A 221669-nucleotide genomic window follows, 5' to 3' on the forward strand; every position below is an offset into this window, starting at 1 on the left:
GGGCGACTAGTGCTCCCCTCCCGCCGGGCTGTAGCACGGTGTGCCCTGTGCACGGGGCTGCCAGTGCCCCCCTCCAGCCGGGCTGTAGCACGGTGTGCCCTGTGCACGGGGCTGCTAGTGCCCCCCGTCTGTATGCACGGTGTGCCCTGTGCACGGGGCTGCCAGTGCTCCCCTCCCGCCGGGCTGTAGCACGGTGTGCCCTGTGCACGGGGCTGCTAGTGCCCCCCGTCTGTATGCACGGTGTGCCCTGTGCACGGGGCTGCCAGTGCCCCCCTCCCGCCGGGCTGTATGCACGGTGTGCCCTGTGCACGGGGCTTACGGCATTGCACGGTGCCCAGCTAGTCATGCGACGGGCCCCTTCCTCTCCTGCTGCGCTTCCTGCCTTTGCCGCCTGGTACCCAGCGTGCCCGCCCCGCAGCACACCTCGCCTGTCTTCCAGCAGCCCTTCCCTGGCCGCTGGCGGCGGGTCACACTTCGGCCTTACTATGAAGCTCAGGCCGCGGGCCAAGCAATCCCAGGGCAGCCTTTAAAAACGTCTTTAAAGGGAAAAAGATCATACGCCCAACGTGGGGCTCGAACCCACGACCCTGGGATTAAGAGTCCCATGCTCTACCGACTGAGCTAGCCGGGCGCTGTGCAAACGGGCAGCTCCTCCCTGCAGCTGAGCTACGCTGGGCGTGCCCTGCCGCTGCATTCACAGGGCAGCCCCCCGCCGGGAGCTTTGCCCGCTCGCTGCTGCTGCAGTTCGGTGCTTGGGGCTCGGGCACCGCGCCACGTGAACCCGCTCTCGTGGCTGGCAGCGCCCCGCGGCTGCGCGAGCGGGCCGGGGGGCGACTGTCCCAGCCAGCGCAGGTCGCCCCCCGCTACAGGGACCCGCCTCCTGAGCTGGGGGCGCACTGCGCCAGGGCTCTGCTACCAACGCTAGGGGCGGTTCGATCGCATTGGGTCCGAGCGCCCCGCAGCGCCGCCGCAGCAGTGCAGGGCCCGACTGCCGCGCGTTTCCCTGCTGGGGCCGGAGGACCCGAAGGTTGCAGTCCCCCCCGCGTGGGCCAGGGCAAACCCCGCCCCCGGCGCCGCTCGGGGCCAGAGGCGCGCTGCGGTGCCAGGCAGCCGGAGCGCTGATCCGCCTGCCCGGGTGCGCACCCGCCCAGCCCCGGGGGCGGCCACAGCGGGAGCGGAGGCCCGGGCGCTGCTGGTCTGAGCCGGCACAGGGGCGAAGTGATGTGACTGTGCAGCCCGCCCCAGGGCTCAGTGACTGCGCCCCGTCCCCCTCCCGCCCCCAGCCGCTTTCAAAGGGCGCCCGACGCGCAGGCCCGGCGAGACTGGACCGGGCGCCCCCCAGCGGTCTCTGCCACGTGGCTTTGCCCGCGCGCGTTTCCGGGCTTCGCCTCGTCCGGGGGTGTCACGGCCATTGGCTCCCGGCTGCGCCCGCAGCCAACACGTGTACGGCCCTTCTGGCGGCCCGCGCCCAGGCGCTGGCGCTGCGGGGGCAGGTTGCGCCTGGCAGCCTTGCAGGATAACTTCTCCCTGCCCTGGGGCGGCGGCTCAGCCGGTCCTGTTAACTGCAGCGCTCACCTGCTGCCGCCGCCCCGCGCCCGGGCTGTCAACGCGCACCAGGACGGAGGAGCCTGGCCGAAAACTCACGCCCGCCTATGAAGGGAAGACAGCGGCGCTGGGAACGGGCAAGTTCTCTCCCTGCGCCGCGGGCTGCTGGTCTCCAGGCTGAGGCCCTGCAGCCGCCGCCACAAAAGCCCCCCCCCCCGCAGCGAACCGGAGCCCAGCCAGCCCAGAGGGCCGCTCAGGGAGCCTGGCTCAGGGGCTGCACGTGGAGGAGTCACAAACCCACAATCCTGTGGAAAAGCCTGTGTTTCCCTCCCGGCTACAGCACCCCTGCCCTCGCATCCCTGCTTGCTGGTGCTGAGCGCGGCACCTTCCGGGGGCAGGGAATCCTCCTCAGTGTGCCCTGTGCCAGGATGTTCCTCTGCCTGACTGTACGAGCTGCTCACCCAGCCAGGGGGCTGATCTGCAGACTTCAGCAATAGTCGGCTGTGGGTGGAAGAGGGGGGTCATCGAATCACAGAATCATAGGGCTGGGAAGGGACCTCAAGAGGTCATCTGGTCCAGCCCCTGCTTCAAGCAGGATCAACCCCCACTAAGTCATCCCAGACAAGACCTTGTCCAGCTGGGACTTAAAAACCTCAAGGGATGGAGAATCCACCACCTCTCTAGGCAACACATTCCAATGCTTCACCACCCGCCTGGTGAAGTAGTTTTTCCTAATATCCAACCTACACCTCTCCCTCTGTAACTTCAGACCATTGCTCCTTGTTCTGCTATCTGACACCACTGAGAACATTGTTTTTCACCCTCCTCTTTAGAGCTCCCCTGCAGGAAGCTGAAGGCTGCTATTAAATCACCCCTCAGTCTTCTCTTCATAGGTCTTGTGCTCCAGCCCCCAATCATTTTTGTTGTCCTCCACTGAACCTGCTCCAGCAAATCCATCTCCTTTTTGTACTAGGGGGTCCCCAAACTGGACACAGTATTCAAGATGTGGCCTCACCAGTGCCAAATAGAGGGGAATAACTACTTCTCTAGATCTGCTCGAAATGCTCCTCCTAATGCACCCTAGTATGCCGTTAGCCTTCTTGGGTACAAGGGCACACTGTTTACTCATATCCAGCCTTTCATCCACCAGAACTCCTAGGTCCCTTTCTGTCTTACTGCTGATGAGCCAGTCGGTCCCCAGCCTGTAACAATGCTTGGGATTGTTCCGTCCCAGGTGCAGGACTCTCCACTTCTCCTTCCTGAACTGCATCAGATTTCTTTTGGCCCAGTCCTCCAATTTATCCAGATCACTCTGGATCCTCTCTCTACCCTCCAACGTATGTACCTCTCCCCCTAGTTTTGTGTCATCTGCAAACTTGCTGAGGGTGCAATCCAGTCCCTCATTCAGGTCATTAATAAAGACGTTGAACGACAGCTCCAGAACCGAGCCTTGTGGCATTCCGCTTGAAACCGACAGCCATCCAGATATTGAGCCATTGACCAATTGGCCTGACCGTCAAGCCAGCTTTCTCTCCATCTTATAGTCCAAGGATCCAATCCATATTTCCTTAACGTACGGGCAAAAATGTTGTGGAAGGCCGTATCAAAAGCTTAGCTGAAGTCAAGGTATATCACATCCACTGACTTCCCCATGTCCACAGATCTGTTACCTCATCATAGAAGCTATTACTCTGTGCTGTGAAATGTTGTATGTGTTGCTGTACACCCCCAGACAGCTACATGCTCCCCCCAGAGGTGATTGCTTTTCAGTGGGGGGTGAAACCATCTCTAGCCCTGTACCACTCCTGCATCACTTTGTAAAGTGTTTTGGGGGCCTTCCAAATAAAGATGCTTTCTAACTAGACTGTGATAATAACCAAGAGCTGGTGTGTGTCAGACATCAGGGAGCAGCCCAGCACTTCTTTTCATTTACATTTTTTAGGCCTCAGATATTTAAGAATTTCTCTTTGAATTCATTCAGGCCTTTCCTGTGGACGCAGCACACTCTTACTGGCTGAGGGCCGGTGCTTTTGTTTATAGTAACCTATGTTGGTGAGAGTCAGGGACAATCATTCTCCACCCCAGCTAATCCCCTAGGTTTCACCAAGCAGCACACTGCTATGCAGCAAGAGAAATCCAGTCCCTGCTGCAAAGACCCAGGGAAAGGTGCAAGTGCCTGGTCTTATGGTAATCTTCAATTGGCTAGCCCCCATGTTCCTAAACTTGTGCTTCAGGGCTTCAGCCAGCTGCTCGCAGAGGGCAGGGAAGCGTTTTTTCTGGCAGGGAAGTTCTGTCTTCTCCCTTGAGGCATGAGGAATAGCAGGAGCTGAGTTGCAGCTGGATGAGGGCAGCCTGGGCCCTGAGGAGGCAGCAAGCATTCCCTCTGTCAGGTGCATGGCTGGAGCATCCTTCTTCACGGGCCAGGTGTTAGCAAGGGGAGTGTGTGGGTGTGGGTCACATTATCAGCATGTACCCTGGCCTGCCAAAGGGGGGGGGGCGCAAAAGGGGGAATTGCCCAGCAGCACAGGTGATCTCCACGGAGGGGGCCTGTAACAGGAGAGATTCACATGCCTCCTAGTTAAGTAGCAAAAGTAGCAGGTGCCCTTCCCTCAATGCCCCTCCATCCTGCTGTAGTTCGGTGCTCCTGGGATTCTCCTCCTTGCTATGCATAGTAGAGATTAAGGGGTGCAGATGTCACACCTGACCCTGTAGTCCTATTTCCACAGGCAGGGGAGGGACACAGGGCTCAGGAACAGAACAGGAGAAACTTCAGTGAGTGTCTTTAAAAGATAGCTCTGACACCTCTGACATTTCCTCAGCAGCCAGCAAACACACTGTCCATATGGTATCTTATATATATATATATATATATAGCTATCAATTAATTGCAGTGAACTCATGCATTTAACTAAAAATGTGATTAATTTCAGTTTTAATCACATTGTTAAACACTAAAATCCCAATTGACATTCATTAAACACTTTGGATCTTTTTCTACATTTTAAAATCTTATTGACTTAAATTGCAACAGAATACAAAGGTACAGTGCTCATTTTAGATTAGTTTTATTACAAATATTTACCTTTTAAAATAAAAATATCAGCATTTTTCAATTCACCAAATACAAGTACAATATTATAGTGTGGTATATTTATCATGAAAGTGCTACTTACGGATATATATATATATATTACTGCATTCAAAAACAAAAGAATGTAAAACTTTAGCATCTCTAAGTCCACACTTCTTGATCAGCCAACTGGTAAGCCAAACAAGTTTGGTTACATTCACAGGAAGTAATGCTGCCCACTTCTTATTTACACTGTCACCTGAAAGTAAGACCAGCTGTGTGCATGCCACTTTTGCAGCCAGCTTTGCGAGGTTTTTACATCCTGTATATGCTAACATTCATATGTCCATTTGTGCTTCAGACTGCTTTCAGATGACTTGATTCCATGCTGATGCCACCCATTAAAAACACCAAGGCATTAATTATATTTGTGACTAAACTCCCTGTGAGAGAACTATGTGCCTCCTGTTCTGTTTTACCCACATTCTGCCACATATTTCATGTTATAGTAGTCTGAGATGTGACCAAGGACATGTTGTTCATTTTAAGAATCCTTTTATCACAGATTTGACAAAATGCAAAGCAGTTACCAGTGTGAGAGTTCTAAAGACAGCTACAGCGTTCTATTCAACGCTTAGAATCTGAAGTGCCTTCCAAAGTCTGAGACACATGAGGTGTGGAGCATGCTTTCAGATGTCTTAAAAGAACAACGTTCTGATGTGGAAGCTACAGAACCCAAACCATCAAAAAAGAAAACCAATCTTCTGTGGGTGGCATCTTACTCAAATGGCAAAAAACAAATGTGCATTGGTCTGAATTGGTCTGGATCATTATTGAGAAGAACCCATCATTATTAGCATGGATGCATGTTGTCTGGAATGGTAGTTGAAGCATGAAGGGACATATGAATCTTTAGTGCATCTGGTATGTAAATATCTTGAGATGCTAGCTATGACAGTGCCATGTGAATGCCTGTTCTTACTTTCAGGCAACATGTAAACAAGAAGCAGACAGCATTATGTCCTACAAAACACAGCCCTGTTTGTCTGAGTGATTAGCTGAACAAGAAGTAGGACTGAATGGACTTGTAGCCCAGTGGTTTTCAAACAATGTGCAATGGCACACTTGTGTGTCATGAGAACTGTCCAATTGTGCTGCGAAATTTCAGCAATTTCCCCTTGCTGTGGCTCTTTGCAGAGCCACTGTGTGTGTTGTGGGCAGGGGTATGGGGAATTGACCTGTGCTGCAGTGGCTCTTTGCAGAGGCACCGAGAGAGGAAATGCTGACCCTGCAGAAGCCTGTTCACGCTGGGAGGCAACTGAAATGCTGCTTCCTGGCCTGAACAGGCTGGCAGGGAGCCTGCTCATCCTCGCTGCTGTGGCAAGGAGGGCGGGAGCCTTTTGAAGCTGGGATGCAGTTTAAATGCCATGTCCTTGCTCCAGTGGGCGGGCAGGAATGGGAGCCTGCAAATAACTGAATATTTCAGCAGTTACTCAGTTGCACAACATCCCATTTGATCCTTATTGTGCTTGTTGCATGCACTATTATATTGCAAACCTCTCTCAGATTGTAACCATAGTAAACGTAAGTAAATGTGACATTTATGAGCAATCAATTCTGCTGAAAGTGGTGTGTGCCCTGGAATTGTCTCATTGAAGTGTGCCATGTTACTGAAATGGCTGGGAAATGTGTAGGCTCTAAAGTTTTACACTGTTTTTATCTTTTAATTCACTTTTGTACATAATTCTACATTATTCATTCAACTTTCATGGTAAAGATATTACACTACAGCACTTGTAATGGGGAAATTGAAAAACACTATTTTGTTTTCACAGTGCAAATGTTTGCAATATAAATATAAAGTGAGAACCATACATTTTGCATTGAATCATAATAGAAATCAATATATATGAAAATGTCAAAAACATGCAAATATTTAAATAAATGATGTTATATTATTTTTAACAGCCTGGTTAATCACATGATTAATCACAATATTTAAATGATGTGAATTATCACAATTAATTTTAGTCTCTTGACAGCCATACACATACATATATATATATATATATATATATATATATGTATGTATATAAAATACCTGTAGTTTTTTGTTTGTAGTGGTGGCACATCTGCGCATAACAAAATCTATTGCTCACATGGATGAACAAAGCAAGAGGGAACATGCCAGCAGCCCAGGAGTAGCACTGCCCATGTGTCAGGTGGGCTGGTTTCAGGGGGCCCATTGTTCATTATGTCCTGGGGCCCAGAATTGCTGGCAGCAGGCCTGAGTGTAACGCTCTGAAACATCCCCTGCCATTGCAGGGGACTCAGGCACTGGTGTGACACAGGTCCTCATTTTCCTCAGCCTATGGCAGATGATAGTCTCCTGTGCTTGTAAGACTTTGGTCTCCTTTCAGCTGTTGGGCTTAACATGCAGGTGCTGGGTGCTGTAGGTGGCCTGTAAAAGCCAGGAGGTCAAACTAGATGGCCTAATAGTCAGAGCCTGGTGAGGCTACAAAATTTATATCCACATCTGTATCTGCAAAAATGAGCTGCAGATATCCGCATGTACATGCTCAGCTGCGGGTAGATATATAGTGAAGCTCAGATTTGCAGGGCTCTACTGGCAGTCCCTCCTGGCCTTGAGTGCTCAGCTTCCAGGCTATGAGCTACACACAGGATGCTTCTTGGCAACCCCCCTTCTGCTGTGTTGACTGTGCAGGCTGGGGCAGGATTCCACTAATAAAATAAACTCACACTGATCTAAAACAAACAACTGGGGGAGCAGATGTTTTTTAAAAGCAGCTTTTTATTGGCAGTTTAATACTGAGCCTTACCTAGCTAGCTGGAGAAGCAGCCTGTTGTAAGAATGGTACAAGAGCCTGGCTACTTACAGCACAGTCCTGGTTTTGTACCAGTCAAGCACAACGAATCACAAAATAGTTCATACTTTGCCTCCCTTCTGTGATAAAATTATACAGAGCCATCCTCGTACACCCGCTGGCCAATCAAAACCTTTCTAGATCATCTTATAACAGAAAATTCTTCAAACCAGGAAAGCCTCTGGCGGAGCTGCCTGACACCCTGGGGCCTGCTTACCTCCTGGGGAAGCTCTGGGGCGTAGGAACTGCCTGTGCCCTGTGTTCATGTCCTGCCCTGCCCTGCCCCCAGCAGCCAGGCCCAGGGTACCTACGTGCCCCAGTACTACGGATAAATAACAACTGTATAATAATAAAGAGCAAACTTCTCCCTTGCTGCTGTTCCCAGCTTGCCACAGAGGGCGAAATGGCACCGGTGCCTGAAACCCCACGTTTGGCTTTGGGACGGGGGATGACAGAGCAAAGCAAAGAGGGCCATGCACCCAGGGCAGGGGGCCATCCCCTCCTGGCTGGTTTCCCACACCTGCAGGGGGCTGACTCGCCCCGCTTCGCCTGGCGTTGGAGCTGAGGCAGCTGCCGCTGGGAACGGGCTGGTGCCTGTCACATGCCTACGGTACCAAAGGCGGGGTCCCGGGACCTCTCCCGCACTCTTGGCTAGAAGTGGAAGGACTCGCCCTGCAGCGGGGGGAGTTCACAGGTGGCAGGGCGGAGGTGCGCCTACCCCCGCCCACCCCCGCCAGCAGTTTAATGGGGTGCCCCTCAGGCCCCCTCCAGCCGCTCTGCCCCCCGCCCCCTCCCCCGGCCGCGAGTCCCCACTGCCTGAGTTCCCTTCTCGGGCTCTTTGTCCCGCCCCGGCGGTTGCAGTCACGCCGCGGGGCTCGCAAGCTGCAGGCGCCCAGCTGTGCACCGCCGGCCGCTGGGAACGCGGGACCCGGGCCAGGTCCGCGCCAGCGTAAGCGCCCTTCGGCCCCAGTCCGAGCAGCCGCAGCCCGCGGGGCGCGGGTAAGTGTCGCCCCGTCTCCTGCCAGCGGGAAGGCCCCGCACCAAGGCCTCCAGGCCAGAGCCCCGCAGCAGCAGCAGCCGGTTGCCCGCCGCGCCCAGGGCGCACACGACCGGGTAGGCGGTGGCGCTCAGGACGCGCAGCGGGCGGGCACCGCCAGCTCCTCCCGCGGACGGAAGGGCGGCCGCTGCCAGGCCGAGGCGTTGCCCGGCCCCGGCTCCAGCCGCGCAGCCCGCCGTGGGCAGAGAACATGGCCCAGGTGGAGGCAGCGAGCGGGGCGCAGCTCGGGCGGGTGCGGCCGGGGGCGCATCTGGGTCCCTCCGGGAGAGGGGCGACGTGCCGGGGCCCGCTTGTATCAGCTCCGTGCGCCCCGCGGCAGCCGCCTGGCCCCGGGCATTGGCCGCAGGTGCCAAGGCTCCGGGCACGGAGGGCGCGCTGGCCCGGGGCGCACGGAGCTGTCCGAGGTGCTGAGCGCCCAGCGGCTCCCGGCGCCTCCTCAGGGGGGCTGCTCCCCGCCGGGCGCCTGGGGCCGGACAAGGGCGGCGGGAGGCTGCCCTGGGGCTCGGTGTCCCCGGCACTGGCGCTCACACGAAACGGACACACACACACACACCACCCCTCCACACACTGCCCAGCACGGACACACACCCAATGGACACACACACACACACCACACATACCTCCCCGCCACACACCGCCTGGCACGGACTCACACCCAATGGACACACACACACACGACATACACCGCCCGGCCGCACACCGCCCAGCACGGACTCACACCACATGGACACACACACACACCACATACACCGCCCGGCCACACACCGCCTGGCACGGACTCACACCAAATGGACACACACACACACCACATACACCGCCCCACCACACACCGCCTGGCACGGACTCACACCAAATGGACAAACACACACCGCCCCGACACACACCGCCTGGCACGGAATCACACCAAATGGACACACACACACACAGCACACACACCACCCCGACACACACCGCCTGGCACGGAATCACACCAAATGGACACACACACACACCACATACACCGCCCCACCGCAAACCGCCTGGCACGGACTCACACCACATGGACACACACACACAACACACCACCCCACCACACACCGCCTGGCATGGACTCACACCACACGGACACACACACACGCACACCACATACACCGCCCGGCCGCACGCTGCCTAGCACGGGCTCACACCACATGGACACACACACACCACATACACTGCCCCGGCCACACACCACCTGGCACGGATTCACACCACACAGACACACACACACGCACACCACATACACCGCCCGGCTGCACGCTGCCTAGCACGGGCTCACACCACATGGACACACACACACCACATACACTGCTCCAGCCACACACCGCCTAGCACGGACTCACACCAAATGGACACACACACCACATACACTGCTCCGGCCACACACCACCTAGCACGGACTCACACCAAATGGACACACACACACACCACATACACCGCCCCACCACACACCGCCTGGCATGGACTCACACCAAATGGACACACACACGCACCACACACACTGCCCTGGCCACACACCTCCTGGCACGGACTCACACCAAATGGACACACACACACACCACATACACCGCCCCACCACACACCGCCCGGCACGGACTCACACCACATGGACACACACACACACCACATACGCCGCCCGGCCACACACCGCCTGGCATGGACTCACACCAAGTGGACACACACACACCACACACACTGCCCCACCACACACCGCCTGGCACGGACTCACACCAAATGGACACACACACACACCACATACACCACCCTGCCACACACCGCCTGGCACGGACTCACAGCAAATGGACACACACACACACCACATACACCGCCCCACCACACACCGCCTGGCACGGACTCACAGCAAACGGACACACACACACACCACACACACACGCTGCCCCCACATGGGTTCTTACACAAATAGACACACACACACAGCACTCACACACACTGCCAGCACGCACGCCCTCACACGGAAAGGACATGCATACTGTCCCAGCCACACACTGCACCAGCAGAGACACTCACACCAGATGGACACACACACACACTGTCCCAGACACACGGGCTCTCACACAGAATGGACACACACACACACCACACATTGCCTCTAGGCAGGCTCTCACACCACATAGACACACACATCACACATACACACACCTCCCCAGCATGGGCTCTCACACCAACTGGACACACACACAGTCCCCACACAGACTCATGCACCAAATGAACACACCCACTCTGCCCCCACACAGGCTCTCACACCAAAGGGACACACACACAGACACACCCACTCTGCCCCCACACAGGCTCTCACACCAAAGGGACACACACACAGACACATGCTACCCTGGTACATAGGGTGACCATATCTTCCCTGGCCAAATATGGGATGGTGGAGGGTGTGGAATGATGTTGTCCTGGCCAAAACAGGACAGATGGTCACTTTCTATTGGAGTAGGACAGTGGCTGCCCTTGAGGGCTGCCACCCTGCTGGGGGATGGGGGTGGTCCCCCGCTGCAAGGGGCAGCTGTGGCTCTCAGCTGCCCCATGACTTGGGGTGCTGGGAACAGGGCTGCTGTCCTGTCAAGCGAAGCCCCTGGCTTTCCCCATCTGTGGGAAGCCAGGTGGCAGCTGTACCACCATGCCAGTCCGGCTTCCAGCTCCCCGGCTGTGGGGAAAGGTGGAATAAGGGCCAATTAGCCTTTTGGCAAAATAAATTGGGATGCCAGGATGGCATCACTAATATGGGGCTGTCCCACCCAAAACAGGATGGATGGTCACCTTACACACACACACACACACACACACACACACACACACACACACACACACACACACACACACACACACACACACACACACACACACACACACTCTCTCTCTCTCTCTCTCTCTCTCTCTCTCTCTCTCTCTCTCTCGCTCTCTCTCTCTCTCTCTCTCTCTCTCGCTCTTTCTCGCTCTCTCTCTGCTCCTACCACAGGCTCACGTACCAAATGGGCACATCTACATCCACACACACTGCCCCTACACACAGTGACAGACCAAATGGATGCCCACACACATGCACACACACATCCCCCCCAACACTGGCTCTGTAGCCTGATTGACAGCTTATGTATTAATTAGATTGGTGACCTAAGCATTCCCAGTTATCGTTTTTCAGGGTGACAGTTTCTTGCTTCAATAACACAACCAGAATTATTAAGATTACTGTGTAGTTGGACTTCTCCATGTGCCCAGATGCAACAAACACACTATGGGAGCTTGCCCCATCCCTTACTGAACAACCTGCACATTAACCAGTCATCTTCCTCATCACTGTCACCTTCCTCATCCTCACCAATGGCCATCTTCTGCCCCTTCCAAGGACTAGCTCTCCTCCTCTCACCACCCCTGGGCTGGGGTGTGACTTTTACAGTATGTCACACTGAGGCTGCTCTATCTAATGCACATGCAGTCGGGGTACTTCCCCCTTCCTTATTTGTACTTCATCAGTCTAGTAATGTTGAGTTGTCTTCCTTGTCTAGGTTCGTATATTAATAATTGCAACTTATTATCGTACAGAGGCTGAACCTCTCTAATCCAGAATTCTCTGATCTGGCAAACTCCATAATCCAGCGTGATTTTAGTTAGCCATATGACCACTTATCGTGGGTGTGGCCAAGTTTCCCATAAAGTTTGTTTAGTAGTAGTAGGCATCCTTCAGTCTGCATGGACTATGGATCGCGCCCTTTATAGTTTCAATTGAGGACTTCATTTACAGCATCTACTGTGACTATGAAGACTCACATGAGAGTGACAGTCCTTGCTGCATCTCTTGCAGATGTGGTGGGTGTCCGGCAAGTCCTTAGTGTGCTTTCTGTGTGCTCGCTTCTCCTCTGCTAGCTGTCTGATCCTCATCTCACCCTTCTGAAGGCCCTTGTGTAACCCCTGCCTCCATCTGCTGTGGGCGTCTGCTAGTTCTTCCCAGTTGTCCAGCTCGATGTCTACCTCTCTGAGGTCTCTCTTGCAGACATCTTTGTAGCATAACTGGGGGCATCCGGGAGGTCTTTTGCCAGAGGCTAGCTCACCATACAGGATGTCTTTTGGAATCCTTCCATCATTCATCCTGTGGATGTGGCCAAGCCAGCAGAGCCAACGCTGCCTGAGGAGGGTGTGCATGGCTGGGAGTCCAGCTTGCTCGAGGACGGCGGTGTTGGTCACTCTGTCCTTCTATGATATTCCAAGGATGCGCCTGAGGCAGCGCAAGTGGAAGACGTTCAGCCTCTTTTCCTGGCGGGCATACAGGGTCCAAGTCTCGCTGCCATAAAGGAGGGTGCTGAGGATGCAGGCTCTGTAGACTTGCATTTTGGTGTGAGTGTACAGCTTGTTGTTATTCCACACTCTCTTGCTGAGTCTGGACAGAGTTGTGGCCGCTTTTCCGATCCTCCTATTTAGTCAGTCACCAATACTGGCTGTCAGTGTTTTGTGCTGTTATTTAGCTGTAATTTACCCCAAATGTCTTCTAAGAGCCCAGTCAGCAGTGGAAGTGTTGGTCATGTGCTAGACAATATTGACCTCCTGTTGGCCACCAAATTCTCTCATCCACTACTGTCCAGGTCCCCAGGGGCCTGAATGAGAAAGGTTCAACCTGTACATCAATTCATTGCCATCACACTTGTGTGGTTGGATTTTCTTTCCAAAAGCTGATGTTAGTTCTTGTTTCGGTGGTTGGTGGATGGTGTTCTGGCCAGAATTCCCCCCTCATATTTTTCTCCCAGTTCTCCAAAATGTAGGGGTGACATTGGGTCATTTATCTAGGCCAAAGTTCATAGGACTCAAGGCTAACTGATGAAGCCAATGTCTTACAGGATACAGGCCTGTAGATTCCCAGAGTTACCACTAAATATGATACAGGCAAGGCATTGAACATATTAGAGAACAGTTCACACCAACAAATGGATACACTCACATACACACACTCTGACCCAGATGCACTCAACCAACATGTGGTCATATGCACACACACACTTCCCTGAACACATGGTTGTACACAAAGGGACTCTCTCTCGCTCTGTCTCTCACACACACAGAATTTTTTTTTTAAAAAAAGCGGTCCAGTAGCACTTTAAAGGCTAACAAAGTAATTTATTAGGTGAGCTTTCACAGGACAGACCCACTTCTTCAGACCATAGCCATATCAGAACAGACTCAATATTTAAGGCACAGAGAACCAAAAATAGTAATCAAGGTTGACAAATCAGAAAAATACTGTCAAGGTGAGCAAATCAGAGAGTAGAGGGGCAGCAGGGGCATGGGGAAGTCAAGAATTAGATAAAGCCAAGTATGCATAAGAGCTCCTATAATGACCTAGAAAATTCCCATCCCTGTTCAAACTACATGTTAATGTGTCAAATTTGAATATAAAAGAGAGTTCAGCAGCCTCTCCTTTCAGGTCATTAACAAAGTTGGCGTCTTACTGAAGAGGAATTTCCACAACAGTTTGGAAAGAGAGGCTGCAGAACTCTGTTTCATTTTCAAATTTGATACATTAACACATGGTTTGAACCAGAATGGGAATTTTCTAGGTCATTATAGCCATGTCTACACGTGCACGCTACTTCGAAGTAGCGGCACTAACTTCGAAATAGCGCCCGTCACGGCTACACATGTCGGGCGCTATTTCGAAGTTAACATTGACGTTAGGCGGCGAGACGTCGAAGCCGCTAACCCCATGAGGGGATAGGAATAGCGCCCTACTTCGACGTTCAACGTCGAAGTAGGGACCGTGTAGTCGTTGCGCGTCCCGCAACATCGAAATTGTGGGGTCCGCCATGGCGGCCATCAGCTGAGGGGTTGAGAGATGCTCTCTCTCCAGCCCCTGCGGGGCTCTATGGTCACCGTGTGCAGCAGCCCTTAGCCCAGGGCTTCTGGCTGCTGCTGCGGCAGCTGGGGATCCATGCTGCATGCACAGGGTCTGCAACCAGTTGTTGGCTCTGTGGATCTTGTGTTGTTTAGTGCAAGTGTGTCTGGGAGGGGCCCTTTAAGGGAGCGGCTTGCTGTTGAGTCCGCCCTGTGACCCTGTCTGCAGCTGTGCCTGGCACCCTTATTTCAATGTGTGCTACTTTGGCGTGTAGACATTCCCTCGCTGCACCTATTTCGATGTGGTGCTGTGCAACGTCGAAGTTGCACATCGACGTTGCCAGCCCTGGAGGACGTGTAGACGTTATTCATCGAAATAGTCTATTTCGATGTCGCTACATCGAAATAAGCTACTTCGAAGTAGGCTTCACGTGTAGACGTAGCCTATAGGAGCTCTTATGCATACTTGGCTTTATCTAATTCTTAGCTCCCCTGCCCCTTCTGCCCCTCTACTCTCTGATTTGCTCACCTTGATAGTATTTTTCTGATTTGTCAACCTTGATTACTATTTTTGGTTCTCTGTGCCTTAAATATTGAGTCTGTTCTGGTATGGCTATGATCTGAAGTAGTGGGTCTGTCCCATGAAAGCTCATCACCTAATAAATTATTTTGTTAGTCTTTAAAGTGCTACTGGGCTGCTTTTTTGTTTTGATAGTATACAGACTAGAGTGGCTATCTCTCTGTTACAGAATTTAAAATATGGAAAGAAATGCTTCCCTTCCCAGAATGAGCCTGTCCAGATTGTGGTGTTCCCCAAGCCTCTGGCTTTGCCTTGGTGAACCTCTTTCCATGAGGATCATTTATTAGTCAACCTCATGAAACACTCATGGGGCAAGAAGGGTTGGATAGGGCTCTAGGACATGGTCATTGCAAAAGAGAAAGGGGCAAAGGCTTTGAGGGCCCAGCTGTGGACATGAATCACACGGCACCTTCCTCCCCCTCCTAAAGAATGGAAAAGGGCTGGGAATATTGCTGAAGCAGCCTCTGCAGAATAATGCACAGGCAGCCTGCCAGGCTTCAAGCCACTCTAAGCAAAGGCTGGCATGTAGCAAGCACTGTTCTCCACTGGGAACCCCCCCAGCCCCCATGCCAACCTTCTCCTCCAAGGGTGGGTGCTGCAGGTGAGAGCTGAGTCCAGCTATCGTGCAATCCAAAGGCAGGAGTGCTAGATGAGTGTTCTGTATCAGTGTTCTTCACATCTAGTATCTGCCAGAAGCTTCAGAAAGCTCTGGGGTTTCTCCCCACCTCTTCACATCTTCTATGTCAGGATAACCAACAGCCAAGGCAGATTTATGAAGCCAGCAGGAGAACCATTTGGTTCCTCATGCAAAATTACAATAGCCAGAACATATTTCCTCCTCAAAGCTCATTAAACTTTGCTCTGTAAAGCAATGCAATGACAGCAATAATAGGAATGCCTGCTTGCAGTTGCCCTAAATTTCCCTGATTGATGCTCAATGAGATCATAACATGCTCCCGAGTGAGCAAAAATACAAAGGAGATCTTTAAATATTAAGGTAATTTGCATGGTGAGATCGAAGTTTACATTGCTACCAATGTTTTTTATCACAGATTATATCCTGGTGTGACAGATCATAAATACCATAGGTAGCTAGATAGTTAGCAACCGAGAGCATTGTATACTGCTGGGGGAATTCTGTACCAAAGAAATAAAGATTCTGTGCACAGTATTTTAAAATTCTGCATATTTTATTTGTCAAATTAACACAATAGAATCACACCCGCTTCAATTTTGGTAATATATTTCTAAATACCTGTAGTAATATAGACAACAAAAAGGTTCCTTTTTAGCCACATTAATGCAGAATTCTGAATAATAAATAATTTAAAATACAATAGCGAAATGCAATTCCCTCTCCCCACAGAAGCAGTGCAAATGCTTGGCAAGTCAGGGGCAATGGAGGAGCTGAGGGAGAAGGAAAGAGTTTGGGAGTGATCCTGAAAGGCTGTTGGGTGTGGGTGGCAGGTATGGAACTGGTTTTGTGGGGGGGATTGTTATTTAGCTGGGAAGCCTTCCCCATGCAGACACTGGCTGACCAGCAGCTATTTCCATTCAGTCAGGGATGTCTGCCCCATCTCCATGTGTCCCTGAACTCCTTGGCTCCATGTGACCCTGCACCCCCTCCCATTCATCCCCTCGCTGCTGTCAGCATGCTAGCTCCCAAGCCCAGGCTCCAGTCTTGTCTCCCGCACTAGTCCTTTTGAAGTCCGGTCTGTGACAACCTCCCAGCAGCCATGTGTGGCTTCCTCTTTCCATCTGTTGCCTCTGTCTCCTCCCCCCTGCTAGCAGTGCTCTCTTCTGGCTCCACAGCCATCCCTGGTGGCTGAAAGTGTATCTGCAGTGCAACACCATCAGAGAAAAAAATCTGCAGCAGGGCATGAATTGTGTACATGCACAAAGGTAAACACTCTTTAAAATTTCACCCATTGCATTTTTGCAGAGATTCCTGTTTGCTGGACTATCAGCCTAACTGAATAAGTTAGTGTGTAACACATGACACCTATCAGTCAGGCTCAAAGTCCTGCTGCTTCACCCAACTGCTGCCTGGCTCCACCCCTTGCTCCAGTCCAACAGGGATGCACTCAACTTCTCATTTTTAAAACATATTTTATTGTAAGATAACCAGCCACACATCTGCTGCCATGGTTTGGTCATTCCCACCCCTTTTGTACATAGCCAGTTTTAATGCAAGTGCACAGGTTCAGTTATCCAGTGGCTCTCAGCCAGGAGTACACATACCTTAGGCTTAAGCAGAGGTCTTCCAAGGGGTTCATCAACTGATCTAGATATTTGCCTCATATTACAACAGGTTACATAAAAAGCACTAGCAAAGTCAGTACAGGTTGAACATTTCTTTTAGTCCAGCACTCCCTGGTCTGGCAACATCCATGCTGCAGAGTGATTTTATTATCTGGACAACCACTTATCATGGGTGTGGCCAAGTTTCTCGTGGTCCCATGAAATTTGTTACCAGCCACCAGTCCTGGCTCTCACAGTTCTGTGCTGTTATTTAGCTGCAATTTATCACTAAATGTCATCTAAGAGCCCAGTCAGTAATGCTGCTAGACAATGTTGCGATCCTGGCAATGCTGCTAGACAATACTGACCTCCTGTGGTCAGGCAAATTCTCTTGTTCAGCACCCGTGAGGTCCCGAGGGTGCCGGATTAGAGAGGTTCAACCTGTACAAACTAAAATTTCATACAATGACTTGTTTCTGTTTCTCTGTATATTAGACACTGAAATGTACCTACAATACTTATATTCCACCTACAAGATTTACCAAGTGTTCAGAGTGGTCCTTACACATACACAGACTAAACAGCAGCATAGGACATCCAAAGATTTGGGGCACTACTCAGTCTTAATGTCCAATCTCTGTCCCTTCTTATTCCTGTTCTGTGGTTCTGCTGCCCCCGGAGAGGGTGAGGTTAACATACAGTGAAAAATGTGAGCAGCAGAACCTGTGAAAGAGCCATTCAAGTGATAATGAAGCCATTTAAAAAGCATGTGCCTACCTCTGCCAGTTTCTGTAATTACTGTGTGAGTCTACAGGAGTGAGGAGCCTTTTTTGGATCAGTGGCCACTGACCCACAGAAAAAACCCCCACAGAGGTGGCCCCAACTAAGAAAAAAAAAAGACATTCATCTCACTACGCTCACGCTGCTGGGGGTGAATGTGTGGTGTCCAGAAGAGGGTGCAGGAGCAGGGAGAGGTAGGGGAGCCTGGTGGGAGGGGGCAGGGGATTGTGACACCTACCTGGTGCAGCTCTGAGGAGGAGTGGGCACACATGGCTCTGCACAACTCTGCACACTGTTGACCAGGAGTTGGGAATTTGGGGAGGACTATTGTTCTGGGTAACAGCTCACCAATCTGACCTAAGATTCTCTAGATTTGCCCTGCACCCCCGACCACAGCTATGAGGAGCTGTAATAGCTCTTATCTGGAACTAGGCTGCAGGACCTGAAGAAATTGCATGACCACTGCAAATGATGTAATAGTAGCCCAGGGTTTATTACACTTTAAAATGGAGTTTACAACCAGACATCTGAGGTGGTGATTACATACAATACATCCACCTTGTTTAGTTACATAAAAGCAGTATGCAAGTACAAATATACCTAGAATAACACCATACTCACACTCCCTCCTGACGCACTGGAGCAGATCAAGGACCAGCCTCACTCTGTTGGTGACAAGAGGTGAGATATTGTTAAAGCAGAGGAAACTTTAGAGATTTAGAGAAAGACTAGTACTAGTAGAAAGAAGCGGGGGATGGGGGGAAGAACTTACAGAAATAGCAGAAGAGTTTGGACTGGCCCCAACACACTGTTGGCCATGAGATATTACAGGTCTCCTTATGTCATTTCAGCCCAACCATTCAAAGCTAAAACTAAACTTCCATGCCCTAAGATTTTGAGGATACACACACCTGACTGGGGAATGGAACTGACATCGAATATAAATGAGATACCACATTGCATCCTTATTGACAACCTCCAAAAATGGGCATTTGGGGCAAGATACCATCTAACAGCACTTAGTGACCTTGGCCTCCACTTTCCAGTAAACAGCATGGTTGATCCAACGGACCATAACCTCTTGGTGCCACACAAGATAAAAATGCTGTCTATAAGCTGAACTAAAGTCTGGGAACACAGATGTACCCCACACCCTTATCTATATCTGTCTAGAAGTGTCCAGCTGCCCACACCTACCTAGCTCAATGTGATGTCTTGAGAGAGAATGACCCCGTAGGCCTATTGCATTACTGTTAACATGGAATAAAACAGTGAAAGGTAGCTCATCCCACCAGTTAGGTCATTATGACACAGATGCAACTGATGATAGCTCCCCATAGGGGACTAGTGTCCGTGGGACAATGCCATACTGCAGAATGTAGCCCCATGTGTCTTACATATGACAATTTCTGTACGCCCCTCTGGTCTTTATCGTAGGCAGAGAATTCCCTCTCTAGACCAAGCACATGCTCCCCTTCCCTCTGTGTCTCTTTTAGGCTGGGGGCTTTATTCTCTTGGTCGTGATGGAGCTCAGCTGCTTCACAGGGCTCCTACCCTCTGCTCCTTGTGTCTTGCACCCTACTCAGGGGTGCTTTGCTTTGCTTGGGCACCTCTTTACATTCAGCAGCCAGGAGCACCTTCCACTTCTCAAGACTGGCGGCCTCCTGCTTACTCCGTCACAGCTTTTGAGCCACTGCCTTCCAACGTGTCCTTTCTGGTCTCTCTATCTGGGCCTCAAAAGCCTTCGAACTGTTACCCAGTTCACTCCAGACAGCATTCCTCTGATTCTGCAGTTGTAGGAGGGGCTGGTGCCCAACCCAGAGTCCTGCCTCAGACCCTGCAACATGATAGGTACATCCCTCTTGTCCTCTTCCCTCAGGACAGAGGCGGGAGGCTGGGTCTTGTCTTCTGCAAAGAGCTGTTCTTTTGTACACTTGTAGTAAGCAGAGGCACTGAGACCTCATCTAGGGTGAGTGAAGTCTCTGCTCTACAGCCCTGGCTGAGAGCCAGCTGGCCTTTAGCTCACGTGGTAGAGTGCAGGGTGGTAAAGTGATCCAATGCTCATAGGCTCTATCCCTGAGGCTAGCAACCCAGGTCTGTCAGCAATACAACTTGTACAATTATTACGTGGGTCAGGGGACAAAAAACATCCTTCAGTGAACATGCAGATCTTGTCCCAAGTGCTAAGGCTCACTGGAGACATAGCTTTATTGCATTATCCTGCCCAGACTTGCAAAGTCAAAGTTTCCCTGAGCCAACAGCTGGATGGGCTAACACAAAGGCCGCATGTCAGCTTCACAGCCAGCAATGCACAATGCAGTGAGGTGGGCTGCCTGTAGACCCCGACCCAACAGATGAGGCACCTCCTTTGCGGCTGGGTGAAGTGAAGGTGGCCTTTCAGTGTGAGGTCGAGTGAGAATCTGATCAATGACCTTCAGGATTGTAGATCAACACCTGCTCCGCTCACCATGGCGCCTCGCTGTCCATTTGAATAGACACATGTGTTGCACTATTATTGGACGATTTGGAATATGCATTAATTAAATCAGTGCCCACACAAATTCCAGCAGCAGAGCAGCCTTCTGCCCGGCAAAGGAGTCAAGCAAAGTGCTTTGGGGTTAAAGGCCAGGCCTAAGAATTAGTAGACCAATGCCCTACTCCTGTCTGTGCTGCTGACCCCGGGCCAGTCTCTGGGCCTCAGGTCCTCATTGCAAACCGGGCTGACACCCCCTTTTCTCTAACGCCTGTTCAGTCCCTTCCCCAGACAACGCACAGCCGCGGGAGAGCCGCAGGTGGAAGAGGCCCCGCCAGCGGCTGGGGCCCGGGGAGACCAAGCGAGCTGGGGGAGGCTCTCGCCGTTGCCGGCCGGCCCCTCCAGGAGGCGCTGCGTTAGCTACTCCGGCGGCTGGGCTGCCGCCGTGGGGGTCACCGGCAACCAGCGCCTGGCCCCTCGTGCGCCACCAGCGCGCAGGCCGCCGGGAGCAACGCGCGGGAGAAGCGTCCTCACGCCCGGCCCTGCCAAGGTGCACGGCGCCCTGGGAGCGCCCGGCCCGGGTACAGCCCAGGGCCAGCCCGCCCCGGGGGCAGCGCCACGCCACGCGCGGGCCGTGCCCCCCGCCCCCCGCCGGCCTGCAGCCGCGCTGCCGCGCGAAGCCGCCAGGGGGCTCCCTCGCACCAGGCCGAGAGGCGGGGGCCGGGCGGACCGCGGGTGTCTCCCGCCCCGCCCCGGGCGTGCACCGGCGCGCGGAGCAGCGCCTCGCCGGGCGGCCCGCCGGGCAGGCAGCGAGGAGATGCCCCGCGCGCAGTGAGCCCCGCCAGCATGTCCCGGCCCGCCCCGCTGCCGCTCCTCGCCGGCCTCCTGGCGCTGGCCGCCGCCGCCGCCGCCGCCGCCCAGCAAGGTGGGTAGCGCCGCGCCGCGCCCCGCCCCGCCCGGGAGCCGAGCTCTGCTGCGGGCCGCTCCCTGCCGGGGGAGGCGCCGTGTGCCGCCGTCGGGCTCCGCTGCCCCGGGACCCAGCGCCGGCAGGAGGGGGCTCCCCTGGGCAGCAGCGCGGCCGTAGGCCCCTGGCTCGCTGCGGGCCCCCGAGGCTGGGAGCCTTTCGGACCGCGACTCGCGGCAGGTGGGCCTGGGAGGGACCTTCCCCGCCACCCAAGGCAGGACTCGGGGTAGGCGGCCCAGCCCAGGGGCGGGAAAGCCCCCCAGAAGTTACTTGAGTACAAGTGCGCCCGCTTTCCTTGCAGGAGGCTTGAGTGCATTCTAGACGGGACATGGGGGTATCTCCCTCCAGTAGCTCCAGAGGGACACCCATAGCGCGTACTTAGGCGCACCCCCTCCGGCAGCTGCACGTTTACTCAGGTAACTTTTTGGGCACTTTTTCCACCCCTGGCCCAGACTGACCCTCCCTCGGGCGGATTAGAGACCAGTAGGGACAGAGGAGAAACCAGTGCAGGTGTCCCAGAACTCCGGAGGGCTGGGCAGAGCCGCTGGTGCGTTTAGTCAATTCTCTTGGTTTCGTGCCCTGACTGGGTCTCCCCAGTGGAACTACAAGCCAGCTAGTCACCTCGATCACTGGGGCAGCTGCTTACCGGAGCCTTGTCTCCGAAATCATCTCCCCTGCAAGGTGATTTCCTTGGATGATCTCAGCACGCTTTTCGCTTTGTCCCTTTGGTGTGACTGGCCGTACTAGCTGTATGTGTGTTTAGAAGGACGGCTTGGTGCTTGCAGGATTGACAGCCCAAAGGGTCTTTGAGGCAGGTGTGCTGATCTCTGTGTCCTATCCCTTTACAACAGGGATTTTCTTTTGGGATTGCTCATCTCCACTCAGTTTTGGCAGCATGAGCTCCCTTTAGAAAAGCAGTGTTGACTCCTCTCCAGCACAGCGTGTTAATCTATGGGCCAGATAATTCTCTTCCTTACTATTTACCTGGCACAGAAATTAGGTTTCCCAGCGTATAATTACGAGGGTGACCCCTGGAGCCTTTTTTAAAAAGTCAGCATTACATTAGCTGTCCTTTCCTCATCTGGTCCAGAAGCTGACCTAAATGATTGGCTACATTTTCACAGTTAATACTTCTGGAAATTCAAATGTAAGTTTCTTCAGAACACTTGGGTGAATGCCATCTGGTCGTGGTGATTTATTACAGTTTAATTTGTCGGTTTGCTCCAATGCCTCAGCTGACAGCTCATTCTGCGAGAGTTCTCAGAGCTGTCACCGAAAAGGAACGACTCAAGGGAAATGAGGGAATCTCCTTCGTATCCTTGGTTGTGAAGATGTTGCAAAGCGTTCATTTAGTTTTTCTGCAATAGCTTTGTCTTCGCTGAATGTGCATTATCTCCTCATTCATGTAGTGAGTGGCCCCAGCAATTCTTTCTCTGGCAGGTTTTCTGCTTCTGAAGAACTTAGAAGAAATTTTTGCTAGTTATTGTGTCTTTTGCCAGATGCTCTCCATACTCTTCTTAGACTGTCTGATGCGATACTTTTATTCTTGACTTGCTGGAATTTATGCTCCCTTCTGTTTTCCTCAATAGGATTAAACTTCCAATTTTTAAAGGACATATTTTTGTCTGTAGCCACTGCTTTTTTTTCTTTTGTTTAGCCATGGTGGCATTTTTCTAGCCCTCGTGCTGTTCTGTTGATGGGTTGTTTGGGGGTATACATATGATGTGAGCCTCAGTTTTGGTGTTTTTAAATAGTTTCCATGTAGCTTGCAGGAACTGAGCCCAAACAGGAGACCAACTACAGAACTGGTGTGATGCCTTGTAAAGTCTCAGGAGGGGGCAAGAGGGCATGGGGACCCATGTTATTTGAGACTGAAAGTTGCTAATGAAAATAATCTTGAGAGGTGGAAGTTTTGCATCAGTTGAGGTGGTGGTATAACTGTGTGCTACTACGTTAGGTAAAAAGCATGGATGGTTTCATAGTGCAATTTTGACAGACACCTGAAAGTCTGTGGTTAATCCTAGTGTCTACAGGCTGCCAGTCCTCACTTCAGTATCTGGCAGAGGGTACCAAAATTATTAGTGCTCCTTCCATGAGAGTAGTTATGAAGAATTCTGTAACCTTTCCCCTTAGAAAAGAGATGACTAAAGGGGATATGAGAGATGTCTATAAAATCATGAATGCCGCGGAGAAAAATAATGTTTTACCTCTTCCCAAAACACAAGAACCAGATGTATATTGATATTTCATGCTCAATGTCTATCTCCAGTTGATTAAAACCTGGGTGATATTTTCTGAATTTTGTCCAAACCTTTAAATGAAAAATTTATTTTCTCTGGGCAAAAACATAGAAGTTGTTTATGAACATTTTTATTACTTTTTCAGATGCTTGTTTTCCAACATGCAGTTAAAACAATTAAATTAAACTCTGTCTATTGAGGATTAAATACTTACATTCTCCTATTGCTTATAAAGTCCCATTATGAAATGATGGAGAATGTGGGCATTATTGGTACGAGACATTTGGGCAACAACACCCTGTTCTAACAAACGTTCACTGGTAGATTTTAGACCTTCTTCTGCATCCAGAGCATACTTGTATTGACACTGTGGAGAAGTGGGGGTCAGGCCCTCAAAATAAAACCTCATTATCAATTTTTCCATGCTCTAATTTTTTTTTAGCCCATACCCCAGGAAATGTTTCCACCCACGGGTCTCCTTATTTTGTTTGCCCTCATTCTGGGGCCTTTACAGTCACACACCTATGCACAGCATAAATGGAGGGGTGGATGTTTCTTCGGTCTCCTAACAGAAAACTTAAAAAATTATTTAAGTTGAACAACTACTCGCTCAGAAAACATGTTTTTCTTGTATCAGAGAGAGACTGTCTGCCTTTCACCACTACTATTCCAGTGAAACTTTCATATTTTGGGGGTATTGTTTCCTCTAGTACTTTTTGTAAGAATACATGTGTTAACTCAGGAGTCTTAACGTCATTCAATTTAAATAAGTATATCTGCTCATGTAATATTGCTGGCCTAAATCTTCCTTCTCAGATAATCTTCACTTCGTGTTCAGAATTACTGTGGGGTGTTACTATGCTCTTTTAAGCAGTTGACACCTATAATTCCATATGGGGTTACCATTCAGAGGTGAGGAGAATGATCCCTTACTCCTGGGAATTTGTAGAACTAATACATCTGCATTGGAATCCTTTGGGATGAAATATTATCTTTGTCTTTATAGTTGATCATTGCAAATGTTTTCTTCACAGAGATGGTTCTCCAGCAGTATTCTGGCTATGATGATGTTCATCCAATCCGAGTTGATGAGAGTGGATCTTTTCTGTCCTACAATCTGGCTCATCACGCAATTCACAAACGGGACCTTTCTTCAAGGAGCAATTTGTTCTCCTTTTATGAGCTGCATTACAAAGGACAGCGCCTAAAATTCAATTTAAGCATTAATAACAATCTCCTTGCTCCTGGGTTTGTTAGTGAGAGACGATACGGAGGAATAACCAATGCCAAGATCCAGTCTTACCGTCACAACTCTTGTCACATGATTGGAGAGGTCCAGAACTGGGCACTGAAAGGTGGTTTAGCAGCTCTTAGCACATGTGATGGTCTGGTAAGTGCTTCAGCCGCTTTAATCACGGGCATATCATAGTACTAGAAACTGGGGGAGAAATCCTGGCTCCCTTGAAGACAGTGGCAAAAGTCCTGTTGATTTCAATAGAGTTAGGGCTTCACCCTGCAGATTTGACATTTCATTCACTGATATTAATATCAGAGCTCCAACTGGCTCCAGAAGTGCTGGCTCCCATCCTGTTGGCTTACCTGTTTATGACTATGCTGTCTGTCTTTCTTTCCACACTGCTGTAGAAAGTAAGTTTCAGGTGTGAAGTTCTGAAGACTTTCATACCTCTGCAGTCTTCTGTAGCTCAAATGTATAACTGCGAAGGATTCTATTAAAAACACGCAGTGCAGAAAATATAAAGATATTTATGGTGAAACAATTCATGGATGATATTCGTTATAGTTCCTGCACATCCGTGTCAAATTCACTCTTCACTACAGCTAATTGAAATCATGGAAAGCACCAGATTTGCATGCAAGTAGCTAAATTTGGGTCTGAAATGAAAGGACTTTTCCAGTGAAGGAAAGATAAAGGATACAATAAATTCCATCTGTTTCCAGTAGCTATTAGAATAGAGTTGAGCCTGCCTGCCTTACTGAGGATTACACAACAAGTCAAAGGATGACATCTTCAGAAAAGCCCAAGTGACTTAGAAGTTGAAATCTTACTTCAAAGATGACTGAGGAACTTAGGCATTGGCATGCAAGCCTCTTGGAATGCCTTTTTTTAAATTTTAGGATTTAGAGGCTCGCATCACTTAGACACATATTATTTTCTTGATCAATATTATAAAACCCAGACGTGGTTGTTGCCATGCCGCTATCTTGGGGCAACAGATATTCTGATTGCCTTACAGGAGGCAGTGGGATGTATGAGGTATTCATCTTTTAAGCCTGGTCCACTAAGAGAATATAATGACTGACTATTGCTACGTAAGGGGAACTCCTTTTCATCTGAAGTAATAAGGCCAGATGTTTTGGAGATAGAGAGGCTATAGATTTAGGTTGTACAGCTCCCCGCTGTGGGTGTGTGAGATTCATTTGGTCATTTTGTCAGTTGCCCTGCAGCATAATTTAATCTTATGTATTTAAACAACAACAATGTATGTCTGTGCTTTGGATTAGTCTGCTGCAGTGTGAAGCTTGTTTGCAATCAATAAATTGGACAGGTTTTTTTTGGGGTGGGGCAGGATGTAACTTGAAATTTAGGCATTTGCCACTGAAATGCTGTGACAAAATCACTGATGTTGTAGGTCAGATGCTCAGCTGGTGCAAGTCAATCTAGCTTCATTGCATTTGGCCCCAAAAGACATGATGTAGATTACTAAGTAGTGGTAATCTGCACGTAGCATTTATTGGGGAAGGAGAAGGTCGGAACAAGTTAAGATTGACAAGTTGTAGCTCTTGCATTATGCTGAATGTTGTTATATGGAGTCTTAAGACTAAAATGGAGCAGATGCTTAAGGTGTTGTCTAATCACCGCAGAAGCCAGGAAAGGTTTGTTCACTGTGTGCAGAGGGTCCATCATGGAAAGAATACTGAAAGGTGCTGTGCTTCTCCTGGGAAGTACAGAGGACCTTTGTTCCTACTGAAGGGAATAGAAGCTATCAGTGCTCAGCCCCTTTCATTACACTGCATTTGTTCAGCATATCTCATTACGTGGCAGGATCAGGCCCTTTAGCTTGAACTTTCCCCCTAAGTTCTACAACTCACAAGAAGAGTTTCTGGATTTAGATCAGGCGTGTCCAGCCCACGGGCCGCATGCAAACCTGGACAGCTAGTAATGCGGCCCCACGAGATCGTAAACTTTTAACGTTATTATGTGATTTATATACATTAACTATATTATATATTTTATATGCGGCCCAAGACAATTTGTTTTCACTCAGTGCGGCCCAGGCAAGCCAAAAGGTTGGACACCCATGATTTACATGTGAGCTTGGCAAGTGAAGAGAATGGGGTGGAGATGCTGTCTCACCGTCTGACCATGCCAAGTGAGATCCAAGGAGTTGTAGTGCTGTCGCTTACACTGACTTCCTCTCTGGCCTTGGCTGGTTTCCGGATCTATGTTGTTGGGCTTATAAGCACTACTCACCTCTTGAGCTGACAAACAGTGGGGGGAAGAAGGGCATACTTCTGAGCATGCAGTCAGAGAGAAGAGGTGAATTCCTTTAGGAGGCACCCAGAGTCCCTTCCCTCACATCTTTGTAAGTGTCAGAATGAATATTGATTGCTGGGTTGTTTGGAAGCATTCACATGGCCATATGGAAAGCAATTTACAGGTAGGGGACTTATCCAGGCAGGAAACAGAAGCAACACCATATGATGTAAATAAGCTGTCCCATGGCAGGAGGTAGGCACAAACAAATAATCAAAGCAATCAGGGTGCCAACAGAGGTTGGTGAGGGGAAGGGACAGCTGTCCCAGGGCCTGGAATTTTAATGGTGACCAGAATCTGGGCCCCTCTAAATCACTCCCAGGGCCCCACATGGCACAGTCTGGGTGGTGCTGAGGCAGGGAGGCTGCCCCAAGTCCTAACCTTCCATCGAAAGCCCCACCCCTTCCCCCTGGGGCCCAGAGCCAAGCTTCCCCCACTTTGCCCGGGGCCTGGCGAAGTCTGTGGCCAGTCCTGAAAGCAATAATTGTGAGCGGGTCATAGGCTGAAGTATGTTCCCATGAGCCATTCATCAAATAATATTCAAATTAAAACCCATGAGTAAAAACTGAATTTTGTGTGCAAATTAACCACCAACAGGAGAAGGGACTAATACCAACAAGTGCATTTTTGCAAATTTGATACTTTGAGGCTTGGCCTTAGTAGGGATAGCAGTTACCTCACGTGTTACAAAGACAGCTTCCCTGTCTTTGATATTCGTAGTGGTCTCAGGCAGGACATTTACGGTTAGTAATTCTCTCCCTTCTTTCCCACCCTTTGCCTCACCCCCACGCCTTTCTATTGTGTGTATCTGATTTGTCAGTTTTTATTTCTTGGATCTCTGTGTTGTAAAACTGACAGTGCTTCATTAGAAATGACATCTCTCCAGAGCTGAAGAAGTGTGTCTGCCCCACAAAAGCTCATCACCTAATAAATTATTATGTTAGACTTTAAAGTGCACCACGACTGCTTTTTTGTTTTGTTAGGACACAGACTAACACAGCTACCTCTCTGTTACTGTTCAGCAAATGCATTGTTTGCTGTGTATAGCTCAGCCAGCCCCATCCCTTTCTCAGGGTATTGAGAAGCCTACATAGCTAGTTTGTAATACAGATTGAAGAAGAAAAGAGCAGTGTAAATGCTAAAGATTATTATTATTGTTTATGTAAAAGCAGACTTACTGAAATAATGATTGATCATAAAAATAGACAAAAAGAGGTAACAACAATTTCACAATGTGTGTAGTTTAGCAGGGCTTATGAGCAATTGTTTGACATTGTCAATCTATTTAGAATTAAGAGAACAGACAGTTAATTGTTTCCAAATCAGTGAGGTTTTCAACTTGACACTCTCTCTCTCCTCCCCCCGCCCACTGGCTGTGTCTACACTAACCCAGAACTTCGAAATGGCCATGCAAATGGACATTTCGAAGTTTACCAATGAAGTGTTGAAATACATATTCAGCGCCTCATTACAATGCCAGCAGCTGTGGCACTTCAGAATTGACGTGGCTCGCCGCCGCGCGGCTTGTCCAGACAGGGGTCCTTTTTGAAAGGACCCCACCAACTTCGAAATCCCCTTATTCCTAACAGCAGATAGGAATAAGGGGATTTCGAAGTTGGTGGGGTCCTTTCGAAAAGGACCCCCATCTGGACGAGCTGCGTGGCGGCGAACCACGTCAATTTCGAAGTGCCACGGCTGCCGGCATTCTAATGAGGCGCTGAATATGTATTTCAGCACTTCATTAGTAAACTTCGAAGTGGCCATTTGCATGGCCATTTCGAAGTTTTGGGCTAGTGTAGACATAGCCTCTCTCTATAATATATAAAAGCTTATCCTGTTTTTTTCAGCAGACTGATGTTACAGCACTTAGTGCTATACTATGAATATATAAGGTCATATAAGCATTGAAAGCAATGCAGCAGGAGGTGTAGCTTCATTATAAATAATTAATCATTTGGAATTATGCTAAGAATTACAGTATGTAAATAAGGAAGACAGTACAGTTCTGTGGAAGCTTAAAGCTATAATGCCTTGTATCCTAAACTAACGTTGCCTCCATCCAAATTCCAATATACAGATGACATGACTTAAAATTTTTGTCTGCAACAAGATCAAGTGTAATTATCATTCCTGAAGGCCAAATACCTCTGTTATCTTTTTGATCGACATCTGGTCTAGCCTTCATTGTTCTGTGGAAGTTGTAGTAATTACACATTTAGCATCCTTCCCCTGCCTTTTGAGCTTTGTGCTTCTGTGACCACGTTTCATCTTTAACAGATTGTTTTTTTTTAAAAAAGACCATCAGACTTAGATCCTTGCTGTCCAGAAAATTAAAGTAAAACAGTTTATATTCCTTTGCTTGCTAGGGGCCTTATTCTGCTATTTTCTCTCACTGGTTTTCTGCTAATGTAGTTTCATCAACTACAGTGGGATTACTGCTGATCTTCAAGTGAGAATAGACTCCGTCTCCTATTCTGATTGGTGCAGAGCTAGTCTCCAGAAGCTAAACCACTCTCCACTGGACACGGAAAGATGGAAAGAAATAGTGAGAGAGGCATTGGACACCAATGGCTGCTGAGCCCACAGTTATCGATGATGATGATAACAATAATGATGGTGTTCTGAACAGGAATTATTGAGATAAATTAAGGAATTATCACATACAGTATACAAAAGCATTGTAAATATCAATGGGAAAAATACAAGCCTACTAGAAGCAAACCCCATTCATTGCTAATTTTTAATTTAAAAATATTTTATCAGGAGAAAATCTCTTTGTGTTGAAGCTCGTCCCTTTTGAAGGATTTTGTGGGCGATTGTTAGACAGTGGCCATGCCACATTTCCACCCCCCATTATGGCGGGAGATGGAATAAACCATATTAAGGAAACTCATTGTAAGATCCATAAGGATTAGAGCTGTGTGAGGTACAATGCCTTCAGGAGCCCCCATCTCACCCATGCTGTAGCTGTGCCGCTTGTGTGTTGTAGTACTTGTCCCAGAGACAGCATTGATAGCTCATGTTCTGCAGGTCTCTTTGCAAAGGTTGCACTTGGGGCATCCGTGTTCCTCCCTGAACGCTGCATCCCGGGAGCATCAGCACCATACCTACAGAATTCTGGGGACAGCACTTTGTGCTATCAGCTCGGAGAACCCTCCCATTTCTGGAGCTGAAATCCCGCCCCACGGCACATTCCTGAGGCTGCTGTAATCCGCCCATACACACCCGAAGGCTCGCTGTGCTTTACTGTGTGTGTGTGCGTGCGCCCATGTTTCCTTTCCACGCCTCACAAGTACAGCATGATTGCATCGCTCAACCATAACGTACATCTTGGAAACCATATAGCCTGAAAAATGAATGGCTTCATTCTTGAATGGGAAAACAAGCAAGGTCAGATTGGCAGTGCTAAAAACTAATTCTCTGGGCCAATGCTTCCCAATTTTATTTGGCCATGGAACCCTTTTAAACTCCAAGGAATTTTGCAGGACTCCTAAGAACAGTCTTATATATACCTCTCTCAGCCCCAAACTGCCCCCCAGGATTAACTTATCCACCAAAAGAAGCCCCAGCCTAACCCTGCCTGAATAAACTCTGCCCAAGTTAGCTCCCCACATTGCTGCACCCCACATGGCAGACGAACCTGTGACCTCGTCCTGAGGGCCTGATTTCATTAGTCACTCTATGGCAATGTGGGAGGCCAGTCACAGGCAATGGAAAGCGAGGATCATGCAAGAACCACAGGTCCCATCTGGTTCCCCTTCCAGATAGCCATTGGCACCCCTTGCCCCGTCCCCGTTATGTGTGCTGGCTACTTTATGAGTGAGGATCTCTCTATGGCTCCTTGCCCTGCCACCATTGGTTTAACGGCCGGATCACTCCCAACACCCTGCCAGCCATTAGACCAACTGAATTTAGTTCTGCTGTTTCAGCAGTGGCAGGGTGGGGAGCCACAGACGAGTCAACGGTGGCAGCACCCAGAGCCACAAATGACTCCTTAGGGCCACAGGTTGTCAACCCTGATCATTTTCTCATGGAACCCTTATTTTCACTTCATGTACCCTGGGGTTTCTTCCGTGGAACACCCTTTGGGAAACCCGGCTCTGGGCTTTCGTTCCTTGTGTAGCTGCAGACTGTCTCCAGGCCCACTCGCTACAGGGGCACCTCCTCCTGGCAACTCTGGGGAGTCTTTCCAGGCTCAATGCCCCTTCTGTTGCTCACAGCACATCCTGAGGCACCCCCTCTGTGGCTCCTCTCTTGTTCTGGGCACTGCACCCCCTCCCCACTTTTCATGAGTTGCCCCAACCCAACCAGGTCACTCTCTGCATTCCTCCCTGCCATGGTACCAGTTGCTTCTGCCAGTCGGCTCAGGACACCTCATTGTTCACTGCCTAGCCAGTGCTACTTCCTCTGTGGCTGGTAAGAGAACCTGGGCCAGCCCTCTGCTCTGGATGCCGCTGAGGGATCCTTTCTTCAGCAGCTAAGACCGGTTCCCTCCTGGGCTTCACGGCCTTTCGCTGAGCTTCTTCCCCACCTTCTGTTCTGTCCACCCCTCTGGGTTCGCCATCCTCACAGCTCCCTCCTCCTTTCTTGTCCAGACACAATTCCCCTTAACATTCATAACCGTTCCTCCATTTAACCCTCGTCAGGTCACGCCCAGTCCTTTCCAGCCTCTGGTCTCAGTCCCCTTCCCAGGGCTCTACATAGCCATCTGCACATCCCCAGCAGTCTGTAACCACCCTTCTTCCAGGCCTTCCTGCCTGGGGGCTTTGTAATTCTGTGGCAGGCGGCTCCCAGGCACTACCTGGCTGGAGTCTCAGTGCCAAGTCCTAGAACTTATTGCTGGAGACAGCCCACTCCTAGCCGTCCCTGCCATCAGCTCTTTGGAGGGAACCACCTGACCCATACCCAGATGTGCCTCTTCAGTAATCAGGATTATCTGGTTCCAGGTGTCCGGCCCAATGAGCAATATGAGTCAGGAAATTCCCTTCCCCCCCGCCCCAAATGTCTTTTTAATAAACAGCACAGAAAAGCTCCGAAAGCCACCAGGAAAGCCAATTGTTTCATGCCCATGTAGGCCACGTGACTGGACGATTTCCCCAGTGTGCAATTCACCCTGTGGGGCCAGGAGAATCTAATTGCTCTTTGTCCATCTTCTGTAGGATGAGAAACCTTGGAATCATCTGCTGGATCAAATGGGGGAGTCTAGTAACAAGGTTTCATTGTGCCACATTTTACATCTTCCTCATTTTTTTCCAGCTTGTGGCATTCAAAAGTAATGCAAATGTCGTATCAAAAGCATGATATCCAAGGCTGAAAATGAGTGGGTTATTATGTGAGCACCCTACACAGCAATCCACATCAGACAGAGAGCAAGGTCACTCCACAGCAATTAACTCCCCCCAGAGAGTTGTTACAACAGGAAGAGACATTCAAGTCACATATCTAGCTGTGCTCCCCTCCCTCAGCCACAGTGATCATCCCCAGCAAAGACCCCTACAAAGTCCCGCTCCAAAACTCTCCCTCCCGAGGAATGGAACAGATACACAGAGTGAATTCAGAGAGGTTGAAGCCAGAAGAATGGGAGTGTTGTCTAAGGCTACATCTACACATCAAAAATGTTTTCAGAAAAATGGTCGCTATTGTGAAATAAATTTGTGAGCGTCTACACAGTGCAGCTGCTATAATTTCAAAATAGCAAGTGGCTTATTTTGAAATTGGTAAACCTCATTCAAGGAGGAATGGTGCCTATTCCAAAACAATGATTCTGGAATAGGGGTTGTGTAGGCAGGAATAGGATCTATCTCAAAATAAGCTATAGAGCATCCAAGGGCTTTAATTTGAAATAGCTCCATTATGTCTGACGCTCTATTTTGAAATAGCTGATCGCTATTTTGATACACGTTTTGGCTGTGTCTACACAAGCAAGTTTTTGAAAAAACTGGGCCTTTTCCAAAAGAACCCATGGAGTGTCTACACACAAAATGCATTCTTTTGATTTGAAATTGAAAGAATGCAGCACTTTTTCTGGAGGCCGCCTTTCTCTACCAGATGAGGAGCAGCGCCTTTTTTCTGAAAGATTCTTTAAAAAACAAAAACAAAAACAAAAAACAAAAAAAACCTATGTGTAGATGCCTCTGGGGTCTTTTTTTAAAGAGCAGTCTTCACGGCACCAGATCATTTGATCCCTGGCCTGTTCTTTCTGAAGAGTGGGGGCTATGTCAACGCACTCTATCGAAAGAGTGGATTGATTTTTATCTGCTTTTTTGTGTGTGGACATGCTCTTTCCAAAGAAGTTTTTTTTTTTTTTTGAAGAGATCTTTTGAAAGATCACTTTAGTGTAGACAGAGCTTTTGTGTGTAGCAGCATTATTTAGAAATAAGCTGTTCCAGAATAGCTCTTCCAGAATAGCTTATTCCAAAGCAATGCTGCTGTGTAGACAAAGCCTAATAGTTGTTACTATTGGTGATATTGTTTGATATCACAGACCTGGGACTTGTGCACAGTGCCCCCTAGGGGTCAGGAGTGGGAGAGTTTGTTAAACAAATAAAAGCATTAAGATTTCATTTCCTGCCAAAGGAGAAATGCCAGTAGCACATCTCCGTTGCGTTCTCCAGGCAGTTGTTTGACTCAGTGAGGAACTTTGAGTTTCTGCAGTGAACTTGGGCCCCTACAGCTTCCTGTTCCTTTACTTTCCTAAAGTTGGCCTGAGAAATAAAACATCTCTCAAACCTGGAAGGTCATCAAGTCTAGTCCTCTGCCCTCTTGGCAGGGCAAAGCACCATTTTCCCCCCTTCCCAGATCCCTAAATGGCCCCCACAAGGATAGAACTCACAAACCTGGGTTTAGCAGGCAAATGATCAAACCCCTGAGCTATGCCTTTTGCTGTTGAGCTATTATTATAAGAATCTAGAGGCCAGAATTTTGGGTAAGGTCAGTTAAAACCATGGGTGGTTAGATAATGCAATGGGCAATAACTACTTTGAATTTAAAGGGACATCCGAACAAAAATGTTACACAAACTACTCAAAATACCGGAAAAACAAGGAGTCCTGCAGCACCTGAGTGACTACGGCTTTACTAGGGTTAGTCTCTGATGTGCCACAGGATTCCTCATTGTTTTTACAGATATAGACTAACATGGCTATTCAACTGAGACAAAATACTGGAGTCGCACTATCATAAGATGGAGAACTTTGGGCTGCTACAGAAGAATAACACAGAATTTTTAAAATAAGGGCGGAATTAAGCAAAGAGTGACTTTAACACTGGAGAGGAAAAGAAGCTTGCAACTTATGTGCACACACAAACCTGATGTTCTCTCTTGTAGTTTTCTGTGTCTGCTTGTCTTCGGAAGCCCTTTGTCTAAATCCTTACTGTTGTTGAGCACCTCAGCATCAAACATCTTTTCTGTTTGTTTCAAATTGGAGACAGTTTAACTTTGCTGTGCATGCATGACTTCAACTTTCTCAATCTCAAATCTGCAACTAGTATGTTCACTCCATGTTGTTTTGTTCTTTTTGTAGCTGGGAACGTACAGTTCTCAGTATGGAAAAAGAGGTACAGCAACTTCTTTACAAACAACTATTTCCACATGACAGATTCTGCAACCACTGTAATTGTCTTCCCCGTGAGTCCCTGTATCTTACAAATGACCCTGACTTTCTCTTCCCTTTCCAGAGAGGCGTATTTCGGCTTGCAAACGAAGACTATTTCATAGAACCTCTGGCTGCAAATAAGCATGAGGACAGTCCTGCCCGTCCCCATAGGATCTATAAACGTCACGTGCCAGCAGATGAGAAAGAAGAGTTCATAGTGGGATCTGGCAGAAAGCAAGACAAGAAACAACCTGGTAGCTTGGGAACATGTGGAGTCCAAGGTATTTCATCTCCTGTATTGCAGTTTCATAGTGAGTCCAAAGCAGCTAGAGGATAACTGATTTTAATAATCTAAATCTAAGGCAATGAAAGATGAGCATTTTGGCCCCATCCTGCCAGGTGCTGAGTGCCTTTGATATCAGAGCTCAGCATCTACCACCAGTGCTAAATCATTCAGCATCACCACACGCAATTCTACCTGCAATAGGGATTGAAATTGAACATTAATTTGATGCCAAATCATATGTAAGTTTGTGCTTTTATTCCTAGAAAGTATTGTAGTTGAAGGTTGTGTACCAAGTAACAAAAAGCTAGCTAAAAAGAGAGTTGCTAGGTCATCCAAAATATTTCCAGCAAAGACATACTCCAGCTGCAAGAGCTCAGGTGAGCCAGAAGAAAAAAAGCCAGAGCCTTCCCGCAGTAATCTAATGTGAAACAAGTTTTGGTGTGACAGATGCTCAGCCACTCCAAAGAGGGTGGGACAGTGAAACTTCAGGCCAGATGGTTGTATGAACAGCTTGACAGCTTTTCACAAGGAGAGTGCCATGTTTCCAGAATGGTAGACAAACATTGTCCACAGACATTTTTGTTACAGCAAGGCTGACCCTTGCTGGTCAGGAGTGAGTGACAGCTGCTAAAGAATTTGCTTGCCCAGCACTAAGCAATTATTTTGTGGCATTCGTAACTTGAGTCCCACATGTAACAGAAGTTACTCTAGAGTACAACATTTTTACTGTCAACTGGCAATAGTTCTGCATTTGCTGTGGTTCTCGTGTGCCTCTGCTCAATCGCTGCAGCCCTAAACCACAGACCACTGATTGCCATGTTTTTCTTCTTACTCTGATGTGAATTTTCTGCTTTGTGGTGACTGTTTGTTCCATGCAAATATCAGTTTGTTGCAACTGAGCAGCTGGTGGCACTTCAAAGTGAAATCCAGCAAAGTCAGATTGCGTCAGAGCAGTGGGCTTTGGACAGTCTTTGGAATCGGAGTGGGGAAAGGGCGAGACGTGAAGATTCAAGTCAGCAGCATTTCTTTCCAAGGGAAGCGGGTGCCTGGAAAAAGCAGTGGCTTTTCCGCTCATTTCAGATTTTAAAGCAAGCGGCAGCTATTGTGGTCATGCAGTCTGACTTCCTGAACCGCACAGCTGCATGACTCCACTCATCTGTGCCACTATTAAGCCCACTCATCGGGGTGGAGCTAGCAAATATCTTTTAAAGAGATGACCAGTCTTGATTGAAATACTTGAAGTGATGAAGAATTCACTACATCTCTCAGTAAACTGTCCCCGTCAGCCTTTCTCCTGACTCTTCAAAATTTGCTCATTAACTGCAGCCTGAATTGATCTAGCTTCGCCTCCAACCACTAGACCTTGTTATACCTTTCTCTGCTCGATTAAAAAGGCTTCTGCTATCAGACACAGACTCCCCACAGAGCCACCAACACACCATGATCACTAAAGCAGCACCTAAGGTTTTCCCAATTACATTTGATACCTCAAGTATTTACTGTGGTACTGGACAGTAGTGAGAGCAGATCAGATTTTGCAGGTCTGCACTGGTTCCTTATGAAATCCTCAGGCTGTTCACAAAGAGGCTGCCACTCTCTTCAGGAGCAGAGGGTAGCCCAATGATAAGGGCACAAGCCTGTGATCTGAGACACCTATATTTTAGTTCCTTGCTCTGCCACAGAGGTTTTGTATAACCTTGATCAAGTCACTTATTACTCTACAAAATAGTATTTCTCTACTTACAGGGGTGTTGTGAGGATAAACACATTAAAGATTGGGAAGCACTCAGATACTGTGGTAATGGGGCTGTGTACATACCTTAGACATCTCATTTGCTGGGCCAGGAAGCAAAAACGGTCTTTTCTACCTTGTGCACCAAAGGGGAAAGATTTATCTGCACTGTTTGTTGGTTATTGGCTCACTTGGAATTTGTGTAGTGGATCCACTGCAGAACAGGTAATGTGTTTCCAAAGCTAGTCCAAGAGTTCAAATCCTCTCAGCACTTGCTGTCACAGAAAGTATCATCAACACAGTCACGTGTCTTCCCAACACTGAAGGAGACGGACCATGGTTGAGTAAGAATATTAGTTAGTATTTTTCACACCCTTACAGTGGCCTCCTGGCTACTGCGGAGCACAGTGGAATGCCGTCCACAGTAAGGTACATGTGAGGGGAGGCTGCTGAGAGCCATCCATCCAGCTTCCGCGGCAATGAATGTATTGTTTTAGGGAGCATTGTTCCCTGGCAGACCCAAGGTTTCTCTCACACTAGTATTATTTCTCTATCATGCATGTGCCCAGATGCTCCTCACTGATTGCATAACAAATTGATGTATAAATAAAAATATTAATTACTGTGCAATGTTGGTTTACCATTGCTGTCTTGAGTTTCTCCATGACAGGTTTACAATATTCCAGAACTTGATCCAAACCCACTTTTGGATTTCTCTCCAATACGCAAATGCCACCAAGAGATGGAAAGAGTTCAGAGGCCTTTCTTCTAAGGGGTCTTTTGAACATGTGGCTGAACAGAATAGGTTAGCATTAGTTACCGGTCTATGCATCAGTGATCTGTGTCTTGGGAGCTCTAGTGGCTTGGCTGGGATTAATTCCGTTTTGTCTGTTCCACTAAGCTGTCAGCCATTATGGAAACCCCCTTCCCTTCTCCATTCTTCAGCATCTCAGCAGAGCCTGGAGACATCTGAGAAACAGAGAGAGAGATGGGAAGAGAAACAGCAGAGGAAGCGGAGAATCAAGCAGCGCTCCATCAGCAAGGAGAAGTGGGTGGAGACATTGGTAGTGGCGGATCCCAAGATGGTGGAGTATCACGGAAGTGAAAATATAGAAAAGTACGTGCTGACCGTAATGAACATGGTGAGTGCTGGGTTCCAGGGCTGTGAAATCCACTGGTGTCCTTGGAGGCCTAAATATAACCCAGACAGGCCAGTGGGATATATCAGGTTATTTGATTTTCCTGGGTTTAGCCAGATGCCTGTGCAAGGGAGGAAGGCTGTGGCTAACACTCCCTTTTAGCCCCATGCAGGCATGTAAGGCAACTGACAGTTCTCTGCGTGGTAAATAAGTTCCAAGTAATAATCTAGTCTCATTTTGAGCCTGATCCTATACAGTGGGAGTCAAGGCAAAGATTTCCATTGACTTACAGGAACTTGGGCTCAGGCCCGTCATGCCCAGGACTCCCGACAATCCCAATGTTAATAGTACACATCAGAGAGGAGCTGCAGAGCAGATGCGGTCGCATTTAGCAACCTCCCCTAGAAGCAGCTTCCTGCAGCCCACCACACAATGCTCTGAGCGGGGGCCAGCTGACCCGTGGCAGAGTGGAATGCTAGCTGGGCTAGCACTGGATAAGTGAGCGGGTTTCCTAGGAATGTGTCACTGTGAGCAGTTAAAGGGGAGAGCCAAGTAGAGCAATGAATAATAGGTGATGAAAGGCCATGGCACAGAATCAGGAAAGTTTATGTGCTGTAAGGGCTAATAAAAGTTAAATGCAGGCTCTAAAAGTTCATTATATTAATTACCTTTGAATGCATCCACAGTGAACATTGCTGCTTAATCTTGCAGCACTCAAAGATGTTATTTAATTGGAAGGTAGACGATATTGTGGGGGTAATGAGCTATCCCTTCACCTCCAGAATGACACATTCAGTTTTGTCTGAGGTCATAAGTGAAATTAACTTAGTGATCTTGGTCTAGTTCCCTGGTGGTATTGGGTCACATCATAAAACCCCAGTCTGTCAAATGCATGGAGTGGAAATCACAGAAGTAGGGATATATACATACACGCACACACTAGCAGATCAAAAGAAGGGAGTTACTCATCAAATACAGAACCCATTTTAATGAGGCCAGTTTAGTCAGAGTTGATGTGACTCACTCCCAGCAGCTGATGAGGAGTTCTGCATACCAAGAGAGGGAGAATTGCCTTTGTGCTATGTTAATCATTCGAAGTCCTTACTCGGTCCTAATTTGGTTAAATTGCAGCTCTTCTGTCTCTGTAGCCTGGTTTTGAAGGTTTTTCATCACCTTGTCATGGTGAGGGGGCTTGTGTGTTCCAATGAACCCAAGAGCAATGCCTCAGGGAGTCTGGTGCTCCCAGCAGAGTCACCCATGGTGACAAGATCATGGAAGGAGGGTCCAGAACAGGCAGAGGATAGCAAAGGTCGTGCTGCAAGGGCTGTGAAGGCGGATGAAGGCTGCAGGGAGCAGGGGACTCCCAGTTGTCATGGATTCCATGCCGTTGGACCTGAGTTTTCTACCCATCAAGAACTTTGTAGTGGCTGTCATGGAACAGTCCCCCTTATGTTCAAAGAAGTCACTCACAGGCGTCTTCCTCTGTGTACTACTCTCCTAAATGGAAGCCCTACAGCAACTGGTGAATGGTGACGGGAGAAGGATTGTGAAATCTGGAACCTTTTGGTCATGAACCAGCAAGTAGGCAGTGGATGTATGCATCAGTCGCTCTGTTCTGAGGACTGAGGTGGTAGTACCGTCTGGCTGCTACATCCACGACTCAGCAGCGCTATTTAGGATCCACTCTGCTCACCACACATGGAGAGGGGGCTGGAAAAGGTGCTGTAAACATAGTCCACCCCAGTCCCCCGATGGGATGACCATGTCCAGTGCATTCACCTCCATGCAGACAAAACTGAACAGTAAACTTTGGAACATGGAATATTCGGATGCTCATGAACAACCCATACAGTGAGCAACCCGAAAGATGGATGGCAATTATTGCTCACGAGCTGCGATGGTTCAACATCAATATCACTGCCCTGGTGGGAATACTTAGACCAGGAGAAGGACAGCTAAGAGAAGAAAGCAGAGGTACACGCTTTTCTGGAAAGGAACTCCAAAGGAAGAAAAATGAACTCATGGAGTAGGATTTGCCATAAAAATGAACTGACAAAGATCCTATCTGAAGTCTCTGTCAGCATCAGTGAGCATTTCATGACTCTGCTTGAAGCTTTGGCAAAAACCAACAGGCAATTGTCATCGGTGCTTGTGCGCCAACTCTAGACGCCAAAGATGTGAAGAAGTTCTACGCCCATCTGGACACAGTCCTGAAAGACATACCCAAAGAAGATAAGGTTGTTCTTTTGAGGGATTTCAATGCCGTGGTTGGAAGAGATGTAGATCTCTGGCAGACTATCGTTGGGAAAGGAGGAGTCGGCAACAGCAACTCCAGTGGAGTGCTTCTCCTTACAAAATGTGTGGGACATGAGCTAATCATCACAAACACTCTGTTCCACCAGACCAACACATTTAAGACCTCATGGCAACATTGTCGATCGAAGCACTGGCACCTCGTAGACTATGTCATCGTCCACGCTTGGGATTGGCGTGATGGCCTTCTCACATGTGCAATGACTAGTGCTGATGACTGCTGGACCGATCACTGCCATATTTGATCCACAATGGCGATTAGCATTGTCACCAAATGGAGAACTCAGAGGAAATAGATCTGATGACAGATCAATGTACAAGGCTTAAAGGACGCCATCAGATGAAGTGACTTCCAGATAGCGCTCCAAAGGAAGATGCCAACAGTACACCCTGAAGATATTGAAGAACAGTGGTGTCAAATGAAAAATGCCATTATTGGAGCTTGTGGAGAAACCATTGGCTACCAGACCAGGAAGCATCAGGACTGGTTTGAGGAGAATGATGTGGAAATTGAAAGCTTGATTGAGGCAAAACAGAAACCCTTTAGGGCCAGGCAAAGCAATGTCAATTGCACGACAAAGAGAGAAGTGCATGCCAAGGTCAAGGCAGAAGTACAATGTAAAACAAGAACTCCAAAAAACCAGTGGTGGACTGAGAAGGCGCAAGAACTTCAGTGTCTCGCAGACATCAGCAATATAAGAGGTTTCTTCAATGCTACCAAAGCTGTTTATGGACTGAGAAACCATGGAATCAATCCCCTGAGATCAAAGGGTGGTACCCAACTCTTGAAAGACAATGAAGCCATTGCTTCTCACTGGAGGGAGTGCTAAAATGAGCTTTTGAACCTCCCTCTCCAGCATGGTCCTAGAATTCCTTGACCAAATCCCTCAGCAACTGCCTAGAGACGATCTAGCAACACTTCCTATCCTGAGTGCAATGAAGTGCAACAAGGCAACCGGAGTAGATGGAATCCCCACTGAAGTCTTCAAAGAAGGTGGCCCAGAGCTCCACAAATAGCTCCGTCTCCTAATTCTCACGATCTGGGAGAGGGAGCAGATGCCACAGAATTTCAGAGACACACTGATCTTTTCAGGAAGGGCGACAGGTTTGTACTGTGGAAACTATCATGGCATCTCCCTCCTGGAAACAGCAGGAGAACTCTTAGCTCAAATCCTTGCAAACTGACTCCCTCTACTCTCAGAAGTAATTCTCCCAGAATCCCAGTGTGGCTTCTGGCCATTTTGGGGAACAGTGGACATGATCTTCTCTCCTCAGCATCTGCAAGAAAAATAGTGAACACCCTTATATATGAGTTTCATCGACATGACCAAAGCCTTCGACTTAGTCAATCAGAGCACCCTGTGGAACATCCTCGTAACGATTGGCTGCCCCCCAAAAAATTATTAGCATTTTAAGGCTGCTTTATGACAACATGACTGCCACAGAATTGAGCAACAGCGGATCCCAAAATGACCCCCTTGAGCTCAAAACAGGAGTCAGGTGAGGCTGAGTCATTACCCCATCACTGTTCTGCATCTTTATCACCATGACTCTTCACCTCATTGATGGCAAGTTTCCAGATGGTGTGAAGATTGTTTGTAGAATGACTAGGAAGCTTTTCATTCTCAGGAGACTGAAAGCTAAAAGCATGACCTCCAGTACATGGATGACCACATGGTTGTAGTTCTTTCTCCCACGTCCCTTCAGACCATCTTAAGTGCCTTTGCTGAAGCATATAAGGCTCTCAGCCTCACACTGAACATCAAAAAGACTAAGGTGCACCACCAACATTCACTGATGGGACAATCTCAGGCACCTTCTATTGGAGTCAGTGGAGAACTGCTGGAAAATGTGGAGCACTTCCCATACCTTCAAAGTCATCTTTCCACAAAAGTCAACATTGATGCGGAAATCCAGCGTCGTCTGAGCAGTATAAGCTCTGCTTTCACCCGCCTGAGACAAAGGGTCTTTGAGAACCAGGACGTCTATCCCAAGACAAAGCTCCTTTCATACCATGCAGTGGTTGTTCCAATGCTACTATATGCATGTGAAAGCTGGATGACATACAAGCATCGTTTGAAGGTACTTGAACCATATAATCAACGCTGCCTCAGGAGAATCCTAAATTTCTCTTGGGAGGATAGATGCACAAATGCTAGCATCCTAGAAGGGTTGAACGTGACCAGCATTGAAGCCATTATCATTCAACAACTTTGTTGGACTAGTCACGTGGTTCGGGTGTCTGATCAGCGCCTCCCAAACCAGATTCTGTTTTCCAAAGTGGGGGAAGGGCAGAGGAGTGTTGGAGGCCTGTGGAAGCGACATAAGGACATGCTGAAGGCACACATGAAAAAGTGCAGCATCGGTGTCAACACCTGGGAGAACCTTGCCCAAGACCGTCCCCGGTGGAGAACAGTAATCTGTGTGGGGGTGGTGCAATTTGAGGGGTCCCACTGCAGTGAAGGCAAGGCTAAATGGAGAAGAAAAGAGTGTTGGAAACTGCCCTGTGCCCCTCCAACAGCTACTAACACCTACCTCTTATGTGATAAGATCTGTGGCACCAGAATTGGGCTGATCAACCATCAACAGACTCACAAATAGGAAGGTGACACAGACGTCCTGCTTGTTATTGAGTGACCACAGAGAGAGAGAGAGAGAGAGAAAAGAAGAGCGATGAGGCTACTTTTAAATTTGTTAAGCTTCTCTGGACACTCAGTAACATTTAAAAATAGTCATCCTTTAATCTGATCAGATTAGTACTGAATAAGGACTTAGAATGATTATTGTACTACAAAGGCAATTTCCCTCTCTTGGTAGTCACACCTCCCCATCAACCACCGGGAGTGAGCCAGAAGATGGTGAGGGCAGAAGACTTGGGTGCAATATCATTTACTTTTTCATTGGCAGTGACCAAGTTGGAACAGTTCCCCTTAAGAAACTGTATATGGTCATTACACAGTGTGAGCATGTTCCCTTGCATGTTTTTGATTGAAATTCCCAGCACTAATGATTGTCAGTAGAGATGTAGCCATGTAATTAATGGTTAAGTCCAGCTCTGGATCTGAACTGTCCGAGAGTTAGACCCATTCTGGCTTGTAAGGAGCTTCTGATTTGGAGCTACAGCACCCAACAGTGTCTTTTAGAACCATGCTTCCCTATAGGATGCATTTGTCATGAGTATTGCAAGCAGGGTGATTGCTTTCTCCTGGCTATTATTTTATTAGCGGTTTATATTTTGGCAGGTGGCAGGTATATTCCATGACGCCAGCATTGGAAACCCAATCCACATTGCAATAGTTCGTCTTATCCTGTTGGAAGATGAGGAGGTAAAAAAGAAAACTATATGACTAATAGTAACAGAGAGGAAGCCGTGCTAGTCTATACACTATCAAAACAAAAAGCAGTCAAGTAGCACTTTAAAGACTAGCAAAATAGTTTATTAGGTGAGCTTTCGTGGGACAGACCCACTTCTTCAGACCATAGCCAGATCAGAACAGACTCAATATTTAAGGCACAGAGAACCAAAAACAGTAAGCAAGGAGGACAAATCAGAAAAAGATTGTCAAGGTGAGCAAATCAGAGAGTGGAGGGGTGGGGGAGAAGGTCAAGAATTAGACTGAGCAAAGTATGCAGAGCTCGTCTGCATACTTGGCTCAATCTAATTCTTGACCTTCCCCCCTACCCCTCCACTCTCTGATTTGCTCACCTTGATAATCTTTTTCTGATTTGTCCTCCTTGCTTACTGTTTTTGGTTCTCTGTGCCTTAAATATTGAGTCTTCTGATCTGGCTATGGTCTGAAGAAGTGGGTCTGTCCCACGAAAGCTCACCTAATAAACTATTTTGCTAGTCTTTAAAGTGCTACTTGACTGCTTTTTGTTTTGATATATGACTAGTATTGTTGGTTCATTTCCATCTTGGCAACTCAGTCTACTTCTGTATGGTCAGTTGAGAAGTGGCCTTGGAAGACCATTAAACCCATTGCTTTCATACGCATGTGCAGAGAGAGCTTGCACAGAATAAACACAGGCCTTAGAGACTGCCATGCGGGTGGGTGGAATTCTCTTTGAAGACAGCAGGAGCGCTACTGGCAGAGACATTTCGGAATCTTAGCATTGTGCTGAGAAGCAGCCACTCGTCTAGTAATTCATAGAGAGTTCTCAATAAAATACAAGCATTGTGCTCACCCGGCTCCAGCAGCTTGCGGGCACTAACCTTACTGGGCTGGGCAGAATTCCTGTTGCATTTAGGCATGGCATAGCTCGACTGACAGAGAAGTGGCTGTCAGCAAGGGTGTCTGCCTGCAGATGTTGCCCTCTCCTTTCTGACTCTAGTTTCCAGAACTGGCTTAGTCCCATAGGACCTGCAGCTAGCAGCACTCTACGGTGAACGTGAAATGCTGGTTCTTTGTGCCTCCCGGCTGCAGTTGTCATTCTCAGCTAAGCCTGAGGTTGCTAAGCTGTTTGATCTGTTTCCCCCAACTATGTCCTTGTAAAAGATTCAGCAACCGAATGGGAATATTTTCCTACAGTGTTTGTTTTTTAATGCCCTTCCTTGGACTGTCTAGCATTTTGATTTGATCACAGTCAAATGAAAGTAAAGAAGAGGTGGATTCTGATCTCAGCTGTGTGGTGTGAATCTGGAGTAATTCCATCTGAGTCAGTATAATTACTTTCAATCTGACTTTGGTGTAACTGACATCAGAATCTGCCCGCAGTGCCTCTAAGTGACACAAAGGACAACACCCTGACAACAGACTTTGATTTACTTCCATTGGCAGGAGGATTTGAAAATCACCCACCACGCGGACAATACCTTGAAAAGTTTTTGCAAATGGCAGAAAAGCATCAACGTAAAAGGAGACACCCACCCTTTACATCATGATGTAGCTGTCTTGCTCACCAGGTATCCTGCTTTGTGCTTTAGGCTTGTGCTAGCTCTTGGATTTTGGCAGTTTGTCTCGGAGTTAGAAGTACCTCTGATGCTGGGAGGTAGAGATGCTGGGATCTAATGAGAAAGCAAGAGAGAGAGAGAGAGAGAGAGAGAGAGAGAGAGAAATTATTTAAATTCCATTTTCTTTATGTGGCCCCTTTTTGATGCTTACACATGTAACGAGATAGAGATGCTGCCTGCTATTTTCAGATTACCCTATTCCCAAGATTGGTGCTAGCCTCAGAGTACAGACCTAAGTCTGGAAAACAGATTCAAATTTACCAGCCTATGGGGATGTTCAAATGGAATATTTTAGTTTGACTCCATCTCTAGTTTCCTCACCCCCATTGGGTATGTTCACAGTTATAGACTTGCCATGCTGTTTTATGGATTAAGGCCAGGATTTGCAAAAGAGCCTCTGGGAGGGTGCCTAATCCCCTGTGGAATCCTATGGGATTTGTGCACATGGATTCTTTAGTCTTCTTTGAGGATTGTACCCCAAGAGTGATTTCCTTATGGGTAAGGTATACACTCCTCTGGCATTCGGCCTCTGCAGTCTGGTCTTTGTTACTATCACAGCTGTTTCAGTAATTCCTTATACATTCACATATATGGCAACTGCCCCACCACCAGCATTTTCTGCAGCAGATTTACCTTCAAACGGAAGTAAGAGCCTGCATGGCAGTAGGTTCCCGTGGGGTTATCGGTCTTTGTGGGTGGCTGCAGTCCCTTTGCCAGAGCACACCCTGGGCTGCTGTCATGTCACATCACATTCCTTGACTATTCCTGGCTGTACTTTTAAATTGGCATTAATGGAACCAAGCAGCTTCTGGTTTAATCAATCAGGTTCCATAGTAAGTTAAGCTCCTTGGAAAGCAAAGGGAAAAAGAGGGTCATAAATCTGTTATGTTCAGATGCATCTATTCTTTGTTCCCATTTAACCAGTTAATATCTTGTCACCTTTTATGTACACACTGTCTATGTCACAGTTGGCTAGTTTAGATATTACATCATGTCACAGGAGGGAACGCCAGCACCCAACCAGTCATAAGCTGCAGGTATAATTGCACTGTGCAACTTGTACTCAACAAGGTACGCACCCCAGACGGCCTACTACCCAGAAGTGAGACTAGGATCCCTCCTACTCAGGGTGATGTTCACCATCCCCTACTCAGTACAAACCTTGCATTACTTCCAACATTCAAGGCCCCCTTCCAATCTCCTTTCTGATTCTGCTCCAGACTTTTCAGACAGTAGCTGTGCTAAGTTTTATGTTGACTCTTTGAAGGAGGTGATGAGTTGAACAACAGCTTTGTCCTATGTATATGTTTTGTTTTTCCCTCTGAATGAAAAAGGAAAGACATCTGTGCTGCAATGAACAGGCCATGTGAGACTCTGGGTCTCTCACACGTGTCAGGCATGTGTCAGCCTCACCGAAGCTGTAATATAAATGAGGATACAGGACTTCCCCTGGCTTTCACTGTGGCACATGAACTCGGACACAGGTATGTAGGTGTATAATTTCTTTTGTGACCCCTCTCCTGAAAAGACACATGACTCAGCACTTATTTTTGAAAGGGCAGGTGGTACACTAAACTGGGAAACAGCTGTCTGCGCTCAGCCTTGCCTCAGTCAAGCAAAACTCCCTCAGAAGTCAGTGCAGGTTCTGAGTTTACCCAGAGGATTTTGGTCGGAGGGTTACATTGTTAGAGCTTTATTATTTTCTGAGATTAAACTGACTCAGCGCACTCCCAGGAGTCCCAGACCAGTTACAGTCATATGTCAGACCCATTCTGACTGAATCGGTGTCTCTGACTTCCAGGCAAACTGAATGGTGTCCTATAAAGGGGTTGGCCCAAGATCAAACTCGAATTTATTAAATGTTTTGAACAAGGCTTCTTAATTAGGCATTCTTCAAACTGGGGACAAATGGTTGGGGTTTTCTTCCAACCAGTTTAATGCAATATCAGATTAATACAGCTCCAGGAAACTGTTGTGTTTTAAATGTTAATTTCATCCATATTGTACATATTGCCTTTATGTGGATAAGCACATATTATCTGAAGTTTAACTAAATCAGTTTTGTTCAGTAATCTTATCTTTTCCTTGTTTGGATTTGCAGTAGGAAAGATTACTTCAAAATTCTTCTACATTTACTTAAAAAGTACCTCAAGGAAAGTATCATGTATTGATACATTCAGAAACTTGCACTAAACTTTGGATTCATTGATCCATTAATTAAATATTCGCTTTACATTTTCCTCCTCTTCACTGGGTGTGAGATCAACTATGCCCGTAGATTCTCTCCTTTGCAGACAGTCCTTCTGCCACATTATTTCAATTACGTTTTTAGTGGATGCCCCAGAAATACACAGAAGTGAATAGAGCGCCAAACTGGCAACTTACAGACAGCTGTAGTAAACCACAGCCTTTAAATTAAGTAACACCATTTACTGCTTGCTTTGTCAGCAACTTGATACATTGTTTTTATAGCCCTTGTCCCCAGGAGCTTTCTATGTTAGATGTATTTACTGCTGAAAGTGTGTAGTAAATGCCTTTCTAAGCCCATGCATTTCAATGAGTGGGAAAGCAACAATAAAGGAATTATTAGGCTTGGAGATCATGCATTTGGGAAAGCACAAAATGAACCCTGTGTGGGAACAAGGAGGTAGGCAGTGACTCCCCAAGGTTCAGACTGTGAACAATATGTTCCTATACGCCAGTGTATGCAGTGATCATATGAGGCAAATATTTCTTTGCAGAGAACAAATTGGAAACAAGCTAATTTTCATTATCCTTGTCAGGCCGTTGGACTTAGCCAATCATTCTCGTCCTGAATTCTCTGGACCTGTTCTGGACTCACTTGCACTGGACTTAGGCCAGTGTAACAGTTGACTTGAGGGGAGATAAAAGACTCTGGATCTTACACCAGTGAGAGAGGAGCAGCAGCCCTCTGGGTCGGAAGGGCGTAGAGTAACAATGGGGCATTGTGTCATGCTGAGGACACTGCTGTGGAAGATTTTTCAAAACCACCCAAGTGACTCTAAGTTGGGCTTTGGAAAATTGTACTCTGCAGTTTTTGGCTTTTATGTAGATCAGACTGTCAAGTTCATTAGGGCCGACATACTTACTGGGCCCCTGGGGAAGGTGAGAGAGAGGCTCAGGTTTGTGCCCTGGATGGGACCAGGCCGTGGGTGGAAGGGGAGGGGTCTGATTTAGGCACCCACAAGCAGGGTGTGCCGCACGGGGCACCGGTGGCAATGTAAAGGGTCTGGGGCGAGGCCTGCCAATAGGGGAAGTTCCACGTGAGTCTGGCATTCAAAGGGGCTTGGAGCTCTGGCTGCTGCAATTCTGCACGGCTGTGGCAGGGGGAACCTTGCATTGTGATCCGAGCCGTGCTAAGGGCTGAATGTCCCAAGCCCCACCCTTTCTGCCCTTGCTTCCCTTACAGGGGTGCAGAGCCAGGCCCCTCCTGCCACCTTGCCACAGGGCCCATGGTGTCTGTCAGTCCCACTGCCTGGGGCTTTGGCTGCTACTGTAGTGGCACTGATGGTCAGGGGTCCCTGGCCCTTTTGATCTCTGGGCCCTGGGGCATTTGCCCCTTCTCCTCATCAGGGGACCTGGTAACATTTTAAGTGCGTGCCACCACTTGGGCCTCCACACTGTGGGAGCCTGGCAGTCTTGCCGCTGTAGACTCAGCGCCTCACTGCAAGCCTTGGGCAGTACTGCATAGAAAGAGCTGCCAGTGTCTGCTCAAATTTTGTCCAGCTTTGCTTGATCTGCACACATTGCCCTTTGCCCAGTCACATCTCAGAACGACTTAGGCAAGCATGCTTTGCTGGCAGCAAATTTGCAGCAAGCCAATTGCAAAGCCCAACCCATGAGTAGCCGTGGAAACCAAATGTTGGATTCATACTTAACGGCTGTAGCATGCATGCCCCAATCAAGGAACAGAAACAATACCATGTGACTTATCTCACCAATCATAACTAACCCAGCATAGCTCAGCCACAGCAAGGACCAAACACTTTCTGTGGGCTTACAAACAGTCACATTAAAGTGCATCAGACATCAAACAACTTAATCTGAGGAAACTGCAAACCACTCACAGGTCTCGTGCAGCCAGAAAAAGGGGGAGACTGAATGATACAGGGTTTGCTGTGTGTTATACACTGTGCGTGCTGTCCTGGTCTGCACCCTGCCCTTGCAGGACAGCTGCAAACCCACTGCATGTTAGGCTTCCCAATCCCCCCAGTTTTGCTGAGAGTCTCTTAGAATCAGACTATATCTCCTGGAGGCTACTGCAACCAATCCAGGAGGTTTTAGCTAGCTAATTGTTGTGCAGCGGGGCTCCCTGCCTGCTTTGGCCCTGTACCACTCCAGGAAGCAGCCAGCATGTGTCCCTGCCTGAGCCGGGGCAGCCCCAGGGGAGTTGGGTAGAGGGTCTCTGCATGCTGCCTTCACTCCAGATGTCAAGTCTGCAATTCCCATTGGCCAGGAACTGCAGCCAGTGAGAGCTGCAGGGATGGTGCCTGTGGGCAGGAGTCACTACTAGAGGGATGTGCTGGTTGCTTTTGGGAGCTGCCCTGAACATCTCACCCCACCCTGTACCCCAACCTCCTGCCCCACCCAGAGCCCACACTCAGATTTTCTCCCAGAGCCGGCACTCATCCCCCCCTCCTGCACCCAAACTCCCGGCCCGCTCTGGAGGACAGTGAGTGACTGAGGGAGGAGAGATGGAGCAAGGGGGCAGGATCTCAGGGAGACAGTGGGGCAGGTGTGAGGGTCTCTGGGTTTGTGCAGTTAGCAGTGAATCCTACCCCATGTCCACATCCCCACCTCCAGCAGTGAAGCTCACACTGCCCAGGGAGCATGGTCACCTTTGGGCATATGCAGTTGGATGGGCCACCTGGGGCCCTAGTCTGCGTGTGCCTGGGGACCCCCATGGCGCTCAGCACTGGGGCTTTGGTATCCCCTATCTCCATCCCCTGGATAATGCTCCCCTCCCCCGAAGGCTCAGTGTCCAGTCCCCACTCACCAGTTGCACTCCAGTTGCAGGGAGCGCTGGAGGACTCCAGTGAGCAGGAAGCAGCAGCACAGCCAGCAGCTGGAGGGAGGCGGTGTGGCCTCCCCTTCAAAGTGCTGTTCTCTCCCACAGGCAGCTTGGCCATCCCCTGTTCCTCCAGCTGTTGCCCCTGCCTCCCGCCTGCAGCCCTGAGGCTGCAGGTGAGCTGCCCTTCCTGCCCTGCTCTAGGATGGACCAGACACCGCTGCAGCAAATAGCATCTGGTCCGTCTGGTCCAGGAGAGTTGGGAACACTCTGCCCCTCACAGCTTCTGGCCTCCTACAGCTGCCCCTGTAGAGTGGCTCCTCTTCACCCCCTCCCCACGTGGGGAAAGTGCTGGTGCTGAGCTAAGTAGGGCACTGGCATGGGTAGGGACGGCCCTACCAGGGAGGTTGTAGAATCTCTGTCGCTGGTGGTGGAGAGCAGGTCAGACAAATCCCGGCAGGAATGGTCTGGATGGTGCTGCTGTGAGGGCAGGGAACTGGACTTGATGACCTTTCGAGGTCCCTTCCAGTCCTGTGATCCTACGTCTCCATCCTCTGCTACGAGAGGCCCTGCACAAAATCTGTGTCTAGTACAGTTACTGAGTGGGGGCAACCCACGTTGCCCAGCTATACCCTCCTCCCTCCATGTAACGATCAGTTATTGGCACCATAGTAGTATATCATGGCCCTTGCTGTGGCTGAAGCACTGTATGGCACCCAGGCATCCCTGCCACGCAATCTGAGCAGACATGGAGGATGTGGGGGAAAAACGCTTGTTGCCAGTCACATAGCAGATCAAGGGATGAAGTGGGAATAGGTCACAGGTCTCCTGGCTCCCAAGCCAGTGCCCAGGCCATGGAGCCAAGTGACTTCATGCTGCCAGCAATGTGACTTGTCCTACGTTGGATCTGCTTCACTGAATTTGGTGAAGAGGTGAAGTCTGCACAGAGCTGTGGCGTGTTCAGCACAGAGTATCTGGGAGACCCCATCCTAGGTCTTTGTCATGTGAGGCTTGATGTGAATGTGCTCAAAAACGAAGCACCTGTGTGGTTGTATCCAAGCATGCAGCTCACCTCTTCTTTGTGGGACTGTGCTCTTACACAGTTTTGGGATTCAGCATGATGGAAGCGGCAATGACTGTGAGCCAGTTGGGAAAAGACCTTTCATCATGTCTCCACAGCTCCTGTACGACACCTCTCCACTCACCTGGTCCCGCTGCAGCAGGGAGTACGTCACACGATTCCTTGAGTAAGTCTCCCACCCTCTCTCCTTGCCTTCCTTCCATAGCTGTACTAACACTGGGGCTGGTTGGTCAGTCAGTCAGTCAGTCAGTCAGGAGGCAGGCACTGTAGGCAGAGGGGGCAGGGATGAAATGCAGAGCTGGACTCAGAGGAGCAGGTTTCATTGTTCCTGGCTGGCTGGCTGCCTTCTGCATGGGCTTGGAGTGGCTGGGCTACCTCAGTCTTTGGTAGGAAGATCAAGGACCTGAGAGTGGAAGAAGGATAAGCATCCATTTCGGGCTGAGATGCAGGGTGAGTGGGTTTGCCTGGGACAATGAACTTTCTGGAGAAAGAACAGGTCTGAATTGTTGTTGAGTTTGGGGCCTGTGTAACCTTGATCCATCCACATCAAGACTTGACAAGGACACAGGGCCGTAAGGGGTGGTTTCTCATCTACGGGTCTCTCAAGACAAAAAGTAGTCAAGTAGCACTTTAAAGACTAGCAAAATAGTTTATTAGGTGAGCTTTCGTGGGACAGACCCACTTGGGTCTGTCCCACGAAAGCTCACCTAATAAACTATTTTGCTAGTCTTTAAAGTGCTGCTTGACTGCTTTTTGTTTTGATAGTATATAGACTAGCACGGCTTCCTCTCTGTTACTGGTCTCTCAAGGTTAATGTACTTGGGATGCATTTTTAATTGTCATAGTGCTGTATTTTGGGTGCCTTAAAAGGGAACCACAAGCACTTCATTGGTGAAGGAAAGACTCTTTCTCACTAGAGCTGCCGGAGATAATTGCTCAGCCTCTACTGTGACTAGGATTTTTACTCTTGGCAGCAGTGCTTCTCACTGAAATGCCAATTTAAAGGGCATTCTGTCTTAGATGTGGTCCATGCCAAAAAAATGTGCTGAGCAGTGAGGTGCAGCTGTTCTTCATATTGGCAGATGAAGGCAGAGAGGTTGGAACCTTTGGGAATTGTCAGCTAATATTTTTGACATTCTAGAACATGCGTCACTTGAAATTTTTCCTTATATGTCTCCGGCAAATGCTGGCCTCTGACGTGCCTTCTGTCCCCACGTTATGACAAATTATTGAGATTTTCATACAATGCCAATTTGCTGACACGAACATAAAGCCACCTATGGAATGTTATCTTAATGCAGGAACTGAGCGAATTAGCGGGTATGTGCAACCTTGTTCTTTCCCCATTTATCATTAACGAGTCCTCTTGTGTCCAGACTCCAGATCACTGGTGTATGATTTTGAGAGACTGACAGGGAAGGAGTTTGGGGAGCAGAAAGGAATTTGCTTTCGTATAGTTAGATGACAAGTGCTGTGTCTATATTACAAAAATAACTTGGAAGTTGAGTGTCTACACACACCCTACTTTGAAATTAAATTTCGAAGTGGGGAACTATTCCCTTCCTGGGAATGGAGTAAGGACATTGAAGTTGGGCTCCCTACTTCAAAGTTAACTTCCAAGTAAGGGAAAATGTGTGCAGACTCTCTGCTGGCTACTTCGAAGTAGTGCCTAACTTCGAAGTTACTTCCTTGTGTAGACGCACCCAAGATGTGGCCGAAATCAGTGGAATTTTCCCACTGACTTCCTGAGGACCAGGACTGCACACCAGGATTATTCCTGTCTCTTACTGAAAAGAGAACATTGTAACAATGCTACTGATCTCCTCTCCAAACTGCCTCTTGTTTTCTTCCCCCCTGCAATGATGGCCCTCCTGCCTACTGGTCTCAACTCATTTTCAGGCTCCAGAGCTGTGTAAAACTTCAGTTTCATTCTTTTCTACCTTTTGTTACCTTGTGCCATTGGCTGTTAACCCCAATTTGCTAATGCACTTTTAAATCACACAAAGCTTTCTGGATCCCATGTCCTGATGTCACATCACATAACCATGTGATATTGTGCCGTATCTTACACAAAAGAACTGGAGGCGCTATGATATAGTAGCTGTTCTTTGGGATAGTTGCAGAGAAGTAGCTGTATTAGTCTGTATCTTCACAAAACAAATCAGCAGTCCTGTAGCACTTTAAACACAATTGAAATGATTTATTAGGTGATGAGCTTGCATGGGACAGACCCACTTTATCAGAATTTCCAGATCTGAAGAAGTGGGTCTGTCTCATGAAAGCTCATCAACTAATAAATCATTTCTTTGGTATTTAAAGTGCTACAGGACTGCTGGTTTGTTTTGTTTTTTGGAATGTGTATGTTAGATTGTTGCTCTCAGTTTAGCTCTTTAAGACCCATACAATTTTCTCTGTTTAATTGGTTGCCTGGGTACTGTAAAGACAGCAGCTGGCCTGCTTGCATGCCCAGGAATGCTAGTTCTGCCCTCACTCACACCCGTGTCGCTTTGATGGTTTCACCAGCGTTACTCCTCTTTCACACCAGAGAAGAACCTGCTCCAAGTGCTTGAACCAAGTCTGGCCCTAGGGAGAAGCTGAGGAACCTGTGCAATAGCTCATGTCATTTTTACATCACACTGAAATTGGAGGGCGGGTTGCAAAGTCACAAAGGGGTGTTTGCTTCCCATTGTACCTTTGAGACTCTCCCCTCGAAAAGCACGGAGGTGATTCGCTCCCCACAGCGAGACTGTCACGTGGCAGCACAGGGCAGCAGGTTGCTGTGCTGTCCACGAGACAGGATGACTTGAGCAGTCACAAGCTCTGGTCAGCTTCCCTGCTGCTCTAGGGAGGCTTACACTGTGACTGGCTGCAATGCATGTGTCCAGATAGGTTGGCAGAGCCCACTGCTGGACATATCAGGAGTAGATTCAAGGTTCTGCCCCTTCCCTGGAGAAGGGTAGAGATTTTGCCACTCTGCAGCCCCCGCTGCCCTCCCGAGCCCTGCACAATGTAAGTAATGCAGTGTGCATGGGAGAAAGGGGACGCCTCAGTCTGAAACGTACCACTCCGTTAGCGCCTTGCAGTGGCACACGGGATTGGTGGCAGTCTGGGGCCAGACACGCACTGCAAGCAGTAGCTATGGAGTGCTTGTTACCTCTTGTTTCTGCTTCACAGGAGACGTTCCCAGCTCCACTGCAAACATCCAATGAGAAAACACAGTCCTGGCTTGTCCAAGTTGCCCTTTCCATGTTCTTGAGACCTGGTATTCCACAGGCCATGGCTTGGAGGAAAGCCTGACCCTCTGCTCTGCACTGAGCGACTTTCCAAAGCAAACGAATTCTGTTTGTCTCTGGGCAAGAGGCATTCCATGCTGCAGCCAGGCTGAGGCACATTCTTTTGTACAGCTGTTTATTTTTAGCACCACTTTGCTGACTCCTCAGTTTGGTATGGGGTCCTTCAGACCGCTGCTAGAGATTTGCATCCATCAGCAAGTGCCATGTACTGCTGAGATATTTCTCCTCATTATTGCAGGGAGACTAGGAAAGAATGAGGAGCCTTCAAGAAACAATGCTAGGGGAATTCGTAGCTTCATCCAAGGAACTGTGCAACTATGTGCATGGTGCAGGGGTTGGCTGAGTGACTCATCCCTTATTTCAGAGTCTGAGCTCTAAATCACCGCCCACAGCCTTGGTCTCCAGGTGGAGTAAGCTGATGTGGAGCTATGCTGATTTTCACCAGCTAGAGATCTGACCCTATATTTTTAACCTTCCCTTTTAGAATAGGAATCTTCTGATCGCCATATTCTTAAGTCGCACTCAGTGACCCAAGGAAAAAATGGACCATCTGGGTGCATTTCCACTTCGTTTCTCTCTCCTCCCCCATTGAAGGCAGCTCCTTCTTCAAGGGGAGAGACCACTTCAGCAAAAGTATCCCCTTGGCTGGGGCATCCCTCAGGCAGCAGAAGAGGGATGGAGTGAGCACTGAAATGTTTGTGGTGTTAGAATAATGTTGGCAGAAAAGTAAGAGGAATAAGATAAGGAATTAGACCCTCATGGCCTCTGCTTGTTAGATGGACCTGGAACAGTCTTTACATTGAGAATCGCAATGTCCAATTTTCTGTGGAGGAGAGAAGAAATCCAGAAAAGATTTGAACATCTGAAAACAATTCATCCAAAGCTGAGAGCTGCCCCGGACATGCATCCCCATGAGCTGCATGCCTGGCTTTGAGCCCTCCAGGCTTGGATACACGTGCAGCTGAACACTACTATCACCTCACAAGGAATTCAACAGCACTCAGCTGGGTGAGGTCACAAACACAGAGGCGACTACTCCAGCAGTGGGTCTGCAGAATCACCTCCTCCTGCTCCTTCCTCACTGCGGCTAGACTTTTGTGAAGCGACTGGATCCACAGTGAATTGGGAGGAGATGCCAGATCGTACTGCTATCTACAGCTGATGGTGACTCTCCTTTAGCTGAAGAAGTAACAGAGAGGGAGCCGTGCTAGTCTATATACTACCAAAACAAAAAAGCAGTCAAGTAGCACTTTAAAGACTAACAAAATGATTTATTAGGTGAGCTATCATGGGACAGACCCACTTCTTCAGCCCATAGCCAGACCAGAACAACTCAATATTTAAGGCACAGAGAGCCAAAAACAGTAATCAAGGTTGACAAATCAGAAAAAAAATTATCAAGGTGAGCAAATCAGAGAGCAGAGGGGGCGGGGTGGGGGTGGGGAAGTCAAGAACTAGATTAAGCCAAGTATGCAAAAGAGCCCCTATAATGTCCCAGAAGATTTGCATCCTGGTTCAAACCATGTGTTAATGTGTCGGATTTGAATATGAAAGAGAGTTCAGCAGTTTCTCTTTCCAAAGCAGACTGAAAATTCTTCTTCAAGAAGACAAAGAAGTAGGTCTGCCACGGTTGGGTCTGAGGGTCACTGGGGCAAGTCCCAGCTGGGGTGGCTCTTGCCCCGTGTTGTTCAAAGCACTGTGTGGAGAGGACCCTGTGAGGCAAGACTCATAAGGGAGCTTGCTGCTTGAATAATTGACTTACGCCATGGTAGGACAGGTACTTTGTAAATCAGTCGAGTTAACCCCTTGCCTAGATGCTCTGATTTTGGTTTAAGGCTGTTTTATTGGGGCTAGCGTAAACCTGTTCCCAGACACCTTATGCTGCTATAACCCACGTGTACACTGAAATGGGAGGATCCAGGCGGGGGTTTGTATTAGCTGAGCTCAGCTGGTTTAAATAAGCTCTTTAATTTTAAAGTGGTGGGACTGGGTCATATAGACAAGCCCCTGAGTAGTAAAGCAAAAGCTCTGGATGGCAATGAAAGCAGATCAGGAACAAGTGCACAGAGGGCACCTGACCCATTTTCCCTCCTGTCTCACGGCCTTTTACTAGCCTCCGAAGGCTTTAGAATTCGATAAACCTGTATTGGCAACCCTGGTCGTCCTTCTTCCCAAGTAAGCACGGAAAGACAGACTATTTCAAGAGATTAAAGAATGAGCTATGAGACAGGGGAAGGTGGCTAGTGAGGTGCATCAGCAGATCGAGAGATAGCAGAGACTGAGTACAGTGGTAGCTGCGGAAGTGCAGCCCCCTTTAGAGGTGTACTTCACAGTACCTACCAGCTTCGTTTTCGAGGGCTGTCACTAGGAGAGGCAGGCCTGAGGGTCAGTGAGCTTTGGTGCTGACAAACTGTTTTAGCAGGTCATTGACATTAACTGTACGAAGTGCCAGAATGTCTGCTGTTAGCCCTGTTTGCTTCATTGAGACCTCCTTCCCTGAAGTGATGAAACTAAGGTCGTGACCTCTCCAGAGTGAGGAAATCAGTTGTGACTACATATTACAGAAAAAATCTGCAGCTTGTTCCTGGTAAATGGGCCCTGGGTTGCACTCCTGCAGGGAGCTGGGGAGACATCTTGTGATGGGGCCCGGCAGTCTCTTGTAGCTCATTTGGAGACAAAAGCGTAAAGCTAAATTAAGCAAAGAGTCCTTGTCCTGCTTGTGCATGCTAATCCTGGCAGAAGTCATGGGCTTTGTAAGCAGACATAAATTGAGACCCTAATGATAAGGCAATAAGTGGTTGCAGTTTTATAACAACTCCCCTAGGAATGTCTTTGTGCATATCATGACCTGACTGAGGTGATTACTAGGAGCTGGGAGTTTAAAGTCTTGTCAGGTGGTTGCTACACACGTCTGTTCTAAGATTACACTTGAGTTTCGGATTCCATGTCAGAAGGCTGGGAAGCGTTGTGCAAGCAAACGTGATTGCGGCAGGCATAGTTCGGGCTCAACCCTCTCACCAGCAAGTCAGAAACTACCCCGAGAAACTCAGCTGAGGGCCTGTCCCAGCCCAAACAGGGTCCTCTGCTCCGTATGTTCCCTTTCTGGGGAAGCCTGTCCGAAGACCAGCCCGCTTTGAATGGCTGGCGAGATCTGAGACTCGTTGGAAGATCAAAACAAAAAACAGTCAAGTAGCACTTTAAAGACTGAAGAAGTGGGTCTGTCCCACGAAAGCTCACCTAATAAACTATTTTGCTAGTCTTTAAAGTGCTACTTGACTGCTTTTTGTTTTGATAGTGTATAGACTAGCACGGCTTCCTCTCTGTTACTGTCATTGGAAGATGTTTTGTTTACTATTACCCTCTTTTGTTACATATTAGAGAACCATCAGGTCCCTGCACTCAACCCTTTCCTTATCTGCCCACCTCTCCGGGATAGACGTGCCCCATTCATATAGTTAGTAAATTAGCATGTCTCTCAGGACCAAAGTATCAGCATTTCTAGCAAGTTCACATAACATCTGTGCTTTCCGAGGGGCTTTGCCTTCTTCCTGCCCCGTGGTTATGAGAGCTTTGGCTTGAATGGGGGAGAGCTAATCGCTAAATTCTCCCTCCCCGAGCCCTTTGGCAGTAGGCCGACCTCCAGTGCAAGCTGAGAGGGACATGGTCATCCTGAGGCATGTGCAGAGTATGCTGCTGTATGGGGCACCACTTTGCCTCTCTGTGCTGCGCCTGTGTATGTCCAGTGCAGCTGGAGGCCAGGGCAGCCTCCAGCTGCCCTAATCCCTCAGCCCCCGCCCCTGCATCCTGGCCCAGCAGCTGAATTCCCCAGCCCCCGGCCCTGTTCTGACTACCCCACAGCTCTGGTGGCCTTGGTCCCCTGGCCTCCTTCTTCCACTTCCAGGCCACAGCACTGATGGGATGCACTGCTCCCCCTTCCTCCTGTTACCCCACCAGCCTCCCTGCCCTGCTCCTTCCCCCTCAGCCCTCAGTACAGCCCCCACCCTGCAGAGCTGCTGCCCTGCTCCCCAGCAGGGAGGTGGGATGCAGGTGCTCGGGCTGCCCAGGGCACCTGAAATCATCAGGACAGCCCAGAAGGGGGATGTTCTTGCAAAAGCTACTTTTAAAAGGGCCGGAAGGGACCTCGGGTTGAACCCCAGACCTTTGCGTCACTTGATTTTATTCTGGAAGAGTCTGGATGCTTCTGACTTGCTTTGTCCAAATCAGTCAGTGTTAGTCGTGAAATTCTAGCACGGGCAGGTGAGCTGCGTTTCGGTGTAAGCTTGGCTCCCTGGAATGACAGAGCTAAACCCTGGGTCAGGAACATCTTTCCCACACCGGACGGACACTCATTGACTGAAGTATGGGCGGGGGCGGGGTGTCTCCTGAACAAGACCTTCATGGCAAAATCCTGTCTGCTATGCATGGTTTGGAACTCTCGTGGCACTGGCTTGTCTTTGTTTGTCCCCCCCATCCTTGGCCTGCATTACCCCTCCCTGTTTGTGGTGCCTGGTGGTGGATTGCTGCCCTCCACTTTGAAGCCTGCTGTGTTTCAGCAGGACCAAGTATATATGTTAACAGTGTTGGAGTTGTTCTGTCCAGAAAGTGCTGTTGAAATGGGGGATGCTTTTGCTGTTATGCCCTAAAACGTCATCTTCTCCAAAACACAAGGCTTAAAAAGCAATTGAAGTTTGTCTGTACAGTTGCTGAGAAATACCTTCCATCTTCTTTAAATGCTCCAGCTTTGCCCCAGAATAATGAGCTCAGCTGGTTAAACTACATCCCCTCTCAGTTTGCAAGGCAAGCACAGTGGCATGGGCTGACTACAAAACTTTCTGGGTATCCGTAAAGCAAAAGGCAGGAGGGGGAAATAACTGCTGTGCAGCGGAAATCATTCTTTTTGTCTATTTTGTCTGTGACATTACCTCTTCCGCAGAGTTAAAATCCACTGTAACGTAAACATCCTTACAGATTTCTTCCCATTGCTGGTAAATATTTGTTTAAAAATATTTTGCCTCTGTCCCCCCCTGCTGTGGTGCTTTGAAACACCATTTGTTTTTTGTTCCTGAATCTAGTCAAAGTGCTGCTAGTTTTGTCTACATCTCATGGCTCTGTGGACGTAAACATTGTCACAACTTGACGGGTGGCTCCTCTGATCGGTCTCCTACACATGCTGGCATCCTTTTGAGTGCAGCAGCTGGTCTTTCTTAAATTACACCGAGCAACGAGAACATAAACACCAAAAGGATCACAGAAGAGCATAGTCTTTTCCACACACTCACATTTGTCATGCCCTTCCTTGTCCTACATAGAGTAGAAAGCACCCACAACTTACTATGCTAATTATAACTGGGCACAGGTTGAGTCTGGTAACACTCGCCTTAACATTCCCTTCCTGACTTGCCATTAAGGTATCCTGACTGTTTATTGCCATATTGGCACTGATGGCATCTCTTTAGCTGACCTGATTTTGCAGCTCATGACCTTAGGCTGTGCTCCTTTCAGAGGAGTTGTGACAAAGAGTCTGAGAGTTATTTTATTTTAAATGACCAACCAAACCAGAGCTGTCTCTTCCATCTGATAACAGCCATTGCGCTACAATGACCCCTCTCAGAGACCTGCAAGGGAAACAAGTAACAGGAGATATTGTTTAACAGCTAGAGTGCGGGGTGGGAATGAGTGCAGGTTTTGTCAAGACTTACTAGCCGTGGCTTCCAAAGCATCAGACGTGCAGCCAGATGATGGGAACAAGGAAAAGTGTCTCCCGTAACAGCAGCAAGGCCAAGAGCTCCCAGCCCTCCGGTATACTCTTGCAAGGGGAGAATTTAAAGCACAAGCTGTTTGCAGCAAGACTGCCACCTCCTCAAACTCTGCACAGAGCAAAACTAATGAATGGGGCAAGGGGCGTGAGGGCTGCTTCTGCTGAGGCTTGAGGAAAGCATCTGTAGCTTCAGGTTTGCGTCTCAAATTAACCTGGTGCAAGAAAAACGCTAACAGCTGCTCTCCGGGAGTGTAATTTCATAGCAAATGTCTTTACTCTTGGTGGGTTAAGAGTCTGGTGGAGCAGGATTTTGTGCTCTGCTTCGTGAGAGTGTGGTACAGCACAGTCATTGCTTGCTTGAGTGCTTTCAGGGTACCACAGTAAAAACCAGGCTGCTTTCCCATTTTGGCTGAGACTTTAGGCTGGAGGTGTCTGCCAGTTATTTGCGTTCAGACCGATGAGGGGAAGCTTTTTCTTCCCTTGAGTTCATGGTACGTGTGGGATCTCTTTGGTGCAGTTTTCAGTGGAGTCTGGTGCACAAAGGGGCCACAGGCTGAGAGTTTCACTATTGACTTCAGTGGGAGTAAAATGGGTCCTGCATTCTGAAATATCTTCCAGGTAGAACAAGAGCCAAGAGGCAATGCTTTCTCATGCAGGCAGCATTGTGTGGACATGTCCAAGGGCAAGTGGTGAGCACTGCCAGGCCTTACATCCTCACTGGCTCAGCTCATTGAAACCTCTGGGGTCTTATTTTTGGGTTAAGTGAACGTAACACCATTGATTTCTATGGAGTTGCACCTGCTTTCACCCTCTGTGCTGAGTCTGCTATTTGTGGTCTGGAGAGCCCATTCAAACAGGTTCTCCTGTGTAATCTCAGGTTTGGTAGTGTATCCGAGCCAACAGCTACTGCTGCTCACCTGCTGCAGCTGGCTGGGGGCCCAGGGCTGCCCTTGGTGCACAAGAGTCAAACTCGTCCTTTTGTTTTTAACAGCAGTTCTTACGTTCGGCCGGAGCCGGTTCTGATGGCTCTTTTCTTGCCCTGCCTTAACCCCACCTGCTGGATTCTGACTGATCTGTTTCATATCTGCAGTCGTGGCTGGGGCTTGTGTCTGGATGACCCGCCTGCCAAAGAAGTGGTAGACTACCCTTTGGTTCCACCAGGCGTCCTCTACGACGTCAGCCATCAGTGCCGGCTGCAGTATGGAGCATATTCGGTCTTCTGCGATGACATGGATGTAAGTTGGGGCTGGGGGCTCCTGCAGTTTTCCTTAATGGAATTAGATTATAGTTGAACATCTCTCGTCCAGCACCCTCAGGACCTGACCAGTGCCGAACGAGAGAATTTGTCAGACCATGGGAGGTCAATATTGTGCACCAGCCTTACCAGCACTTCCGCTGCTGACTGGGCGCTTAGAAGACATTTTGGGGTAAATTACAGCTAAATAACAGCCCAGAACACTGAGAGCCAGGCCTGGTGGCTAGGATGGCCGTTTTTCCCTGAATAGTCCCTTATTTAAGTTATTCCAGGAGCATCCTGACTTTTTTAGGAGAAGGGGCAAATTGTCCCATATTTTGTGGGCCTCTGTTCCCTGGCACCCAGTGTCCCAGAGTGGTAGCCTCTGCTGCCAGGGAGCCCCACCTCAGGGCAGCTACCCTGTTCCCTGGCATACTGGGCTTCGGAGCAGCACACCCACTGCCAGGGAGCTGGTCTGTGGAGGCTGCCCTATGCCTCGGGGCAGCAGCTCCAGCTGCAGGGGAGCTCCTTCATGGGAAGCTGCCCCATTCCTTGGCACCCCTGGCATCAGCCCCCGCTGCCAGCAAGCTCTGCTATGGCACAGCTGCTTCGTTCCCTGGTGCCCCATGCCAGGGGGAGGCAGCTCCCACTACTAGGGAACCCCTCCATGGGGTGGCTGCCCTGTTTCCTGCCCCCTTCACACCCGCTGGGAGGCTGTGAAGCCCCTATTCTCAGCACACACGGCACCCGCCAAGAGGTTACCGAGTTCCCATCCTCTGCTCCCCCTCATCAGGAGGCTGTGGAGCTGCCATTCCCAGTACCTTACGGTGGGGCAGCAGCCTCCATCACCAAGGAGCCCTGACATGGGGGAGCAGCTCTGGAGGTGTGTGTCCCATATTTGCCATAGGGCAGTGTGGTCACCGTACTGGTGGCTGTGAACAAACTTTATGGAGCCACAGGAAACTTGGTGACCCCCATGGTAAGTGGAGATCCGGCTAACTGAAATCATGCCAGATTATGAATTTCATTGCATGAGGGAATGCCGGACTCGAGAGGTTCAGCCTCCACTAGAAGATTTACTTGGCATTGCTTGGGTCCTTAACTCGATTACTTTTTGTTTGTCTTCAGTGAACACATTGGTCTGGGGTGGGGCTTGCAGGGGAGGGCTTCAGTGTGCAGGCTTCCCCAGCCCTCTCTCACTGTAGCTTGGGGCCAGATGAGTAGCACCTTTCCCTGGCGGCTGCAGCTCCAGCAAGCACAGCTGGGGGAAGGGTGCATGTCTCCTGGCTGGGGCAGGTCCAGGTTTGTCTGCCCTCTGTGCTCTCCAGCCAGACTGATGAATGCAGCAAAGTGTACCCTTTCCCCACGCTCCCTGACAAAGGGGAACAGCCAGCAATATTCCCATATGAATGGGGGCGAGCTTCAGCCCCCCGCTCCCAAAAGGGCACATCCTCAGCCATCCCCTTTCACCTTCCTGGTTGAGTTTGTCTCTTTTCTGTGTGGTTTGATGAGGAGCAATCCCATTCCAGGCACATCCCATTGTCCTGGCACAACCAAACCCTACCCTTGCTTTAAGTTATGATAAGAGGAAGCTGCCTACCAAATCTGGTGGTCCTAGCCCTTACCATTTGGGAGGAGTTCTTGGACAAACAGACATGCCTACAGACAGACAAACCAACTCATAAAAATGGCCACACTGGGTCAGACCAAAGGGCCATCTAGTCCAGTCTCCTGTCTTCCGACAGAGGGCCAATGCCTGATGTCCCAGAGGGAGTGAACAGAACAGGTAGTCATCGAGTGATCCCTCTCCTGAGCGCCATTTCCAGCCTCTGACAAAGAGAAGCTGGGACACCATTCCTCTCCATCCTGGCTAATAGCCATTGAAGGACCCAACCTCCATGAATTTATCTAGTTCTTTTTTGAACCCTGTCAAAGTCCTGGTCCGTACAACCTCCCCTGGCCAGAAGTCCCACAGGCCAACTGCACAGTGGGAAAAAAAACTTCCTTGTGTTAGTTTTAAACGTGCTGCCCATTCATTTCATGGGATGACCCCTATTCTTCTGTTCTGGGGACGAGTAAATAACTTTTCCTTCTTCTCTTTCTCTGCACCAATCATGATTTTATAGACCTCTATCGTAACCCCCTTAGTCTCCTTTTTCTAAGCTGAAAAGTCCCAGCTTTTAAATCTTTCTTCATATGGTAAATACATAACAGATGTGAATTCAGAGTGACTGTCTGACTGGTGAGAGTCTTTGCACAGAAGCCTACACCTGGTGGCTGAAGGGGCATAGATCTCACAATAGGAATTGTTAGTGGAGTAAAGGCAGTTGTCATCTTAGCTGAATTAGAAGAGAGGTTGGTTTGTTTGTGGAAACCTCATCTGCCAAAACACCTTTCCTGCTTGCTCCAGGGGACCAGCCTGACAGCACACACAACCACTCTCTCCTCCTGCTTTCCGGAGGGTCACTGCAAAGGGGAGGAAGGAAAAGGGCTGAATATGGGGATGCAGAAAGCTAACAGCCAAACTGCAAGAGAAAAGCGTGATCTGCAAGGGAGTTCCAGACAAAAAGGTCATGCTGGCTTTCTTTGCTGACTGATTAGGCCAGTGGGATAATTCAGTGTTTGAGCACATTTCAAACAGGCCAGCCTTTGGGAATGGTCAGTAGCCCCCATGCTGTGTCTACACTTGTGTCCCACAGAATGTCTGCAACACGCTGTGGTGCTCAGTGGGGAACACCTGCCACTCGAAACTGGATGCTGCCGTCGATGGCACAAAGTGTGGTGAGAACAAGGTAATTCGAGTCTGTTGTACTTGCAGCCGCAGTTGATTCATGCTCCTGTATGGTAGAGACAATGTCCATGACACCAGCTTAGTACATAAGTGAAGAACTAGGTCACATTGCTAAATGAAATTCTGCAGCACCAACATTACGGCTGCAGACGTCCCGAGCTGCGGCTGAATTCAGTTCAGCTGGGTGTGTGCTCCGGGAATTCCTGATACGCTCAGAACTGTCGAGCATTAAATCAACTCAAGCTTCAGACCCCAGAGGCAGCCAGGCACGAGTGCCTGCCATGCCATTGCCACCAGCACGACTTTGCTACAGTGGCATCTGGCAGACCCTTGCTGTGCATGTTCTCTTTGGTACATTGGGTGAATTCACACCCCTGTGCACAAGGATCAGTGTAACCCACACACCTATTGGGCGTGGGGCACTGTCCCGTGTAGTGGTACTTAAATCACTTACGAAGAGAGAACGTGGTTCTGCTCTACAGCCTCAGCTGAGAGCCAGGAGGCTTTAAGCTAAACTGTGGAGGCTCCTGCGCTAAGCTCCAGAGGTCCCAGGTTTGAGCCTGCCTGTGGGCAGTTACATTGGCACACCCGCAGAAGTGTGGGGGGAAAGGGAGATTTGACCTCCTCTGCTTAACTGTAAAGGGCAAAATCCAAACTTCTATGGGCAAAAATACACCCATAAGTCAGAATGCTTGTTACCGGCCTGGTCCTAACTTACTCTTGGCACAACTCCAGTGGCTTTCATGGAGTAAGGATGACAGGACTGGAGCCTCAATCCATAGAAGCAGCAGTTCCCTGAAGCAACGTAAGAGCTGCACTTGAGTTTTGCTCCCTGGAGTGTCCACAGGGCATCAGTTGACCAGAGGGGCTGCACTTCCCAAGCATTGCTCATGTAACTGCAGCCTCACTCTCACTCAACTTCCTTCCAGCCCGGCAGAATGGAGCGAGAACAAAAGGGGAGAATTAACAGCCCGATCAAGGCCCTGTTCCACCTGCTTTTTTACAGTAGCAGCACATCATTGGCAGAGAAATCCTTCTTTGGGATAGGATAGCAGCTCCTATGCCCCCTCTCCAGGTGTAGGGGCATGGCAAAGGCTAAGAGGCACAGCCGGAGGGCAGCCATGGCCAGCCAATCCCTGGCTGCTACAAGGACCCGTTGTGGCTGTTCCCAGTGACATCACAGAGCAGTGTTTCTCAACCTTCCTTTAGAGGACCCCTTAAAAAATATTACACGTACCCACAGACTTCTCTCAGGTGCCCCTAAGGGTGTGCCTACCATTGGTTGAGAAACATGGTCTTAAAGTAATCTGAGGTCGTGAAACAAGAGCCATTCAACCTCTCCTGCTTACTCTACCCTCTTCAGGAGTCAGATTTGTTTTGAATGCCACCAGCTTACACCTCACCTAAAAACTACTTACTTACAGAAACGTGCAAAAATGTCACAGAAGTTGACTACTGAAAACTTGCTGACTTTCTACCATCTTGTCAAATAAATGAATTGGAATAGAAATACTGTACTTATATTTCAGCATAGGACATAGAAACAAGTCATTGTCTGAAAGAACTTTTAGAAGCTACTGACTTTACTAGGGTTTTTATGTTGCCTGTTATAAAACTGGGCAAATCTCTAGATGAGTTAATGCACCCCTGGGAGGCCTTGGTGTTCCCCCAGAGTACATGTACCCCTGGTTGAGAAACACTGTCATAGAGTGACCCTAAACCTATTCGAAATTGCATCTGGGGACCAGCACACTGGCCTCAAGGTATCAAAAGACAGAATGAGTATTGCATAACAACACTTTCACGCCCTGCTTCCTGACTAGGCCAGCAGCAGAATGACTGGTCCCAGTAATGTGGCCCTAAGAGCTTAGTTCAGTGCTGTTGATCAGGAAGTATTCCTCAGGCTTTACCCTTAGAACCTGCCATGTTACCCAGTCTCCACTTTAGCTGGGGGAGGACCAGCTCATAGAGGTTTTTTTGTGACGTGAGAACTAAAGCATAATTCATAGGCTGGACACGTGCTCTGCCTAGACACTGCCAGGAAGCTGCAAAGCGAGTGGTGGTGAAGCAGTTGTAGGTAAAAACACAGTACTTTTACAGCCCACCCCGTGAACACCTCCCATTCACTAATGTCCCCTGGTTTGTCATTCCATGATTATGCAGCATGGTGCATGCTGCTCTCCTTCAGAGAACTCTTTCCCTTTTCTGCCCTTTCACCAGCTAAGGGATTTATAAGCGATTGCTGGCGAGTGCCTCGTAAGTGTGCTGTTCAGGGTCAGCTGGCCTCACTCGTGTCTGCCTTTTTTCGCAGTGGTGCTTCAATGGAGAATGTGTGCAAGTGGGCTATCGCCCGGACTCTGTCGACGGAGGCTGGGGAACCTGGAGTTCCTGGTCTGCTTGCTCTCGGACATGTGGCACTGGAGTTCAGAACGCAGAACGGCAGTGCAACAACCCCATGTAAGTTCAGGCTTTTGCTCTGTCCAAACGTAATATGATTCGTTAAGCAGGTGACTTAGACCTCATTTATCGCACTTATCTGAATACTTCCTTATCATGTAGTAAGGCATATGATCCCACAGACTCCTGGAATACACTGACAAGCACAGAGCGCTGAGGAGCTGACCTAGTGATGAACTGCACAGTGAAACAGTAACAAAGAGGTGACCCACAGAAAGGGTCTTTTCAAACCCCATTAACTATACCATGTAAAACAGCATACTTGTGAAACAACCCAGACAATTCAACTGACGGTGCTAGCTAGGAAGCAGCGAAAGGTCTGTGGATTGATGTTTAGAGTCTTTTTTTTTTTAAGTCTACCTTTGCAGCCAAATCACATGTGATTAACTCAGGCAGGAGGCATCGGACGTCAGTTCAAAGTAATGGTAAAGATAAAGCATTGTGAGTGTGACATATATGCAAAGTCATTTTTAATGCCCAAAAGAAGAAATGTTCCTTTAAGCAGATTGAGTGTCGCTGGGGGAAATTCCAGTGCCATTTACCGCCCTTTGCTGTCAGTGAGCAGTTTGCATGCAGGTTATAATAAGGGGGGGTGAAGCACAAAAAAAGTTCTGTCTGTCCAACTTGACTATTGCAGCATAACTCTCTAGCAAGGATGACTCTATAACCAGAAGAATCCAAATAACAGACGACAGTGTAGCATTGTGCGTTCCATGATTACTGGGCTGACTCATTGGCTCCCCAGATGTCTCTTCCTTCCCCTGCCAGATAGCCATTGGGGGTCTGTATTAGAACCAGACTGTTTCAAAAGGGGCGATGTCAGAGCTGTGACTCCAGGTGAGGAGCAGGAGTTACCATGAGCCATGGCAACACAGTGGGCTTAAAGGTTATGGGGTATGCCAGGTCATCAGTCTCTTAGTTCTGTTTAAAGGACAATGGGACCAGCTGGGCAAAAGATAGGAAGGTTTCTCTACAATGACCCTGGAGAAGAAGAGTCAGGGTTAGCAGTGGAAAAGGGTGGGGATAAAGCAGGACAATCCCTAAAGGGGAGGCTTCGCTCTAAGATTCTTTGCAGAGGAATATTTTCACAATGATCTGTCCTTTCAGCTGAGCTCTGAAATGACATTCCAGGCTGCAGAACTAACTACACTGACCTGACACTTTAGGTGCATGATGAGCAGCACTCCCGCACTGGGGCTGTGTCTAGACTCGCCCCCAGCTTGGAAGGGGACGTGGTAATTAGGATGTCGGGAGATTCCTGATGAAGTGCTGCAGTGCATATGCAGCGCTTCAGAGGCTAAATCTTCCCCCGTGGCAACTTCGAGGTGTGAAACTTCGAAGTGCCGGCTTGCGTGTCACCGAGCCACAGGTCAGCCGCAGGTACTTAGAAGTAGTGCAGGCACTTCGAAGTCCCTGAGGAGTAAAGGGACTTGGAAGTCGCGCAGGCATTTCGAAGTACCCGCGGCTACACGCAGACGGGCACTTGGAAGTTTCACACTTCGAAAGTGCTGCGGGGGAAGACTTAGCACTTCAGCACTTCATTAGTAATCTTCCAATACCCTAACTACCATGCCCTCTTCGAAGCTGGGGACTAGTCTAGACACATCCTGGCTACGTCTACACGTGAAGTGTACATCGAAGTAGCCTATTTCGATGTGGCGACATCGAAATAGGCTATTTCGATGAATAACGTCTACACGTCCTCCAGGGCTGGCAACGTCGATGTTGAACATCGACGTTGCGCAGCACCACATCGAAATAGGCGCAGCGAGGGAACGTCTACACGCCACAGTAGCACACATCGAAATAAGGGTGCCAGGCACAGCTGCAGACAGGGTCACAGGGCGGACTCAACAGCCAGCCGCTCCCTTAAAGGGCCCCTCCCAGACACACTTGCACTAAACAGCACAAGATACACAGAGCTGACAACGAGTTGCAGACCCTGTGCATGCAGCATGAATCCCCCGCTGCAGCAGCAGCAGCCAGAAGCCCTGGGCTAAGGGCTGCTGCACACGGTGACTATAGAGCCCCGCAGGGGCTGGAGAGAGAGCGTCTCTCAACCCCCCAGCTGATGGCTGCCATGGAGGACCCCACAATTTCGACGTTGCGGGACGCAGATCGTCTACACGGTCCCTACTTTGACGTTGAACGTCGAAGTAGGGCGCTATTCCGATCCCCTCATGAGGTTAGCGACTTCGACGTCTTGCCGCCTAACGTCGAAGTTAACTTCGAAATAGCGCCTGACGCGTGTAGCCGCGACGGGCGCTATTTCGATGTTAGTGCCGCTACTTCGAAGTCGCGTGCACGTGTAGACACAGCTCCTATGTGTTTTAAGTCACATCCTTGATTTTCCTGAGGTCTTTTGAGTACACAGTCAATCACAACCACAAGAGCAATTTTGTGGTCCTGACTTATTTTTCAGGTGGCATTCAGCCTTTCATGGCCTAAGGACTTGCAGAATCAGATAATGAGCTGGGAACAGGTTCACATCATTTCAGCATATGCAGTTAAACTTGGTTACAAAGGAACAGCTGTGAACTCTTGTTTCAAGTCAAGCACAGAGTTTGTGTGACATGGGTTTTGCTGGAGGAGAGTAGTTGGTGCTTACAGAGCTTACTGCTCAGCTCACCTTCTCAGCTCCACACTAAATTCCAGAAGAGGCTTTTGCAAGTCCAGTAGCAGTCTGCCTTAGGTGCTAGCATTTTAACCGGTTTAGATTTAAGCCCAACAAAATTTCCCTCCAGCCATAAGCTGGGCACCTCCCCCTCTCCCGCCACCAAAACTTCCCTGGTCTCAGGATTTCTTTCTTCTCCCAGCCCCTCCTTGCAAGGCAAGTGCCCGGGCCCCAGGATCTTGCCTGCTGGAGTCTCTCATTCTCTACAATTTCCTGACTTTCTCCTTCTCTCTGGCACCTTCTTGTTGACCTCTGATTCCAATTAAACCACACAGCTCATCCCAGGCAGGTCAATTGTACAGGTCTGGTCAGCTTCAGGCCTTCGATCCTTACAGGGTGAGGCCACCACACTACACTACCCTTAGTGACATGTCCTTCAGCTATATAAGGGGTGTGGAGATGCGGGAGGAGAGGGTTTCAAACCCAGATGCAGGTTCACATCTGACTTATGATCCAGTCCTTCAGTCCTTGCTCATACGAGTAATCCCAATGAAGCCACTTCTTTAATGTCCCTTTAGACCTTTTTGCATTCAAGTAATTTTGAGCTCATCCTGGTTCCGTGGAATGGCCCCTTTTCACGAGTCGCCTTTCAGTGATGGGAAGAGTTCAGTCCCAGTAACTGTCCAGTCTTTGGCCTCTCTGCTTGGACTCCTGACAGAATTGCCAAGTAGCACCCATTGTTCCTTCAGAATGGGTGTGAGGCTGATGGGGAGCAGTTTGCGAAAGGTGGTGGGGACAGCTGGTTGCAAGCGTTGGTCATTTTCTCCACAAATCATCACCTCATCTTCAACACATCCCTGTTAGAGGTCAGTAACTTCTGTAGCTTTGTTCCAAAGTTCGTGATTGTATGCCAGGCTGTCATGCATTAGGTCTTGCTAAGGTCCACTCATATCTGGTCCATGTATGGTTTAATTCTTTGTCCTGCCTTTGGTCATTTTCTGTCTACACTTATTGCAAGTGCAATCCTATCAATCTAACCCAGGTCTCCACTGGATGTGTCCAGACCAACATAGCCTAACGTACCTCAACTTCTGTTCATCTGGGGCAACCCATATTAGGCTACTCACAACCTCATTTCTCCCCCAGTTCTGGAACGATCAACCATCTGACCATCTCAAAATCTTAATTTCCCTGGTGGAAAGCCTACCGATTCCTCCTCCTGTGACTGGCCAAGTCTGCTCCATACATCCCAAAAATCATGTGTCAAAAATTTCAAGCCAGCTCTTACGGAGTTACTGTACACACTGTCAGTGCAGCTTCCTCCACTAGTTCTAAATACAGCTTCAAACTGTTACAACCTTTGGGAACTCTCTCTGCATCATGGGAATTCCAGTCACCTCTATGTGACTAGATTGTGATGAAATCACTTATACTGCTGGTATCAGGCACTTTGGCATTTGTTGCCTTATCGCTAGAGTTGGGCAAATGGCAGATTTTTCACTGCATGAGCAATTTTGAAAAGTAAAAAATAAAAGTAGCTCTAGGTTGCCCCAAAACCATTTTTTAAATTTTTGAGCAAATTGAAAAGTTGAAAATGATTCATTTCAGGTCCAACAAATGTTTTGTTTAATTTTTGAACACTTAAAACATTTTTGAACATGTTAAAAAGCAAATTTAAAAACAAATGTTGTTTGAAGCCACAACAAAATCAAAACATTTTCATTTTTCAGATTTTTGTTTCAAGTGAACAGGTTGACAAATTGGTCACAAATTTGCTAAACATTTTGGTGTCCACAAACTACGTTTTTTTCCTGGAGAAAGTTTCCATGGAAATTTTTTACCCAGCTGTAATTAAAGCAGCACCAAACAATAAACCCCAGGTGGGGTTGCAGTCCTTTTGTGCTGGACATCGAACATAAAAGAAAAGGCAGTTCCTGCTCCCAGACCATTTATAATCAGTTCAGGTGAGGATTTCTTTTCTGTATTTTATAAAAGGGAAGGGCCTGGAAAGTAGTTCTAGCTAGTGTGTGTAGGATGTTATGGCTAAACTCCATGGAGGATTGATGGGCTATATTACACGTCAGGCAACTTCCCAAGTGGTGTCAGTTACACTGAGAGAAACGACAAATAACTCCACACCTGTGTTAAAACAAACATAAGTGAGATCAGCACCAGACCCACTGAGCCGATGTGTAGTCAATGTTAGATTGTACAAGTTTCAATTATTAAAGTGTGATATTGCTCCTTTCCACCTCTTCATAATGCTGTATATGAGTAAGGTCTTTGGACCTTTCCCATATCTCTGACACGTAAATAAATAGTCATAGCATTTGTTATACAGATTGAACTTCTCTGGTCTGGCATCCTGGGGACCTGACTGGAGCTAAACCAGAGAATTTGTCAGACCACAGGAGGTCAATATTTTCTAGCACATTACCAACACTTCCACTGCTAACTGGGCTCTTAGAAGACATTTAGGGGTAAGTTACAGCTAAATAACAGCACAGAACACTGAGAGTCAGGCCTGGTGGGTGTAAACAAACTTTATGGGACAACAGGAAACTTGGCCACTCCCATGATAAGTGCACATCAGGCTAACTAAAATCACAGATGTTGCCAGACCAGAAAGCGTCAGACTATAGAGGTTCCACCTATACTAGTTTTTGTTGGCCAAACATCTGCAAAAATATACCAAGGGCAATACAGGGACTTCTGTAGTGAGGTGAACAATATAGAGAGAAATGAGGATTCACTTGCAACTGACTGTTGGAGAGAAAACATGGTCAAAGTCTTCCAGCTGGCAAAAAGTCTTTCCAGCTCTGTGTCAGTGGAAACAATCAGCACATAATACTTAAACGCAAAATCAAGTGTGATGGTGAAAACTTCTGTTTAGCACATTTGAGGATTGTGGTTTTTTTAACTTTTTTAAAGCACTCACGAGGCGGACAGTGTTTCAAAGGAGAACAATGGAAGCATGGTTAACTAACCAAGTGCGGTAATTAAGCAGAATTCCATAGATTTAATAACTGTGTTGTACAATGTGCTCCAGCCACCTGTCACAGAACATTAGTCTCAGGGGAGTTAAGCGGTGGATGTTACTTTCTCAGCCCTTGGAACGTAAAGGGTTGCCTACACCAAAGGCAGTGGCAGATTTACCATTGGTCCCTTTTGGAAGGGGAGGAGACCCATGACTGGGAGCTTGTTCTTGGGAAAGCTGAAGAGTAGCACTCTCCAACAGAGCCTCCATATGGGCCACATTCTGATCTCTGTTACGCTGATGGTAAACCTAGAATAACTCCAGCGAGGGCTTCATTTCAAGGACAGAATGACTCTGTTTATGCCCACGTGATAAGAGCCCAGGACCCGTGTCTTGTATTTATTAATGCAGAAATAGACTTAATAACAAAAGAGAGTGTCTGTTGAAATGTTTCCAATAGCAGGGCCATTTCTGATCAATGTGTGGCCAGTTCAGGAAGCTTCTGGGGACAGTAATCCATACTGGCTACGTCTAGGCTGGGGAGAACTTCGAAATGGCCATGCTAATGGCCAAATCGGAGAATACTAATGAGGCACTGAAATGAATATTCAGCGCCTCATTACCATGCTGTTCGCTGCGGCACTTCGGAAGTGCTGCGTTTCAATCATGCCTGGCTCGTCTACACAGGTCCTTTTGAAAAGGACTCTGCAAAGGTCGAATAAAGGAATTTAGATGTTTACAAGGTCCTTTCAAAAAGGACCTCCCATGTAGGTGAGCCACGCACGAGTGAAACGTGGCACTTTCGAAGTGCTGTGGCTGGCAGCATGCTAATGAGGTGCTGAATATTCATTTCAGGGCCTCATTAGTATTCTGTGATTCGGCCGTTAACGTGGCCATTTTGAAGTTTTCCCCTAGTGTAGACATAGCCACAGTTAGCCAAAACAGCCTCATCAGGACATAATTGCAAAGATGGGAAACCAGATGGCTTTATTGTCTGTGGAACGTAAGCAGCCAGTTTTGTCTGGAGCAATGTCAGTCATTTCTCAGTTTATTGAAGACAAAGAGCCAGAACAGTGCTAAGGGAATAACTGAGACTATAGGCTCTACTTCGGTAATTGTTCTTGACTGCAACTGCAGGGAAAAAAAGGGCTTCAAACCTCAAACATTGCCACTGATGCTTAACTTTAACAACCATTTTTATGCCATCATAAAGGGAGGCCCTACCAGTAAAGTCACAATATCAATGTAATTCCAAAATGTAAAATCAGTTTTTAAAAGTCTTACCAAAAAAATCCCGTAATGAAGCTATGGAAGTTATTTAACTTGTGCTTTATTGTATTAGGTTCTAATTTTTAAAAGGTTTCCTGTTTCACTTTAAAAATTCCCCAGCAGTGTAGCCCAGATATTGTACCATTCTGCTAAGGGAGAAAGACCCCAAAATACAACTGTCTAGAAACTAACCCAGAAGGAATTAGTCAGTTTTCATTGTCCTGGTGGTGTGAAACGCACCTTGTAAAGAAGCAGCACCTTTAATGAAAGTAATTCGTTTGCATTAGTTGTCAAATAGACTTCAGATGCTGCAAATTTTCCTTTGATGCCACTGCCCAGTTGTTGGCTCTGCTGTGCAATGGTGTGTTACAGTCCTGGATGCTGTTTGCCCAAGGCTGCCTGAGTGGGATATCCCTCTCTAAGGCATATAGTCAATGAAGAGGCTGAGCCAAAGTGGACGCCATTGGGACAGCAGCGGGTCTTGAGACTCACACCTTTTGATGTTACACACACGCTGGCAGGGCCTCAGATCTTACTGCCATGGCCAGTGCAGATTGGCTCTTCGGGAAGGTTACTTCTGAATACAGCTATTGTTTCAGGCTTGAGAGGAAAGCTGGGGCGGGAGAGGATGAGAACCCTGCATTGAACTGTAGCTTCATTATTTTTTAATTGATGTTCAGCTCATTTCTGTTTGAAAGCCAGAATTCTATGGGACTATTTGTTAATGAAATCGGTTGAGAGATGAGCAAAAGACTTTGTCCTAAGGATCAAAGCTCCCTTCCCCAAGATGGCAAACAACGTGTCTCTCTTTGGGGGGAATGATGTAAGCTGCCAAGAAAAAAGCTGCCAAAGAAATTCAGTCTGACAATGTGCACTTGGTATAAGCCGTCTTTGCCCCATTGTGTTAATAAACCATCGTCAGGTCAAGGTCTAATCCCAATGGGTCCAGTAGATGTGTTGGGCAATTACATAATCCACAAGGTTATTAATCGAGAAAAAAGTTGTATCGCAGGGATGCAGAGCTTTGTTATTTCACTACAGAGAGTTTACTTTATAATGGATTTGGGTTTAACGTGAACTGTTTGCTGCTTTATCATGGGTGGTTTTTCTCACAGATTTACTAAGAGAGAGCCTGGTGCATCATTCTGTGAAGTCACGGATAAAGCTCCCATGCGCCTCACTGACGATCAGCCCCAGAATAAAGAAATTTTCTAATAACTGACTGTATATTGGCAGGGGAAAGAATGATGGGACTTGATTCTCAGAACAAGACACCAGCCATCTGTCTGGTTTGGCACAAATAATGTTCTTTTATGGCACTTTCCATTTAGGAATGCTAGCAGCAAAAAAACAAGCTTGTCATTTGCAACCTAGTTACAGCTTTACTTCTGCCTGAGGAAGAATCCAGCTCTGTCTGCTCCCTTTAGAATAGTCCTAGCCAAATAGCTGACTCCAAACACACACACACACACACGTCCCTAACATATGGGAATGGAACACACACACACCATATCTCAGACATGTCCCTAACGTATGAGAGTGTTCAGAGCTGGAACGACATGCTAAAGTTCAGAGCCGTCTCTCGTTAGCACAGGTAGTGCTTTCTTTTCCATTGGTTTGTAAAGTCCACATGGCTACATTCAGCTCTCTGAGGCTTTGCCACTGATTACAGTGGAGTTATAGTAATGCAAATAACAGCAGAATTTCATTCCATAGGAATTAAAACGAAGTCAGAGGGTATAAAATTCTATGGACTGAGCAGATCTCCTTTGACTTTGGACGGGGTTTTGGTTGACGAGGGAATCTGACGCAGTGTGGGCAATGAAAAGATTAGCAACCAATAAGGATGACACTGAAAATTGTGCTCCTTGTACTCTATGATAATGAAGTGAATTTCATCCTAATGTGCTGTCCCTGCTTGTGTTCTCCGTTCTCACGCTCTCTATAACAGACCAAAGTATGGTGGTAAATACTGCCTTGGGGAACGGAAACGGTTCCGGGTTTGTAACATGAAGCCATGCCCCACAGACAAACCGTCCTTCCGTCACATCCAGTGCAGCCAATTTGATGCCATGCTCTATAAAGGGAAACTCTACAAGTGGATTCCAGTACCTAGCAACAGTAAGTCCAACCTCCTGAGCCTCTATTTCCAAAGCTAGACAATTATTCAACATTGATTTGACCAATGATCTGTGTTCATGGTTAGAACTCTTGCACAAGGCCATTAAGTTTTAGCTTTCAGCATTGTCATAATTAAGGAATATCCTTATTAATTTATCATTTACATTATCTGGGAGTCTAAGTCATAGACTAGGACCTCAGTCTATGAGGGACAAATACACACCATAAAAAGACAGTCTCTCTGCCCCAGACAGCTGACATTCAAATGTTAGCAGCACTTTAAGGCCGCGTCTACAGTAGCAAGTCCTTCTGGAAAGTCAGGCCCTCCTTCGAAAAACAAGTGGAGCATCCACACACACGCAGCACTTCTTCCGGAGGCCCTCTTCTTCTCCCAGATGAGGAAGAGCTCCTTCTTCCAAAAATTCTTTCAGACAAAAGTGTGTGTTGATGCTCCAGGGGCCCTTTTTTGAAAGAGTGGTCCTTGTGGTCCCAGATTTTTTTTTTTTTGATTCCTGGCCTGTTGTTTTGAAAGAGCGGGGGCTGTGTGGACGCTCTGTTGAAAGAGCAGATCAATCTGTCAGTCTGCTTTTTTGCGTGTGGACGCGCTGTTTTGAAAGATCATCTTTAGAAAGATGACAGTAGTGTAGGTGCGGCCTAAGTTAGGAGGTCAAAGATGGATTTTCAGGTTAGGTTTATGGCTTAGAAAATGGTTATTTAGAGCAGAGGAAAGTCCTGACTGTGCAAATCGTGTTTGTGAAGCAGGGATGGCTCTAGCAGAAGACAGGACGTGGGTGGAAGTGTGCAGATACCATTGGCCTGGCAGGTTTATTGACAGTTTCTTTGGAACCCTCAGTCAATCCGTGTGAGTTGCACTGCCGCCCAGAGGATGAATACTTCGCTGAAAAGCTACGGGACGCTGTGATTGATGGGACTCCATGTTATGAAGGGAACTCAAGCCGGGACATATGTATCAATGGGATCTGTAAGGTATGCATTGAGCGTAGTCTTTCTGTGAAATGTGTCTTTGAGACCCGGTGGAGAGGTGGAGAGCTATTTTACTGACTCGCCATATGAGCCAGGCCAGCTGAGTCCCCTTAGTTTCCACTTAGCAGAAGGGACAGGAATGTGACTGAGAAATGCCCAGTTATGTTTCTAAGCACAATACTGGTCTCAGAGATTTGTTAAATAATGGCACAGCCAGGACTGGTGTTACTGCGCGCGTGCGCGTGTGTGCGCGTGTGGTGTGCATGAAGGAACGGCGTCTGTGCCTGGTTGCACCAAAACAAGTGTTTCATTGACAAATATTATTATTTTCATGCCTGGGAACGACAACGTCTTTTCCCAGCTCATGTGCACAGCATTGCGTGAAGATACACACATCTCATAGAACTGGAAAGGACCTTGGGAGGTCATAGTGTCCAGTCCCCTGCCCTCTTGGCTGTATTTGGACTTCCATTGTGGATGGGATTTGGCCTTCAGGAATGGAGGCTAAAAAAATGGGCAGGTGTGAAAGCTTTTATCTTAAAAGAGAACCCAGACCCTATGGGTTTCTGAGATTTTATGTTTTTGTTTCTTTTCTTTCTTTGAAACATTATAAAAATGAACAATGCTATCAAGCCAACCTCTGCTGACTGACAGCTGAGAAGGACTTTTCCCCAAACTCACAGTACCTAGAACAAAGCCCTGCCGAATCCAGTTGTGAGACAGGTAAGGAAACCTGGCAACTGGCCTTGGAAACCAATCCTTTTGGCAGAAACTCCTTTTGGCAATGCCATCTGTAAGGTGTGGCGTATGAAGTGCAGTGTGAGAGTTTTGCAGGCCATCATCTTCCTACAAAAACCCACTCAGGGCTGTCCGCTCTTGATTGTGAAGACTTTAGATTTCTGTGCAGACTTCTCCTTCACCAGGACACAGAGGGATACAATTCTGCAAAGTCTTACTCACACACAGAGCCAGTAGTCAGCGGAGTAGTCCCAAGAGTTGGGATATAATGAACATGCCTGATGTGTGATCAGACAACACGCTCACAACGAAAGCCATCTTTTTATACTGGAGACCTACGTTCAGTTTTTACCTATTAAAATAGGGCCTTATCTAGTGGCCAGTGACATTAGTGAAGAGCCTCCCAAAGTCTTCAGTGGTCACATAGATGGCAAGTGGAGGCATTTTGGGTTTGCAGTCCATGGGCCAAACGTATTACTCTCTTTAGCAGCTGCAACCCCATAGATTTGCCCTCACAGGGCTGCCCACTCTCTGAAGAGTAATGATGATTCATAGGCAATTACACATGAGCCGCTTCCTTCCTCCTGCAATTGACATCACTAACACTGCCCTGAGCAAGCAGCGAAAGAGTCAGCCTGAGAGCACGTGCGTGGGATTCAGCGGGTCCATTGACAGTCGGAGCTCCATCCACGGCAGGGGCATGGTACCTGCAGCAGCTCTTGGGTAAAAAATGTACTTTGAAGGACTGCCACGGAGATGCTGAAGAAGGCAATGTGTATGATCTCAGGGTGATTCCCCCTCCCGACTCCCACCCTAGGCAGATGACCGGCACATGGCCTGCCCACCAATTATGTCACTCTCTGCACAGAGGTGTTTGTTACCCAGATCCTTGGCCAGAGATGCTCTTTATTTGTGGGTCTGTTGTGCAGCCCTCTCCTGATTGCGGCACACAGTTTCATTTGCAGACAGCTGCCTCAGCCTGCGGACCACACAGAAGCAGATTTTCCATCCCATCAAGTACAATGAACCGCCCGGGGATTACAACCCTTTCTCTCTTGCTCCATGGTGCGGTGTTTCACCGCCTGGCTTAGCTCTCGTGTCATAGCGGCGAGCCTACAGCAGCAGTAGCAGCATGCTCCTTCTGTGATTTGGCAGGAGCTCTCTTGCTCCCCGGTGACTTTCACTGCCAGATCGTCCCGCACATAATTAATGAAAACAATCCCAATTGACTACTAGCACATCACAGCCAAAATCCCCAACAGCCTCCTTGTGCTTTGGGGGAGGTGTTACACTCTGCTGGGATGCTTCTTTTAGGCACCCACTCTCTTGAGCTTCTCATTTAGAGTTCGAGGTGGGTCATTTACACCACTCTGGGCATAGGAGACATGGAAGTGGATCTGCAGATGGGAGCAAAGTGTCTAGCACTGAGCTGTCCCTTGGGGCCTGGGAAATGATTTGACTGAAGTTGATGGTGTTTATTTTGTTCTTGCCTGTTAGTACAGACAGGCCTGAAAGAAGAGGGTGATTTTTGGCTCTGCAACTGGGAGAAGGCTGGGAAGCTGTCTACTTGTGCCAGCAGTGAATTCAACCTACAGTTTTCACGGGGGATTTGGGTGGGGAGATGGTGGATGGATAAGAAAGAAACAGCCACTGGCCAAGGAAGAAAAGATAAGGACTTATCTTCCCACTACCTTGGTTGCTATGTACTCAACAACATCACTCAGGACAGAAAGGCAGCTACAAGCTGAGCTGCAGCTTATGTCTGGATGTACATCATCCACTGCCAGCTGGAGAGAGAAATTACAGGACTCCAAAGAGGAAACACAGTGTTGCCTGTTCCCCGTTATCGTGTGTGGGAAGAAGGTGGTGGCAGAACAACACCCGCGCTACAGGACTTTCCCAGATTGGTGTGGACTGTTGGGCCTTTGTGCTCCATGTGGTACAGAGAGGAGATGGGGGAATAATCGGTCAGCAAGTGTCTTATGTCAAACCATCCCTGGAAAACTTCAGCCTTCCTTAGAAACAGGCATTCAGATTTTGTTGCCAGCAGAGCTAGTGACAAAGCCTCATGACAGTTGCTCTGCTGGGCAGGGCTGGCAGAGCTGGGTCCAAGTTCATGCAATCTTCATGTCCCACGTGCAAGTGAAAAATGAGGTTTAGGAGCAAGTGCAAACGTCAGGTCAGCTGGGCGAGTTGGCTGCGCACAGAAAAGCTGCCGCTGTGTTAGTTTTAATTTTGGTGTTGGAAGTTAACTGCTTGGCTCAGAACTGTTGCATATGGTAGGAAAAAGTAACTGTGTTCTTTCCCATCACACCAATAAAACTGTTCTCCTGGATGCTGTTGCACCCAAATAGGTTAACTCGCCTATTGCCACAGTGTAAAGGGGCGCTCACCTCCAGGACCTGCTCCTCTTTTTTTATTTATTTTATTTTATTTTATTTTATTAACATAAAAGGCACTGCCAGTAATTAACTGTCACTTTGCCCCTTCTAGGGCCTTCATCCCTGGCTCTGGGCCTTTTAGATTTGACCCTTTTATTCAGGATTGCAAATAGGACCTGTCCCCTTCTTGGGGTTCACAGCACTTGTGGCTGATGGGGGCTGGCCTGCCCTCTGCTACAGGTGTCAGTCCTGGGACCCTATACGCAGCACACACGTTCTGTTCACTCCCATCCCGGGCTGCTGTTTCCTTGAGTCTCTCACTACTGGGCCATTTTATCTCCAGTCCTAACTCTGGGGCATCGTCCTCAGACCTTCTCCCTCTGCAACTGCAGTGTGAGTTCAGTCCGCCAGGAGTGCTGCCTACTCATAGGCGACTAGTGGGGAGGGACAGGGAGGGCACAAGCTGTATCCCCATGTCACTCTGCCTAATGCCCCCTTAGAATGGGGCCCACATCCTCTACCCACCCTATCTCTTCCCCATCCCCAGGGGCAATGTGTGTGTTTTGTCTGTCCTGCTGCTCCAAGCTGGGAACTGACCTGCTAAGGCCCCTCAGAATCTTTTGTGTGAGCCTGCTGGGCTCAGTCCGGTCGTCGCTAGCACCTCTAGCCTTTGGAGGACCGGGTCTCTCTGCCTTCCAAGATGGCCGCTCCAGTGAGGCCTCCCTAAGCAAGCCCAGAGGATGTGGGGTTGCTGCTTTTTTCCCTCCCACCTTGCAGGGTGTTGCAGAGCGGTGGGGTCTCTGGCAGGGAACATGAAGGCCTGGTGCCACGGAGGCTTCATCAGACACAGATGCTAAAAGGACTCTTCACCATTCACTCCAAGGAGTTTTCTGAACTGAAATCCAACAGGTGCCTCTGGTGATGAATACAGGAAATCTCCCTGGCATTGCACAGAAACGCCACTGTCAGTTACCAGCCAGAAGGCAGGTGTCTCCAAACTAAAGCCCAGCATTTAGCACTAACAGAGTCCGACAGTTCTCCTGCCTGGCTGACACCCTACTCTTAGGTTCGTGTAACAATTAGGAAAGGAATGAGCAGAGTAGTGAAAGGTTAGGATTGTACAAATAGTACTGCATCTAACTATTTTACGAATAGTACCGTGTCCAACTTTACATTAAAATCTGTGTAAAATTGAAAGGTGCAAACAAATGCTAGATGCTCACATAAACAGGCCTGGGAGAAAATGGAAGCAGGTATATGGACTGCTTTCTTGTCAAGGTATTTGCATGCCTGACTTCCAGGTGCTGTATATGTGGCAATTTAATAATGTCTCAACACAAGCTGGCTTTGGGGAATCATCGGTGAACTGCCAGACCAGACGATTCCATCCCTTCTGAGCAGGCAAAGTGGTCATGAGTAAGCATGTAGTTAGAAATCTGGCAGTGTGTGCCTTGATGTAAGGTAAATTCGGCTGGCATCAACCGTGTGTAAGCATTTGCGGCTCCATTGAAGCTAAATGAGTTGCATCTACTGGTTCCCTGGTCCCTAGATAAAGACACACCAAGCTTCAGAGCTATTAGCTAAGACCACACCATTGTTAGAAGAGAGGGAACAAGGGTTTGACTGCTGCTTCCCTGCACCCTATGGTAATTAAGTGAAACAAAATAGAGGGCTGGACTAGATATGCTATTCTTCAGCAACAACTATAGGCAAAAAAGTTCTGGGTGCAATCACCATATTAATGCCCCCTAAATATGCCCATGTGCCTAATGTACCCCACACCACTGTTCCATCAAATGTTTTCCATCCTTGGGTAGGATAAATTTGGTTTCGTGCACTGAGGTGCACCACCAATAGACACACATTCTGTTGGCTGTGGGCAGCTGTGGGTGCTCTACTAATCAGTTGAGCAGCAGCTGGATCACTCCTGGGTGGCCACCCATGTGCTCAGCTGACCAGGGAGCCCTGCCCCGCATCTCATGCTGCTGAGAAGGCCGGAGGTCCAAAATGGACCCCAGCTCATCAAGACTGCTCTCACTCTGGGAAAAGTGGTCGCTCTCAGGGCTGTTGGGTTGGCTGGGGGCTGCCAGAACACAGCACATACCAGCCCAGACATTATTGTCATTTGGTATTAGTATTTCTGTAGCGTCTCAGGAATCCTAGCCATGGACCAGGACGCCATGGTGCTAGGCATGGTACCTGGCTTTTTCCTCTCCAGCCTACCCCATACACCAGGAGAAACTGGCTGTAGATAAGTCCAAGACTTTCCCCATGTCTGGAGCCAGAATCTGGCCCTTATTCTCCCAGGATGATCCCTCTATTTGTCTCCTCGTTTCCCACCCATCCAATGACAAGGGTTGCACTGCCAGGTGGGCTGTTCAGCGAGGCTGTTGCTTGTTACGTTAATTGTTTCCCATGAGGACTGATGGTGCCGCACTGACACTCGGTGAGTCATGCACAGCTTGCTGGTCCTGACGCACCCCTGAGTGAAGTGGGATGGAAGAACAGGCTGTTGCTCTCTGTCTGCCTCTCTTGCGGGGGGTGGAGGGCAAGGCAGTTGTTGGAGGCACAAAGAGTTGCACTCCTCTCCTCTCCTCCTTTAGCCCCAGAGCCTTGTGAGGAGAGTGTCACTACTGAGCCTGAGCGACAGGAGTTCTTGTGTTTCAGAACGTGGGCTGCGACTATGAAATCGACTCCAACGCCGTGGAGGATCGATGTGGGGTGTGCCACGGGGATGGCTCTACCTGCCAGACTGTGAAAAAGACCTACGAGGAGAGCGAGGGGCTGGGTAAGGCCATCTATCGCAACCATCTGCCAACCTGTCCCAGAGCTTTGGCTGGCCATGTTCCGTGATGTGACATGGTTAGAAAGGGAAGCGAATTGCAAAAGGTTAAACAGATGCTGGTAAGACTCAGCACCAGATGGTGCCCAGAGCTTCTGTAGGTGGAAGTGACAGATCCACCAAGCACAGCCTTTTCTCCAGAAACCCTGCAACTTAGGGCTGGAGCCTGCTTGACTGGCAGGCACAGCGCATGCACGTGCAATCTAGATGTACTCGTAGCCAGTTTATGCTAGTGGCAGTATCAGCATTTCTAGCTACTTTCTGTGTGACAGATATGCCTCTACGCAGCAGATCACCATGCTGTTTAGGGAACACAGTGCATGGGCCAGTTGTGTGACAGATGGTCCTCATCTTTCAGGATCCAGAGGGATTCTGCTTGACTCAGGCCAACATGATTACCTTGTGGAGTCCCTTTGCATCTGTGTGCTTGACTTTTCCTTGTCTGTTAAACAGGGAAAACTCCAGTCTCACAAGAACGTCAGAGTTTACGTGAAGGGCTTTGAGATCCTTTGCAGAAGGTGCTGTAAAAGTGCAGTGTGCTGTTATTATTTATCATTATGTCTCTGCACACCAGATTCCCTTGTAACTTCTTTTTAAATAGGAAAGCTCTGTTTCTGTTCCATGCTTTCTGTGGTAAAGTGCAAAGCAGGTATATACCTTGATACAGCACTTATTTTAATAAAATGAACATGACCAACTTGAGTCAAGTATAACTAAGCTCCTGTACTGACTAAACATTGTCCTGAAAACTCAGCAAGTGGACAGACTGAGGTTAGGTCAAAGATCTCGCCTGTTTGAAAAAAAAGGTGTGCGTGTGGCAGGGGGAATTCTAGCTTGTTGCTTTAAATGATTTTCTTAAAACAAGCACTCGTGATCTGTAACTCTAGTTTTTTCTTTTATCAGCAAAGTTAGGGGAGGGACAGGGTTGCTTTACTAGCGGGAACCCTTCAAAAACATGCTAGTTAGGAAATTCCACAGGGAGAGTGAGGTCAGCTATAATGAGAAGGTAAATTATTGCCAGTGCAGTTCTGAAAGGGCCTGCATAGGATGGGAAACTAAGGGATAGATTACATTAATAACATTTCAGTCCAATTTCAATTTGCTTGAGACCAAAAACGTGACATCATCCTTGCTTTGTAATCTTGCTCCTTTTCAAGTCAGTGGTACTTTTGCCATTGACTTCAGTAGGACAAGGATTTAGCATCGGGAATGCAGACATGCTAAACAGATTAGCATCCCGGTGTTTATTGCTCAGAGGAAAAATATTCATTTACAGACCTTCACTGCTAAGACCTTGTCTGCACTTGAAATCTAAGTTAGTTGGACTTAGGGGTTCTGCTTAATAAAAGGTTTACTAGGTTTTGGATGGTCAGTGTGGACAAGTTAAATGCATAAAAAGCCCATTAAATACAATGTAGACAAGGTAAAGTACATTACATACATTTGTCAAGGCGCAGTGGGGATACTTTTAGTTCTGCAATGGAATGTGCCAGCAGAAAACACAGCCAGGTTCCCTGTAGGGTATTCAATGTGGCACATTGAAAAGAAGGAGCTCTTTTATCTGAGCCCCCAGGTGCCACTGGTGCTGAAGTCAGCAGCTCAAAGGTTATGTTTAATCAGTTTGGCAGCTCCCTTGGCTCCAGCAATTTGACCAGAAGTGATTTGATTTATCTGGTCTGTGAGAGGGGAGAGGGTGTGGGTCTTGTGTTTGTTCAACTGTCTGAGGTTGACAGTCAGTGAAATTCCCAGGTTACGTTGACATTGGGATGATCCCAGCTGGAGCCTGGGAGATTAGAATTGAGGAAGTGGCAGAAGCAGGAAATTTCCTGGCCTTGAGGAGTGAAGACCCAGAGAAATACTTTCTGAATGGCGGGTGGACCATCCAATGGAACGGAGACTACAAAGTGGCTGGGACGACCTTCACCTATGAGAGGACTGGAAACTGGGAGAACCTCACATCTCCTGGGCCCACAAGGGAGCCCGTCTGGATCCAGGTACATGTATGAGCTTTTATTTTGCCATATGACAGTTGCAAAGATCTGCATGGAGCAGATCAACATGCAGCAAAGCTCTTTACAAATATGAACTTTAGAGAAATGCCAGTGGAAACTAGGAAGGGCAATTAATTCTCAGTTGTGGATAACAGCTTTGATTATTGTTAGTAGTGTTATGGTATTGTCCCATCACTCCAAACGAAATCTTAGTCCCTGCTTTGGAGAGCTTACAGTCCAAACAGACATGATGGACAGAAAGTGAGAGGAAGTATCTTCCTTCTTCTTCGAGTGTCCCCGTGGGTGCTCCACATTAGGTGTCGGGCTCGCCCGGCGCCGCAGATCGGATCTTCCAAGCAGTTTCTGCCGGACCGCGCATGCGCCGGTGCGCGCCGCTCCCCCGCGCGCTCCCGGCCATGTGCGCGATCCGGTCCCCGCCAGTTCCTCTTAACCGCCGTCGGCTGCAGACGGAATCCAACTAGGCTAAGGCCAAGTAGTGTATTCAATGGCTTTATCTGTTTTTTCTTAAAGTTTTTTCAGGCACTTAGGCTACTATAAGCTAGCCGTTTGTTATTTTGTAAAAAAAAAAAAAAAAAAAAAAAAAAAAACAACAACGAACAAGCTAGGAGAGGGACAGCTCAGCCAGTCCCAGTAACAAGCGCCGGAGGCCAGGAGCTAGGGCTATCAGCCCTCCGGCTAAGGCAGACCATCGGACGGGGAAAACGGCACAAAGAAGGTGCTAAGTACCCACTTAAAAACACAAAGACTCACCAACAATGTCCTCTTCAGGCTTTAAAAAAAAAAAAAAAAAAAAAAAATGCTGCTTCTTGATAAGGCCCTCCAGCCAGAAGTGCCGGAGCGGCCGCAGCAGGAGGGACCCTCCGGGGCCCTTAAAAGGAAAGCTGCCTCCCTCACCCCATCAGCGCAGAAACGGAGGAAAGTATCTCCAGCCCGATCCCTGCCGGCAGCAACAGCGAGCGGGACGGGAGGAGCAAGCAGCCCCCAGCCGCAGCAACAGCTGATCGGCGGCGGCACGGAGAGCCACGTGGAAGCGGCTCAGCCTCCAATACTCAGCCAGCCGCCCCGCACCGCAGGCAGGGCGGCGGCTAAGCAAACGCCGGTACTGGCGGCACCGCAGGCAGCGGCACCGACCCCCGGGGAACCGGCGGTGCAGAGCGCGCAGGCACGCAGCCTGCCGGCACCGGAGGACACCGCACATGCGGCATCGCCCTCGAGCGTGCCAAGCTCCGTGCAGACGGGGCCGGAATCCCCTGTATGCTCCCCAGCCCGATCCCTGCCGGCAGCAACAGTGAGCGGGACGGGAGGAGCGAGCAGCCCCCAGCCGCAGCAACAGCTGATCGGCGGCGGCACGGAGAGCCACGTGGAAGCAGCTCAGCCTCCAATAATCAGCCAGCCGCCCCGCACCGCAGGCAGGGCGGCGGCTAAACAAGCGCTGGTACCAGCGGCGCCGCAGGCAGCGGCACCGACCCCTGGGGAACCGGCGGTGCAGAGCGCGCAGGCACGTAGCCTGCCGGCACTGGAGGACACCGCACGTGCGGCACCGCCCTTGAGCGTGCCGAGCTCGGTGCGGACGCCGGAATGCCCTGTATGCCCCCCAGCCCAATCCCTGCCGGCAGCAACAACGAGCGGGACGGGAGGAGCGAGCAGCCCCCAGCCGCAGCAACAGCTGATCGGCGGCGGCACGGAGAGCCACGTGCAAGCGGCTCACCCTTCGATAATCAGCCAGCCGCCCCGCACCGCAGGCAGGGCGGCGGCTAAACAAGCGCCGGTACCACCTACCCCCGGAAAACCGGCGGTGCAGAGCGCGCAGGCACGCAGCCTGCCGGCACCGAAGGACACCGCACATGCGGCACCGACTTCGAGTGTGCCGAGCTCGGTGCGGACGTGGCCGGGATCCCCTGTATGTCAGGGGCGGAGTTACCTCCTCAAGGGAGGGGGAAGACTGCACACAAGAGGAGGCATTGCAGCCCCTCTCCGCACAGGGCTGTGTAGTTGCTTTCTCACAGCCCTCCGCTATGTTGCAGACTCCAACTAGAAGGCAGGGGTCCCCCCCCTCCTTGGCCTACCCAGAGCCCCCTTCTCCATTTCTGCAACCAGCCTCACCCTGGCTGGGACCACCTCCACCCTTCCTGGGATTTGAACCGCTGGACTATTAGGCAAAGTCGCTCTCTCCAGGGTCTCGACGGTCTCCCTCCCCCAGACGCAAAGGGTATGCACCAAGGGAGTGGTCTAGGTCACCTTCCCAAGACCAGTGCTTATACTGCCGTGGTCGCCCCTACCACGCAGGGCATAGACACCATCGGCAATCTACTAGGGAAAGATCCCTACGAACGATCTCGTACCCCCAAGGGCAATTGTGACCGGGGACAGAGACTTAAGCATCTCAGGGGGGACTGGTTATGGAACCCCGAGATTTTTCCTCGCACACCTCTAGTGAGAGGGTGTACCATCATCAGCAGGAACCGGAAGGGTCCAGAAAGACGTACCCCAGCGGTTCCTCGCTTTCCTCCCCGGATGAGGCTACGGCCCCGGGGGGCGTCCATCCTCCGGACGATCTCAAACAGTTCCAAGAGCTGTTTTACGAGGGTGGCCTTCACGCAAGGCTTCCAGACAGCAAAGGTGCAAGAGCAACACCATAAGCTCCTCAAAAATCTGAGACCTCCGGCCTCCTCCAAAATAGCAATACCGCTGATGACGCAATCTTGGAGCCTGCCACTATGATATGGCAGACTCCCGCGACTATTCCGCCTGTCCACAAAAGAGCAAAAAAAAAAAAAAAAAAAAATACTTCGTGCCCACGAAGGGCATGGAGTTCCTGTTCAGCCACCCACAACCAAATTCTTTGGTGGCGGAGTCGTCGCAACGTGGGGGAATAAACAAACATGCCAAAAAGCTAGAGCTGTTGGGCAGAAAGGTCTACTCCTCCTCCACGCTACTGTTGCCAATGGCAAATTACGCAGCGCATCTAGCGAACCATAATTTCAACAACCACATTAGGTTGACCTCCCTCATGGACTCGCTTCCAGAGGGCACGAAACCAGTGCTCAAGGCCATCATCCGACCATTTTATAACCAGTGGCAAAGGATCACCACAGACACATGGGTGCTGGAGATCATAGCCACGGGGTACGCCATCCCCTCCCAGTTGCTCCCACCGCCATGACCTCCACCCGGGGCCCCACCTCCAGGAGACCTCCCATGTAGCGAGGCTCAAGCAGGAGGTAGACCATCTCATGCTCGTAGGGGCAGTGGAAAGAGTGCCGGAGCAACTGCAAGGGAGAGGGTTCTACTCGAGGTACTTCCTCACGGGGAGGTCCATCTTAGATTTTCGAGGCCTCACCGGTACCTGCGCAAGCAACGTTTTCGGATGATCACAAACGCCTCCATCCTTACGGCACTAGACGATGGAGATTGGTTCGCAGCCCTCGACTTACAAGGTCCTACCGTTTGGGCTCTCCTCAGCCCCCAGAGTCTTCACCAAGACCTTGGCAGTGGTGTCAGCCTACCTGCACAGACAGGGGGTATTTATATTCCAGTATCTGAATGACTGCCTACTCAAAGGGGCCTCAAAGGAGGAGGTACTACGCATAATATGTGTCACAGCAGGCACGTTCTCTTCGCTCGGCCTGCTTATCAATCTGACAAAATCAAAGACAGACCCCACACAGGACATAGAGTTCGTAGGGGCACGCATAAATTCTATTACAGCGAGGGCGTATCTACCAGAGACTCGCTTTCGGGCCATCGGCTCCCTCGCGCAAGGCTTCACCTTCAGCCCTATGGTGCCGGTTCTGACGTGCTTACAGCCGCTGGGCCACATGGCAGCAGCAACGTTTCGTACAACAGAACGCCAGGTTACACATGCGCAGCATGCAGCATTGGCTGGCGAGCGTATACAAACCGGCAGCACACACTGTTCACAGGATGGCGTCGCCCACAACGGAGGTGCGCAAATCCCTGCAATGGTGGGTAAACCCAGAGAACCTGCTAACAAGGGTACCCTTCCACCAACCACACGTATTGGTTTTTCTTACTACAGATGCCCCCCTCATAGGGTGGGGAGCACACATGGGCGAAGAGGCGACGCAAGGGCTGTGGTCCTCTATGGAGCAGTCACTGCACACAAATATACTGGAGCTCAAAGCAGTGTTCAACGCCTGCAGACACTTTCGAGACCAACTGAAAGGCAAGGTAGTCGGGATCAGTACAGACGATACCTCCACCATGTTTTATATAAATCGGCAAGGAGGAGCTCGGTCCCGTGCCTTATGTGTAGAAGCAGTCCGGTTGTGGAACTGCTGCATCGCCAACAATGTAACCTTGAAAGCCTCGTACTTACCAGGCGCTCGCAATGTGAAGGCAGACCAGCTGAGCAGGCGTTTCGCACTCACGCACGAGTGGCAGATCCGTCCCGATCTGCTGCAACCGATTTTTCCACGCATGGGGTTTTTCCCCAGATAGACCCTGTTTGCTACTCAGCACAACAAGAAGTGCCCACAATTCTGCTCCAGGGCAGGACTGGGACGGGGGTCCCTGAGGGATGCCTTCGCGATCTCATGGAGGGGCCCCCTGCTTTACGCTTTCCCTCCCACAGTGCTCATCCACAAAGTGTTGCAGAAAGCCAGGAGGGAAGGAACCTGAATGATCCCGATAGTCCCAACGTGGGATCGACAGCAATGGTTCCCCCTATTCCTGCGCATGTCGGACCGGCCACTGAGGTCCCCTCCGGTGGCGCGGGATCTGCTCACGCAAGCCCAGGGGTCCATAGTGCATCCGCACCCCCAAAGCCTGCGACTACAAACGTGGTTAATCCATGGCTTAGCTCCCTAGAGAGCACATGTACGGAGGAAGTGCAGCAAGTCCTAGAAAGTAGCAGGAGGACTTCCACCAGGAAGACCTTCAAGCAGAAATGGACTCGCTTTACGGCATGGTGTTCTACCAAACAGCTAGCCCCCTTTCGGTGCCTATGGCTGTGATATTAGAGTATTTACTGGACCTCAAGAGAGGAGGACTCTCGCTATCCTCGTTTCAGGTCCACCTGGCCGCCATTTTGGTGTTCAGACACGAAGAGGAAGGGCACACGGTGTTCGCCCATCCCATGGTTACCAGGTTCTTCAAAGGGCTGGTAAGCCTATACCCCCCTCAGAAACCGCTTCCACCTCTGTGGAACTCGGACCTGGTGCTTAATGTGAAAAGGGGACCACCGTTTGAGCCTTTGGCCACGGTTTCCCTCCGCCTCCTTATGATGAAGACGACCTTTCTTCTCGCAATCACGTCAGCTCGCAGGGTGAGCGAGCTTGAGGCAGTTATGGCAACGCCGCCCTGCGCTGTTTTTCCAAGGAGGCGGTAACCATACGGCTGCATCCAGCCTTTGTTCCTAAAGTTTCTTTCTGAGTTTCATACTAACGAACCTATTGTTTACCCTTGTTATCCAAAGCCTCATAACTCTAACAAAGAGGTGCGCCTACACCTCCTGGACGTGAGCAGGCGCTAGCTTTCTATATGGACAGGACCAAGTCCTTCCGGAGAACGGATAGGCTCCTAGTCTCTATCGCTCCCAAATCAAAAGGAGAATGTCTCTCTTCGCAGAGAATCTCTAAGCACATCGTATCTTGCATAAAAATGTGCTACAAACTCAAAAAGACTCCTTTACTGGCCACGCCCAGGGCTCATTCCACTAGGGCGGTGGCAGCATCAACAGTCTTTTTTCAAGGGCGTTGCGCTAAAAGACATTTGCAGAGTGGCGACCTGGTCATCCTGTGACACCTTCGCCAAACATTACGCCCTTCACAGGGTATTCCAAGAGGATACCCGTCTCTTGGCAGCGGTCCTCTCGGGGACAAGCTGCACATAATCCGATTACCCACCTCCTATCTTGGGTTACTGCTGGGTAGTCACCTAATGTGGAGCACCCACGGGGACACTCGAAGAAGAAAGAAAGGTTACTCACCGTAGTAACGGTGGTTCTTCGAGATGTGTCCCCGTGGGTGCTCCACTACCCGCCCATCCTCCCCGCTCCGGATCTCTGTTTAGTGTTTTGCAGGAGCATCCGAGGCGGTTGGTCAAGGAACTGGCGGGGACCGGATCGCGCATATGGCCGGGAGCGCGCGGGGGAGCGGCGCGCACCGGCGCATGCGCGGTCCGGCAGAAACTGCTTGGAAGATCCGATCTGCGGCGCCGGGCGAGCCCGACACCTAATGTGGAGCACCCACGGGGACACATCTCGAAGAACCACCGTTACTACGGTGAGTAACCTTTCTTTCTGCAGCAGGGGAACAGAGACTCATAGAGAATTAAGTGACTTGATCAGGGTCAAACAGGAATTCCATAGCAGAGCTGAGTCTGAATGCAAAATGCCAAAGCCTTATCTGTAAGACAGGGAAGATATAAGCTTGAAAGCAGAGCAAATGCTCTATCATGTCAAACAGGGTAGAATTCCTTTCCCAGTACGCTTTCAAATCAGCAAAGCCCAGCTGAGCGGGTCAAAATACTTTCAGTTCATGGTAACTGCAGCCAGTGGAATAATTTTGATTTGCCTCACCAAGTTCAATGTCAAGAGTTGCTCAGGTTAGCCAGCACACTTACAGCTATGTGTAGTCAAACCTGGCAAACCCACGGCCAGATCCTCCCAAAATGAAGTGTACATCTGGCAGGACTCAGAGCAGCAGCCTTCCAAGTCTCGTGCAAGGAAGAAGTTGAATGGGTTATCACATCATCTCGTGGCTGCCGGAGCTGAGGAACAGCAGCACTTGAATTTGCAGTCTGTGGAGCCAAACCTCAAGTGCTGTAATCCCTTAAGAGGAACTTGGCTATGCTGTGCTGGCACGCAGACACTTTAGACCCTGGAAATCCCTTCCGCTCTTCTCTTTCCCATCACAGGTGCCCATGGGATTTCTCTGTAGAGATCACAATATGTTCTGCTTTCTCTGCTCATGGGGCAGTCGGTATGTCAGTAAGACTGGGGTTTTGACTGCTACTAGTAATCATGCATGTTTCTTTGGGAGCAGCTGTAATTAGCAGCCAGAAGGATTCTCTTGATCTGACGTGCAGATTTCCATATTAGTGCTTGGATCCAGCCCATGTTCTTTCCAGCTGAAACTAATCCAGATAGCAGCGTTCCTCAAAATGTGTACACAGGAGAGAGAATACTAAAAGCGATGCTTATTTCCGGAAGCCTTTCTCTTACCTCCAGGAGAACGAGGAAGGAGATCACATTTTTAATTGGGTTTACAGACCACTCAAGAGAAACCATGCTTTGACATAAGCCCCTGGGCCTCAGTGCCCCTTCCCAAATGCTGCAGCAGTGCTGGGTTGCATTGCAGCGCACTGCCATGACAATGTCTTCATCCCATTACAATGCAGTACTGTGACCTGATGGCATCTTGCCAGCCATTCAGCCATCCTTAGCCCAAAGTCTTGGCATGAGGGTCAGCCCACAGCCTGCTATAGGGGGACCCATTCAGAGAGCTGGTGCTGCTAGATATGTGCACAGATATAACACTTTGCATGCAGTGCTAACGGCTGTGCGAATCAGCCTACTGCAGGGGTGTGGTGTCGACTCTGGAAGTTCATGGGAGTGAGGGCAGAACCATGCATGATGAGAACACTTGCTCAGGGCAGAGTCCAGACCTTCTGCTCTCCCAGCCCCCAACAGTCGCATTTCTAAGCCTTTCTCATGACCACAGCTCTGTGACAGCAGTGAGAGGGAAACATAAAGGAATTTTCCAAAGCAAATAGAAAGAGTTTGTCCTGCTCTCATTTCAAGTTATTGTTCCTCCTTTGGCTCAAGCAAGTAGCCAAAGTTCAGGACTTTGTGGGGTTGCTTCCGTTAGAATAATACCTTCCTTGTGTGCCTCAGGGATGGGTTTACTGCAGTCTTGTTTGTTTACCTACCGTGCACCCAAAGTGCAACCCCCGCGTGAAGGAACTGGAGTTGTGCCTGTGTAAGTCAGCATATTTTTGCTTGTAGGGCAGGACAGACCTCTTCACTTCTGCCCAGCCCTTTATTTTTTCATCTAATTCCTCACCTTAGCAAAGGGAGCAAAGTTTGTGTCCTGCCCAAATGTCTGCTGAGTGGGAGCTGCCTTCCAGGTAGGTCTGGGTAGCCTGACTCATTTTACTAATGGATTTCTGATCACTTTTCCTTTTAACACACGAGCTCTTCCAGGAGCAGCCAGCCTTTCCCTCTCCATCATGTTTAAATTTCACTCCAGCTGGATCTCTGCCAACTTAATGCCTGGCAGAGGAGTGACCCTTGAAGAATTAAGACTTTAGAGGGGGCTGAATTCTCCTCTAATTTTTAACTGCTTTACAGCTGGGTGACTCTTTGACTTCAGTGTAGCTATGATGGTTATACACCAACGTTAATGGAGAAGCAGACCCACAAAATGCTACACAGAGACAGCACAGTGAGGGCAGAAAAGAGCCTATTTACAGAACGGCTGTGCCATGGTGTGTCTGTCTCCTGCATGGCCCCAAAGAGATTGTTCAGGACAAGGTGTGGAGTGGGGGATGCTTATGTGGAGTTTGGACTTCAGGTTCTAACACAAACAAGTAAGAGCCCAGGACATTCAGAATGAAGCTGGAGCTTTCCACTTGCCCACCTCCTGCTGAGTCATTGCCCAATCTCCTTGTACTCTCCCGAGGTTGCAAATTTTTGTCAGCTCTTGAGTTTGGAGTTGGGAGTGAGAACGTCAGAAATCACTGAGTCATAGAAACCTGGCAGTGGAAATGACCTTGGGAGGTCACCTAGTCTATCACTTCATTGTGAGGCAGGACCGAGTCAACTTAGACCATCCCTGACAGGTGTCCGTCTAGTCTTTTCTTAAACACTCTGGTGACAGGGAGTACACGACCTCCCTGGAACCTCCCTCTTCCAGAATTTAACTACTTTTATAGTTAAAAAGGCTTTCCTATTGTCTGAATTCCCCTTGCTTCAGTTAGAGCCTATCACTTTTTGACCATTGCTCCTTGTTTTGTCATCTGTCACCTGTGAGAACAGCCTCTCTCCATTCTCTTTAGAACCCTTCTTCAGGTAGTTGGTGGCTGCTACCAAATTCCCCCTCACTCTTCTGAAGACTAAGTAAGCCCAAATCCATCAACCTCTTCTCATAAGTCATGTGCCCCCTGCTGCCCAAAAATTTTCATTGCCCTCCACGGCATTCTCTCCAATTTGTCCACATTCTTTCTGTAGTGGAGGCTCAAAACTGGACACAGTACTCCAGATGTGGCCTCACCAGTGCCCAATAGAGGGCAATAATCACTTCCCTGAATCTGTTAGTAATGCTCCTACTGATGCAGCCCTGTACGTCATTAGCCTTCTTGGCAACAAGGGCACATTGTTGGGTCATATCCATCTTCTCGTGTACTGTAATCCACAGGTCCTTTTCTGGAGAACTGCAACTTAGCCAGTCAGTCCCCAGCCTGCAGCAGTGCACAGGATTCTTCTGTCCTACGTGCAGGGGTCTGCATTTGTCTTTGTGGAACCTCATCAGATTTCTTTTGGCCTAATCCTCCAGTTACTCGAGGTCACTCTGGACCCGATCCCTACCCTCCAGGGAATCTTTTTCCCCCCAGCTTAGTGTCATCTGCAAACTTGCTGAGGGTACGATCCATCCCCTTGTCCAGGTCATTAATGAAAAAGTTGACCAAAATCTGCTCCAGGACCGCCCCTTGGGGCACTCTGCTTGATACCAGCTGCCAACCAGACATCAAGTGGTTGATCACACCCCACTGAGCTCTGCGATCTAGCCAACTTTCTATTCACTTTACAGTCCATTCATCCAGGCCACACACACTTAATTTGCTGGCAAGAAAACTGTGTCAAAGGCTTTGCTAAAGTCATGGTATCTCACATCCCCTACTTTCCCCATATCCACACAGCCAATTATCTCATCAATTGATCCTTTTTCGTCCCTTTCACCTTTCCTCACAGGAAAGCTTGTTGCTCTCATCCGGATTCTCTCCAGTTTGTCCTTCTCTTCTTTAGAGTGTGGTGCTCAGATGTGAACACAGCCCTCCAACTGAGTCTGCACCATGCTGAATACACGCAGAGAGGGAGCCGTGTTAGTCTGTATCTTCACAAAACAAACTAGCAGTCCTCTAGCACTTTAATTTGTTGCGTGAGGAGCTTTTGTGAGACAGGCCCACTTCTTCAGCTCTGGAAGCTGAATACAGTGGGGCAGTTGCCCCCTGTATCTTCCTGATGACACTCCTGTTAATGCACCCCCTAGATGTATCCATATTAGCCTTTTTTGCAGCTGCTTCACAGCGTTGGCTCATATTCAGTTTGTGACCCTGTGTAACCTTAGTCAGCAGAGCGGCTGCTCAGCTAACCATTCTCTGTTTATAGCTGTGTGTTTGTCACTGGACATAACCGAAAATGAAGCCCTGGTTCCAGGGATCAGCTGGGGGTACCTCAGCGTAGGAAGGAGAGTCTACTGATTGTGCATGACCCTGAAAAGTCGGTGTGCATTTTAAGAAATCCACAAGCATGGGTCTGTTGGGCAGGTGGGTGGGGTTGGGGATGGCGGTCCTTTGTCCTGGCTGTTTCAAATGTTAGTTCCAACGTGCTCTTCTCTTTGCTTCGAGCAAACAACCGGGAGAGCAGAGATAGTAGTTAATGAATTTCAGAGCTTGTTTATTCCTATGGTGAGCCATTTAATTTAACATTCCCACCCTTCCCCCTTCTCCCAGGCTGAAAAGAAGTTGTTTTTTTCTTTTTCCAAATAATGAGATTATGTAATAGGTTTATTGCAGCCGGTAGGTTACTTGGGAAACTTTTGGCTTAGAGCACCCCAGGGTTCTGGGCTCTCTGGTGACAGGCAGCCTGAACTCATTTTTGTGGGCCTTAAACTCCCAGGGACCTTTTCACAAATATGTACTTCTGAGGCCTTTGAGGAACTCTCCCCGGCCAGGTCGACACTAGACCAAAAAGTCCATCTAAGATATGCAATTCCAGCTGTGACAATTGGGTCAGCTAGAATCAGAGTATCCTAGATGGATTTTTCTAGCCATCCACACAGAGGGAGGTCGATGGGAGAAACTCTTCCATCGACCTCCCTTACTCCTTGCAAGAATGAGGAGTACCAGGGCCAACTGTAGAGCCCTGACACTGATTTAGCCTGGCCCCACTAGGCATGCAAAATTGAACCCCAGAAAATCGACCCAGAATGTGTCAGTCTTCCAGTACTTATAGACATACCTTAGGAGCAAAAGTTGAACCCTAAGAAATCCCTTCTCGAAGACAGTGACAAGAGTTCTGGTGCTCCTCTGAAATTTGCCCTGCTCGGCAAACAAATCCTAACATTTTATGTGTCACCCTACTCACAGTAAAAGCCTTGCTGGAGGCATTATTTTCCAGCACTGCTTTATATTTTAATTGGCTGTGCATGGCTTTGGGGGGTTCTCAATCTCTAGGCATAGATTGTGTGAAAAGTAACAAAGCAAAGGAAGAGTCTTAGAATAGTTATTTCAATATGGATTTCACCGAGCCAGTTCTCATTCTGAAGTTCAGCTTTGGATCTGGCTGTGCAAATGCACACATTTGTTGCTGTAGACAACATTCCTGGTTGGTTTAACACACAGTCTCCCAACTGATGGAACCCCTCAAAGCTTTTGAATAGAAGTTATCTGAGAACAGCTCTCTTTAGGATTATGCATGTGACCCTTCCACTGAAATCACTGGGCACTTTGCCGCTGACTTTTTTGTCTGTAAAACCAGCCTCTACCCCCTTCTGGTCTGGTTCATAGACTATTGATTGCAGTTCTACCTGTGAACAATTAGCAGCCCCAAGGTTCACACAAAGTGCAGCATACGATGATGCCTCTCTGAAATAGCACCAGCGTGAATCACACCTTTGGCATTTGGGTTTATTTGTGGATTTTACTGTGTTAACCTGTTTTATTGCCCCTTAATGCATGGGAAGACAGATTGCATCTGGTTTGTGAGGTGTGTTCATTAAGGGGGGGGAAGGCAAAGGAAAAACGATATGAGAGACTCCCTCCGTGAGAGGCAAGTAGTTCTCACATACCTGAGACTCCTAAGAATTATTGGCTTTGTAATTTTGCAGATAGACACTTAGACTTCAGGTTTCCTTACGGAATTATTTCCCTGCATGTGCATGCAGGGCCTTTGTAGGCTGCCTGCGTAGAAAGGTAATGACAGCAACAGCTGACGTGACATGAGAGGCCTGCCTGTATCTTTCCTCAGGGATACAGAGTTTTGCTATATGCGCCAAATGGAACCCCACTCTCCAGCATCCATTCCATTCCATGAGTGGGGCGGGGGGGAGAGGAGATCCTGGGACCCGATCCTCAGCTTCTCTGTGTTGTCATTTATACCTGTACAAGGTGAGGGCTTAATCCTCTGCCTGCTGAAGTCAATGGTGCAGATTACTGCACTCATTGCCATGTGGATATTAGAAGTTACCACTGGTGAAATACGTGGAGAATTCCAACTGGATACTTTTTCATGTCTGCCTTGCCATGGCAGCAGAAGGTGCAAAGCAGTGGATTATCAGGCCACTTAGGGTAGGTTTACACAGCAAAGTTTTTTCAGAATAAGGGCCACAATTTGGAAATAACTTGGTGAGTATCTACACAATGCAATCATGATTTCAAATTAATTTCAAAGTAGAGGTCATCTGGTTTTAAAATTGGTGAACCTCATTCCCCAAGGAATAGCACCTGTTTTGAAATAGGGGCTGTTTAGACAGGGAATAGTGGCTATTTCAAAATAAGACATTCTGGAATAGCTTATTTCAAAATAAAGCTGCTCTGTAGACATAGTATTTTGACTTAGAGCCCCTGGAAGCCGTTTCTCTTTTCGTGGTGTTCCTACCTCCACATCAGCTGCTGAGAGTGGGCCACATCCTCCCTGACTGAATTGACCTTGTTAACTCTGGCCTTCCTCTTGATTGATACCTCCCTTCTTTTCATGCGCCTGTATATTTATGCCTGCCTCTGGAATTTCCACTCCAGGCATTTGACGAAGTGGATCTTTCCCCACGAAAGCTTGTGCTCCAATAAATCTGTTAGTTTACAGGGTGCCACAGGTCATCTTGTTTTTCCGGATTCAGACTAACTGGGCTACCTCCTGATACTTTTCTTCCTGGAGCTAAGTACTAGCTTTTTGTCTTTGCTCATAAACAGACACTTGCAGGCAAAGTATCTCTGCCCATCCTGGGATGCCCTCCCCTGGTGCTTTTGCAAACCCCTGCTTTTCCTTGCAGAAGTTAATCATCAGGCAAGTCGTGCATTCCCACACCTAGCTGACCAAAGGGTCTGTGCTGTGCTTCGTGGCACAAAGGGTCTGTGCTGTGCTTCGTGGCACAAAAGAAGTTTTGCATAATTGGCCAAGCTCTCAGGCTTGGGTGACCATCCATCCCGCTTTTGGCGGGACAGCCCCGTGTTTTGGGCACCGTTTCTGGCATCCCAATGTATTTTGCAAAATACATTGCTAATTGCCCTGTACTTCACAGGGTTCACTGGCTTCCTCCAGCTGGGGGGAGCTGGGGCTGCAGAGGGTTGAGCCAGACCGCGGAGGTTGGAGTTGGAGCCTGGGCGAGAGGAGGGGGTTGGAGCAGGGCCGCTGGAGCCGGCGCCAGTGCCAGTGGGGGTTGAGCTGAGCTGCAGAGGCTGGAGCAGGAGCCAGGGCTGGGGGCGGGAGGGTTGGAGCAGAGCTGCTGGAGCCAGAGCCGTGGGGGATTTGAGCGGGGCTGGGGGGCGTGAACCGGGCCTGCAGCAGGGTTGGAGACGGAGCCGCCCAGCTGGGAGCTGGACCTGTGCGGTGGCATGGGCTGCCACCCACAGGTCGGGGAAAGACAGGAGCTTTCTTGGTGGGGCAGCAGCCATCTTCCTGGTGTCCCACATAGGGTGACCCTCCATCCTGGTTTGGCTGGGACGGGGTCATTCCCCATGTCCCATATTTGGCCCGGGGAGATATGGTCACCCTATCGCTTGTTAATGTTAAATGTCCAGAGTGCCTTACACCAGACAATCATGGGAAAGCGTCCTGGGCTTTGTACCCTAATTAAAACCTCCTGACAGCGAGGTTTCACTGTTCCTCAGGAGGTTCTTGGAAGGAGGCCCTCTGCTTCACCAAAGTGCCAAGAACAACAGAGCTTTGGCGACAATGGAAGCACTTAGGCTAAGAAAACAAGACTAAGCCCGCAAGCTTTCAGGAGTGCTGAGGCCCTGCTGATTGGTATGTCAGGCAGCTTGGATGGAATTTATGAATCCATGTGTGGAACGAGCCCCACATTTCACATGGGAGGAATTTGTGATGTTTTTCCAAGTGTGTTTTAACTAATTGAAGGTTGTTCTGGGTCCTTATTTCATCCCCACTCTTTTCCATCTCTCTGTGCTATCCATCTTAGACCATTGCAAATCGGTGTGATTCTGCTTTACACCATGCTGACTGCTTTGCTTGGTGCTATATCGACAGGTGCTCTGATCTCAACAGATTACAGGTCTTAATCTGAGTTGTGCCTGGGCACTATTTGGCAGAGAGACCAGAGAAAACCCAAGTGCTTTGGGAAATGCTGTTAGGCAGTAGCACTTTTATCTCCAAGCCTTGTTCAGACGGGCATGACGATGGTGGAAATAAAGTGGGCCCATACAGATAGTTTCAAAACAAACTTATTTCAACTCCTCGAACAAAGTTTAACCAGAAGCCTTATTTTATGATTGACAAGCTCAAACACTTCACAGCAACAACTCCTAGAACACGCTGCTGCTAGAAGATTTTTGTTCCCTTGCTGGCTGTCTCCCATCACTAGGGTGACTGTATCTCCCTGTCTCAAATATGGGACAGGGAGATGTGACAGGGAAAGGCGGCTCCTCCAAGCTCCAGGGTATCGAGGATGCGAGTGACGTATGAATAAATTTGAATATTTGATTAGGTTAAGTTAATCACACCAGAGCAATGGACTGGACTAAAACTGAGTCCTTACCAATGCTCCCAGGATTTTACCCCGCGACCCTGCTTGCCGTCTACGGTGGGTCTAATCACAACGAGGTTTCAGGGTGTGTGAACTGCGCTGCTGCGGTGTGTTTACCCAAGGAAGAAAATACAAACAAGATGTTAGGTTTAAACAGGGAGACAGGGTTTATTTTATAACTTAAAAGTATGAATTTTGGTAAGCTAAGTTGCACAAAATATGTAAGCCCTTGTTTTTGTGGAATAGGCACAGGATTTGAATACTATGGCTTGTAGCCTTAAACAATAGGTAACTGCTGTAACAGCACTACTATTTAATTCCTTAGCTACTTACTGTGCTTCCGGGACGGACTGTGCAGCCTTTGATGCGTGCTGTAAAATGGAAAGATTAACTTCAGAGCTGAGTTATATTTATTTATTTATTTTTGGATCTTCCTGAGGTTTACCAGGTTGCTTAACCCTTGGCCGACTACTGCGGGGAGCAGATCTTATAAGAATAAGAATTTGCCTGCACTAAGCTAGGTCAATTCTCTAGTTAAATGGGTTGCCCTGCTGGCCAAGCAGGGGAGAGCCCAGTATATGCGGGGTTTTCTACTGAGAGGTTTTTCCCTTAGTTAAGTGGAGGGGTTTTCCTAGTTAAAGGTTATTCCCTTAAAAAATGGTACTGCCTATTTTGACCACCTTGTTATGGTAGCCCTTTATTGCAGACCTTTATTACCCTTAAAGGGTTACTAAGAATACCAGGGTTTTTCCTTTATTGGGTTATTTTTGACCACTCTACCCTCCTAAATAGGGGGGAGCTTATAGCTCTGGATTATAGTAACAACGCAGTTTACCTAATTACCCTTTTGTGTGCATGCAATAGTTTTAAGCTAAACCAATAGCATTGGCCTCCTGTGCCTTTACAGAAGGACAAGGAATACAAAATATAAGGCGCTGATCATGGACTTGGGGAAGTCCTAATTCACCCTCTATTACAAAGCTATATGAAAACATTAACTGCTTACCCAATTATTTAACCCTAAACCCAGACCATGAATACCTTCTTATTCCTGCTCTGTGATTTAGGCGCTGGGCCTGTAGTTCTCTTTGAGCTAGGAAGTTATGACCCTCACGGCGCGCTTGTACGGCAGCCGCGTCAGGTTAGATAGTAAAGGAGGGAGAAAAAGAGAGCCAGGAGGAAAAACCAGCTTGGTTAACAAAAACCTCCTGTGTTTTTAGGAACGACCGTGATATTTCAGACACCGGCCCGAGCTAAGGTCGGTGACTGGAAGGGCAGGGTCGCTGCTGCGGTTTCCCCATGCAGGGCACCGTTGTTTGGGCAGTGCGGTCTGCTGGGCAAACCCTCCGGATAAAAGAACCGGAGCCTTACTAGTGATTTAGCTCTATGGAGACTGGAGCTCTTTTGGTCTTCAGGCTGGAGCTCTTCTGTTCTTTGACGGCCCACGGTGGCTAGAGAGCGATGACTGACACGCAGGTCAGCTTCGGCTCTTCTGCCAGCGATGTTCAGCTACAGGCTCAGTTCAGCTTTTAGCTTAGTCCTTCTGTAGTCTTTTTTCTTTTTTTGCTTTCCTCCGAGGTCTGGTCCGGAATGCCCCAAGCAGGGCTGCTCTCCTGAATATATGCAGCCTGGGTGGACCTGTTTGACAACCTCTGCCTGCTAGGTCCTCCTCAGTGCCGCAATGTATCAAAGGGGCATTTGACTATTACATATGTATGAGGATCCTAAAGTAACCAATTAGTTTGAAACTTTTTAAACCATAACTTCATACATATTCATAGCCCGCCGAATATTAATTGCAACTGTCATTTTCCAACGGTCATTCTCCGGTGGCCATTTTGTATTTCTAAAACTCCATTTTAACAGTGAATATGGTTTTTTAATTTATCTAATTTTGATGTGGTTTGTGAGGGAAATATGTCACCACTGCTGGTAAAGCAGATTATAAGTTTGAATGCTTAGCTTAAGAGCTGTTTGGTCAGGATGCAGGGCAACCATACAGACACCACAGCTCATGGACAGGGACATATAAATCACCTCAGAAGAGGATTTTTCTACACAGGGAGCCGGGAAGGAGGAGGCAGCTGCCAGCTCTCCCCAGGAAGTGGCAGCCGCCGGTGATTCCCTGGAGCCGCAGGGAAGCCACAGCTGCTGGCACGCCCCAGGATCCCTCAGCGATCCTCTGGAGCCGTAGGGGAGTGGCAGCTGCTGCCAGCCCTTCCCAGGGTCCCCGGGGAAGCCGCAGCTGCCAGCCTCCCTGGGAGTCCCAGGGAAGACACAGCCTCCTGCGCTCCCTCAGCCCTGAGGAAGCCACAGTGGAAAAGGTGAGGGATGGCTCAAATACAGGACAATGAGTCCCTTTTAAAAAATAAGAAGGGATGCCTTTTTGGCGTCCCAAATGCAGGACCATCCCGCCCAATACGGGGCAGATGGTCACCTACCTATCACCTATTAAAATGCAAACTTTAATTGCACTCCCTTCCTGCTTGCTTTCATGCTGTCTTAAGACAAGTTACTTGTTAATGGTTCATAGAGAAAAGTGCTTTTCCTGATGTTCTACAGCATCGGCATTTCTTCTCTGTCTTTCCCTGGAGTGACAACAGTCTTGCCTACAGAGCCAGGAAAAGGGAGAATCTCAGAATTTCCCATCACATGTAAAACCCCTTGATGGAGATCTCAGGAAAAGTAATTTGCACAAAGTAGCCTTCAGGCAGCTCAGAGGAAGGTAATCTTGCAGACATCCCATGGCTCCCCTCTGGCCCATGCAAAAGTTGGGTGTATTCCAAAGAGCGAGGAAGAGTTCATCGACTGCGTCCGCAGTTAACACAGCCGGTTCCCATTCATCTTGCTTTCACTTGGAACTAATGTGGTGCTTCAACCCACACACTGGAGCCAAAATCTTTCTCCTCTTTGGGAAAATTTGGCCCTGAACTTCATGGCTTACCCTTTCTATAAGGAACTGAACCAAAGACCCCAGAAGTTTGGGGAAGTCCTGATCTGGCCTGCACTCCGGTACCAGGAGCCTCGTCTCTGATGAGAAGGGAAAGCCTTTAACTATTTCCTAACCATAGTGTCCTTGCACTGGCTAATTTTATCACCACCAAGCTTCAGTAAGCTGAAGTGGAGCTAACAGGCACTGGGCTTCTGTGAAGGAGGTCTGTCACATAAGACACAAAATCAAGGTCCTGACAGTCTGGTTATCAAAGGTTCTATTGTACTTTAATCAGGGGAGGAGGGAAGACAAAACTGGCATGGGAAGCCCCACAGGTCTGACCATTGGGAAAGGGGAAAAACAGGAAGTGTGAGCCCCAGGGATGCAAGTGGTCTCAATGTGATTAATTACATTTCACCTATGAGAACATCCCTGTCACTTCACTTAGGTTTGTTCATTTTCTCCCCTTGTTCTAAAACTACTGTGCATCCTTGGTGGTGGAACTGGGATGGCTGCAGCTCTGTAGTGGTTGAGAAGTTACTCTGATAAACAGTCTATTTTTGTACTTTTGAAAGCACTTTGTCACTCGCCAGAGGTGCTGGGTTAATCAATACACAGTAAGTTTGCTTCACTTTGCCAGCTAGGTAAAGTATATGGCCTGTGCTGTAGAGGAGATCAGATGAGATGATCACTATGGTTCCTCCTGGCCCTTAAACCTATGATTTTGATTAATCCAGGGCATTTCCTTTACTGCTGTGGTTGAATGAGCCCCAGAATAAGGTGTCTACAGTAATGCCAGATTTGTTGCCAGTGACCCCCTGAACAAAAGGCAAAAGGCCAGATTATCGTAAACTCAAATTGACAGAGTGACCAGATAGCAAGCGGGAAAAAGCAGAACACTGTTTTTTGAGAGGGTGGTGTATAATTGTGCATATAAGACAAAACCCCTAGTGTGGCATGGTACCAATAATGTTGAGATGTGTGGTCACTCTAGTATATGTACCTGCTGTGATTGAAGTAGCTCTGCTTAAGGTACTGGCAATGAAATTGGATCAGAATTGGTGTGTTCTGGTTGCGCTTTTCAGCAATTAGACCTTCCCATGCTGCAGGAGCTTAGAGCTTGGATTCCAGGCTAAGCCAAAAAGTCTGCACAGCAAGGAAACAGCCTTGCAGGCTGAGCCCCTGGAGTCTGCGTTTGTCTTTGTTGCGTGGACAACCCCTAATGGTCTCGTGTATTGACCAGGGTGCTCTCCATTCTGCTCCAGATCACTGCCTGTGTTGTACACAAGTCTGTTGATGATGCTGATGCACAGCAATGTCTTGACTAATGCTGAGAAGTCTGGTGTATGCCAACAGACAGGGGCTGCGGTGCTGAATGAGCTGTGTCTTTGATTGTCTCCTTACAGCTGTTGTTTCAGGAGACGAACCCAGGGGTTCGATACCAGTACACCATCCAAAGGGAGTCTGACCAGGAGAATGAGATTCAGCCTGCAGAGTTTTTCTGGCGGTATGGCTCCTGGACAAAATGCACTGCCACGTGTGGGACAGGTAAGTCTGTCAACCTTTCCCTGCAGTGTTACGATTCAAACCAGTGACATTGCTCAACAGTAAGTGGAACAGAGGTGATTTTTGTAAAGCATTCCAGGCACCTAAAAACCAGCACGTACAAAATTCCGGTACAGCACATCCCATCTGAAATCAGTTTTATTAGCTAGTCCTTTCATCAGATCAGACTCTCGCTGAAATATGTGCATGATCACTGGGGGTTAACCAACACAGTTTTAGTACCAGAATAGGTCTAGGTCTCCAGGTGTGATCTCTTTCATAAATAAATTTGAAATATGCTGATACTGGCCAAATGTATGTGAACATCATGTTTAAAAGGAGCAAAACATTGCTAGGCACCCTTCACAGCCAGGCCTGGCATCACAGCTCTCTTGCTGTATTAGGGCCTCCTGCCAGTGGTCACACCAACACCAGGGCTGTGTCTCAGCCTGGTAGCTCAGCTCTGTGGCCAGGATGCCATCTTTAACACACCCTTTGCGAGTCCCAGTTGTCTTGAGCTGAAAGTCTGAAACGTCCCTAACATAACCAAAAATCTTTCACCCTCACTGGGATTTTTCCTCAGCCAGTCTTCAGCTCAGCCCTCGGCCCCCACGTCGTCCCCTTCCCTGTGACTTGCAGGGCATCCCAAACCTGCCCTCTTCCCTGGGGTCTGAGCCTGGACCCTGCCCCAAACAGCAAGGTCTGCTCTGTTACTTGTGCTGCAGTGTGCCCTGGCCATTCCCTGCATCTCTTCTCCCAGGGCCTTGCCTGCTTAGGTGGGGGTGGGGGGCGTTTCTCATGCTTCCTGACTGGGGAGCTTTCCATCCTCTCTTCCTTGCACCTTCCTTTCCAGCTCTGAGCTTCTCCTCTGCTGACTCAGGGCCAGGTTCCTGCTCCTTCCAGTCATAGTGAGCGTAGTCACAGTCTTCTTGTACGCAGGAATCGCCTGATTCGGTTCCCCTGGGTGGGGCCTGTCCTGTCATCAGTGTTATGCTAACCTCAGGCTCTCTCACCCAGAGGATAAGCCAGCCTGTTACAGTTGGGTGCTTGGAGTACGTTGGGGTGGGTTGGGAGTGGGATGTGGGGCAAGGTGGTGGTGTCCTGTAGCAGAACTCCTGCCAGTCATGGCCCCACCTCCAGCATCATCAAGAAATAATTACTTATCCGCATGTGCAGAAAGCTGCCCCTTCCGATGTGATGGCTTGGCCCCGTTAGCTGAGGTAGTTTGGGTGCTAGGAAACCTGTGGTGCCCAATAGGACTAAACCAGTAGCAGTGTTGGGAGCCAACTTCATCTATTGACGTAATTCTTTACTTGTGAAATACTTGGTCCTGGGAGATCTGGCTTGTAGCTTGAAGAAGCATCCAAACAAGGCTGGCAGAAATGCAGATTCCAGAGGAACATGTGAAATTGCAGGCAGCCAGTTAAATCCCCCTGCATCCCAGGGGTCCAAGTAAGTTGTGCAGTGTGACTGAGAGCATTCAGGTAGAGCGGTTGGCTATAACTTACTGGCCGCGTCTATACGTGCACGCTACTTCGAAGTAGCGGCGCCAACTTCGAAATAGCACCCGTCACGGCTACACATGTTGGGCGCTATTTCGAAGTTGAAATCGACGTTAGGCGGCGAGACGTCGAAGTCGCTAACCCCATGAGGGGATGGGAATAGCGCCCTACTTCGTAGATGAATGTCAAAGTAGGGCACGTGTAGCCGATCCGCGTCTCGCAACATCGAAATAGCGGGGTCCGCCATGGCGGCCATCAGCTGAGGGGTTGAGAGACGCTCTCTCTCCAGCCCCTGCGGGGCTCTATGGTCACCGTGTGCAGCAGCCCTTAGCCCAGGGCTTCTGGCTGCTGCTGCGGCAGCTGGGGATCCATGCTGCATGCACAGGGTCTGCAACCAGTTGTCGGCTCTGTGGATCTTGTGTTGTTTAGTGCAAGTGTGTCTGGGAGGGGCCCTTTAAGGGAGCGGCTTGCTGTTGAGTCCGCCCTGTGACCCTGTCTGCAGCTGTGCCTGGCACCCTTATTTTGATGTGTGCTACTTTGGCGTGTAGACGTTCCCTCGCAGCGCCTATTTCGATGTGGTGCTGCGCAACGTCGAAGTTGAACGTCGACGTTGCCAGCCCTGGAGGATGTGTAGACGTTATTCCTCGAAATAGCCTATTTCGATGTAGCATGCACATGTAGACGTAGCCACTGTGATAAACACCTCTCGGGGTGATCTAGATGGTGCTTTGGGCCTGCCATGAGGGCAGGGGACCGGACTAGATAATCTTTTGATGTTTCTTTCATTTCTTGTATTCTGGGATTCTGAGAGTCCACGATTCTGTGCTGCTTGTCATGCCCTTGCCCAGTTAACTGGATTTTGACAGAATAGGGGACGCTGAGTAAGGAGAGTCTGTTTGAATAAAGCCGAGACACACCAAGGGCCAAGTCCTCAGACCCATTCTGGCTGCTTTGATTGTCAGTCCAAGGGCTTTGAAATCCCACAGAGATGCAAGGTTGTCTAAAATGGAGGCAGAGGAGTCTCTCCGTCACAGGATATCTTCGGTTCAGGTGTCGCCAGTTCTGTACCACCTAGCCTGCCCCTCTCTTGACAGAGGAGGCAGAGATGGGGTGTTCCAAGGCCAGGGAGGGTTGGGACACCAGCTCCTGGAGGAGGCGGCTGAGGCCTTTCTAAGTCAAGCCTGGGGATCTTTGGGCTACTGGCCACACCAGGTGATGGAAAGGTTTCACCTTCCCTCAGCCTCTCACAGCTGTGCTGAGTGTAAGCTCAGTGCAGCCGAGGACTAAGGCTGAAGAGCATATGTGGATCCCCTGGGCTGTGGGACCAGGAGTGTGGCAGTAAAGCCCAGGGCAGAGGGGCAGATTCTGCCCAGGCTCTGGTGGAGGAGCTAGTAAATAACATAACTTTGGTCAAGGCCTCCACAAAGGCCATTTCGTGGTATCCACCTTTTGCAGACACTTTCTTATTCTGCTTAGCTTGGGACATAGGCTAGAAGAAACACAGTCTCCCCTGTTCCCATGCTATTTGGAACTCCCGTTCTCTGGCTTGTGCATGGCATGTCAACAAACAAATAAAGCATTCTTCTCGCCCGAGGTGTCAAAGCGGGATGCTGCAGGCATCCCTTTATGTGGCACAACAGCAGCACAGCGCACATTTATTGCCAGGTTTTCCCCTTGAGCTCCAGAAGGCTGGGATAATAAGCCATGTTTTGCCCCAACAACTGTGTGGGTGAAATAGACAATCCTTGCGCTCTCAAAGGAACTCAGACAGGAAAGCAACAGAAGACAAAAACACCCTGTCACCTGCTCAGAGTGATCACCGGACATCTGACTTTTCAGTCCTTGTTCTGCAAGGGAACCCACACAACGCCCTTGAAAGACAAGCCTGGGAACATAAATTCATTACTGTGGTACATGCTATAAACCATGGACTCAACCAAGACTTTGCTTTTATGGTTCCTTACAACACTTCATAACACACCCAGCTGCCTGCTAATCCTTAATTACCTCTCCTGCTCTGTCTCCCTCACATCGTGCAAGAAACACAGCTCCAGCCCGGCAAGCCTACATTTTTCAGTATTAATGACTCTTGGTCAGGCTTCGTATCAAGGACAAGTGCCAGCGAATTTGTGAACTGACAGCATAATGGAGACAATGTCAATTGAAACTGTAAAGGGCGCGATCCATAGTCTATGCAGACTGAAGGATGCCTAGTCTACTGTATTCCTGAGTTAGAAGAATGGGAGGCTGAAGCGGGTAGAGCTGTCTTGAGTTTTACAGAACTACTTGTCCAAAATGAGGGAGGTTGAACTTGTATGTGTTACACAGAGTTGTAGCACAGAGGCATTTGCAGGTCTGTGAACTTTGGATTTCTGTTCTCTTATCCCATGGCTCCCTTGGAAAGTTGAAGCTTTTGAGGTGTGCGTGTGTGGTCCTCTTTATCTCCTTGCCAGCTTCTCAGAGGCAAGGGAGCCCTTTGTTTTGATTTTACTCCATAAACAGAAATGTGGAGAATCTTGTCTCTTGTTTTGGGTTTGGCTTTACATGCTATCTTCCTTTCTTGTTGGTTTTGGGGACGGGCAGTGACACTGTGTAGGGCTATCGCGGGACCTTTTGTGTAGCTGCTTTGCAAAGAGTCTCACACTTGAATGCACCGTTTGCAAATGAGAAGCCTGTTTCCACTGACTATCGCCATCTCTTGCACTGCTGCAATGCTGAAGGCCTTATTCAGGAGTCTTACTTATTATATTACATCATGGATCCTAGTCAGCATTTCCCACTGCTCAGTGAGAGACAGCGACCGAGCACTTGGAAAATTTGGGAAAACCTTGCACCCTTTTCCTCTTTGCCCTTCACACACAGATTCACATGTCCACGAACCCCCGCGGAAGTCATTAGAAGCTGAAGGGCTGAGTAGCATAAGTTCCATGTTTGGAAAGGACATACCAAAACCTGCCTGCCTGAGACTGCTGGCACCTTGAGATGCACTGGCAGCAAGCTCATAGGACGCTAGGCACAGACCTCATAAATAGTTTTGGAACTTTCAAGTGGTGGTTTCTCTTTTCAATAAACATAAACAGTGTCTGATAAAGGGGCCTGATTCTTGCTCCCTCTTCAGGTCGTAGGTGATTTTTGCCTTTAACTGGATCGAGGTTGTTGGATAATATGTGCATGTATGTGTTTTATACACACACACACAGCCATAAAGCAGGTTACATTTCCAACAGTCTAAAGGCTCTTCTACTACCTGAAAAAACTTGTTAATGCAACCTAGGGACCTGTGTCAGCTGTTTCAGGCAAAGAAACCCTGTACCAATTAATCATGTAAAAACTTTTCCCCAGGGAGATTTTCCATCTACCCACCAAAACGTGAGGGTTCCTAGCACGTCTTATACTTGTAGATCATTACACTGGGTCTCCACTAGGTTAGGACTAGTCCCTCGACTAGCACATTGCTGTGTGGTAAAGGATCAAGATGAAAAGAAAGAACTTAGCTCACCCCATCAGGTTGATCCGGATCATGATTGTACCAGAGTGAATAAGGAGTCGCTCATTCAAAGTCAGCGGAGCTATAGAAGTGGTGTGAAATCAGTATCCAGCCCAGACCCATCTCTTCCATAGGGCGAGGTGGGGCAGCTGCTCCCGAACCCCAAAGGCCAGTTAACAGAACGTTGAGGTTATCTGAGTGCTGGATAACACGGCTTTCGCTGTGCCATCTAATGCCATAGGATGGCTGCAGTATTACCATCTGCTACACTGAAACTTCAGTGAATCGTTGAAACATTTACAGGCCGGGGAGGCTAAAAGACCCTTGGCTACAGCCACCAACCAAAAATCATGACTGCCAGGGAGACTTCCCCTGGCCGATTACAGGACCCTCTCACATCAAGCTGGCTGACACCTTGCACAGCACGTTCTTTTATTGGGTCGGGGTCAAGTCATGTGATGTGGCTGGGTGCGGGAAAGTTCCAGACTGCATGGTGCCTCCGGGGGGAGAGGAAGGAGGGGATGTGGGGGTCAGGACAAAATGTAAGTGGCTGAAAAGAAGTTTCTCATCCAAGCACGACCCCCACTCACAGACTAGCTGCCACATGGTGCGGAGGGGTGGGGCAGGGCAGGCGTGCAGTGGCCGGCACCAGGCAGCACAGAAAAAAAAGGTAGCTAGCAGGGGTATAGACAGAACCACAGACCCTGCAGCTGCACTACTAGCAAACAAAAAGAGAAGATTTTTCAGCCTCATGACCCTGCAGACACAGGCTTTCAGGTGCCGAATTGAAATGGGCTCCCTGTTGCCTAATTCCTCTGCACCTGAGAGCAGTGGAGATGGAAGAGGCCAGAGCAGAGAACTGCAGGGCATTGTGGGGCACGTACGGGACATCTCTGGAGGCTAATGAATTTGATTTAAAGCCATGGCGCTTCCTCCTTACCCTTCATTTGGAATTTTAAATTTGAACAGAACGCTACACCCGTCAGGTAACTATGATATTATGATATCGATATTATGTCGATTTTAGTGCACCATACATCGAGCTAATGGACTCTACAGTGAAGGCAGGCACTTGGTAAAATCGGGTAAGTGACTTAAAATCGACATTATCTCATAGTGTAAACAGAGCCAGAGATACTGTTCTCTCCGTTCCTTGGCCATAAACTGCATCAGATTCCCAGCCAGCTTATCTCCCACTTGGCACCCGCTCAGCTGCACTGGTAATATTTGGCGGGAAGGAGGCCTGCACCCTGCCCATCACACCCCAGCCACTTGCACAGGGAGGGACCAGCAGTCTGATGGCCACCACTCTCCCCTCTGCCCCGTGAAGCTGGAAGCATCGGGTCCCACAATAAGGGGCTGGAGAGCTATAATCCGTGCAACCTTCCCCAGGTCTGGACAAGGCACTTGCAGCTCAGATTCAAAGCACAGTGGGGTGGGAAAGCTCATGCTGTGCTTGTTCTGCAAATAAACAGGACTTCGGGCACCAGGGCTGTCAGCCTCACACATCTCCCAAGCACCAAATACCTGCCAAAAGTCCGCACTGACAACACTGAGCCGAGAGGTTTGGGAGTTTTCTCTTCCCAGCACAGCCCAGGAATTCGCTTGGCCTGTTTACTTCCCAGCACCACCACCTTGTGATCAGTTACAGCTCCTCACAGTCACGGCAGACGGACATGCTGCAAGAATTTAAAAAAGAGCTCCAGAGCTCTTTTGTTGAACATGAGGTCACCCTGAGCAGGGTCTTCCCATCTGCGCCGTCGAAGGGATGCAGGAGGCTCCAGAAGATGATTTATCCCTTGGCTGAGAGTGCCAACAAAACAAGAGCTGGTTTCTTGCCAGTTGAATTTCTTTTTTTTTTTTTTTTAAGATTGTTGCCAAAAGTAGAGCTGTCGGAAGCAGAATCGAGTCACAGATGCAGGCTACCAGCACGCCAATCGGGAGATGTGGAGATGTCAGGGCTGCTGTCTTGAGTATGGCTGTCATTCAAATGTTAAACGAGCCTCCACACCTCTGCCTTGTTTGGAGGAAATCTTGGATGCTTCTGACCGTTTGTAGATACTCGCTAACCCCAGCAGAATTCAGGAACAAGTCTTGTGCCCAGTCAAGCCCTGCAGCAGCCTGCTAGAATAAGGCAGTGTGAGGTTCTGAGGGTTTCCACTCGCTCAGCTGTAAAAACGGTACTGCTAGAGGGGGTTAAAGTTTCTAACGCTGATGTCCTGTCAAGATCTGGCATACCCAGCCTCATAGCGATCCTCAACAGCAGAAGACTACGGTGGCTTGCTCATGCGAGAAGAATCGGAGACGATCGTCTTCCCAAAGAAATCCTTTTTGGTGAACTGTCACGTGGGTTGCGAACAAGAGGAAGACCAAAGCTAAGATTCAAGGATACATGCAAAAACGCCATGAAAAAATTCAACATCAGTCCAAAACCGTGGGACTCTACATCATCAGATTGAAATACGCGGCAACGACGGCAACGACAGGGCACATCATCCTTTGATAGTATATGTCCAAGCCACGCAAAAGACGTTCGTCTTAGAAGGAAAAGCTCTCCGACTCAAGAGTTCGGAATAGACTGACATGCTGTTTCTGCAACCGACTGTGCAAATCCAGTATTGGACAGATAAGCCATGAGAGAAGCTGCAGACTCAAACACTGCCCATAGATCCTCACCGCCGCTGCTAACACTGTCTCTCAAGACTAAAAGGGGCCGTAGTAGTAGTAATAGTAGTAGAGGGGGTCAGCGTTTTGCAGCAGAAATATCGGTGAGATCTTCCAGTGCCCATGACTGCAGTGGTAAGTCTGCTGCTTGCTAAGAGGGTTGATGTAGGCATCTTAGTCTGGGAGGGTTTATTTGGGGACCCAGCTGTAGCCTGTACAATTGAAAGCACTCCTTTGAGATCACTGCAGTTTCAACACCACAGGGTCGTGTTCTTGATTAACCCACAGGCACTGCTAGTAAACCCAAGTCAGACTAAAGAATACTGATATCTAGGGCTCATGCATGCCTCTACTCTGTGCTTTCTCCAGCCCCTCCCACGAGCTGGGGGGCTATGCCAGCCCTTGCATTTTGGCAGCACAATGATATGAGTCTAACACCACTCCTAGCTCTAAATTCTCCCAGGAGGAGCAGAGGGAGTTAAAAGCAAGTTCATTGGCTCTGCTTAGCTAAGGTTTGTTGAGTTGGTCCCACTCATAGAGAACATAGCTTTGCCCTCTCCAACAACATGCCAGCAACCAGATTCTCCCAGAGGCATTGTACATGAAACGCCTCTCCTGCTGGATGGGCCTCCAGGATAACATCTAGCCCACAACATATTCTGATGCCCCCCTAAACTCTCCTGCAGGTGTGGCAAAGCACTAGAAAGTACAGAAGGAAATGACAGCCTTTTTGTTAGCTTTCTGAACTACCCAGCAGGATTGATTAAGACCTGGGTTCTTTCCTGGCTGTGCAGCTGGCCTGCTGGGTGACCTTGGGCAAGTCAAGGTGGTCTTGCTCCATGCCTCCGTTTGTCACATATGGATCGTGATAACGTTGCTGACGTGACACTTTGGAAGGTGCTTTGAGCTCTGCTGCTGAGGAGTTCTGGCTAAGAGCTGGGGACTATTATTATTTCACTCTCGTTTAGGGCAGTTCAGAAACTGATTGATAAGACACAGTGTAATTCTCTATTAAAAGTCTGTGTCTCATCCACTGCCCAGGCATAAATCACCATGGCTTCATTGATGGTGCGTGGGGATACGCCTGTTTACATGCACTGAGGACTCAGCCCTGTCTATACTTAACTTCTGTAAAAGCCTTGCTGGGTTCGTCCCTACTAAATCCCGTTGGACTCTTCACTGAGGGAGATCATTTTTCTTCATAGTCTCTTCTGTCGCTGTTAAATATAAAACATCTGTCTGCCCAAAGGAGCTTTTCTTTTCTCTCCTCCCTGCCCAATTCATCCAGCGACGCCACCATCCACTACGCGTAAGATGAAAGGAGCATGTCGGATGCCAGAAATACCAGTATTGACACTGAGGCCTCACCAAGTGAATGGGACAATGGCTGCTACTTGCTAGCAAAGAGAGCATGTCTGTTTTGTAAAAGGCTTGTTGTGCTGAACTGTTCGAACACAGAGAGAGCTCACCAGCTGGGATGGAAGGCCTATGAGGTTCATCGCAGTCAGTGTCAATGAACATAACCTGACCTTGCCAATGTGTCCTAGAGTCTAGGGATGGTTGGTGATGTGGTTTAATCTTCACCCTGCCTTTCAGCAGTTTAACGAGCTAGTGACTTTCTCGTTGTCGTTTCTGTGCTCTGCATAGACAGACCCTGTGGGCTGAGGGCAGAGGTGGGAGTCAAGAGACCTGCTGTCTGGTCCTAGCTCTCAACCAAACCACATAACCTCCTGGAGGCTCAGGCTCCCTGACTGGAGGCTGAGGTTCATAATCACATCCCTAAAATGTCTTGGGGAGACTTCATTGATTAGTGTTTTAGTGCTTTGAGCACTTCCTGTGCTAGAAACACAGAGGAGTTATCTACTGCGGGGTGGTTCTCACCTGTGATCACTAAAACCTGTCATTTTCACCTGGCTCTTCTTAACTGCCCATGCTGTAGCTGCACCTGCAGAACATCTAACCCAATTCTTAGCAGCCAAGTGCAGATGGCAAATGCTGCTTCCTCTCCCTTTGTGCTTCTCAGAGCCCTCCTTCCATCACCAACCAGGCTGCACTGATTCAAGCAGTGGAGTCCTGAGCCCAGCAGAACATGGCCGGCCATGTGCCTTGGTCATTCCAATTTTCACCCATGTTTTGTCCTGCCCACCTGGCTGGTCTGCATCCTGGGCCTTTCTCAGAACTGCTTGCAAGCCCTGATCAGTCTGACATGCTTAGTACTCAGTGTGCACTCAGTGAACTGCTGGTATATTGATTCTTCTACACCAAACCCAGGAAGTGTCTGTGTCAAAGCTAGTTCCTTTATTCTGTCCATAAGAGCTGCTGGGGAAAGGACTGGCAGGATCACAGACATTGATAGACAGTGACCTTTCTGAAACAATATCCTCACCTGCTAGTAATTTCAGACCCCTGGGCCTTGCTGTACGGTCTGCTTTGATTCCCATGTAGTAATGAATTACTCCCTTTTCCAGCTAAGAAAAGAGGTTAGGGTTAGAGGCTAAGCAGGCCGTGCTGTTAACGGGAATGCTTATACAAACAATGTGACACCATCTTGTGAGCCTATTAAATTCCCTGTTCCTGCTCTGTAGGTCAAAGGTCACCCCCCGGGGAAATTAAATCCATGTGACAGGCCAGGTTTGGTTACCTCCAGCTGCCTGCAAAGGGACAAAGAAAGCAGGTATTAAATGTATTTATTTGCTAGCGGATGTACCCGGCGTTGCTCAGGTACTTAACTGCAGTAATGGGTTTCTGTAATGAAAAGGGAAATGTGCATACTTTAAACGATGGGCAGGGGCTAGGACAGGAGTGGGCAATAATTTTCGGAGTGGGGCCACTCCACGAATATCGGTCCTCGTCACAGGCCACCTCTGGGCCCACTGAAAGGGGCGGGCCCCAGGCAGAAGGGTGGGGACTGAGGGCTAGAGAGAGGCAGTGTGTGAATGTGAAAGGAGAACACGCTGAGTGTGAGACTGTGAAACACAGGCTGTGTGTGTGCTGCAGTGTGTATGTGACCGTGATTGTGTGTCGCACAGACTGGGTATGTGTGACAGTGACAGTGTTGTGCTGGCTGCTGCTGGATACGTTTGAGAGAAGCCCCCCTCTGCCTCTTTAAGGGGGGACATCTGTCCAGCTCTGTCATCCCTGTCCCCCCACCCCACCACTCTGCACTCCTGAGTGCGTCACTGGCCATCTGTGCTGCAGACTGGAGCAGCTCTGCCGTGTGTCTCCTCCCTGGCAGGGCTCCGCTGCCTGGCCCCAGCCTGCAGCTCCTCAGGGGTGGCCGGGCGGGTGGGACTCACCAGCCAGCACCACGGCTCAGTACCAAGGGGAAAGAGTTTGGGGCAGGGGGAGCACTTACCTGGGCTGGTGGCCAACAACATGGAGAGCTCTGACCAGAGCTGGCCACTCTCTTCCTGGTGCCACTGCCCCCCCCATGCGGGCACGTTGCCACATGACTGTCCCGCATGCTTACTGCCCCCATTGGCTGTTGCGGAGCATAACGGTCCCTCCTAGCAACTCCCTCCTGTCCCATGTTATGGAAGAGAATGGGATTCCACCTGTCTCCCGTTGTCCTGGCGCAGCCAACCCCGACTTTGCTTTAAGTTTGGATGAGAGAAAGCTGCATACCAAACTTGGTGGTCCTATTGGTGTGCTAAATCCAGGGTTGTGAGCTCAATCCTTGAGGGGACCATTTAGGTATGTGGGGCACATGGATTAAAAAAAAATGTGTCATGGATGGTGATAGGCCCTGCTGTGAGGGGAGGGTACTGGACTCTGACCTTGAAGGTCCCTTCCAGTTCTATGAGTGAGGTATAGAGCTCCATATTACTGTTTAGGAGGCGTTCTTGAACAAATGGATTCACACACAGACAGATGGACTCACGAACAGACAGACAGTCCAAGCTATGTATAGATGTGTGTGTGTATATATATTTGTAATCTGCATTTTGTGGCGTACTGGTCAGGGGCTAACAAGCATTTACTGGTGTGGAGCCTTTTTCAATTCAGAGGCCACCAAAGTAGTGTGAAGAAGCCAGTGTAGGTAACTAAGGGATAGGTGATCATCTGATGTAAATCAGCACTGTTCCAGTCACTTGACTATACTGATTTACACCATCTCCAACATGGGCACATATCAGTGTTTATTGGTGAACGTAATGAATCCATCAGTACTGGGACTGGGGAGTTGGCGGGCATATGCTCCGTGCTAAGATGAGCTCCCTGCTCACCTTCCAGATACTGGGGCTTTTAGTGAGGTTTGAACACAAAGATTTTTACTAAGGAACAAAATGCCCAACTAGTGAATGTTCTTGAATGTGCTAGTTCTCCATAAACAAACACGAGTTTGACAATGATTATGAGACAATTAGGAATTAGAAGCACTGGCAGAAATGTAATAAATTGGAATCTAGTTAGGAAACTGTAGATATCAAGACATGTTTGGCTGCATATGTGATTCCCTCGTTGTGCTGCTGCCTCGGCTCTGCACAGACAGCTGGCACCGCAGATCTCCAGGGAACTGCCAAACAACCACAAGATCTGTTAAGGGTGAAGGCACACACCCAGGTTTATTGTTGATGAAACCTGGTACTAATATCCCGCAGACTCGACCCAACTACTAATACATGTATGCCCATAACAATGGACCCAGCTCAGGGATACTTCCTCTGAGATAAACTGGTATACCCTATGTAAAGAAGTTAGTACTGCCCCTCTAACAGAGCTAGGTACTGCCCCTTGATGTCACTAGTAATCTCCCATCACCTTGTACATGTTAGTTCAATCAAAACATCTCTGTTACCTACCGTTATCCTGACCTTATCTCTTAGAAGTGGTCTATATCTTCCTGTTACCTTTGGGGAATGTTTTTATACCATCCTTGATACTGGGATGTTCTTAATATTGGGGTGTGTGACTAGGACCTTCTTAGAAATGTGTATTTCTTTTAATAACATCCAGTTCTTGCCAGATTCTGTGAACAGGTTCTACCTCCTACCAAGCCTCTGACAAAAGAGCTCTCTTCCTGCTATAGAAGGCAGGAGACACTTAGAAATTTGAGATGCTGAGAGTGTTAGAGGTGATGGAGGGCGACAAACCTGACATGAGGTTGAAATTGGATATGGCTGAAGGAACGACCAGTGCAGTTTTGAGCTGTGTATACAAAGGCAGATGTTCATAGAATCATGGGATAGTAGGACTGGAAAGTACCTCAAGAGGTAATCAGATCCAGTCCCCTGCACTCATGGCTGAACTAGGTATTACCTAGACCATCCCTGACAGATGTTTGTCTAACCTGCTCTTAAAAGTCTCCAACCATGGAGATTCCTCAGCCTTCCTAGGTAATTTATGCCAGAGCTTAACCACCCTAACAATTAGGAACCTATTCCTAATGTCCATCCGAAACTGTCCTTGTTGCAATTTAAGCCCATTGCTACTTGTCTTATCTTCAGAGGTTAAGAAGAGCAATTCTTCTCCCTCCTCCTTGTAGAAACATTTTGTATACTTGAAAACCATTAAGTCCCCTCTGTTTTCTCTTCTTCAGACGCAACAAAGCTAGATTTTTCAGTCTTCCCCCATAGTTCATGTTTTCTAGACCAGTAATCATTTTATTGCTCTTTTCTGGAATTTCTCCAGTTTGTCTACATCTTTCCTGAAATGTGGAGCCCAGAACTGGACTCAATAGTCCAGCTAAGGCCTAATCAGTGCAGAGTAGAGCAGAAGAATTACTTCTTGAGTCTTGCTTACACTTGTCAATTATGTAATATATATAAAGAACCAAAAGCTATTGGTGATGGCAAGATAAGAAACTCTGAACTTTCTGAATTGTGCAGCTCCCTCCACCTGCCGAGTGATTGGTTCAAAGCTGTCTTTATAATATTTCAGCTATTTATAATGGAAAGGAAATGAAGTTTTTCATACACTGTGTTGTCATAGGTAATAATGAACAACATACTCATTGCAGGAAGACTCAGCAGGGAATCTTTCTAGTCTTTCACCAGATGTTTCCTATTTTATATAATCGAGGTTATGAGGAAGTGGATAGATATATGTTTGTGCATGCAAACACTTCTGTATTAAAATAACCTGAAGGCTTGGAAAAATTAAGCAAAACCCCCATTGACTTCAGTGGGGCCATATTTCATCTAGGGAGAATTGCACTCTCCTCATTGGGATTGCCATCATAATTTCTTTGTTACAGCAATACCCTTATTGTTGCAGCAGAAATTTGACGTGGCAAGCCTGTCCCTTTAGGTCAGATGGAGGTGGTGACAGCTATAGCTCATGCTACCTGCATTGTTTCCCTGTCTACTGTTCCAAAATACACAGTATAGAGAGAGTCAGTTCATGCAGCCGCAGACAGAAGAGGCTGTGTGTAACTTACCTGCTTGCTAAACTTCCTTGCAGACAGCTTTTCCATTAGTGAAACTTGCACACTGTACAGTTAAAAGAAGCGAATAGCAGTTCACTTCTTTATGTATTGCTCTCTGACTGCTGCAGAGGTGATTGTGAGGCAGCTACCATGTTACAACATGCTGATGTAGGTGGTAATAGAGTGAGCCACTGTTTATTCTTTCGTGGAGACTTTATGCGGGTTCATTCTTCCTTGTTTTCCTTAAACTGGAATAAAATACTTAGTCCTGCTTTGAGTGCAGGAGACTGGACTAGATGATTTGTTGAGGTCCTTTCCAGTTCTGCACTCCTGTAAAAAGTCAGACAGACTAAGAAATGTATGCTCCACTCTTTCTAAATGTATTGACATAACACGTGGAATGTGACGTTTCACTGAGAGTGAAGGTTAAAGTGTAGCAAGGCAGAACAAGGAGTAATGGTCAGAAGTTGAAGAGGGAAAGGTATAGGGTAGATATTAGGAAAAACTACTTCACCAGGTGGGTGGTGAAGCGTTGGAATGCATTGCCTAGAGAGGTGGTGGATTCTCCATCCCTAGAGGTTTTCAAGTCCCAGCTGGACAAGGTCCTGGCTGGGATGACTTAGTAGGGGTTGATCCTGCTTGAAGCAGGGGGCTGGACTAGATGACCTCCTGAGGTCCCTTCCAGCCCTATGATTCTGTGTAAGGCAAATTATTGATCTAACTTGGCTTTAGTTACTACACCGACAGCTCCTGTTCTTCAAGGGACCAGGGAACTTAAATGTCTGTGCTTAATGCTGTGTGATTTCCTGACCACCTTAAGCTTTGAAAGTGAGTTGACAAGGTATAGTCTGACACATTGCTTTTTTTTATTTAGACAGCTACAGATTGATGAGCTCTTTCCACTAATGAGCTACAGGTTTCTGCAAAGAGTGCCCGAGATTGGCTCTAAAATCCGAATCTAAGAACTTATCTCATTCTGGCTGAACAGAAAACACACCCTTGATTCCCAGGGGAAAATCTTGTATTTCCTCCTCTGGTTTTCAGTTTTAGAGACCTGATGGATTGGTACCATTTCTAACTCTTCACCTCTATGCTGCACTGACTAGAGGGAGATGTGTATCCAGGATGCTTTTCTGCTTTTCCAGCACTGTGCAGTTCCAGAAATCTGATCGTGATAACCTATTGTGTATTGGGTTTCCTCTTGCCCTTTTCACTTAGGTGGACAATGGAAGCATTGTTGCACTGACAAGCTGTGCCAGTGCAGCTGAGTGAGAGAGTGAGCAAAATTAAGTGGCTGCTGAGTAGAAGGTTGACAGTTTGTGAGTTTCGTGAACTCCATGAAAGATTGTGGACAGGCATCACGGACGAACACTAAAGAAATAAACTTTTCAAGTAGTTTGATGTTCAAGGATTTTTTTCTTTTCTTCATAGTAAGTTAGGTTTATGTGAGGGCCTCCTGTAACATGTTAGCAATGGATTTTTAGTGGCCAAACCAGCTAATGAAACAAGCAAGTAAAACCTGCATGATGCCAGTCCCCAGCTGATGTTACTGTAGCTTACTCTTTTAAAGGATCTATTGTGGGTACTTAATTGTATTCCTCCTGCATTGTCAGTACTCTCTTTTATTTTTATAGGCTCCTTTTTTGATTTAACAAGGGAGGGAGCTGGCTAGCAAAGGGAAAGCCCAGACAAAGGCGTTGGTTGTTAATCCTTTATAATATGTGCTGTACATGTGTGTCTGCCTCTGCGTGCTGCAATCTGAACCTGACATCTGCTGACCTCAGGCCCGAGCCACTTCATTCCGAGGCCACTTAATTACAACATTCCATGCCTCGAGCCCCCTACAAAGGGGGCTGATTGTAACGGCAGCCTGCAGGTGTGCAGCTCAAACAGTCAGCTCGGGACATGCCAAAGCAATGTTCAGGGAGGGCCTCACTCTCCGGACTGAACCCATGTTTGCTGCCTCCCCTGCTCCCCAGGTGTTCAGAGACAGATTGTGCACTGTGTGGAAAAGATGGCTGGGATAGTGGAGGAGCGGTACTGTGACTCATTAACCCGACCTGACGACCAGCAGAGGACGTGTAGCGAAGAGCCCTGCCCAGCCAGGTTTGCTTTCCTTTGGTTTTCCTCCTTCTCGTTCTCATCCAGCCTGGGGTGCTCTCACCACTTCCACAGAGGGGCAGGAGGGCACTTGGCTGGGGCAGACCAGCAGCTGCAGTCAGCAGTGATGGACAGCAGCCTGGGGTCCATGCAAAAGCAACCACTGGACTCCAGGATTCTGCATCTGATTCCCTCCACCCTGGCCTCTGGTAGGAACTCTGGTCCCAGTTGTGCAACTGGATCCATGCAAGGTAGCCTAGGTACTCCCGAGGTACTCCTACGCAGAGCCTCATTGATGCCTGTGTGAATAGGAGGTCGCAGCTGGGGCCTGTAGACACATCCTCAGAGGTGTCTAGGTGCCTAATTCCTATTGAAATCCATGGAGGTGAAGAGTGTCCAGGCCTGAGCTCTTCTGTGTGCTGGAAAGAACCACAAAATCTCGTGCTGCTCTATAGCCAGTAGTAACTCTCACAGGCTCCGGCTTCCTGATCTCCCAGCTCCGCCCCAGGGCTCGCCTGCCTTGCCTCTTTCTGCCTCTGCTCTCCCCCACCCCATTTCTTCTACCCCGTTGCGAGCCCTCCCCAAGCAGGCTGCATTTTCACGCCTCACCTCGCTGCCAACACGCCTCAGAACAGCTGATTGCCATGGGTCGGTAGTGGGGGGAGGCTGGTGATGTTGACCCACAGGTAGAGCCGTCCCTAAAGGAGTGCAGGACTGGGGACATCCCCGCCCTTCTCCCCAGACCCGCTTCCTGTCCCGCTTCTGCCAGCCCCTGCTTCAGGTGCCACTGCACTCCTTCCCCCCAGTTCCCACCCGCCTCTGCTAGCCCCTGCTCCTCCCTCCTGCTGCAGCCCTTTGCCAGAGCTCCTTCCCCTGAGCAGCGTGACCCAGAGGATTTTCAGGGGGCTTGGCATGGGGCAACCATAGTGATCTGCCACCACACGCACTACAGCAGTGGGAGCCATGGGAAGTGGTGCCCGGCGGCCTGCTCCACCCGGCCATCTCCCACCCAGGTCCCCCATTTCACTGGGGTGGAGGAGAGCCGAGCAACTCAGCCCCCGCCAACTCTGGTCCGCTTCCCAAGCCTGTGTTGCTCAGGGGAGCCGAGCCGGGCTGGGGCTGGGTTATTGCACTTCCTGCCACCACAGTGAAGTGTAGCAACCCAGCTGGAGGTGGGTGACAGACCGGAGGGGGCTGCTGTATTGCTCTGCTTCCTGCAGTGAGTTGGGGGGGAGCCCTACTGCCAGCCCCAGGACCTCCAGTAACCCTCCAGCCCACCCTGAGCCCCACAGATGACCCTGGAGCAAACCTCAATGTGGAGGACTGTCCCGTCCATAGAACGGTTGGGGCAGCTGCTGCGGAGCCCCCCATAGTATGATGCTTGGGGCAGCTGCCCTGAAACATCCTGTGGATGGCATGGCTCTGTCCATGAGGCCTGGCTGTGGTGCTGGGCGGAGCAGGAGGTGCCCATGAGTGCTCAGCGCACTCTATTTTTTCCACCCTGGTGCACCACTTCTGAAGTACCCATGGAGCCCAGGTGTATGACAACTTGTGCCATGCAGCACCTCATATAATCTCAAGCACAGATCCTGAATCCAAATGCCCTGAAGTTGCAGGAAGGTTGCAACCCCAAACCTGCCCAGGAGCTGCCTTTCCCCAGCAGACCCCTACCTTTACAGGCCCCTCTGCCTCAGGACAGAGGAGCAGGCGAGGCCGTGGAAGTCCCAGGTAGCCTGTAAGCTTTGCAGATGGCTTCTTTGCAACTAAACCAAATTGCAAGATCACCACAGACTGCAGACTGGGGTGGTTAAAATGCCAATCAGAACACAGCACCAAGGGTGCCTCCGCAATGCCGCGCGCTTTGCTGTAACAAGGGGGGGTGGTTGCGTTGTCACTCGCCACAAGCCTGCGATATGAACGCTCACGTCAACTGCCGCCTTTTCCCTTTGGTTCTGCTAGGTGGTGGGCTGGCGAGTGGCAGAAATGCTCTGCCACGTGTGGCGACGCTGGGCTCATGAAGAGGACGGTCCTTTGCATTCAGAGTGTGGGGCTGGATGAGCAGCGGGCTCTGCCTCACGCCGAGTGTCAGCACCTCTCCAAGCCAGAGACCACTGTGCCCTGTAACCGGGATATCCTCTGTCCTGCCCAGTGGGCCGTAGGCAACTGGTCTGAGGTGAGAGCGTCAACGACGGGTAAAGAGCTCTGTTCTTTGGGGCACTTGAGGGGTCAATTAGATAAACACCCTGAGGCAACAGGAGCCTCTGCTGGAACCACAGAGCCTCTTAGCACAGCGATTCTCAACCCAGAGTCCGTACGCCCCGGGGACCTGCAGACAACAGCTAAGGGCTCTGTTGGGGTGGCTGTTACCACAGAGCAATCGTGTTCAGCCTGTGTGCCCATGGGGGCCTTAGACTGTCTAAGATTTCCAAAGCGTCCGCACCTCCATTTGAAAGGATTTAGGGGTCCACAAATGGAAAGAAGTTGAGACCCAGTGATTTGGACAGCTCATCCTTGACTCAGGGGCACTCCTTTGCAAAGCACAGTGGGGCCCTCAGTAAGAATCTCCTAGGGAAGCAATACACTCCGCTCGGGGGGGAGCTCAGATTAAAGACTGAGGTAAACAGGATGAAGTTTAATAAGGACAAATGCAAACGAAGGTACAATCAGCTTCATATGTACAAACTGGGTCGCAACGGTCTAGGAAGGAGTACTGCAGAAAGGGATTTAGGAGTCTCAGTGGACCACAAGGTAAATAGGAGTCAGTGTGATGCTGTTACGAAAAAAGCAAACAAGATTGTGGGACACATTAACAGGAGTGCTGTGAGCAAGACACGAGAAGTCATTCTTCTGCTCTACTCAGCGCTCATTAGCCCCCAGTTGGACTATTGCGTCCAGTTCTGGGCACCCCATGTCAGGAAAGATGTGGAGAAATTGGAGAAGGTCCAGAGAAGAGCAACAAGAATGATTAAAGGTCTAGAGAACATGAGCTGTGAGGGAAGACTGAAAGAACTGGGCTTGTTCAGTTCAGAGAAGAGAAGCCTGAGGGGGGACATGATAACGGTTTTCAAATACCTGAAAGAGGATTACAAGGAGGAGGGAGAAAAATTGCTCTCCTTGGCCTCTGAGGATAGGACAAGGAGCAGTGGGCTTAAACTGCAGCAAGGGAGGTTTAGGTCAAAGATTAGGAAAAATTTCCTGTCAAGGTGGTTAAACACTGGAATAAATTACCTAGGGAAGTTGTGGAATCTCCATGGCTGGAGATATTTAAGAGCAGGTTAGATAGACACTTATCAGGGATGGTCTCGATGGTGTTCGGTCCTGCTGAGAGGGCAAGGAACAGGACTCCGTGACCTCTTGAGGTCCCTTCCAGTTCTGGTGTTCTGTGTTTCTATGAAAGTGGAGGAAAGGAGAGGAATTCAGACAGGTTCAGAGGCGGGGGCAGGTGTCTAGCCCTCATCCTAATTCCACCTGTCAGACATTCCAGAAAGACTTGGAGGCCTGACAATTTAAACATTAACATTCATTTTAATTCTTGTGTTTTTTGAGGAGCAACAATTATAAATCTCAACTCAAGTGAAAGGCAGATGGGAGACACAGATACATCTTACAAAAAAGAATCACCCTGAAGCTGTAATAATATTTTCCACCCTCTTCATGTTTGTGTGTTTCTTCCATCGGGGTGTAGGAGGTGCTCCATACTTGGGGTGAATAATTAGATCTATAGAAATAAAAGCTTCTAAAGCCTTTTAAGTATTTTGCAGCCCCACAGATTTTCACTTCGATTTGGCAGAATCCTGCAGATGTTCAGAGCACGCTGCAACACAGTGTTCTGGGGAAGCCGTGAGAGTTTGTGTGGGAGGGAAGCATTAAGGGTCGGTCCATGCTCTGGATAGATAACCGCGGCTGACCTGTGCCAGCTCACTCTGGCTAAATGGTTCAGGCTTAGGGGCTGTTTAATTGCAGTGTAACATTTCAGGGTCACAGCCCAAGCTCAGGCACCTTCTCATGTCACAGGATCCTAGAGCCTGGACTCCAGTGTGAGTATGAACAATGACACATGCAGTAAAACGTCCCCTGAGCCCAAGATCTGCACACAGGGCCATTGACCGGGGCGGGGGGCAAAGTGGGCAGCTGCCCTGGGGCCTGGCATTTAAAAAGGATGCAGGGGCCCACGTCCATCACTGCTGCTACTATGGTGGCGGTTGGTGCCACAGTCCCTTTAAATAGCTGCCAAAGCCCTATGCAGCACACCTGAGAGGCACTGAAAGGCTAGCTGGAGAAGAATAGACCCAGCCCCACCCTTTCTGCGAGACATAGAGCTGGACTCCCTCAGCTTGCCCAGGGGGTTGTCTAGTCTGTCAGCTGCCCTGCCCATAAGGCTTTTCAACTGGGTGGTTTGCTGTGCTGTACGTATACTGTAGTGTATGACCACGACTGGAAAATTGACACTCTGCTATTAAAAAGGAGAGCAAGCTGGAGTGTGTGAGGGTGCAGATAGTGAGCGGCACAGACAGTTCACTGCTCAGCTTCCACGAGGCCCGGCTCTCAATGGCTATTTAAACAGCTGAACCAGCCAGCTGGATCAAGGCAGCAGAGGAATTCTGGGAGGGTTGCTAAGTGCCAGTGCTGAGCTTGGTCCACACAACCTACATGCTAATCATTTGGGTGATAATTGTTCTAAAGTGTGCAATGGAAAACGAAGCATGACAAATTAAAGCTGGGCTCCCACGGGCACCTTTCTGAGCAGGCAGCTTTGAAGTTGTGCGTATTTACAGTACTTCTAAGAGATTGCATTTAGCACAGTTGTTCACCATGAAGAGGTAGATTCTGAGAGTGGGTTGGGTTGGTTCCATCTTTTAAGAAGTGTTGTTCCTCTTTCTGGCCACATGCCAGAGGCGTGTCTGTACAACTGTGCATCTACGGGTATGCAAACTCTCGGTGCAGATGTTTTGCGCCAATGTCACTTACCTGAGTTCTCCAGCCTAGATAGGTCCATTTGAGGTTGACCCACTGTCGGAGGGAACTGACAGCCCTGTGATCAACCTTAGAGAGAAAAACACTAATTTACCAGCCTGTGCCAAGAAGGGTGTCTGCTGCAAGAAAATGACTTTCCTGTACTTGGTCTTTAGTGCTCCTTTAAGCAGCTCTGAGAATCTCTTATGGAAGTGCACTAGTTTTATCGCCATCCCCAATGGAGATAAGAAGCTATGAGTTTTATGGGGGCATGGGGTCAGCCAAAACTGGTGGCAGAAGCAAGTGTGGCTGGAGCTCTGTAAAATATTTTTTCTTTGACCTTTGGCTATTTTTCAAAAATGGAATTTTTGTTAGGGTATGAATTCCCCAAAAGTTACATTTTCATGAAAAATGTCCATAGAACATTAAAATATATATTTAGGGTATATAAAATATACCCTAATGAAAATATAACCTTCAGGGTTTTTTTTCTTTTGATAAGTCAGCTTCATCATAGTTTGAATTTTTAACTAAAAATGTTAATTTCACATTTTCAAATATCATTTTCAAAAATGTTCAGTTTAAAATTAAGTTTTAGGTTTAAGAATTCATTAGAAAAATCAGAAAATGAAAAACAGGTTATTTACCAAAAACACTAACGAAAGAAAGAAAGTGTGAACAGAGACTGTAGATGATAACTGGGAACTGTTTAAGAAAAAAATGTTACTAGACACCCAAAAAGCCACAGTTTTGCAGCTGAGAAAGAAGGCTTAACTGATCAAAAAATCAACTTGTCTTAGAAGGAAAATAAAAGAAACATTATAAATGTATATCTATAAGCAAATGGGGGGGATATTTTAGCAATAAATATAAATTAAAAATATGAATTGTAGATAATTGATGAGAAGCAAAAGGACGCAAGCCTTTATGGCCAGCCAAATTAAGAAAATAATAAGGATTTTTAAAAAGTGTATTATGAACAAAAGTAATCCTAACAGTGGTTACTTCATTGTTAGATGGAAATAGTAAAATTATCCATAGTAATGTAAAAAACAGAAATATTCAATAACTATCTGATTATTACCTGTTCTGTTCATTCCCTCAGAGGCACTTGGCATTAGCCAAGTGGAAGACAAGATACTGGGCTCAGTGGACCTTAGTTCTGACCCAGTATGACATTCTTATGTTCCTGTTTGGTGGGGCAAACAGATGAAGTATTCATATCAGATAATAATTACCTTTCATTCCAAGAGTAACTCAGGTTAGCAGGTCTGGATAACTTGTATTAAAAGCATGCTGAGGTGCCCACTGGACCATTTATGGTGATTTTCAATAAGTCTTGGAGCACTGTGGCTACTTCAGAGGGCACAAAGAACTAAAGTTGTGCCAATATTTTAAAAGGATCACTTGGAAGATCTGGCAAAGATATGCCAGCCTAACAAAATCCTGGGCAAAATAATAAACTAGATGATATGTTACTTAATTGATAAATAATCAAATGAGGCTAGTATTATTTGTCATATATGGGTTATGTTATAACTTTTCTGATGAAATTGAAAGTTTGTTTGATAACAGTAATAGTGTTGTTATATTATACATAGACTTCTGTAAGGCATTTAGCATGTTCTCACCTGATATTTTGATTAAAAAACTTGAATGATGCAAAAATCTATGTGGCATACATTAAATGGTTAAATCAGGTTAAAGTTAGGTCTCAACATGTAATTGTAAACAAGGAATCATTACTGAATATGTGTGTTTCTGGTAGATCCCACAGGGAACCGCTCTTGGCCTTTTACTGTTTAACCTTTTTATCAGCAGTCTGGAAGGAAACATAAAATCATTCCTGATGAAATTTGCAGATGACACAGAGATGTGGTTGGGGTTGGTAAATAATGAAGACAGGTCAGTGATCCAAAACAATCCAGGTCATTTTATAAACCAAATGTGAGCAAGCAGTAGTCCTTGCAGTACGGCTATAGGTAAAGCCATACAGCTAGAAACAAAGAACGCAGGCCATACTGACAGGATGGGTACTGCTAGCCTGGGAGGTACTTGTTCCAAAAAAGACTTTGGGGGCCGTGTGTACAAGCAGCAGAATTGGAGCTTCCCGTTCGTTGCTCTGGTCAAAAGGCTAATGCCCTTTGGAGCAAAGAGACAATTTACGTACTGGTCCAATTCTGGTGGCCACAATTCACAAGCCACAAGAACGATTAAAGGACGGTAAAACATGCCCTACCGTAAAAGACTCAAGGGACTCAATCTGTTTCATTCGTCAAAGCAAAGAGGACAGGGCGATTGATCACTTTCTGAAAGCACCCACACCGGGAACAGAAGTTTGATGCGATGGGGTTCTTCAGTCTACCAGGGAAAGACCTAACATGATCCAATGACAGGCAGTTGAAATTTTGACAAATTTAAACTAGAAATAAAGTATGCATTGATAACAGCGTCACTAACCATTGGCACAATTTAACAAAGAATTCTCTGTCCCTGATCATTTTAAAATTCAGATTGAATGTGTCTTTCCAATGATTCTCTAGCTCAAACAGGAATTCATTCAGGGAAGTCCTATGGCCTGCATTGTGCAGATCAGATTAGATAATAACAGTGGTTCCTTCTGGGCCCCTTTAAGTACACTGAAGTTAATAAGATAATTTAGATGCTTAAAGTTAAGCACATGCCTAAGTGCTTTGCCAGATCACAGGTCGTTCATTCAGTGGTTTTCAAACTGGGGCTCTGGACCCCAAAGTTGGTTGCGACCAGTGTTCCCTCTGATTTTTTTTTTCCCTTGGCAGAATAAATTTTGTTATGTGCACCAGGGCATATGCAGCTCTGTACCTTCAATAGAAGCACAGGCTGGTGGCTGGGGTGCTCTGCTAATCAGCTGGGCAGCACCTGAATCTCTCCTGGGTGGCTGCCGAAGCACTCAGCTTCCCAGGAATGCTGGTTGTGACCCTAGCACTGACTTAGATTTGCTGGTATTTAGGCCAAATCCAAACCTGAGCCCCACTACCCAAGGCAGAAGGTGACACTTGAGGACTTCAGTCCTGCATGTCAGAACTCAGGTTAGACGCCCCCTGCTGGGGGCTGAAGTCCTTGGTGCTGGATTTAGGGGTGCTACCGCACCCCCAGCTGAAGGTGGCATCCCAGACATACAAGGTTACAGTTTGATTCAATGGTTCTCAGCACCGCATTGTTCTAGAACCCCTGGCTGCAGCCTGTGGGATTTACCCCTTCCCAGGGTGCAGGCTGCCTCAGGCTTTTGTCCCCTCTCCTGGGCTCCTGCAGTAATTCCCTTTGTCTGAAGTGGATTGTGGTACAGAGAAGTGTGAGAACCATGTGGAGCCTAGGCTCTCCAGCAACTTATCTGCGTGTTGGAAAAATCAGGTGCAGCTTACAAAGTGTGTCCATTTGCTGCCCAGATTTAATGTGCATGGAACAGGGGAGCCAACAGATTTGTCAGACCCCTGGGCAAGGTGAAGGGCACCACCTCTGCAGTCCTGGAAGGGGTGAGGCTGGGGCAGCTAGCCCTCAGATTGCACCATGCTGGCCCCCTTTCCAGCCCCCAAAGCCAGCCAGAGAACACAGCACAGCACTCCAGTGGAGATTTAAAGGGCCCAGGGTCTTGATCACTGTCTTAGCATGTTGGTGAGAGCAGGCCTGCTTTCGCCATGTTTTACTGAAAATGTGTGTGTTCTTTTTAGTGTATGAGCCAATGGGAAGAATGGTCCATACCACCTCTGTACTATTATGAGGGGTTCTGGGCCAAGCTGAGAGAACTAGTCCTGGGCAAATTGCTTAAAACCAGGCCACTTACTGCCCAGGGTTGGATTTCCTTGTCAATAAGGCACCAAACCAGACACAAAAATACTTCTGCCAGTCCCACTGGCCAGCCAGAAGCTACATGCACAAGCCCACTGGTGCTCCAGCTGTTCCTGATGCCCAAACCAGCAACCCTCCTTAATCAGGTGAGGGCTGTTAAAACCAGTTTCACCAAATCCACACAGATTCTTCCAAGGCGCAAAAGGATTGGCCACATCCCCAGGTCAATATAGACATAGGTCTTATCCAAAATGGCATGCTGGGCCAGTCCTTTAGAATCTAAAATCTAAAGATTTATTAACAAAGAAAGAAAGAATAGGGTGAGAGGAAAAAAAACTGTTAAAGTGGTACTTTAGGTACATCAATTAAAGCTATTGATGCAGGCCAGTGATGTTATATGCTGATTTCTTGAGTGTCTCTGAAAACATCCTTCGGAGGGATGGGCCCCCAATCTACCAGGCTTAGTTCATGATGACTTATGAACCATATATAGTCACTGCCAGCGACATCTTTATAGAGTTGCATGTGGAGGGAAAAAAATCGTTTCTTCCTCACATAAGCAATGGAGGAACCTGATCTGGTTGCCTGGTGTGGCCTTCTGCCCTTGGCTGCATCTCAGATGACCAATCTAAGTCAGTTTCCATAAAATGTGGATTTGATTTCTGGGCCTCTGTCCCTTTGTTCAGTCCATGTCACCTGACTGCGGAGGTGATTACACTCCAATTGTGAATGTCAGCACTAAAACATTTCTATTGCAGATATAAAGCCAATATCTATAACTTTGCATACAAAGATGGCTCAGACATTCAAGCAGCCTAAACAGATTCAGGGCATTACCAGCTTTCACTAGACACCTCACTTGGCCCACCTGGCACAAGATTTGGTGCAAACTTAACACAGTGAGCACAGAAATGGTTTTCTTAATTAATTTAAAAGTCCAGTAATGTTACAGCCCTAACTGCGCAGCGAGGATTGCTCCAGTGCAGGTGAGCACCCAGGATAGACAGGCAGTGTATTGGCTCTGTGCGCATTGTGTGTGCGCTAGGGAGAAGATGTTTTCTCCACTCCATTCACTGTACTCTCCAGCTGCCTTATTGGTCCCTCAAAGAACGATTAATATGTGCCAAGGGCTAGCCTGGCCCCTGGCAACACTAGGCGCTGCAGAAGCATAGGCTGACACTTAATGACCTTTGCACATGTGTAACATATCCACCCCGACCCACACCACACACTTTCGTGTGAGTTTGCCCTGCCCCTACCTTGCATTCTGCAAATCGTCTGAGGGTATGTCCTTGCTTGCTGCACATTCAGCGCACTTCAGTTAATCCTCCAGAGTTCAATTTTGCTGCGTCTGTTTGCTCAGCCATCGACCCTGGTACTCCAAGCTATTGCATGGAGTAACGGATGTCAGAGCAAGCCCAAAGAGCCCCGATCCATACCAGGGAACAAAGTCGATCCTAATAGGTTGATTCTAGCTACATTAATGGTGTAGTTAGAATTACATGTGTGGGATCAACTTTGTTCCCTAGTGTAGATCAGGGCTGAGAACTTAACTCTGTGCAGTTCACCTTGAATTCTGATTGCTTGCTTTGGTCACTGTAAATTAACGGCTTGCCCAAACAGAGATATTGTGAACCCAACATACATGGTGTTTGTGTTTAAAATCTCCTGGGTTTAGGTTTGCTTTTCTGATTTGATTATGTAAGGGACTGTGTTGTGCATGACTAATGCCATATAAATCAGTTATAATTAAGCATAATGATCTGCAGCTCATTCAGAGCAAATGTGAAGTTAATGGAATTATGGCTTGCACATTGTATAAGATAATTTCACTGACCTTATTTCCAGTTTGTGGACCTCTTTTATACTGAATAATATCAATGGGTCTATTATATGCTTTTCCTCAACAAAGCATCTTTATAATCCCTGCTTTTCCATTTCCCAGGCCCACACCCATATTCTGACCCATTTATTTAACAGTCTCTTTCAAGAGATGGGCCAGAATTCATGGCAACTGTGCTTAGCACTTTTAGATCCTCTTATCCATTCCTATCCACAAATCCCAACTCCCAGAAAACTTTTCTGCCCAACATGTAGGCCAAGTTTCAGCCTGAAGCAAAGTAGCCCAAGATTTAAACACAATCAGCAAAATTGTTTGTAACAGAAATATGAATAACCCTTAATTATAGGCTCACTGCCAGATCTCTTTGTAATATACAGCTTATCTGATACGGTGTATCTGCCCAGTACAACTAAGTGCCATAATACTTAGTAAAACACTCTTACAGCAAGTTGATTGGAGAAGAGACAAAACTTTTATTAATTGCATGATCATTCTGCTCAGTTCAAGTGTTTTCTAGCATCTGACTTTACAGGCTCAGAGAGCTAGCACTGATATTAGCATAGTCATTCCATGTGAACAGTAAACAGTCTCATTTGTATAACCCTGTCCATGAGTGTATGATAATGCACATCCTTACTGTGCGTTACTGAATTCTGTTTCTCGTGATCTTGTTTCTAGTATTTCCATTTCTTTTCCTTTTCTAGTGCTCAGTAACATGTGGAAATGGAACACAAAGACGTCCTGTTTATTGCAGTAACAATAGTAAAGCAACTTGTGATCCTACAGCGAGACCACTGTCAGAAACTACTTGCTCCCTTAAGCAATGTCAGAAGCAAACAGAAAACGCCAACACAGACTGGTCTGGCAGCGGTTCTTCAAGTAGGGAACTGTTTAATGAAATAAATTACATTCCCAGTCATCACATTTCCCACTTTAACCCCTCAGCGTCAAATGATCCAGAAGCCAAAGACGAGAATGTCATAGCTGAGGAGGATTTTCCCAGCAGCAGTAACAAAAAGGGAAACGTGTTTGTAGATGATTTTTACTATGATTATAATTTTATCAATTTCCATGAAGATCTGTCCTATGATCCTTTTGCTGAGAAAGACATCAAGAGTGAGGGGTTTGAGCCAGACGCTGGGCACGAAGCAGCTAATAACCGGAAGGAGTCTAATAAAATATCTCCTACCATTCCATATACTGCACAGCCAGCAGGAGAACCCAGGGAAGGAAATCCAGCAAGTAGTGAGACATCTACTTCTGCACATGTGCATCACGCAGAAAAGGACATTGCAGGGGTTCGAGACAATACAACTCTCTTCAGCATAACTGAGGAACATGGGACAAGCAGAACAACAACTGCCAGCTATGTAACGTCCTCCTACTTGAGAGTGAAAGAGGAGGAAAGGCACACACCATTCTCCAGAGATGATCTGCCCACTGAGAATGGAACAAAGCTTTATTCTATAAACAGCAGTGATTATCTGCCCACAGATAAACCCCCCAGGGTCCTGCTGACAAGAACCACTTCTGAACAGGATGCAGCAGCAACCACCCCCTCTGTTAGTTATCCTTATCTGGCCATCCCTACGCCACCGCTGCCTGTTGATGAGGACCGGGCTGGGGGAGAAGAGATGTATGACATTTGGGGGAGTACAGGAGAGTCTGGAAGCAGAGGAGAGGATGCTAAAAGCTCAGAGGTTCCTGTTAACAGTGACTGGGAAGAAGACGGTTTGGCTGGTATTGGCCAGAAAGGCCAGGAGGGTACCAGTGAAATGGATTCAGTGGTCACTGATGATGGTGATGCTGCCTCCAAACCCCAAGGTGAAAAAGCACTGCCCAGTGTGACTGTAACAGTGGAGAGCTCAGCCATGAACAGGCTACCGCATAACCTACCTCCCCAGCCAGTGACAAAGATGCCACTGCACCCTGCAGCTGAAGACATCCCATTGTTCTCCACTGAACCCGGATCTCAGCAGGTACCAGCAGGCATCAGGGAAGCTACTCACCCCACTCTGGGTCCCTATAATTTTGATAACACAGAACCAGCTCCCAACACAACCCAGACAGAGGATGCACAGAACGAGCGAGATGATATCAGTAACGTTTCACAGACTCCTGGCACGCCAGCTGCCATAACAACTCCTCCACTGAGTTCCACGCCTCCCCACGTGCGTGAGACAGTCACACCAGAAAGCAGGACACAGATATCCAACAGTCTCACCTACCAGACACCAGCCACGCTGATGTCCTCAGATCCAACCCCCATGGCTGGTCCAGGAGGGACATTTTCAGCTCTGCCAGCTGAGATAACTATAGCATGGGGGACTGCGACAGAAGCAAAGGGAAGGACGACTCCGTATACAAAGAATGGGCTTTCTGGTGTGCCTGGAGTCACCCGTGGAGACCCAAGCAAAAACACGAGCCAGGGTGAGAGGATATTCTCTGGCAGGGATGGAGAACTTGGCACTTCTGTCCCGACACCCAGCCTTCCAGAGCAGCAGCAGGAGGAGGAGTCTTCCCTATTGCCCCCTGCTGCCAACCCAGCCCCAGAAATGACCAGCTGGGAAGTTGGGAGCTGGAGTGAGGCAAGTACAGCTGATACCTGTGAAAGGTGTAAGCTGGGCACTGTCGGGAGGACAGGCCCGTTGCATGAGCAGGCCTTTGCTGCCGAGGGGGCTTTTGCTGGGCTTGCAGAAAAGGTGTTTGTTTCACAGACCTGTTGTTTTCCTTGGCTAGTGGCCAATTCTGTGCATTAGCAGAAGGAATTAAGTGCTGGGCTGTGCTGGTACCACTTAGCACTGTGGGGTGATGTCTAGAGGTGCCCTGACCAGGGGTGAAGATCAAGAACAGAAGGCTGGCCAGGCCTTCCCAGTGCAAGGGTATGCTCCTCAGGGGCATGGCTGCCTCCCCTATGCGCACTCCAGCTCTGCTGGCCTGGGCGTAGGAGGGTGCAGTTATACCAGCCCCCTTCGGGGCCTTATGCTCCGACTGAACCATCCTGTGCCCCCAACCCAAAGGCAGTGGTTACACCACTTACATCAGCTTCCCAGCGAGTAGGTTTGCCAGTTTGGGCTGGACATATTCCAGGAGATTTTATCAGAGGACATAATCTTTCCATAAAAATCCTTCATTCCTGCTGACTCCAGGCCAGTCCTGGAGGGTTGGCAGCCCAGCAAGCAGGAGGGCAGGGAGAAGGCTCTGTAATCTCGCCCCCCATGCTGTGTAGCCCCCAGAGGGCTGGCAACAGCTTAGCCCTAACTTGGTGAAGCATGGAGCATCCTGCACAGTCCTGTTATGCGCCAAGCCTCATTGGCCATGGTTCTGTCTTCCCCTGGCCCCAAGAGATAAAATCACAGGAATTCCATTTGCACCAAGACTACAACATACCAGAAGAAAACTTAGTCTGCCTATGCAGAGCCCCTTGATTGTAGAGTCTCTTCCTCTGACTGTTCTTTGAATAGGTTCTGCAATGACAGACAAATGGCTGATGTAGTTCACTGCGTGGTGGTAAAGTGAGAGACAGAGAACCCTGAAGAGAGACTACAGTCTGAGGGGTATGCAACATTACAGGCTCATTGCAAGGAGTTTGCGTACAGAACATAAGACCTTTTGAGATATCGGTAAAAGACAATCAAGCCTCTAAAGCAGACATTGAACATGGCCTTTATTCTACCACTGCCTCAGGGACGGATGAGCCATGTTCAGAGATTACACTGTGCTCTCAGTGAAATCAGCACAACTCTGTGTCACTGCTGTGACATAGCTGTCACTGAGCAGCAAGTGACCATCACACATTGTGAACCCCATTCAGATCTTTCTGGGGCAGCAGAGAGGCACAATGGTAATGTCAGCAAGGTGATTGGGGACATAAGACACAAGGGATGAGCTGAGGTAGGAGAACAAGATGCAGGCACTGCACTTTGGAGGGGACTGATAGGAGAGAGACGTTTATCAGGACTTGTATCACGTAAAGAGAGTGGGGACTTGGCTTGAAAGAAGATGAGCAGGAGCGCGGGGAGCAGTTAAACAAATAAAGCCAGCAGTGCTAATTAATGAAGCTCTTAGCAGGCTAAATCCATTCCTGGTCAACTAACAACCCTGGAGCTGCACCCTCTTGCCCTATGACAGCATGGCCCAGTAAGTGCAGCTGCTTCCTCATCAGTTAGAAACTTAGGATAGGTGATATGTCAAGAAATACTCAAGCATGAGAATCTGCAAAGGATTACAGGAGCTCTCACAGCCAGAGCCACACAGCTAAAGTTACTATACAGGAGTTCCTTTCCTTGTCTTCTTGCTTGAACATGAGGAATCCAAAAGGCTGTAGGAACTGATTAGAGAGTGAGAATTCTGCTGGGAAAAGCTTTAATTAACACACACAATTCCCAAGCAGGGATAAAGCTCTCTACTAATGTGAGGGCAGGTGGCTTGAATACTCTTTAGAAAGACTTTTGTCCTCCGCTAAGTTCTGTGGTTCTGATTCACTATTGTGTTGATGGTGCTGTAATGCCACTGAGCTACAGCCATGCAAGAGTGGACTGGGCCCTGCCAGTTTGAAGACATGTTTCTGCAGGAGCCCATTTAATTTTTATTGCATCCTGCTACCTTTCACCCCTGTTGAGTTCCACAGGATTTTCCCACGAAGACAAGCTGTTTGCTTTGCTGTCAGCATAGCTTCGTACTCCCCAGTTGCTGAGCTTTGGTTTTCTCTGTGTGGGTGGAGGCAGGGGTTAATTTTTGCCTGTGCTGCAGTGCTCCACGACCTGCGGCCTAGGAGCTAGCTGGAGGACAGTGCACTGTAGCACAGGCAAGGATGAAGATTGTGTTGCTGCAAATAAGCCTGTCCCAGCTCGAAGGTGTTACCTGAGACCATGTTCGTCGTGGCGTCTTGGAAACTGGAGCAAGGTAAACGTAAATAGACTCAAAGAAAACGTGCCTGCTGGTGAGGGAGGGGAGGGAGTAAAGGGGGCAATTGCTCCCGGGCCTAGAGCTGCATGAGCAGCTGGCGTTCTGGGCCCCTTTGAATTGTTACTGCAGTGCTGCTGTGTGCAGCTGAGGGGCAGCACCACAGTCCAAATGTCCTAGCCTCACCTCTTCCACCCTTGGTCCTGCCCCTTCCAGGGCGCAGCTGTCGGCACTGCTGAATCAAAACTTCGGAGGGTATTTGGCTTTCTTTCCCCTCGCCCTTTATAGATGTCTCTGGGATGTCCCTGCATTGCAGAGAAACACCCACAGACCAGCGCCAAGTCGCCGAGCCTGGGTCAGTTGACTCGGCTGTGCTGGACTCAGGTTGTGGGGCTAGGAACAGCAGGGTTAACAAGGGCTCCTTTTCAGGAAGGCAGCTGCTGTGGCACGGCTGCTCTGCTTCCAGATCCCCGACTGACGGGGAATGAGGGGACAGTGCACAGCTTGTATGCGTGCCTCTCGCTCGTGGCCAGGGGTTGGGTGGCACAGGAATAACTCATGCAATGTGTGTACTTTCCCCCTACTCCCTGACAGTCAGGAGAACACGAAGAAGAGCAAGCAGGGTCCTGGCATGCCTGGCTGCTGTCTTCCCTCCCAGCCCTCTCAAAATGGTGCCCTTGCTGACATTCCCACTGGGGCGGAAGCCCAGGCTGGGAAACTCAATGAGCATAAAGCGTAACTAAGTGGGAACATAAAGGGCTCTGACTGGAAGTGAGTCAGCAAAAGCAGGCGTGGAGTCAAGGTGGTTGAAAGAGGCCTGGGCTGAAGCTAAACAAAGGAGAGTGGTGGGAGGAGGCTGGGAATAGCTTTGGGGTGTGAGGCTCTCAGGAAGTTTCACAAAAATCCCTCATAGCCCAAGACTTTTAAAACTCGACTGGACAAACCCCTTGAGAATAAATGGTGGGAAACACTCCTGGACCAACAGGTTTATGGTGGATGATTTTAATAGGCCTTAACATCCAAGATCTGTGGGTGCAGGGACATGACCTCAAAAACCTGTTGCCATTAATGCAAATGCAACGAGAAGTCCTGTGGCACCTTATGGAGTAACCGATATTTTGGAGCATAAGCTTTCGTGGGCAAAGACCCGGTTTGTTTTTGCCCAGGAAAGCTTATGCTCCAAAAAAATCTGTTAGTCTGTAAGTGCCATCGGCTTTCTCATTTTCATGGGTACAGACTAACATGGCCATCTCTCTGGTACTTGTCATTAATGCAAATAGCGTTCTTTCAGAGTGAAAAGTCCTGGGGTTTGTAGCCGTGCTTAGGGCCCTCTTCAGCTTGGACTAGGTACAATCCAGGAGAGAGCCAAAGGCAAACACTGAAAGAGTTAATGAAGGAGAGAGCTAGCGATTTGATTCCTTGATATCTGGGTAAACTCAACTTTGCTGGAGGGATTCCCATCTGGACACTGTTACTGCTTCTGCTCCACCAGCCTGACTCATTGTATTGTTTATCCAGTGCTCTAAGAACTGTGGAGGGGGACTGAAGGTTCGGGATGTTCAGTGCGTTGACATCAGAGATCAGAGGCTTCTGCGGCCCTTTCACTGTCAAGCTGTTTTCTACAAGCCGCCAGTGCAGACTCCCTGCCAAACCAAGTCATGTCTGGACTGGTACACCTCGTCCTGGAGAGAGGTGAGGGGGATTTCTAGAGAGAGATGGCACACCCAATACATCTTCAGGGATGAGTCTGAGCCAAATTTTGTAGAGTTCAGAGTCCCAATGCAGATCTGTCCATGAGGAATAAATGGACAGAAGGACCAAGTTCTTCTCAGTGTGTTTTAGCAGCTGTTTGCAAATAACCCAACACTATCAAGTGTCGGTTAAATGATGAACTGCCAAACTATGAAGAAAACTGAGTTAATCTCAGACACGTGCAGAACGTTCTAACAGAAATTCCAGCAGGCAGCTGCTGGTCTGGGTTCTCTTCCGCTTGCCCCCACAGGTTTCCCCAGACAGATGAGTAGCCCCACAAATGAGCAGGCTAATCAGCCTGGTGCTGTGTTCCAAACCCCGCTGTGAGTTGGATGTAGGCCAACCCTGCTGAAGCTTGTCATCTGCCGTTCCCACCAGGGTTCCCCTGAGCAGAACGGCGAAGGCCCTCAGCCTCCAGCTAGCTTGCAACTTATTTGTTTTCCTTTCCTGTTTTCTCTTTGTTCACTGAAGATGTCACAGAATGAGGCATTCTGGGATATCACTGGGGCATGGCAATCTGGGATACCAGAGGACGTCTGGCATTTGTGAAGGATCCAGCATGTCTTCAGTTGGAAGAGTCCACAGAAAACTGTTTAAGTGGTTAATTAAATGTTATTCCTTCACAGATTTTCTCCTTCTTCACCAGTCTGAGCTTGGCGCAGTCCTCACACCTAGTTCTGCTTTCATAATCCCCTTGCTTAAACTGCAGCATTGGATTAGTCCGTTATCTCTTATTCCATAAGCACTTTTGTCTTCATCTTCAAAAGGGGCCTGTCAGCTAAGTAAAGGAATCTGGAGGCCTGAAAGCTACTCTTTATGCTACACTCTCCTGGTCAGATATCTTCCTGACTGATCGATTTCTCACCAAACACCCCATTCATTTTCATAACTATATATCCAGTAAATTCCTTTTTGGCCTACTTTGTGAGGAGAAGTTTCGCATCAGCACTTACTTATCAGCCCCTCCCCTGCAAATACATTTCTTTGGCATCTTCCTCTTGCTTAGTCTTGATGGTGCAATGTATAATGGATATTATTGAAGAAATACATGATAGCGCTAGACAGCTTGTAGTCCAGATTCCACACTCAATGTGTGACTCATTGATGAAAAGTCAGTGGGAGTATTATGTGGGCTTGGCCGTGAACAGATACTGACCCTCCAAGTCTTTGGCTCTAGAAAGTACGGTAGACCCCCCCCCCCCCCCAGCGTATGCAGAGGTTGCATTCCTGTGCAACTCCACACAAGTCAAATTTCACGTTACTTGGGGGACCAGGAAACTGGCCTGTGCAACAGCACTGGACAGTTTCCTGTCTCCTATGAGTAGCGTGGAGCTGGGAGTCAGGCTCCAGCTTCTCACCACTCACAGGAACAGGGAAACTGACCAGTTCTGCTGCTGTGGTCAGTTCCCCTCTCCTGTGAGCTGTGGGGAGCTGGAGCCTGGCTCTCAGCTCCCTGCTGCTTGCTCACAGGAGACAAGAAGCTGATCAGGGCTGCTGCCCTGGTCAGTTTCCCCACTCCTGTCACTGGTGGCAACCAGAGCCTGACTCTGAGCTGCCACCATTGATAGGAGTGGCTGCTGCCACTGACAGGAATGGGGAAACCACTCCTGTCAGGAGCAGCAGCCTGACTCTTGCCATCCCTCACAGGAGCAGTTTCCCCACTCCTGTCAGGGACAGTGAGAGTCAGGCTGCCGCCCTGACAGGAGCTGTGAAACGGGAGCAGTTTCCCCACTCCTGTCAGGGACAGTGAGAGTCAGGCTGCCGCCCTGACAGGAGCTGTGAAACGGGAGCAGTTTCCCCACTCCTGTCAGACAGCGAGTCAGGCTGCTACTTCTGACGGGGCAGCAGCAGAGAGTCGGGCTCTAGCTGCCACCACTGACAGGAGCAGGGAAGCTGACCAGCGCAGCAGCTCTGGTCAGTTTCCCTGCTCATGTGAGTGGTGGGGAGCTGGCTCCAGGCTGCCCACCACTCAGACGAGCCAGGTCAGTTCCCCAGCTCCCCTGAGTGGTGGGTAGCCAGGAGCCAGGCACTGTTTTCCTGCCACTCAGCCATGTTAACCCGAGATTTGAGCAACTTGAATGCGCGTATCTCGGGCTTTTACTGTATTGTAGAAAGAGATGAACTGAGATCTACTGTATTCTTACAAAGTTGTATGCGACCAAGAGCCAAGCTTCAAATTATTAAAGTAACTCCACTTCCACAAAGGAGCCCGTCTACTCCCCAGCAGACAATAGTGATCAAAAGAATGGGCATTCAACACGGGGCAAATTTTTCTTAGGGCCTCTTCACACTGTCAGGCCAGAAGAAATGAGTAATTGGGGTGTTTTCCCCTTTCCCTTACTCCAGCCTGATTCTGATGTGATTGTTTGTTTGTTTCCCCTCAGTGCTCTGAGTCATGCGGTGGAGGTGAACAGGAGCGTTTAGTTACGTGTCCAGAATTTGGATGGTGTGATGAAATGTTAAGACCAAATAACACAAGACCCTGCAACACTCACCCCTGTACCAAATGGGTAGTGGGATCATGGGGAGAGGTGAGCAGATGTTTACAGGAAATTCTTCTACAGCTGAATTTATCACCTGTGTTGTTTTGGTACAGCAGTTTTCCAGGGACTTCGCTGTGATCTCAGATAAGAATACATCCTCTCTGCCACCTCCTCAGTAACACTGATTTCTGCGATCAACCTCCCACAATTGATAGTAGCATTTATAAGGCTGCATCTACGATTAAGCTTTTTGCTGCTCTCATTATCCTGGCTTTGTTAAAGCAGCAAATAGCCCCCTAAGGCAGATGCACAAATGTGTTTCTACCAGGCTAGCTTATTTTTGTTTGGAAAAGTAGAATAAACAATGCTGGCTCAAATCAGCTTATACCACTATCACTGTGCCTGTATATAGTAATGCTGGCAACAAAAAAAAAAAAAATGACACCTCTAATTTGACGTAGTTTCACTGGTAAAACTGTTTGGTGCAGGCCAATGCCCAGGCAGTGGCCATGGGCCTACGAAGTGAATGGAGCCATTTGATGAGCCTTTCAAGTTTCAATAAATTATCCAGTATATTGAAAATATAATCCTACACTGTTTCTCATTGACCAGCTTTGCTGAGCAAAGGCCCTCTGAGGAATTCTGTTTCTAAAGAAATCCTACTTTGACAAGATACATTGTAAAAACTGAACAAGACAGGCATATGAAGACAATAAATGTTGATGGGCATGGGTTGCTAGCTGTGCCCCGTATTTAGCCAACAAGAAGCCTTCCACTCACTCTGTCAGCAGAATTAAGAGAGGTCTAGTCGCTTAGCAGAAGATAACATTGTGCACGGCAGTGCCAGATAGCCGTTGTGTCAGGTACAATACAAATGCCTTTGTGTCCTATAGAAACAACTCACTGGAGCAGGGGATAAAAGAGAAATAAGTTCTACAAAGACAGTTTAGGCATTTTGCTCAGGTGCCCCTTTAAACATGCAAACAGCACTACAGTATATAGATATTAAGTGCAGTCTCAACCTCACAGCCATGTATAAAAAATATCTTAATTCTGAATGCAGCTGATTATATCTCGACTAATTAACTTTCTGCAGTGCACAGCCACCTGTGGTGGTGGCATCCAGCGGCGACAGGTGAAGTGCATGAACACAAAAACCGGTGAAGCTGAAGAGGACAGTAGCCTGTGTGACCATGAACAGTGGCCAGAGAACGCCCAGAAGTGCAATCCCCAGGACTGTGACACTAGTGAATCAAGTAAGTGCTTAATAACTAATACAAGGTCATAAGGTCATATGGCTTCAAAAACTTAGCATTGAAAATTCAGGGACTCGACATACTTCTTGCCAGTGAAATTAACATGACATGTTTTTCTCTTTATTAGGGTCAGGTTTTACAAGGGCTTGTGCAAGGCTTTCCAGTGTAGAAATTTTGCATTTCATAAACTCTGCTGAGGTTTACTTATGAGCTAAGGGGGTGGTAGACATTTCAACTTAGTTTCCAATTAAGAAACTCTGCCTTAAGTGGGGGATTGCATTCAGAATAAATATTTGCTGTAAGTCGTTTCCATATGCTAGTACAATCTCATTTATAACCCTGAATGGTGCCACAACTAAAACTAGTTTAAATCATGCACAGTTTGAAGGCCATTTAGGGAAGCTATAAGAAAACATGTTTTGTCATCAGGGTTTAGAATTGTTAATCATCTAAAGTTCTATGGTAGATTAAATCTAACTGAACTCAGACCTGTCTAACAAAAGGCCCACCTCAGACAGGTAAAAATGTCTGAAGCAGTCACAATACACAGCAGCTGGACCCTGTCTTGAGCTTGTATAAATCAGTATGTTCCTTACCTTCAATGAAGCTATGTGAATTTACCCCAACTGCAGATCTGGCCTTTTCCAGTTACGCACGGATAACGTCAGGGCTGGCATTCAGGCTTAGAGATCATTATAGTTATATGACACAACAGGAATGGCTTTAAAACCATTCAGTTGTTCCACTTTGGTATGGTGGAGAATTGGGCTTTTGGGGTTAGTCCTTCAAGATGCTGAACACTTTGGACCAAGTCAGTAAAACACTTAAATCAACGGCACTGCTGACATGCTTAAAATTAATCACATACCTAAGTCCATAGCTGGATCTGGCCAGAGTACTGAGCACCTTGGAGGACTGAACCTTTTGCAAGGCTTTTCCTATGACCCACATTTTGCTGTATGTGATGTCCAACGCAAGTCGGAATTTAGAAATGGCTGTACAGGAAAACATGGGTTTACTGGGCCTGGAAATGAGACTGGCTGGCTAGCTACAAAGCAGGTATTGCATGAGGTTATCATATTTTCATTTCAACCCTATTAAATAACAGAACAGACATTGCGCTGTGTGCAACAGGTGGGATTTTCAAAAGTGCCCTGACTGAAGTAAAAATGAATTTTGCCATGGATGCTAGTAGGAGCCATTAGGTCAGCAGCAACTGAAAGCTCCTTGTTGACTTTAATGGATCTTGGATCAGGACTGTAATCAGGCCCATGTTTTTCATTCTGATCCAATATAGCAAAGAAATTTGAATGTACTTGGGGCATGGTGGGGGGAAGAGGCTGATGCTTTTGAGCTGAACATCCAGGCCCCAACCCAGTCGTCTCATTTGCTTTCCTCATCTTTTTGTTGGGGCTGGTGAGTGTGTAAAATGAACATCATTAGCTCATATGGTGTAGCCATTTGTCAGCCTGCAATTCTGCCCACTCTGTGAGGAGCGATTCGTTATGTCACTTCAGATACGAATCATGCGCAATCTGCACTGGGTCTTCTGAGAAGACCGAATGAGATGTCTGGGTCTCTGGCCTCCTGAACATCCATGCAGAGAACTTGCCATATCAATTTACATAGTTGTCCTTCCGTACAGGACACGTCCCCTCAATCTTGAGCTTTATGAAGGCGTGAAATAAGATCCAGGTTCAGAGTGCAGGACTCAGCACATCTCCTGTAGGGCTGTGGTTCTCAATCTTCATTCCTTCTGATAGCAAAAACCACTACGCTACCTCAGGACTGGGGACTGAAGCCTGAGACTACCTGAGTCATCCTGCCCCAAGTAGGGTGGCCAAAGGAAGCCAAACCCCAAGAGCCCCAGGGGAGGGGTCTGTATCCTCACCCCTCCCATCCTCAGGTTTCAGCCCCAGGCTGCCAGCAAATCCGACATCAGTCCTGGTGGCCCCACTACAGCGGGGTTGTGACCCATTTTGAGGCCCTGACCAGTGTTCCCTCGAAGCTGTACGTCTGTGCAGCTGCACAGAAGAAAATCCGGTGCTGCCCCGCTGATTAGCAGAGCGCCCCCAGCTACGTTTGTGTTTCTGCGGGTGGTGTACATGTGCACGCATCTCAGGGCACGTAAATATTTATTCTGCGCATGGATGGAAAAATTTCTAGCACGGGTGGAAAACATTAGTGGGAACATTGGTCCTGACCCACAGTTTGAGAACCCCTGCTGTAGAGACTGGGAACATTCCAGAGCCCACTCAGTACCAGCCAGCTAAACTTAATAAACAAGGAACAAGGTAAAAACTCAGTATTGGCGGGTCTGAGATCCCATAGTGACTTCCCAGTACAAGCATAGGGGAAACCACTGCTGTATTATTTCATACGTTGTTGGTAAATGTTTAAATGTCAGGCACTTCCTTGGGCTTATGGTCTGGTTGCCCCTTACTCAGCTGTACTTTGAAGAGGACTGAAAATCACATTGAAGCATTGTGCATTTCCTGGGTCCAGTCAGTGTTAATAGTCTTTTAGCAGAACTTAAAGCTTCATGTTGTTTCTTATCTCATCCCACCATTTCACATGTGAACCCCTCAAGGTAACTAACAAAGGGAACAGTTTGTGGCAGGTGATCTGGAAGACATTGGGCAAACGTACTGAATCTTTTAGAGGAAGTCTGGCCCTCTGTCCCCACCAGGGCTATGTAGGGCTCCAGCAAATGGAGCCAACACAGCTCTGCTATGCAGGAACTTGGAAGGGAGCAATAGAAAGAGGAAGGCATGGGCATTAGAAAATGTTCCTAACAGTCAGAGTCGTTAAGCCCTGGAATAAATTGCCTGGGATGGTTGTGGAATCTCCATCACTGGAGATATTTAAGAACAGGTTGGATAAGTATCTAACAGGGATGACAGAGATGGGGCTTGGTCCTGCTGTGGGAGCAGAGGACTGGACTTGGTGACCTCTCGTGGTCCCTTCCAGCGCTAGTGTTCTGTGATTCTGTGATACGCAGCCCTGTGGCGTGAACATTGTGGGACAGTGGCTGTCAGCACAGCTGTGCATGTGGGACGGTGCTGTTGGATCAGGCATGGCACAGACCTTCCTGCCCCACCAAAGGGGCACATGAGCACAGCAGCTGCTGCTGAGGCAGGGGTGGGGGTGGGAAAGGGACAGCCAGTGCGACCCAGTCCAGCTACTCTGGCAGGTTGAGGGGGGAGAATTTGCACCTTTCTGAGCTCTATTCCTTTATTGAATATACCCTGGGCCATGGTAATTCGTTTCATTCATGGCTTTAAAGTAATTCTAGGACTTTCATTAACCCCTGATGTTTAGTTGTCTTTTTCTGCTCCCTTCCTCATAGTGAGATGCTTGAATCTTTTCCGGTCAGTGGGGAATGCTTCACCCCCTCTCTGGTCCCTGCCCTGCCCAGGAAAACAGAGTTGTCCCATCCACAGGCTGGTTTGGGGTTGTCATTCCAGGCCCTGCACTTTGGGGAGCCTGGTGGCAGCTGCATTAACCAGCCTGTGGGTGGGACTGCAGGACCCAGAGCAGCCTGGGGGGATTACTTGGTGGTCCCTGTGTGGGGAAGCAGCAAGGGTCAGGTCCCGCCCCACCACCCCCACACACGCTCACCATGGCAGCAAGAGCTGGAGTGACCCATCTGCCTGCTCTGCTCTGTGGGCCATCTCCCAGCCCACTGCGCTCTGTCCCCGCTGCACAGAGAAGTGGGGCCAATGGGTGGGAAGAGGGCGGCGGGCAGAGAGGATCAGGCTGCAGGGTGCTGTGTTGAGTGTGGGGGACCCTCCTGCAGCTGCCTCGTAGCAGCCCCAGTCGTGTTGCTCTGCGGAGGAGGGTTTTGGGGAGTGGAAGGGGCAGAACAGGAGAAGGGGTGGAATGGGGGGGCAGGGTTTGGGGCAGGGCCGGGGAGTGGGAGCCCCAGGCCCGCCTCAGGACAGCCCTACAGGAAAGTGTTGTGGATGGAAGAGTTTTGCCCAGATTGAATTTGTGTGTGTGTGTGTGTGTGTGTGTGTGTACACACGTGTGCTGGGGGTGTTGTGAGTGAAACGAACGCTCTGAAGAACGCCGGCGCAATGAGAGGTGGCAGTCTGGCCTTTAAAATAATAGAAATGCCAAGCAGTGATCCTGGCAGTCATTTGCACCTCCCCAGCGGTCTGGGACAGCTGGAATGTTCCCTTTTGCCTGGCTCGCTGCCCTCTGCTAATGGCGGTTCCCCCCTATGAATAAAAAGGGTTTTCAGTTGAGAGTTAGTCCTTTCCATGGGAAACTGAATGGTCATGGACGGTGGGGCCGACAGCCACCACAGGCTCTGGGGCAAGGGAGGAGGAGGGGGCCTGGCTCCATACCCTGGAAGGCAGGAGGCCAAGGGCAGATGGGGCAGGGCCCAAGGCAGTTAGCTCTTAGTGTGGCTCGAGTCCCGGTGCTGCCCTTCTCCCTGCCATTAGAGCTGCTTGGAACAGTGCTGCCACGGTACTTCAAAGAGACCTGTAGCTCTGGCCACCACCGCTGCCAACATAGCCTTTGTGATGCTGAAGCCCAGGCCAGTTGCCCCATCTCTTCCCCCGCTGCCCCCCCATCGGCAGGCCAGGCCATCAATTCAGTGCATGGTTTTTAAACCATATGGGGACAGCATGTGTTTTTCAGCTCTGAGTCTGACTAGCCTAGCAGATGGGTCTGAGGTCTGCAGGGTCTGTGGAGGGAGTTGGTTTATGATGGAACATGTCATGTGGGTAACGCCAGGCAAGCAGCTGACACGCACGTAGGTCCAAATCAACGTCCTCAAAGGTTTCAGGTCACTAAAAAGGAAAACTGCAGAGAGGGGAGTGTTGCCAATAGGGAACCTCAGTGATTGATAGTCCTTTTGGGTGGAAAATAGTACAGCAATATGCAGTTATTGTTCTCTTCCTTTTCCTCCCTTTGTTCTTATGCTGAATAGCCATGAGAAATAGGCTCAAAATAGCACTGTGCTGAGAGGTGTTTGGAGGAGCAGCTTCCCTGCGGTAAGACGACTGTGTTTCTGTCAGGCTTGGAAAGCCTCATGCCGGAGACATAGAGTGAGAAGGGTGCCCAGGGGCCATACCAGTGTAAGGGAGCCTCTAACAAACAACTCCCCCCACCCGTGTTTCCTTTGGTAAAGGACAGGTCACAATGAGCCTTGCTTGGGCCTGCAGGATGGAAGCTGCACAAGACGTACTTGTTATTAATCCTTTCCTGGTCCTAACTCGTGCACACAGGGGTCAGGAAATTGCTCTTCTCGCGCTTCTGGGGAATCCACGGTGCTCCTGCCCCTAGGACAGCAGTCAGGTAAATGCCCTAATCTAGCGGTTCCCGACCTTCCAGAGGGGGACCTATTTTGACAATTCAGGAAGACTTTGTGACCCAAGGCAATTCAAAACCCGGGGGAGGGAGGTTCTCCCCTGGGAAAAACACCCCCCCACTCCCCAGCTTAATCCCCTCAACCCCAAAATGTCCCCTGCCCCCCCCCCACCTCCCCACCCCTGGCTTAAACCCCTCTCAGCTAGGGTTTCCAGATTTTTGGAAAACTTGTGTGGGACAGGCAGCCCCACCTCCAGGATCCCCAGCCAGGACTGCCTGTCCCACGTAAGATTTCCAAAAAACGGAGCAGGGACCCTGGCAGCCCTGCAGTTGAGAGCTAGCTGGGGCACGGAGCCCTGGCCAGCCTCCCCAGCCATACAATTCCTCCTGCCAGCCATTAAACCAATTAAACTGAGTTTCATTTCAGCACAGCAAGGCCAGGCAGGGACTGGGAGCCAGAGGAGTGAGTGGTGGCAGAGCCACAAATGGCTCCTTTAAGAACCACATGTGGCTCAGAGCTGCCCAGGCGGTGACCCTTGCCAAATCTAATCGCAATCCATAAATTGGGAATCTCTGCCCTAATCTGTCCCATAGCATCCAGCCAGCAAGGGATCAGGTAACCATTATCAGGGAGAGGACAAATCACTTACAATAACCTTTAGCTGGCAATTATTTCTGTCCGTCCTCAGAGCCATGCATGTGATATGCTGTTAACGACTGTGCTGGGTCAATGGGCTGCATGAGGCCCTGGAGCCAGGCTGGTGGCATTGCTCCTTCGTTCCCTCATATTCTCACTTCACCCAGGCTGAAGCTGAACCATGAAGGGGCTAATAAACAGCCTGGCCTTCAGGCCCAGATCTCACTGACTAGGAGATTCAACAAAGATCTGGGTGGGAATGTTCCTGATAAGCTGAGCACTTGGGCGGATGCACAGGAGAGATTTGGGTGCTGCTCAGCAGATTAGACTAGCGCCCAGAGCCACCCACAGCTTGCAGCGTATGTTTCTACTGGAGGTGCACATCCACACATGCCTTGGTGCACATGACAAAATTCATTCCTCCCATGGATGGACAAAATTAAAGGGAACATAGCTGGGTGGTGTGCAACACAGAGTAATGGCTTTTCAGTGTCCTGGTTAAAATACCAGCATTTAGATGCGGGGTTAATATATCAGGCCCAGCCGACTGCAGATGTGTTACTTGCATTGCAGACTGAACTTGCCTGTTGGAGTCTCAAGCCAGAAATGTTGGGTTAATGCCCAGGAACGATCAGAGGTTCTTTGAAAATCTGGGTTAATGATGCACAGTTCCAGCTCAGGGCCATGTGCTTTGAAATGCAGCAAACCAAAACCATTGGGATTAATCATTACTCTGAGTCAGGAGCTCTGGGACTGTTTTGCAGAGCTTACACCAGAGTGACTGGTACAATATGAGAAACTAAACCTTGTTCTGCCTTCTCTTCAGCCCTCACCAATCCTTCCCCAAGACACAAACGAGAAAAATCCTTAAACTCTCACCATTTTCAAAGAGGTCAGAAACTGAAAGCGAGGCAACCGTGTTAAACCAGCTGCCCCCTAGGAAGTGCCAGGCACGTTCTGGATTAAATGGGTGGCAGCAGGAGGCAATGACTTTTCTGTCATCCACGGTACAGAGAATCTGAAATTTATTTTGGTGCAGTAGTGCAGAGGACTGTAAGTTACTGAGACTGTGCTTCCGCCACAAAATAAAGACTACATTCTGCAGATGCTGAGAGAAGGCTGGTTGCTCACCCACCTCATGAAAACAGCCCCTCCAAATAGACAGACTGACATGAGATGTCCCTAGATAAGTCAGTTCTTCCCTAAACTCTTTGAATTTTGGTGCATGCTGTATTTTCTTTTCATTTGGGAATCTGGATCAGTCAAAAAAAACATCCACTGTTTGCGAACAGCCATCACTCCATCATGCAGTCATGGTTCAGAGCCCTGGAATTTCATGTTAGAAAAGGAGTGACTAGTTTCATGGTCAGTTACGATTGCATTTGCAAACAGTTAAATGACTGGACCCAGAAGAAGCTTGTGAAGTATCTTTGGCGGCAGCTCAGCCAGCAGTGTAGCATTTTGTTGTGCAACACACGCTCTGGTGGCCAGAGATACCTTGACACCCTGGTAAAGCTGTGACGGTGTGAAGGGACTGTGCAATATGCTCATTGTGCTCAGGGAGCATCTGACTGCTGGCTCTGTAATAGCTTGGCGGTGTCCAAAACGCCAGCCCCATATGTCACTGACACTGAGCGCATGCTGTGACCATGAGTGAAAGGGAAGTCACTGTTCAGGAGCGAGGTCGCTGCAAACCTTCTGACCCCTCTTGGCCCTTCTAACCTGTTGCTGAGGTGCTGCCACAGTGCACTGTGAGCCATCTGTGCTTACATCCGCGACGGACTCGGAACTGCATCGCATGCAGGACTCGAATGCTGGCAATGGTCGATCACACAGGACGGTTATAACTTTACTGCTTTGTTAATTGTAATTTCCCCTGCCATCCTCGAGGACTGAGTGGAACTAGACAGCTTCTTGGATTGAGGCAGGGATAGCAAAACAAGGGCAGAATTTGGGTTGGGTTTATGTAAAGTGCCCATGTGTCTCCCCTTCACATCCAATAGTATTTGAGTATTTCCAGCCAGGCAGCTTCCACCCTGCTTTGTAACCCTTCACCGGCAGTGTTTGAATTTAGCCCACAGTTTGGTTTCCCAGCCCCCTACGTTCACTTCCTGTTCTATGATGGGGGTGGGGAAGCAGATAGGAAGCTGGGGAGGCCCTGGCCAAGTGGCTGCATCAAGGAGCTGGTTAGGGAAGTGTGGCGGGCCCATTTCCGTGACAGCAATTGACTTTTGGGTGGGTGGTTGGCTTGGAGGCAGGTGCCTCAAACCTGCAGTTTCCCCCAGCTAACTGCCATGGAAGGGAGCCAAACTGGCTGGGGAGGTGGGGCTGCCAGTGGCAGGCGGGGAGGAAGGATTCAGGGATTCTAAGGTCAGAAAGTACCCCTGCAATCTTTGAGTCTGATCTGCTTCACTTCACCAGCTATTGGACTGTCCCAAACTAATTCCTGTTTGCACAGGAGCAGATCTGTTAGCGCAACAACCAGTCTGAATGTTAAAACGGCTAGTAATGCAGACTCCTTAGTAACCTGATCCACTGGAGAATTACCTTCACTGTTAACACTTTGCACCTTGTTTCTATTCTGAATTTGTCTAGTTTCTAGCTCTCAGCCATTGGATCTTGTCAGAGCTTTGCCAGCTAAATCAAAGATCCTTCCTTTGTCAGACATAAGTGCTTACAGATGGGGATTGTCACCGCCGAGTTGTTTCTTCATGGAGCTAAACAAATTGCGCTTCTGGGGCTCTCACTGGAAGACACGTTTCCCATTCTTTCATCTGTCTCTTGGCTCTTGTCTGAACTGTCTCCAGCTTATCAAGTCGTCTTCAACTGTGGACACGAGAACTGGACACAGGGTTCTGGTGCCAAATGCAGCAGTAATATAATCTCCCTACTCCTGCTCAGGATCAGCCTGTCCACAAAGCAAAGGAGGGGGAAGTTGCTGTTGTTGAGAGTCTGGACTGCTTAGTGCCTCTCAGGAGACGGAGTCATCTTTATCTCTTAAGTGGCTCTGACTATTAACCTCCTTGTGATTATCTGTGGGATTTGTCTCCCTCCGGACTTCCTGGGTCCATGGGAATAAACTCAGTAGCATTTTTTTGAGGCTGCATCCAAGTCAGTTTGTGTTACAATGACCTAAAGAAAAGAGCAGTAATTATGGTGGGAGAAGGAGTCTGACTTCAGCCTAGCAGAAGCCTACTTATTCCCAGTCAGTCCATTACAAAAGAGTGTTAGCAGAGACTAACTATTATGTAGGTGACAGCTGCGAAGAGCATCTTTTATGTTAGTCAGACGGGGCAGATAATCACCATTTTGGAAGACAGAGAATCAGAAAGCCAGCCCTGAAGTTGCAGGATTTTCCCACAGAGTAATCACCTCAAAGCTGCTCACAAAAGGCTAGGTGATCTTCTCATACGTTACATGAAAATGAAATGATCCTTTCCTCCCCCGACACTAAGCAGTTATCCCTTTTCACCCTGCCGCTATGCACATACTACCCAAATAAATAAATCATTTAAATCGTGTAGGTAGGCTGCCATAATTGTAATTTTGTGGCTATTTAAATTTGGGAGGCTGTGTACTGTCCCTGGAGCAGTTTAAAAACCTGGAGAGAGAAACATGTAGGCCATTCCAGGAAGAATGATACTGGCACAGACCACAGAGAGGAGAGGTTTGTGTTTGCCATAGCATGATGCAGCACCTGTAGTTATACCTTGATTCCATAAGAAGTGTTTTGTAGCTAGGTAACATGATGAGTAGACTTAAACTGTGTCATAGAAATAGACTTAAACAAATCATAGAAATAATTCCAGAACATTTACAACACACGAAATCACTTCTTGAAGTCTGTGCCTTTATCTCAGGTATTTCCTTTGGTTATTATAAGGCACATTAAAGTTATACCTTCATTCAGACTGCTTCAGATCCAAGAACCCGATCCAATGGAGAATTACCTTCACTGTTAATAATTTGCACCTAATTTCTGTTCTGAATTTGTCTGGTTTCCAGCTCCCAGCCACTGGATCCAAGAGCCAGTCTCCTCCCCCGTACTCCTCACACACAACAACGGTGCTGCAAAGCTAGAGCACAACTAGGTTGATTTAAAAAAAGTTGTTTTTAAATGTTTATAGTGTATCTTTAAAAAGTAGATGAAATGTCAAATAATTGCACACCCCTATAAATTGAAATCCTGCCCCCGCAGTGTAAGGAGAAGTTTGGAGTTGCTTGCGGGGGAGGGGGCTTTGGGCTTCTAGAATTCAGAACCAATTTTTGTTCTGTGGGATCTTCATTTGTTTACCTGTGGGGGCTGCTGACACTGCATGTTGCCAAGCAAGCTCATCCTTTCATCGTTTTCTCCTCCCTCTTCCCACGGCTGTCTCATAGTATGACCTCAGCAGTCTACAGGGACTTGCCTGGATAATCTGTCAAAGCTCAAGGCACTTCCCCCTTTCAGAGGGGAATGTGCGTGTCTTAGAAGTTCATAGCTTCAGGTCTGGAAATTCTAACTGGCTGCTGCCAAGGAAATGTATTGTGTCAACCTTCACATATCCCCATTGGTGAGGGGAGAGGGATAGCTCAGTGATTTGAGCATTGGCCTGCTAAACCCCAGGTTATGAGCTCAGTCCTTGAGGAGGCCAGTTGAGGGTCTGGGGCAAATAGATTTAAAAAAAAAAAAAATGGTCTTTCAGGGATGGCACTTGCTGCTGCCAAGAAGGCAGTGGACTGGAATCAATGATCTCCCAAGGTCCCTTCCAGTTCTGCAAGATGTGTATCTCCACATATTTATGTTACATTAAGATGACTAGAGCTAGTAAGCAGATGTCATTATTTTAATTGTGTGGCCTGCATGTCGGTAACAAGCTGTTTTGTGCTTTCTTTATTATATTTCAAACATTCAGAAAGGCTCTCGTGAGAATATCGTATATAGGAAGTGAATGATCCAATGTACACGACAGTATCGATCACTGTTTAGGTCTAGTAGTCGTTAGTGACATTCTGATTGTGCTCCCCATACTTATGCCGAGGAGTGGTATAGAGCATGAGTAATGCCACTGAAATCAATAGGGATGTTTTTAGAATAAGGTCCTCTTCAGTGTGAATGGGTTAAATGTTTCAAATAAAAACCTTTGCTAATAAAACCTAACTTTACATCCAGGTGAACGATATGATGAAAGAGAAACACAGGCCAATTTGCAATTTTCCTTTGTAGAAAATCTCTCATTTTGCTTTATTGGAAATTTTTTATTGGAGGAAGCCTGGCATATGTGAGATGAAAACCAGCTAGAACATCAAAGGACAAGTGTCAAACGCATGTGTGTACATTCCATGTCTTTCAAATCTCTCAGTTATCCTGGATTGTAGATGAGGGTTCATAGTACAGACCTTTAAACCTGTAATCACTGCATTAGGGTGAAAGATTTCAATCAGAATGTTGCACACTATAGAGTTCTGCAGTAAAAGAACCTGAGCAGAGCTTCTTTACTGAGAAGTGTATCTGAGCATTTTCATGCCTGTCCGTGAGGAAAGTTTAGTTAACATAGCAGCAGCCTGAAGTATTTGTAAGCTCAGTGGAACTTTGCCTTACATCCAAAACATCAGTTGATGCCAGAGGAAGACAAGGCTCTTTGACTGAACTAAAATCATTGGACATATGTTTCCAACATATAAAAATTAGACCGAAGATGACATTAATCTGCTACGTGAGACAAAGCCTGGTAACATGCTAAAGTGTCTCTGCATGAAGACGGAGTGTGGAAAAGTAGGAAAAACAATTACAGCCCTTGCTGACTGATGGCAGTAGGGAAGTGGGTGCCACAGGCACTGAAGGGCCAAAAAGGATGAGTTTCAAAACAGAGCGCAATCTTAGGGTACACCGAGAGGACAAATTGTGCCTTCTTCCATGCCACCTGTGGGCATGGAACCATGCAGTAGGCTGAGCAGGATGGGCAGCAGGGCCCTCTCCTCCTTTAAAACTCTCCTCAAGGGTTACTTCTGTTGCAGTGGCAACCGAAAACCAGCCAAAAACCAACAGGCTGTAGGCAACAGCAGGGGTCAGTTTCTTGGCTGTTGTGAATCAGTGTAGCTTTAATGTTCGATTGTGTAAGCAAGTAGTTTTTAAGTGAGGCGAAATCTGGTGGCACATGAGACAAAGCAGATTCCTGAAAGAGGTGCAAGTAGTCTGGAAAGTTTGAGAGCCACTGTTGTGAGCAACAGCATCAGATTCTACCCCTTACCTCTGAGTTCGTATATCACCTAGTGCCAGGGTCTGCCCCTAAAATAGTGAGAAGAGACTTTTTTTTTCAAATTCGGTTACAAAATCAATACTTCAGGAGCCGCATTGTATGTGAATACGAGATGGTCCTTAATGAATAACGTTAAACTGTACTTTTTGTAACCCCTGTTTTAAGAACAGCGCACACAATGATTTGTACCAGTTAGAAAGTTTGTTACTTTCAGCCCGGATTGGAGAGTAAATGAGGTGAAGGAAAACACTGCGCCTGGGAATAGGGTCTTAAGCAGGAAGGAGCAATGTTCCCATCAACCCTCCATGCCCTCCCCCAAACCCACCCCCCATAAAGCCATGTTCAGGCTTTACCCACCTCGGCCCCCAAATCTGCCTCCCCATCGCTAAGCTTTGCCCCCCATCCTGCAAACCTGACCCCCCATCCCCAGGATTACCCCCTCTTAATCTCCAACCCAACCCCCTGTCCCCAGGGTTAACCGGCCTCAGCCCCAAACTGACCCCAGGACTAACCCATACATGGTGCTGGCTGGGGAGCCTATGCTGAGCGGCCACGCATGCCCACCGGAAGGAAGGATGGTGTGGAGGTGTTCTGCTGGCAGGGGTGAGCCAAGCCATGCCATGCCCACTGGCAGGGTGTGGCCCTGCAGGTAGCAGGGTGAATGAGTGGCTTGCTACGTCTCTCTACCTTGCCATGCCCTGCTCTTGCTGCTGCTGAAATAATGGAACTAAATTCAGTTGGTTTAATGGCCAGGTCCCTTCCACCACCCTGCAGCCATTAACCAATTAAATTTAGTTCTTCTGTTTCAGTGGCAACAGGGTGAGGCGCTGTAGAGGCAGCAGCGGCAGCAGTATCCGGATCCATAAATAACTCCTTAAAGAGCTGTAGGTTGCCGACCCCTGACCTAGTGCAATAGCATCTTGATACTTACCGGAGCTTTCTGAGAACTACAGGAATCTGAGTAAAAATATATATTTTTTAATACTTGGGGCGTCCGAGACAATTGGAAAAAGACAAATGTGGTTTTGATGGTTAGAAAAAAGAAAAATTATCTTGTCAGTTACGACTCATTTCTACGCCTCATCAAACAGACTGTTAGGAGAATGTGTGTGTTTGTTACAGGATGACGGAAAGGCGAGCAGCATGAGTGTACAGAGATCTAATCAGAGCAGACAAATTTGATTGCTTTTCTGATAAAAATTCAAAATTGGTAAATTAAGGGAATGCATTAGATATAACGTACACAAAACCAAGGGACGGGTTTGGTCGGATGTCTCATGAAATCTTATTTGCAACATTAAATCAATTTGGCTGAGGAAAGGAGCACTGTCACACAGATTTCAGATATTTCAGATATTCACACAGATATTTTGCTAGTCTTTAAAGTGCTACTTGACTGCTTTTTGTTTTGATAGTGTATAGACTAGCACGACTCCCTCTCTGTTACAGATTTCAAAGTGACTGAATTGCCACATACAAGGGTAATGACCAACAGCAAAGCTTGAAGCCCTGGGGACTAGCAGAGTGTTAATGAAATTCATGGACGTTACTAAATCGGGAGGTGATACAGAGAGAAGTGAAGGCAGAAGTGTAACAGAGAGGATATAAAGAAAGGCAGGGCAGTGTGGTAATATCCGATGACTAGCCAGCTGGAGAATGCTGGCTGCAATGCAGAGAACCAGTGGGAGCTAGAAACAAGCAAAGCAGTAATGCGGAAAGAGCACTAGGTGTAGTGGTGGGTTGTAAATTAACTATAGGTTTACAGTGCAGAGCAGCGCAGCGAGAAAATTGACCATTGCATTGGTGGCTACAGCATGAAGGTACCAACGGCCAGGGGAACTGACAGACTCAGTGGGCCCTGGGAAAGGTGGGAGGAGGGAAGGGACTGCCTTGCTCCTGGAAGGGGCAGGGCCTTGGGAAGAAGGGGCGGGCCCAGAGCAGTCAGTCTTCCATGCTGTCTGGAGTCTGCTGCACAGGGCTCTAGCAGTGATTGAAAGGGTCTGGGGTCCAGTCACTGCTGCAGGGCCTTGGGCAGAAGGGCCAGGCCCCTTTGAAACACTGAACGTCATGGCAGTTGCCCCTTTTGCCCCCTCTTGTCAGCAGGCCTGTCACTAGCACAAAGCAAGGTAGGACAGTGGTGGGCATCATGCACCCCATGGGGGTTCACTCCTGAGGCCCCTCTCTAGTCTTGGTTGCCCACTGCTGCTTTAGGATAATCTGCAAGACAGTTGCATTCAGTTCTGGGTAGATGGAGGCAGAGAAATCCGAGGAGTTATTGGTTGACTGGCAGGAGTGCATTGCACAAGAGCTAAACAGAGATCTGTTGGTTAGGCAACATTGTCATGGGAAAGTGAAAGTCACATACCAGTCTCTGATGTGTGCAAACCACAGGCAGATTGTCCTCTCATCAGTGCAAATCTGGAGTTACTCTGTTGAAGGCACTAGTGTTACGTTACACCAGAGTAAATCTGGTTGGAAAGTAGCCCCACGGATGAAAAGGAGGAGTTTAGTGTGGTACAGGGAAATAGAGCTAGAAGTCACAGGGTGTAGTTAAAAGAAGGGAAGTTGGAACTGAGTTAAAGAAAAATAGTGTAATCCAGACACTTGACAGTTTTCTCCCAACAATTGTCCCCGAGTGGATGGGCCAAATGTCGGAAAAGCCTCCCCACCAAAAATGTCGGCAAGAGAGACGCAAATGCATTGTGCAATTTGCATCTCTTTTGCCAACAGTTCTCAGCAATGTAGACACAGTCAGGACATAGTGGTGATGTTGCATCCCTTGAAATGGTTAAAAAAACCTGATTAAGCACTAGAAAACATTCTGTAAAGTACAGTCCTACACTGATTCCTGGAGATGTTGGACTAGATGACCTGGACATTTCTGTCTCTTACTGGAACAATGCAGACTATTTACTGGCTTTATTGACTTAACCGGATTGCAGGTATAATTCTTTTAGGTAACTGGCACTTTGTTTATTTCACACTCCTCTTATCTTCTGTCAGAGAAATATATATATGTCATGGAACCAGTCTCCGGTCTGCTGGAAACCTCTCTAGGGCTGCAAGAGTTAACATTGCTGAAAAGCAAAAGGAACCTAATGAGAGGATTAGATGTCACTGATAATAGCCTGTTCAATATTAGTCATTCTTATCACTTTAATTTGTCTGGCAAGGAGCTTTTTGTCTGCACAGAAAGAAACATTACACCCTTCAGAGCTTTGTTTATCAAAGCATGTATTAAAAGCTAGATCCAGTGCAAGCTGTAGCAGTGAGAGCTGCTACTTGTGCCTGAAGGAGTGGATTTGGTCTATGTTGTAGAAGGTAAGACTACACTGCAATGAAAAGGATCAGTCATAGACTCCTATCTCTGTCAATGCAGAAGGGACTGAAAAAAAATTTGAAATAGCAAACAAAAGATGCAAAGAGGTTTAAGCCATATTTAGCATCTTTTTGGGGGAGGAGGGGAGTGGAACCTAGACAAACCAAACATAATCTTGCCCATTGTTTCATTCTCAGTAGTTGGTGGAGTTGCATACATGCAATCCAGAGAAAGTAATCAAAGCAACGTGAGCTGCTCATTTAATTTGCTAAGATCAGAGTTGCAAAATGAAAATAACCTCAGGTTCATAGACTGAAGGCTACAGGAGATCACTAAGTTCATCTAGTTTGACCTCCAGTGTGTCACAGACCCTTAAATTTCACCCAGTACCCTTGTATTGACACAAAGAACTGCTGTTTGGCTAAAATGTACCCTTCCAGATAGGACCAGATTATGCAGAGGACTTTTGGGGCTACAGCCCCTAAAGCTCCTGTGTGCTGCACTCCTGGTCAGCTCTTGTATGGTATTTATTCAAATACCTTTCAGGTGTCTCAGTATATTATTTCTACTCTGGGACCTTTATCAGCCAAATTCATAACCTAGTCAAAGAATAAAATCAGTTTTTATAAGATTCATTTTTTGTAAAACCATGTTGATTGGCATTAATTATACTCCTAGCCTTTAATTCTTTAGTCATTGAATTCTGTATCATCTTTTTCATTAATTGAAGTCAGCATCACCTGCCTATTTTTCTCAGGTCATCATGCTGGCCCTTTATGAATATTGATACAGTTTTAGCATGAACTACATTATCAACGTGTGTTAGCTTCTTTCCAACTACAGAACAGAAATATTTACTGGACAATTCTGCCTTTTCTGCCTCAGTATTAATAAGTTTACCATTTCCATCTAGTAATTGGCCTGTAACATTGCTAGGATTTCTTTTGTTCCTAGTAGGCATCCTTCAGTCTGCATAGACCATGGATCACGCCCTTTAAAGTTTCAATTGAGGGCTTCATTTACAGCGTCTATTGTGACTATGAAGACCTACACGAGAGTGACAGTCCTTGCTGCATCTCTTGCAGATGTAGTGGGTGTCTGGCAAGTCCTTAGTGTGCTTTCTGTGCGCTCGCTTCTCCTCTGCTAGCTGTCTGATCTTCATCTCGCCCTTCTGAAGGCCCTTGTGTGACCCCTGCCTCCATTTGCTGCGGTCGTCTGCTAGTTCTTCCCAGTTGTCCAGCTCGATGTCTACCTCTCTGAGGTCTCTCTTGCAGATATCTTTGTAGCACAACTGGGGGCGTCCGGGAGGTGTTTTGCCAGAGGCTAGCTCACCATACGGGATGTCTTTTGGAATCCTTCCATCGTTCATCCTGTGGACGTGGCCAAGCCAGCGGAGTCGACGCTGCCTGAGGGTGTGCATGGCTGGGATTCCAGCTTGCTCGAGGACGGCTGTGTTGGTCACTCTGTCCTTCCATGATATTCCAAGGATGCGCCTGAGGCAGTGCAAGTGGAAGACATTCAGCCTCTTTTCCTGACAGGCATACAGGGTCCAAGTCTCGCTGCCATAAAGGAGGGTGCTGAGGATGCAGGCTCTGTAGACTTGCATTTTGGTGTGAGTGTACAGCTTGTTGTTATTCCACATCTCTTGCTGAGTCTGGACAGAGTTGTGGCCGCTTTTCCGATCCTCCTATTTAGCTCAGTGTCCAACGACAGGGCGTCAGTGATGGTGGACCCAAGGTAAATGAACTCGTGGACGACCTCTAACGTATAGTTGTCAATGCTGATTGATGGGGATTCAGCAACATCCTGACCGAATACGTTTGTCTTCTTTAGGCTGATGGTAAGCCCAAAGTCCTTGCACACTTTGGAGAACTGATCCAGCAGTTTTTGAAGCTGGTCTTCTGTATGAGACACTACAGCAGCGTCGTCTGCGAACAGCATGTCTCTGATGAGGACTTCCCACACCTTAGACTTAGCTTTCAGCCTTGCAAGATTAAACAGTTTCCCATCAGATCTTGTGTGCAGCAATATGCCCTCTGTTGAAGATCCAAAGGCTTGCTTCAGGAGGAGTGCGAAGAAGATCCCAAACAATGTCGGAGCAAGCACACATCCTTGTTTGATGCCGCTCCTGATTTTGAAAGCATCCAATAATGCGCCGTCATATCGGATGGTTCCTCTCATGTCTTCGTGGAACGACTGGATCATCTTGAGTAACCGTGGAGGACAGCCTTACTTGTGGAGCAGTTTGAACAGACCATCCCTGCTGACCAAGTCAAAGGCCTTGGTCAGGTCGATGAAGGCTATGTAGAGTGGCTTCCTCTGCTCCCTGCACTTCTCCTGCAGCTGCCTTAGAGAGAAGACCATGTCAACGGTAGACCTCTCTGCACCGAATCCGCACTGCGATTCGGGGTACACCCTCTCAGCAATCTTCTGGAGTCTGCCAAGGATGACACGAGCGAACAGTTTACCAGTGACGCTTAGGAGGGAGATTCCACGGCAGTTGTTGCAGTCGCTTCTGTCTCCTTTGTGCTTATACAATGTTACAGTGTTAGCGTCGCGCATATCCTGTGGAACCTCACCCTCTTTCCAGCACAGGCACAGTAGCTCATGTAGGGGTTCCAGGAGTGTGTCCGCGGCACACTTGATTACCTCTGGTGGTATACCATCCTGACCAGGGGCCTTTCTTGCTGCAATGCTGTCGATGGCTCTCTTCAGTTCATCCACAGTCAGTTCTTGATCCAGTTCGTCCATTACTGGTAGGAGCTCGACGGCATCGAGGGCTGCGTCAACCACAACGTTCTCGCGTGAGTACAGCTCGGAGTAGTGCTCAACCCAGCGTTCCATCTGTTTGGCTTTGTCAGCAATGACTTCACCGGATTTGGATTTCAGAGGTGCCATCTAGTTCTGGGTGGGTCCTAATGCCTTCCTCATACCCTCGTACGTTCCTCTGAGATTACCAAAGTCGGCACAGGTCTGGATGCTGCTGCATAGCTGGAGCCAGTGGTTGTTGGCACAGCGTCTGGCTGTCTGCTGTACTGTTCTTCTGGCCTCTCTAAGTGCTTGCTGGGTACTCTGGCTCGGTGAGCGTTTGTACTCCGGGAGTGCAGCACGCTTCTTTTCAATGACTGGAATCATCTCATCAGAGTTAGCTTCAAACCAGTCGTTCGTGTTTCTAGCTCTTCTTCCAAACACGGACAAGGCCGTGTTGTAAACTGTATCCCTCAGATGTTGCCATTTGGATGTTGCATCGGCGCCCCCAGGGCCGCTGCGCAGATTTTCCTGGAGGGTCTCTCTGAACTTTTCAGCTTTCTCCGAGTTTGCCGTCTTTCTAGCGTCAATGCGGGGCCTTCCAGCAGGTTTAGAGTGGTACAGCTTCTTGGGTCTCAGCTTGAGCTTGGAGCAAACTAGCGAGTGATCCGTATCACAGTCAGCACTATGATAGCTGCGTGTCAGAAGGATGTTTGAGATTATTACGCCTAGTGATGACCACGTCTAGTTGATGCCAGTGCTTCCAGCGTGGGTGTCTCCATGACACACTGTGCTGTGGCTTCGTTTGGAAGAATGTGTTTGTGATGCACAGATTGTGGTACGTGCACAGTTCAAGGAGACGCTGTCCATTGTCATTCATTTTTCCCACACCGAAGTGTCCTAAGCAGGAAGGCCATGAGGCCCAGTCAGCTCCAACTCTTGCATTGAAGTCACCCAAGATGTACAGTTGTTCACGAGCAGGTATTTGCGCTACAGCAGCACTAAGCATGTCATAGAACTTGTCTTTTTCTGGTGTGGCATACAGGGTTGGAGCATAAGCGCTGATCAGGTGGACAGGACCAGGGCAAGTTTGAAGCGTGAGCCGAAGGAGTCTTTCTGATCCGCCCGTGACTAAATCCACCATTTGTAGAAGGGTGTTTCTGACAGCAAAGCCAACACCATGCTCTCTGGGTTCTTCTTGGGCTTTACCGTGCCAGAAAAAGGTGTTAGTCCTTTTCCTTTAGGGATCCCGAATCTGCGAGTCGCGTCTCTTGCAGTGCAGCGATATCAACTCGGAGCCTCTTCAGTTCCTCGTCAATGACAGCGGTCTTTCGGGTGTCACTGATGGCCTGAAGATCTTCAGTCAAGCCAGTCAGCATGGTCCGCACATTCCAGCAAGCAAGCTTAAATTGTTGATGTTTTTCATTTCTTGTTGATTTTCTTATTGGTTTGCCTGGTGCCAAAATTTCAGTCACTTGTCAGGTTCAGGAACCTTAAGCCTCACGCACCCAGCGAGGCAGGTGAACTGTGGCGGGACGGTACCCTATTGGCTGGGGGCTGCCCAGCTTGCGGCGGGCGGTGACTGTCCAGTGAGATGCAAGGAGCTCTCCCACCGTCGAAGGCAACCCCTGGCGCTCGTTCTCTACGCCAATCGAGCAAGAGCTTACAACCGGTATCTGTTGCCTCCTGTGTTGATGCAATGCTGTTCAGCGATGGCGGAGTACCTCTCCGGGCGCGAGCCTGGGCACTTATTAGGGAGACACTGGGCTGCCCAGACACCAGTGTCCCCCTCTCGGCTTTACTGATATAGTCCAAAGGAGAGGATAACCTCCACGTCTGGTACCAGCTCAGCTGCAGGAGTTGCCGGGACAGTGCCAGAAGTTGACACCGAACCGCCTGTGGACTCCACTCCGGATTTTCTGTCAGGGTTTACTCCCTTAGCCTTTCTCCTTCCCAGGATAACCCACAAGGCAGTGGGGTGTGGAAATGTGGTTAAGGATCCCACTACTTCATACCTCCCTGTCACCACGAGTCATCATAGCTCCCTGTGGAGCAATGACCTCATATCCCCGGGACCCTCCTCCCCACCTTTCGCTGCCCCTTCCCCCAGCTACCATCACCATAGGACCCTCCCCAACCCACTACCACATCTGCTCCCATGTCCGCCCTCCTCACTGCACGGGCCCCTCTCCCCCCAGCTGCTCTCAGTGCCCCCAGGTCCACCTTCCCCCATCACTCTTCAGGCTCTTCTCTTCAGAGACTCCTTTTCCTGATAGTGCTGCCTTGCAGGGCACAGGTGGAACACCATACCTGAAAAGGACAACACACATGGGGCTCTTCCCTCTGCGAAACTCCCAGAGGCAAACTCCCTTCCCTGTTCGCTGCTCACCTTGTTCGCTGAGAGCTCCCTTCTTATAGAGAGAGCTGCTAGCTGGTCAGGCCTGGCTCAAAGCCTTGCCTCCAGTCTATTCAGCCCTTGAAGGCTCACCTGGCAGGGAACTCCCCCAATTCACACCTTGCAAACTGCTCTTCTCTGCACAGCACAAGCTCAGGCACCCAGGCAGCTGATCAAACTGCCCTCCTCTGCAAAGTAACATAGCTGCAGATAGACAGACAGACATTCACCCACCAGCTCACCACACAGCCCCCCAAATCCCACACTCACCCAAGCTCCTCTAGGACGCTTTGCCCAGAGGCAAACTCCCTTCCCTGTTCGCTGCTGCCCCTTGTTCGCTGAGAGCTCCCTTCTTATAGAGAGAGCTGCTAGCTGGTCAGGCCTGGCTCAAAGTCTTGCCTCCAGTCTAATCAGTCTAATTTTTTTCCTAATATACTTTAAAAAAACCTCCTTCTTATTATCCTTAATCCTGCTAGCCTTGGAGTTTTTCCCTGTCTTTTGCTTCCCATATCTATTTTCTATACTTTAACTTATGCTGATTCCTGTCTCTTTCTCCTTCTTAAAAATTTGTCACATGTTGCTTTTTAAACTGCTAGTTGTTATCTGCACCTGATGGCTGAAATAGGGTAGGCTTTTAGCCAAAGGGTTTCGTTCTCATGATTGTGCAATCATGACTTTTGGGCTGGCTAATAAACTCTTCTTCAAGAACTACCAATATTCATTCACATTTTTTTGTCTAATTTTTTTCTCCCAGTCCATTTCACTTTTAGTTTTCTTCAACTTTGAGAAATAAGCCCCTTTGAAGCACCAGGTATTTATCAGTTGGGACTGTCTTCTCTTTGCCCACATTGATTGCAATCGGGTGATGATCATGGCTCTTTAGGCAATCTCCAGCTCACAGTCCAGTGATTAATTTATCATTATCTATCATGATGAGGCCCACAGTACAGTTATTTCATGCTGAAAATGCAATAAGTCTTGTATTAGAAAATTAATTTCTGTATTTTAGAAACTCCAGTGAGGTTTCTCTACTGCTGGATTTAACTATGTTAAAATTCACGTTTACATCACAGATGTCATGTACCCTTAGAGAAGTACTCCTAGAGGGAGTGATGTCATACTTTTAAGATTAGTTTTGTCATTAAGTCATGGGGCCATATGCTTCCTCAGGCATAATCTCATTAGATCTGTAATTGAGATAAGTATTTTTGGATAGTAAAACAAGAAATGGCGTCTGTGATGTAGGCAGGTAGCAGTCTTCCCCTCGGTGCCTTTCCATTGCTAATGGGATTTCTGATGGAACATAAATCAATGGCCCTGGTGATCTCTTGTCATTCACTTCTGTCCAGTAGCATAGATTTTTCTGCCCAGATTCCCTAGGGATAATAACTCTCTTCTGCTTTCTGAAAGTCCTGTTTTGCTTCAGTTAAACACGACCAACCTCACAAGTTAGTCTTTACTCTCTGTCCCTTAACTGCCATGTTGTGTTGCTGGCAGGGTAATAATGGATGGTGTATTACACCTCACAGGTGGCTGCATCTTAGTGACAGGTGATCCTGTCTGTACAGCACTTTAACACTAAGGGAATGTTCAATTACATTCAATTAGTAAGGAAATGCTTTTGTTAATTGGAAAAAAAATAGAAAGTGCATATCCTAGATTTAACCAGGAATTACCCTGGGGAGGGCCATAGAAATACTGAGCTCTATAGCTACGGTTTTACCAAAATAACCATTTGAGTACAAGTGCAACACACACATCTCTTTTAAAAAAACAAACTCTAACATTCTTGGTTTCCAATTACATGAATGTTCAATATATCTCAGGGCAGGAAGTGTCCATGGGAAACAAACATTTCCTGCTGAACTATGATGAGTAACAAAATCTTCACATGGAAGGAAGTAAAAGCTGTGTGAATCCACAGGCAAAAGCTCACAGGAAAAGGCAGGAACATAAATTTGTGTTCTCCTCTTTGTCTTGAAGGAGCCTTTATAGACCAAGATTCATAAAAGCTGAAGAGAGAGAGTGAGAGTGTGTGTGTGTGTGTGTGTGTGTGTGTGTGTGTGTGTGTTAGAAGAACATAGAGAATTCCTTCCAATGTTAAAGTAACCTCCCGTGCTTATTGCACAATCAGCCAAATACCAGGGGCCGGCTACTTCATGACAGGCCCGAGAAGAATTATTACAGAACACCATTTGTCATCACCTATTGCCCTCATTTTAAACCCCTCAAGTGCATCACTGGCAATCTACAACCTTTACTGGAACACAGGCCTCGCTCTCACAGGCCCTGGGTTACAGGCCTATTCTCTCCTACAGACAGCCACCCAACCTCAAAAAAAGCTCTCACCAGCAGCCACACACCACACCACAGAAATATTAACCCAGGAACCTGTCCCTGCAGCAAACCCCATTGCCAGCTCTGTCCTCATAGCTATACTAGAGACACCATCACTGGACCTAACATCAGCCCCACCGTCAGGGGCTCATCCACCTGCCCATCCACTAACATGATACGTGCCATCATGTGCCAGAAATGCCCCTCTGCCATGTACATTGGACAATCAGAACAGTCTCTGCACCAAAGGATGAATGGACATAAATCTGACATCAGTAATTAGAATATACATAAGCCTCCGGGGGAAACACTTTAACCTCCCTGGATGTTCAATAAAGGATTTGAAAGTAAGCCATTCTGCTACAAAAGCATTTTACCACAAGATTGCAGAGGGAGACATCTGCACTGGAATTCATTTGCAAGTCTGAAACATTTAACCTAACCCAAAACCTGTACACTTTCAAGCCTGGTTCAGGAGCTGTAGGGCTTAATACCTTGTCCATGTATTGGGCAAAATATACTCAAGTTTTGGTGTAAATCTCATGTGACTAGGAGTGTCTGCTGTAAGAATGTTTGGAATTGCAGCAGCATGAAAAATTAATCACCTTTCACCCTTATGTGGAGCTAAATTTTTGGAGAGGGTGGCAGGAAAACACCCACAGTGCAGCTGTCCAGGGGTGAGTGGAAAATTTCAGTTTGAAATGCTGGAAGCCTTTTCATTTTCCAGTCACAAAATCCACCTCCCACCCACCAGAAATCCCTGTCTGAGTAGGTGTGCAGACATATTTGCATCTGCTTTGGTGGATGGACACTTACATTCTGCCATGAGCATCGCCTGCTTATGAAAACCCTGCACTTTCTCATTGACTTTTAGAACTATTGACTGGCTGTCATGCTCTCTGACCATGGTTCCTAGGAGATAAGAGCAGGAACCAGATTTGCTGCCGGTGAGGTCAGAGAGCCAGCAAATATCTCAGCAGAGCTGGTTGCTTTGTGCCCTGTGTCTCTGCCCTTCCCTTCGGCTCCCAGGAGCAATGCAGAGTGTCATCTCAGCCATATTTAACTGCTCCATCATCAGGTCTGAATTTCTCCAAATACTTAGACAGAAAAGTGGAAGAGAGCTAAGCAGTGCAGCCCATTTTATTATTACAGCCTTGGATGCAAACTAGGCAACAGATCGCAGGGCAGGAGTCCTAAGTAACAAGTAACAGGAGCCCTTCTATGTAGAAGGCAAAGCTGATTGGAACGCAAAGGCAGCAGGCAGCTACTTTCTGCTGAAGCAAAATGTCCAGGGTAATCAAAGGAGCCTGTCCTTGTGCCACAGTGAATGCCAGGAGATGCACAGTCACTTTGTGTGTGTTTCCTTGTGTTCAGACTGCATCTGTCAAGGGTCAAATTACTCTTTGTTATGATTTCTCAGAGCAGTAAGACTATGGTGCAGATAATCATGAAGTTGTTAATTAGCTCATTCACTCCTACCAGTGAGCATCTGTTCTGGCCACAGGTTTCAGATCAGTACCAAATAAATGCACATGGTGCACTGCTGTGTCCCTGGTCTTGCAAACAGGTGTGCCAGCACAGACCTCTGGCCTAGTGCAGAGGCCCAGTGGCTTCACTGGCTGCAGGGCTGGGCCTACCTGTGCTCAGCTCAGACGGCTGAGCAGACCTTCAGTAGCCTAGCTCCGGGCTGTGATTCCTCTGGAGTGATGGCAGTGTCATTCCAGTCTGGGGGCTGACGCCAGAAGAAGAGAGGGCAGAATTTGTGTCCGACTGAGACCAGTGATTTTTGCCACTGAGAAGCCAGGTTGTCTCAGCATCTCAAACTGATCCAGATCCCTTAGGTTTAGATTCAGTTCGTGCTGCTGAGGGAGGGAAAGAGGGATGGGGTTCTTTTCTTAAATCTCTTCACCCAAGTCCAGGCCTCATGCACAGTGCCTGTGCAAACTGAGTCTGGACACAGGCCATGGCAAAATATGGTTTCCAGTAGCCCAGACCCTTACCTCTAGAGGCACAAGTGATGCTGCCAGACTGGTCCCACATTGAGCGAGGGGTTCAGTTATCAAAGAGGAGAACAAAGGAATATGATGGGCTGCAGCTGCTGGGGCTACTCAGGCTCAATGAGGCACTCAAGCCTGGCTGGGGACTATGGACAAGTCTACGCTGCACAATTAAATCGATGTGAGGTGCGTCAATGTACAGTCACCACAAGAATTAAATTGCCTTTTCACATCCACACCAGGCACCTTGTGTCAGTGGTGCCCAGCGTGCATGCTGCAGGGGCACTTGCACCAATTAAACTGCCGGTGTGGGGTGTTGTGGAATGGAGAGCAGCAATAGTCAGCATGAGCCAGGACATGTCTACACTGACCTTGAGTTGACTTAACTACATCGACCTAAGCACTATGCGCATTGTGGAGGTGGAGCAGGAGTGTAGCCACTGGGGGCCCACCCACCTTGCATACAGGCTCACCCTCCCACCCCCCCACCCCCAGCGCTCCTGATGCCCCAGCTCTTGCAGCACTCCACCAGCCTGCTCCATGCTCCATCCCGGGAGCAGGAGAGGGGCACAGGGGCTGACTGTGCTCTGTGGGTCACTCCAGCACAGGAGCCGGTTGGAGAGTGAGCACTGCTGTATCTTCCTGTTTCACCCAGCACCCCAGTTGGAGAGTGAGACTGGGGCTCAGGGTCTGACCCTGCTCTTCCAGGCACTCCAGCCAGGGAGCAAGTTCAAGGCTCGCTCTGCTCCATCCACCCTGCTGTCACTCCAGCAGACAGCAGGAGAGGAAAGGCTGGAACCTGCACTCGGACCCTGCACCCAAGCTGGAGAGTCAGGCAGGTGGGTGGAACAGGGCAAGCCTCTGCAAGCCTCACTCTCTGGGAGCATCCCTGGGGTCCCCTGGCCAGTGTGTCCATTACCGCCCCCCCAGCCAGTTGAGGGGGAAGCAGCCCAATCCCTCCTACCCCCTTTCCTCAGCCCCCCCATCATTGCTTACCCACTCAAAGTTGGGGCTCACCCAACTGTCCTCCTTTGGCCATGCCACTGGGGTGGAGTTACTAATTCAGAGTTAAGGAAAAGTCGCAATGGAGGGAGCTACACACCTGAGAGTAGAAGTAGGACAGCTTCCAGTGGCCTAACTGTAACATAGACCAGGCCTTAGCTGAAGGAAGGAGGAAGTATCAGTCCAGTTCATGACATCACTGAAACCACTATCCAGACTGGTACTAACTACAACATGCCTGGTGAGACTGCCAGAGGGGCCAAGGACTGACTCCATGTGGTGACTAGGGGCAAGCCACAAGTCAGAGCGGACACATGCTGGCAGGACAGCATAGGGAAATCAGTGACATTGTTCCTAACCCCACCCCAGGAGTATTATACCACAGCCAATCCTGCCCCCACTGGTGACACCATTAGCTTAATTTCCTCTTTTCTACTCTGAAAGGTGAGTGCTAAAGTTATTTTTTCTGGAGTCGGAAACTTGCCCAATTCCCAGTAACTTGTACAGAAAAATTCCCATTAACTTCACCAGGGGTTGGAGCAGGTCCTGTCTGGGGTCATTACAGCTGCAGCTGAGCTCAGGGAGCTGCTCGCATTCGGTGGTGTAAATCACTGTCACGCCTCTGAAGTCAATTCATTCACCCAAGTTTAAATAACTGTGCTGAGCTCTGATGCTTGCCATGTGTGTCTATGTGCTCATTTCACACAAAGGGGAAAAAAGCAATCCTCCCTGACCCAGAAACCTATCTGTGTAATTGAAGTACTGCTGTAAAAACATGGTCTTGAGATTTTTTTTAGAGAGGGAACAAGAAAATAGCTCTTTGCTGATTAAATCTCCAGATCAGAAATACTGAAAGGACAATCTCACTTCACTAGCATTTACGGTAAACTCCCCTCTGTATTCTGTTCTCTGCCAAGATTGCTTTAGTACATGACCTGATATCGTAGGTCATTCCATGATGGACCAGGGCTGCAGAGATCCTCTTTTAATATTATTGTGAAACTTCCTTGTGAGTCTCCCATCCTGACCTGTATGGAAATGTGCCCCAGCCAAGAACTGTGCAACATTAACTTAATTTCTAAAAGGAGAGGTCTGACTCAGACAGAACCCAATGGGGAAGCGAGTGCAGAGGTGGTTTTATGCCACATTTGTGTTAGTCTTACCCCCATCGTAGAGCTGGCTGGAGCCACTTGGCCCCATACCACAACTTGAACAGCCTCAGGGCTGCTCTAAATTGTGTTTGGCTGTCTTTAGCCCCATAACTTGGCCCTCATAAAAAAAGATCATACCATGTAGCTTCCCAATGCATGAGTGCTAATCTGGCAAATATGTTGAAGCGCTGTGGTCGGAGTTAAGCATTGCTTTATGGTGTAATCCTGAGGATTGGGGAGCGTCACTTTACATGCTGAGAGCATATGAGATTTATTTGCAGAAGGACAGAGTGAGTGCACATGCTGTGTGAGGTTTAAGGCGTATTAAAGAAGGATTCCTCACCTAGGCACTTCCTTGCTTAATTTAAGGGTTCATGTGGGTTGGCCATAAGTGTTAGCTAAATTTTCACTATGTGGGAATTATATTATTTCTACACGGACCCCAAAAGCTCAAACACAAGGTGCTGCCCTAAAAAGAATCGAACCCATTACAAGGGTCACACAGCAAAGGTGATCAAAATTATTTCAGATGAAAGAAAAAGAAAAACAAGTCCCCAGGCAGAGTTTCTGTCTCACAGCACAACAATTCCATCCTGTCCCAGGATTTAAAGTCAGTCTCACCGTGGAGAGGTGCTCATGTCCCCATTTAGCCATCACACAGCTGCTAAGAGCCCACTTTTGAAATGCCTGGTCCAATATACAGTACATGTTCTATTTAAATGTGGTAGATTTTCAGCACAGGTGTCTATTAATAAAACCGTTTCTTGTTTGGAGGCAGAAGGCTAACTAGGATCTAGTGCAAAAGGTATTAAGAAATAGCATCTGGAGGGATAGACCTGCTGTAGCTGAAGCTCTAAGCTAAGCTGCAGAGATCTGTCAGCATTATTATCCTGTTTTGGAGTGTAAACATCTTGGATAATGAGCAGTGTATACATACAGAATCGCATTAAAATGCTTTGTCAACTAAACACTGCATTCCCTAAAGGTTTTCACCAAATTCTGAGTTACTTTCTCTGATTCTCCTCTCTGCTGTCACTTACATTTTCATTGTCAGTTTCTTTCACTGGAGTTAATTTAATTCCAGTGTGTTGAAGATCTGTGTGTTAGTGCCCCTGGAGCTGGTGGGGATGGCCAGCCGTGCTGGTTCATAAAAATCCTGTGCTGAAATGAAATGGAAGGGAAAGAATATGGGTGGTATATGCTGAGCAGCGAGAATAGCTTTCAGAATTAGAAAGGAGATGAGGAAGCAGGCTCAGGTCTGATTTGGAGTGTAAGGTTGAATCCGAGCTGGTATTCTGGCTCTGAGCAGAAAGCACAGGTTCCTACTGCAGAGGGCTGCAATGGGGACCAAAATCTTTGGTTTTGTATGTAATGGGCCTAGCATGTGTCAAGGGCTTTCTAAGTGATAAATCTCATGAAACCAGCAGTTACCAGGAGAGTTTGGAACTGGAAATAAACACCTTCTGCTTTTGGAGCATCACTCCTCTGAAAAATACGGGCAGACTCTGAGCAAGGAATTCAAAGCCAACCTTCCCCATTGAATTTTGGCCCCATCTTTAACCATAAACTCTGGTCCTAGAAAGTTCAGGGAAACTCATGTTTATAATGGGGATGCTCCTGGCTTGCAGTCACGTTTTAATATAGACCTTCAGAAGCCCTTCTCTCTGATTATGTTGCTCCTTCACTGACCCTTGCTCCAGCTCAGAGATTTGTATGGCTCTCCCAGGCAGCCAGTCCTAGAGCACCAATTGCACAGGGAATGTTTCCCCCAGCGTTTATATTTTCTGTCCCTCATAGTCTCTCTTGGAGAGGGAGAATTGTGAGAGACCCTTGCTTATGCCAATCTATAGCACTTGTGAGTGCAATGGACCAGTTGTGCCTGTTGTAACAACGCAGTGGGTCACCCCTGGGGTATGGCAAGTTGGGCACCGTAGTTTTATTCTGTTCTTATTTTCACACCATTTTTCTTTCATTTTTTCCTGCCCACAGTGTTCATTTCCAGGCGGTTGTCTAATGTGTCTGGCATGCCTAGAGAACAGCCAAAGGTTATTGTTATTGACTGCAGTTATGCCCAAATGCCCCACGCCTGCAGTGCTAGGCGCTGGACAAGCACATAGAACCCCCTCCCCACCCTGCTCCCTCTTGGAACATTAACCGTATACAGAGAACAAGAATTGTTATCCCCATTTTACAGATGTTTTATAGGCCTTGACTCTCCACTGCCCTGTACCATGGATAGCCATGTACCCTGGGGCCAAGCAAGGGCACAGAAGGTGTGCAATTTACTACTCTGGTTTGGTGGCCTTTAGATTTAGTCCAGGGGTGTTGGGCTGCAACTCTGAATTTCTTCAGTGTTTGTGTGTGTTTGGTTTGTGGGGTGGGAGTGTTGGTTTGTTTGGGTCTATCTTCCATGCAAGTGTGTGACACAGGCATATGTGCTCCTGCTACTTCTGTTGTTTAAAAAGCTGGGGAGAGGAGGCTGGTGGAATTGCAACAGATGCATTGTTTTCTGGTTTTAGTTCCTTTTTCTACCTGAGGCTATTTACAGTGAGCGGAGCCTTGTTGCACTTGGTGCTAGTTAGCAATTCAGGGGAGCATAAATGTAGCTTGAAATAATGAAGCACTTTTCTCCAAAGTTAAATTTGTCCCTCAGAAAGGCATATTAGACCTCACTGTATCACATTCTGATTTTCAGCATCATATGTGCATATAGGCAGAGCCCTGCAAATCTGCAGATATCCGCTTTATATCTGCAGTTCAGCTCATCCACAGAGGTGAATGCGGGTTTCCATGGATTATAGAGGTTCAGCCTCCATGTGTAATTATTATGCTGCACAGCTGAATGTCTGTGTTCATTTTGCTTTGATATTTTCTCTAGGACCATAGGCAACATGTGGGAGGTGCACAGGGGGCCACACATACACACACACACACACACACACACACACAGTGTTGCCACTCAGCCCCCCCACTCACCAGCAGCACTGCACCGTGCTGCTTCTGGTGAGTTCAGGGCCTCCCCCAGAACTGCCCACCATGGGAGCACACTGCAGGAGAGCGGGGAGAACTGCCCCACAGGCACCCGAAGCAATTGGCAAGGGTGGAGCAGGGATGGGAGAGGAGGAGCATAGGAGGGGAACGGAGAGGGCCTTGGAGGAGCCTTGGGGTGGGGTGGGGTGGGGTGGGGCAGGGGAACATGGCTGGTGCCGCCCCCGGAATACCTGTACCAGTTGCCTCTGGTTGTGATTTATACTTCAGTTTTCATTATTATACAGGGGTCCTTGATATACATCGGGGGTAGGGACCATAAAGTTTTGACTTAAAGCAAAATGACGTATAGTGAGGAATTTTTCCACAAAAGAAATAATGTAAATAGAGGGGATAGAGACTGTAAAGTGGTAAATTTTGCCTGTGTGACCATTTAAACCCTGATATACCTCTCACTTATTGTACCATACATTTAAAGCAACATTTAAAGAAACAATCCTAACCCAAACTACATTTTAGCCCATGTTTGTCCTATGTGCATCATGAGACGGAGGAGAGTTGCAGAGGATGCTGAGAAGGTACCTTAATTTTCCATTTTCTAAACCACGTAACAGCTTAAGTGCAAGGAATTTTACGAATTTTTACTCGTTTCTCAAAGTTTCAATGGTGTAAGCGTGGAGCAACTTATATTGAGGGCTGACTGCATTAAACACAAGTCAAAAACAGTCTGTTATATGAAAATGCCAGTAATGCAGACCTGTAGGCTTGACGAATTAAGCAGTCAGAAGCATGCAGTTGGAAAATACCAGTCCAGCGCCACTTGGCCATGCAGAGTTCTGTGAGTGTATCCAAATTAGATTAATTATTCTGTGCTTGCTGAACGCTAATGCAATAATTTTTCTCAGTTTCATGGTTTAAACCAGGTTTAAGCTGATATGTATCAGTGTCCCCTCCTAAACTAGTTTTTCTTGAAAAATTGCCAACCCTAACATCAAATAGCACAACGGGGTCCCAATCAAGATGTAAACTTTTAAGTTGTAATAATAAATCTGATAATGACCATTTAATGGAACTGCAAAGAGGTATTTCATTCCCTTGTTGGAACAGTCCATTTTTCATATCACAAGTTGAATGTCTTGTGTCATTTGACATTGCTTTTTGGCTACCACCTCTAGAAGATTTCCCTCTGACCACCTACAACATCTGTGCAAATAACTCTAAAAATTAAACCCCAGTTGGCATTACTGCCCAGTGCAACAAATTGGAAGGCAGAAAGAATCTCTCTGTTTATCTTCAGCTTGGCCTTACACCAGTATGAATGAATGAGGAGCTTTAGTGTTCCAGAGTCTCATCCTAAAAGGAATCTCAGTTGTTACAATGATAGAGCTCCCTTTCTTGGCTATTTAAATAGCTCTGTAAAGGAGCCTCTCTTGAAGCCTTTGATAAGGAGGCCTTTCAATGAGAATGTGAGACCTAATCTGAGTAACAAAATATTAACCCTTCCTTAACCATTTGGAACACATTCCAAACCATAGCAAAGACATTTTTTCTTGCTCCTTTTTATGGCATTTTTAGGAGAGAAGAGCTGAAGCCCTCAGGACAGGCATTGCTACAGTTTCTGGATAATCCACTGCCTGGACTTTTTGTATGCAACTTGATCCTAGTAAATTTGAGGAACATTGGAGAGGTTTTTGCAATGAAAAATATGTATTGCTGCCCCAAAAGTGGCACTTACCAAATCTGTTTTCAGTGATACAGCTGGTGGGTAGCCTTCAAAGGATAAAGGAAAAACAAGAAGGTTGGCGAACAATGTGATCACAGAACAAATCTGACCCTCACTGAACATTTCATTTGACTGGGAGGCACGGGCACGTGCTTCTTAAAACATTTCTCCTCCATTGTTTCCCAACCCCTCCCCTGGCCCCCATTTTAAGAAATATGATTTATCCCAGGCTTCAGACTGTGATGTACTCAGCCAATTTTAATTAACACTTCCCCCCTCCTCTATAGCAACGTCACTTCCAGCAACCTGTGTGCACCTCCTGTTGATACAAAAGCAGATAGGTCAGTACATGCCACTAAGTCCTAAATGCCACTATCCCTTTTGCCTTTGTGTTGTAAAAATGTGGCTTGCGCAAAATATCTGCCCATGAAGATTTATTTGCTACAAAAAGAATATGATTATTTGCACATTTTGGAGTTAAATGCAACTTGCAAGAATTTTGAGAATCCTTTAGTTCATGTATTTAAATTGGTTTCATATTTTGGATAGGAAGCCATGGGGTTGTGTAAAGTGGCTCATTTAGACATAGTTGGCTCTTTGTCCCCCTATTGTTCATAGAGAATGAAGTGAAAGAAAAGGCATTCATTTTTCATGAGTTTAAGAAAAGTCCTTCAGTTCTGGCTCTGCCTCAGCTCTTGGGAAAAGAGAATTTCTCTGTGTCATTAGATCCACAGACTCTACTAAAAGGATAATCCCCCTTAACCTCTGCAAAGGCCCAGACATGTTTTCCCTTTGTCTGCAATTCTCCAAGTCAGACACTTAGGAAGTGTTAGATGTGGGCTGTGTAATTGGACTGTGCTTTAGTTCAGGGCTAGCTGTAGAATGGGATGGCAGTCACCTCTGACCTGGTGATGTTATCACTTGCCTAGATGGGAACAGAGCACTTGCATTCCAAATGAAAACATGATTCTCTTTGGGGTCCGAATGTGTGACACCCTCCCTGCCCAACTCTCTGTGATTTCTGCTGCTGTGAGTGAAGAAGCTGTGGTTTCAATGCTCTGTTTCTTTTGATGTGTAGCCTGGCTTAAAAGCAGATTTAGTGGTTGGTCCCTGTTTGCAATGGTACCTCTACAATATGTTTCACTTTAACCATCTGATGAATTAGCCTTTCACAGCTGTGAGCTGCCTGCAATTTTACAGCCACCGTTTCACCTTCAAAACAGCCATCTCTAGAAAAGAGAGGATAAAGCTGTGTAAAGACCTATACCACCAAATAAAATACAAATGTTCCCTGTTCAGTTGCTAGAAATAAGAATGCAGCATGGGCTAACAAGAGCCAGATCTCCTACCTTGTTATACAAAGCCATAGAACATCATAACCAAGATGTTCAGAAGGAAACCACTGAAGCTAGGCGACTAACTCCATGTTTAGAATAACTGGCCTGATTTTTGAAGTTCTCAGCACCAGAAGTTGACGGGACTGTTCTGCTCTTATGGGAATCAGCCCACTGGTTTGCGTGCCTCTGGAATCCAACTTAGGACACCCGATATTGAAAATCGCGGCCCACGTTTACCGCTGCTCGTTCTTCTCAGGAATACATTTAATCTGCAAAATCTTCACAGGATTCTGCTGTCCATTCATTAGACCTCTCTCAGCCACAGAAAATTAGCAGGTCTTTCTAAAAGTCTTTGATTTGCTGCTCCCAAAACAGTCCTTGCAAGACATGTACAGATCCCCACAATTAGTTGTGGTTGTAGAGTACTGTGCTGTGCGTGCTTTCCATGCAGGAAATCTTGCACACCTCAAAGAGGCAAAAAATTGGAACCCTGGTACATTTGCTGGGCCGTAGCACCTATGAATGTGTCATGCTTGGGATTCCTGTGTGCATAAGTGCTGGAACTAGGGATACAGGTGGCAACATCACCCCCTATGGCTTGAAGTGGTTTCCATCAGATGCAGGGTTAGGTTCGATGGCTCTCAGCGCCCCTACTATACAGATTGTTCCAGCTCCCCTCTCTGAATGACATGTGTAGCCCAAGATATTTATAAAAAAGCATGAGGGAAGACAGGTCTCTTTACAGCTTAGGGTAATGTGCCTTCCAGTTAATAAGGCTAGCCACAGACCCTTGCATGAGGAAAGCCACCAAAATAAGAAAAGGGATTATTATAACTGTGACTATTCTTTTTTCTGCAAATATATTAAGCACATTGCAAGGTAATCTGCAGCCACCCCCGCTTTTTTTAAAGGAAAAGTATCACGGTGTCCTGTGTCATATTAAAGATTAACAATATTATTGGGACATAAGTTTTCATGAGTTGCAACTCACTTTGTCAGCTTCATGAAGTGAAAGAAAGAGATGGTAAGGATACAGAGATGGGAGTGTGACACCAGTGAATTAGCACTGGGACCAGCGGGATCTGTGTAACCTGCTCACCAGTGCTCCCTGTGGCTGGCCCAGGGCAGGCCCTGGAGGCTGCCCGCTTGTGCGCCTCAGGTTCAGGCCGAGGCCTTGGGGCAGCTAGCAGCTGCTCCCCAGGACAGGCTGGGGTTGGGGTGGGGGCTGTGCTGCCAGCCAGGGAGTGATCACCAGGGCGTTAGCTTCCCCCGTGGTCACTGGTGAGTATAACTGTCCTCTGTGCTAGCTTTCCCCCCGCCCCCCGTGGTCATTGGTGAGTATAACTGTCCCTGGTCTCACACCCTTCCCTTTCTGTTTGATATGAAACAATCACATTCCAGGCACATCCCATTATCCTGGCACAATCAAATCCTGACCTGGCTTGAGGATATGATAAGAGGAAGCTGCATACCAGATTTGGTGGTCCTAGCTCTTAACATTTAGGAAGAGTTCACAGATGTACAGATACATTGAAATTTATATATATATATATATATATAAAAAATATGCCCACAAATACACACATACACATTAGCAAATTGACCCAGCATTGCTCAGGTATATAAGTGAAATATGGTTTTTTTTTTCCCCTGTTTGGAAAATAAAAGGAAAAAGGAAATGGTTTATGCAAATGACTGGGGGCTAACTGTGGGTGGGGAGGTTGTAGGGGGGCAGCAGGGCTCACTCTGCACAGCACTATGACCAAGCAGCAGGAGTGGGGGTTTGAGTAGAGGGGCACTTACCTCTCCCAGCAGGGTGAAGAGCCCTGTCTCCACATTGTCACTGTTTTCCTGCTGTGGCTTCCCCCAGTTGGTCACTGCAGTATCGCTGTTTCCTGCCCTCGCAGCCTTCAGTGGTGAGTGTGATGTGATCCCTCCTGTTGGTGCCCCTCCCCTTCCATCTTCTGGGAAAGCCTGGGATTTCAGGCATTTCCCACTTTCCAGGCACAACCAAAGCCTGACCCTGGTTGAAGTTAGGATAAGAGGAAGCTGCATACCAAATGTCATGGTCGTAGCTCTTCAGGTTCAAGAGGAATAGTCTCAGAGAGGTAGCTGTGTTCATCTGTACCTTCACCAAACAGAAGAACAGTCCTGTAGCACCTTAAAGACAAACAATATAATTCACTAGGTGATGAGCTGTTATGGGACAGACATATTTCTTCAGGTCTGGAGAAGGTTCAAGAGGAATTCTTGAACAAACATAGCACAGACAGACAGGTGCACTCTAAAGCACAGCGAGCCTGGAACTAGGATTTGTAGTGAAGAGGTGCTGGGGCTCAAGCAATTTTTTTTTATATATATTCAGAACTGGTGCAGCCAGCCTAGTGGTACCAGGGCTACAAACTGCCACCCCGGCGCAAATTAGCACGGGATCTCTTGCCCAAAAGTTTATTAATGGGCTTATCACTATGCTATAGACATGCTTTTCCGTGCCACCAGGGTGAGTCTGTTTTGTTAATGTCTGTGCATCTCATGCTGGATGAGTGTGCTGCAAAAAGACCAATGAAGTTACTTTTAAAAATTAAAAAAAAGTTTAGAAATCCTCGTGCTGCAAGACTGACATTCTGAGATAAGATTGTTTCAGAATTAAACAATCCAACCACAATTGCACCAGTGCATAGGCGAGAAAATGTATTGCATGAGAGAGAGGGTGCTTAATATATATAATACACACACACACACACACATAACTATATATAAATGTGTATGAACACAAACGCACCAGTATATGCATATACATACAATTTTCTGTGGTAAGGTTTGTACAGCTTATTTTAGTATGAAAACAAAGTATGGGCAGCCCAGTAAGAGCCAGTAGACTGGGATAATACTTTTAAAAGTCAGAACTCGTTTTCTAAAAACCACCAAGGCCAGAGGTCAGAAGCTTAATTCTCTGCTTTTTGCCAACTCAGCTCCAAGCTGAACTTTTCCTTGTTTTTATGAAACCTAAACCAGGAAGTATTTCCCCTCTCCAGGGTAAAATTAAATGCCTATGTCCGAGTGGCAGTTGTTTAAATGAGATTTAAAGCGACCTTCATACCAACTTGGAAAAACAAAACTAAGATTGTGTTTTCATTTCCTATTGTGTCAGCAGACCCCTTTTTTTAAGCAATTGCTCTAGACTAAATTTTGGGGTTCACTTGTAATTTAGGGCTTGGATCCAGATCACTCGTTAGGTTTTGGAATAAATAAATAAGATTAAAGAGGAAGCAGGGCCAAATCAGAGGGCACCCTCTCCCATGGACCTTAAAAGGTTGCGCTTTGTCCCAGCACAAGAATAAGCATCTTTCTTGCCGAGATTGTTAAATTAGGACAACATGGTAGGCCAACATTTTCGAAACTGAGCTTGGCCCCTAAATTCACAGCTGAACACGAAAATCAGAACAAAATAAGTGCTCTGCTTTTCCAAAGTGCTAAGCACCCAACAGTTCCCATCAACTGCAACAGAATCTTAGGGGCAGCAGCAGCCAGAGGCTGGGGCAGTTTAAATCACTGGTGGAGTGCTGTGCAGCATGCTCGGGCAGCTCTGAGAGCTAGTGGTATCGGGGGAAGGGACAGTAGTGCCTCTAGGCAGCACTAAGGGCTGGCAGACCCAGACCCACCCACACTGCCTGAGGTCCCATCCCTTCCAGGAGTGCCAAACTGCCTCCTCTTTATGCCCAGGATCCTGGCAAGTCTGTCAGCCTGCCTGCCCCCGCCCCCGATTAGGAACAGCTCATCACAGGATGTGGTGGGCTCCCCTTCCTTTGCAGTCTTATAAGCAAGACTGGAACGCTTTCTGCAAGCCGTGGCCCAGGACAGAAGTTATGGGCTTGACACAGGCATGAGATGGTGAAATTACCTGGCCTGACGGATTCAGGAAGTCAGACGAGATGATTATGATAGTTCTTTCTGGCCTGGAGATTCTGTGAATCTGTAAATAATTGAAACATTGGAAAAAATACACAGTGCCCCCTGGCAGTCAGTCTGAGTACATGCCCTCTGTGCCTTAGTGCTAATTACGCAGGGCTGTACTGCAAACGGTACAGGAGTGCTCAGCTACAGCACCGGACAGTTTTAGGCAAGCTCTTTCAACCTCTTTCGGGGAGGGGGCGGCGGTATTTGTTTCCACATATTTAAGTTCAATGCTTAATGCCCATTATGGAGGGCTCAAGAGCTGTCTTCTTGGCTGCATCCCTGCAGGACACATCTTCTGCACCTTCTTGTTTTGGCTCATTGTGACTTTCAAAGCACAAGCTCTCTAGTGCTGGGGGTTAAGAAGCAACACAGAGAAACCCCCCGGGTACCTGAGATTCAGTGGAAATGGGTTAACCTGTGGACATTCCTCTTGGTGAAGAGTAAAGAGTTACTGAGCGCTGGAGAGGTGAAATGGTTTCACTTGCTTAAGTGACTTAGGTGATGGCTTGTGATTGTGACTGTGGGCGTGTGCCTCCAGGTGTACAACGGTGACCAGTTTTATAACCCTGCTGCCGGTCATTCATCTGCTAACGTCGCCGTCACACCCTTTGCTTCCAAGGCAGTTGCGCCACGCTGAAATGTGGCAAAATTTTTAGCAGGGCAAGGGGGGGGCGGGACAAGGGACAACAGTTCTTATTGGAACAACTTCCATTGGGGAAGCAGACAAGGTCTCAAGCTGACATAGAGCTGTTCCTCAACGCTGGGAGACAACAGCCAGGTCTATGCTACAAGTCACTCAGGAGGATGAAAAATGCCTCTGACCTTAGCTGGTGCCTCTGAGCAGGCGCGTTAAATGGCCTGACAGGAGATGCTGGCCTATTGGTGTAGTATGATCTTCGTTACAGCGCTGTGCAGTGCCACACTTTGTGGGAAGACGATCCCTAAATCGGAGCATCACTGGATGGAAGAGTAATAGAGAGGAAGCCGTGCTAGTCTATACACTATCAAAACAAAAAGCAGTCAAGTAGCACTTTAAAGACTAGCAAAATAGTTTATTATCTGGTCTGAAGAAGTGGGTCTGTCCCACGAAAGCTCACCTAATAAACTGTTTTGCTAGTCTTTAAAGTGCTACTTGACTGCTTTTTGTTTTGGATGGAACAAGTTGTTTAGCACAAGTTGTAGCAAGTGTCTGTTTCAGGAGACAGTTCCAGGTGAAGCAGCCTGTTAAGCCCTTGATGTCCTAGTGAGGAAAGGGGAGTAGGGAAGCAGCTCTGGGGGTGAGGGGTTGTGGATTACAAGTGGTGGTAAGGAGCCGTCACTCTAGTATCTCTCATTAGCCCTTGGTTTTTAGTGGTATTGCCGTTTTCGTTTCGTTTTTCTGTAGAGGTTTTGAAGTTATCAGGGTGACCACTCACTGGACCTGGGCCCTGTAGCGCCTGGGAGAGGGATCCAAAAAGCTCCGGATACAAGTATGTCTTATGGCCTGACATGGGCAGAGTGTGACCAACATGCTGAGGCAACCGCCTCTCCCGTAAGGCCTGGACAGCAGCGCTGGGCTGCTGATGGCAGGTGTGAGCAAAGTGAGAAGGGGAAAGAGAATGAGACCCTAATTCCCAGGGACCCGATTCTGTAAGCGCAAGGCTCCCTGCTCAGTGCTCAAAGCAGCCGCCTGCAGGGATCATGTGCATCTCTGTGCACCAGCCCTCTGCACAGTTCCTGTGCTGCAAGCATGGCTCAAGCAGCTCCCACGGGCTAGTTTCAAGATGCAAGGTGCAGGCTCTGGCCAGGAGACATTTACCAGAGGCAGCTCCTGGCTGGTGGCGAAGCAGGGCTCAGGCTGTCTGCACGTCATGGCCCCACATTGCTCCCAGAAGCAGCTGGCTGCTAGCACATCTCTGCACACGCCTGGCCTGGAGGGAGGGAGAGAGGCATGTCTCCATGTGCTACCTCCACTCCCAGCAGGGTCTTCACAGCTGCCATTGGCCAGTTCCCAACCAATGGGAGCTGTGGGCGTGGTGCTTGTGGGTGCGGGCAGCACACAGAGATCCATCAGCCCCTCCGTCCAATGTGTGGGCACGGACGTGCTAGCTGCCTGCTGCTTCGGGGGGTGGCATGGGACCACAGCATGCAGAAACCTTGCCTGAGTTCAGCTTCACAGCCAGCCAGAAGCTGCCTCTGATAAGTGCCTTCTGGCCAGAGCCTGTACCCTCACATCTGAACCTCTCCTGCACCCCAACTCCCTCCCACATCCTGCACCCCCATCCCCTGCCCAGCCTGGAGCTTCCTTCTGCCTCAAACCCACTTCTAGAGCCCACACCCCTCACCCTTTCCTGTACCCCAAACCTCTACACCTGCCCAGAGCTTTGGGTGGGAAGCAACTCTCAAAATAGTTCAGTAAAAGGCAAAAACAAACCAATGGCTTTTCTTTGGAAGGTTGCCAGCCCCTGCCCAAGTGACATGGACACGTTTAGGAACAGGAAGCCGTGCTGTAAGGGCTGGAATTTGAAGGTAGACAAATTCAGAGGGGAAATAAGGTGTGGGGTTTTTTTGTTTTTTTTTTAAACAATGAGGGTGATTAGCCATGAGGCAACTTACTGAGGGACATAGTGAAGACTCCTTGATATGTCGCCTTAAATCCAGACTAGCTATCTGTGTGAAGAATTTGCTGTAGTTCACGTGGACATTAGGCCTTGATGCATAATTGATGGGATGGAATTATTCACCTTGGGCTGTGCTGGGGGAATCCGAGCAGATGGTCAGGCCTTAAAATCTGTGAAGCTGTGACCCCTGAAGAAGCCATCATGGTGAAGTTACTCCACTTTCTGCAATGTTTGTTAGTTCTCTGTGAAATACTTGATGCCTACCAGAAAAACCCTTACTGGCTATTGAGCCAGTCTAAACGTGCTGTGGTGGCTCCTGTAGTGTTAGTTCTGCTGCACTTACAATGTCCACTGCAATTTTAAATTATGCACCGAGCAAACCCGTTAAAGCAAAGCTAAGGGTCTGCTTTATTCCCATCAACCAGAGGGGAAACACCTGATAGGGAACTCCATGGCTCAGAGACCAGACTGTGGGATACAGAGTCTCGGAGTGCTTGAGCAGGTGCTGAATGCCAGCCACCACGCTCTGTCATGAGGCACAGGCTACTTCAGGAGATAGTCTGAAAGCAGCCCCTCAGTTCCCCACAGGCAATAGTGCGAGCCCTTGCTTGGTGATTGCAGTGGGCTAGGGGACAGCCCTGGGCATCCTGTAAAGCTGCAAGTGCCACTCATAACCTGGCTCATTGCATACAGAAACCTCAGGCAGATCTAGAACTGGAAGGGACCCCAAGAGGTCATCAAGTTCAGTCCCCTGCCCTCCCGGCAGGTCCGAGCACCATCCAGCTCGTCCCTGATAGATGTCTGTCTGATCTGCTCCTAAAGCCCTCCCATGGTGGAAATTTCACAACCTCCCTGGACAGTTTATTCCAGTTTTTCACCACCCTAATAGTTAGGAAGTGTTCCCTAATGTCCAACCTAAACCTCCCTGGCTGCAGTTTAAGCCCAGTGCTCCCTGTTCTTTCTCACGTAACTCTTGACCGGTTCAGGCACACTGAGGCAGAGCTCCTGAAAACCCCAGCCTGGGCTTTCTAACCTTCCCTCCCAGCAGCCAGTGATTTTAGTGCATCTCAGCTTTCAAGGAGTTTGAATGGATTCCACCACTCTGCTGACTGGACTGGAAATTGTAGCCATGTAAAGCCACTGGCTTCTGGCTGATGGGGGCTCCCTTTAAGTAGATGCCCGGAGGGGAGGGATAGCAGAGGGAGGTGTATAAACAGCTTTTCACCAGTGAGCCTGCAAAATGAATGTACAGATAATGGTTAGCATTAGGGGATTAGTCCATTGAAAACAGGCTTTTCAAGCCACAAAGGATTACTGCCAAGCAGGAATAACTGAGGGAGAGTGAGAGAGAAGAAAGATCCCCACTGAAATAGGAAATTTGTTTTAAAAAGCAGCTTGGGTTACTGGTGATAGACTGGGGGGCCAAGTGTGGAATCTGAAATGGCAAAATATTTTCTCATAAATTACTGATGAGCAAATGTTCTGTCCTGGATAGTGGGGCATTGGCCTTTTCCTTTAAAAAGCCTTTTTGTCCCTTGGGTTGAGGCAACACAAAGGCCGTGTCTACACGTGCCCCAAACTTCGAAATGGCCACGCAAATGGCCATTTCGAAATTTACTAATGAAGCACTGAAATGCATATTCAGCACTTCATTAGCATGCGGGCTGCCGCGGCACTTCAAAATTGACGCACCTCGCTGCTGCGCGGCGCATCCAAACAGGGCTCCTTTTCGAAAGGACCCCGCCTACTTCGAAGTCCCCTTATTCCCATGAGCTCATTTGCGTGGCCATTTCGAAGTTTGGGGCACGTGTAGACGTAGCCAAAGTGATGCTTAATGAGAAGTTTCCCTCCAACTCACTTCCAAATAGCTTATCACAAACAGTGTAAGTAGCAAGCGGAGTTATGTTCAATAATCATACCTCTTCTGAGGCTTACCCAAGTGCTAAACCTTGCAGGATGGAGGCCAGTTAATAGTTAAGATCTTCAGGGATCAGTCTTGTTACCAGCCTTATTTAATTTTTTGTCACTGGCCTTGGAACAGAAATTGAGAGTGTGCTAATAAAATGTGGGGAGGAGATGAAGTTGGGAGATATTGCCAGCATGGACAAGGACCAGAGTATTGTACAAGAAGATCTAAAGGACCTTGTAAACTGGGTTAATAGAAATGGGATGAAATTTAATATTGGAAAAGTCATGCATTTAGGCAGTAACAAGAATTTTTGCTGTAAGCTGGGGTGTATAAGTCAGAAGAAAAAAGGAGAACAAAGACTTGGATGTATTAGTTGAGTACAGGATGTCTTGGAGCTGCCAGTGTGATGCATCTGTGACAATCACTAACACATTTAGTCCTAGCATGCATCAGTTGAGTCATTTCCAGTAGCAAAAGGGAAGTTTTAGTACCCTTATACAAAGCACTGGTGAGACTTCATATGAAATTCTGATCTCCTGTTTAAGAGCAATGAATTCAAGCTGGACTAGGGGCAGAAAAGGGCGACTAGGACAATCTGAGGACTAGAAAACCTACCTTAAGAGATGAGACTCAAAGAGCCTGGCTTTCTTATCCCCAACAAAAGAAGACCAAGGGGGGATATGATTTGAAGGGGTGAATACCATGACTGGAAATTAGGTGAAAGTTTATAGCCCTCCAAGGAGGGAAGTTCTGAAGTAGCTGCCTGAGGGGAGCAGACGGGACAGAACATCTAACGTCTTTCAAGACTGAGCTCTAGAAGTTTGTAACAGGATGATGTGATAAGCCTGCACACAGTGGCCCACAGCAGATTGGTGACTGCTAGCAGCACGTATCTCCAGTGGCCAGTGGTGGAACCAAACCACTAGATGAGGAGGTCTCGGAGTTACTACAGGTATAAACCAATGTCAAAGGTGAATTCTCTGTGTCCTGACGTCTTTAAATCATGGTTTGAGAGCTGCAGTCACTCAGCCAGCGGTCAGGGGTCTATTACAGGAGCTGGTGAGTGAGGTTCTTTGGGCCTGCGTCGGGCAGGAGGTCAGATTAGACGATTTTGATGATCCCTTCTGACCTTAAAATCTGAATCTATAAGAGAGTTGGGACAGGTCAGGACCCCTTTGGGACCATCCTCTTTGCTGACCTAGATGTGGGTCGCTGTCCCATGTAGTCCCTGCGGACTTTGTGCAGGTGCTTCTACAGTTTGAGCTAAAAGGCAGCCTGTGCTCCTCTCTAGCCTTAGCTGAGCACAGGCTGGCTTTTCACTCAAACTGTAGTAGCACCTGTACAAAGCTCCCGAGGTCACAGGTTCAAGTCTGCCTATCAGCAGTTACACTAAGACGCTACTTAGCTTACATTGCCTGGACACCCTGTCCCCCTGTTTTGCTCAGCTCTCCAGCTTGCTTCAAGTGAGACATGGGGAGGGGGCCGCATACCCAAGGCTGCAGGTACAGACTGAAAGCAGTCCAGTGTGAGACTTTTTCTCAGCACTTGAGTACACAGCCCTCCTGGGAGCTGAACGCTAGATAAATTCATCTTATGCTGTACAGCGATCTATACTCGCGGTATCCCATACGTTCACCACTCGCTACATGTGGTGAGCAGGACACCTCGGTGTGGTAAATATGGCTCCTGCTGGGTGGGAGAAGTGCACGGCAGCGGCGGCAGCAGATCCAACCGTGGCTCTGGTGAGTCGTCAGCACTGCATTAGAACTGGGGACTAGGGGAGTCTGGCTCTGGGGGAGGGGAGGGCATTTATTTAGCACAGAGGAGGGGCTGGGAATGCCTGGATCTGGGGCAGGGCATTTATTTGGGGGGTGGAGCTGGGAGGTGTTTTCAGTGCCTTGTGTTAAGTTCTTAGCATTATAAGTCCCTACCCCCCAGAAAATAGGCCTTTGCCACTTTGCCTAAACAGAAATCACACTCAGGTCTCCTTAATGTTCAGGCTTTTATTCTTTTTCTACTCTACAGAAGGCAAAATGAACAACAAACATTGTGGGAGAGCAAGTAGGGATGCACCCCTTCATGAGACCTAATATCTTGCCTTTTTAGGAGTTAGGACCTAGTTGTCATGGCAATTCTGCTCTCTTTATGACATCGCTTGGCCCAGGCATGGCTACTGGAGCACTGAGCTAAGTCAGTGCTCAGCTTGACTTCCAGGAGATAAAAATCACATTTAACCGCATTTAGACCTCTGTCTGCCTCACTGAGTCGGAGTGTTTGTCACTTAGTTAAAGGTATTAACTGTTGTCTGTACAGGAGGGTTCCTAAGGGGTGAGGTGCAGCTGTGCACATCGGGGTTCCCAGCCAGTGTTCCCTGTAAGATGAGCGCTCGGACAGCAACCCAGGAGAGATCCATAAGAACGGCCACACTGGGTCAGACCAAAGGTCCATCCAGCCCAGGATCCTGTCTGCTGACAGTGGCCAGTGCCAGGTGCCCCAGAGGGAATGGACTGAACAAGTAACAATCAAGCAATCTCTCTCCTGCCATCCATGTCCAGCTTCTGACAAACAGAGGCTAGGGATACCATTCCTTACCCAATCTGGCTAATAGCCATTAATGCACCTAACCTCCATGAATTTATCCAGTTCTTTTTCAACCTGTTAGAGTCCTGGCCTTCACAGCTGCCTCTGGCAAGGAGTTCCACGGGTTGACTGCGCTGTGTGAAGAACTTCCTCTTATTTATTTTAAACCTGTTGCCCATTAATTTCATTTGGTGTCCTCTAGTTCTGATATGATGGGAACAAGTAAATAATATTTCGTTGTTCACTTTCTGCACACCACTCATACTTCTGTGTACCTCTATCACATCGCCCCCTTAGTCTCCTCTTTTCTAAGCTGAAAAGACCTAGTCTCTTTTGAATCTCTCTGTATGTGGGACCCGTTCCAAACCCTTAATCATATTAGTTGCCCTTTTCTGAACCTTTTCTAATGCAAATATATCTTTTCTGAGGTGAGGGGACCACATCTGTACACAGTACTCAAGATGTAGGCATGCCATGTTTTATATAAAGGCAATAAGAGGCTCTCCGTCTTATTCTCTATCCCTTTTATAATGATTCCTAACATCCTGTTTGCTTTTTTGACTGCCGCTGCAATGTGTGGATATTTTCAGAGAACTATCCACAGTGACTCCAAGATCTCTTTCCTGATGAGTAGTAACTAAATTAGCCCCCACCATGCTGTATGTATAGTTGGGGTTATTTTTTTTTCAATGTGCATTACTGTACATTTATCCACATTAAATTTAATTTGCCATTTTGTTGCCCAGTCATTCAGTTTTGTGAGATCTTTTTGAAGTCCTTCAGAGTCTGCTTTGGTCTTAACTATCTTGAGCAGTGTAGTGTCAACTGCAAACTTTGTCACCTCACAGTTTACCCCTTTCTCCAAATCCTTTATGAATAAGTTGAATAGGGTCGGTTTTAGGACTGACCCTTGGGGAACACCACCAGCTACCCCTCTCCATTCTGAAAATTTACCATTTATTCCTATCCTCCATTTCCTGCCTTTTAACCAGTTCTCAGTCCATGAAAGGATCTTCCTCTGATTCCGTGAAAACCTAATTTAAATAAGAGCCTATAGTGAGGGACCCTATCAAAGGCTTTCTGAAAATCCAGGTACACTATATCTACTGGATCCCCTTATCCACATGTTTGTTGATCCCTTCAATGAACTCTAGTAGATTAGTAAGATGTGAGTTCCCGTTACAGAAACCGTGCTGACTTTCGCCCAACAAATTATGTTCTTCTATGTGTCTGACAGTTTTATTCTTTACTATCGTTTCAACTAATTTGCCCGGTACTGATGTTAGACTTACTGCTCTGTAATTACCAGAGTCCCCTCTAGAGCCCTTTTTAAATATTGTTGCTGCAGTAGCTATCTTCCAGTCCTTGGGCATAGAAGCTGATTTAAAGGATAGGTTACAAAACACACAGCAGTTCTGCAATTTCACATCTTTCAGAGCTCTTGGGTGAATGGCCATCTGGTCCCCCTGACCTGTTACTCTTCATTTATCAATCAGTTCCACCCAGAATCCAAATTCCACTCAGCTGTTTCGCAGAGCGTCCATGGCCAGCAGAAAATGTTTCTACTGGTGGTGGTCATCAACACATGCCTTGGTGCACATAACAAAATTTATTCTGTACATGAAAAATGCCGGACAGAAAATTAGAGGGAACGTTTTTCACAACTAACTAGTAATTTGAATACCATTGGGCTGGGTTTTGGGAAAAGGACCTGTCAAACCCCAAAGTGAAAGCTGCAGATACTGAAGGAATCTGTGTAAATAAAAGAAGTGGGTCTGTCCCACGAAAGCTCACTTAATAAATTATTGTGTTAGTCTTTAAAGTGCTGCTCTTTTGTTTTGTGTAATTAAAATAAGATTCGATCAGGACACACCTCTCCCTACAGCTTCTGATGGATCACATTAATTATCTGACTCCTCTCCAGGAATGCATCCTGAGGTTGAAATCCACTGAGCTTTACCTAAAAATGTGAGACTAGGTGCTTATAAGCTTATTCCCATGCTATCACTGGGACAGCGCTCTTCCTTGACATTTGCATCGCACAGAAAACCCAGAGCATGATTGTAGTGGGATCCCTGTTCTCCTGATTCTGAACCTCCCCTTGCCAGCTGCTCTGGAGCTACATTTTATCCCAGATGTCAGGACGTGCTATGAGTGAATCTGAGGCTGAATACAGATTGGCACAACAGAAGCCAGGTGCTTTCTGCTGCTCCTGCTAACCTCTCAGGATCATACCTCCACACTCCCCAAAAATAGACTCTGCCACTTGAGCTAAAGCAAAATCATAATCAGCTCTCCCTAACGTTTGGGCTTTTACTCTTTTTCAGGGCAGCAGAAGGCAGGATAAGTTACAAGCACTTGAGCAGACCCAGCAGGACACACACACTCATGAGACTCAATGTATTGCCATTTTAGCAAATAGCACTTAGGTGACATGGCAGATGCGCTGTTGTTATGACATCACTGGCACAGGTATAAATATCGGGGCACTGAGCTCACGGCAGTGTCCAACTTGGCCTCCAGGAGAGCTGTGCAGCCCCAGTGGCAGCCTAGGCAGCTGCAGCAGCCCCAGCAGCAGTTGTGACTGCCCCAGCGGCAGCTGTGGTGGCCCCGGAGGCGGCGGCAGTCCCAGTGGCAGCTCCAGCAGCAGCCCTGGTGGCAGCCCTGTCAGCAGCTGAAGCAGCAGCCACTGTGGTAGCCCCAGTGGCTGTCCCGGCCATGGAGCTGGTGGCTCTGGCAGCTGCAGATGCGGCTGCAGAGACCCTGGCGGCAGTTGTGGCTACCCTGGTGGCTTCAGCGGCAGCCCCGGTGGTGTCTGTGGTGGCTGCAGCAGCTGCTTTAGCAGCCCCGGCAGCGGCCTCGGCAGCAGCCTCAGCTGCTGCGCCAACCCCAGTGGTGGTTGTGGCAGCCCCAGCAGCAGCCCTGGCAGCTGCAGCAGCCCTGGCGGCAGCCCCGGTTGCAGCCATTTTGAATCAAGCATATTTAAGTTATGACATATTCATATTGTAAACATACTGTCATAAAGCGTGCGGAATGCCCTGTCACAAGAGCGCTTCCCAAGAGCAGGCAGTACCTTGCAAACAGTAGATTACCTCAGCCACGAATCTGATTTAACCTTTGAGAAGGCTCTAAGATGTTCTTTTAAGCAGGAGAATCAATTTTAATCATTCCAGTGGATTGCTGGGTCGGGGGGCAGTTGAACTAGACCACGGGTCTGCAACCAAAAGAACGAGAAGAGCCATTTTTTCAACTTCAGCTGCAAAATGAATATTTCAGGAGCTGAAATGCATGTGACTATGAGACAGTCCTTAATAAATAATGTCAACTAGTACTTTTTGTCATCCCTATTTGAAGAACAGCGCACACAATGATTTGCATCAGTTAGAAATTTGTCACCTCCAGCACCAGGCTTTACCCACCTCAGCCCCCCAGATCTGCCCCCCCATCCCTAATATTTACTCCCCATCCCACAAACCTACCCCCCCAACCCGAGGTTTAACCCCTTCAGCCCCAAACCGCCATCCCAACCCCAAGTGTAACCACTCTTAGCCCCAAACCTACCCTCCATCCCCCGGATTTACCTGCCTGAATCGACGAGATCCACCAGCTGCCGCTGCTCCCCACGGCTGCCTCCTTCTCCGCACGGCTGCGCAGCTCTGGCAGGGGCAGGCTCAGCCACCCCTCCCACCCCCCCAGTTCTCCTGCAGGCTGACCTGCCCCATGTGGAGCCCTGCCAGCTTCCTCTTCCAGGGCTCCCTGTCCTACCAGCTTCCCCCTGCCACGGCTGACTGCTCAGCGGCTGTGGAGGCTGCCACCGCTTAAACAAAAAAGCTCAGTTCCTTTTTAACGGCAGCGTTTTTAAAAGCAAAGGCAGCCTCTGGAGCTGCAAGTAGAGACGGGGCGACAGCGTTCGGAGCCACAAGTGGCGCCTTAAAAAGCCGCCTGCAGCTGCAGAGCAGGTTGCTGACCCCTGAACTAGACAGCAGCAATGGGACTTAATGGCATTTTAAGGAGCTGTGTGTGTGGGTGCTTGACTCCCACTTTTGGGGAGGCTGCGTATGAGAACTGGATGCTCCTGAGAGGTGGGGTAGCTCACTGGCACCCAGATTGTAGCTCCACCCCCCATTGAGTCTCCTCCTGCCCAAGGCCCTACCTTCCCACTTGGCCCCCTCCACTAAGGCTTCCACTGCTCATGCTTCTCTGCCCTCTTCCTCAAAGCCCTCCCCACTGCCACTCCACAGCAGGTGGGGGAAGCCTAGGGGGAGGAGACAAGCACAAGCAGCAGGTACAGGGATCGCTGGGGGAAGAAGCAGAGCAAGGGTGGGAAGAGGCGCCACAGGCATGAAGATGATCAGGAGCGGAGCCTTGCTGTGAAGCATGCGTGAAGCTATGGCCCAGATACCCATCTGGTGGCGGCGCTTCTTACACCCACTGCCCATGGCCACATATGCTGCAGGAAGCTAAAACTGGCATGTGTTTGTTTTTACATCCATGTAAGTAGTGCTAAGAGCCTCAAACACCAAACCCCGTCTGTTCGTTGATAGCTGCCACCTGTCAGCGCCCGGTGGTTTCCCCCTGCGACTTAGTGGCCAATTAAAGTGCGGGCGAGCCAGGGCCAGAACCCAGGGTCCTCGAAGAAAGGGGAGTCCCACTACCCACCGGCAGGAGGAGCAACACAGTCACTTAAAGGAGCAATGGAACTCCACCTAAGGTCCACCCTCCCCTAACAGGCAGGCACCCAATCAGAGAGAGAAGACAACAACACCAGTTTAGAATATAATTAACAAGAAATTTATTAACACAAATAACACACAAAAACCCAACAGCAACAATAACATAAACACATAAACCAGTTCATTAACTCTAATCTTAACTATATTCAACTTACTACTATAAACATGTAATCCATCTTGGAATCCAGCAGTGTCCTCAAAGGAAAGTATGGTCGTTAGAGAGGAAATGGGAGGAAGGGAAGGGAATCTGGGCCGGGACGCTACCCCTGGCCCAAGTGACCAGTGGTGGAAGCCAACGGGTCTCTTTATCCACAGTCGGCACCTTAACCCCAGTCTTTTCCTGGGGCTTTTGCCCACTCGGGAGAAATGTACAAGGGAACAGTAAGGGGGAAGTACTTATTATCTACTTATCTTAAACAGTCTTATCATTAAAACAGTTTATACAAATAACAATCTAACGCCAAACAGTCTATATAACTACTATTATAAAACGCTTTTAACCAAGTGTGGCTTGCAATATAGCGTAGGCTAGATAGGCCCGGCCGTATGGGGTCAGGCCCCCAGGCACTGCCCTCCCCCCGTCGAAGGAAGGCACAGTGAGGGCTATGCTCCCTCACTCCCTTGTAAGGGGTCCTGGTGCCTACCAGTGTCTCTAGATAAATGTATGAGTTCTTATGTGAGGCCTGGCTGAGTCGTAGGCCTTATTGGTTTTACGTGTCCGACAAATGAGGTGTCTAGTCCAGGTTGTAGGTCGAATCCGATTGGCTGTCCAGTCCAGTAGAATGATTGGTGTGCGGCTTGAGTGCGATGGTGTGGCAGGAGCAAGGGTGCCGCTGCTGATGGTGGGCTCTGGGTTTCAGCAGCTGGGTACGCAGTACCGCACCCTAGGGGTGAGGCCAGTTCGCCACCCAGCAGATCCACCTCAGAGCCCGCTTGCCGCTTTTAGATGGCAGGCCCTGGGTTTCACCAGGCAAGTACACAGTACTACGTCCTAGGGACGAGACCAGTTCGCCACTTGCCTGATCCACCTCAGGGCTGCTAAGGGTAGAACCAGTACACTATCACCACAGCGGGCGAACCCTACTGGGTAGTAGTGATTCAAAAGCTCTTTGAACAAGTTGGAGCTCTTCGCAAAGGCTTCTTTGATCTTCTCAGGCAGACAGACTCCCCAGACTGACACTGAGTGCTGTGCTGCGCCACCTTTTATTCAGTGTTCTCATGCATGATTCATTAGCTGATTTTAATATTCATGATTCTGTTCACGGTTTTCAACCAGGTCCTCTCTTTTGGTCGAAAGTTCTAGAAGCCGGCGGAAGCTCATTCCTTTCGACCAATTAGAGGGCTTTGTTTGGATCCTGGCTTTGTGGATTCAAGTTACCGGGGAAGCTAAGTGCCCCAAAATGGCCGTGGGTGGGGGCCACAAAATGGCGGCCTATAAGCTTTTAGTTTGCCCATGTTCCTGTATAGATTTTACCTCAGCCAGAGGCTTGTTTCCCCTGACACATGGGGGTGATTATGTCCTAGAGATAAAAATCCCTGACACCACCTACCTAAATATTCAGCATTCTTACTACTGTTACGTCTTATTTGACCTCAGCTATTTGGATCTGCATCTCACATGGTAACAGAACTAAGCCCCAGAGATTCAGTTTTGCATGTTGAGGAACCAAGGTTAAAGATAATGGATTCTGGTATTTTGCCTTTGCTTGTATCACCAGGGAAGGGCTTTCCATGTTGTAAATGCACCAGGCATGCCTCCGCCAGTCCTGTTGTGAATAAGTTCTTGCCCCTGAAAACAGCTGCCACAATTGTGTCTCCAGAGTGCTTTCAGCCAGTGCCTGGCAAATTCCCACCTCTCTTATCCCAGCCCAGCAATGTGTTGGCTGTGTCAGAGCCAAACGACACGGCTACCAGGTACCTACCTTGTGGGTCCATAGTGTCTGATCCCTCTTCTGGCACAGGAGACATTTGGCAGCAATGGCTACATGGCACGGCTAGGCTCTCCATTCCTTTTCTGCCATCCCGAGCAGATCCCTGTCCATATATAGCCTTTGTTATGATGTCACTCAATCCTAATTAGCATGTTGCCAGAATTCCATAACTGCTGACTTTAGATGGCTACGCATTTATTAAAGCCACAGTGGCAAGATCTCATTTGAAGCATCTGTTGAACATATCCTCACCAACACCATCACCACCACAATCATGGAAAACAAACCACATGCATGGGGTCCAGGTTAAATATTGCCTTTCAAGTCCAATGGAATCAAGGCTCTCACGTGCCAAACAGATGAGCTACGTCGGCTTTTTGTGCATACTTTTGTAAAGTCGTTATAGGAACAAAGACAAGTGTGGCCCTGGGAATCAGAGTCCTCTTTTCTGCTGGGGCTGAATATTCATATTAGTTGCTAATAGAAACTCCATCACCTCAGATAAGGCTTGTGACATCACTTTAGCAAAATTAAGTGCTTAGCATTATTGTATTTATTATTTATCTGTCTGGAGGCCACAAAGCCTGAGTAGCATAGACAGGGCATGGGTCTGTACAGAATTCACCCCCACGGTGACTTCATGAGATATGCTTCCAGGCTTTGCCTACAGGAGGCTAGTAGGGGCAACAGGGCGGGGTGTCTGTGTCATGATTCAGTTACACAACAGGGTTCTTTAATCAGCCAAGTAATGCTGCGATTCTCACTGAAGTCAGCTAGAGTGGATGTCCTTCAGCACCTTGCAAGGACTATTAGTTAACATCTGGAAGTCCCTTTGAAGTTTTCAAGTGCTGTATAAATGCGAATTATTATGATTCGTGGGATTGAGGGAAGGAAGGTCTATACCAGTGATTTAATCGGCCTGGGTCTCTCCATTAGCTGTTCTCCTATATATGTGTAAATCAGTGAGTTACACAATAAGTGTGAGTCATATCACAGACAGATGTTGCACAGTACAGCCAGGTGGATGCCAGTCATTCACCTGGCTGTCTGAACATTGTAGTTTGCTTCCAGGCGATTTCTGGGTCTGAGCGTTCCATCTCCACAATATGCATGGGATGTAATTTTCACTGGAGTGCTGACTTCTTTTGTATTCTTCCAAGAGCACCATGAAATAAGTAGATGGCTTTTAATCAGAATAACGTCAGCTCTTCAGTTTTGATTTCTGATGCAGTCCATTATGGATTACCTCATCACAATAGCATTCCTGGACAATATAATCACAAAACCCCCTCAAATCTAATTATGGTTTGCTGCTCATCCTCCCAACTTCAAGCCTTACTGTAAGCCCAGGCGTGTTCCCCAGTTTCTGTTTGAGTCACTCGTTAATACAGGCAAACAATGTCCCGCTCACATTTGCATGCCAGCATTCTGCCTGACTTATGCTGTACAGGTAGCCTGTGAGTTTCTCTCAAACTTCACAGATTAGTGTTTCTCTTGCTGAACTGAAATACATGGAGCTGTCATGAAACTTTGACAAGCAATGAGCAAGCCATTCAATCAATGCAGGGACAGATTAATGTTTTGTGGGCCCAGCCACAAACAGATTTGTGGGCCCCTATGTGGTTGTTTTCAGCCCCTTCCGAGTGTGGCCTCTTCTAGACTCAAGGAACAAAGTACATTCTGTGCCAGACTAGTTTATTACCGTACCAGGAAAGTCTCACGTTGGCCAAGGAACTGCAGCTCCCAGGGTCCCTTGGGCTCTCAGCACCTATGCTGCATGCTTGCTGCTCTCTACAGCATGGGGGGAGGAGAGGAAGTGAGTGATACAGCCCCTTCTGAGCTTGGGCCTAGTGCCAAGGAACCATTGGCACAATGGTAAATCCACTACTGAGTGAATATGGCAACACATGTACTTCTAAGATTATAGGGCCTTCACTCAGAAAATAAAAGTGTCTTAGAGATTAATAAATGTAGCCTTCCATTACCCTGCCCAGATGTGTCTGTTTTACTGATGAAGAAACTGAGGCAAGAAAGAAAGATTCCTGCAGCCACAGAGTGCTCAGCCCAAGTATAACGTGGAAATCACAAGCAGACAGCTGTTCAGCCTTGTGTGTGGCTTTAGTTCTGGCAAGTGCTCAGGTACAATGGTGAGGAATCCGATGAAAGATCGTGAACAGAGGAAATGAGCGTGAGAAACAAAACTGGGTTTACGATGAAAAGCAAGTCTGAGACTTAGAAAAAGAGTCTTGGGCTCATGGGGGACTACGCAGCTTTCTTTTCTATGCCTGGAATTGCCCAGGCTTCCTTTGGGACAAATTACCTAATTTCCCTGCACCAAAGTCCCCCGATCTGTCAAGTGGGGAGAGAGATACTTGGCTTGTGAGTCTGTGTGTGGAGCTCAGATGCAGTGCTGATGAGCGCTGCAGAAAAAACAACAGATTTGCAACAGAACCTTCACTACATAAGGCCCCACAATAAGGACAGAGAGGGCATACAGGTTCTGAGAGAATGGATTTTTGACAATATACTGGTGGCCATTTTAAACACAATCCAGTGAAATTTACTGCTAACTCCACCACTCTGTACCTCAGGAATTCCAAAACTATTTGTTTGAATTACATCTACTGACACTGGAGTGGGGTTAATATACGTTGGTTTGGGTTGTGTGTAGATGAACCAATTTGTTTAAGCCATTTCCTGCAGGTGTCCTGCAAATATCAAAACAAAACTTAATTCTGATGCACAGAGAGCCTGAGCTTTGGGAAATAAATTACTCAGCCAGCGTATTTTTGTCCATCATTTGTATTGGAGGAAGAGTCCTATCCAGCTAGCGTGACAATGTGGAAAGTTACAGATCTCAGCACAGGGCAGAACAGCTCACTCCAACATGGATCAAGCTACCTGCAGAACCTAATTCCTTAAGCAAGCAGCCCAGAAGGCACAAAACCTGAACTCATTTTATAGTGCGTCAGCCAAATACAGATTTTTGCATCAAACCTTGTGTTAACGGTAGTATGATTTCTGTCTCTCCCTTCTCCCTCCTTCAGCCTTCATCTGTGAGCGGGACCGCCTCAGCTTCAGTTTTTGCCAAACCCTAAGGATTCTGGGAAGATGCCATCTTCCCACTGTCAACATGCAGTGCTGCCGAACCTGCCGCCAGCATGGACATGGTGCTCGGGATCGTGGAAATGAACGTGCCTCCAGGAGGTGAAACCATTTAAGTTGAAGGGCTCTATACAGAAAGGGGAAGAACAGAAGTGTAGAAGCTTCAAGAGAACGTACATGCAGTGAGCAAAAGGAACTCCTTAAAACTAGGTTTTGCCACATGATCTGTTCACATAGCAATGCAGAATGTGGCTACACATTCCTCCACTGGGGATTTTGCATGGTGCTCTTTGAAAAACACAGGGATTTTATTTTTTTTAACTACAGTTTGTGGTGCTCAAATGATCAGTATGAAAAACAGCACCTCACTCTCACTAGACAGCACTCAAAGCCCGACTAGTTACCATGGAGAAATGTACTGTTTCTTGGCAAGTAGATGAAAACATAAAATTTTCCGTATCTCATGTCATGCCTAATGTTAGACAATCTACAAGAGAACATTTTAGGAAACGGAAACAAAACAGAATAGCAAACATTTTGGGGAGACCTCTCTAAAATGTTTATGGTGCTATCTTTTGACATTTTTGGCTTTTGGTTGGTGTTGGCAGGCCAGCACAAAACTCTGACCAAGTGACTTTTTATTATTAATTATTATTGTTATATGTAAGTGAGCATCTATCATTCCAAACCATGTAGCTTTTGCTTTTTTTTTTTTTTTTTTTTTGTCCTTTTTCCCTGAGGGACTCAAACCTGGTAACCCACTTTTGTAATTTACGTAAGAATGTTTACAAATTGAAGATAGTTACACATAATGTCAGAAACTGAGAAACATCAGAGTGAGCAAAGAAGAAAAATGCCTGCACTAGTCATTATCACCAAGAGTATTTCCTCCAGCATGTCTGAGTATTCCTTACCCTTTTGATGCTGCAGATGTTTTTCTGTGTAAAAGTGAGTGTTTTAGATGGAAGGTCAAAGGGTGGGGACAAATGAAGAGAAAATTTTAAGTTGGAGGAAAAATTACATTACCCCAGGATGTAATTTTAAGGAGTCGGGAGTACTATCCTAGTCTAATTCATGAATAATATATTAAAACTGCATCTACTACTATTTTACCTTCTCCGCATTATTCCTCTGGAAGGCATGAATGACAAATTGGATTGTTAATGGCACAACTGGATTTCTGCATGTGATTACAACACTTGGTATACATTTGGTGGTTAGTTAAGGTTTATCTTTGTTTCTGCAGTTTTTTTTAAATTTCTTTCTGCATATATAGCTTTACTGTTGTTAGTTAGTTGATTCTTTGTAAATAGACTGTCTAATATTGTACAAGGAAAGGGTACATAATCACCAAGGCAGGCATTGTTCTTATCTGCCCACAGTCCAGTAGTGACTGTGTGTTAATCCCTCAGTGTATTAGGGAGGACTTATTATATTGGTCCCTGGGAAAAGTTCCAAAACATGTTGATCAAACTTTGTTTGTATGTTGCTCCTCAGGATACAAAAAGAGACCAAATAATTGGAGACAGTGAATAAAATCTTAGTTGCACTGACATAAATGGGCTTTTGCTGTTGGTTTTAATTGAAGTAGGAGTGAGCCCAGTATCAGTTAAATGATACTGTGCCATACAATTGTACAGTTCAGAATAGCGACCCGCTTTTGGTGCCACTCTTTTGTACTGTGTGAAGCCACTTACAGTACAAGTGCCGAGATGACAAAGGAATTGCTGTGTATAATTTGTATGTAAACTGCAGCCCATCACGTTACCACCTCTATTTTGTTTCTTTCCAAACAGATGTAAATTTTTTATATTTAAGGAGGCTGTGTACGTTCCTGTTTTATTTCCCAGCAATAGTGCCGTCCCTTGCAACATTTTGTTGCTTTCATCAGGGCTCTAAGATTTTACTAAGAAATAGTTTCTAAGTTTGTTGGTTTTTTAAATGGCTGTAGCTCAAAAGCGTGTTAAATTAAATTGTTACAAAAGAAAATTTAATATTTGAAGATTTCTCTGTTCTCACGCTACTCAATATTTTTTCATTAAAAACCTCATGAAGTTTATGCACCATGATATCACTAGTTACCCATGTGGCAGACCACAGACTGCAGCTGATCAGCGCCTGAGGGAGCGGGGACAGTTTGAGTCCTATCTGGAGGAACCACTTTCCCCTCGTAGGGTCACAGAGGGTGCAGTTCTGCAGGCTGGAGAGGCAGCTGGGGCACATCTGGAGTCAGCCAGCAATAGGCCATAATTAAAGCAGCTGGGGCCAGTTAGGCCTCCAGGCTTTCTATAACAGGCTTTCTCCAGGCAGCTAGAGCAGAGGGGAGTTGCACCCAGAGAGAAGGAGGCTGGAGGAGAAGCGTGGACGAGACCAGACCAGCCCTGAGCAGAGAACAGCATGGCCCTGTAACCCAGCCACACGGTACAGGGGGAGGAAAAGACCCAGAGGGTAGTGGTGGGCAAAGAGGCCAAGGGAAAGGTCGGTGCCATGGGGCAGGGGTAAAAAGCCCCCACCAGCTCCCTCTTTCCCTAGGGTCCCTGGGCCAGAGTCCAGGGCAGTGGGTGGGACTGGACTCCCCCCACCACTTCCCTGGGATGGCGGATCACCTGGGGCAGAGCCCAAGGCTGGCAGAGAGTGATCTGCTCCACCCCAAAATTCAGACTGGGCTGTGATGAAAATGGCTCAGTAAAGGGAGACCTTTGTCTTCGGGAAGTCCTAGGGCAACAAAAGGGGTCTCTGTGAGGCACTCAAGGAACCGTTTGGACATGCAGAACCCTTAAAGGGTGGTCGAGGGCTTTGTCACACCTGGCAACTGGTTACCTCTGATCTGCAGGAAAAAACAATAATCAGGATGCTGCTGAAAATCTTCTGAGAGCGCTGATACAATTATAAAGCATATAGATACATTCGCATTTGGGGTACAAATGTTATAGTGCCCAGATGGCTAACTACTCTTTTTGAATTAAAAGTGACTTAGGTGCTTTCACAAATTGTGTTCCTGTTCCAAACAGCTTATTTTCAAAGACAGTCCCAATTTCAGACTAGCCAAACATTAATCTTCTGTGTTTTGTACACCCCAGGCCAATCTGCTAATTCTGGTACACTCTCAATAGGATTACTGAAATTCTGCTTTAAAAACATATGCATTTCCAGATATGTTAAGGTGAAAGGAAGGTTTGAAGCCTGTTACAACTGGTTCAGGTAATCAAGAGGCTGTGAAACTTATAAATTGCTGATGAGGAACAGCAATCAAGAGTGAAAAATATAATTGTTTTCAATGGTGCACAGAGCTCATGTTTCTAGCAGGACCCCATCATGATGACTTCTTCCCAACTATTTGTTTCTGCTAATCTGGGGAAATTCTTATGTAGCTGCAGTTATCCTCCCTGATATGAGAGTTGTAGTACTTGCCTTTCCACATGTAATGTCCTGTTGAATGTCAACCTTTTATTGTAATTAATATGTGAGCAGATCCAGTGACGCTAACCACATTTCATCAAGAAGCCAGGGCAGCCTTCAAAACTCTGAGCTACTGAATTGACAAGAACTTTTTACAAGCAAACATCATAATAGAAGTATTAATTCAAGCACATTTTCATGCAAGGATAGTATCAATCTAACACCTGCCCACCGAGTTACAGCAGCCATGACTATACACACCCCACAAAAACATTCCTACAGCACTTTCTAATTAATCTTCTACAACCTCACTGACCTTTGTGTGTTCTGCAAAACATGAACCTTTTAATCCAATTTTAGGTGCCCCTAGAAGCCTGGTGCTTCTAGGCACATCCCTACTGGGGCTGACCAGAAATCTGACCCTGGCCCTAGCACAGCCCTGCTGGTGCCATCAGGAGTAAAGGCAGGGAAGGGGCAGGTGCACACCTCTGCCACATTCAGACGTACACGCCTTTCCTGCTGTCAGTACCCAGTGCAGACCCATGGGAACTCACTCAGCCCAGGCGCACAAGAGAAGTGGGTGGGAAAACAGACAGGAAGGATCCTGGTGATCCCAAATGTAACCTCTTTTCTCTCCTCCTTGGGTTACTCGGGAGCAAGCAGTGCTCAGTTGTGTGCCTGATAGGTTCGATATTAAAGGACATCCTGAGTGTCCCATTGGTGAAATAGGATAGTTGGAAATCCCCTTTCCACCCCTGATTTCTAAAGCTCTGTAAAATGGTGGTGCCTCCACCTGGCTGGCCCCTGTACACACTTAATGGGATGCCTTTGGAAACCGCCAGGAAACTTATTTCAGTGGTAATCTGGATTTAACTCCCAAACAGTATAATTAGTATATGTCTAATAGAATCATAGAACAATGGAGCTGGAAGAGACCTAAAAAAGCCATCAAGTCCAGCCCCCTGCCCTAAGCAGGACCAAACCCATCAGATCAGCCCAGCCCAGCCAGGGTTTTGTGAAGGCGAGACTTAAACATCTCCAGGGATGGAGACTCCACTACTTCCCTGGGTAGACCATTCCAATGCTTCACCACCCTCCTAGTGAAAAAGTTTTTCCTAATGTTCAACCTGGACCTTCCCAACTGCATCTTGAGACCATTGTTCGGTGTCCTGCCATCCGTGAACAGCCTCTCTCCAGCCTCTTTGCAACCTCCCTTCAGTAAGTTGAAGGCTGTTATCAAATCCCCCCTCAGTCTTCTCTTCTGCAGACTAAACAGTCCCAATTCCCTCAATCTTTCTTCATGTCATATGCTCCAACCCCCTAATTATTTTGGTCACCCTCTGCTGGACTCTCTCCAGTGTATCCACATCCTTCCTATAATTGGGGGCCCAGAACTGGACACAGTATTCCAGATGCGACCTCACCAAAGCTGAATAAAGAGGAACAATCACTTCTCTGGGTCTGCTGGCAACGCTCCTCTTGACCACATAAGAATCACCACACACCTTTACTTAACTTAAGGAGTCAGGGTTACATACTAAACATGAATGAAATCAATTAACAATATACATAGAAATAAATTAAACAAAACTGGCATGTACCCTGCCCTCAGTTCTCCCACCCCAGTGTGCACACTCTTTAATTATCAGCATCCCATTTACTTGCTTGTGGTGGCATGCACCTGTTGTTCACTGGCTTGCAGACAGCTTGGTCAGGGTTCTGTGTGTCAATCCAGGCAAATCAACCAACTGAACAGGGCTTCTGACCTGGAGCTGGCCTCTGCAGCACTCTAACACCCACAGACCAAATACCTTCCCTGCAGGGTCTCTCATCAACAGGCTACAGCTCCCCAAGGCAATTTCTGGCTGGGAGAAAGCTTCACACTTGCCTTGAAGCAATCTGTTCCATCAGCATTCTCTCTCCAACTACAGGAGACCACCATCTTTTTTCAGCCTGGCCAAAAAGCCCCCTCGCCTTCCCAAACCCTCATGTGAGTTGTAGTCTCTGGAGCCAGATTGCCAATACAGAGGGGCCTACACAAACATCTAGGAAGTGGAGGCGGGGAGCAGGAGGAGAAACACTCCATCCCCAGCCGTCAGAAGTAGGAGCCAGGAGAAGAACCATGCCGGTCCTTCTTAGCAGCCAATGGGAGCAGGTCTGCCAACAGGGTGAGGCAAATGGGGCAGATGCCCTGGGGCCTGACTTTTCAAGGGGCCCTGGAGCTCCAAGATGATGCTGCTCTGGTAGCAGCAGTGGTGGCAAGAGCTCTGGGTCCCTTTGAAGTGCTACTCTGCCACTCAGCACACCTGTGGTGGGGCTGGTCCCACGGTTCCATCAGTGCTGAGGTTGAGTGCCTTTAGCCCCGCCCCTTCTGCCTTTGGCCCCACCCCTTCTGCCTTTGGCCCCCACCCTTTCCCTTTGCTCTGGGGCCTGGGGAAGTCTTTGGCCTCACTGAGTGGGAGTGAGGAGAAAAAGGAATCAGAACACCACTGAATAAATATTACTTCCCACTCACCTCAAGCCTTCCCTCTCCCAGACTGAACCCTGAAGTGCCACCTCAGAGACATGGCACTATGGCAAGGCTGAGCCTAATGACTTAGTGACTCAAGTTGTCAGTCTAAGGCAGCCAGCAACAGCCTCCCCTTGGAGGGGCCCTATTTCTACTTTCTCCAAGGAACAGGGAGAGGAGAAATAATGAATGAGCATAAAAAGGAGTTGACCCCATAAAAGAAAATACCTCACCCACCTTTTCTCTACAAGGCAGTTAGCCTCTGGGCACTGCTTCTCCCTCGTCACCCTCTAGTAATCAAATCCCATATAAGCACTCCCAGAAGCACCAACCATGAAAATCAAATCTCATTCTGGCCTAGCCCAAAAAAGGAGCATCAGTGCCCTCTGCGGGGACCTGTTCTGAGTTGATATAGTCAAATATTTCAAGAGCTGTAGACCACAAAATGTCTCCTGGGCTTTGCTCCTTCAAAGCACTAGTTCCAGCTATCACACTACTCAACTTGGAGAACGCTGTAGCTTTGAAGGGGTGGGGGGGAAACAAAAAATCTTGTGAAGGCCGATTCCAAACACTGAAATGGGAGCAGTTGGAATTAATTGAAACCAAAAATACAGTTTCTAATCTGCAAGGGAATTTATCTGCTTTAAACCACTGGATGGGGATCCATAATATGCAGGCTTTTCATTTGATTCCAGGCACACAACAAGACAGACATCCCAGGCGCATTCAAATAAAGATGTATGATAATGAAAGAAATAGTACAAGATAGTTTGTAGTGATCTGAAATATTGAGTTAAAGTGAAATTACAGTTCAAGGAGGGAAAACAGAGTGTGTAATTTGTTCAGAACCTGTCTCTCAAAAGCCTCTCCTCACAAAGTCTGGAAGTGTCTAATATCAGCGTTCATTTTACTAACTGAAGAATAATACCTTCCCACAGATGCTAGAAGTAAGGACACGGCTACACTACAAAAGAAATTCGACTTCAGATATATAACTGCAGCTACGAGAGTTGCATAGCTGGAGTCAACATGCCTTAAATCAAATTCCCAGCGTGGCCCTGCTGCAGGCAGTCATTGGGAGAAACTCTCCCATTGACTTCCCTTCCTCCTTACAGGCAAGGAGTACCATGGGTGATGGGGTGCCTAGTGAGTTTGATTTAGCCCATCCCTAGCAGATGCACTAAATCAAACTCCGGAAGATCAACTGTGGCAACATCAATCTTCCACTGAGTGAAGATGTGCCCTGAAGGTGCTAGCTTAAGGTGGCTTCCATAACAACCTTGGTTTACAGTTTGGTTCAGTTTGCTCTCAGCACCTCCACTATACAAATTGTTCCAGTACCCTTGACAGTCCCTCCTTACTCAGTGCTTAAAGTGAACCACGTGCCTGCGTAGTTTGTTTAAGCAAGTCTCTAACTGGCTGAGTCACATCCTACTGAAATAGACAGCAGTCTTTCCGCTATCTTCAGGGAGAAGTGAACTGGAGCCTAACTCCAGCATTCTGGGGAGTATAATATTAAAGTATTTCTGGGAAACAACAGTTATGCAACTGTCCAAGATCATTAGAGGTATAATTAAGCTCTCTTTGGTGCCATATCTTCATTGAAAGCTAATCACAAAATTCTTTGCCTCCTAATTAACAAGCATAATTTTTAATGTAACAAAACAAAGCATCCACTTTCCTAATTATTGCTTTTGATCTTTGTGATACCACAAGTACAGGAGATTAGTTATAAGGATTCTGTTTTGAATTCCTAATGCCAGCACATTTCCATTCCCAAGGCTTTGACAGAGACTGCTAGCCTGTAGATTCCTAAATCTGTCTGCACCGTGCCTTCTCCACAGGACCATCAAAGCTGCAAGGCCATTTATAATAATCTATTCAGGGAGGGGCTTGTGATGTTCTATCAGCACTGTGGTTATACAAATTAATTGATTTACAATACACCACAGGAGCAGACATTTCCACATGCTGAAATTTCATTTTATTCTGCACCTGGACCTGATCTGTAAGAGACTCACAGTCCTTAATACATATAATTTGCAGTCTTCGTCTGACATAACGGGACTGTAATTTACTGAAACATCCTAAGATCTTCTGTCACCAGCAGCCCCATTCCACAAAATGTTCCAGAATCTAACATGAAATGCTTTTTCGCCAATCTACTATGACAAGCGTTTTCAATCCCAACTCTGAAGAGTGACTGGAAAATGGCACCTTTGAAGTTAACAGACCCATTCCCTGAGTGCACTCTCAGATCGATTGACTTAGTGACAAAAATAAGCTTTCTGCTACTTTCCATCCATATTCGCTCTGCAGAGAAAACACAGCTGAAAGAATAAACTGCCTTTGTGCATCTGCAATGGAATTGTTTACTGAGTTACAGATTACAAGGCAAATCAATAACACCTGTGCAAATCTTTTCAGGGCACAGGTGTCACTGAGGCAATGGTTCATAGTTCTTCCCGCGCAGCTTCATCCCCCTCCCAAGCCCCCAAACACTCCACCCACTCACCCCTAGCAATAAGGTCCTGGATTGCCTGCACACTCCATGCTGGAGCTTGTCTGTGAATTCATGGCCAATCGTACTGCTGAGGAAGTGGGGTGGAGAAAGTTGTTTCTGACCCATCTGTACAAGAATGACATTGAGGTCAATGGCCTACCTTCCAGTGATCTTAAAGGGCAGAGGGAAAAGGGACGGTCTCCAGCTGCCACTGCCCACAGAATCCCTACTGCAGTAATGAGCTCGATCCTGCGTCCACTTCAATCAATGGTCTAAGTAGCACTAAGGACTTCCCAGTTCTTTCCTTTTTCTTCAGCTTTCCTCTCCTGAAGTGCAATATTGTGTGTGCAGCAGCATAGCTGAAGACTGTCATATGGGTGAGGTGGAGATTTTTTTGTAGCATCTGCACACGTCTGTCCATGAAAATACTGTGAATATATTGGGGGCTTCTTGCTTGGAGTACAATTTGTTGATGTTTTCCATTGTGCACTGTGCGTGAATGGAAAATAAAGTCTCACTTCTAAGGCAGGAATTTTGCAGTGCACTGGGAGTCAATGGCCATTATAGAAAGGCTTTGGAAAAGAAGGGAAGGGATGTGACACACTTTTGCTTCTTGACTGGAAATGGATTGTGTGGCCCTTACAGAACAGAGACAACTCAAGGACCCATCCTGTCCAAAGCAGTATAATGACAGCTGTGCTCTCCGCACTCTCTTGTTAGAAACCTTTTTTTTAAAAAAGAACAAAACAAATTTTTAAGAAGTGTGTTGTCGGAATACAAACTTCCATTATAAAATCCTCTTCCAGCAAAAGGCAAGAATGCTGCTCAGCTATTCCTAGGCTCCAAGTCCAATATTTCCCTTTTAATTTTAAATCCCAGGCCTCCATTTTTTACTGAAATATCTTAATATGACCTGTCTCCACACGCTCTGTGGAAGCATATTCTAGCTCTTTGCTTTGTCAGGAAATAGCTTTTAAGACCTCTTCCGTATGTCAGCTCTCTGGTGGAGCCAGGCCACCTAGTTCTGCTCTGATGTCATTTAATGATCAGAACCTTGAATTACTGGGCAAGAACTTCTGCTCTGAGGAAACTTAAAGGTGTATACTTGAAGGGATACTTACTGTGTGATGAATTACTTGAATTACTGGGCAAGAACTTCTGCTCTGAGGAAACTTAAAGGTGTATACTTGAAGGGATACTTACTGTGTGATGAATTACTTGAATTACTGGGCAAGAACTTCTGCTCTGAGGAAACTTAAAGGTGTATACTTAAAGGGATACTTACTGTGTGATGCTGCATAGTCTAGTCTTCCTTGAGTCGTAGGAATTGATTATCTCGTGTCCGATAGCGCTTTGTCACTTCCGCCTCCTTTTGACACAATGCCTGTCTTACAGAATAAGTAATGCCCTTTTTGCCCCAGTGAATGGTATTCCAAGACATTATTTCTTGGCTTAAAAAAAGATATACTATCAAACCGTCAACCTTTTCTTAGGAGAGTCACAAACCATGTTTAGGACATTGAGATTTCACCTCTCAGGGCTTGTCTACATGGAATAATAGACTAAATTAGCCACTTCAGAATAATTCTTCTGGATTTGTTTTTTTTCTGAGTATCCCTTTGCACTGGGACTCTTATTTCTGCATTGTCAAACAACAACCACAGTAAACTGGCTCTTTGGGCTCCCCGCCCCCGACAACTTCCAGGCTGGCACACCCTAGATGCTTAACATTTTGTACAGAGTATTCAAGGGTGAAATCCTGGCTCCCATTAAAATCAAGTGTATTTCACTTAAAATGTTTAACATCTGAGCTACCCTTCACTGATGGAAATGGCTGTGTCTCCAATGGCCTTAATAAGAAGTTAGACTGGGCCACTGGAGGAGAACAGATCCTGCCTGGCAAATAGAGACACAGTGATACTGGAAAAGGATGTAGCATAGTGAGCAAGGATGAAAACACAACTAATAATTTAGGTGGTATTTTCCCATATCATTCAGAACCTAAATGTGTAAGAACCACCCAGGAGTTTCCCATGGGCCAAAGGAAATCCAAGAGCAAATGTCCAGGGCCATTGAGACATTCTGAGGTCTTTTTTGTTTTAAATTTAGGCTTCCTAGTATGTCTTACGGGATCCAGCTGGTCTCTCGTTTGCTCCCTCTGGCCTATTACTATTGTTCCCTGTACACTTGTGGCGCTGTATTGTTACATTATTAGCAATGTGCCAAAATGTCACTAGCTGACAAAAAAAAACAACTCATTACTCACATAAGGCCTGAGCCAAAGCCAAATTCGAAGACTCCCACTGACTTCAAAGGGCTTTGGATTAGGCCTTATGGCTATTTCCTCCTCTCCTTTTGCTGCTGTACCTATGAACTCTGGAAGGACAAATAAGTGGGCAGGTTGCCATGAAGGAAACTGTAAAAGAAATGGAACATAACAGCTGGGAGAGGCTTTGAAGACACTGAAAATACACATGGCTGTTTCAGGAAACAGAACGTATGGTAAATACAGGAGAAAAAACACAGTGAATCTTTTAAACGTTTCCTCAGATGAGTCTCAATGCATGTGAGTGCAAACACTCTACAAGGTCAGTGCTCATGAGGCAAAGCTGAGGTCAAGATTTCCCTAGTCAGTCAGCTCCAGAGCAGCCTGTTAGGAAAGCTGGGTCTTCACTGACCTCTCAAACACCCACAAACCTGATCTCAGAGATTTCCTATTAGGTATTGGAGGGGTAGCCATGTTAGTCTGGATCTGTAACAGCAACAAAGGGTCCTGTGGCACCTTATAGACTAACAGAAAAGTTTTGAGCATGAGCTTGCGTGAGCACAGACTCACTTCATCAGATGCTGGTCTTGGAAATCTGCAGGGCCAGGTATAAATAAGCCAGAGCAAGGATGGGGATAACAAGGTTAGCCCGGTCAGCAAGGGTGAGGCTTACTACCAGCAGTTGATCTGGAGGTGTGAACACCAAGGGAGGGGAAGCTGCTTCTGTATTTAGCCAGCCATTCTCAGTCTTTGTTTAAGCCTGAGCTGAGGGCGTCGAATTTGCAGCTGAATTGTAGCTCAGAAATTTCTCTTTGGAGTCTGGTCCTGAAATTTCTTTGCTGTAGGACAGCTACTTTTAAGTCTGCTACTGTGTGGCCTGGGAGGTTGAAGTGCTCTCCTACGGGTTTTTGTATATTGCCATTTCTGATATCTGATTTGTGTGCGTTTATTCTTTTACGTAGAGACTGTCCAGTCTGTCCGATGTATAGAGCAGAGGGGCATTGCTGGCACATGATGGCATAAATTATATATATATATATATGGCATATAATTTATGCCATCATGTGCCAGCAATGCCCCTCTGCTCTATACATCGGACAGACTGGACAGTCTCTATGTAAAAGAATAAACGCACACAAATCAGATATCAGAAATGGCAATATACAAAAACCCGTAGGAGAGCACTTCAACCTCCCAGGCCACACAGTAGCAGACTTAAAAGTAGCTGTCCTACAGCAAAGAAATTTCAGGACCAGACTCCAAAGAGAAATTTCTGAGCTACAATTCAGCTGCAAATTCGACGCCCTCAGCTCAGGCTTAAACAAAGACTGAGAATGGCTGGCTAAATACAGAAGCAGCTTCCCCTCCCTTGGTGTTCACACCTCCAGATCAACTGCTGGTAGTAAGCCTCACCCTTGCTGACCGGGCTAACCTTGTTATCCCCATCCTTGCTCTGGCTTATTTATACCTGGCCCTGCAGATTTCCAAGACCAGCATCTGATGAAGTGAGTCTGTGCTCACGCAAGCTCATGCTCAAAACTTTTCTGTTAGTCTATAAGGTGCCACAGGACCCTTCGTTGCTATTTCCTATTAGGTATTTCAACTGAGCTTGGTTTTCCTTACGTTTGATGATGCCACTGCAGTGAGCCCTATAAATTCAATCCCGGCCCCAAATATAGCTTGTGAGCATGCAAGCTAACACTCTTTTTGCCAAAGCACTCTGGATTTTTCACTTTCAGGCAACAGTTAGCACAGCACTTATCAGAGCTGGCATTAAGAGCTCACAGGCAGGCCAACCCTCAGCTTCCATGAGTGGGGGCTGATTTGAAAATCATTGGCCTTTCCTGAGGTCAATTGAATAATAAATAAATCATTGTTCTAGTGAACAATGTTCTGTCAGGTCCAATGGATTCCAGGCTGGTAGTGATCCCAAAACCAGAGATCAGAAAAGAACTCATTGCCTTTCAATCTGCAAAGCAGAGACTCATGAACTCAAAAAACACAAAGCCTCAATCTACCAAGCAGTGTAACATTCCATTCCAACCCTAAACCTAACTCCAACCTCCTGGAGGAATTTCTCAGTGCAGCAGTACATAAATAACAATAGGCCCACAAAAAAGAAGCTACTTTACCCTGACAATGCTTTCTTGTCCAAAGCCTGCCTTTTGTTTAGAATGTGCTACTTCAAAAAAGGGCATGTTAAGGTCCTGTGCAAATCATTCCATGTTCAGTAATTCCCTGCTATAAAACACAATAAATTTTAGGAAACAGTTTAAGCACAGTTGAAAAAAACACTTTTTGTTTGCTTTGTTTCTCTGTGGGAAATATAGGAAAAGACTACTTATAAATATATATTTCAAATCTTAGTGCTCAGTCTGTCTAAATAATCAGAAGGTCAAAGAGAGCTGTATGGGATAGTGCACTGAAGAAGTTTTTTAAGCAGTTTAAACATGCTTGTGTTTTCCCATGTTTATCACGAAGGCAAAAGTGCACAGAATTTGGCTTGGGTCGTTGGAGATGCTGGAATGGGGGGCCAAGGACTCAGCAGATTTGGCAAGAGTCCAGGAAGATTTTAGGTGCCAGAGTTTTATGACAGACCAAATTACAAAACAGGTTGTACCTCCCTGATCCAGCACCCTTGTCAGGTCCTGAACGAGGGAATTTGCTGGACCAAGGGAGGTCAGGCCTCCGGAATTGCCTGGAGGGGGAGCCCCTCCTGGCTGCCACCAGCACCCTGCCCTGAGGCTGCCTGGGCTCCTCTCCTGATGGGGATCCCAGTACCAGGCTGCTGCTGGGATTTCTTGCCCCAGCAGGGATGCCCGCTACAGGGATCCCTGGCCTGGCTCCCTGCAATGGAGCACCCTGACCTAGGTTGTTCCCCACTGTCATGGGGACGGGATCTCACCCCCCACCCCCACCAGCTCAGTTCCCTGCTGCCACAGAGCTGCCAGTGAGGATCGCTGCCCTGCAGGGCTCCTTGCACAGCTCCCCAAGCTACGGCCTGGCTCCCAACCCATAAGGCTGCTGGAAAGCTCCCCAGCCTCAGCCCCAGCCCAGCTTCTGCCACTGCAGAGCTGCTGACGAGGGTCCCTGGCCCAGGCCACTCCCCACCACTGAGGGGATGGGCTTCCCACCCCTTGCTCAGCTCCCCACTGCCCAGGTCTGCCAGTCTGCCAGTGGAGAGCTCTGCCCAAGTGGGGATGTCAAGGCAGGGCTCCCTGCCCACCCCCCGTGCAGGGCTGCTATCAGGGCTGCCTTTCTCTGTCCTCAACCTGGATTCCCACCACAGCTGAGCAGCTGGCGAAGCTGCTGGCGGGGTTCCCTGGGCTAGGCCACTCCTAGCCACTGCAGGGCTGCCAGCAGGGCTCCCCAGTCTCAGATGGGCCCCCTGCCGTGGGGCTGCTGAAAGGTATCCCTGCCCCAGCCTGGCTCCCCATAGGGCTCTGCAGCCCTAGCCTGGCTCTCCGCAATGAGGCTGCTGGCTTGGCTTCCCATACAGGGAAGGGAGAAATAACTGATTCCGTACATCCTGGTGGGAACATGGGTTAGCAAGGAAGCAGGTTTCCTTTTCAGAGCCCCAGGGAAGTGAGAGAGAAATTGGGGAGGGGCTGAGAGACAGGGAGGAAAAAACACCATACATTGAAATTCTCCTTTTAACCGTAATTCCTAATTAGCTGCTGCTATCATTCAAATCTGACATGAAACTTAAGGTGCCCTGTACTCCCACGGCCTGCAGATTAGTGTACCTCATGAGAAGGGCCTCAGATACAGTTTCCAGGGGGGGCAGAGGCTCTTGAATGAAATGGCTGAACAATGGGTCACCCCATGTGGGGGCTTGGCCTTTTCACAGTCAGTGGATCGATGGAGAAGCCTGGAGTATTGACAATGCTGGAAAAAGGAGTGCGCTGGGGGAAGTACGGACACACAAAGCAGGAGTCAGGTTTCTAGGTGGGAGAGTGGATGCCACTGGCCCAAAGCCTCTCAGATCTACTAACTGCCGGGTAATGTAAACAACTGTTTGGAACTAGAGCAACCGTCCAGTAAAGTGGAAATGCTCGTGTGACTGGAAACATTAGCTGAAGACTAAGCTGAACTACTTTGGCCTCAGCTTTGCCTGTTAAATATCAAATGTATTTTGGCGGGCCACCAATCCCTCTGGCACAAGAAACTTCAGTCCCTGCAAATTACTTTCCAAGAGCTGGGGAACTGGGACGCCTCTGCTAACAGAGCAGCCTCCTTGGAATGCAGCACTGGTGTTCATGGGGCCAGATTCTGTGCACATTTATGCCTTTTGCAACCCAGCTGACATCACTGTGGGATTCACAAGCCATGAAGGTAGAATTCAGCCAAAAGAGTCTGCAGGCCTGCCAGGCATGGAATGACTACTGGAAAGTGCAGACCTCAACTCAAATTTAACTTCAGTAGGAGCTAAGGGAGCTCAGCGCCTCCCAGAACCAGGCATGAAATCCAGGGACTGTTAGGCTTTACTCCACTGTCTCCTGCATTACTTCTTCTGTGCCCCACAAGCTTCCTCTGAGTGATGATACAACTGCTGTGCTCCCACTTCTTCCATCACACTCATTGTGAGTTTTGTCATTCACTTAAGTAGGAACCAGACTGTTTTGGAAATAGATGTGGTAGACGTAATTCCTATTATAGTAGTGGTCTCACGAGCTGTGAGTATGTGAGGCCACACCTGGCTCTCTCTTCACAGCCCTTCTCTAATGGGCAATGTATTATACAGCAATAAAATGGGATGGTCCAATTAAGAATTTCTGGTAGAGGGCTTGGGACTCTCTGCCCTCATATGTTTATGGAAATATGTTTTGAATACATATATGCATAATTCAAAAATGGTTTATGAAAAGTGTGGCATGTAATCTCTGAATGAAAAATTTGCAGCCCTTTGAATGTGTATATTCTATTTATGTGTATGTGTCATTCCTTTATGTGAAATTGGAATATGAAGTGAAAACCTGTTTATTTATCTAGGTCATCTGGTGAAAGCCATTAGTGGTACGTAAGAACTTAATGGCCTAGTGCCCAAGTTAATAATCTGTGAATAGTTTTGTTTTTCCAATAAGCTTGGATTGTGCTTGGTGCTACAAAGACAGATAACCATGCCACCTTGTGCTGGAATCCATCTTGAATTTTGTACTCTTCCTGGCGGGGATTAAACAAAGGCTTTCCACCCTGGGGAAATTCTGTTTAAGCAATGGGAAACTAAGATTTTCTTCTGCTGACTTCATAAACTGCTCCCACCTCAAGGGAACACATGAAAGGACCTGAAAAGAAAAAGAACTCCAGTGAGGGGAGAAACAGCTGGGCTCAGGTCTGAAAAAGAAAGATTGACTCTGCTCTAAAGAACTTTATCAGAAATAAGGACTAGGATGAGAAATGATTATTTGTAACAATTTCTGTTAGTGTAGTAGTCTTAGCTGGTATGTTTGTTTATTTTAGCTTAGTAACTTACTTTGATCTGTCACCACTTGCAACCACTTAAATCCCATTTTTTGTATTTAATAAAAATCACTCGGTTATTATCAAGCCCCATGTAAATAATTGTTAATAATAAATAATTGTTATTGGGGGCAAACAACAGCTGTTTCATATTTCTCTTTCATTGAGTAATAGAGAAAATATTATGAGCTTTCTCTGGGTGAAACTTTTATACAGAGTAAGATGGCTTTATTTGGGGTTTCCATCCCTTTTGCGTGTTGTGTTTCTGGGGGCTGGCAACGGCCCCTTAGCTGAGCCCTCCCATAGCTGAGCTGGTTCAGCGGCTGTGTTGCTCTTCTGGAGGGCTGTTGCCCCAACTCTGTGACGTGGCTGGAGGAGAGCAGAGCTTCTGACTGGTAGGACAGGTTGGTGGAGCTTCCCATGAAGGCAGGCTCAGTGGTATGGTCAGCATGCTGAGTGTCAGTCTCAAGGGGATCTCTGTGACCCAACCTGTCACAATATCATTCACAGCTCTGTTAGCTCTTGCTACTCAGGTAAAATCTGTCCTGACCTGAGGGGCACATGAGGGCTTGGGAGGGGTTACTAAATGCAACAGAGAGAACCAGGCATCTCTAACATACAAAGTCCATGGTCGTGCCTGGCACTGGATCACTAATCAGAGGAGGCAGCTTATCTTGAATGCAGTGTTCATCCATGGGAACAACATCAGGCTCCAGCTGAATCCAGCCCTGGCTAATGGATCAGAAAGTGCAGCATTTTCCTGCAACTATGGGAAGAGATGGAAAAAAACAGATGAAATTTGGACATAATGAAACCAAAACTCTGGAGACCTTCAGCAGACAGACATATAGTCTGTGCCTGAGGTGTAAGGCAGGAGGCCAAGAGCCACAGGGCGTAGCTATAGCAGTAGCAGCAATGTCTCAGTAATGAGGGTATCAGGTGCAGCTAGAAATTCACCAATCCACTACAGGAGCCCTGCTAGTTCTGGAGAGGGGTGACCTAGGATGGCCAGCAACAAGGATACATTTCCACAGCAAGGTTTGCTTTCGCCAGGGAAAAGGCAGGAATAAAAATATTTAAACAGAAGAAGTGGAGCAAAAAAACTTTTCCCTATTTTTTTTAAAGCCTGCTGCATTTCCACGTCCAGATTCCCTCAGGGCAGGAAGAGAAAATCCCAGCACTATGCTTTACACAGCATGGCATGATACAGAGACTTCCCCTGCTAGATCTGTCACTCAAGTGGAGATGTGCTGTAGGAAGCTCCTCATAAAATTCCATGAAACTGTCCTTCAGATCTCCCCACAAAACTCCCGTCTGCTGGGTACCCATGGGACAATCCATAGTTAGATAAATGTATGCAGTGAACACTAGTTACCACATGGATCACAAATGCCTCCGAGTTACTTTCTCCTCCTGCATGTTTCTTCTTTCCACCTCTTGTCTCTTGCCTTATGCTGAGATTGTAAGCGCCTTAGGCAGAGATGGTTCTTCCTTTATGGAGATGGAGCACTGCACGCATATGGCTCTTTAGACACTATTACAACACAAATGACAAGGCTTATGCCTTGAGCACTTACAGACTGACCCACTGCTCTGGGCAGTGACTCACTTTTCCTAACCACCCAGAACTAAGTCTTCAACACTTAAAGAGTCAAGAGAGCAGAGAAAAAGAACCAGCCGAGCACTTGTGTGGCAGAGTGGTGAGACCTAGGTGGAATCCTGTCCAAAATGGACTTGTTAACGCCCTGCTTAGCTCTAGTGAACATGCAGGGCAGAGCACACCAGGAACAGTACACAAGCAAATCTCCCTGGCCATATGCAAGGAATACCGTAAGAACTTCCACCTGCTGCTTATACGGGAGGTGAGTCAAACACAGGCTGGAAATGGTGCCAGATTGGAAAGCACATTAGACAAAAAGACAAAGACTGCAAATGGTGCCCAGCAGCAAGAAGATCCACATGACATTTGAATTACAGCAAGCATGCTGAGCATATGGTTGCAAACTGAACACAGATTGAAAAGCTCAGCAAAGGAAAATGCACTTTTCCTGGCACCCTTTTTTTTGTTTTTATTTTTGGATAGCTAAAGAAGACTCTTAAGACTTTTTGCAAAAACATCAGGAGTCCTATTTTCTGCTTCAATTTATGTTAAAACTTCAAGTCTTGTCTACCCTACAACAAGGCTCTGGCCAGGACTGGAGAACTAGAGGGTTGCTTGACTGGTTGGTGTTCTGTTCTGAATGGGTCGTTAGTACCATTAGAATCAGATTCTACATACAAAGTATGATTACAAATTCAAAAGTCACTCTCCACAAATATTCTGCAGTAGTTGCTTAAAATTGCTGCTTTGGCAACTGTACTTGCCAATAAATTAATTCACTAAAATATTCAGGGAAAGTCCACTGAAAAGAGGTGTACATGCAGTGAGGGGAAATGTGCTATAGCCAGGAATAGTTTGCTGTGTTCAGTCAGCTCTCTGTGATCAGGATTGTCGTGACAAACCAATTCAGTTTTGCTACAGAAAATAAGCACATTTGCAATAGCAAAGTTTAGGTTAATAGGGTAGCGTCTCCTTGCTGTCATAACTAGACCTATAATTTGAAAACATCATCTCCTTGCAGGAGGGGGGACTTGTGGATCCATGGCATCCATATGATTCCCGGGGAAATATACCAGAGATCAGTTTGTCTCAGTGTTTCCCCTCGAAAGATTGATATCTTTGCAGGCGTCTTCAGAGAACAGTCCAGAGTCCTTTTGTTTAGGTACGGGATGTGGGAGGTGTTAAATTTGTGACTGATTAGCGTTACCTGCTGATAGGCTATGGAATTGTTCTGTAGTCTGGAGTGACTTTAGCCCATGGAATACCCTGATAACATTGGATTTCTGCAGCTGTAATATACTTATCATATCTATGAAATCAGCTGTGAAATGACTACTACCATTACTGACCGATGGTTTGCATTTTGGAGCACGCTGTATGTTGCTGCACGTCTACCCTTTAAAAAAAAAACTAGCACTGCATTTTTCAGCGAAGGTCAGATTGAACAAGAATGCTGAAGTATGCATCACAGCTACACCCTGGTCATTGTGTGCTAGCTCCCTCATCAAGAAAACCGAGCACCAAAATTACACGTGGTCCTTCTGTGGACACAGTCATGGGCAGCATTCCCTGTAAGCTGTGCACTTGAGTGGCTGCTCAGGAGAGATTCAGATGCCACCCAGCTGATTAGCAGAGTGCCCACAGCTTGAGTTATTTTTCCCTTTTGGTGGCTCACATTAGCACATGCCTCAGTGCACAGAAAATTTATTCTGCACATGAATGGGAAAAATCCACAGAGGGAAGGAAAAGTTTGAAGGGAACATTGGCCATGGGACATGTAGCCAGGGACTGTGAGGCCTGGCTCCAAAGTCTTATTATTTAGACCATAAAAGGCAAATTGTTATTTTTACTTTTTACATCCATCTTCTTCCTGGGGAAAGAAGAACTTCCACATATTTTTTGGAAAGAAAAGATTCCATTCAGGGACATGCTACTGCAATAGCAACAAAGGCTAGCTAGCAGGGCTGTGTCTGCCAAACCAGTGAAATGCAATGTTGAAAGAAACAATTGCAAGAGACTGTGTTCTTGTGGTTGGCTGCAGAGGGATCCATTCCTTCCCAATAAGTAGCATGTAATATAAAACAACAATATAAAGAGACTGGCTGTGCCCCAGCCCCACCCCTTCTGGGAGCACAATGCCATCCCCCTCTTTTCCAGGCGCCCGGCAAGTGTGTTGTTCCCCTGTATGTAATGGAACTAAAAGAGACATCCTCTCATGGTAAGAGCAAAATCCTGTGTGGCTCGCGGGCACAGGAGGCTCAAAAGGTGGCAGACATGCCATGGTGGTGCTCTGCTGTGGAACAGAGACGGCATTTACAGTGGGTCTGCTGGGGGCCTTGCGTCGGGGGCGGGGCGCACATAAGGGGAAACCATCAGACTGCAGTCAGCAGCCTTCTCACAAAACATAACGGCTGAACTGGCTGCACACACCACTGATGGGCTATGGAGGCCGGAATCCCTCCACCACATGCCTGTTGACTACCTTGGTATGCAGTCTCTGCTCATTTTACTTGGACTATGCACCATTTCCCAGAAGCTGGGCCCCTTCCTGCCCCCAGTCAGTCACAGTCATCTTGTTCTCCAGAATCTAGCACCCCTACCTCCAGCACGTGCACGCGCGCGCACCCACCCGCCCAGCCCCCCCTCCCGGCACACAGAGAGTTCAGGCATTACAGTAAAAGTCCTGCATCACAAACTAGCTAAGCTGAAGGTCGATAGGAATGGCACTGACATTTTTTAGGAGATCAGCATTGCTACTCACTCTTGTCACTCACATCCCCATTGTTCCGGCGATTTTACCTCTGGTGCGCTGTTCCCTTCTCCAGTTACTAATTGTCTTGCCTCTATACCACCAGTTCTCAGACTGTGGGTCAGGATCCCATTTGAATAGGATTGCCAGGGCTGGCTTAGAGTGGCTGGGGGCCTAGTGCCAAAGCTGAAGTCTGAGCCAAATAGGACGACTGTATCTCTCTGTCCCAAATATGGACAGGGAGCTATGGGGGGGAGGGGCAGCTCCTCACGGCTCCACCAAGCCCTGGGGAGCTAGGAAGGAGGCGGCAGCTGGCAGCCCTCCCCGAGGCCTGGGCAAGTAGCAGCCCCGGCTTTTCATGGGAGCCTGGGAAAGCAGCAGCCCGCAGCACTCCCTGGGAGGCCCACGGAAGTGGCAGCCCCCAGCCCTCCCCGAGCCCTGGGCAAGTGGCAGCCCCCAGCTCTTTACAGGAGCCTGGAAAAGCAGCAGCCCACAGCACTCCTTGGGAGCCACAGGGAAATGGCAGCCACCAGCACTCCCTGAGCCTCAGGGAAGCAGCAGGGACGTGGCAGCTGCCCACACTCTCCCGGCTTCCCCGAGGCTCAGGGAAGTGACCTACGTGCTCTCTGGTCAGCAGCTGCACCTGCGTGGCTGCTGGTGGAAAAGGTCAGCTGAGGGAGGGCCCGAATACGGGACAATTAGTCCCTTTTGAAAAATAAGTGGGGATGCCTTTTTGGCACCCCAGACATGGGACAGGACAGGGGTCAACCTAGAGCCAAATGACCTGGGGCCAAAGCCCTAGGGCTCAACCTGGGCAACAGGGCTCAGGTGACCGACAGACCCCTGCCTGAGGGTGAAGCCCTGGGTGCTGCTCCACCCCCCCGCCCCACATCTGTGGTTGTGGGGCTCAGGCTTCAGCACCTGCCCCCTCCTTCTGGGGTCATGTAGTAACTGCTGTTGTCAGAAGGGGGCTGCGGTGCAGTGACGTTTGAGCTCTCCTGCTCCATACCAAATAAACAAGTGACATCTGGTTTTGCACTTCACCAGCAAGATCAGTTCTCAGGCAAAAAGCTGGAGGCTACACAGACCAAAGCTTTAAACATTTACTGGCAACAAGACACGCACACAACAGGGGCGATTTATATGTTCTTCACCAAGATGTCACAATAACATAGCCGAGTATAAAATGATTTCTGACATAAAAAAAATTAGTTTATTGGTTAGACAATGGTGGTTGAGTTAATAATTATCTTAATATAATAACATTTGGTTTTTAATATTGCAATAGTGCAAAACCTAGGTTACATGAAATAAGTGTGGCTACCTACAGTGAATTCATCCAGCTATGCTATTATTTAAACCAAATGAGTTTGGTTTAAATTATATAAAATTATAAAAATAGTGGTCTTGGGGATTGCTGATTTCATAATGTAATACAATTAATAATAAATAATTTAGTAGGTGTGTTATAAATGTGTTGTAATAACAGCACAGAACACTGAAAGCCAAGATTCATGGCTGTAAACAAACTTCATTGGACATGGGGAAACTTGGCCACACCCATGATCAGTGGTTGGCCAGCTAACTAAAACCATGTTGGGTTACGGATGTTGCCAGATGAGTGAGTTCCTGAATAGGAAAGTTCAACCTGTAGTAAAAGAAAAAAATCACTCAGCTCAGTGAAGCCAGAGAGCGCGCCACAGAGCATGACTGAGTGTCCATTACCGAAGGAACATTACAGCCAATACCTTGGCTACAATGATTTTGGTTCCAGTTTGACAAGCAAACACTTTTTCATTTGCCATTATGGATTTTTTTCCCCAAGAAGCCCCTGTAAGAAGTTTGCAGATCACAGTTTGGGAGTGACTGCTCTAAGGCAACACATACGTTAGTTCTCCATCACCTTTTTTCTGAGAGCTAGGCCTATGTGATCCCGCACAAAAATCATAGCAAGTCGCACTGCCACAATCCAAACTTTCCCTGCACAGCCCAAAGGGTCCAGTTGGGCTTTCAACACCACATGCAGCTTGGACATTTCACACCACATTCCATCATCGCTCACCATACCTCACTCCAGCCCCTCTGACAGGGGACTTCTTTGCACCAGCTCTTTCCCAGGTATGGTTCCGGCTCTCAGCCAGTCATCATCAGCCTCACCAGTTTGTCTTTCCCCAGCTTTCAGCCCTCTGGCTGACACAGAGACCCACTATGGATTCTGCGCGGCTGTGATCAGACTTCAATCCCTCCTAGATGTGGAAGTCTGTAGGCAGCCTGTCCTATCGCCTCCCCACCTGCCTTCTGCTTTCTTCAGCCCCATCTGACTCTCCCAGTTCCCTCCATCAGGGTACCCTTCCCTGAAGTGTCCAGCTGAACTCTGCTTCTCAGCTCTTGCTCTCTCAGAGCTGTGGGTTTTGAATTATTTTGACCTTGATCTGGCTTCCACTCATGATGCCCAGGGCTGCCCCACCCTTACTGCATCCAGCCAGAGAACCGCTGGACTGGAACAGGCGAGCTGGGCAAATTTCTTTCTGAGGGACCAGCTACCCTGTACCAAGTCTTCAAAGCTGGCAGCATTGTAACTGCTGTAATTAAAATACAACTACACATTCCAGTAAAGTGGAACAAGTGTTGTGTTAATTATATTTGCAGTGGTCACTAATTCACAGCATTCAGTATTACTTAATGGGTTCCCATTTGCCAGTTCAAATCACAGAGGGTCTACTGTTTCACAGGCTATAGTCTATATAGATGGAAGCCGGAAGGAACCATTAAACCCTCTAATCTGAGAGCCCATACAATTGAAACCAGTTACTCTCATATAATTAGTACAAAGGTAGAAAAAAGAGCAATGTAGCTGGAAAAACCATGAAATTCAGTTCCTGCTTGGATAGAATGCCCAGAAAATAGCAGTTATGTACCCTTAGATTTAGCAGATCTCCATCAGGAGGGCCTGGGAGAGAAAGATTCTAATTTAACAGGGTCCCATGCCATAGGTGTCAGAGAGCAACCACCAAAGATGTAGCCTGGCACTTGTACAGTACCTTGCAGGGCCTAGCTCATTACTGCAAGGGACTTTAAGTACTTCACATATGACAGACACTGTTTCACAGAACTAGATGATGCAGACCAGCTGGATACATCATTACAGGGGACAGCAAAAGGGATCATCCCCTCTCTCATTCAGCAAATTTGCAGAAGAAAGAAAATGAAAGAAATGAAGAAAAGAAAATGCAAGTCAGCATGTTGCCATTACATGTTGCAGAGAGAGTTTTCATCGGTTACTACAATGTAAACAATTTATTATTTAATTGTAACCACAGCCAGATGAGAACTGTCCTACACATGTATTATGCAAGAAATATCAGATGGTGGGAGATGCTTTTTGGGGTTGGGGGCCACTGACACACAGAAAAATCAGTCGGGGACCACATAAAAGTGAAAAGAAGAAAACCCACAAACCCTTCACTGATGTGGTCCCTGGCTGGGATGCCTCACATCCCTCATGCTTCACTACCATAGGCAGAGGAGTGGAGAACGTGGGCCTGTGGTTCAGGGCTCTCCCCCCCAAGCCAAATTAATTCTTCTGACGGGGGCAGTGTGGGACCAAAAATGGGGGGGGGTGTCAGGATTCAGTGTGCAGGAGGAGGCTGCCAAGGATCAGGTGTGAGATCTGGGTGGGAAGCAGGGAGGGTGCAGGTGTTGGCTGAGGGCAGCAGTGGTGGGGTGTTAAGAGCAAGCTGGAGGAGGTGGGGTCTGGGTAAGGAAGAGGCTGAGGGTGAGGAGCTGGGCAGGAGCAGGAGGGGGTGGGGAAGTCTGGGTGATGGGAGGGCACTTCCCTCCATGCATTACTGCAGCCACCTGCCCTCCCCCTCCACTCCCCAGTAGAAGTGGCCTAGTGTATAAAGCAGAGGACTGGCACTTGAGAGACCTGCTGGATTCAATTCTTCACTTCCTGAGTGACGTCAGGCAAATAACAAACTACGCAGTGCCTCAACTTCTCATCTGTAAAACAGAAAGAAACAGCTTCTCTGCCTCACCTGGCCTAGAAAGAATAAGAGCCATTATGACTGAGAGTCACTCAGGGCCTACCGTAATGATACCACGTAAAGTGAGACGCACAGCCCACGTCTCTGAATTAGCTCACATCAGCTCACGCGGCCAGAAAATAAATCCTTTTGGGGCAGTTTACTGCTTAGGAGCAAGAAGAGAGAAAATCCGATTTTGCCTGGAAAATAGCAGGCGCTTTGGGTGTGGTCTGTACGTTTAAAAAATCTTCTCGGGTATGTCAGTTGTTGAAAGAAAACTGTTTTTCCAGGCCGGATGTCCCTGCTATGCACATATACACTTGCACTCATGTTAAGGGGCGGGGGTGGGACAGCGCACCGTCTGTCTTTTGAATGAGTGGCTGTTGCCTAAAGCTTCTCCAGATGAACTGCTTTTTGTGACGTAGTGTATCTTTCAAGCCTTTATCTAGAAAACAAGACATACAGCCCGCCAGCCAACAAGCCTATCCCATTGTTTCAGGAGCTCAAGCAATACACAACTCAGTTAAAATCCCTAAGAATATGGGCCTCACCATGCAAGTCAAGCAAGAGGCTCTGGCCAGTGCAGGAGCACCCTCCAATGGCTCCATGAGGGATTGGGAGGAGTGCTCTTCTGAAGTCAAGTATCAGAGAGGTTGCCGTTTTAGTCTGTATCTTCAAAAATAAGAAGTCCTGTGGCACCTCATAGACTAACAGCGATTTTGGAGCATAAGCTTTCGTGGGCAGAGACAGGGTCTCTCTAATTTACACAAAAGTCAGTTTAATATTCTTTGCAGGTAAATGTTTATTCACTTATTGTGTACTAAATCAATATGTAATATCTGCATGGGTAATGCGTGCTCTTAGAAATGGTTGGGGCTGGTAAAATTACTAGACTTTCCTCCACTTAGGGGTGAGTGTCTGATTTTTGACTTTAGAAGAACAACAAGAACTCCTGTGGCACCTTATAGACTAACAGACATTTTGGAGCACAAGCTCTCGTGGGTAAAGACTAAATATCTGTTAGTCTGTAAGGTGCCACAGGGCTTCTTGTTGTTCTTCTGAAGTCAAAAATCAGACATGTGCCCCTAAGTGGAGGAAAGTCCAGTAACTTTACCTTCCCCAACCATTTCTAAGAGCATGTATTACCCATGCAGATATTACATACTGATTTAGTACACAATAAGTGAATAAACATTTACCTGCAAAGAACATTAAACTGACTTTTGTGTAAATTAGATGCACACTTTTAGTGGGTAAAATAGCTATGTTTAGTTAGTGGAGGAATAGTAAGAAATCATCCCAAGTTATGTGCACAGCTCCATACAGTCAAGGTTAAGTGTATCTAATCCAGTGGTTCCCAAACTTTTCAGCATCATGTCCCCCTTTTGATTTTGAGAAACTCTCAGGGGTTTGAACATTGGCCTGCTAAACCCAGGGTTGTGAGTTCAATCCTTCAGGGGGTCATTTAGGGATCAGGGTGTGGGATGGTGCTTGGGCCTGCCAAGAGGGCAGGGGACTGGAGTCAATGACCTTGTGAGGTCTCTTCCAGCTCCATGAGATGTGTATCTCCATGGGTGTATCTCATACCCCCCCTTTTTACCATGGGCCAGCCACCCCAGCTGCCTGCCTGAGCCCCTCCTCTCCCCTCCCCCAAAGCCAGGCACCGCCAGCCCCTCATCTAACTCTATCCTCCTCCTTCCCCCAAACTCACACTCACTCACCTTTGCAGGAAGCAGCTAGCT

At 47.9% G+C, this 221669-nt stretch overlaps 1 protein-coding gene and 1 non-coding gene across 4 annotated transcripts; one reads left to right on the forward strand and one right to left on the reverse strand.

Annotated features, from left to right (window-relative positions):
- Positions 1–558: 558 nt before the first annotated feature.
- TRNAK-CUU (transfer RNA lysine (anticodon CUU)) lies at positions 559–631 on the reverse strand. The gene has a single exon. It is a non-coding gene; the product is annotated as a tRNA-Lys (tRNA).
- Positions 632–21270: 20639 nt separating this feature from the next.
- ADAMTS7 (ADAM metallopeptidase with thrombospondin type 1 motif 7) lies at positions 21271–197436 on the forward strand. 3 transcript variants are annotated; one of them, XM_075006472.1, is made up of 24 exons: positions 21271–21418; positions 24732–25087; positions 34931–35129; positions 37812–38008; positions 43561–43644; positions 45097–45221; positions 46604–46753; positions 51402–51545; positions 61521–61665; positions 64364–64456; positions 66767–66912; positions 75724–75893; positions 76747–76880; positions 82664–82784; positions 84588–84832; positions 104131–104272; positions 120269–120395; positions 122349–122562; positions 131715–133598; positions 135763–135915; positions 137434–137607; positions 140052–140198; positions 141247–141406; positions 195359–197436. In XM_075006472.1, the coding sequence occupies exons 1-24, from the start codon at positions 21340–21342 to the stop codon at positions 195520–195522; spliced, it is 5553 nt and encodes a 1850-aa protein (XP_074862573.1). In that variant the 5' UTR covers positions 21271–21339; the 3' UTR covers positions 195523–197436. The 3 variants fall into 3 exon arrangements, with proteins under 3 accessions (XP_074862573.1, XP_074862575.1, XP_074862574.1); XM_075006474.1 differs by lacking the exons at positions 141247–141406; positions 195359–197436 and adding an exon at positions 138139–138258 and having other exon boundaries at positions 140052–140141; XM_075006473.1 differs by lacking the exons at positions 140052–140198; positions 141247–141406; positions 195359–197436 and adding an exon at positions 138139–138664.
- The last annotated feature ends 24233 nt before the right edge of the window (positions 197437–221669 follow it).

The sequence above is a fragment of the Carettochelys insculpta genome, chromosome 12 (genome assembly GCF_033958435.1).
Source record: "Carettochelys insculpta isolate YL-2023 chromosome 12, ASM3395843v1, whole genome shotgun sequence".
Taxonomy (NCBI): Eukaryota; Metazoa; Chordata; order Testudines; family Carettochelyidae; genus Carettochelys; species Carettochelys insculpta.

Coding starts and splice junctions, on each gene's coding strand:
- ADAMTS7 (XM_075006472.1), top strand. CDS start 21,340: ATGTCCCGGCCCGCCCCGCTGCCGCTCCTCGCCGGCCTCCTGGCGCTG. Junction 133,599..135,762: donor AAGTTGGGAGCTGGAGTGAG/GCAAGTACAGCT, acceptor CCTGTGCTGCAG/TGCTCCACGACCTGCGGCCT. Junction 140,199..141,246: donor TAGTGGGATCATGGGGAGAG/GTGAGCAGATGT, acceptor AACTTTCTGCAG/TGCACAGCCACCTGTGGTGG.